This window comes from Nomascus leucogenys, chromosome 24 (genome assembly GCF_006542625.1).
Source record: "Nomascus leucogenys isolate Asia chromosome 24, Asia_NLE_v1, whole genome shotgun sequence".
NCBI classification, from domain to species: Eukaryota; Metazoa; Chordata; class Mammalia; order Primates; family Hylobatidae; genus Nomascus; species Nomascus leucogenys.
Window position 1 is genome coordinate 15,922,951 of NC_044404.1, and position 282,277 is coordinate 16,205,227.

Genomic DNA, 282,277 nt, shown 5'->3' on the forward strand with positions numbered 1-282,277 from the left:
TGTCTATCTGCCTGCCTGCCTGTCTTCCTACCTACCTATCTGCCTACCTGCCTACCTACCTACATACCAATCTGCCTACCTACCTACCTATCTGCCCACTTGCCTTTTTGCCTACCTACCTGCCTTGTCTGCTCTTAGCACAACAGCCAGTATAATTGTGTTGGACCAGATCAGGCCTCTCCTCCAAACCCTTCAGTGGGTTCCTATCTCACTCAAAGTAAAAGCTGAAGTCCTTATAAGGCCTCCAAGGCCCCAGTGGCTCTCTCTCCTTCACTTCCTGCTTTCCCACCCTTCAGCTCTGAGCCACCCTGGCCTCATTGGCCTTGAGTACCCCATGCCTGCTCCCACGTCAGGGCCTTGGCACTTGCTATTTTCTTAGCCTGGAATGCTGTTTCCCCAGAGACCTTCCTGGCTTTCTCTCTCACTTCTTTCAAGTCTTTACTCAAATAAAATATTTGGTAAATATAAATCAGGTAAATATAAATTTGGTAAATATAAATATAAATTAGACCTTTATACAAGGTCTCGCTCTGTCACCCAGGCTGAAGTACTGTGTGATCCCGGCTCCCTGCAGCCTCAAACTCCTGGACTCAAGCGATCCTCCCACCTCAGCCTCCTGAGGAGCTGGAACTACAGGTCCACACCTCCCAAAGTGTGGGGATTACAGGTGTAATTGATAAATATTTGATAACTTACTTAGGTAAAGTAGCCAGAGAAGACCTCGCCAAAGTGATACTAGGTGACAGTATAACACCTTAGTGATATCACCTTAGTGAGGCCTACTTTGTTTAAAATTGTAGCTGCTCTTCCCCACCCCACATCACTTCCCTTCTACATTTTTCTCCTTTGCATTGACCACTACCTAACATACTCTGTGTTTCACTTATGTATATTGTTTATTTTCTTTCTCTGCTATTAGAATGTAAGCTCCATGAGGGTAGGGACTGATGTCTGTCCTCAATGCCATACCCTCAGTGTCTAGAATTGTGCCTAGTGCAGAGGAGCCACTTGACAGAGCAGGAGCACCGTCGTCTTGGACAAACACCACCATTTTAAGTTCCAGCTCCCTTTCAAACCTCATGCATCTTAAGGAAATCACTTCTCTTCTAACGACAAGCAGCCAGAAAGAGCAGACAGTAAACACAGATAAGACAGCTCAGGCACAGAAGGAGGGAGAAAGTCTCAGGTAACCACCCAACTTCACACTCACACAATGAGCCCCAGTAAAACAGCGGGCCCTAATAAGCGCATTCCTTTCCCTCTAGGTGCACTAAGATAAGGAAGCTAAAAGCAGACTCGGGGTGGTGGGATGCCTGCAGCTGCAGGAAGATGTGTGGGAACAGACACACAACTCTCCCTCTCAGGTAAGCAAGACAAAGAGACACAGAAACATTCTGAGCCTGTGATAAGCTCTCCCACCCTGAACTCTTAAATACTCATAGTCTGTAAGAGAAAAGGCTCCTGACCTAAGTTGACCAGAAGCTTCTCTCGGGTTTATACTCCAAAATAAGCCCATGTTTGACTGTTAAGCCACTTCTCATGTTTCTTTCTTCTTTCTTCAACTCTTACACCACTCAGATATGTTTTGAAAGAACAAATCCAGGAACACCATTTTGCTGCCTCAGTTTCCTGACTTCAAAGGCCCTGAGAGGCTGCCATAAGTGGGGTGACATAGCTAGTGGCAGAAGTGTGCCTGAAACCGAGACAGGTCAGTGAGGCCAGTTGAAAGATTCTAGCCCCAATGACCACTGATGCTGAGTTTAATGTAGATTTAAGGCAGATGACATTCAGGGTTAGTATGCTTGCAGACTTCTGTGTGAGGTAGGTTTTTTTTTTTTTTTAGATAGCATCTCACTCTATCGCCCAGGTTGGAGTGCTGGAGTATAGTGGCACAATCATAGCTCACTGTAACCTTGAAACTCCTCAGCTCAAGCCATCCTCTCACAGCAGCCTCCTAAGTAGCTAGGACTAGAGGTGCATACCAGCACACCCAGCTAATTTTTAAAAATTTCTTAGAGACAAGATCTTACTATGTTGCCCAGGGTGGACTTGAACTCCTGACCTCAAGCAATGTTCCTGCCTCAGCCTCCCAAAGTACTGGGATTATAAGTGTGAGCCACTGCACCTGGCCCCAGTGAAATAGTACTTTTTATTATACCCACATATAAGACTAATTTGAGACATTGGCAAACAGTATCTCCCTGCTAATAGTTGTACAGACTTTGATCATAGTACCTCTAGTACCTCACCCATTATCTTCCTAGAATGGAAAGGCTCAAATCAAGTGTATTAGGCCATTCTTTCATTGCTATAAAGAAATAACTGAGACTGGGTAATTTATTTTTATTTTTTTGAGATGGAGTCTTGCTCTGTCACCCAGGCTGGAGTGCAGTGGTGTGATCTTGGCTCACTGCAACCTCCACCTCCCGAGTTCAAGCGATTCTCCTGCCTCAGCCTCCCAAGTAGCTGGGACTACAGGCATGCACGACCACGCCTGTCTAATTTTTGTATTTTTAGTAGACACAGGGTTTTACCATGTTGGCCATGCTGGTCTCGAATGCCTGACCTCAAGTGATCCACCCGCCTTGGCCTCCCAAAGTGCTAGGATTACAGGTGTGAGCCACCGTGCTCAGTGAGACTGTGTAATTTATAACGAAAAGCGGTTTAATTGGCTCATGATTCTGCAGGCTGCACAAGCAGGGGTCAACATTGCTTAGCTTCTGGGGAGGCCTCAGGGAGCTTTTACTCATGGCAGAAGGAGAAGCAGGAGCAGGCATATCACATGACAAAAGCAAGAGCAAGAGAGAGAGAGTGGTGGGGAGGTGCCACATACTTTTACATGACTACATCTTGCAAGAATTCACTCACTGTTTTGAGGACAGCACCAAGAGGATGGTGCTCAACCATTCATGAGAACTCCATCCCCATGATCCAGTCACCTCCCATCAGGCCCCACCTCCAACACTGAGGATTCTTTTTTTTTTTTTTTTTTTTTTTGAGACAGATCTCACTCTGCGCCCAGGCTGGAATGTAGTGGCGCGATCTCAGCTCACTGCAACCTCTGCCTCCTGGGTTCAAGCGATTCTGCTGCCTTAGCCTCCGGTGTAGCTGGGATTAAGGCACGTGCACCACCACACCCAGCTAATTTTTGTATTGTTAGTAGAGATGAGGTTTCACCATGTTGGCCAGGCTGGTCTCGAACTCCTGACCTCAAGTGATCTGCTTGCCTTGGCCTCCCAAAGTGCCGGGATTATAGGAATGAGCCACCGTGCCTGGCCTAAGGATTACATTTTGACATGAGATTTGAAACAAATATCTAAACTGTATCATCAGGCGTAAAGAGAAGCAACCTTACATTTGTCCTTAGTTCTCTCTTTTTTATTTTTTGTCACCCAGGCTGGAGTCTTGAACTCCTGACCTCAGGCAATCCACCCACCTCGGCATCCCAAAGTGCTGGGATTACAAGTGTGAGCCACTGCACCCAGTCTCTTTTGTCCTTTAACTTCCATGGCCAGCTAAAAACTTTATCTGCATTTTAATTAAGTTAAAAATTAATCAGAAAAAAGAAATTAATCAGAAAATTAATCAGAAAAAAAGAAACTGTAGCATAGCCCTTTCTATGCTACAGCTCAAGGCAGCTGTTCTAGGTTGATGGACAGCTCTCTTCCATGCAGTGATTCAGGGAACTAGGGTGTCTATATTTTATACCTCTGACATCCCCTTGGCTTCATCCCACTTGTAGAAGAAGAAACAGCATGGAAGAGGAAATTTGCGTAGAATCCCAGCCTAGGAATGGATCACATTTCTGTTCATGTTCTATTTGAGAGGATTTGATCATATAGCTGTGCCTGTTGCAAAGGAGGCTGGGAAATGTAGTGTAGCACTCTGCCTGGCTACAACTCTATTACTGTGTAAAGAGAGAGATTTTGTTTTTTTGTTGTTTGGCTTTTGTTTTGAGACAGGGTCTTGCTCTGTTGCCTAGGTTGGAGTGCAGTGGTGCAAACATGGCTCACTGCAGCCTCAACTTCCCATGTAGCTGGGATCACAGGAACACATTACCATGCCTGGCTAATTTTTGGATTTTTTGTAGAGATGGGGTCTCACTTTGTTGCCCAGGCTGGTCTTGAACTCCTGGGCTCAAGTGATCGTCCCACCTTGGGCTCCCAAAGTGCTGGGATTACAGGCGTGAGCCATCGCACGCAGCCAGAGACAGCAGATTTGGGTGAATAGCTAGAGGCCCTTGGATGCGAACAGACCAGCATGCTTGAGAAACTAAGGTTGGTGGGGCTGGCACACACCAGTGGAGAGTTAGGAGATGAGTCACGGAGGGAGGCTGGATCAGATCAGCCTTGGAAGCCAGAGAAAAGAGTATGGACTGTATTCTAAATGCTATGACAGTAGGCGGAGGCTGCAGTCAGCTGAGAACACGCCACTGTACTCCAGCCTGGGTGACAGAGCGAAACTCTGTCTCAAAAAACAACAGGCTGGGCGCGGTGGCTCACGCCTGTAATCCCAGCACTTTAGGAGGCCGAGGCAGGTGGATCATGAGGTCAAGAGCTCGAGACCAGCCTGGCCAAGATGGTGAAACCCCATCTCTACTAAAAATACAAAAATTAGCCAGGTGCAGTGGCACGAACCTGTAATACCAGCTACTTGGGAGACTGAGGCAGGAGAATCGCTTGAACCCGAGGGGAGTGGAGGTTGCAGTGAGCCGAGATCGAGCCACTGCACTCCAGCCTGGGTGACAGAGTAAAACTCCGTCTCAAAAAACAACAACAACAACAAAAAATAAGAATAGAATCATTTTTCCTGGGTCACTGATTTGGAAATTAAGGCAAAGGGACTTGCCTGAGGCCCTAGCATGAGTCAGTTGAGGCTTTTGATTCTTGTTGCCTTTTGACTCAGAGTCCCATGCACTTCTCATGTGATCAGAAAAGTATTGTGCAATAAATGAATGAGTTTCAATTTCCGGCTTAAGTGACTCCCAATAACAAGATAAATAAGTATCTTGTGTTTTTCAGTCGCCTTTTTTTTTTTTTTTGGTTTGCTTTTTGGGGTTTTTTAAGAGATGGAGGCTCGCTCTGTCACCCAGGCTGGAGTGCAGCCACGTGAGCTCAAGAGATCCTCCCTCTTCAGCCTCCGAAGCAGCTGAGGCTATAGATGCGTACCACCATGCCCAGCTCGCCCTGTGTTTGACACGCAGAATGGATTCCATATTTGAACTCTGGACAAGGAGCAATTAGCTGCATATGAATGCACATTTGGCCTCTCTTTCCTGCAAGAAGTCTTGTTAGATAACAATGTCTGTTCTACCAGCTCACATACCTATGCAAACCTTAGGAATCTGGTAGACGGTGAGACCTTACATTCCTCTGAATGTTGTAAAATGCATGCAGATGAAAACAATATGGCAGAAATGCCACCACCTTCTTACGTCACAGACCAAGTGGACACCCCAGGCATACAGCCAAGGAATAAAAATACCCACTGAGTGCACCATGTGCCCAAGCCATGATCAGCCATTCCTAGGGAGGAGGTGCCCAGCAGAACACAGTGCTCAGCAGAACATGGCCTGCTATTGAGCAGCAGAGAAGAATCCCAAAGCTTGTTGGGTCAACTTTGGGGGACTGCATTTTCATGAACCAGAGCTGCGTCCAGCAGGTTGGGGCCTGTACGCACCCTAGCCAGGATAGAGTGGGAAGGAAGTGCGTGATTAGACTAGTCATTCACTCCAGCTAACTCTGACTCCACAAACACCTTTGGTAAGTAGGAGGCTATTTCTACTCATAGATACCTGGCTATTTATTTCCTCATTCAAAGTAATGTGTCCTCTGTCCTCAACCTTTTCTCTACCTATCCAGTGACTGGAGTCTCAACCCTCATCTGTTCTTATTCTGCTCTCTGAAGCAGAGAGGTAGGTAACAACTCCAAAGAGGCTGTTATCTCTTACTTTCCTGAACTCAGTACAAACAAGAAAACGCCCTGGGCTGGACATGATAGCTCATGTCCGTAATCCCAGCCCTTTGGGAGGCTGAGGTAAGAGGATGGCCTGAGCTCAGGAGTTCAAGACCAGCCTGGGTAACAGAGCGAGGCCTTGTCTCTATAAAAAATAAAATTCGCTGGGCGTGGTGGCACACACCTGTAGTCTCAGCTACCGGGGAGGCTGACGTGGGAGGATCCGCCAGAGAGTTCAAGCTACAGTGAGCTATGATCACACCCACCACTGCACTCCAGCCTGGGTGACAGAGTGAGACCCTGTCTTTAAAAAATAATTTAAGGCCAAGGCGGGCAGATCACCTGAGGTCAGGAGTTCAAGACCAGCCTGGCCAACATGGCAAAACCCCATCTCTACTAAAAATACAAAAAATTGGCCGGGCGTGGTGGCGGGTGCCTGTAATCTCAGCTACTGGGGAGGCTGAGATAGGAGAATCCCTTGAACCTGGGAGGAGGAAGTTGCAGTGAGCCGAAATTGTGCCACCGCACTCCGCCCTGGGCGACAGAACGAGACTCCGCCTCAAAAAAAAAAAAAAAAAATTAGCTGGGCGTGGTGGCACGTGCGCCTGTAGTCCCAGCTACTCAGGAGGCTGAGGCAGGAGAATCGCTTAAAGCCGGGAAGCGGAGGTTGCAGTGAGCAGAGATCGCACCACTGCATTCCAGCTTGGGGAACAGAGCAAGGCTCTGTCTCAACAAAACAAAACAAAACAAAACAAAAAAAAGCAAAGTACCACTATTTTGGGTCTCTCCTTGGGAAACTAAGGGGCTGGGGAGCGACCTTTGGAGGCTTGTGGGGTCCCTCTGAGATAAGCAATTAATCAGTATTTCAGATGCTAAGGGGACTTCAGGGATGGGGTGGCCTGAGCAGAGAAGAGGGAAGACCAGGGAACCAGAGTTGAGAATTGGGATGTCTGAGAATAAAAAGGAGGGACTAATCGATGTGTCAGGATATATTTATTTGGGAACCTAAAGAGGGAAGAGAGCCAGGTAGGAGACTGAGACCTCTAAGTGCAGGGGCTTTATGAGATGGTGGATTTGAGGAGGGTGTGTGGGAACAGAGTTGTTATGGTGGGTTTCAGGGGCTGAGGGAGTTGAGGCCCTCGGGATAGGTGGGGCTGAAGAAGAGGGATAAGGATAAGGAGTGGGAACGGGGCGTTGGGGCTGAAGTGAGGAGGGTGTGTTTTGGGGGTGGGGAGGAGCACCAGGGACCTCAAATGTAGGACTGGGCCTTGAGGGTGAGGCACTGAGGAGGGGAGAGGCTGGGTAGGGCCAGGGGGGCCAGGGAGGGTCTAGGGCTGGTGGCTGGAGTCTAGGCTGACCCGGTGGGGGTGCTGGGTCCTCCAGGCTGCCAAAGCCAGGGGGCCTGGGTCTGCGCATTGAGGGGATGGCTGGGCTAAGGAAGGGGAGGAAGATAAGTGGGGCTTGTGGGCTGAGAGGGTCTCGGGGTCCCTGGCCAGAGTTAGTGGGGTGCACTGGGGTCTCAAAGGAGGGGTCTGTGGACTAAAGAGGGCCGGCGGGAGGGGGCCCAGGGTCTGCGGGGGTCTCTGGCCTGTGGGGTCGGAGTCTCCAGAGTCCTTGGGGCCTGTGGGAGTCTCTGAGGTTCTGAGGGCGGATCCTGTGGGCTGAGGAAGGCTGTGGGAAGGGTCTGGGGGTCTCTGAGGAGGGCCGGTGCCTCGGGGTCTGTGGGGGTCTCTGAGGAGGGCTGGGGGCCCAGGATCTGTGGGGGTCCCCAGCAGGTGGGGTTGGGGTCTCTGGAGTCTGAGGGTGTCTCTGAGGTCCCAGGGGGGGTTCTATGGCCTGAGGAGGGCTGAGGGGGAGGGTCTCGGGGTCTCTGAGGAGGACCGGTATACCGGGCAGACGGGGTCGGGGTCTCCGGAGTCCCTGGGGTCTGAGGGTGTTTCTGGGGTCCCGGGGAGAGTCTGTGGCTTGAGGAGGGCTGGGGGCGGGTCTCGGGGTCTCTGGGGAGGGCCGCGGCCAAAGGTCTGTGCGGGTCTCCGGGTCCCCGGAGTCTCCAGGCGCAGGCGGGCCCTGGCGCCGCCCCGCCTGACATCAGTTCCTGCCGCCGCCGCCGCCGCCGCCGCGGCGCACAGCCCGCGGCCTCCTTGCCCGCCGGCCGCGCTCCGGAGCCGCCGGGCCGCGGTGGAGCGAGGGCCCGGGCGAGGCGAGGGCCGGGCGGCGGGCGCCGGGCCCCGCGGCCGGCACGACGGAGCACCCGTACGGCCGGCGGCAGCGGTTGGCGGCGGCCCCCGGCCCCCGGCGCGGGAAGCGGCGGCGGGGCGGCGGCGGCGGCGGCGGCGGCGACGGTGGCAGCGCCATGGAGCCGGGGGAGGTGAAGGACCGGATCCTGGAGAACATCTCGCTGTCGGTGAAGAAGGTGAGCGCGGCCTCCCTCCCAGCCGTGGCCCCTTCCTCGCCGCGCCCCCCACGCCCTCCGGTGGCGCTTGCCCGGGCCGGCGACCCTCCTGCCGCCGGGACTCGGGCCCCCCGCCCTTCCCCTCCGCGACCCGGGGTGCGACGAGCGGCCGGGAGCCCCGGGCCGGTAGAGGGGAAGCGGCGCCGCTCACGTGAGCGCCGCGGCCTCGGAGCTATTTTTAAAGAACAAAGTTGAGGTCAGCATCCTCGGAGCTTCCCCAAACCTGGCCCTGGGCCCTGCCCTCCCGGAGAGAGGTCAGCGACCCTCCGGTCCCCCACTGGGGCAGCGGCGCCCCCGGGAGCTCCTGAAGGAGCCCCATGCAGCCTCCTGCGGAATCCGCTGCATCCCCGGGTCCCCCCGCCAGGCTGGCGTTGCCCAGGGTCTGGCAGTCAGGGTGGAGGCCAGTGATAAGCAACTTCATTTTCCCCGGGCCTGGGTCCCGGCGACATTGCCTCTGCTCCTGGGAAGTCCCCTGAATAATCTTGCTCAAGGATGGTAGCTTTGAAGAGGTTCACTAGGGGCTTTGATTATAAGAACCTGAAGTACGTGGGGATTGCATTTTAGATGCTGATCCGGGGAACCGGGTGACACCACAGACACCTTGCTGTGGGGCTTGCCGCAGTAAACATCACTGTCCCAATTCCAGGTAGAAATGAGTACATACCTGTCAAGGGCATGTATTTGTGATGAAGTTGGCATGTCCGCAAAAGGGTCCCGTGCTAGAAGGTAAAATCCATATTCTGACATTTTTGGGCTGGATGTAAAAATAAAATAATAATAATAATTTTAAAAGAATCCATATTCACTGAAAACCTAAATGGCCAAATCAGAATGGATTTCTCTCTCTCTCCCCCTTTCCCTCTCTGTGTGTGTAATTTGAATTCCTGGCTCACCAGATAGTCTCAGAAACTGAAAAAAAAAAAAAAGAAAAAGAAAAAGAAAATGGCTTGGGCGAGGGACTCAGCAGCTTATTTTACTTGAAGAAGCAAAATGAATAGAATTAATTAGATCAACCATCATATTTAAATGATTGTCTGTTTTCCCACTTAGATTCCTCAAAAGCAACACAGGCAAGCTATTTTACCTTTCATAAAGATAAATGTGACTTAAAAAGAAAATAGATTCTTGAATTGCCCTTACTGAAAACGTTCCTCTAAAAGCACAACTAAAGTAACATTGCAGAGATCCAACCAGAGTTTTACGTAGTTTTACTGAGCTTTGCTACGTAAAAGCTCGGTATGGTTTTTGCTTACTCAAGGAGGGCAGGATGAGCAAATACTTTGTTGAGAAGCAGTATATCTTTCCTAATGCAAGAGAAAGGAACGCAGGTGACCTTTCTAATCTAATCAGGGCTGATTGTGGCTTCAGGTAGGCCCGGCATTTGTCTTTGGATTTCAAACAAATGAATGGAGAAAGTCCGTGATGGAGAGGCGGTAGACATGGGGCACCCTGTCACATATATAAGCATGAGTCTTTTGAAGGCAGAGATTCACTCTGTAAATCAGGCTGTCACTTATGAGAGTTAGGTGTGTTTATTAAGATGCATATAATTGTAGGTGTTTGGACAAGGATACTTTATTGAGCTGGAATGCACCCCAGAAAATGTCACACACTAGAAACTGCAAACCTGGGTGTATCACAACCAAAGCCATGGCTAGCATCATCCTTAGGAGCATGGGTTCTGGAGTCCAGATGCCTGATTGAACCCCCACCCTGCCAAATTAATAACCCTGTAACTTTGGTCAGGCTTGTTAACCTCTCCATGCCCCAGTTTCTTCATCTATAAAGCAGGTATAAAATTAGGGTTGTTGTGAAGTGTTTTTTGTTGTTGTTTGTTTTTGAGACAGAGTCTTGCTCAGTTGCCTGGGCTAGAAGGCAGTGGCGTGATCTCAGCTCACTGCAACCTCCACCTCCCAGGTTCAAGCCATTCTCCTGCCTTGGCCTCCCGAGTAGCTGGGATTACAGGCGTGCACCACCACATCCAGCTAATATATATATATATATATATATATATATTTTTTTTTTTTTTTTTTTTGAGACGGAGTTTTGCTCTGTCGCCCAGGCTGGAATGCAGTGGCCCGATCTCGGCTCACTGCAAGCTCAGCCTCACGGGTTCACACCATTCTCCTGCCTCAGCCTCCTGAGTGGCTGGGACTACAGGCACCCACCACCACGCCCGGCTAATTTTTTGTATTTTTAGTAGAGACGGGGTTTCACCATGTTAACCAGGATGGTCTCAATCTCCTGACCTCGTGATCCGCCCTCTTTGGCCTCCCAAAGTGCTGGGATTATAGGCATGAGCCACCGCGCCCGGCGTCTAATTTTTGTATTTTTAGTGGAGATGGGGTTTCACTGTGTTGACCAGGCTGGTCTTGAACTCCTGACCTCAAGTGATCTGCCTGCCTTGGCCTCCCAAAGTGCTGGGATTACAGGCGTGGTGAAGTTTTAATAAACATATGTAGAGTGTTTACCAATGGATCCTGACCCAGTCTTAACTGGTAGATTTTTTCTTTGTGGAAGAGCCCATTCCTTAAGTTTACAAGGCATGAAGATGGCTCAAGGTCGTTCTACAACACCATTTGTTCTTGGTAGCCACTTCCTCTGTGTGTTTGTTTGAGACAACTGCGATATGATTCTTGCATCATAAATTACATTTGGTTTTCTGAATCAGAGTGTCTGCTCTACTACAAACCTGTTAGTTTGGCTACAGCAGTAGACATTGAGGACAGCAGTCTTGGGGTCGGATTTGTCCTTGAATGCCAGTCTCACCTAAATGTGTTATATAGCACCTTGAGAGTTGCTTTGCCTTTTTTCTTGCATCCTACCACCAGTAAATAGTCTTACTGGTCATTTTATAAGGACTTTACATGAAGAAAATGAGATGGGTATTTCTGCAAGGAAAGATCCATTGTATATTTCTATATTTGCAAAGAGTGTTTTAGAACTTTTTATGAAAATGAAGCATGTCTACAGAAAAGTGCACAGGTCCTGAGCGCCTGTAATCCCAGCACTTCGGGAGGCCAAGGCAGGCAGATCAGTTGAGGTCAGGAGTTCAAGACCAGCCTGGCCAACATGGTGAAAGCCCATCTCCACTAAAAATACAAAAATTAGATGCCAGGTGCGGTGGCTCACGCCTGTAATCCCAGCACTTTGGGAGGCCGAGGAGGGCGGATCACGAGGTCAGGAGATTGAGACCATCCTGGTTAACATGGTGAAACCCCGTCTCTACTAAAAATACAAAAAATTAGCTGGGCGTGGTGGTGGGCGCCTGTAGTCCCAGCTACTCGGGAGGCTGAGGCAGGAGAATGGTGTGACCCGTGAGGCTGAGCTTGCAGTGAGCCGAGATCGGGCCACTGCATTCCATTAAGCGAACAGTTTAATGAGTTCTCACAAAGTGAAAACACCCGCATATCCAGCACCCTGACCAAGAAACAGAACATGATCATTATCCCAGAAGGCCCCCTCTTTCCCGCTCCCAGAAACTACACCCTCAAAGCAACCACTATCCCCAAGGAGTATTGTTGAGTTCAGCTATTTTCACACTTAGATTTTGTGATGGTGAATACCCATTATAACACCAGACAGGTGAAATAGCTGTTAATCCATCTGAATCCAAAGCAACCTGTGTTCTGATATGGACACAGAATTCCTGAGGGTTAGAGAGAACTGGAGAGTTTAATAATTAACATGATTAAATGAAAACGGTAACAGTAGGCCGGGCATGGTGGCTCACGCCTGTAATCCCAGCACTTTGGGAGGCCAAGGTGGATGGATAACTTGAGGCCAGAAGTTCGAGACCAGCCTGGCCAACATGGTGAAACCCCATCTCTACCAAAAATACAGAAATTAGCTGGGTGTGGTGGCGCATGCCTGTAGTCCCAGCTACTTGGGAGGCTGAGGCAGAGAAGCACTTCATCTTGGGAGGTGGAGGTTGCGGTGAACTGAGATTGTGCCACTGCACTCCACCGTGGGTGACAGAGGGAGACTCTGTCTCAAAAAAAAAAAAAAAAAAAGGAAATGATAACAATAGGAAGCAAATTCAATTCCATATTCAATTCTCACAAGGGAGTTAGTAGCAGAAACATCCCAGATGCTGCCAATAAAGCCTGTGGTTGCCGATTTGTTAAAGAGAAATGTCCAAGTCAACGACAGCTTTGGCATTTTTGAATCAGCATGTGGTTCTACTAAATAACATCTTCTCCAGGGGAGGGAAGGCAGGCAGTGATTTTCCCAAATTCTGTTTTTGAGGAGCAGGTGTGTCTGCTGCATATGCCTGCAGAATGAGCAAAGACTATATGCCATAAGAAGCAACCTCCTGGCCAGGTGCGGTGGCTCACGCCTGTAATCCCAGCACTTTGGGAGGCTGAGGTGGGCGGATCACCTGAGGTCAGGAGTTCGAGACTAGCCTGACCAACATGGAGAAACCCCATCTCTATTAAAAATACAAAATTAGCTACATGGTGGCGCATACCTGTAATCCCAGCTAGTCAGGAGGCTGAGGGAGGAGAATCACTTAAACCCGGGAGGCAGAGGTTGCGGTGAGCTGAGATCGTGCCATTGCATTCCAGCCTGGGCAACAAGAGCGAAACCCCATCTCAAAAAAAAAAAAGAAATACTGGTAGAGTTCAGAGAAAGAGAAGAAGCAGGCATTCAAGATAGAAGAAACAGCCTAGGCATCCCCAAGGAAGTGGGGCCCTCCAGATGGTCTTCCGAGGACAGGCATGACCTGTCTTAAGACGGACCTGTCTTAAGATTGCCAAGGGTTCTGCAAGATGCGGCTAGAAAGTGCTTTCTGTGGAAGCCATGTAGCCTAGCGGACACAAACGCAGGCTTCAGAGGTATGCAGACTTGGGCCTGGGTTTGTAACTGACCATCTCAATCCTGGCAGATGACTGGACCACTGTTCGCATCAGCAGTGAGAACCTACTACTAATGCTATAATGATAATCATATGAGAGAACACACTTACAGCACTTAGCACAATACCTTGCTTACAGTGAGGCCTAAATAAAAGCCACCATTACTACTTGCAAGCATCTCTGTGGACTCTGCAGTTCACCCTTGTGCAGTCTTCAGTGAGTGGTGGTGTTTTTTGTTTTTTGTTTTTTTGAGACGGAATTTCGCTCTTGTTGCCCAGGCTGGAGTGCAATGGCACGATCTCAGCTCACTGCAACCTCTGCCTCCCAAGTTCAAGTGATTCTCGAGCCTCAGCCTCCCGAGTAGCTAGGATTATAGGCATGAGCCACTACACTCGGCTAATTTTGTATTTTTAGTAGAGACGGGATTTCGCCATGTTGGCCAGGCTGGCCTCAAACTCCCTACCTCAGGTGATCTGCCCGCTTCGACCTCCCAAAGTGCTGGGATTACAGGCGTGAGCCACCGCGCCCAGCCGAGGTTTTTTTTTTTTTTTTTGAGACAATCTTGCTCTGTCACCCAGACTGGAGTGTGGAGTGCAGTGGCGTGATCTTGGCTCACTGCAACCCCCTCCTCCTGGGTTCAAGCAATTCTCATGCCTCGACCTCCAAGTAGCTGGGATTACAGGCACAGGCCACCACGCCCTGCTAATTTTTATATTTTTAGTAGAGACAGGGTTTCACCATGTTGGCCAGGCTGGTCTCGAACTCCTGGTTTCCAGTAATACACCCACCTTGGCCTCCCAAAGTACATCGTGAGCCACTGCCTCTGGCTTCAGTGAGAGTCTTATACTACACTGCTCTATTTCTTCAAGCTCTAACTTTTTCTTAAAAGGCCACATGGTAAATATTTTCGGGCCATACAGTCTTTGTTGAAACTGCTCAGTTCTGCTCAAAAGCAACCAAATGTGTATAAGTGTGGCTTTGTTCCAATAAAACTTTATTTACAAAAATAGGTAGCAGGCTGGATTTAGCCCACAGGCAGTAGTTCACATATGAAGCATGTGTTCATATGAAAAAGTCCTTGCCAAGGTAGGCCAGGGATTACTTCCAGAGAAGTTGGTGCAACCAGTCCTATAGTTAACCAAATCTCTATTGTAGCCGTGTTTTTGCACATTATATTGGGCTTGCAGAGTGAATGTGGACACTTTTAAATCCCATCATGTGTATTCAGTTATTCAAAACTATTTGGTGAGCACCTTCCCTAGGACCTCACCATCACAGGCCCTAGGAAGGTTCTTATGAACAGGCAGATGAGTATCTGCCCTCATGGAGCTGACATTCTAGAAGAAGAAGGGTGATAAATTCGTAGACATACAGAGATGATTTCAGATCATGGTAAGCATTATGAAGGCATTAAAGCAATGTGATAAAGAATTGGCAGGGAAGTTTGCTTTGGAGATGGTCAGGGAAGATTCCCTAAGGCAATGACACTGCATCCTGCAAGGGACACCGAGTAGGATAAGAGAATGAAAAATGATTATTTTTGTGTGTGTGTTTGTTTGAGACAGGGTTTCACTCTGTGGCCCGGCTGGAGTACAGTGGCACCATCATGGCTCACTGTAGCCTTCAACTCCTGGGATCAAGTGATTCTCCCGCCTCAGCCACCTGAGTAGCTGGGACTACAGATGTATGCCACCACATCCAGCTAATTTTTAATTTTTCAGTGTGGAGACAAGGTCTCACTATGTTGCCCAGACTGGTCTCGAACTTCTGAGCTCAGGTGATCCTCCCACCTCGGCCTGTGTAAGTGCTAGGATTACAGGCATGAACCACTGCACTTAGCCGTAAAATTATTCTAAGAAAATAAGTAGTTGTTTTTAAAAACACACAAATAGCTCAGAAGTATATAAAACGAAAAGTAATTGCCCCTGTTCTCCCACCCTTTAAAGGGAATAAGTGAATTGTAATAGGGTAACCATTGCTCAGTTCCTGGGTCCTGACAAGCTTCTCTTGCCTCAGTCTCCCACCCACTTTGGTTTGGGCAGACAGTGCCCCACCGGCGTCGGCTCTGAGTGAAGTTCTATTTCCTGCCAGGCACACTGCCTTGAGCAGAAGTCTCCCAGTCCCCAGTCGGGATCGGGATTTACTGGTGCTGGTGAATGAGCCACAGCTGTTGTTCAGCCCAGCCTGTCTGTGCAGTTGAAAAGGCTGCCTTGCATGGTGAACTTTTTCTCATTTTTCTACTCCTGAGATGGGTTAGATCTGCAAGTACATAAAAATTAGCTGGGGATGGGGAGGGGAGGCGGTGGGCATAGTGGCTCACGACTATAATCCCAGCACTGTGGGGGGCTGAGGTGGGAGGATCACTTGAGTCCAGGAATTCAAGACCAGCCTGTGCAACATAATGAGACCCTGTGTCTACAAAAATAAAAATAAAAAATTAGGTGGACATGGTGGCACATGCCTATAGTCCCAGCTACTCAGGAGGCTAAGGCAGGAGGGTCACTTGAGCCCAGAAGTTCGAGGCTGCAGTGAGCCAGGATCATGCCATTACACTCCAGCCTGGGTGACAGAGTGACACCCTGTCTTGGGGGGAAAAAAAAATTAGCTGGGGTAGCTCATTCCTGGAGAGGGACTGGTAGGTAGATAGATGTAAAAATTGTATTGACTATTTGGTTTAGATCAATAGTTTTGTTTCTCTGTGGCTTTACAGAAAAACTCCTAAGAGTTTTAAATGTTCTCAAAATCCCTAAGGACCTGAGTCACCAGGACAAAGATTTACATAAAATAGTATCTACACACACGTTACAAACTGAAATGTTAAGGGTCAGTGTGTCTTCTCCCTGCTCCTCTTCCTCCGCTTCCTAAATTCTCAGTAGCTATTTCCCTTCTTCTTTCCTCTCTCCCAGAGTAGACTGTCTGGTGAGGGCGGGGAGGGACCTGAAGGTCCCTAACCCGGAAACCATGTTGTGCACAGAGGGATCCTGACCCCACGAGTAACTCCACCCAGGCTCAGGAGTAGAAACTAGTGGAGAAGTGATAACTGCTTTTTCTGAGCCCTGCCTATTCACTTTTTTCGTTTTTTGTTTTTTTTGTAGAGACTGGGTCTCCCTGTGTTGCTAAGGCTGGTCTTGAACTCCTGGCCTCAAGCCTTCCTCTCGCCCCAGCCTCCCAAAGTGTGGGGTTACAGGTGCAAGCCACCGTGTCCATGCCCCGTTCACTTTTTCTTTTTTTAATGGAGTTTTGCTCTTGTTGCTCAGGTTGGAGCACAGTGGCACGATCTCGGCTCACTGCAACCTCCTTCTCCCCGGTTCAAGCGATTCTCCTGCCTCAGCCTCCCAAGTAGCTGGGATTAAAGGCGTGCACCACCATGCCCAGCTAATTTTGTATTTTTAGTAGAGATGGGGTTTCACCATGTTGGTCAGGCTGGTCTCAAACTCCTGACCTCAAGTGATCCACCTGCCTCGGCCTTCCAAAGTGCTGGGATTACAGGTGTGACCCACTGTGTCTAGCCATACTTTTTTTTTTTTTTTTTTGAGACAGAGTCTCGCTCTGTCACCCAGGCTGGAGTGCAGTGGCACAATCTTGGCTCACTGTGAGCTCCGCCTCCCGGGTTCACACCATTCTCCTGCCTCAGCCGCCCGAGTAGCTGGGACTCCAGGCGCCCGCCACCACGCCCGGCTAATTTTTTGTATTTTTTAGTAGAGACGGGGTTTCACCATGTTAGCCAGTATGGCCTTGATCTCCGCCCGCCTTGGCCTCCCAAAGTGCTGGGATTACAAGCATGAGCCACCATGCCCAGCCTTTTTTTTTTTTTTTTTTTTTTGAGACAAAGTCTCTCTCCATTGCCCAGGCTGGAGGGCAGTGGCGCGATCTCAGCTCACTGCCACCTCCACCTTCTGGGTTCAAGCGATTCTCCTGCCTCAGCCTCCTGTGTAGCTGGGATTACAGGTGCCCGCCACCACACCTGGCTAATTTTTGTATTTTTAGTAGAGATGGGGTTTCACCGTGTTGGCCAGGCTGGTCTTGAACTCCTGGCCTCAAGTGATCCGCCTGCCACCTGCCTTGGCCTCTCAAAGTGCTGGAATTACAGGCATGAGCCACCTCACCTGGACCCATGCCCGTTCGCTTTTAAGATATGGTTCTCCTTTTACGAAATGCTGCTCTGACGTCAGGTTTCTGTTGGAAACCTTGTGACACTGTGTGGTCCTTTCCATCCCATCACAAAACACCCTGGGCTCACTCTCTCCATGGTTTGGCGATGGCTTAGGCCTATCCAGATTGAAAGGCCCTGTGTGATGACTTGAGGCCAGGCAGAAACTCACTGGGGTTTAACAGAAACAGGTAGCCATCTGGCAGCAACAGGCTGTTCAGACGGGGCTGACTGTCTGTGGTCATTCTGCCATCATGGCTAACACTCCGGAGCTTCAGATGGAGCAGTGGTGATTCCTGTGGGTCTCCCTCAGAACTCATCCAGCTGGAGCCCAGTGTGAAAAGAAATTCCCAGCAAAACTAAAAATCTGCTGCCAGCTGATTTTCAACCTATGTTAAGAATCTAACCTAACAAATGTTAGGTCTGGAAATGTTGAGTAAGAGGCAGAGTGGTCCACACAAGCCTTAATGTGGAAAGGCAAGAGCTGGTGTTCAGTTCGTGACAGTTGTGGGGAGAAGAAGGTTGGCATTTTGCAGGGATTGTGGGGCTCCTGGCTGGGTCATTCCTACCTCAGGAGTCTCCAGTGCCCATCTCAGGCATCAGGATTCACTACCACGGCAGGAGTGTGTTGCTGCTGGAGCTGGCAGTGCCTTTCTGTCCAAGGGAAGGAATAGAGCTTTTCTCATGACAGAAAGCTCTCTGGGTTGCCACCTCTGCTGATAAAACAGGTTTCTTGGCCGGGTGTGGTGGCTCATGCCTGTAATCCCAGCACTTTGGGAGACCCAGGCGGGCAGATCACGAGGTCAGGAGTTCGAGACCAGCTTGACCAACATGGTGAAACCCCGTCTCTACTAAAAATACAAAAATTAACTGGGCATGGTGGCGCATGCATGTAATCTCATCTCAGGAGGCTGAGGCAGGAGAATCGCTTGAACCCAGGAGGTGGAAGTTGCAGTGAGCCAAGATTGCGCCACTGCACTCTAGCCTGAGCGACAGAGTGAGACTCCATCTCAAAAAAAACCACAAAAAACAAACAAAAAAACAGGTTTCTCAGCCTGGGATCTGGGAACTGCCATGCAATAGAGAATGAGCAACTCTGGGCCCTGAGCTCTCCTCCTTGAGAGTCTAAACCAGGCAGCAAGGCCGGCTGGTTTGGGTGAAGTCTCCTTTCCGGCCCTATCCTCCTTGGTGTTGCTCATTCAAGGTGCAAATGTCCTAGAACTGAGGCAGGTGAATAAGGATGATTTCTGGGAGAGTCCTTTCCTCTGGAGATTAAAGTTTAGGCCATTGATCTATCAGTTATTGAAACCATCCAGGGTCCTGAGAGCTTCTCCTGACCTCTTGCCAGTGAAGCAGGTGGCCCTCTACACAGATATTCTCCTCCATGCTGTGTATTTTGTTTTGTTTTGTTTTATGTTTTGTTTTTTGTTTTTTGAGACAGAGTCTCACTCTGTTGCCCAGGCTGGAGGGCAGTGGCGTGATCTCTGCTCACTGCAACCTTCACCTCCCGGGTTCAAGTGATTCTCCTGCCTCAGCCTCCCAAGTAGCTGGGATTACAGGCAGGCACCACCACGTTGGGCTAGTTTTTGTATTTTTAGTAGAGACGGGGTTTCATCATATTGGCCAGGCTGGCTTGAACTCCTGACCTCAAGTGATCCACCTGCCTTGGCCTCCCAAAGTCCTGGGCTTACAGGCATAAGCCACCGCACCTGGCCTCATGCTGTGTACTTGTAATTTATCTTTTCCTCCTTTGCCTGTAAGTGTCTACAAACATTGCACAAATACATAAGGAAGAAGGTATTAGTTTCTTATAATTCCCTTCCTCCCCAGATAACTGTATTTAACAGTTGGAACTAACAGATTCTGAGAAACTCAATATTATGCTAGTATAAGAAAGGAACTGATACGTGCTTGAAATACACAAAAATCTCCAAACTTAATTTTTGAGGGTAATCAGCCTTCATTGTTCACACTTTTGCTCCAAGTCGTTTTTGGTGTTCGTAGACTGCTGAGGCATGAGAGTCCTGAACATGTTGAGAGGAAGGGGAGTAATAAAACCACAGGAATCCTTAACATTTAGTTTATTCGGCACCTGTTACATGCCAGGCCCTACAGTTGGAATGTTTACATGTGTTTCCTGGGTCAGTGGCCCATGATGTTGGGGCATTTTGGGTTTTTTGGGGTTTTCTTGGACAGAGTTTCGCTCTGTCACCAGGCTGGAGTGCAGTGGCGCCATCTCAGCTCAGTGCAACCTCTGCCTCCCAGGTTCAAACGATTCTCCTGCCTCAGCCTCCCGAGCAGCTGGGATTACAGATGCCCATCAGCACGCCTGGTTAATTTTTGTATTTTTAGTAGTGATGGGGTTTCACCATGTTGGCCAGGCTGGTCTCCAACTGAGGTGATCTGCCCGCCTCGGCCTCCCAAAGTGCTGGGATTACAGGTGTGAGCCACCGCACCCGGCCTTGGGGTTTGTTTTTTGAAATAGGGTCTCGCTCTGTCACCCAGGGTGGAGTGCAGTGATGTGATCTCGGCTCACTGCAGCCTCGACCTCCCAGGATCAAGTAATCCTCCTACCTCAGCCCTCCTGAATAGCTGGTACTACAGGTGTGCACCGCCATGTCCAACTAATTTTTTCTATTTTTTTATTGTAGAGATGGAGTTTCGCCATGTTGCCTAGGCTGCTCTGAAACTCCTGGGCTCAAGCCATTCTCCACCTTGGCTTCCCAAAATGCTGGGATTACAGGCGTGAACCACTGCACCCGCCTGATGCCTGTTTAACACATGAGGGAATGGAGTTTAGAGAAGTAAACCGCCAGAGGTTATTAAGCTCACAAGGAGCAGGGCTGGGATTTGAACCACTTTCTGGCTCTTGCTCTTTCCATTTCTCTGACCCTTTCCCTTCTCCATGGTGTTGGTCTTGAAGTAACAGATAACACGTCCTCATGGGTCAGTCTGGGGGCCAGTCCTCCATAAAACTATCTAACAAATATTTGTTTTTATTGTTTTGTTTTGGTTTGTTTTGAGACGGAGTTTTGCTCTTGTTGCCCAGGCTTGGAGTGCAGTGGCACAATCTCGGCTCACTGCAACCTCCGTCTCCCGGGTTCAAGTAATTCTCCTGTCTCAGCCTCCCGAGTAGCTGAGATTATAGGTGCCCGCCACCACGCCTGGCTAATTTTTGTATTTTTAGTAGAGACAGGGTTTCATCATATTGGTCAGGCTGGTCTCAAACTCCTGACCTCAGGTGATCCACCCACCTCGGCCTCCCAAAGTGTTGGGATTACAGGCGGGAGCCACCGCGCCTGGGCACAAATATTTGTTGAGTGAGTATTATGTGCTGAGCACTCTTCTAGTCATTAGGAATCAACAGTGAGCAAATCCTACCAAGCTCCTTCCCCCGTGGGGCAGACATTCTGGAAGAGGAGACAGACATCAAACAAATTGCAGTGGGATAGGTATATACCCCAACTCCTCCCTAATGTCCTTTACTATCCATTATGGATTTGTAATCCATGAAGGTCCATCATGCTTTCTAGCCTTGTATTTACATTTTCAGCCTGTAGAATATCTGACTGTATTGCACGGGCCTTGGAATGGCAGCAGGGGTCCCCCCAGGATCCCCCAGCCTAACATTGTGATTTAGACAGTGACTGGGTGAGCATTTTCCTTGGCCATACTTGGGTTGTCTGGGTAGGGGAGGCACTCAAGAGGTGGTGTTGTAGGGTGGGGGAGGCACTCATGAGGTAGTGTTGTAGGCACAGGAAAGGAAAAGGGAAGTGAAAGATGAACACGCCAGCTGAAGCTTCTGTGCTTTGAAAGCCTGGTTAAAATGAGGCTTTGAAAAACTCCCTTCTCCTCCGCCAGTGCCACACACAACACTGAGTGTGGAGAGCTCAGAAAACTGAGCTTAGAGTCTCTGCCAGCTCCTGCTTCCGTCCCAGCAGTAGAAGAATGGAGTAGAATCATGTGCACTCTGTTTTTCAGGCCATTCGCTGGCTTCTAGGTCTCTGGTGTTCGCTGAGGGGCCCCTTGGCAGAACCTCTTAGCAGTTTTCTCCCCACCTTAAGAGGAGTCCTCAGTCCCTCCGTAAGAAGTCAATCCCTGTGCTGAGTTCTGAGCCAGAGGAATCATAGTACCTTGAGGCTTGCACACTCCCCTTCCAGGAAGAGGAAGCATTTAGCTGCTTTTGGAAACCATGTTCTGTCAATTATGCTAGAGATCTGTGCCCAAGTAGGCTAGTCACTTTCAGCTGTCATTTTTCCTACACCACAAAGAAAGCACAGAAAAATGAAATCCACAGAAAAATGAAATGCACAGATAATTCAAGTACCTGCTTTTTTCCAGTTTTCCCCCTGCATGTCTTTCTTTTTCTTGAGACAGGGTCTCACTCTGTCACCCAGACTGGGATGCAGTGGTGCAATCACAGCTCACCGCAGCCTCTGCCTACCAAGTAGCTGGGACTACAGGTGTATGCCACCATGCCCAGCTAATTTTTTTTTTGTACATTTAGTAGAGACAGGGTCTTGCCATGTTGCCCAGGCTGGTCACCCCCTGCATATCTTTCAGTAGAGCTGCCAGTAAAGCAGAGAGCCTATCAACTCTCCAGCAGAAGGACTAATGAACAGTAATTTCGGAGGTGGGCAAAGAAACCTGTGCAATTGGCTGCTGTATTTAGTGGCAAATGAATGGTTAAGAAGCATTGATTTCACCAAACTTGCTTAAAGATTGATGCAGTCCCATGGTGGATAAACCCTTTATGACAGCTCTACGTGTTGGGGGACTTTACCAGACCCAGGATGCCACCCAGTCTGGGCACACGCCCTCCCTGGCTAGGGACATTGACTGCCCTTCTAAGACATCGCTGAAGGACAGCATTTTTCTTTTTAATATTATTTTTATTTTTTATTTTTAGAGACTGGGTCTTGCTTTGTCACCCAGGCTGCAGTACACAACCACAACTCCCTGCAGCCTCAAGCTCCTGGGCTAAAGCAATCCTCCCGCCTCATCATCCCAAGTAGTTGGGACTATAGGTGCGTGCCACCAGGCCTGGCTAATTTTTTAGCATTTTCTAGGGACAGGGGTCTTGCTATGTTGCCCTAACTGGTCTTGAACTGCTGGGCTCAAGCGGACTTCCTGCCTTGGGCTCCCAAAGTGCTGGAATTATAGGTGTGAGCCACCACTCCCAGCCAACAGCATTTTTCTCTTTCTTTTTCTTTCTTTCTTTCTTTTTTTCTTTACTTTCTTTACTTTCTTTCCTCTCTTTCTTTCTTCTTTCTTTTTTTTGACATAGTCTTGCTCTGATGCCCAGGCTGGAGTGCAATGGTGCAATCTTGGCTCACTGTAACCTCTGCCTCCTAGGTTCAAGTGATTCTCCTGTCTCAGCCTCCAAAGTAGCTGGGATTACAGGTGTGCACCACCACACCTGGCTAATTTTTTGTGTATTTAGTAGAGACGGGGTTTCACCATGTTGGCCAGGCTGGTCTCGAACTCCTGACCTCAGGTGATCTGTCCACCTCAGCCTCCCAGAGTGCTAGGATTATAGGTGTGAGCCGCTGTGCCTGGCCAACATTTTTCATATAGAGCAACTAGCCTCATTGTTTTTGAATTGCAAGATCTCTGATTGATTCTTACACAGGGGTGATTTCTGGGCTCTCTTGCTCTAGAATTCACTATAATTTGATTGCCATTGAGAATGAAATATTTTCCAGGCTATGGTGCAGTGGAACCTCAGGTGAAGGATTTTAAAATTAGGAGAGTAGGCTTGATGCAGTGGCTCATGCCTGTAATCCCAGGATTTTAGGAGGCCAAGGCAGGAGGATCACTTGAGCTGAGGAATTTGAGACCACCCTGGGCAATATAGTGAGACCCCATCTCTATTATTTTATTGTTATTATTATTATTTTATACTTTAATTTCTAGGGTACATGTGCACAACGTGCAGGTTTGTTACATAGGTATACATATGCCATGTTGGTTTGCTAGCCACCCATTAACTCGTCATTTACATTAGGTATTTCTCCTAATGCTATGCCTCCCCCTGCCCCCCACCCCACGACGGGCCCCAGTGTGTGATGTTCCCGCCCTGTGTCCAAGTGTTCTCATTGTTCAATTCCCACCTATGAATGAGAACATGCAGTGTTTGGTTTTCTGTCCTTGTGATAGTTTGCTCAGAATGATGGTTTCCAGCTGCATTCATGTCCCTACAAAGGACATGAACTCATCCTTTTTATGGCTGCATAGTATTCCATGGTGTATATGTGCCACATTTTCTTAATCCAGTCTGTTGTTGATGGACATTTGTGTTGGTTCCAAGTCTTTGCTATTGTGAATAGTGCCACAATAAACATACATGTGCATGTGTCTTTACCACATCTCTATTATTAAAATAAATAAATAGGAGAGTGGGCCGGGTATGATGATGAGGTGGGAGGATCTCTTGAGCCCAGGAGTTCAAGACTGGCCTGGGCAATATAGTGAGACCCCAACTCTATTATTATATTACATAAATATATTAATCTAGGAGAGTAGGCTGGGCATGGTGGTGTGCACCTATAGTCCCAGCTACATGGAAGGCTGAAGTGGAAGGATTGCTTGAGCCCAGGAGTTCGAGACTGTAGTGCACTATGATGGTCCCTGTGATGAGCCACTGCACTCCAGCTTGGGCAGCATAGTGAGCCGCCATCTCAAAAAAAAAAAAACAACAAAAATAAAATTAGCAGTGTACATCAGAAGCATTGCGGTTCCCTGGGGCTGGTGAAGCAGCAGACACCCAGCAGCTGAAGCCTCTGTTGACATCTCATGTCTAGGAGGGAAGCAACTGGGACATTCCTGACGTGGTCCCCTAAATCCTGCAGAGCCCCATCGCTGAAGCCCTGGGGATGGCTCATGGCCCCTGCTGCTCTGCCCTTCTCAGTTTTTTTTTATTTTTTTAATTTTATTTTCAGAGACAGGGTCTTGCTCTGTCACCCAGGCTGGGATGAGCACTTCTGGGGTGGTGGCAGCTGATGTCCCGACTACTTTATCTCCAGGTAGGATGAAGCAGAAGGAGCTCCAGAAGTAGCTACCCCTGTGCATGAGCACACCTGGCCAAGACTCTGCAGTACAGTGGTAGGACACTGGCCAAAGCTAGGGTGTGCAGGAAGCGCCCCTGTCTCCCTGGGCTCCGGTCTCCCTGCCTATAAAATGAGGGTTGTGGCTAAGTGATTATTTTTCTGATTTTCATTACATTCAGTAGTCAGTTTCATTCACTGATAACTTCTCCCTCTCCCTCTCCTTAACTCCAACTCCCTTTGCACACCCTTCTGCACAGGGCAGGACATTCTTACTGAATGGGAGGCCCCAGGAAACTCTGCTTCCTAACCAAATGGTTTCTAAGGGCTCTTCTGCTCTTCAATAATGAAATTCCTCAGCCCTGGCCAGCACCCAGCCTTGTCTTAGATCGCAGGGGAGAGTCTCTACAGAAGTGCTGCTGGCAGTGGTGATTTATTCCTTGGATCACATGAAAATGGGGTGTTATTAGCTGGGCGCAGTGGCTCACGCCTGTAAACCCAGCACTTTGGGAGGCTGAGGCAGGCGGGTCATGAGTTCAGGAGTTCAAGACCATCCTGGCCAAGATGGTGAAGACCTGTCTCTACTAAAAATACAAAACAATTAGCCATGTTGGTGGCGGGCGCCTCTAATCTCAGCTACTCAGGAGGCTGAGGCAGGAGAATCACTCAAACCCAGGAGACGGAGGTTGCAGTGAACCAAGATCATGCCATTGCAATCCAGCCTGGGCAACAAAAGCAATACTCTGTCTCAAAAAAAAAAGGAGGGGGGGTATGTTATTGGCTGGGCGCGGTGGCTCTCGCCTGTAATCCCAGCTACTCAGGAGGCTGAGGCAGGAGAATCACTCGAACCCAGAAGGCGGAGGTTGCAGTGAACCAAGATCATGCCATTGCAATCCAGCCTGGGCAACAAGAGCGAAACTCCGTCTCAAAAAAAAAAAAGGGGGGGGGTATGTTATTAGCTGGGTGCGGTGGCTCATGCCTGTGATCCCAGCACTTGGGGAGGCCAAGGTAGGTGGATCACCTGAGGTCAGGAGTTCGAGACCAGCCTGACCAATATGGTGAAACCCCATCTCTACTAAAAATACAAAAAATTAGCCGGGGCATGGTGGCAGGTGCCTGTAATCCCAACGACTCGGGAGGCTGAGGCAGGAGAATCGGCTGAACCTGGGAGGCAGAGGTTGCAGTGAGCCGAGATTGTGCCATTGCATTCCAGCCTGGGCAACAAGAGCACAACTCCATCTCAAAAAAAGAAAAAAGGAAAAAAAAGGTGTTATTAGTCTTAGGAAGCTTGGCTAAGACTTAAAATACCCCAGCTGGCCGGGCGTGGTGGCTCACGCCTGTAATCCCAACACTTTGGGAGGCCGAGACGGGTGGATCACGAGGTCGGGAGATCATGACCATCCTGGCTAACACGGTGAAACCCCGTCTCTGCTAAAAATACAAAAAAATTAGCTGGACATGGTGGTGGGCGCCTGTAGTCCCAGCTGCTCAGGAGGCTGAGGCAGGAGAATGGCGTGAACCTGGGAGGCGGAGCTTGCAGTAAGCCGAGATCGCGCCACTGCACTCCAGCCTGGGAGACACAGCAAGACTCCGTCTCAAAAAAAAAAAAAAAAAAAAGACCCCAGCCTGCCTGCCTCACTTGTTTATTTTCTGCTCCCTGTGTCTTTCTGAGGGAATGGATGGCGAGCACTGGCCTTTCCCTTACATTCACAAGAGGCTGCGCCTGAAGCTGGAGCAAACTGCTGATGCAAGCTCGGTAGGGCAGTCGTTATGGTGGCCTCCCTGAAAGGACATTCAGTAGTTGCAACCACATGGCCCTTCTCCAGCTGTCACTGATACGGACGGGTCCCCCAAAGGTAAATGACAGCAGGTAGCTTGAGCTCCACCTTTCCCCCGGGGATCTGCCTTGTAAGGAAGGAATGTCTGTGAGATCAGAGGGGCAGTTTGCCCAACCAGTGACCATGCTGTGAGTAGAATCCCAGACGCAAGGTGGACAGTGGCATGTCACTTTCCATGGGATGCATCCTCACCCACCTTGCACCTACAGCATCACCACGTGAGGGGCAGCCTCCAGGACTCAGTGGGCCGAGAGGGCGCCTGCAGTGCAGTCTGGCTTGGAGGTTGAGATGAGCTTATTTAGCTGTGGCCATTGTGGATGTAATCCTCAAAAGAGGTGATTGGAGGTGTAATCCACCCATTCTTCAGGTAGGGTTTGTTTTTTGTTTTTGTTTTTGAGATGTAGCCTTGCTCTGTCGCCCAGGCTGGAGTGCAGTGGCACAATCTCAGCTCACTGTAACCTCTGCCTCCCAGGTTCAAGCAATTCTTTTGCCTCAGCCTCCCGAGTAGCTGGGATTATAGGCATGTGCACCACCATGCCCAGCTAATTTTTGTATTTTTAGTAGAGATGGGGTTTCATCATATTGGTCAGGCTGGTCTCGAACTCCTGACCTCAAGTGATCTCTCCGCCTTGGCCTCCCAAAGTGCTGGGATTACAGGCATAAGCCACCGTACCCAGCCTTTTTTTTTTTTTTTTTTTTCGAGGCAGGGTCTCACTCTATTGCCCAGGCTGGAGTACAGAGGTGTGATCATGGCACATTGCAGCCTCCAGCTCCTGGGCTCAAGCGATCCTCCTGCCTTAGCCTTCCAAGTAGCTGGGACTACAGGCATGTGCCACCACTCCCAGCTAACTTTAAAAAAAAAAAAAAGTTGCTAGAGACAGGGTCTTGCTATGTTGCCCAGCTGGTCTCAAACTCCTGGCTTCAAGCAATACTCCTGCTGACTCAGCCTCCCAAAGTGCTGGAATTACAGGTGTGAGCCACAGCGCCCAGCCCTCAGGTGGGGTCTGTTCTGCTTTTGGATTTCTACCTCCTGTACCTGTCCTGCTGAGGCTCTTCCAAACACTCTGTTGTGTAAATAACGTTTGGTCTCCATGGAGCCCACAGGGAGGCTGCTGTTACCTGGTGGCCTTCTCCCTGGGCATCACAGGAGAGTCGTACCCACCAGGCCGGGCAAGGTTTCTTAGGTATCCTTAGGTCTGTGTCTGCGGTGGCTGAGCAGGGATGGGGCAGGCGCAGCGGTGGAGCCCCACAGTGGCCAGGCAGTTAAACAGGCACGCTTACAGCCATCTGTCCAGCCTCTCCTGATGTTGTTGGAGCAGAGGTTTTTATCCTGCTCTGTAAATAGGGAAGTGTGACCCCTGCGCCCCTAGTATAGCCTGCGAGTTGACAGCAGAGTTAGAATCCAGATCATCCCTCTTTTGGGCTGGGCAGGGTTGCAGCCTCTTTTTGGAGAAAGGAAGGACGTCACTTGGAACTGTCTTATTGTCTTACGTTCATTTGGCTGTTTATCATCTTTCGCAGCCACCTTTGAGTTAATTATTAGAGACCAATCTGGAAGGATTTCTTCGTTTCAACCATAGTACTAGAAATTGTTTTGTGGGTGTATGAAGATCAGAGAGAGACGGGACAGAGAAGGCCGGGCTGTGGCAGCTCAGAGCAGAGAGTGGGGCTCACCCTGATTAAAATTCTCTGAGTCAGGCATTTATTGGCTTGTTGGAGTGTACCACCCACACTTCCCCGAAGCAGTCTTGTGACGCCCAGCCTTCCCAGGGCGCCTGGGAGCCCCGTGCTCCTGGCTTTGGGAGAGTCGGGATGAGCTAAGCCAGCTCTTCCCGGCCCTGGTGCCTGAGCACAACCGAAAAATCAGCAGCAGGGACAGGAGAGCGGCTGAGCAGGTCTAGAGCGTGGTCTGGGAACATGCCTTTGAGACAGAGGCCTCGGAGTCCATGGACCTTAGGGAACCACCGTGTTCAAAAAAATTATCTTAAATCTGAATCTCTCTCTTCATTCTCAGCCGACCTTGCTTACTTTTGAATTTTCTTCTGATGACAACTTTTTCATCCTCCCACCGTGGAGCATACTGGCCCACCTGCTTGTGGACTCTCCTTTGTGGCTGGAGGGGGCCCATCCTGTCTTTCCTGCGCAAGGACTTTCTTTCTTTACCCTGGTTTTCCTGCCACTCTTTTGGCAAAACTGGTCAAAGGGATTTTCTGTATTTACTGTCTCTTCCTCCCGCACTCCCTCTGTCCCTCCATCCCTCCTTCCCTTCCTTCCTTTCTTCCTCTTCCTCTCTCTTCTTCCACTTCCCTCACCCCCTCTTCTGACCCAAAATAGGCAGAATGGCATACTGAAGCCCCATGTTCAGCTCGTATCATCACCTGTCTGTACCACCAGCCCTCTATTATTTTGAAACAGATTTCCAGACATCCATAAATGTTTCAGTACGTATTGTTAAAAAATGAGGATTCTTTTCTCACATGACCCAATATTACAAAAAATTCACGATAACTTTTCCTCAATATCATCAAATATTTGTTGTTTCGCGTTCCAGCTGCCTCATCACTGTCAAGTTTAAATGCCTCATTTGCTGATGTGGGATCCACGCAAGCTCCTGCCCTCCGTGATGAGCGCCCATCAGGCTGCTGCCCCTGCTCCTGCGCGCATGTGCTTTCCTCATGGTCCCAGCACCTCCCTTTTAGGCCCCTGCTGCCATGACCCTGGCGACTGACCACACCTGCCCTTGGGAAACTTTCCTTACTCGGCTTCTGGAGCACACACTGCCCATGTTTTCTGCCCACCTCGCTGGCTGTGCCTTCATGGTCTAAGACAGTGATCCTCAGCCCGGGCCAGGCATCAGGATTACCTGGAGTGTTACAGTGCTGCTTCCTGTGCCCTGACTCCAGAGTTTCTGATGTCATTGGTCTGGAAAGGGGCCTGGGCATTGTTGGGCTGCGTGGGTGAGGACCCCTGGTCTAACGCAGCCCTGGCGGCTCAGTACTCAGACGCTCCTCCTGCTGTACACTCACAGCTTTCAGTGGCTGGCGGCACCCATCTCCCCCTGAACTTGAGATCCATTTCCACAGCTGTGTCCTTGATGTCTCCACATAGATATCTTTTTTTTTTTCTTTTTTTGAGATGGGGTCTCACTCTGTCACCTAGGATGGAGTGCAGTGGTGCAATCTTGGCCCACTGCAACCTCTACCTCCCAGACTCAAGCGATTCTCCCACCTCAGCCTCCCAAGTAGCTGGGACTACAGGTGTATCATGCCATCACGTCCGACTAATTTTTTGTATTTTTGCTGGAGATAGGGTTTTGCCATGTTGCCTAGGCTGGTCTTGAACTCCTGAGCTCAGACGATCCACCCACCTCGGCGTCCCAAAGTGCTGGGATTACAGCCGTGAGTCACTGTGCCCGGCCTCCACATAGATATCGGATAGGTGTTCTGAACTTATGCCAGAGCTGAACTCCACCCAATCCAGAAATGGCTGCCGTTCACCTGCTCAGAGCACACCTCAGAACTGTTGCTGGCTCCTCCCTTTCCCTCATGCCCCACATTTAATCCATCGCTAAATCCCTGGGGCTCTGCCTTCCGATCTGTATCTGACCCCTTCTCCTGTCCACACTGTAGCCAGCTCCCAGCCCCCACTTTCCCATCAGCGGGGCTGCTAGCCTCCTAACCAGCCTCTGCCTCCACCCTGGCCTTTCACAGTCTGTCTACTCACCATACAGAAGCTGTGGCAAGGCCGGATATGGTGGCTCACGCCTGTAATCCCAGCACTTTGGGAGGCTGAGGTGGGTGGATTGCTTGACCCAGGAGTTCAAGACCAATCTGGGCAACATGATGCAACCACATCGTTACAAAAAAGAGAAAAACTAGCTTGCTGTGGTGTCGCACGCCTGCAGTCCTAGCTACTCGGGAGGCTGAAGTGGGAGGATCAATTGAGGCAGAGGCTGCAGTGAGCCAAGATCGCGCCATTGCACTCCAGCCTGGGTGACAGAGCAAGACCCTGTCTCAAAAAACAAGCAAGAAGCTATAGCAGCTTTGTAACAGTGATGTCGGGTTATGTGCTTCCTTGTTCTCAACCTGCCAACAGCTTCCCATCAAACTGGTAATGAAACACAAAGCCCCTTGTACAGCCTGTGTGGCTGTGCATGATCCGGCCCTCAGCTGCCTTCTTGACCTCATCTCATGCTGCTCACCCCCTCACTCCCTGAGCTCCAGCCACACCAGGCTCCTCACTGTTGCCCCTGCTGTTTCTCTAACTGGAATACTTTCCCTCTGGATGCCACAATAGCCATTTCCTCAGGGAGATCTTCTTGGCTCCTTGTTTGTTTGTTTGTTTGTATTATTTTTTGAGATGGAATTTCACTCCTGTTGCCCAGGCTGGAGTGCAGTGGCACGATCTTAGCTCACTGCAACCTCTGCCTCCCAGGTTCAAGCAATTCTCCTGCCTCAGCCTCCCAAGTAGCTGGGATTACAGGTGTGTGCCACCATGCCTGGCTAATTTTTTGTATTTTTAATAGAGATAGGGTTTCACCACGTTGGTCAGGCTGGTCTCAAACACCTAACCTCAGGTGATCCACCTGCCTCAGCCTCCCAAAGTGCTGGCATTACAGGCGTGAGCCACTGTGCCCGGCTTCTGTATTTATTTTTTTCCCTCCAGGGGGCTCTGGATTTATAACAGATTTCCACACCCTGCTTCATTTTTTTTTATAGCACTTACTACTCCCTGATGCCATATTATATATTTGCACTAATTTATCTCTGCCACCATGTCTGATATGTACATAGCAGGTGCTCAGTAACTGTGTGTTGAAATATGTGACCCTTCACGGCTTGAGCCTCCCCTTCTGGCCACTGCTGAACTGAGCTTTGAGCAAGAGGCAGCTCCTCAGCCGAGCCTATCACAAGTGTGCATTCCTTGCCACCTCTGCTCCAGGCTCCAGACCGAGGGCCAGCATGCTTCTTCTGTAAAGAGCCAGGTGCTAAATAGTTCAGGCTGTACAGGCCATGCAGTCTCTGAGACCAGACTCTATCTCAAAAAAAAAAAAGAGTGCTTAAAGTGTAGGCTTTGGACTGGGCACCATGGCTCATACCTGTAATCCCTAGAATTTGAGAGGCTGAGGCAGGAGGATCACTTGAGCTCAGGAGTTTAAGACCAGCCTAAACAAAATAGCAGAACTCCATCTCTACAAAAAAATACCAAAAAAAAAAAAAAAATTAGCCAGGTGTGGTGGTACATACCTGTAGTCTCAGCTACTTGGGAGGCTGAGCTGGGAGGATCACCGGAGCCCGGTAGGTTGAGGCTGCAGTGAGCTGTGATTGCACTACTGTACTCCAGCCTGGGCAACAAAGTGAGACCTGTTTCTAAAAACACTGCTCCACTTGCTGTCATAGCACAAAAGCAGCCACAGGTGACACATGAGCCGATGGGAGTGGCTGTGTTCCAATAAAAGCTTACACACAAAACTTGGAGGTGGTCCCCTAGCCACCCTGCCCTAGACTCCCACGAATTCTGAGATTTTCTGCCTTTCCCCAAAATCCACATGAACAGAAAGGAAACACTTGGAACCACTTGGCAGTCTGATCAGCAGGATGAACTTCTTCCCAGAAGTGGGGAAAGCCCCTCCTGGAGCAGCTGCAGCTTTTTTAAAAAACTGAACAAGACACATCCTCACTCGGGAGATGCCAGTGTGGGGCCAAAGGACAGAGAGCGTACCAGCAAAGGCTGTTGGTAGAGAAGCCACCCTGGCCACTCTCCTTGGTCTGTCTTCCAAGAAGCAGAACTGGAGAAGACTCTGAGCTCATGTCTACCATGGGCTTTTAGTTCTCATAGTTTATATTTATATTTATATTTTTTTGAGACAGAGTCTCGCTCTTGTCGCCTAGGCTGGAGTGCAGTGACGTGATCTCAGGTCACTGTGACCTCCACCCCCTGGGTTCAAGTGATTCTCCTGCCTCAGCCTCCCAAGTAGCCGGGATTACAGGCACCCACCATTATTCCCAGCTAATTTTTGTATTTTTAGTAGAGATGGGGTTTCGCTGTGTTGGCCAGGCTGGTCTTGAACTCCTGACCTCAAGTGATCCACCTGCCTCGGCCTCCCAAAGTGCTGGGATTACCAGCGTGAGCCACTGCACCTGGGCGGTTCTCATGATTTAAAAGAGAGGGAACTGCATTTTTCTTTTTCTTTTTTTTTTTAACGGAGTCTCTCTCTGTCGCCAGTCTGGAGTGCAGTGGCACGATCTCAGCTCACTGCAACCTCCACCTCCCGGGTTCAAGCAATTCTTCTGCCTCAGCCTCCCAAGTAGCTGGGACTACAGGTGGACACCACCACGCCTGGCTAATTTTTGTATTTTTTTTTTTTTAATTTTTGTATTTTTAGTAGAGACGGGGTTTCACCATGTTGGCCAGAATGGTCTCGATCTCTTGACCTCGTGATCCACCTGCCTCGGCCTCCCAAAGTGCTGGGATTACAGGCGTGAGCCACCGCGCCTAGCCCAGAACGGCATTTTTCTTTCTTGGGTTCCCCTAAAACATATTAGGAGGGGATTTAAATAGAGTCTAACTTTACAAAAAAGTTTTTAAAAATAGAGATGGGGTCTTGCTATATTGCCCAGGCTGGTTTCAAACTCCTGGCCTCTAATGATCCTCCTTCATTGGCCTCCCAAAGAGCTGGAATTATACTCGTGAACCACCATGCCTGGCTAGAGTCTAACATTTTACATACATTATTCATTCAGGGACCTCCAACCCAGATTTGATGAAAAGACCTGGGTTTAAAATCTGTCTGCCCCTTACTAGCTCTGTGACCTACTTACGGGGTTGCGGTGGTGATTAAATTACATTTGAAAAGTGTGTCATCATCATCATAGCTGCTAACATTTGTTAAGTGCTTATGATGTATCGTGTACTTGATAAACATAGTGTAAGCATTATGAACCCTCATGGCAACCTATAGGGAGGGTCCTATTACTAAGCCCATTTTACAGACAAGGAAAACGAGTTTCGAGAGGCCAGGTAACTTGCCCAAGGTCACACAGTGAATGAGTAGCAGAGTCAGCATTCAAACCAAGTTGTCCGACTCCAGAATCCACACTCTTAACAGCTCTGCCACCTTCCTGATGCACAGAGTGTGCACTCAATAAATCATGGCCCTAATTGTAGTGGGTATTAGCTCTACCAGCAGGTATTGAGTGCAACCAAAGAGTAATTTGGCATAAAAGATGGCGATTGTGCTTCCAGGCTGGGTTATATTTGTTATACTCACCCCATTAATTCTGTTCTGGGGTCCTCATTTGTTTGATGTTTGTTTTCCTTCCCCTCCTGTTCTTTCAGAGCCTTCTGATCTTACTGGAGCGGGAGGGAGGTGGTTACCAGCTGCGGCCTCATTACAGCTAAGAGAGTGCCACTGCTGTTTGTTTACCTTTATGTGCTTTGCTGCCCAGCTCCCAAAGTCTTTAAATAGCCACATGTGGCTAGTGGCTACTGTATTGGACAGCTGAGGTCTAAATAGTCGTTTTATAACCCGTGTTGCAGATGAGAAAAAATGAGGGTTAGAGAGTTAAGTAATTTGCCAAAGGTGCCCACCTCTGTAGTCGCAGAGCCACACTTTGGACCTGGGTTTCCTGCCTACTGAGCCTTCTCTCTCCACCACTGTGGCATATACACTCTTTGTACTGTACTTTTTGTAGAAATTGTTTCAAGGCACAGATTGCTTCCTAACTCATATAGATATGCAAGCCACCTTGAAATAAATGTGCAGGACATATCTAAAGAAAGCTATAAAATTACCAAAGGATATAAAAGAAGACCTGAATAAATGGGGAAAAGACTCCATGTTCCTGGATAGGAAGACTCAATATTGCAATATTATTTCCTCCTCCAAATGATCTCTGGATTCAGCATAATTCTAGTACAAGCCGGGCGTGGTGGCTCACGCCTGTAATCCCAGCACTTTGGGAGGCTGAGACGGGCAGATCACGAGGTCGGGAGATCTAGACCATCCTGGCTAACACGGTGAAACCCCATCTCCACTAAAAAAAATACAAAAAATTAGCCGGGCATGGTGGCGGGCGCCTGTAGTCCCAGCTACTCGGGAGGCTGAGGCAGGAGAATGGTGTGAACCCGGGAGGTGGAGCTTGCAGTGAGCCGAGATTGCACCACTGCACTCCAGCCTGGGCAATAGAGCGAGACTCCGTCTCAAAAAAAAAAAAAAAATTCTAGTACAAATCCAGAAGAAAATTGTAGTGAAATTTGATTAAAATAATGTACTAGAACAGCCAAAACAGTTTTGTTGTTGTTGTTGTTGTTTGAAATAGAGTCTTACCTGGCTGCCCAGGTGGGAGTGCAGTGGCATGATCTCGGCTCATTGCAACCTCCACCTCCTGAGTTCAAGCAATATTCCTGCCTCAGCCTCCCAAGTAGCTGGGATTACAGGCATGGGCCACCATGCCCGGCTAATTTTTGTATTTTTTTTTAGTACAGACAGAGTTTTACCATGTCGGCCAGGCTGGTCTCAAACTCCTGACCTCAGGTGATCTGCCTGCTTTGGCCTCCCAAAGTGCTGGGATTACAGGCGTAAGCCACTGCGCCCAGCCACCAAAACAGTTTTGAAAAAGAATGTTGGGGGGGCTGGGGTGGACTTGTTCTGCCCATACCAAAATGCTGAATAAAGTGAGAATTTTAAATGGAGGACTAGCACAGGAATATATAATAGGCCAACAACAAGTAGTTTTAAAAGGGGCATATTACATCACAAATCAGCCAGGCATAGTGGCATGCATTTGTAGTTCCAGCTACCCAGCAGGCTGAGGTGAGAGGATTAGGAAGAGCTGGACCATTAATTAACATTAATAAATACGAGGGCTGGTTCCGTGGCTCACGCCTGTAATCCCAACACTTTGGGAGGCCAAGGCAAGCAGATCACCTAAGGTCAGGAGTTTGAGACCAGCCTGGCCAACATGGTGAAACTAGATCCTTACCTCATGCCATATATAAAGCTGGATCCTTACCTCATGCCATATATAAAGATCTAAACATAAGGGAACCTGGCCGGGTGTGATGGCTCACCCCTGTAATCCTAGCATTTTGGGAGGCCAAGGCAGGAGGGTCCCTTGAGCCCAGGAGTTCGAGACCCACCTGGGCAACATAGGGAGACCCTGTCTCTATCAAAAATAAAAATAAAATAAAATAAATAAAAACGTAAGGGGACCAAAAACCAGCAGTGAAAAAACAAAAAAGATCTAAACATAAAAACCAAAACCAAATTATCCTAAAACTGTAAAAGAAAAAAGGCACTTTAGTGGCCAACCGTGGTGGCTCATGCCTATAATCCCCACACTTTGGGAGGCTGAGGTGGGCAGATCTCTTGAGCTCAAGAGTTCGAGACGAGCCTGGCCAACATGGCAAAGCCCCATCTCTACTAAAAAATACAAAAATTAGCCAGGCGTGGTCAAAGGTGCCTGTGATCCCAGCTACTTGGGAGGCTGAGGCAGGAGAATCACCTGAACCTGGGAGACGCAGGTTACAGTGAGCCAAGATTGTGCCAGGGCACTCCAGCCTGGGCAACAGAGTGAGGCTCCATCTCAAAAAAAAAAAAAAAAAAAAAAAGAAAGAAAAAAGGCACTTTTGTAATCTTATACTGGGAAAAATGGGAAACTATAAAGGAAAAGACTGGCAGATTTGACTGCATCAAAATCTTTTTTGCATCAATTGGGCAAAAAAATGACAAGCAAAGTTTAAAGGTCAATTGATAATGGGGGAAAAATAATATATAACAACACATTAGGTTAAATCCTTAAAGAGCTGCAATATGGCTGGGCACGGTGGCTCACGCCTGTAATCCCAGCACTTTAGGAGGCTGAGGCGAGCAGATCATCTGAGGTTGGGAGTTCAAGACCAGCCTGACCAACATGGAGAAACCCTGACTCTACTAAAAATACAAAATTATCCGGGCGTGGTGACGCATGCCTGTAATCCCAGCTACTCAGGAGGCTGAGGCAGGAGAATCGATTGAACCTGGGAGGCAGAGGTTGCAGTGAGTTGAGATCGCGCCACTGCACTCCAGCCTGGGCAACAAGAGCAAGACTCCGTCTCAAAAAAAAAAAAAAAAAAGCTGCAACAAATAACAACAAAAACACAAGCAGCCAGTGGAAGATTGGGCAAAGGCTGTGAATACTTAGTTCCTAGAAGAAGAGAAACACGTGGCTAATAAGGATGTTCCACTGCGCTTTTTTTTTTTTTTGAGACGGAGTCTCGCTCTGTCCGCCAGGCTGGAATGCAGTGGTGCAATCTCGGCTCACTGTAAGCTCCGCCTCCCAGGTTCATGCCATTCTCCCGCCTCACCCTCCCGAGTAGCTGGGACTACAGGTGCCTGCCACCACGCCCAGCTAATTTTTTGTATTTTTAGTAGAGACGGGGTTTCACCATGGTCTCGATCTCCTGACCTCGTGATCCGCCCGCCTCGGCCTCCCAAAGTGCTGGGATTACAAGCGTGAGCCACCGCGCCCGGCCTCCACTGCGCTTTTAATCAGAGAAGTACAACTTAAAACAGGTACTGTTTTTCACCAAATGGACTGGAAAAAATTAGACTAATTTTATCCAGTGTTGGCCAGCATGGTGGGAGTGTAAATCAGTCAGACATTCTAGACAGGCAGGTGGCAGGACCCAGGCAGATTGTAAATGTGTTTGTCCCTTGGCTCAGCAGTTCCCCTTGCAAGCACTCACCATACAGAAGCATCCACACAGGACCGCACAATGGTCACTGCAATATTATGTGTGATGTCCAGGAACTGGATATGATATCCATATTGAAGTATGGTGCATCATAATGATATGGAAATATACATGGGTATACCTTAAAGGCAAAGCAAGTTTCAGAACGAACATAGCATGATCTTATTTTCCTTTTTTTTTTTTTTTTTCCTGAGACAAGTTCTTGTTCCAGGCTGGAGTGCAGTGGTGCCATTACAGCTCACTGCAACCTTGAACTCCTGGGCTCAAGGGGTACCTCCCCCGACCCCTGCCTCAGCCTCCCAAGTAGGTGAGACTATAGGTGCATGCCACCACGCCCAGCTAATTTATTTTTATTTTTATTTTTCACCCCAGCTGGAGTGCAGTGGTGCAATCTCAGCTCACTGCAACCTCCACCTCCTGGGGTCAAGCGATTCTCCTGCCTCAGCCTCCCAAGTAGCTGGGATTACAAGAATGTGCCACCACACCCAGCTCATTTTTGTATTTTTAGTAGAGACGGGGTTTAACCATGTTAGCCAGGCTGGTCTCAAACTCCTGACCTCAACTCATTTGCCCGCCTTGGCCTCCCAAAGTGCTGGGATTATAGGTGTGAGCCACCATGCCCGGCTAATTTTTAATTTTTTTTTTTTTTTTGTAGACATGGCATTTCGCTATGTTGCTGAGGCTGGTCTCAAACTCCTGGCCTCAAGCGATCCTCCTGCCTCGGGCCTCTCAAAGTGTTGAGATTACAGGCATGAGCCACCACTCCTGGCATTCCTTTTTTTCTTTTTTCTTTCTTTTTTTTTTTTTTTTCTTTTTTTCTTAGGTCTGTGTATACAGGAAAAGAGTTGGGGGGATATGTGCACACCAAGCTGTTGGCAATAGTAAATGGGAGCAAAGGGGCCTTTATTCTTTATACACACCTCTGTGTTGCTTCCATTTTTACAATGAGCAAATGTTTTCAGAATAATTTTTCTTTAAAGGTATCTTAGCTGAGAAAGGAGTCTGAGTTCCAGCCCTGGGTCCATCACTTAACTAAAAACCATATTGAGGGACTTAACCTCGTCTCTGTAAATACACACATATACACATTCTTTTCCATGTGGGAATTATAATTCAAGAGAATTAATAATATTCTGGTTTTTTTTTTTTTTTTTTTTTGAGACGGAGTCTCGCTCTGTTGCCCAGGCTGGAGTGCAGTGGCGCGATCTCGGCTCACTGCAAGCTCCGCCTCCCGGGTTCATGCCATTCTCCTGCCTCAGCCTCCCGAATAGCTGGGACTACAGGCACCCACCACTGCGCCCGCCACCACACCCGGCTAATTTTTTGTATTTTGTTTAGTAGAGACGGGGTTTTACCATGTTAGCCAGGATGGTCTCGATCTCCTGACCTCGTGATCTGCCCGCCTCAGCCTCCCAAAGTGCTGGGATTACAGGCGTGAGCCACTGTGCCCAGCCCTGTTTTGGTTTTTTTTGTTTTGTTTTTGTTTTTGGAGACAGAGTCTCACTCTGCTGCCTAGGCTGGAGTGCAGTGGCACGATCTTGGCTCACTGCAACCTCTGCTCCCCGGGTTCAAGCAATTCTCCTTCCTCAGCCTCCTGAGTAGCTGGGATTACAGGTGCCTGCCACCGCACCCAGCTAATTTTTGTATTTTAGTAGAGAACGAGGTTTCACCATCTTGGCCAGGCTGGTCTTGAACTCCTGACCTCGTGATCTACCCGCCTCGGCTTCCCAAAGTGCTGGGATTACAGGTGTGAGCCACCACACCCGGCCCTGTTTTGGTTGTTTAATGAGAACATTGCACTAGATCTCTAAGGATGCTTCCAGCTCTAACATCTGTCTGTAGGCTCTCTGATCTCAGATTTACTCAGATTTTGAAATTAAAAAAAAAAAAAGCTCTACCCCAGTGTGGTGGTACTTAATACTGAAGTGTGCAATAATGTTTCCAGCTGTTGCTGAGAAGGATTATGCAGTTTTTGCAGGCTTATTGCTCTTTCTTTCAGCTCTAGAAATCTTTCCTTCTGGTGCTCTGATTTGCCTGCCTCTGGGAGGAAGGGAAGGGAAGACCCTGCAGGACTGAGGTTTGTCCTGGCTGACAGGCCTGCCAGGCTTGTTCCGGGCTGCAGAGAAGAGAGGCTATTTTTGTTGTGGGAGCTGAATTGTTGGCCTCTCTCCAGGAACACATGCTTGTTGGTGTGGTTGATGCATCTTGCCTGCTGTGGCCATCTCTACCACTGCTTCCAGAACACACTTGAGAATACGTTTGTCCCAAGAGCTTAAACCTGAGATCAGGATCAGGCATCTGTGCTCTTTTCTTGTGTTCTACTCCCTTCTGGCCATTGGAAGGGTGGTAGCAGAACAGGATATGGCTAACATGAACTTGGGAGACTTTTCTCCTAGAGCTGTGCTTGAAAGGGGCCCTGTCTCTGTAACTGCGGTTGCAGTGAACTCAGCCCAATATCTGGGCTTTCTTGTCCTTAAGTAGGCTGATGGAGCTGCCCTTGCCTTCATCAGCCTGGTGGGGTTTGCACTGTGCTGCAGTTCATCTCACCTACTGTCCAAATCTCCTTTTATCAGCCCAGTCCAGGAATAGTGGTGTCCTTCTTGGTGTAGGGCTTAACATGAGCCTTGCATGCACCTAGATCCATATCCAGCGTTGCAGGCGATTCTAGTATTCCATGTCAAGAAGGCTGGCAAGAAGGCTGGTGGGGCAGGTGCCCCAGTCCGTCAGCCCTTAGTGTATGCAGAGGGTAGCTCCAAGTGGGGCCACTGTGATATGAAGGAGGATTGTTTGAACTCAGGAGATTGAGGCTGCAGCAAGCTGTGATCACACCGCTGCACTCCAGCCTGCGTGACAGAGTGAGACCCTGTCTCAAAACAAACAGGCCGAGTACAGTGGCTCACGCCTGTAATCCCAGCACTTTGGGAGGCCAAAGTGGGTGGATCACCTGAGGTCAGGAGCTTGAGACCAGCCTGGCCAACATGGCAAAACCTCTTCTCTACTAAAGATAAAAAATTAGCTGGGCGTGGTGGTGGGCACCTGTAATCCCAGCTACTTGGGAGGCTGAGGCAGGAGAATCACTTGAACCCAGGAGGCGGAGGCTGCAGTGAGCCAAGATCATGCCACTGCAGTCCAGCCTGGGCAACAGAACAAGACTTTGTCTCAATAAAACAAACAACAACCAAAAAGAAAAGAAAAAAAGATACTTTTCTAATCTATGACTGGGAAAAATGGGAAACTATAAAGGAAAAGATGGACAGATTTGACTGCCTAAAAATTAAAAATTTCTCAATAGGGCAAAAAAATAACATAAGCAAAGTTTAAAGGTCTATTGACAATGGGAGGAAAATACGTCTAGTGCTCTCTGTATCAATGCCCCCACTCTGGGTTTGTGTGGCATTGATCTAGACAGCACTATACATAGTGCCCCTGAAGTTGTGCCATGCTGTGGCCCTGGCCTGAAGCTTGCCACCGCTTGAGACCTATGCATGGACTATGGATCCCTCCAGCCTCGAGTTATCACTGTGCGGACTGCTGACTGGGTGCCTCTTGGGTACTGGGCTGTAAAGATACAGCCGTTGCCTGCTGGAACCTCCAGTGCCAGAGCAGCAGCTGGGACAGGATGGTTTGAGGTAGACGTCTCTGTTGGTCATTGTAGATACACTATTTGACTGGTATTTTTTAGCTACCTTCTTGATTCCAGAACTTTTGTGGCCCTCCTCTTAATCCATTTCTGATTTGGAGGGGTTCTTTTTCTTTTCTTTCAGTTGCAGAGCTATTTTGCTGCATGTGAGGATGAGACCCCTGCCATCCGGAACCATGACAAGGTCCTGCAGCGTCTGTGTGAGCACCTGGACCACGCCCTGCTGTACGGGTAAGGTGGAGGAAGTTTCCAAAGACCACGGAGCACAACCCAGGCCATGAGTAGCCTCCACAGAGAAGCCCTTAGCTTCTCTGCCTTTTCTTTCTTCCCTCCCCTTGGCAGAAAGGCATTTGTCCCACTCAGGTGGGCCACAGTCTCTCTGTAGTTACCCCAGTAAATCATCTCTGGGCAGACATAAATGATGGAGGGAGGATTCGCCACAAATGACATGATGGTGTGAAGGTGTGCTGGGTGCCTGGGAGACCTGCTGGGGATCCATCACTTCCTGCCTTGCGCTCACTGCTGGACCAGCCGATTGCAGCTTCCCAGCGTGGCCCCATGCAGGTCACAGCAGCTCCTGTCCTGTTTTCTCAGACTGCAAGACCTCTCCTCTGGCTACTGGGTGCTCGTGGTGCATTTCACTCGGAGAGAGGCCATCAAGCAGATCGAGGTGCTGCAGCACGTGGCCACCAACCTGGGGCGCAGTGAGTAGTCAAAAGGAGACGCTGGGGAAGGGACCAGCTCCACCTTCTCTGTGGGTAGCTTGGGGCTCTGTCCCAGGTTTACCCCCAGGGTCAGCCCTGGGAGGCAAATTACCTGGTGGTGTCCAGTAGCAGTGGGGTGTAAAAATGCCAGCACCAGGCCAGGCATGGTGGCTCACACCTGTAATCCCAGCATTTTGGGAGGCTGAGGAGGGAGGATGGCTTGAGGCCAGGAGTTTAGACCAGCCTGGGCAACACAGTGAGACCCCATCTCTACAAAAATTTAAATATTAGGTGGATGTCTTGGTACACATCTATAGTCCCAGCTACTCAGGGGCTGAGGTGGGAGGATGGCTTGAGCCCAGGAGTTTGAGGCTGCAGTGAGGCGTGACCACAGCATTACACTCCATCCTGGAAGAAAGAGTGAGACCCCATCTGTAAAGATTTAGGAAAATGGATGGGCACAGTGGCTCATGCCTGTAATCCCAACACTTTGGGAGGGTAAGGCAGGAAGATCCCTTGAGCCCAGGAATTTAAGGCTGTAGTGAGCTATGGTCACACCACTGTACTCCAGCCTGGGTGACAGTGTCTGTCGCAAAAAATAAAATAAAATAAAATAATAGTAATAAATAATAAGTTTATAAAATACCAGCCCCCTCCATGAGGCCTCTTTTCTCCCTGCATATGATGGTTTTTTGGTGCAGCAGTGATGGCGAGAAGGAGGGCGAGCTGCCAGCGAGAGCTGGATTCCTATGGAATCCCAGCCTGAGCACGTGCTATGGAGTCTGGTTTCTCTCCCTGAGCTGGGATCACTGTTAGCCTACAGGATCAGTGCAGGGTCCTGGTGTTTCTTGACCTATCTGAAGTGTGCAGTCTGCCCTCTTTATCAGAATTTCCTGGCCAGCTACATGCTGAGGTCTGACTAGGCAAATAAAGCACTCAGGGGTTATGGTACCCCACCAAGCGCAAAGGCCGCTGAAGTGCCTGGTCCCCTTACCTGCTCTTTCTTTCCTTTCTGCCCTTGCTTGGCAAATAAAAGCCAGCAATCTGAGAGGCCTACCTGCCGGTTACTCCTGCCTTTGTTTGCAGGCCGTGCCTGGCTGTACCTAGCCCTCAACGAGAATTCCTTGGAGAGCTACCTGCGGTTGTTCCAGGAGAACCTGGGTCTGCTGCATAAGTACTACGTCAAGTGAGTGTCTGGGATGGTCTGTCTCCTCTAGCCTCAGAGCTCCCCTTCAGCCACCTCCCAAAGGCTCTTGTCATGCAGACAGCACAGTGTGCCATATCAGTGATGCCAGAGAGCCATTAGAACCTTGCCGGTAGCTGGGTGGCCTTCACCGGGAGCACCCATGGCCCATCTGGACTCCTGGGTACAGTCTGGGTCTCTGCTGCTCCCTGGTCCTCCTCCCAGGCTTCAGACCTGACCAGTGCCCAAGCTTTGGCTCAGCCTTTGCTGGGGTTGCTGCAGGAACAGAGTGTGTACAGCAGCTGCTGAGAGCCTGACAAGCCTTGTGCTCGTCCATCTCTGAAGACACTGGCAGGACAGTGCAGTGTGGCTGCTGACCCAGTAGGAGATCGCTGAGAGGGTGGTGGGCAACAGCTATATCAATCTGGGTGCTGTCCAAGGTGGGGGACATCACGTGTCAAATTTCAACACAGCTGGCATGTTGGTAAGGTTAGGCCAGGCTGGTAAACAGACCCAGAGGCACCATCGTGGCTTCTCGTGTCTTGCAGGAATGCCCTGGTCTGCAGCCACGATCACCTGACGCTCTTCCTGACCTTGGTGTCCGGGCTAGAGTTCATTCGTTTCGAGCTGGATCTGGTGAGACACCAGGGCTCTCGCTGCTTGTGGGAAGCAGAGGAGGGGGCAGGATGGGGGCAGGGTGGGTGGTGGCTTCATTTCTCAGGTCTTGTTGAGGGAGCTTGTTGAGTATGACTGGGCTTGAGCAAAGCTTGTTTTTTCGGGCGAGGGAAAGGTTTCACGGTCCGTCGAATTGAGTGAGAAGAGAAGTGATGGCAAGAATTCCTGGTTCAGGTGACTTTTTCCTATCTCCCTATCCAACTTGGAGAAAAGCCACATTGCCTGGAGTATCTTAGCCCAGAAGAACTGGCCTTCATGTTTAGGACGTGAAGAGTTAGAAGGACAAGGCAGATTCAGCCTGGTGCTCCTGGGGTTCTGAAAAGTGTCATCAGCTCCATGACGAGCCTTCAGCCACCCTCTTCAAATTCTCAAGCTTCTTTCCCCATCACACCCTATACAAACGAGATGCTGGCCCACATGGAGCCAAAGAGGCTCCCAGGCACCTCTTGGACTGGGCTCAAAATGGATGCAGCTGCCCCGTCCTAATCAAATGACCTTCCTTGGGCCAGGCACAGTGGCTCACGCCTATAATCCCAGCACTTTGGGAGGCTGAGGTGGGTGGATCACCTGAGGTCAGGAGTTCGAGACCAGCCTGGCCAACATGGCGAAACCTCGTCTCTACTAAAAAAAAAATACAAAAGTTAGTGGGGTGTGGTGGTGGGTGCCTATAATCCCAGCTACTTGGGAGGCTGAGGCAGGAGAATCACTTGAACCTGGGAGGTGGAAGTTGCAGTGAGCCGAGATCACGTCACTGCACTCCAGCCGGGGCAACAGAGTGAGACTGTCTCAAAAAAAAAAAAGAGAGAGAGAGCGGGGACATCAAAGGGTGTAGCTGAGTTCTGACAACTCTGTCTTCCATCAGCCTGAAGTCCACAGCTTTAAAAGCCAACAGTATTCACATTGCTCTTCTTAGCAGCTTTTCTTTGAATTTACTACTTTAAGCCATTGATTTCCCAAAGGGCACATCTGTGTCTCCCAGGCCTGGATCCTGCTGTCTGCAGAAGGCCGCTACACGAGGCCTCCCACCAAACGGGCCTCCTCTACTCTCTCCTCAGGATGCCCCTTACCTAGACCTGGCCCCCTACATGCCCGACTACTACAAACCTCAGTACCTGCTGGACTTTGAAGACCGCCTTCCCAGCTCGGTCCACGGCTCAGACAGTCTGTCCCTCAACTCCTTCAACTCCGTCACCTCCACCAACCTGGAGTGGGATGACAGTGCGATTGCCCCATCTAGTGAGGGTGAGTGGCCCCAGGGCAGAAAGGCTAAGACCCTGTTGTGAAACAGACTTAAGCTGCTTAAGCCTGGCTGGGTGATGTCTTTCTTGGCTAGTTTTGGTCTGGGGGCTGAAATTTGCAATTAAACAGGGCTGGCCATTTCCCAGATCTTCATCTCCTCAGAGTCCCTGTGGTGGCTAAAAAGTGGATTCTGGGCACAAAAAGCTGAAATTATATATATATATATTTTTTTAAGGTTAGACCCTTTTCCAGAATGTTCTAGGCACATGCCTGTGGCAGTTTTCTAAGCAAGGAAGGTTTAGCAGTGGGACCTGGAAATCTTGTCACAGGGTTGAGTGTTGCCTGTTCTGGGGAGCTTGTCTGACCCCACATTCTTTGCAGAAAGAGGTTAAGCAACCCCTAGAAGAAGAGAGAACCAGGCAGGTCTGAAGCGCAGGGAAGCCTTGCCACTGTGTCCTGTGTGTCCGTCCGATTTCTCTGAGTTCCTCCTGCGCTCACTGATGTATTTGGGATGGTCGCACCCTTTGCATCAGGGACCGAGGAAGAAGCTGCAGGTCATTTTGTTGACTTGACCCAGTGATTCACTGGAACAGCCTGGTTTCTTTCAAACCTTAGGCCCCGGTGTTCATGGATAAAACTGGCCACTTTCCCCTCTTTACTTCCTGTGGGAGACCAGAGCCCTTCATTTACTTCACCCCACCACGTCACCTCCAGGGAAGGGGATCTCAGCCCCAGTTCAGCCCTGGGGCACCCTAGAATTGCCTCAGCATTGAGACCTTGACCTTCCCCTTTCTTTATTTCTGCTGTACCACGGGTTATATGTTCCAGGAAGGGAGGTCCCTCTCAAACTTGCTGTTAGCAAGACCTGCATTGCTGACCGTGCAAGCTGAAGACGGCGGCTCAGTCTCCTTAGGTTGGGCCCATGGGCCACCTTAGAAGAGTCGGAGGGGTGGGCCTTGCCGGAAGAGCCAGGGCAAGGAAGGATCCATGGATGGTGGTGTCCCCTCAGCAATTTGGAGATTGTGCAACTGCAGCTGCCAGGGCAGCGTCTCCTTGCCCTGCTAGGGTACAGAGGGAAGGCATGCAAGAGGTAGAAAACAAAGCTAGGCACAGGCAGCCAGGCTTCTCTCTGCCAGAACCAGCTTCTGGGTGTGGAAAGGGGTCACCCTGACAGGTCTTTCCAGCTGGTTGGAGGCTCCTGGGCCAGCGCCTGAGCTAAGAGGCAGTCAGGGCCCTAGTAAGTTTCCCCAAGGTTGTTGGATACAATGTAGAAAGTTGAAGTTTTCCTCTCCTATTTCCTCCCCATGTCTCCCACCCCATTTCCCCTCCCCTCCCTCCAGTCATCCTTCCACTGCCTGTGTTTCTAATCTTCAGTTTTGTCCCTCGTTTTTGTAGATTATGATTTTGGAGATGTGTTTCCAGCAGTGCCGTCTGTACCCAGCACAGACTGGGAAGGTGGGCCAGAGTCCGCTGTTACCCTCTTTTCCTGTTTTGCAATGTTTCCATGCCAAGCTTGCTGCATGTATCAAATCAGCTCCTTATTATTTATAATAATGTCCATAATCATAATAAAGCCAAGTTTGGTGTTCTAATAGATGGAATTCTGCAGTGGGAAAACTCAACCTCTAGCCATAGGCAAATCCTTTCTCCCAGTGCAGGGCTCCTGCCTTTGCGCAGTGGCCTTTCAGAGTCACTAAGTGGCTGCATTTCGGGAGATACAGGATCACCCTTCCTGATTCCAGAGCGAGCTGATGCTCTCGCGGTGTGTAGGGCCTGACCCAGTGAACCAAGACTTGTTCTGGAAAACCATGCCTTTAAACATGCGAGTTGTAAGCTCCTTCGGGTCAGATGAGCATTGAAGAGAAAGAGCTTGATTCTTTCAGTCTGTTCCTAATGGCGTCCTCTTGGGTGTTTTGGAGTGGTTGAGGTCCAAGTGAGGGAACTGCCCAGGTACAGCTGAAACTTCCTACAGACAGAATCTCTTTGAAGCTTTAAAGCAGATTAAAAGGAAATCTGCCAGCCCTCCCACCCTGTCTGCTGGGCAGTAGCAGTGCCTGGGCATTTTTCTGCCCGAAATTCCACTTCATAAATTCACAAAGCTATTCCCACGTTGCCACGATTACTCAAAGCAAAGCCTATGTTGCCAATAAGGTGAATGTTTCCCCCTTAAATCTGAGGCCATAGCAGATCCCTGTTATTTTACTTTATGTTATTTTGTTTTACTTTTTGAGACAGAGTCTCGCCCTGTTGCTCAGGCTGGAGTGCAGTGGTGTGATCTTGGCTTACTGTAACCACCTCCCGGGTTCAAGCGATTCTCCTGCCTCAGCCTCCCAAGTAGCTGAGATTACAGGTGTGTGCCACCACACCTGGCTAATTTTTGTATTTTTAGTAGAGACGGGGTTTTGCCATGTTGGCCAGGCTAGTCTCAAACTCCTGACCTCAGGTGATCCACCCACCTCATCCTCTCAAAGTGCTGGGATTACAGGCATGAGCCACTGCACCTGGTCCAAATCCCTGTTATTAAAGAGGCTCCTACCCTCTGGGCCACTTCCAGCCTGGAACAGGGGAGGTGAGGGAACCTGGCCTCTGAACAGGGGAGGTGAGAACTGCTGCACCCTGAGGATGAAGGGAGGTGGCTCTCCCTGCATTATTAGAGACGTGAACGCTCAGTAATGGGTGACAGGTGATCCATTCCCAAACAATGTGAATATGAAATACCTTAACTCTGTGGGAAATAAGACGTGGCATTGGGAAAAATAAACTATGACACTTGGCCAAGAGTAGCATTGAAGGGTCCCCTGTTTGAGTTAAATTAGCTTGGATTCCAGAATTCCATCATAACATCATATACCCTCTCAGCCTCTCTTCTTGCAGCACACATGCTGGATATTGTTTTTTTTCCCTCCGATTCTAACAACTAACCCCCCTCCTGACACGCCTGTTGCAGTCACTTGACAAGCAGGGCCTGACCTTCCTCTACAGCCTTTCAGAGCTCCCTGCGGCCTGAGAACTAACAGCCCAGTTGCACTGCTTGCCTCAGGGCAGGGTGAGATTTCTGGAGTTCCTGGAGCAGGATTCCTGAGCTCACTCTGACAGCTCACCCTGGGAGGCTCTGTCTTCTCCTTGGACCTGGAGGAAGGCAGGACTTGGGGCAGCTCCAAACTCTGAGCCTCGGGTGGCCTTCCCCTGGTCTTTGGCTTATTTACAGAACTGGTGGGCATCTGGACCTTGACACCCACCACATCTCATGATCTGCCCACTCACCTCTCAGGGCTCCTCTTGGGTGCAACTGCGCGTGCTGAGGAGAATCACAGGGGCAGGAGCAAGAACACATGGGCTTGGCAGGAGCCTGCTTTGGGACCGAGAGACATGGTTTTCTGTATCTTAGAACTCAGGCTCTGGGATCCCAGGAAATCTGGAAAAAGTCCCCGATGTTGCTGATCTTTTCTGGCAGAGCTATTCATTGCCTTTAGCCTCCTCTTTTGTCCTTATATTAAAAGACAGCAGACTTTAAAAAAAAAAAAAAAAAAAAAAGGCCAGGCTCACACCTGTAATCCCAGCACTTTGAGAGGCTGAGGCTGGAGGATCGCCTGAGCCCAGGAGTTTGAGACCAGCCTGGGCAACACAGGGGGACCCCGTCTCTACTAAAAATATAAAAATTAGCCAGGCGTGGTGGTGCATGCCTATAGTCCCAGCTACTCTGCGGGCTGAGGCAGGGCAGGAGGATCGCTTGAACCCAGGAGGTCCAGGCTACAGTGAGCTGTGATTGCGCCACTGCATTCCAGTCTGAGCGACAGAGCGAGACCCTGTCTCAAAAAAAAATAAAGGACGGTGTGCTGCATCAGCAGACAGCTGCCCTGTGGCTTCCAAGAGGCACTAAGTTGACAGCTGGTTGGGCCCCCAGTGGGGCTGTGGGGTGCATGTTTGCCTCTTTTCTTCCGGGCAGACAGCGGCCAGCAAGATGAGCATTGGCCAGCAAATAGAGCATGACCAGCCATGGCCCTTGCCATTGACTCTCACCTAGGCGGTTTCACCAGCTGGGCCTCAGCTCTCTGCTTGGGTAGCTCCCATCTGCCACTGGCCATATGGGCTGTGTGCTTCACCTGCCCATGCTCCCTCTCCTGCCCTGTTCCAGTAACCAGGGGCAGATGGCTGGGTGGGGTGGGATGTCTAAGCCAGCTCCCCTCTCGGGGGCCGTGTCAGGGTATGACTCAGAAAGGACCAGTCAGTGAGCTGACACTTGAATGAAATGGAGTTCTCGGCCGGGCACGGTGGCTCACGCCTGTAATCCAGCACTTTGGGAGGCCGAGGTGGGCAGATCATGAGGTCAGGAGATCGAGACCATCCTGGCCAACATGATGAAACCCCAGCTCTACTAAAAATACAAAAATTAGCTGGGCATGGTGGTGCATGCCTGTAATCCTAGCTACTTGGGAAGCTAAAGCAGGAGAATCACTTGAACCCAGGAGTCGGAGGTTGCAGTGAACTGGGCTCACGCCACTGCACTCCAGCCTGGAGACAGAGAGAGACTCTGTCTCAAAAAAAAAAAAAGGAAAAAAAAAAAGAAATGGAGTTCTCAGCACCACCCTTGCAGGGGCGCCTGGTCCTGCCCCTGAGGAGTATGTAGGGTCAGGGGTGCTAGGGGGAAGCAGCCTGGGGGGCGGCCTCTCAGACCCCTGTCTTTGCCCCTTCGCACCTTGTTCTCATTGCCCTGCTCTGTCATCTTGTCTCTACTCTGTGCTCTGGGCATTTCCCTCTGCCCCATGGTTCCCACCCCTTGGGCTCCCATCCTGTCCTCCCAGCCTCTGCCCCCACTCTGCATCCCTCACTTTCTCTGCTGTCTTCCTCTATTATTCTCCCTTTGTGTTCCTTTTACCTCTGCAAGGGACCCTTCAGAGGACTTTGGGCACCTCTCAGCCCTACAAGTGGGGTATGGGGCTAACGGGGCTGCTGGGTACCCCTGTAGCGTCCTAGCAGGAAGGCTCTGAGGGTAACTTAAGAGGCATGCAGCCTGGCTCCTCTCTAGGGCTCCCAGCCACCCATGGAGGCCTCAAAGTCACCATCCCTATGGGACTTAAGCCTGGAGCTTGAGCCTGGAGGCTGCTTCACTGCGGGGCCCTTAACACAAACTCAGCCAAATTGTTGTGAGCTCTGGAGGGCCCCCAGGGGTGGTGGAGATGGTGGTCCCTCCAAGTTGCTCCTAAAGTACAAAATCCCATGTCCCGTTAGGTTGTGGCTTCTACTCGAAATAGGGCCACGCTGGTCAGGTTTCCCTGGGAGGAATTGGCCAGTTTGCCTCCCTCCTGGGCTAACGCATGCTCCGGGGGTCGGGGACCCCAGGGGGTGCCTGACAGGGTGTCTCCTGCTTCCTTGTCCTCCCAGATGGAGACCTCACAGACACGGTCAGCGGTCCCCGCTCCACAGCCTCCGACCTGACCAGCAGCAAGGCCCCCACCAGGAGCCCCACCCAGCGCCAGAACCCCTTCAACGAGGAGCCGGCAGAGACTGTGTCCTCCTCTGACACCACCCCTGTGCACACCACCTCTCAGGAGAAGGAGGAGGCCCAGGCCCTGGACCCGCCGGATGCCTGCACGGAGCTCGAGGTCATCAGGTCAGCAGGGAGGGGCCCAGAAAGCAGCGGAGGTCCTGGGGTCCAACCTGTCCCCTCCCAGCATCAGCTGTTCATCCAGGGCAGACCGGGACACCCCCTGAGGGCAGTTGCATGCCTTCCTGGAAACCCTTCCCACCTCTAGGACGTTCTTTGAGCAAGAGGAAGTGGAGGCCTGTCCTAGTCAGCTCGGCTGCTGGAACAAAGCACCACAGACAGGCGGCTTCCACAACAGACATTCTTTCTCACAGCTCTGAAGCCTACAGTCCGAGGTCAGGGTGCTGGCATGGCCAGACTCTGATGAGGGATTCACAGATGGCCCTCTTCTCGCTGTGTCATGGCGGGGAGCAGAGAGAGAGCGCTCTAGGGTCCCTTTTATGAGGGCGCTGATCTCATTCCTGAGGATCCCACCCTCAGGACCTCATCACCTCCCACCCCCGATACCATCGCATCGGGAGTTAGGATTTCAACACAGGAATTGGGAGGGGACACACACATTCACTCCATTGTAGGGCTCAAGCCCTTGGAAGCAGGTGGTACAGGCAGCGACCGTGGCTGGTGTCTGGGGCTATGTCCAGGCTGCCAGGGCATTTGCTGGGTCTGCCTAAGATCAGAAAGCACCTTCAGGCTGGACTTCTTCCCAAGGGAGTTCTTGGAAGTTAAGATACAATTTCTGAGATTCATTGAAAGAAAAGTATCTTTGTCATATGGGCAGGACATGGAAAGGAAGGACGTGGTGGGTGGCCAGCAGGGACTGTCAACCAGAGCCTCCCCGGCTCCCTGACCTCCCCGACCCCCTCTTGAAACTTCACACTGACTAAGAGGAAAAGCCCTGTGTGCGTGTCAGACTGCCCAGGCTTGCTGGCCTGAGGCGGGGGATTGCTCCCCAGTGACTGGAGCCCGGAGGCCACCCCATGGGCTGGTTCCAGTCCACAGCAGCATCATGCTCAGACCTGGGGTCCCTTAGCTAAGCCCGCTCCAGCCAACCTGGAACCAGAGTGGGACCCGGAGTGTGAGCCCAGAAAGCGCTGAGTACTTTCTGGGTGATTCCTCCATGATGATGCCTAAGGGAAGTGAGGTCAGCTCAGGATCCACATCCTAAGCGGGGCTGAGTGGAGGGGGCATTGCCTGACCAGCCATGGCCTGTTTTTCTTTCCTAGAGTGCAGCTAGCTCAGCTGTTCCATTAGGAGGAATTCAGAGGACCCACTCTGGGGTTCCTCTGGCTGCAGCCATCTGTGCCCAGCCCATGCTACCCCCACCCTGCGTCTGCCAGCAAAGGGGGTACCTCGGGGCCTGAGCCACTGTTGTCCTCTGACCCAGTGCCTCCACCCAGCACTGCCTAGGACCACTGACGCGCTAGCTGTACCCTCGGAGGTTACATGGCCAGCATTGCCACCGTGACCCAGCCTGGTTTTCCTCAGCACTGGACTACTCAGGTATTAACTCTCTCCCCATCATTACTGTCCCAGGGTCACCAAGAAGAAGAAAATTGGCAAGAAGAAAAAGAGCAGATCAGATGAGGAGGCAAGTCCACTCCACCCCGCCTGCAGCCAGAAGAAATGTGCCAAGCAGGGGGACGGTGACAGCCGCAACGGCAGCCCAAGCCTTGGGCGGGACTCGCCAGACGCTACACTTGCCTCCCCCCAGGAGGAGGGAGAGGGGCCGAGCAGCACCACGGAGAGCAGCGAGCGCTCCGAGCCGGGCCTGCTGATCCCCGAGATGAAGGACACCTCCATGGAGCGCTTGGGGCAGCCCCTGAGCAAGGTTATCGACCAGCTCAACGGGCAGCTGGACCCCAGCACCTGGTGCTCCCGTGCTGAGCCCCCAGATCAGTCCTTTCGGACCGGCTCTCCCGGGGATGCCCCGGAGAGGCCGCCGCTTTGCGACTTTAGTGAGGGGCTTTCAGCCCCAATGGACTTCTACCGCTTTACCGTCGAGAGTCCAAGCACTGTTACATCAGGTGGCGGCCACCATGACCCTGCAGGGCTTGGCCAACCGCTGCATGTTCCTAGTAGCCCTGAGGCTGCTGGCGAAGAAGAAGAGGGAGGAGGAGGAGAGGGACAGACGCCTCGGCCCCTAGAGGATACCACGAGGGAGGCTCAGGAGCTGGAGGCCCAGCTGTCCCTGGTCAGGGAGGGGCCTGTGTCTGAGCCAGAGCCTAGGACCCAGGAGGTTCTCTGCCAGCTCAAGCGAGACCAGCCCAGCCCGTGTCTGAGTAGCGCTGAGGATTCTGGGGTGGATGAGGGACAGGGGAGCCCTTCGGAGATGGTCCATTCCTCGGAGTTCAGGTAACAAGACTGCGGCTGGCACGGGACTCTCCCAGCCCTTGAAGCTGGGGACACTGCGCCTCTGACCTCCAGATAAATTAAGTACTAGGAAGACCTAGCCTGAGTGAAAAGGGGTGTGAGCCTCCCTCCCTAACTTTGGCTCCTAGTGGGAGGCGGAGGCACTACCCTCTGGCTCTGGGGTGGGGTGTGGCCTCTCTCACCCCTGCCCGCCTGACACCTCGCCCTCCTGACTTGGCCCTCACAGAGTAGACAACAATCACCTGCTCCTGCTAATGATCCATGTATTCAGAGAAAATGAAGAGCAGCTGTTCAAAGTAAGTCCTAGGAACTCAGGAGTGAGCAAGAGACGCCAAGGGCGAGGCGGGATGGGCCACCGCCCCCACTGGAGCGGCAGGAGCCACCTGCCTGACCCTTGTCTGCTTCGGCCCCCAGATGATCCGGATGAGCACCGGGCACATGGAGGGCAACCTGCAGCTGCTGTACGTGCTGCTCACAGACTGCTATGTCTACCTGCTCCGGAAAGGTGCCCGCCGCCCCCAGGCAGACAGCGGGTTGTGGACGAGGCTGACTCTCAGCCCCTTTTCCCCAGTCCCCTTGCCCTCTGAGTGCCTCCCGGCTGCCTGGCACGCAGTGATGGAAAGGCATACCAAGGAAGGTGTTGCCAGCAGCCCTGAGACGTGAGCCGGGGGCTCCCTCTGTGAGCACTCCACGCCATTCTCCTATTGCAGGGCAAGGAGAGGCCCCCTAAGAGAGGGGGCTATGTCTAAGAAAATGGGGCAGGGGGAGGGAAAAGAGGCCTGTGGGGATAATAGGACTTGGGGTCTCCTCTCTCAGGGGCCACAGAGAAGCCATACCTGGTGGAAGAGGCCGTTTCTTACAATGAACTTGACTATGTGTCGGTGAGTCCAGGCTCCGCAGTTGCGCGCCTGCTGTAGGTACAGGGCTTCTCAAGCCACTTACCCATAGAGCTGCAGGGTGAGGCACGGCCCCTTACTCACCTCCCGGGGTTGGGCACCAACTTAACTCTCAGAGAGGCTTCTGTACAAGATGCTAGGGGTAAGAACCAAGCTTGAGGTCGCCTCTTCCCCTGCTAGACTTCTGACCGTCCCTCCCTCACTCATGCCAGCCCCTGGCCTCTGGGGCTTTACTTGGTGGTGGCCCGGGGTGTGCTTATTCCTCCCCAGCAAGCGCTCAGCCTGGCCACGCTGCCTCCTCCACCAGGCAGCAGCTAAGCCCCGAGTGCATGTCAGGCTGTGGTTTCTGGCAGGTTGGCCTTGACCAGCAGACGGTGAAGCTGGTGTGCACCAACCGCAGGAAGCAGTTTCTGCTGGACACGGCTGATGTGGCGCTGGCTGAGTGAGTGGCAACCCCGCCCCTCTGGAAGGATTGGAGAGTCCGCAGCTGCCCATAGGTGTGGGTGGCCTGGGGGTGGGGGTGGGGGTGGGAAGTGGGAGATCCAGGAGGGGAAACCAGATGCATTCCCTCTAAAGCCTGCATCTGCTCAGAGAGGCAGGCAAGTAGACGACAATCATAGGACTCATGTGGTCAGCCCAGGTGACCTCAGCCCCTGGCAACTCTTGGAGGTGCTGGCATGAGTTGTCCGACAGGAAGGCAGGCAGAGAGCCATGCTGCTGGGCCAGGCATGCCCTTGAATGCTTGCATCCTTGTCCTGGCTCAAGGTCCCAACCGTTCAAGTCCTGCCCACCCTCTTTGTCTGTCTTCCCTCACTGTCAAAATCCAAGGCCCCTTGGCCATTGAGAACGATCAGGCCTGTTCCAGTTGTCATTTGATGACCTTGGACCTCGTCATTGCCACACCTGCCGCCCTGGTCACTGGGTCTAGTCAAGTCCCTCTCCCAAGTTTCTGTGACCCCTCCAGGCCAGGAGCACTCAAGACTAAGCCCTGTCCAGTTGAGGCCCTGTTCCCAGGCCTCTAACCACAAACCTCACTCCCTGTGCAGGTTCTTTTTGGCTTCTTTGAAGTCAGCCATGATCAAAGGCTGTCGAGAACCTCCCTACCCCAGCATCCTGACGGACGCCACCATGGAGAAGCTGGCACTGGCCAAATTTGTGGCCCAAGAATCGAAGTGTGAGGTAAGAACCTGAGGAGGAAGCTGAGTGCAGCCCCTGAGATAGCAGAGCAGCAGCCGCCTTGGCGTGAGCGTTAAGGGATGCACATAGATGTCTTTGCCATTTCGCAATCGCCTACCTGGGCGGGGCAGGGCGGGGCTTTCCCACCCTGGAAGGGAGGAAGGTCTTGTCCCCCTTCCTACTTGGGGTGTGTCCTGAGGTTAAAACACCATTGCTTGGTAGGGCACAGTGGCTCACGCCTGTAATCTCAGCACTTTGGGAGGCCGAGGCAGGTGGATCACCTGAGGTCAGGAGTTGGAGACCAGCCTCGCCAACATGGCAAAACCCCGTCTCTACTAAAAATACAAAAATTAGCCGGGCGTGGTGGCAGGCGCCTGTAATCCCAGCTACTTGGGAGGCTGAGGCAGGAGAATTGCTTGAACCTGGGAGGCGGAGGTTGCAGTGAGTGGAGATCACACCACTGCACTCCAGCCTGGGCGACAGAGCAAGACTCCGTCTCAAAAAGAAAAAAAAAAAAAAGGCCCAGTCCGGGCTCAGCCACCTCCCTGGTCCAGGCCTTACTTGCTTTGTCCCCCGTGCCCGCCCCCGCATCAGGCATCTGCTGTCACTGTGCGCTTCTATGGCCTTGTGCACTGGGAGGACCCCACAGACGAGTCCCTGGGCCCCATGCCCTGCCACTGCTCGCCCCCCGAGGGCACCATCACCAAAGAAGGCATGCTGCACTACAAGGCGGGCACCTCCTACCTGGGCAAGGAACACTGGAAGACGTGCTTCGTGGTGCTCAGGTGGGAGCCCTGGCAGCTCTGGGCCTGGGGCTTGGGCCCTGGGGTGGCTGGGCTGTCAGGTCCCCAGCAGGGATCTCTCTGCAGCAGGTCACTAAGGGAGCAGCCTGAGGAGAGGATGCTTCCCTTCCCTACAAGAGCTTGGAGTTGACTTAGCTCAGGCTGTTATAGCTTCACTGTGGAGCCAGTCATCTTTGGGGCCCCAGGAATCCCTGAGTACCTCAGGGGAGGACGTGGGCTTGGTCCCCCGATGAACCTTGAGCTGTGCCCCAGGTCTGCTGAGGTGGCCACGTTCCCTGCTGGGCCGCCAGGCCTTTGTTCACCCTCCCTTCCGTAGATGACAGCCCCTGGTGTCCTTTGCCTCAGGTTCATGGCCACAGCATGTGTGCGGGAGGGGCACCCTGGGACCTGGGCTCCGCCTGGCCCCAGTTCCTGGGACGGGCCTCACTCGCCCTGTGTTGTGCCCCTGCAGCAACGGGATCCTCTACCAGTACCCGGACCGCACCGATGTCATCCCTCTGCTCTCGGTGAACATGGGGTAAGTGTCCTGGAAGAAGCGGGTGTATCCTGGGGCCCAGAGCTGCCGTCTCCCTGGTTCGAGATGGCTGCCCTGTTGGCAGTTCAGCCTCGCCCTCAGCCCCACCCCATCCAGCGGCCCTGACAGGTGGCCTGGGGCTTCCACGGTCTGAGGGCTGCAAGGAGCCCACAGGAGGGGAGGAGGGAGGCAGCAAGGAGCTCCTGGCTTAGAACAGGTCCAGTCTGATGGGGAAGGCAGGCCCTTCCCCAGAAGCTCCCGGCCTGATGGGAAATGGACATTCGGGAATTTGGAAGGAACAGCGGGCCCTCAAGAGGAAGCACACATGAATGAATGTGGCCGATTCTCAGAGGGCCAGAGGGACAGCTGATTCCCAACCCCACCTGGCCATGCTTGGGTATCTAGAGGATCTTGGGCATTCTGAAGATGAAAGGCATTACACAGAAAGGTGGTGGGTGGGGCTCCCAGACCTCTCCTGGGAGCTGGAGGGGCCTGGAGAACCCTCTGGTATCCTCCAGCCCCCAGGACGGTGGGGCAGACCCTGTGCCGAACACCCTGCACCAACCCTGGGGGCTGCCGCCCCGTGCTGCCCTCGCCTCTTCGCTCCCGTTTCACCCTCTCCTCTGGCCCAGGGGGGAGCAGTGCGGTGGCTGCCGGAGAGCCAACACCACGGATCGGCCCCACGCCTTCCAGGTCATTCTCTCCGACCGGCCCTGCCTGGAGCTGAGTGCCGAGAGCGAGGCCGAGATGGCCGAGTGGATGCAGCACCTCTGCCAGGCTGTGTCCAAAGGGGTGAGCTTCGCCTGCCCCCACCGCTCACCTGGCTTGCCTGACCCACCCAGACCCCCAGGGTCCCATCCCTAAACCCATAGTCACAGAGCAACCTGAGGGCCAAGACGGACCTTCAGGGGGCAGCCCAGGAATGGACCCTGGAGCTCAGGGGCATCATCCCCGCCTTTGCTCCCGATCCCTGGAGGGAGAGCAGAAGGGCTGGCTCTTCCCCTGGACTGGGGAGTTCTGGTGCAGACCAGCCCTGGAGGCCCCAGCCTGCCTCTCCCCTGCCCCCCTGCCAGGTCATCCCCCAGGGTGTAGCTCCCAGCCCCTGCATCCCCTGCTGCCTGGTCCTCACCGACGACCGCCTCTTCACGTGCCACGAGGATTGCCAGACCAGCTTCTTTCGCTCTTTGGGCACAGCCAAGCTGGGCGACATCAGCGCCATCTCCACAGAGCCGGGCAAGGAGTACTGCGTCTTGGTGAGCTGGGGGTGGGGGCGGGGCTGCAGGGCCTGCAGAAGGAAAGCTCTGGCTGCTCACCCGGGGGCCTGGCTCTCCCTAGGAGTTCTCCCAGGACAGCCAGCAGCTCCTCCCGCCCTGGGTCATCTACCTGAGCTGCACTTCTGAACTGGACCGATTGCTGTCTGCACTGAACTCTGGGTGGAAAACCATCTATCAGGTACCCAGCTGCCCAGGAAACCCATTAGCCAGGGACCCTGTGGAGGGGGAGCCATCCCCAGGGAGAGGAACCCTGGCTGCTCCCAGGACCTGGCCCTGCCTCTAGGGTCCTGGGCACAGCCATGTACCAGGGCGCTGCTGCCTCAGCCCCGGGGGTGAGTGTCTGCTGCTCTTGAAACAAACCCAGGAGAGTCCTCACTGTCCTTGCAGCCTCTTGCTGCGCCGTCCCCTCCTTGGCTGGCCAGAGGGTGACAAGCCTGCCAGGCTGGGGAGCCCGAGGCCCTCAAGCCACTCAGCATTGCTGCCTCAAGGGCCTGGGAGGGAAGGGGTGGGCCCCGGGAGGTGGGTGTGGGACTCCAGCCTGGGTGGTTCTGCCTCTGGTTTGGACTGGGCCTTGGGTGATTGAGGGTGGCCTGGCAGGAGAGAGCTATCTGGGGGCAGAGGCCAAGGTGGGCCTGTTGGTGCCGGCCCCAGACTGAGCAGACACACCTGACAGGCACAAAAACTTAGAACCAAAGGGACAAAACCCTGACTCCCAGTGAGTCTGAGGCCAAAGCTGAAAACAGAACCCAAGAAGCTTAATTCCTGACCTCAGTTCCAATCAGACAGTACGAATTGTGGTGGACCTCCAGCTGTGCTCAGATGGGGGGGGCACAAGATTGGCAGTACCCTCTTCCTGTCCCTCCAGGCTTAGCACCAGTGTGGGAGCGTGCTCATGAGAGCCCTACACAAGCGGGTTTTGAGCACATGCTACGCTCTAGCCCTGTGGAAGCCTGGACTAGCCAGAGGCAGAGAACAGCTCAGGACAGACCACCTCCTTGCAGAGCCAAACAGTGCAGCGCCGGCCTCGCTGGGCCATCCTGAGAGCTGGGGCCTTCCCAGGAAAGAGGGGGCTCAGGGGGCACCACCCCATCCTTAGCTCAAGCCTCTGGAAGAGCGGGAGAAACTACAGCGTGGAAGCTGTTCCCAGGGAGAGATGGGGAGGGCCTGACAGGGGCTCCATGGCCAAGGCAGAGGCAGGCCTGGTGCCCACAAGCCCTGCAGACTCCTGTGGCCCTCAGTGGCCTTCATCTGTTCTCTGCACGCCCCCAACACAGGTGGACCTCCCCCACACGGCGATCCAAGAAGCCTCCCACAAGAAGAAATTTGAGGATGCCTTGAGCCTCATCCACAGTGCCTGGCAGCGGAGCGACAGTCTCTGCCGCGGCCGAGCCTCCCGAGACCCCTGGTGCTGAGGCAGAGCTGGTTGGCGTCCCTGGTGGGCAGGAAAAGAAGGCATGCCAGCCGGCAGGCACACTGTCACGGCTGTTGTCATGCTGTCGGGAGCCTATAGCCCACCCCTGCCCCGGGCGGCAGAACCACCGAGTGTGGCTTAAGACAGGGTCCCTTCACTCCAGGGATCCAGATCAGGTGCCCGGCACCCCTGGGCATCCTGCCCGACAGGTAGCGAATGGAGGTCACTGGGGGCAGAGGGTCCGAGCCCCGTGGGCTCCGTGGATGCATGCCCTCCTCCTGGGCCTCCGCCTCAGTCTGCAGAATCTCTGCCGAGTGGCACTGAGAACACCATCCATCTAAGGAAGAACAAAAGAACCAGGAGGGCGGGAGCCCCCTCTTCCTCTCCTGGGTTGGGAGCTGGGGCCCTGAGTGCCCAGCCATCCTTCTTTGTATTTGAACACTCTCCTGGCCACGTGGGGAAGCGGGAACACGGGGTGTCTGTGCATGCTTCCTCCTCCTAGCTCCATCACCGCGCACACAGCTGCCTGCCTCGCCAGATGCAGGGGGCAGGCAGCCCTCCCTGGCTGCCAGGAGGCTCTGCATGCCCACAGTCCTGCCCTGCCTCTCCCCTCAACCCAGCAGTGCCTGTAGCACTGAGAAGCAAAGGGGGTGGATGGGGGGCTTGGAGAAGGGCAGAGCCCACCAGCCTGGCATCCATGTTGACATCTTCTGACCGTCCCCTGCTTGGCTGGAGCCAGGCCCTTCCTTAGAGTTTCGTCAAGAGGCTCCTGGGGAAGGGGTCAGGTGGTTTGGGTTTTGTTTTTTAAAATAAAATAGACATGTTATATTGCCGAGGCTTGTCACTGGCCATTTTTGAGCAGGGTAGGGGAAGGGAGGTCTCCAAATCCCTTGGGCCCTTTTCTGCAAACCTTCCTCCATCAGCTGCCCTGCGCCTGACACAAGGGACACACGGGACATGCAGAACCAGATCAGCCACAGCTGCTGGGTGGACTCACTGTCTGCAGACCCTCAGGCCCTGGGAGTTTCTTGGCCTGACCTTTGCCCTTCATCCTGTTCCTGTTTGCTACAGCGGCCAGGGGAGGCGCAGCCACCAGCTCAAGCCCCGGGGCACATCTGCACTGCCGCCCACCATCTGCAGCCCACCCCGGGGCAGGGTGCTCCTGCCTCCACAGCCCCGGGGGTGAGTGCCCAAACCCAAGAGAACCCAAGCTGTCCTCGCTGCCTCTTGCTGCGCCGTCCCCTCCTCAGCAGGCCAGAGGGTGACAAGCCTGCCAGGCCGGAAGCCTGAGGCCCTCAAGCCACTCAGCATTGCTGCCTCAAGGGCCTGGGAGGGAAGGGGTGGGCCCTGGGAGGTGGGTGTGGCTCTTATGTGCGAACCACTCCAACCCGAGGTGGTTCTGCCTCTAGTTTGGACTGGGCCTTGGGTGATTGAGGGTGGCCTGGCAGGAGAGAGCTGTCTGGGGGCAGAGGCCAAGGTGGGCATGTTGGTACTGGCCCCAGCCTGAGCAGACACACCTGACAGCTGGCCCAGGTGGCGTTCTCTTCTCAGCAAGCACAAAGGGCATCCCAGGGCCTCTTTGTGCCCCACTGGCTGCCTGGCCATTCCCACAGGGAGCAGCAGAGCCTCCTGCCCAGCCCAGGAGGAGCTCCCCCAGCAGGAGGGCAGGCCTGGCAGCAAGTCCTTACCTACCAAGGTCACTCTTCAAGTCCTACTCACCCAGGCGCCCTGAAGTCCTGGGAGCAGTGAGGGGGGCATAGGAGCCAGAGGCAGTGGGGGTAGGGGCGAGCAGGCGATGCGGGTGCCTTTATTGGGTGCAGCACTGACCTAGGCACACTCTTCTCATTGCCAGTCCTCCACAGAACCTTCTGGAGTGGATGTCAGTATCTCCATTTTACAAATGAGAGAAACTGAAGCTCTGAGAGGAAGTGACTTGCCCAGGGGTCGCACATAAGAGCCACACCTGGGATTCCAATCAGCTCCCCAGGGCTCGAGAGCCCTTCTCTACTTCTGACCCTGCTGAGCATGGGCCTATAGACGGTGGGAGCCAGACTGGCAGGCTGAGTCCTGGAAAGGGGAAGTCAGTCACCAGGGGCACATTGGGGCAGGGTGGGGCAGGGGCAGAGTTGGCTGTGTGCCCCATGCCAGGGACCTCCAGGTCACTTGCCCCGTGCCCAGGGCTCTGCCAAAGCTGGACAGTCTAAGCCAGAGGCAAGGCAGGGGTGCCAGCCCTTTGCCCAGGGACAGAGGGAGGCCAGGAGGAGGTGCCTGGGCTGGTTGGCACCTTCTCCCTATCCACGCTCTCCCTCCAGTCCCAAGTGACCTTTCCCCCAGATCCCAGGGTCCAGGCCCGCCCTCGGCTGGCAGGTGTGGGCACAGAGGCAGCTGGGATTGGTCACAGCCGGCGGAGGCGTGTCCCAGGCTCCGGCAGACCGCTGGAACAGCTGAGCAGAGCAGGTGGACTGCTGAGATAGACCAGGGACTCCAGGCAGCCACAGGCCTGTCAGACCAGGACCCTCACCCTCTAGACATGGCCTCGGGCCCCTGCAAACCCCAGCCCCGTAGCCCTGCGAGGTTACAGACAGCCTAAACGCCACCACCACAGGGCCTGTGCCCTGACCCGGGCACAGAAGGCCACTGGCCCTGAGGCCATGGAGACGGTGCCCCCAGTAGTGGACCTGGTGCTGGGTGCTTCTGCCTGCTGCCTGGCCTGTGTCTTCACCAACCCCCTGGAGGTGGTGAAGACGCGGCTGCAGCTGCAGGGGGAGCTGCAGGCCCAGGGCACCTACCCACGGCCCTACCGGGGCTTCATAGCCTCTGTCGCTGCTGTGGCCCGAGCAGACGGGCTGTGGGGCCTGCAGAAGGGGCTGGCTGCCGGCCTTCTGTACCAAGGCCTCATGAACAGCGTTCGTTTCTACTGCTACAGCCTGGCGTGCCAGGCTGGCCTCACGCAGCAACCAGGTGGCACTGTGGTTGCGGGAGCCGTGGCAGGGGCACTGGGAGCCTTCGTGGGGAGCCCTGCTTACCTGGTGAGTGGCTTGTTTCCATCCTCCACCATCCCAGGACCCAGCTCCTGTAGGGGCCTTGCAGCCTCCAAAGGCTGGGCTCAGTGGACCTGGGTGGGGTGGGGCAGCCTGGGTAGGGCTGCTCCCTGGAACATCCTAGCCCAGGCCTGGAATCTGCCCCTTGGCCCAGGGCACCAGGGCCTTGCTCTGATCCATGCTCCCCTGGGGACCCTGCCCCACTGGTCTTGAGCCAGGGGAGGGGGCAGAGGGTGGCAGATGTGCTGGCTCAAATCCTGGCTTGGTTGCTTCTCTTCCCGAGTGGCCTCGTGTACGGTAAGAATAAAAGCTACCCTTGAGGGCCTCCTCCTCGTGTGCACTCTGCAGGGGCGCCTCAGGGCTGCCCAAAACAAATAAAAAATAAAAAAATGTTTTGAAAAAAGCTACCCTTGGCTGGGTGCGGTGGCTCACGCCTGTAATCCCAACACTTTGGGAGGCCGAGGCAGGCAGCTCACCTGAGGTCAGGAGTTTGAGACCAGCATGGTCAACATGGTGAAACCCTGTCTCTACTAAAAAGTACAAAAATTAGCTGGGCGTGGTGATGCATGCCTGTAATCCCAGCTACCAGGGAGGCTGAGGCAGGAGAATCGCTTGAGCCCGGTTGGCAGAGGTTGCAGTGAGCCGAGATCATGGCACTGCACTTCAGCCTGGGCGACAGAGCAAGACTCTGTCTCAAAAAAAAAAAAAAAAAAGAAAAGAAAGAAAGAAAGAAGCTACCTTTGAGCAAAGGCTTGCCTTGTCCTTGGCTGGTGCTGGAGAGTCACTGTCTCACTTAATCCTCAGAACAGCTTTCCAACCGTGACAGAATTGAGGCCGGGAGAAGGTTAAGTAACTTGCTCCAAGTCACACTGAGATGCAAAACCCAGGCCAACTCCAGAGCTGCACCTCAACCCTATTTCACTTGACCCCTAAGCTTCAGGCTCGGGACCATGGAGCTCTGAGTTTCAGGGGCACGGGGGCGGGGGTGCCCTCAACACACACAGCTCATCCTGGCTCTCCCAGGCTCCATCCCCACACCCCGTGTCCTCTCTGCTCCCATAGATCAAAACGCAGCTGCAAGCCCAGACAGTGGCCGCGATGGCCGTGGGACACCAGCACAATCACCAGGTGAGGCCTGCCACTCTCAGATCTCCCTGGGGGCATGGATTGGGCATGATCCCAGCCTGGGCAGGGGTGGCCAGTGACCCCGTGCCCTCTCCCCACAGACTGTCCTGGGTGCTTTGGAGACCATCTGGCGGCAGCAAGGGCTGTTGGGGCTGTGGCAGGGCGTTGGTGGGGCTGTGCCCCGAGTCATGGTGGGCTCAGCTGCCCAGCTGGCCACCTTCGCCTCTGCCAAGGCCTGGGTGCAGAAGCAACAGGTGAGGAGCTGGGGACACCTGTGCCTACTCACAGAGACACACGGGACTGAGGGGGGCCACCTGCCTCCTTCCACACAGGGAAGACTGGGGGGTGGCAACAGATGGGGCCCTGCCTCTGCCCTCAGAGTCGTGACTCCGGCCCTTGGTACCAGCAGGAGTGGGGGATCAGCAGTGAACCCCAAAGCTGAGAAGGAACTCAGGGTGGCAGGGCTGGGGGATGGCTGGAGGGGCCTCATCTGCTCCCCTTTCTGCAGCCCTTTTAGCCCCTGTGTGGTAGGAGGCCGGGAGGGCACCACGTGAGTGGGTAGAGGGCAGTTGCAGGGGTCAGCACCTGTGCCATCCCCACAGTGGCTCCCAGAGGACAGCTGGTTGGTGGCCCTGGCTGGGGGCATGATCAGCAGCATAGCCGTGGTTGTCGTCATGACCCCCTTCGATGTGGTCAGCACGCGACTATACAATCAGCCGGTGGACAGAGTTGGCAGGGTGAGCAGGGGCGGGTCTAGGGGAGGACGTGGGGAGCTGGGAGCATCCCCCACAACACACACACACACACATACACACGCACAGCCAGAGACACGCAGACACAGGCCATGCATGCAAACACATTAACTGGGCTTGTTTGCTGAGCCCCCAGGTCCCAGGCACAGGCTAAGCACTTTCACATCTGGATTTTATTCCATCCTTATGATCACATTCATCTTCCTGATGAGGAAACAGGCTCAGACAGATCAAGTGACTTGCATGAGTTCCCCCAGCTGGTAAGTGGAGGAGCCAGAACTGGAATCCAGGCCTGATCCCACAGCCTTCCCATGGCACTGCAGCCTCACAGATGTGCCCAATACAAAGGTGCTGTCCATAGGGTGTGTGGGGGTGAAATTGACCTGTGTGCCAAGATGTGGTGCCAGCCAGGGCCTCATGGCCCCTGTAGTAACACTCACCCCATGTCTTTCCCCAGGGCCAGCTCTATGGGGGACTCACCGACTGCATGGTAAAGATCTGGCGGCAGGAGGGCCCCCTGGCACTCTACAAGGGCCTGGGCCCCGCCTACCTGCGCCTGGGCCCTCACACCATCCTCAGCATGCTCTTCTGGGACGAGCTTCGGAAACTGGCTGGGCGGGCCCAGCACCAGGGCACCTAGATGGCGGCCCTCACCCCGACGTCCTGACACAGCCGGCACTTGGCCAGAAGTGAAGGCCTGCTCCAGGACAACTGGCTGTCCCAGGGCAGGCCATGGGCCCAGGCCCTGCCAGAGGCCCCGGGAGAGTGTGGACAGCTCTGGTCCATCCAGCCCCTTGGCGCACCCAGGGCCAGAGCATCCACGTCAAGTTACCACCCATTCTGTCTCCCAGACAGTTCTCTTCCTTCTCTGTACTGCGTATTGGGTCACCACATCCCAGAGCCTTACTCAGTTATAGCAACCGCTGTGGGCACGCACACAGCATAGGCCCAGTAACTTACATACATCGGCTCACTTAGGCCTCAGACAGCAGCACGAGGCAGGCACTTTTACCTCTTTTACCATTAGCAAGCCAAGGCTGACAGTGGCGATGGGCTTTGACCACAGCCACACAATTTTGAAGTGGCAGAGCCAGGACTGGAGCTCACCCCAGACCTATGTGCTTGACAAGTGTGTGACTGTGACAGGCCCATGGGCCCGGACTGCCTGTAGGGGTCACTGTGCCATGGCAAAGGCTGGGGTGCACCAGGAGGCTGTGGCGTCGTCACCTGCCTTATTTGCTGGGGAAGCTGTAGCAAAGAACTACAGACTGGGCGACTTAGACAATAGAAATGTATTTTCTCACAGTTCTGGAGGCTGGATGCTGGAGACCGAGGTGTCGGCGGGCTGGTTTCTTCTGAGACCTCTGTCCATGGCTTGCAGATGCTGCCTTCTCTCTGTGTCTGCACATGGTGGTCCTCGATGTGCGTCTGGGTCCTGATCTCCTCCTCTTATAAGGACACAAATCATGTTGGCTTAGGGCCCACCCTCATGACCCCACTTTAATTTTTTTTTTTTTTGATATGAAGTCTCGCTCTGTCACCCACGATGGAGTGCAGTGGCATGATCTCGGTTCACTGCAACCTTGGCCTCCTAGGTTCAAGCGATTCTCCTGCCCCAGCCTCCTGAGTAGCTGAGACTACAGGCGCCTGCCACCACACCAGGCTAATTTTTGTATCTTTAGTAGAGATGGGGTTTCGCCATGTTGGCCAGACTGTTCTCGAACTCCTGACCTCAAGTGATCCACTGGCCTCAGCCTCCCAAAGTGCTGGGATTACAGGCATGAGCCACCTCACTTGGCCCAATTTTAACTTAATTATCTCTGTCAAGAGCCTATCTCCATATACAGTCACATCCTGAGCTACTAGCGGGTAGGACTTCAACTTGCACATCTGCAAGGGCCGCAATTCAGCCAACATCATCTTTTTTTTTTTTTGAGATGGAGTTTCGCTTTGTTGCCCAGGCTGGAGTGCGGTGGTGCAATCTCGGCTCACCACAACCTCCACCTCCCAGGTTCAAGTGATTCTCCTGCCTCAGCCTCCCGAGTTGCTGGAACTATAGGCATGCGCCACCATGCCCAGCTAATTTTGTATTTTTAGTAGAGACAGGCTTTCACTGTGTTGGCCAGGCTGGTCTCGAACTCCTGACCTTGCCACCCGCCTCGGCCTCCCGAAGTGCTGGGATTACAGGCGTGAGCCACTGCGCCTGGCCTCAGCCAACATCATCTAAGGGCTCTCACGGAGGGCCTCCCAGCTGCCCGCTCTGTGGGCATTTGCACATATCCTGACAAGCCTGAAAGAAGCTCCGGGTGCTCATTCTTCAGATGAGGGGACTGAGGCCCGGGAAAGGGAAGCGATGTGGCAGGGCCAGCAGCAGACCCTGGGCCCTTTCTCTAGACTGAGCACCACTCCCTGTGGGTGTGCTCTCAACGCTGCACCGACCTTCGCACTGCAGAGATGGACACCAACTCCCTGGCAGGGGCAGGACTGCTGCCGAGCAGCCCCACCTGCCCTCCCAGCCACACCCCAAGTCTGTAAGGGCTGCTCCCAGGAACACCTGCTACTGCACACTCCAAACCAATAAAGTTTTATATTTTGTTTACTTCAACGACCCCCCTCTGTGGCCAATCTCAGTCTCCCCCATCCCTGACCCCCACCTTCTGCTCCCTCTGCCCTTTCTGTTTGTGAAAGCAGGATGGGAGCCGTGGTCCACCTGTTCAGCCCCGCCCTGCTGGACCCAGGTGAGGCCTGCCACCTAGTGGACCCAGGGAGGAGCATCAGGAAGGGCGGCCCCGGCCTGTGGGAGGAGAAGGCTCAGTCAGGCTGGGGCTGTAGGAGATTCCACACCGAGTCAGAGCCGGAGCTGGAACCAGACCTTACAAAAAGCAGGCAGAGCTGACCTCTGGCTATGGGGGAAGAGAGCCCCAGACCTCAGGCTGAGAGGGCAGAGCTGATCTCTGGCTATGGGGGGATAGAGTCCCTACTCTCAGACCCTGGGCTGAAGGGTCAGAGCCCACACTTCAGGCTGCAAGAGGACAGGACTCACACCTAAGGCTGGGCAGGACAGATGGAGTCTGGGACTTCGGGGGGGCATTGGGTGGCCCAAGCCCTCAAGGAAGATTTCTCTTTTTTTTTTTGAGACAGAATCTTGCTCTGTTGCCCAGGCTGGAGTGCAATGGCGTGATCTCGGCTCACTGCAACCTCTGCCTCCTGGATTCAAGCCATTCTCCTGCCTCAGCCTCCCGAGTAGCTGGGATTACAGGTGCCTGCCACTATGCCCGGCTAATTTTTTGTATTTTTAATAGAAACAGGGTTTCACCATATTGGTCAGGCTGGTCTCGAACTCCTGACCTTGTGATCCGCCCGCCTCAGCCTCCCAAAGTGCTGGGATTACAGGTGTGAGCCACTGCGCCCGGCCTCCCTCAAGGAAGATTTCAAGTAAAGTGGACGCCAGACTTCAGCATGGACAGAGACCAGAGACCAGCCCAGAGACACCCGTCCCTTCACCCTACACTGCCCAAATGGGGAGCCTGGGCAGCAGCTGGCTCCAGGCGCCCCCTGTGCCTGGAGCTGGGACCTTGCCGAGCTTCTGGGCCTCAAAGGGTTAACACCCCTGGCTCTCCTCCCCTCCCCTGGGCCTTTGACCCTCCCAGCCTCTCTCCTTCCCTCCACTGACACCTTTGCCCAGTGACGTTGGTCTGTCCCTGCGCAGACCTGGCCAGAGGCTGGGGCTCCCTCCGGGGCTGCCATGTTCTCTCTTCCATCCCTCCCCTCCTGGCTCCCCAGCCTCCCCTCCCTCGAGTGGGGCTCTAGCCTCCTCGACTCCCTCCTGCAAGGTGAGCACCTCGCCCCATTCCTGCCTTGGCCCCACCCCCTTCCAGCTCTTTGCAGTGCAGGGTGGACCCCACCCACCTGGTCTCCCGCCAGCCCCGCCCCTTGGCCACCCCCTCCTCTGACCCTACCAACAAAGCCTGCCCTCCTAACACCCCTGCACGCTGCCTCGCTGCCTCCCTCCTGCCCCCTCAGGCCTGATCGGGGCCCTTGGAGTCTTGGTCCTGAACAGCCTCCTGAAAGTTTACTTCTTCGTGGGCTGTGCCAAGTGAGTGCCCACCTCATCCCCCCAGGGAATGTGGCTGGGGGCACGGGGACCTCCACCGGGGGTCGAGGGTGGCAATTCTGCATCCCTGCCCACACCCATTCTGTCCCCACAGTGACCCGCAGCGGCGGCCCGAGAAGGAGCGGCTTCGGGCCCAGTGGGCCTCGCTGGAAATGGTGCACCTGGCAGGGCTGGCCCTGTTTCTGACGGTCGTGGGGTCCCGGGTGGCTGCCCTAGTGGTGCTCGAGTTCTCCCTCCGGGCCGTGTCCACGCTGCTGTCCCTGGGCAAGGTGAGGCCTCCAGGAAGGCAGTGGGTGGATCACTCCGCAGCCCAGGGCTGGGACTCACCCCCGGAACGTGGGCAGCAGGGCCCAGGTCCAGCATCCCAGCCTCTTTGCCGTATTTTCCGTAAGACGGAGAACAGAGGCTGCAGGTTGCACCCTCGGGTTTGGTTGCTGAAGCGGCCACACTCACAGTGGATACAGTCCCAGTCCCAAGAAGACAGGAGCGACAGCTTCTGTAGATCCGGCTCCCCAAATGCCAGGCCCTGCGCCAAGTGAGCCGTGTGCATCATGTAATCCTCACAGCCACTGGGGTGAAGGTTTGCTCTGATTCCCCATTTCACAGATGGGGAAACTAAGGCTCAGAGAGTATGTGGCTTGTCTATGGTCAACAGGTAGAGTCAGGCTTTGGACCCAGGGCTCTGAGACTTGAACCACCACCCTTCAGCTAACAGATGGGCTCCAAGTACTAAGACGTGATTAAAGGACGGGCGCGGTGGCTCACGCCTGTAATCCCAGCACTTTGGGAGGCCGAGGCAGGCGGATCACCTGAGGTTAGGATTTCGAGACCAGCCTGGCCAACATGGAGAAAACCCATCTCTAAAAATAATAATAATAATAAATAAATAAAATAAATAAAAATTAGCTGGGCGTGGTGGTGGGTGCCTGTAATCCCAGCTACTTGGGAGGCTGAGACAGGAGAATCGCTTGAACCCAGGAGGCGGAGGTTGCAGTGAGTGGAGATTGAGCCACTGCACTCCAGCCTGGGCAACAGAGCAACTCTGTCTCAAAAAAAAAAAAGAAGAAAAAAAACCACACATGATTGAAATTAAGGTGAGAGAGATGATCCCCTAGGGCTTCATCTGAAGCCGATGTGGCCCCTTCAGGAACCATCCCCAAGGTCCCTTCAGGCTCCGGCCTCCTGTGGCCGGCAGCACCTGTGGTGAGGCAGCCCCCACATCTCAGCCCCTCTTCTGCACGCCCCGCAGGGCTCCCAGGGCGCCACCGAGAGGCTGCAGCTCTACCTGCTCTGCCAGTACTCGCTGGGCTGCGGGCTGACCTGTGGCCTGAGCTTCCTGCAGGAGGGCGCCCCTCACCGCACGCTGAACCTGCTGCTGAGCCTCGGGCTGGCCACACTGCTGGGCCTCGGTGCCCGGCGCCTCCACCGCCACGTCTGCCGCCTCTACGAGCTGCACAGCAGCCAGCTCTACTGTGGGGTGTGCCTGGGCCTGCTGGCCGGTGCACATGGCCTCCCCCAGCTGCTGGGCCGCGCCCTGGCCGTGGCCTTTGCCGTGGGTGACCTGGCAGCTGTCGTCCTCATCAACCAGGACTTCCTGACCACCTCGGAGGCCATGCGGTTCTGGACACCGCTCACCATCTGCTACACGCTGCTGGTCATCTACATGCAGGGTGAGCGCTATGGGGCCCGCTCCGTTCCATCCACGCACATCCCTCCGTCTGGGCCAGGCTCCGGGGAGGCCGACAGCCATCAGCCCTCACTCTTGCCATCCCAGAGAGCCTGGTCAGGACAGAGGCTGTGTGGTGGGGGCAGTGCAGAGAAGCAGCATGTAGTGGGCACCCTGAGGGGGTAGCCTTTAGATTGGGCCTTGAAGGATGAGCAGGAGATCTCTAAGAGAAGCGAGGCAGGGAAGGGAATCTTGGACAGAGAGAACTGCATGTGCCAATGCCCAGAGGGGACAGAGGGCATGGCAGCACCAAACAAGCCACAGGAGTCTAGTGTGGCTGTCACCCCAAGGGCACGGGGAAGGGGTGAGGCTGGCCAGGTTCGAAGGGGCCTGTTGGAGAGCCCTCATCAGCCAGGCAGAGAAGTCTCATGAGAGGCTACTGTCCAAGTTTGTTTGTGTTTTTGTTTTGTTTTGCTTTTCTGTTTTTTGAGACAGGGTTTTGCTTGGTGGCCCAGGCTACAGTGCAGTGGCATGACATGGCTCACTGCAGCCTTGGCCTTCTGGGCTCAAGTGATTCTCCCACCTCAGCCTCCCAAGTTGTGGGGATTACAGACACACACCACTATGCCAGGCTAATTTTATTTTTTTGTAGAGAAGGGGTTAGCCGGGCACAGTAGCTCACGCTTGTAATCCCTGCACTTTGAGAGGCTGAGATGGGCAAATCACTTGAGGTCAGGAGTTCAAGGCCAGCCTAACCAACATGGTGAAACCCTGCCTGTAGTAAAAATACAAAATTAGCCCAGTGTGGTGGTCTGTGCCTGTAATCCAGCTACTCAGGAGGCTGAGGCACAAGAATCGCTTGAACCCAGGAGGTGGAGGTTGCAGTGAGCCAGGATCAAACCACTGCACTCCAGCCTGGGCAACAGAGAGAGATTCTGGAAAGAAAGAGAGAAAGAGAAAGAGAGAGAGAGAGAAAGAGAGAGAGAAAGAAAGAGGTCTTGGCCAGGCATAGTGGCTTATGCCTGTAAACCCAGCACTTTCGGAGGCCGAGGCAGGTGGATCACTTGAGGTCAGGAGATCCACCTGAGATCGTGCCACTGCACTCCAGCCTGGGCGACAGAGTAAGACTCTGTCTCAAAAAAAAAGAACAGAAGCCGGGAGCCCATCAAGGAGGCTCCTTGGAAAGAGGAAGGTGGTTGGGCCCAGGTGGGTCCATGGGGGTGGCGAGAGGTGTTCAGCTGGGAATGTGCTTGGCAGAAGGAGTTGCCAGGGCTAACTGAGGGACTAGAGACGGGTGTGCGGCAAAGAAAGGAGTCAGACCGACTCCTGCCACTGCGAGGCTGCGAGGCTGCGAGGCTGTAGGGCTCTGGCCTGGACCAGTTGGAGGCTTGTGGGCTGGGCAGTGAGTCCTGGAGACAGAGCACCTGGTGCCCTGCAGATACTCAGAGCAGGGGTGGGGACCAGAAGGATGTGATGGGAGGAGGGCTGCATGGGAGGGGAAGGCTCATCCTGTGGAGGGTGGGTCAGGGAGCTGGGAGGTCCAGTCCGGGGTGTGGGGTCGGACGGTGACAGGCACCCGCATCCCACAGAGGAGCAGCGGCAGCACCCCGGCCTGCAGGGCCAGGTGCAGACAGTGCTGGTGCGCATGGGCGGCCTCTTCGTGCTGCTGCTGACCGTGGGTCGCTGGCTGGACCTGCTGGGCATCCTCGTCTCCCTGCTGGGCGAGCTCTGGTGTCTGGTGGGCGTCCGCACCCTGCTTGACCTCTGCCAGATACAGGTGGGCACCCCATCCCACGTGTCCCCCAGACAACGAACCCTGCTTCAAACAGCCCAGGAGCCTCAAGAGGCTCAAGTTCAAGAAGGGCCAGCTGGGCACAGTCGCTCACACCTGTAATCCAAATACGCAGGAGGCTGAGGCCTGAGAATCACTTGAACCCAGGAGGTAGATGCTGCAGTGAGCCAAGATCGTGCCACTGCACTCCAGTCTGGGCAACAGAGTGAGACTCCGTCTCCAAAAAAAAAAGACAGAGCCAGGGTGACTTCTCTTGGGGGTCAGGGGCAGAGGGAGCTGGAATCACCTCTCCCACCCTCTGTCACCAGGCCAGGGCTGTTTTCCAGGTCACTAGCACCCCCCACCCTGTCCACAGCCCTCTCCAGCAACAACCCAGAGGCCCAAGGGGGAGGAAGTGCCCGGGTCACTGGAGGCCCGAGGCCCCCAGGGGGATGGGTGAATGGGTGGTGTCATTCTCAATGCTTTTCCTCAGGATTTTCCATCCCAGAGGCCACCGGTGTCAACACCAAGCCAGCCCCTGCCCTCGGCACCCCAGTCCCAGAGTTCGGCCCCCTCCTGACCTGCCTCAGGGAGGATCTGTCTCAAGCCCACCAGCCTGACCTGCGAGGCCTTGACCCCAGGGTGATGCCTGGAGGCAGAGTGGCAGAGCTGGCCCCCTGCCTGGAGCTCAGCGCAGGCCCTGGGAGCCCCGAGAAGGGAAGGCAGGATTTGGGGATGGGAGCCTCTGGAGAGGGGACACCTGGGGACCCTGGTTGAACCCTCTTTTTCTTGGGGTGGGCAATGATGCAGCCTCTCAGACCTGCCTTCCTGGGCAGGGGTGGGGGTGCATCCTCAGGAGGGCTCCCCCTTTACTGGTCTCCCTTCCCTTCTCCATGAACAATAAAGACGATGACTTTCTCAACCTGTGCTTAGAATCACGAACACACAGAGGCCAGGCATGGTGGCTCACGCCTGTAATCCCAATACTTTAGGAGGCTAAGGTGGGCGGATCACCTAAGGTCAGGAGTTCAAGACCAGCCTGCCTCTACTAAAAATACAAAAATTAGCTGGGCATGGTGGCTCATGCCTGTAATCCTAGCTACTGAGGAGGCTGAGGCAGGAGAACTGCTTGAACCTGGGAGGCGGAGGTTGCAGTGGACCAAGATTCGTGCCACTGCACTCCAGCTTGGGTGACAGAGCAAGACTCTGTCTCAGAAACAAAACAACAACAAAGAATAATCGCAAACACAGAGAGAGGGAAAGAGGCTTTTCTGAAGCCACACAGCTCTTCTGGCAGGTCCTGGGATATGTGCCTCAGGCTGGCCTGGGCTGGGTCCCCTGGGGGACGTGGCTCCTTGCAGACAGAGAAAAACCATTCTGGGTAGAGTGGTGGGGGCGGGGGGGCATGTAGTACCGTAGTACCGAGGTGGCTGAGGAGGTGAGGGGACGGGGGGATGGACACTTGGTCTGGCACCCACCTGTAGTCTTGGGTGGATAGTGGCCATGTCCTGTCCCATCGCAGGCTGGGAAAGAGCTGAAGGATGCACAATGCTGACCAGGCCTCTGCTGGGTGCTCTGTGGTCCCCAGCCCCAACCCTGACTTCCTGAAGGCCATGAGCATCCTTCCCATCTCAGCCCATTCAGGGCCCAGCTCAGGAAGGCCAAAGGGTTGGGTATCAGCTCCTCTGCCTACCCTCTGTGTGACCTTAGACAAGTCACTGCCCCTCTCTGAACCTGGCAGAAGAATTACCACTGCATGCTGGGTGCCTGCCATGTGCTGGGTACTTTCACTGTTTCATTTCATTTTGACATCAGCCCCAAGAGGCAGGCACTGTTATCCCTTTTTACAGAGTCAGAAACTGAGGCTCAGAGAAGTTAAGTGACTTGCTCAAGGGCGCACAGGCATTAAGTAGCAAAGCTAGGATTTGAATCCAGGTGGCCTGGCCCCCAGAGCTCAAGTGCTTTGAATGCTCCCTGCTACCCTCTTCTTGTTGAAAATCTGGGGCCAGGGAAACTAACAGAGATGAGAAATGTGGCACGTCCATTACCGACAGGCTCTGGAATGTGGTTCCAGCCACCTCGGTGCAAGGGAGCCCAGTCCCAGCCCCCAGGGCCCTTTGGTTCCATGGGGATCCAGGGCTGCAACTCAGGGCCCTTTCCTAGCGGAAGCCCCACAGGGCAAAGGAGCCTCCCGGGCAGTGGTCTTTCTGGAGGGGGTTTGAGAGGCATGGGGGTGGCCAGGAAGGCATTAGGGAGGAGGGGAGGCCTGGAGAGGGCACCTTGAGGATTCCAGGCTCTGAGGGTCCCTCCCTCTCGACAAAGGCACCACACTCACCCGAAGACTGCTGCTTGGGAGCAGGCAGGGGTGGCCCAAGGATCCTTCTCGCTCTACGCTCAGCACACCTGGGATACAGAGCAGGCCGCACCCAAGGCAGGGCCGGGTGGTTTCAGCTCATTCCAAGAATGGCCACCCATTGGACAGCTCCAGCAGCACCCTTTGAACCGTGCTCCTAACCCTACCACCAGGACAGGCCTCTCATCCCAGGGCGTGGTCACTGGGGTTGGGAAAATGCCTACGGAATCCCCTCCCCCAATGCAGGACCCAGTCCACCCCGCCTGGGAATGTGCTCTGTTCCCTCCGGACAGGAAATGTGCCCCAGTCTGGGAGGAAATGGCTCAGTTAGGTGGGCACAGGGCCAGCCCCTTGCCGGACCCAGACTGGGCTCTGGGTTCCAAGCGGGGGCCAGTGTTCTTGTTGCAATGTGCTTCAGCCTCTGGATCCCTGGCACAGCCTGGGCCCCATTAGGGACAGGGCCAGGAGGGGACTGGACTCAGCAGTCCTTTCCTTTTTATGGGCACAGGGATTGTTTTCCAAACAAAAATCAGGACACGTGGGCTGGAATAGCATTCTTTTCTTATCGAAATATTTTCGTGAAAAGACTGACAAGGGCATAAAATGAGCTCACTCTAAATGAGGCATTTAGCAAATCTCCACACCAAATGGAGAAAAACAGGCCTGAAGTCCAGCAGGCATAGGACAATCCACATTGTATGGTCTGGGCAAAGCATGAGGCTGGGACCAGTTCCCCAAGGGGACCCTAAGAGCCTGACCCCTGGGGCCTGGCCACCGGGACCAAGGTTCTAGGGTCAGGGCAACATCGTGCTGAAGAGGTGGGGGACCAGTGTCCCCAGGCCCTGCGTAAAGTGGGTAGTGACCCCTGGGGCAGCTGGGATTGGGGTAAGCTGGCCTCCCCGTCCTGAACCCCCTACTTCTGGCTTTTCTGAGCTCTGGCATTTTCTTTCTGAGGACTTGCATTTCTTCACCCATTCATTCATTCAGTAAGTCATCACTGAGTACCTGCGTGGAGCCAGGCATTAGGCTGGCACTGGGGATGCTGAGGAGTAAGGGAGGTTCCCCTCCACAAAATGCTGCAAAGAAAAGTAAAGCCGGAGGCCGGGCGCAGTGGCTCACGCCTGTAATCCCAGCACTTTGGGAGGCCGAGGCGGGCAGATCACCTGAGATCAGGAGTTGGAGACCAGCCTGACCAACATGGAGAAGCCCTGTGTCTACTAAAAATACAAAATTAGCCGGGCGTGGTGGCGCAGGCCTGTAATCCCAGCTACTCGGGAGGCTGAGGCAGGAGAATCGCTTGAACCCGGGAGGCAGAGGTTGTAGTGAGTCGAGACCGTCCCACTGCACTCCAGCCCAGGCAACAGAGTGAGACTCTGTCTCAAAACAAACAAACAAACAAAGAAAAGTAAAGCTGGCTCAGGGGACAGAGTGACGGGGGGCAGGAGTGAGAGAAGGTGTATTTGTTATCTACAGCTGCGTCACAAATTACCCCCCAAACTTGAAGAGTTTAAAACAACAGACATTGATCATCTTGCTCTTTCTGTGGGTCAGGGATCTGGGTGCTGCTGAGCCGGGTCCTGTGTCTCAAGGCTGCTGTCAAGGTGTCACCGAGGCTGTGGTGTCGTCTTAAGACCCAGGGCCTCCCTTCTTCCTTGCCATATCGGCCTCCTGCAGGGCAGCCCTACAACGTGGCAGCTGGCTTTCCTCAGAGCCGACCAGGGAGAGGGGTGGAGTACAAGCGAGACCATGCTTTGTGACTCAATGCTCAAAGTGACATCCTATTGTTTTGGCCACAATCTGTCATTGAGGAGAGGTCCCCAGGTCCCACCCACCAGAGGGGAGGGCATGGATCCCAGGAGGTGGGGATCCTGGGGGCATCTCAGAAGCTGCCGTCCACAGAGGGCTCCTGTGAGGAGGGGGCATTGGAGCAGAGACCTGAACAGAGTGAGGGGGCAACCAAGCAAACAGCGGAAGGAAGAACTTCCCAGGGCAAGAAGACAGCTCAGCAAGGGCCTTGTGGCAGGAACAGGCCGGGGCATTTAGGAAGGTGGTAGAGCAGGGCACAGTGGCACACGCCTGTAATCCCAGTACTTTGGGAGGCTGAGGTGGGTGGATCACGAGGTCAGGAATTCAAGACCAGCCTGGCCAAGATGGTGAAACCCCGTCTCTACTAAAGATACAAAAATTAGCCAGGCGTGGTGGTGAGTGCCCAATCCCAGCTACTCTGGAGGCTGAGGCAGAGAATTGCTTGAACCCAGGAGGCTGAGGCAGAGAATTGCTTGAATACGGGAGGCAGACGTTGCAGTGAGCCCAGATCGCACCACTGCACTCCAGCCTGGGTGACAGAGCCAGACTCCATCTCAAAAAAAAAAAAAAAAAAAAAAGGAAAATTACCCGGGCGTGGTGGCGGGCGCCTGTAGTCCCAGCTACTCGGAGAGGCTGAAGCAGGAGAATGGCGTGAACCCGGGAGGCGGAGCTTGCAGTGAGCCGAGATTGCGCCACTGCACTCTCGCCTGGGCGACAGAGCGAGACTCCGTCTCAAAAAAAAAAAAAAAAAAGGAAGGTGGTAGACAGGGTGGAGGGCGGGGCCTGGAGCCCTGGGTGAGGCTATGGACTGCGTTGCCCTGAGGGGAGCCAGCGGAGGGTTTTGCACAAGGACATGACGGAAGCTGACGTACACCTTGAGAGGAGTCCTCTCGTGGCTGTTTTCAGAATAGTTTGGAAGCATTTGGAATAACCCAGGTGAGAAGACAGGCGTTCCCAGGCCAAGGGGGTGGTATTGAAGCCCAGGTGGGTTTCAAGGCTCTGGAGTGGACTGAGGGACTGGGGAGGGGTCAGCGCCGCTGCAGCAGAGGGGTTGAGGGGTGCAGTGGTGGGAGATGCTGTCTCAGGGGTGGGTTGGGGCGGGATCACACAGGGCCAGGGTGAGGGGCTTGGCATTATCCCGGAGAGCAGCGGGGAGCCACAGAGGGCTGTGCACAGAAGGGCGTTAGATGCTGCTTTAGTGAGGTGTTCTGGCTACTGTGAGAAGAGGGGATTGTAAAGAATAAGAGTGAGGAAGGCCGGGCGCGGTGGCTCACGCCTGTAATCCCAGTACTTTGGGAGGCTGAGACGGGCGGATCACGAGGTCAGGAGATCGAGACCATCCTGGCTAACACGGTGAAACCCCGTCTCTACTAAAAATACAAAAAAATTAGCCGGGCACGGTGGCAGACACCTGTAGTCCCAGCTACTTGGGAGGCTGAGGCAGGAGAATGGCGTGAACCCGGGAGGTGGAGCTTGCGGTGAGCCGAGGTCGCACCACTGTACTCCAGCCTGGGTGACAGAGCAAGACTCCGTCTCAAAAAAAAAAAAAAAAAAAAAGAATAAGAGTGAGGCATATGGGCCAGGTGTAATGGCTCACACCTGTAATCCCAACACTTTGGGAGGCCGAGACAGGAGGATTTCGTAAGCCCAGGAGTTCGAGGCCAGTCTGGGCAACATAGTGAGACCTCATCTCTACAAATAATAAAAAAAATTACACTTTGGGAGGCCGAGGCAGGTGGATCACAAGGTCAGGAGTTCAAGACCATCCTGGCTAACATGGTGAAACCCCGTCTCTACTAAAAATACAAAAAATTAGCTGGGAGTGGTGGTGGGCACCTGTAGTCCCAGCTACTCAGGAGGCTGAGGCAGGAGAATGATGTGAAACCGGGAGGTGGAGGTTGCAGTGAGCTGAGATTGTGCCACTGCACTCCAGCCTGGGCAACAGAGCAAGACTCCGTCTCAAAAAAAAAAAAATACAAAACATTAGCTGGGCGTGGTGGTGGGCGCCTGTAGTCCCAGCTACTCGGGAGGCTGAGGCAGGAGAATGGCGTGAACCTGGGAGGCGTAGCTTGCAGTGAGCCAAGATGGCGCCACTGCACTCCAGACTGGGCGACAGAGCGACACTCCGTCTCAAAAAAAAAAAAAAGGCCGGGGCTCACCTGTAATCCAGCACTGGGGCCGAGGGGCGAACAGAGGAGATCGAGACACTGCTAACACGGTGAAACCCGTCTCTAAAAAATACAAAAATTAGCCGGTGAAGCGCGTAATAGCGGAGTGACAGAGAATGGTGAAGGGGCGAGCTGCAGAGGAGATCGCCACTGCACTCCACCTGGTGAAAGAGCGAGACTCCTTCTCAAAAAAAAAAAAAAAATAAAAATAAAAATAAAAAAAATAAAATAATAAAAAATAAAAAGAGCAAGGCAGATCCAATTTTAGGGACTCCCTTTAGGAAAAATAATACAGAATTCGTATGAAAGTGACTATTTTTTTGGGTTGGGGGGAGAACAGAGTCTCACTATGTTGCCCAGGCTGGAGTGCAATGGCACGATCTCAGCTCACTGCAACCTCCGCCTCCTGAGTTCAAGCGATTATCCTGCCTCAGCCTACTGAGTAGCTGGGATTACAGGCGCCCACCACCACAACCGGATAATTTTTGTATTTTTAGTAGAGACGAGGTTTCACCATGTTGGCCAGGCTGGTCTCGAACTCCTGATGTCAGGTGATCTGCCTGCCTCAGCCTCCCAAAGTGCTGGGATTACAGGCCTGAGCCACTGTGCCTGGCCAAAAGTGACTATTTAGAACAAGGAGAAAAAGCACAACAAATGACTGGAGACTTGGAGATTTGGGTCCTTCTTCTGATGTCTCCCTGGACAGTTTGCTAGGCGTTCTTCATGGACATGCTTCCTGAGTGAAACCAGCTTCCCTCCTTGTCTAGAACACTCTGTAGCTCCCAGCAACTCCCAGCCTTCACAGGGGCCATGGAAGTGAGGCCATGAGCCTAAGTTTTATTAACTTCACAATAAGCCCACCTCTGGCTAAGAGAGAAGAGGGGGAGACCCACAGGGGCAATGGCAGGTTCCAGGCCACATTGTGCTTTAGTGAGGAGGAGGCTCAGGGCTTGAGGGTGCGGAAATAGATCAGCAAGGGCAGATGTTGGGATAGATGCTGCTGGGAGTGGAGGGTCCCAGTGGGATGGGGGTTCAAGGAGGGGGCTGGGATCAGTGAGGGTTTGGGGCTGGCTCAAGGACCCTCCCAAATAAGGGGCAGAAGGGCCCTGACTGGCAAGGCCTAGGGCGAGGAGGGGCCCCCTCAATCGGCTGAGCCTCAGGCCCCTCCTTGGCCTCTCCCACACAGGCTTCACCCCCTCACCCTGGAGCCTGTGCTGATTTGCCGAGTGGACGGTCTGGCCGTGGGAACCAGCACGCCTGGTCAGAGCCAGTTCAGGCCCCTAAACCAGAGCGGGATTAACACCCAGACAATATTGTCACAGCCAGGTCTTGGGAAGCTGGGCTCTGCCTTGGTGAGGCAGTTGGACACAGGATTGGAGCCTGAGAGTGGACACCATGTGGCTCTAGCTGTGGCCTGGTCAATTCCCACTTGGCTTTTTTTCCTTTTTTCTTTTTTGGCGGAGTCTTGCTCTGTTGTCTAGGCTGGAGTGTAGTGGCACGATCTCGGCTCACTGCAACCTCTGCCTCCCGGGTTCAAGCAATTCTCTTGCCTCAGCTTCCCGAGTAGCTGGGATTACAGGCGCCTGCCACCATGCAGAGCTATTTTTTTTTTTTTTTTGAGACAGAGTTTTGCTCTTATCACCCAGGCTGGAGTGCAGTGGTGCGATCTCAGCTCACTGCAACCTCTGCCTCCCAGGTTCAAGCAATTCTCCTGCCTTAGCCTCCCGAGTACCTGGGATTACAGGCGCCTGCCACCATGCCTGGCTAATTTTTGTATTTTTAGTAGAGACAGGGTTTTGCCATGTTGGCCAGGCTGGTCTCAAACTCCTGACCTCAAATGATCCGCCTGCCTCAGCCTCCCAATGTGCTGTGATTATAGGCATGAGCCACTGCACCCAGCCTCATGACTATTTATTTAGAACAAGGAGAAAAAGCGCAACAAATAACTGCAGAAATACAATTTTAACTGGTTTAAGAAAAAGTAAGGACCGGGCACGGTGGCTCACGCCTGTAATCCCAGCACTTTGGGAGGCCAAGGCAGGCGGATCACAAGGTCAGGAGATCAAGACCATCCTGGCTAACACAGTGAAACCCCGTCTCTACTAAAAAAAAATACAAAAAAATTATCCAGGCGTGGTGGCAGGCGCCTGTAGTCCCAGCTGCTGGGGAGGCTGAGGCAGGAGAATGGTGTGAACCTGAGAGGCAGAGGTTGCAGTGAGCCGAGATCACGCCACTGTACTCCAGCCTGGGTGACAGAGCAAAACTCCATCTCAAAAAAAAAAAAAAAGAAAAAGAAAAAAGAAAAAGTAAGGGAGTCCATAGTTGTACTCCAGTCTGGGCGACAGATCAAGACTGTCTCAAAAGAATAAAAAATAAAAAGTAAGGGAAAAAAATGCATTGACTCTGGAGGTCTGGTAGTAGGATTACAGGCATGGCTGGATCCAGCAGCTTAAGTGATTAAATCAGTTATCTTTCTTTCTCTATCTCTTTGCTCTGCTGTCCTCTGTGGTGGTCCAAGTGGGGGATGAAAGTGGTGTCAAGCTTGTATTCTGCCAGCCAACAAGCCCAGGGGATATAGGAGTCCCATCTTAACCCCAGGCACTGAGAGTGGAAGAGAGGTTCCCCAAACAGAAACTGAGTGCTGTTATCAGAATCAAGGAAAGCAGTGCTGGGCTATCAGGAGCCATGGATGTTCCTTGGATTCTCTTGCAGGACAAAGTCACGTCCTTCCCTTCCCTTCAGAACTTTGTCCCTCTTACTAAAACTTCTATCCTTTATGTGGTAGGGAGAGCAAAGGAACTCATCTCTGAACACCTACTGAGCACCAGGTATTTTTACCCACATTTACCCCACCAGATTCTTGCTATGAAGCCACAAGGGACAAACCTGGGTTTGCAACCCTTCGGTTGCAAGAGGAAACTGAGGCCCAGACAGAAGTGATTTGCCCAAGGCTGGCAAATGGCAGAGCTGGAATCACTCCCAAATACTGATGTTACTCACAGCTGTATCTGTGTCCCCATCTGACCCGGCCACCATGGGAGAGCTCCCTTTTCTCTACGCTGCTCCTCTCCCCACCCCACCCCACCCCCGCCTAGCACAGGGCCCCACACACAGCAGCTCCCAGGGAATAAGCATTGGACTGACCTGACTCCAAGCAGGTAGGGTGGAGGATGGAGGATGGAGGAAGGAGCTGGGAGGCCCAAGGGGCTTCTGAGGCTGTCTGCCAAGCCGACGTCTGACCTTTAAAGCTCATGTTTTCCCTTCTGCCCCCTTTCCCTGGGAATATTCATCCCTATTCTCACACTGGCTCCTCCCCATCTCAGCTTAACCCTCACCTCCTCAGAGAGGCTTTCGCACCCCACCCCCTTTTGTCTCAGACCCCTTGTCCATTCCTTCATAGCACCTTTTACTATTGGTTATTATTATGTTAATTGGCTTTGTGATTTGCTCTACCCAACCTCCCTGTAAGGTCTGTGGGGACAAGGACTGGTCATGTCTGATTTGATCCCGTCGGCTCCTTGACTCATGCATTGCACACAGTAGGTGCCCGGCCAGTGTCTGCTCAGTCAAAGCTCTCCACCGTGGAGGTGCCACCCCCGCCCTGGCAAGCAGACTTGCCCTCAAACCTCTCTTCCACCCCTTCCCTGCCACTCAGGGTCTCAGCTGCCACCATCCTAATAGAAGACTGAGCCCCTTTCCTGCTGGGGCCATCTGAGGGAGAAGAAAGCCGTTGTGAGCCTGGCAGGGAGGGCGGAGGGCAGCAGAGCCTCTGAGCTGGCAGACAAAGGGCGTGTGTCCTCGTCCAGCGCATTTCCTGGGTTTCCGTTGCAGGAAGTTTGGCACCTGCCGATCGGTGACATCGACACCCGGGCTGCTGCGGGCCAGGACGAACCCCTCCATCCGGGAGCAGTGGTGGCGGTGGAACAGGTGGCCTGGGGTGCTGGAGGCAGGTAAGCAGAGGCAGTTGGACCCCTCATTCCCCTTGGACTGTCCCAGAGCAAATGTGGGAAGCCTGGGTTCTAGACTAAGTCAGTGTGACCTTGAACAAGGCCCCAGATCAACTCTTCGTTGCCTCACTCTCCCACCTGGGGGTGCAACAGGTGGTTCAGGGGATGTCATGGAGGTGAGGGCGGGCAGCTCCATTTTTATCTCTTAAATAAACTTCTGGGTCACTAAGCACTTGTAAAGGGGTTCTACAGCTAAAAGCGCCTGAAAACCCCCAGATCGCACCTTCCTCCTTTGAGTCCTTCCCGTCTCTGGCGTTCAGTGTTTCCCTCCCGGCGAAGGGTATGGGGAAGTCTCTTCCAAAGGGTGCTGCAAAGCTGGAGTTTCGGGGGGCAGGGGCGGGATATCACTGCCAAGCCAGGAATAAGCCGAACAGGGACTCAGACAGCCTTGAGTCCCAGCCTTGCCCTGCTGCACAGAACTCTCATCACCTCCAAGCCCCAACTTCCGAATCTGTAAAGGATGGCAATGGTACCTGTTCTTGAGCCTAGCAGAGATGTGTGCCCAGGGACACAGTGGCTCTGGTTTGAATCCGGCTCTGCCATTTGCCCCTAGTGTGGCCTTGAGCCTCTCGGGGCCTCGGTGTCCTTGAACGTGAACAGGAATCATCAGCCCTGGTACCCAGGGCTCTTGTGGGATTAGGATGGGGATGAGGATGGGTACCAGTACCTAGAAAGCCCCTATCAATGGCAGCTGCTGGGACTGCTGCTGTTACTGCAGCTTGGCTGCGAGGATCAAATGGGAAAAGGGGCGACAAGAGGGATGGGAGGGGCGATGATCAGTGGGTGAGAGCAGAGGCAGCCTCCTCCAACCCTCATAAGCCAGCCTCCCTCAGAAACAGCCCCAGAGCCACCCTGGAGGGGTGACTGTAGCTGAGGGGTTGTAGGACGGGCCAGATCCTGTCTGGCCGCCCCGCAGATGGCGCTGGGTCCAGCGCTCCTCCAGCCTCAGCCACTGTGGCTTTAATCAAAAGAACAATCTGTTTGCCTCTGAATCAGACCCAGATTCCATTCCCCACAATGTCCCTGAGGCCTCCAGGGACCCAGGCAGTCCATCCCGGCCCCAACCCGGGCCCCAGAGTCCAGGCTCTGCCTCCCCTCCCGCTCTCCTCCTAACTGCTCCAGCTGGGAGGGGGAGGGTCACTGGAGGTGGAGGGAGGAGTTTAGCCACAGAGACAGCCGGGCCCTGCCTTCCAGAGCTCCTGGAGCGGCCTGTCCCCCGGGACACCGGGACCCACCTGCAGAGGGCTTACGGCTCAGGAGAGCAGAACAAGGTGACCTGCTCCACTGGGGGTCTCCGAGACCCCCACCCTCAGGGACACTCCCGGAAAAAGCCCCCAACCCAGCATATATTAACCACTATTAATCACAGTCCTGGCTGTGACTGTCACCTTTTATCCTCAGGCCAACCTGGAGAGGTAGGCAGTGGCTACCTCCACTTTACAGATGAAGACACTGAGGCTCAGGAGGTGGCGTGACTGCTCCAGGTCTCACGCTTAGTGAACCGCCGCAGAACCCTGGTCAGTTTGACGCAAGACCCTGGCGGATCCCAGAGCCGAAGTAAGCGCTCACCTCCGCCGGACAGGGTAGGTGGGGTCGCCAACCCAGGAGAGCGAGGGAAGGGGAGGGCAGGGACCACTCCGGGTCCAGAAAGGACGCGAGGGGTGGGCAGCGGGGAGGGAAGGAACCCCACCCCGACTCCCCATCTTCCCACCCCCACTCTCCATCCCCCCATCCCCATTCCCCCCCATTCCCACCCCCGGGCCTGTGCCAAGGGGGAGGGGAGGCGTGGTCCAGGGAACAAAGGGAGGGGGAGGGGGCGACGCGGGGCGCGGCCGGGCAGGTTGGGGGGCAGGTAGGGGCCGCTTCCGCGGGGCGGGAATCCCGCGCCCCCTCCCCCCGAGCCTCACCTTTTATGGTAAAGCGGCGCGGGGCGGCGGGGCGGAGGGAGCCGAGGGGGCGGGGAGGGCGGACAGGCGGAGGGGACGGGAGGCCCAGCGGCAACGGGCTCCGCTGGCTCGGGCGTCGGATCGGAGCCGCCGGGGCGCGGGCGGCTCAGGTAAGCGGGCCGGGTGGGTGGGGGTCGCGTCCCTTCGTCCCTGTCCCCGGTGCACACAGGTGACAGCGCGGGCAGCGCTCGGCGGGAGCCTGCTCGGTCCCCAGCCGGGACCCCCGGCGCGGCGCCCCTGGAGGGGCCTGCGGGTGGGGGGTGCGGTCCTCATGCCCTTTGCGTCCCAGTCTCTTGGTCTCTCTGCCCGGAGTCGGGGAGTCCGCAGGTCCGGGGCGAGGGCTCAGTGAGGCCGGCGGAGGGCCGAGTCCCAGCCCGGGAGCGGGAGCCGGGGACCCGGCGCGCAGGGCGGAAGCTCCCGCACAAAGGGCCGGAGTCCCGCACATGGATCGAATTAAAGCTCCGGCGGCGCCCGCGGTGACCCCGGCGGCCGCCCTGCTCGGCTGCCTGCGGAGGGTCCCGCGTTTCCGGAGCCCGGGGGAGCTCCAGGCCCCTTTTCCTAGCCAGAGTCAGGCAAGGGGAGGGACGGGTCCCGGGGCTGTTCCTCTCTGGGCCTGACGCGACCGTCTGGGGCTGAGAAGGTGTGGAGATAGGCGATACCTAGGTGTGTGCCCTGGGATGATCTTGGCGTCGGCCCCTACCCCTCACCTCCCGCCCAAGCCTGAGGACCCCGGGGAGAGGCTGGGGCCGCGCCCAGATTCCTGCTCTTAAAGACGCTGTAGGCTCTGTCCGGGTCCTGGAGGCACCCCCAGCCGAGCCCAGCCCCCGGGCTGCTTCTCCCTCTCAGCTGCTGCCTAACCAGCTGTCCTTCTCTTTGCACCTTCCAAGGGTCTAGACCCTGAGTCTTCTTTCCTAATACATCCTCTCAGCCGCCCTAGGGACACACTCATTCTCACTTTATGAAAAAACGAGGCCATAGAGTTTCGGTGACCTGTTCGGGGTCACCCCGCAGGAAAGAAGTGGGGCCACGTGTGAACCCAGCTCTCTACCTCCTGTTTCCCTGGGGTGGGAGAGAGGTTGAGGGAACCCCTCCCCTAAGTTGCAAGGTGGGAGGGGTTGGGGCACACCCCGCCACCTCTGCCTAAGTTTATTTCCGGACCCAAAGGTAGACTGCTTTATCCAGTCATTAAAGAACAAAGCTGGCCGGGCGCGGTGGCTCACGCCTGTAATCCCAGCACTTTGGGAGGCCGAGGCGGGCGGATTACCTGAGGTCAGGAGTTGGAGACCAGCCTGGCCAGCATGGTGAAACCCCGTCTCTACTAAAAACACAAAAATTAGCCGGGTGTGGTGGCGCGCGCCTGTAATCCCAGCTACTCGGAGGCTGAGGCACGAGAATCGCTTGAACCCGGGAGGCGGAGGTTGCAGTGAGCCGAGATCGCGCCACTGCGCTCCAGCCTGGGCCACAGAACGAGACTCTGTCTCAAAATAAATAAATAAATAAATAACAAAGCTTAAGCCGGGTGTAGTGGCTCACGCCTGTAATCCCAGCACTTTGGGAGGCCGAGGAGGGCGGATCACATGAGGTCAGGAGTTTGACACCAGCCTGGTCAACATGGTGAAACCCTGTCTCTACCAAAAATACAAAAATTAGCCAGGGGTGGTGGCGTGCGCCTGTGGTCCCAGCTACTCAGAAGGCTGAGGCAGGACAGTCGCTTGAACCTGAGAGGTGGAGGTTTCAGTGAGCTGAGATTGCACCACTGCACTCCAGCCTCTGCCACAGAGCAAGATTCTGTCTCAAAAAAAAAAAAAAAAAAAAAAGAACAGAGCTTAAAGGTGGCCCCAGAGGTTTTTTTTTTTTTCTTCTTTGTAGGGAATAAGGAGTAGGAAGGAGGACTGTGGGGGTGACCCCCCTGAGCTGCACATCCTCTGCCCCAAGGCTGCAGCCTCTAGCTGGTCTGGGTGGCTGGCCGGATCCCTGCCTCCTTCCTTCCTTTGGACAGGAAATGACTTTCCTTCCCTTTGTTCCCACTTTTCTCCACTTATCCAACTGGATCTGTGATTCGCTCTCTGGGGGAGGAAGAGTGGGGGTGGAGGGTCCCCTGGGCACGGCTGACTGGGAGACAGCCCCCAGGAACTTACATGCAGCCTGCTCCCAGCTGAACCGGTGGCAGTGGGACCAGAGGGAAGCCCGGGCTCCCTCTCCTGATGGGATTGACAGGGCTTTGAAACTCCCCAGCTTAGACCCCCTGGGGCCTGAGGTCCCTGCAGTCACTGCTTGGGAGGTATAGGGGCTGCCCAGCTGTGAACATCTGGCCTCAGTGCTGGACATTTTCCGAGAAGCCAGGCAGATCCGACTTCCGGGAGGAGTGTGGGAAGGGTCAGGGCTGGGTGGGAGGAGGCAGAGGGCCATCCCGAAGGCCCACAGCAGCCCCTGGGGACCAGCCCAGAACATGCCGACCACAAGATTTCTGGTCTGGATTGGGCCATTCTAGAGTGAGAACAGGCCTGGGAACTTGGGCAACTTTGTGCCACCCAAGGAAGGAAAAGTGTGTCTGGGGACACACTTTTGGATGATGTTCCATTAGAATTCCGAGTGCCATGGATGGCCTGGGAAAGTCACTTAACCTCTTGGAACCTCACAGGGTCCATCTGCAAAGTGGGGGCAGGATGGGCATTTCTTGCAGCTAGATTGAGAGGCTGGTGGGTTTTGAGGCACATATAGCACCTGGCACAGGGCCTGGCACGAGACAAGTGCCTTATCAGCGAGTTGTTTGGTATTTCTTTAAATCTCACATGCACTCTGAACATTGTTGACAAAAATAGATTCTTAAACTTATAACAAAGTGTAAAACTAAAGCCCGTGACAGCCAGCCTAAGCATACATACTTCCAGACATCATTTCCAAACCCAGAAGCAAAAGACAAGTACTTTTAAATAAGTTTTGAAGCTCTTTCCTAATATATTGGTTTCTTCCTCAAAATAGATATTTTATTATCAGACTGAGCTATATATTTTAGCCAAACACATAAACCAACTTAGGAGGAATTTAGGAGCATGTGTTATTGTTTTTATTATCATCCATCAGTCGCTGAGAACCCAAAGTGGCCAGTGCACTTTGAGATAAGGAGGGAAGCCTGAAGAGCGAGATAGAAAAGGAGACATTTTTAGTCCTGGGCACAGGCATTGGGTGCCTGGTGAGGACTGGTGTGCTCACTGGACTCCCAGCTTTCCCACCCGTGGCCCCACCTCGGCGTTGGCCACAGGGACTACTGTCAGCAGAAACTACCTGAGAGATGGGAAATAATGTCCTTTTCCTGACATCAGGGTATCAGGGTGCCACCATGCTCTCTGATCTATGCTTTTCTTTTTTTTTTTTTTTTGAGACAGAGTTTCACTCTGTCACCCCGGCTGGAGTGCAGTGGCACTGCAACCTCGCCTCCTAGGATTCAAGCGATTCTCCTGCCTCAGCCTCCTAAGTAGCTGGGGACTACAGGTGCAAGCCACCATGCCTGGCTAATCTTTTTTTTTTTTTTTTTTGAGACGCAGTCTTGCTCTGTCACCCAGGCTGGAGTGCGGTGGTGCAATCTCGGCTCACTGCAACCTCTGCCTCCTGGGTTCAAAGAGTTCTCTGCCTCAGCCTCCTGAGTAGCTGAGATTACAGGCGCCTGCCACCATGCCCAGCTAATTTTTGTATTTTTAGTAGAGACAGGGTTTCACCATCTTGGCCAGGCTGGTCTTGAACTCCTTACCTCGTGATCCAACCACCTTGCCCTCCCAAAATGCTGAGATTACAGGCATGAGCCTCCACGCGTGGCCTAATTTTTGTATTTTTAGTGGAGACGGTGTTTCACCATGTTGGCCAGGATGGTCTTGAACTCCTGACCTCAAGTGATCGCCCACCTCCCAAAGTGCTGTGATTACAGGCGTGAGCCATCGGGCAGCCAGATCTGGGTTTTGATGCCTGCACTCTGATATCCTTTAGGCACACAAAGAATGCGTCTGAAGGTCAGACGCATCGATAGTGAGCTTGTGAGCCAGGCTGTCCTGCCCCAGGGCTGTCATCGCTTTCATCCACCCTTGGCAGCAGGAAACTGCTCCTGGAGAGGGCCAGGAATCGGGGGCGGCCTTGTGGAGGAGGTGATGTTTGAGCTGGGCCTCTAAGAGAAAGCTGAAATTCACCCTGTGGGGGCAGGACAGGAAAACCATAGGAGAAACACTGTAAGGCAAGAGAGAGGACATAGAAAGGGCGAGTGGTCCAGGGGCTCAAAGAGGCTGAGGCTGCCGCAGTTGGACTTCATCCTGAGGTGGTGGAGAGCCATACTTTTTTTTTTTTTTTTTTTAGACCGAGTTTCACTCTTGTTGCCCAGGCTAGAGTGCAATGGTGCCATCTCACCTCACTGCAACCTCCACCCCCACGGGTTCAAGTGATTCACCTGCCTCAGCCTCCCAAGTAGCTGGGATTACAGGCGCCCGCCAGCACACCCAGCTAATTTTTGTATTTTTAGTAGAGATGGGGTTTCACCATGTTGGCCAGGCTGGTCTCGAACTCCAGACCTCAGGTGATCCACCTGCCTCGGCCTCCCAAAGTGCTGGGACAGAGTCTCGGCTGGGTGCGATGGCTCACACCTGTAATCTCAGCACTTTGGGAGGCTGAGGTGGGCGGGTCACGAGGTCAGGAGATCAAGACCATCCTTGATCTCCAGGCGTGGTGGCCGGCGCCTGTAGTCCCAGCTACTCGGGAGGCTGAGGCAGGAGAATGGCATGAACCTGGGAAGTAGAGCTTGCAGTGAGCCAAGATCATGCCACTGCACTCCAGCCTGGGCAACAGAGCAAGATTCCGTCTCAAAAAAAAAAAAGACAGAGTCTCGCTTTGTTGCCCAGAATGGAGGGCAGTGGTGCAATCTTGGCTCACCACAACCTCAGCTTCCCAGGTTCAAGCGATTCTCCTGCCTCACCCTCCCAAGTAGCTGGGATTACAGGTGCCCACCACCACGCATGGCTAATTTTTGTATTTTTAGTAAAGATGGGGTTTTACCATGTTGGTCAGGGTGGTCTCGAACTCCCGGCCTCAAGCTATCCCCCTGCCTCGGCCTCCCAAAATGCTGGGATTACAGCTGTGAGCCACCATGCCCGGCCCATGGAAGGTTATTGAGTAAAGGAGAAAGAGATTGATGCTCTAGAAAGATCAGGGTTAGGAAGTGTGAGACCAGAGGCCATGGAGCCTCCCCATCTCTCCCCTTGCCCCCTGCCCACTGCCCAGGCCTAAACCAGGACCCAGGTTTTGGAGACTGGGTGGAGTGAGAGATTCCGGCACTAGAAGGCAAGCAAGGAGGGTGCTGGCTCGTGTGCAGGGCTGAGAAAGGGCAGAGCAGAGCAAAGTGGCCAAGAGCACAGGCTCTGGGTTCCAATGCCACCTCACCACCGCGTGACCCTGGACAGGTGACTTCTCTCTGAGTCTCGATTTCTTGATGTGTTAGGTGGGTGATGATAGTGCCCGTCCCGCAGCCACCTTGTGTTTATGAGTTAATGAGCTTAACGTGTGAGTGTTTATGAGTTAATGAGCATAACGTGTGAGCGTTTATGAGTTAATGAGTATAACGTGCTCAGGGCAGAGCAGCTCTTGGTGAGGGCAGCTCTCACTGCACCCTGCCCACTCTGCCGCCAGAGCCCAGCCCTGATTCCCTGACAGATCCTGATCCGTTCTCTTTCCCTCCCAAAGCGGAGCTGGCCCGAACCTCCAGGACTTCAGCCCTTCCAGGAGAATCTGATCCCAGGTGAGGGAGGTCACTTGCGGTGTGGCTCACTGGGCAGGCGGGACTCCAGGCTGGGAAGAGAAGTCAGCCCTGCTGGGTCTGGGAGCTGAAGCATCTGTTCCTTCCTCGCGGGTGTTAGACGAGGAAAAGTGATCTTTGGTGAGGGCTGCCCTTTGCTCCCCTAGGTGTGCAGGTTCGGGGGAGGGGCAGTCAGGACTTTTGGGTCTCACCCCTGTGGCCAAATTCCCTGGTGGGCCCTGTCTTCCCCAGCAGGACACCCCCACCCCTTCTCTGGCTGGGCTGGGTGCTGGACTGAGTTGTTGAGATGGTAGGGTGGCTGACTTGTCTTTTTGGGAGGAGGGAGGCTCTCTGCCTCTCAGGGGAGGGTATCTGTGTGTCTGGGTGGCAATCCTGTGCCGTACCCCACTCCGTCCCTAGCCACACCAGGAGCTGAAGCCATGGCCTCAAAGCCTGAGAAGAGGGTGGCATCGTCTGTCTTTATCACCCTGGCACCCCCGCGCCGCGATGTGGCCGTGGCGGAGGAAGTGAGGCAGGCAGTTTGTGAGGCCCAGCGTGGCCGCCCGTGGGAGGCTCCTGCCCCCGTGAAGACACCCGAGGCTGGCTTGGCGGGGAGGCCCAGCCCCTGGACACCCCCTGGCAGGGCTGCAGCCACAGTGCCAGCTGTACCTCTGCAGCTCTCCAATGGAGGTAAGAGCGGAGGGGACTTTGGGGAAGACCAGGTCAGAGGCAGAGGTGAGGAGGAAAGGGCAGGCTCCAGCGTCATTCGTTCATTCATTCGTTTGTTTATTGAGTGCCTACTAAGTGCCAGGCAGATTCTGGAACCCAGTTGCCTGGGTGTGAACCCCGGCTTCTCCATTTCTCAGCTGGGTGGGTGATGTTGGCAGGCCACTTAACCTCTTGTGCCTCAGTTTCCTAATCTATAAAACAGGGATAAAGATAGTACCTCCCTCGGAGTGTGGTTATGAGGATTAAATGAGTTAATACACATGTAAATGTTTAGCCTTGTCCATGTCACACAGAAAGTGCTGAGAGATAAGGTTTGGAGCTTGCATGAAGCTTCCATTCCCAGTGTAGGGAGCACACATAATGAAAATACAATGTCTGATGTTGGGCAGACACATAGCCCTCACGGACTAAAGCATGGTGGAGGGGTGAGGAGGGGCAGCTTTTCTGTTTGTTTTGAGACAGAGTCTCACTCTGTTGCCCAGGCTGGAGTGCAGTGGTTCGATCTCAGCTCACTGCAACTTCTGCCTCCCAGGTTCAAGCTATTCTCATGCCTCAGCCTCACGCCTCTTGAGTAGCTGAGATTACAGGCACGCACCACCACGCCTGGCTAATTTTTGTATTTTTAGTAGACACAGGGTTTTGCCATGTTGTCCAGGCTGGTCTTGAACTCGTGACCTCAGGTGATCTGCCCGCCTCGACCTCCCAAAATGCTGGGATTACAGGTGTAGAGCCACCGCGCCTGGCCGAGGGGCAGCTTTTCATAGGGTGCTCAGGATGGCTTCTCTGAAGAGGTGACATTTCAGCTGAAACCTGAATGACAGCAGGAGCTGGCCAGTGGGAGGTGAAGTCTGAGAGGTGGTGCAGAGGCCCTGAGGCAGGAGGGAATTTGGTGGGTGAAGGGTCTTTGAGGCGCGTTTGTTTTCTCCTGGGCTCTGCTGTTCTCTTGCTGTGTGAGCGGAGCGAGCCCACTCCTTGCTCTGGGCCTCAGGGTCCTCTTCTGGAAACTGGAAATTTGGGTGTGGATGTGACCGTCAGTCACAAAATGAACACAGCACTAATGACTGTTCCATTCCCTTGGGTCTGGTCGGACTGGCCCTGTTGCCATGGTGACAGGGAGCCTTCCAGTCCTCTTCCCTGTGTCTCATATGGAAAGTCTCAGCCGTTGGGCGGGGCAGGATGAGGAAGGGTGACAGCCCAGGGCCCTGGGGCAGGGGGTGGCTCATCAGCTGACAGGGTACCGGCTGAGATGCTAAGGGGCAGAGGCCAGCCCAGGGTAGCAGCAGAGTCCCTGGAGTCTCCCGGGTACCTAGTCAGGTGTCTTGCTGTCCTGGAGCAGGGCTGGGGCAGCCCTGTCCATCACCACTATAGAAATTGCCTAGTGATGCCGGGTGCGGTGGCTCACGCCTGTAATCCCAGCACTTTGGGAGGCTGAGGCGGGTGGATCACAAGGTCGGGAGTTCGAGACCAGCCTGACCAACATAGTGAAACCCCATCTCTACTAAAAATACAAAAATTAGCTGGGCGTGGTGGCACTTGCCTGTCATCCCAGCTACTCGGGAGGCTGAGGCAGGAGAATTGCTTGAACCTGGGAGGTGGAGGTTGCAGTGAACCGGGATCGTGCCACTGCACTCCAGCCTGGGTGACAGAGTGAGACTCCATCTCAGAAAAAAAAAAAGAAAAAAAAGAAATCACCTAGTGACCAGTAGGAAGTGCTAATTACAGGAAGCCAGAAAGGGATCAAGACAAGGGGCCACATAGGTTTGGGTGCATGTGGGTTTCCATGGAACATGCTTCCTCCTTGCGACGGATGCCCCCACATTGATCTTTCCTTCCTAATCTCATGTCCCAAGAACGCAGGCTCCTCCCAGCCACCTCTCTGTATAGGAGAGTCATCCTGACACAATTTACACATCAACGGGAAACAAAAAGATGTGCCCCTTCTGGGTGGGCAAGGGAGCCCAGGAAATGTAGGCCAGATGTCAGAATTTCCGGGACATTTTCATGGGTTATTGGGATTATGGGAAGAGGATCTTGGGAGTGTGGGAACAAGATCAAACTTGCCTGGGAAGGGCTGGCCTGTCACTGGTCAGCATGGCTGGCTGGCCGTTTTGTCTGCCAATTTAATACCTTCAAGCAGAGCACAGGGATCTTGGCGTTCAGTCTCCCTGAAGTGAGATAAGTTTTAGGTGACCAGCTTGGTCATGCGCCTGGTCTGACTGCAGGACACAAAGGCTGGCCCCGGGCCCTGGGGATACTGCCAGCTGCTTGAAGCCGTCTACACCGAAGGCTGCCATCTGCCGTCTGTCTAGAACTTGTCCTCTCAGAGTCATCCTCGAGCGGGTCCGGGACCCCCTCTCTGCCCACCTGCCCTGTGGCCTCAGGTTCCTCTGCTTCTCTCTTGAATTCCTGCCCGCCCATCACAGCCTATGGGCCCTGCACCGGGAGACAGACACTGGGAGAGGCCACAGCACTCTTACTGCCTCTCCAAGACCTGGTTCCTGACTCTGTGAGCTCATCGGAGCCTCTTTCTCCCACTTCCGCTGAGTCAGCAGCAGCATCACCCAGGCCTGTACCAACACAGTCACTGGGTCTGTTCCAGCACAGCCGCCGGCTCCCACCCCGAGTATCTCTGATTCAGCAGATCTGCCGTGGGGCCTGAGAATTTGCATTTCTTTTTTTTTTTTTTTTCCAAGACAGGGTCTTGTTCTGTCACCCAAGCTGCAGTGCAGTGCAGCGGCGTGATCACGGCTCACTGTAGCCTCAATCTCCCTGGCTCAAGTGATCCTCCCAAGGAGCTGGGACCACAAGCTCTTGCCACCAAGCCCAGCTAATGTGTGTGTGTGTGTGTGTGTGTGTCTGTATGTATATTTTGAGACGAAGTCTCGCTCTGTCGCCCAAGCAGGAGTGCAGTGGTGCGATCTCGGCTCACTGCAACCTCTGCCTCCCCAGGTTCAAGCAATTCTCCTGCCTCAGCCTCCCAAGTAGCTAGGATTACAGGCGCCTACCACGACACCCAGCTAATTTTTGTATTTTTAGTAGAGACAGCGTTTCACCATGGTTGCCAGGCTGGTCTCAAATTCCTGACCTCAGGTGATCCGCCCACCTCAGCCTCCCAAAGTGCTGGGATTACAGGCGTGAGCCACCGTGCCCAGCCTAATTTTTTTTTTTTTTAGATGGAGTTTTGCCTTTGTTTCCCAGGCTGGAGTGCAGTGGCACAATCTCAGCTCACCGCAACCTCCGCCTCCCGGGTTCAAGTGAATATCCTGCCTTAGCCTCCTAAGTAGCTGGGATTATAGGCATGCGCCACCACGCCCAGCTAATTTTGTATTTTTAGTAGAGATGGGGTTTCTCCATGTTGGTCAGGCTGGTCTCAAACTTCCAACCTCAGGTGATCTGCCTGCCTCAGCCCCCCAAAGTGCTGGGATTACAGGCATAAGCCACTGCGCCCGGCTTTTTTTTTTTTTTGAGACAGAGTCTGGCTCTGTCACCCAGGCTGGAGTGCGGTGATGTGATCTAAGCTCACTGCAGCTTAAGCCTCTTGGGCTTAAGTGATCCTCCCACGTCAGCCTCCCAAGTAGCTAGGACTACAGGCCTGTGCTGCCATGCCTGGCTACATTTTTTAAATTTTTAGTAGAGTTGAAGTCTCACTATGTTGCCCAGGCTGCTCTTGAACTTCTGGGTTCAAGCGAACTGCCTACCTCAGCCTCCCAAAGTGCTGAGATTATAGGCACGAGCCACCCTGCCTGGCCTGAGATTTTCTTGCCTAAGAACACACAGCAAATCAGTGGCAGAGTTAGACATGGAACCCAGGCCAGGGTGATCTCGACCTGAGCCCTCAGCTACCCTCCGTATGGCCATGTAGGTAAGTAAAACCCTCCCAGGTCCACCTGGGAGGCTCTGACCAGCCCTCTCTCCTCCCCCATTGCAGGATGCCCACCCCCTCCTCCAGTCCTGGATGGTGAGGACGTGCTTCCTGACCTGGACCTCCTCCCTCCCCCTCCACCACCCCCTCCGGTGCTTCTGCCTTCTGAAGAGGAGGCTCCTGCTCCAATGGGGGCCTCACTCATTGCAGACTTAGAGCAGCTGCACCTGTCCCCACCCCCGCCCCTGCCTCCACCACAGGTACTGCCCCCCCACCCCCCGCCACCCGCAATCCCTTGGTCCCCTTGGTTGGGGGACGGGGAGTCTGGGCATTCGGGGGTTCTAAACCTGGACTTTGGCGCATTCTTCTGCTCAGGGGCAGTCCCTCTTTGAAGCTCTCAGAAGTCCCTATTCAGGCAGGTGAAAATTGGTTAAGTGTTTCAGGGTCTCTGGAGAGGGCTGCCACTGCCTCCCTGCTTATGCGTTGCAGACACCTGCTTCAGCTCTGAGGAAGACGTTTCCCTGAGTCCGACCTTAGGCTGCATAGGAAACCTGGATTTTTGTTTGATTGTTTGTTTTTGCGATGGAGTCTCGCTCTGTCACCCAGGCTGGAGTGCAATGGCATGACCTTGGCTCACTGTAGCCTCCACCTCCCAGGTTCAAGTGATTGTCCTGCCACAGTCTCCTGAGTAGCTGGGATTACAGGCACCCACACCATGCCTGGCTAATTTATTGTACCTTTATAGAGACAGGGTTTCACCATGTTGGTCAGGCTGGTCTCAAACTACTCACCTCACGTGATCCACACGGCTCGGCCTCCTAAAGTGCTGGAATTACAGGTTTGAGCCACTACACCTGGCCAGGAACCTGTTTTTTTAACCCTGGGCCCTTAACAGAGGCCATGTAGAAATGGGGGGCGTCACAGGCCAAGGGCTTAGTCCACTTCAGTCCAGCATCTGTGGGGAAGCCTGGTTGCAGGAGAGTCCTTCTAAGTAGGACAAGGAGCAGTGGCTGATCGAGGGACCCCAGTCAGCTGCCACTGTGACCTTCCTGCTGAGAGACTTAGGTAGTTCCCTTGCTTCCCTGGGCCTCGGTTTCCTTCTCAGTACAATGCGGCTAATTGTACCTGTTATCACCCAGATGAGGAACAGAGCTGGGAGGGCTGCATGGGGTCCCACTGGATGACTCCCCGTCTGCATCCCCACAGGCCCCAGCGGAGGGACCTTCAGTCCAGCCCGGTCCCCTCAGGCCCGTGGAGGAAGAGCTGCCACCTCCCCCAGCAGAATCTGTTGAGAAAGGGGCATCCACAGGTAGGTGCACAGGGCTGGGAGGACTCTGGGGTGATCTCATGGGGCCAGCATGGGCTTCCAGGTAGAAACCAGGAGAGTGAGGACCCCCCTTCCCATCCCCACCCCAGCTCACGTTACAATGATGGGCTTTGTAGTTGGGCATCCATTTAATTTGTATTGCTTTAGCCTTTTTCTCTTTATACGTAAATTCTATTTAAAATGTTAGTCTGCGGCTGGGCGTGGTGGCTCAGGCCTGTAATCCCAGCACTTTGGGAGACTGAGGTGGGCGGATCACGAGGTCAGGAGATCGAGACCATCCTGGCTATCACAGTGAAACCCCGTCTCTACTAAAAATACAAAAAGTTAGCCGGGCGTGGTGGCGGGCGCCTGTAGTCCCAGCTACTTGGGAGACTGAGACAGGAGAATGGCGTGAACCTGGGAGGCAGAGCTTGCATGAGCCGAGATGGTGCCACAGCACTCCAGCCTGGGCAACAGAGCAAAACTCCGTCTCAAAAAAAAAAAAGTTAGTCCGCACAGTTTGCTATGATAGCAAAAATGTCTTGAATTTTTTCTCACTATTTTATTTTCTGACTACCTAATGCCCTCACACGGTGCACAATAAACAGCATGAGTGGGGACACAGAAGCCTGCAACCTGCCCCATCCCCTTACCACCCGGTTTCCTTCCAGATGGGCATCCTCTGTCGTTGAGCTCTTGTGTATCCTGCCAAAGACACTATGCACATACGAGCAAATACAAATATGTGCCCACCTGCTCCCTCCCCCCATTTTTCCATAAGTAGCAAACTAGGCCCTTCTGCTGTTCACTTTCTTTCCTTTGTACATCTCAGAGCTGGTCACACATCAGAATATAAAGTGGCTACTGGCTGGGCGCAGTGGCTCACGCCTATAATCCCAGCATTTTGGGAGGCTGAGGCAGGTGGATCACCTGAGGTCAGGAGTTCGAGATCAGCCTGGCCAACATGGTGAAATGCTGTCTCTACTAAAAATACGAAAATTAGCTGGGCGTGGCAGTGTGTGCCTGTAATCCCAGCTACTCGGGAGGCTGAGGCAGGAGAATCACTTGAACCCGGGAGGCGGAGGTTGCAGTGAGCTGAGATTGCACTGCTGCTCTCCAGCCTGGGTGACAGAGTGAGCTTCCATCTCAAAAAAATAAAAAAATAAAATAAAATAAATAAACAAAGTGGCTCCTGGCTGGGTGTAGTGGCTCATGACTGTAATCCCAGCACTTTGGGAGGTCAAGGCAGCCAACAATCCCTTTGTCCTCAAACTGCTGTCCAGAATTCCTTATTTATTTATTTTATTTATTTTTATTTTTATTTTTTTAGAGAGAGTCTTACTCTGTCACCAGGCTGGAGTGCAGTGGCACGATCTCGGCTCATTGCAACCTCCGCCTCCTGGGTTCAAGCGATTCTCCTGCCTCAGCCTCCTGAGTGCTGGGACTACAGGCGCCCACCACCACGCCCAGCTAATTTTTGTATTTTTAGTAGAGATGAGGTTTCACCATGTTGGCCAGATGGCCTCGATCTCTTGACCTCATGATCCGCCCACTTGGCCTCCCAAAGTGCTGGGATTACAGGTGTGAGTCACCGCGCCAGGCTCTTTTTTTTGTTTTGTTTTTCCTGAAACAGAGTCTTGCTCTGTTACCCAGGCTGGAGTGCAGTGGCACAGTCTCGGCTCACTACAACCTCTGCCTCCTAGGTTCAAGTAATTCTCCCACCTCAGCCCCATGAGTAGCTGGGACTACAGGGGCATGCCACTATGCCTGGCTAATTTTTGTATTTTTAGTAGTGATGGGGTTTCACCACATTGGCCAGGCTGGTCTTGAACTCCTGGCCTCAAGTGATCCGCTCACCTTGGCCTCCCAAAGTGCTGGCATTACATCATGCCTGAGCCATCATGCCTGACTCAGATTCCTTTTTAATGCTCCTCACGACCCTCTGTATTTGTCATTTGAGGAATTTGCAGGTTTAAGACAGAGCCTCGGGTACCCTAAGCATGTTCTGGGTGGTGCCTGGGTACGGTCCTCACAGGCTGGGCTAGTGATGGCCTGTGTCTCCCCTACCCCAGACATCTGTGCCTTCTGCCACAAGACTGTGTCCCCCCGAGAGCTGGCTGTGGAGGCCATGAAGAGGCAGTACCATGCCCAGTGCTTCACGTGCCGCACCTGCCGCCGCCAGCTGGCTGGGCAGAGCTTCTACCAGAAGGATGGGCGACCCCTCTGCGAACCCTGCTACCAGGTAATCCCTGCAGCAGACCTCTGGGTGCCAGGCACTGAGCTGAGCACTTAGAATATGTTGCACCATTTCATTCCCCACACAATCCTGCGAGGTAGGCACTATTGACCCCTTTCATAGATGAGGAAACTGAGGCTCAGAAAGAAGGAGCCCAGTGAAGGCGATTAGTTTCGTAGGGCTGCCTGTAAGAGATCACGACAACCTTAGTGGCTTCTAGCAATACACGTTTATTCTGTCCCAGTTCTGGAGGTCAAAAGTCCAAAATCAGCTTCACTGGGCCAAAACCAATGTGGTGTGCTGTCTGGAGGCTTGAGGGAGAATCCACATCTCTGCCTCTCTGCCTTTTGCAGTTTCTTTTTTTTTTCTTCTTCTTCTTTTTGTCGGGGGGGTGCGGGTAGGGAAACGGAGTCTCACTCGTTTGCCCAGGCTGGAGTGCAGTGGCACGATCTCAGCTCACTGCAACCTCTGCCACCCAGGTTCAAGGGATTCTCTTGCCTCAGCCTCCCGAGTAGCTGGGATTATAGGCACCTGACACCACACCTAGCTAATTTTTGTATTTTTGGTAGAGATGGGGTTTCACCATTTTGGCCAGGCTGGTCTTGAACTCCTGACCTCGTGAGCCACCCACCTTGGCCTCCCAATGTGCTGGGATTACAGGCATGAGCCACTGCGCCCAGCCTCTTTTTTTTTTTTTTTTTTTTGAGATGGAGGCTCGTCCTGTCACCCAGGCTGGAGTGCACAGTCATGCAGTCTCGGATCACTGCAACCTCTGCCTCCCGGGTTGAAGCGATTCCCATGTCTCAGCCTCCTGAGTAGCTGGAACTACAGGTGCCTGCCACCACGCCCGACTAATTTTTGTATTTTTAGTAGAGATGGGGTTTCACCATGTCGGCCAGGCTGGTCTCACTCCTGACCTCAAGGAATCCACCCCCTCGGCATCCCAAAGTGCTGGGATTACAGGTGTGAGCCACCACGCCCAGCCCCTTTTGCAGTTTCTGAAGCTGCATTCTCCTTGACTCCTTCCTCTGCCTTCAAAGCCAGCACTGTAGCATCCCACTTCAGCAGCCCTATTGCCACCTCTGTGTCAAGTTACAGGGACACTTGTGATGGCATTTAGGACCCATCTGGATAATCAGGATAATCTCCCCCATCTTGAGATCCTTAGCTTATCCCATCTGAAAGCCTCTTTTGCTGGGCAAGGTAACATTCGGGGTCCAGAGATAAGGACCGGATATCTTTGGGGGCATCTCTTAGCTACCACATGAGGTCACACGAGATGGCCAAGGAGCTGGGATTCTACTCCACCCCCGTCTGGCTCTGGAGCCTGCCATCAGTCTTGCCACTATCTCCCCTAGAGCCACAGCGTTCTAATGTTTGATCTCACGGAAATCTGTGTTGCTTCCACGTGCCAAGTGCAATTAGGGAGAGCCAGCTGGGATGCCAGCATACTGGAATTTCTAACTCTTGGATGGTTTGTGGTGGCATGTTGAGTGTGGTGACCACCCACAGCCACATCCCCTGGGGATGTGTAGGCCACTCTTTGTGCTTATGAATGAGGAACACCTGGAAATCAGCATTTTGAATCAGTGTCTCAAGTGATTCTCATGCATATAAAAGTTTGAAAACAGCTGATTGAAGGGTTAGAGTATTTGGAGCTGAGACTCTCCAGAAGAATCCAAACAATCCAATCCCAGGCTCACCACCAGTGAGGCACTGTGGGAGGAGAGAGGAGCCAGGCCCTCCCTGCCGTGTCCCTGTGACCCCATCAACATAATGGGGGAGTGTCCCTCAGGGGTGAGACACTGGGGGAGGAGGGGTGTCCAGCTGGAAGCAGCCAGGAGGAAGACTTGAGCAGTGTGCTGGGGAGAGAAGGGCCGTGCCCATGAGAGGTAGGGTGGGAGTGGGAGATGCCCCCACATGTGTCCAGGTGGGGTCAAGGTAAAATGCACAGGAGCACAGCCAGGAAGAAGAGACAGCATGTCCAGGAGAAAAGGTGGAAAGGCTGGTGGAAAGGCTAGAGGGAGGCCCACTGCCCTGCCTCAGGAATCTCTTTGTCATTGCTCCTCATTCCAGAAGGAATTTGAGGCAGGTTCTATGAATGCATGTATACCAGCCAGGCGTGGTGGCTCACACCTGCAATCTCAGCACTTTGGGAGGCTGAGGTGGGAGGATTACTTGAGGTCAGGAGTTCGAGACCAGCCTGGGCAACATAGCAAGACTCCATCTCTATTTTGTAATAGTTATTTTTTATTAAAATATGTTTTTAGGCTGGGCACAGTGGCTCACGCCTGTAATTCCAGCACTTTGGGAGGCTGAGAGGGGCGGATCACGAGGTCATGAGATCGAGACCATCTTGGCCAACATGGTGAAACCCTGTCTCTACTAAAAATACAAAAATTAGCTGGGCATGGTGGGGCGTGCCTGTAGTCCCAGCTATTCGGGAGGCTGAGGCAGGAGAATCTCTTGAACCTGGGAGGCAGAGGTTGCAGTGAGCAGAGATCGCGCCACTGCACTCCAGCCTGGGCGACAGAGCGAGACTCCGTCTAAAAAAAATATATATATATATATATGTTTTTAAAAAGAATGCATATATACCTATAGACCACAATAACATGGGTGCACTGAAAAATTCCACGCTATTCTCCCGCCTCAGCCTCTCAAGTAGCTGGGATTACAGGTGCCCACCACCATGCCCGGCTATTTTTTGTATTTTTAGTAGAGACGGGGGGTTCACCATGTTGGCCAGGCTTGTCTGGAACTCCTGACCTCAGGAGATCCGCCTGCCTCAGCCTCCCAAAGTCCAGGGATTACAGGCATAAGCCACCTTGCCTGGCACATTTCTTCTTAAAGGCATCATATAAAATTATATTAACTGGCCGGGTGCTGTGGCTCATGCCAGGCCAAGGCAGGCAGATCACCTGAGGTTAGGAGTTTGAGACCAGCCTGACCAAAATGGAAAAACCCTGTCTCTACTAAAAATACAAAAACTAGCCAGGCATGATGGTGCGTACCTGTAATCCCAGCTACTTGGGAGGCTGAGGCAGGAGAATTGCTTGAACCCAGGAGGCAGAGGCTGCAGTGAGTCAAGATCAAACCACTGCACTCCAGTCTGGGCGACAGAGCAGGACTCCATCTCAAAAAAAAGAAAAAGTCTGGGCACGGTGACTCATGCCTGTAATCCCAGCACTTTGGGAGGCCGAGGCAGGCGAATCACCTGAGGTCAGGAGTTTGAGACCAGCCTGACCAACATGGAGAAACCCTGTCTCTACTAAAAATACAAAAAATTAGCCAGGTGTGGTGGCGCATGTCTGTAATCCCAGCTACTTGGGAGGCTGAGGCAGGAGAATTGCTTTAACCCGGGAAACGAGGTTGTGGTGAGCCAAGATTGCACCATTGCACTTCAGCCTGGGTGACAAGAGCGAAACTCCATCTCAGAAAAAAAAAAATGGTAGCTCTCATGCTAAGTGTTCTTCCCACAATAAAACAATTTTTTAAAGACTGCAATAATACTATGATATGTAAAATAAAGACATCCAAACAGAAGGAAAATCAAAATAGAAAGTGAGACGAGATCAAAGGGAATGTTACTACCCAAAATGTGTGAGGAAGCCAGACACGGTGGCTCACGCCTGTAATCCCAGCACTTTGGGAGGCCAAGGTGGGTTGATCACTTGAGGTCAGGAGTTCGAAACCAGCCTGGCCAACATGGTGAAACACCGTGTCTACAAAAAATACAAAAAATTAGCCAGGCGTGGTAGCACGCACCTGTAGTCCCAGCTACTCAGGAGGCTGAGGCAGGAGAATCACTTGAACCTCAGGTAGAGGATGCAGTGAGCTGAGATTGGGGCACTGCACTCCAGCCTCAGTAACAGAATGAGACTGTCCCAAAACAAAACAAGAACGAAATAACAACAAAAAAGCCCTATAATGGTTTCTAAACGTGAAATGTGGAATTTGGCTCTGAGCTTCCAAGTGGCCAAACGGAAAAGGGAAAGAATTTCAAGGCTTCTTGTCTGTATGATGAAAGCACCCAATTCTCCTGAGAATTCCTTTTCCTGACCCTGAGGTTTAGGCAAGGTTTCTCCTATGAGCTCTGTGGACCCTGGCCATAAACATATCCCAGTAACAAGAAATGCAGCCGTAGCATCAGGGCATCAGGGCAGTATTCCTTGCTGTAAGCCAAGGATGCAAGGCTAAGCTCAATTTGTTAAAAGCAATGGTGGAGGTTTTGGGCAATAGTTACAGGTTGTCTGCAGGCCTCTTCTGTACTTCCCAGTTCCTGGGCCCCTGAGGGCAGCCTCTCAGAAGAGATGACCCTCGTGGGTTGGGGTGGGTGTGTCGTGGATGGCTCTGGCAGTGGCCTCTGTCCCAGGACACACTGGAGAGGTGCGGCAAGTGTGGCGAGGTGGTCCGGGACCACATCATCAGGGCCCTGGGCCAGGCCTTCCACCCCTCCTGCTTCACGTGTGTGACCTGCGCCCGGTGCATTGGAGATGAGAGCTTTGCCCTGGGCAGCCAGAACGAGGTGTACTGTCTGGACGACTTCTACAGGTACGAGAGGGGTTTGTGCACCAGGTGGGTTGCAGGGACAGGGCGAGACCCAAGCAGGATGAAGGAGCTGAGCCTGAGTCCTGGGTGCTGGGCCAGAGTTTCCTGTCTTCTGGTTTATTATAAAGAATATTATAGGGCTGGGCCAGGCGCGGTGGCTCACGCCTGTAATCCTAGCACTTTGGGAGGCCGAGGTGGGCGGATCATGTGATCAGGAGATCGAGACCATCCTGGCTAGCACGGTGAAACCCCGTCTCTACTAAAAATACAAAAAAAATTAGCCAGGCGCGGTGGCGGGCGCCTGTAGCCCCAGCTACTCGGGAGGCTGAGGCAGGAGAATGGCGTGAACCTGGGAGGCAGAGCTTGCAGTGGGCCAAGATTGTGCCACTGCACTCCAGCCTCGGCGACAGAGTGAGACTCTGTCTCAAAAAAAAAAAAAAAAAAGAATATTACAGGGCTGGACACAGTGGCTCACGCCTGTAATCCCAGCACTTTGGGAGGCCGAGGTGGGCAGATTATGAGGTCAGGAGTTTGAGGCCAGCCTGGCCAGTATGGTAAAACCCCGTCTCTACAAAAAATACAAAAATTAGTTGAGCATGGTGGTGTGTGCCTGTAGTCCCAGCTACTTGGGAGGCTGAGGCAGAAGAATCACTTGAACCTGGGAGGTGGAGTTTGCAGTGAGCCAAGATCGCACCACTGCACTCCAGCCTGGGTGACAGAGTGAGACTCTGTCTCAAAAAAAAAAAAAAAAAAAAAAAAAAAAGGATATTACAGCGATACAGACAGACATGTGAAGAGATGCCTAGGATGAGGTCTAGGGGAAGGGGCAAGGAGCTTCCATGCCCTCCCTCCCCAAGTGTGCCACCCTCCAAGAACCCCTGCATGTTCAGCCACCTGAAAGCTCCCGAACCCTGTCCTCTTGAGCCTTCTATGGAGACGTCATTGGATAGGCATGATTGACCACCCGGTAGAAATTCGACTGGAGGAAAAGGGTATGGTGGAAGCTAATAAACTGAGAAGGAAACCCAGCAGGGCCTGTCCAGAGTCATCTTGGTCTCTCTGTGCAGCTTTTCTTCCTCTAGGATGGAGGGCAGGATTCTCCCTGGAATGAATGAAGGGCTTATGACTCACAGTCAGATAAGGCAGGCCAGAGAATTTCTTTATGGCCAGTTTCCAGCAAGAAAGGTGGGAGAAGATGCCTGCCTTGGGGAGAAAAAGGAACAGGCAAAAGGTTAGGGAGAAATTCTGTTTTCTTTTTTTTTTTTTTTTTTTTTTTTTTTGAATTGGAGTCTTGCTCTGTTGCCCAGGCTGGAGTGCAGTGGCACGATCTCGGCTCACTGCAAGCTCCGCCTCCCGGGTTCACGCCATTCTCCTGCCTCAGCCTCTCCGAGTAGCTGGGACTACAGGCGCCCGCCACCACGCCCGGCTAATTTTTTGTATTTTTAGTAGAGACGGGGTTTCACCGTGGTCTCGATCTCCTGACCTCGTGATCCGCCCGCCTCGGCCTCCCAAAGTGCTGGGATTACAAGTGTGAGCCACTGCGCCCGGCCTGAAATTCTGTTTTCTAAGGCCTGAAGTGCCCAATGTTATATAACAAGTGCTATGGGAGTTATGAGCCCAGCAGGATCTATAGACAAAAACATATGTAAAAAACACACATGGGGCTGGGCGCGGTGGCTCACGCCTGTAATCCCAGCACTTTGAGAGGCCAAGGCAGAGGTTGCAGTGAGCCGAGATCGCACCACTGCACCCCAGCCTGGGCAACAGAGCTAGACTCCATCCCAAACAAAACAAAAAACTAAAAAATACATATAATGTCACAGGCAGGTACGATTAAGGGTTCTGTTTTACCACCCAAAGCACACAGCAGCTAAGTACCCAAAGTCTCTCCATAGGTTAGTATTGAAGCTCTTGGTAAGTATGCACATCCCCAAGGACCTGACTTTGGGGCCTTGCTCTGAAAGCCCAGACCTCGGGGTCTGCCCTTGGAGCTGAATGATGCAGTGGGGACACACAGATATCTGTTGGACTCAATCCCTGCCCATGAGTTGCTCACCACTCAAGGGGAGAGACAGATGTGCCTCTTAAGAAAGAAAGACGTACTGGCTGGGCATGGTGGCTCACGCCTGTAATCCCAGCACTTTGGGAGGCCAAGGTGGGCAGATTACGAGCTCAGGCGTTCAAGACCAGCCTGACCAACATGGTGAAACCCCGTCTCTACTAAAAATGCAAAAATTAGCTGGGCATGGTGGTGCCTGCCTATAGTCCCAGCTACTCAGGAGGCTGAGGCAGGAGAATCACTGGAACCTGGGAGGTGGAGGTTGCAGTGAGCTGAGATTGCGTCATTGCGCTCCAGCCTGGGTGACAAGAGCAAAAAAATTCAATCTCAAAAAAAAAAAGACAGATGAGATGGGTCCCAGCCCCACTGAACACAGTTCTCAATTCAGACAATCTCCAGTGATGCTGGGAAACCAGGTCCCATTACACAGGTCTCTCCACCTGCTCCTGCCAGGAAGAAACAGACATCTCTGCTTATAGCTGCCAGTGCAGTCCCATAGCAACGGGACTGAAATTGCTCAGGAGGTGAACACCAGCCAGCCCGAGTTCTGACAGCTAATTAATTTCTGTGGTTGTGGCATGAACGCCTCCCAAGCATGGGTTCCTTTGCTTCTAGGAAATTCGCCCCCGTCTGCAGCATCTGTGAAAATCCCATCATCCCTCGGGATGGGAAAGATGCCTTCAAAATCGAATGCATGGGAAGAAACTTCCATGAAAATTGCTACAGGTGTGAGGTGAGTGGAGCCCAGGTGGTTTAATAACATTCCATTGCTGCGTGCCAGGCCCTTAGCTGGGTTGCTTGGACATGGGGGCAGGTCAGCGTGGGGGCTGTGCCCTCAAATTGCTCACTGTCTAGTAGGAGAAACAAAAGATACTGGAAATACAACTATAGTCTATTATCAACTCTTTGCGTTAATAAGAAACCAAACTCAAGTTGCTTTCTCCAGAGAAGGGAATCTGTTGGCTCATGGTGCTGGGATCACTGATGGTATTGAGTGATGGCATCAAGACTCTCTCCATCTTTTTTTTTTTTTTTTTTTTTTGGACACAGTCTTACTCTTTTTGCCAGGCTGGCTCTCAGCTCACTGCAACCTCCACCTCCAGGGTTCAGCAATTCTCCTGCCTCAGCCACCCGAGTAGCTGGGATTATAGGTGCACACCACCACACCTGGCTAATTTTTGTATTTTTAGTAGAGGCGGGGTTTCACCAGGTTGACCAGGCTGGTCTCCAACTCCTGACCTCAGGTGATCCGCCCACCTCCGCCTCCCAAAGAGCTGGGATTACAGGCATGAGGCACCATGCCCAGCCTCTTTCCATCTATTGGCTCTCCCTTGTTTGTGTGTTTGCTTCATTTTCTCTGCCTGTGGGCTGGCCTTCTCTGTGGGGAGGTGGGGCACAGTGCATGGGCATAGGTGGCCCAGGTTTGCATCTCCCCAGCTTAGAAACCCTAGGGGAAAGAGAGAGCACACCCCCTCCAGGGAAGCCAGACAGTCCCTAGAAGGGATCACCCCAGCTAGGATCACATGCTCATTCGGGGCCAGTCACTATGGCTGGGGTGCTAGGATTGATAACCCCTGGGGCCAGGGAGGCAGAACCATATAAAAAAGAGGGGTTGTTACAACTGGAGGAAGGGAGAAGAGGATGCTGGACAGATCCATACCACAGTGCCTTTTCCAGATGCTGGGCAAGAGAATGTAGAAATCAGCTTTGGGGGCCTGGTGCAGTGGCTCACACCTGCAATCCCAGCACTTTGGGAAGCTGAGATGGGTGCATTACTTGAGCTCAGGAGCTCGAGACCAGCCTGGACAACATGGTGAAACCCCGTCTTAAAAATAAATAAATAAAAATAAAAAATAAATCAGCTTTGGGATAAAGAAGGCAGTGATAGTCTAACCAGGGTGGTAGAATCAAAGGCGCTCATGTAGGAGGCAATGCTTGACTGGGCCTTGCAGGATGAGTAGGAGTTTGCCAGATATTCATAGAAGGGAGAAGAAGTCCAGAAAGGTGAAAAGAGCTGCAAAAATCCATGGTAACACGAGCAAGCCTGAAGAATCAGAGGAAGTGGAAGCTTCTTTTTCTTTCTTTCTTTTTTTTTTTCTTTTTTTTGAGATGGGGTTTCACTCGTGTTGCCCAGGCTGGAGTGCAATGGCGTGATCTCAGCTCACTGCAACCTCCACCTCCTGAGTTCAAGCGATTCTCCTGCCTCAGCCTCCCGAGTAATTGGGATTACAGGCATGCACCACCACGCCCAGCTAATGTTTTGTATTTTTAGTAAAGACGTGGTTTCTCCATGTTGGTCAGGCTGGTCTCAAATTCCTGACCTCAGGTGATCTGCCTACCTCAGCTTCCCAAAGTGCTGGGATTACAGGCGTGAGCCACTGTGTCCAGTCTTTTTTTTTTTTTTTTGAGACAGTCTCACTCTGTCTCCCAGGCTAGAGTGCAGTGGCATGATCTTGGCTTACTGCAACCTCCAGCTCCCTGGTTCAAGCAATTCTCCCTGCCTAAGCCTCCTGAGTAGCTGGGATTACAGGTGCCCACCACCATGCCCAGCTAATTTTTGTATTTTTAGTAGAGATGGTGCTTCTCCATGTTGGCCAGGCTGGTCTTGAACTCCTGACCTCAGGTGATCCACCTGCCTCGGCCTCCCAAAGTTCTGGGATTACAGGCGTGAGCCACTGCACCCAGCCTAGATCAACTCTTTTGAATGTTACTTTTTCATTTAAAAATTGTCTCTTTTAAATTGTTTTTATTATTTATTTATTTATTTATTTATTTTGAGATGGCGTCTCACTCTGTCACCCAGGCTGGAGTGCAGTAGTGTGATCTCAGCTCACTGCAACCTCCACCTCCTGGGTTCATGCGGTTCTCCTGCCTCAGCCTCCCGAGCAGCTGGGACTACAGGCGTGTGCCACCACACCTGGCTAATTTTTGTATTTAGTAGAGATGGGATTTCACCACGTTGGCCAGGCTGGTCTTGAACTCCTGACCTCAAGTGATCCACCTGCCTCAGCCTCCCAGAGTGCTGGGATTACAGGTGTGAGCCACTGTGCCTGGACAGAAGTGGAAGTTTGTAGATGTGACTGGAGTGTAGAGGGCTGGGGTTATGGTTAATGATTAGGCCCGAGAGAAGGAAAGGGCTACAGTGCCAGGCTAGAGAGTCTGGACTTCAGGCTGCAGAGAGAGGTCAGGTTGAGATGGGCGAGCTGATTAGAAGCTGGTGCACTTGTCCCAGGAAGAAGGGCCCAGGAGTCGTCACATGTGGCTTGGCGATCAGAAGGGTCCTATGCTAGCTTTAAAGTTCTGCTATTGCTGTCTTTAAATTCTTGATTTTTGTTTGTTTGTTTTTAATAGAGACAGAGACTGGAGTCAGGCTGGAGTGCAGTAGTGTGATCATAGGTCATTGTAGTCTTGAACTTTTGGGCTCAAGCAGTTCTCTCACCTTAGCATCCTGAGTAGCTGGAAGTACAGGTGCACACCACCACACCCAGCTAATTTTCTTATTTTTAAAATTTTTGTAGAGATGACTTCTCTACAAAAATTTACCCAGGCTGGTCTTGAACTCCTGGGCTCAAGTGATCCTCTCACCTTGGCCTCCCAAAGTGCTGAGATCACATGCATGAGCCACTATGCACAGCCTGAAATTCTTAATTTTTTTATTTTATTTTAGAGACTGAGTCTCACTTTGTTACCCAAGCTGGAGTACAGTGGCGCTATCTCGGCCCACTGCAACCTCTGCCTCTCAGGTTCAAGCAATTCTCTTGCCTCAGCCTCCCGAGTAGCTGGAATGACAGGCTCACACCACCATGCCCGGGTAATTTTTTGTATTTTTAGTAGAGACGGGGTTTTGCCATGTTGGCCAGGCTGGTGTTGAACTCCTGATCTCAAGTCTGCCCACCTTGGCCTCCCAAAGTGCTGGGTGGCGTGAGCCACCACACCCAGCCAAAATTCTTAATTTCTGAACAAGGGGCCCCACATTTTTTTTTTTTTTTTTTTTTTTTTTTTTTTTTTTTTTTTTTTTTTGAGACAGAGTCTCGCTCTGTCGCCCAGGCTGGAGTGCAGTGGCGTGATCTCGGCTCACTGCAAGCTCCGCCTCCCGGGTTCGCGCCATTCTCCTGCCTCAGCCTCCCGAGTAGCTGGGACTACAAGCGCCTGCCACCACGCCCAGCTAATTTTTTGTATTTTTAGTAGAGACGGGGTTTCACCGTGTTAGCCAGGATGGTCTCGATCTCCTGACCTCGTGATCCGCCCGCCTCAGCCTCCCAAAGTGCTGGGCTTACAGGCGTGAGCCACTGCGCCCGGCCCCCTATAAGGACTCTTTTGTGAGATCAGTGCAGCTTCCAAAGGGTACCCAGAACCAAGTATCTGCACACAAATTGTCTCCTCTGTTATTCTCTAGCATGTGCCCAGGTGAGGTTTCTGGGGCAGAACAGTGACGTTGGTAGAGTTTGGGCCCCGAGTCCCGTGTTCTTCATTCTGAAATCCTTTGGTGATTTGAAAAATAGAAAATATTAATGTTTGTGCTGGTGTTGAAGCTGTGTGGGCCATGGAGTCACAGAAAGGCCCCTGGAGCCAGAGCCTGGAGACCCAGTCTGGTCCCAGCTCCAGAACCAGCTGTGTGACCTGGGGCAGGGCCCACTCCTCCCTGGACCTTGGTATCCCACCTGTGAAATGAAAGGACTGGACTAGATTCAGGCACTCATCAGCAGATACCCATAGCCTGTGCTGGGATGGGGACTTGGCCGTAAACAGGGTTCCTGTCTCATAGAACTTATGTTCCTTTTTGTTTGTTTTTTTTTTTTGACACGGAGTCTTGCTCTGTCATCCAGGCTGGAGTGCAGTGGCGCGATCTCGGCTCACTGCAAGCTCTGCCTCCCGGGTTCATGCCTTTCTCCTGCCTCAGCCTCCCGCGTAGCTGGGACTACAGGCGCCCGCCACCATGCCCAGCTAATTTTTTGTATTTTTAGTAGAGACGGGGTTTCACTGTGTTAGCCAGGATGGTCTCTTATCTCCTGACCTTGTGATCCGCCCGCCTCGGCCTCCCAAAGTGCTGGGATTATAGGCGTGAACCACCATGCCCGCCCAGAACTTATGTTCTAAAGCAGTTATTGAGGCCGGGCGCAGTGGCTCACACCTGTAATCCCAGCATGGGAAGCCAAGGTGGGTGGATCACTTGAGGTCAGGAGGTTTGAGACCAGCCTGACCAACATGGCAAAACCCTGTCTACTAAAAATACAAAAATTAGCTGGGTGTGTTGGCACACGCCTGTAATCCCAGCTACCTGGGAGGCAGGAGAATCGCTTGAACCTGGGAAGCAGAGGTTGCAGTGAGCCGAGATTGTACCACTGCACTCCAGCCTGAGCGACAGAGCAAGACTGTCTCAAAATAAATAAATTATAAAAACAAATTGTAAACAATAATAAAGGGACTATTAAGGCTCTTCTAGCCCCAACTTTCCCTGAACCCTCGGGGACTTCCCCAGGTGTCCTTAGTTCTCCTGACGGTGAATGTCTGTCCTCACCGGCGCCTCCACGTGGATTAAAGCCTCCGTGTGTGTCTGTGTCTCGTCTTCCCTTATGGAGACCTGGCCCTGGTGTTGGGAGGGCAGCAGTGAGCAGCCGCCTTCCTCCCGCTTAGGGAGTGCATCCACTCGTGCAGTTGGTTTATTCGGCAGATGCCAAGTGAGTCCCTCCCCTGTGGAGGCAGCGCCCAGGCCCAGGGCGGGTCCGCACGTGTCTTTGTCTCCCCAGGACTGCAGGATCCTCCTGTCTGTCGAACCCACAGACCAAGGCTGCTACCCCCTGAACAACCGTCTCTTCTGCAAGCCGTGCCACGTGAAGCGGAGTGCCGCGGGGTGCTGCTGAGAGTGCCCGCTGGGCAGTGAACAGACCACTAGCCCCTGCTGGGGCCCTTCCCTGACTTGGTTTCCCTTCCTGACCTGCTCTTGCACACTTTCCTTCTGAGCCTCCACGGGGACCAGCCTGCAAGTTGGCCCAGCCTGTCCAGGATACAGTGGGGCTGAGCACCCCCAGGCCTTCCACTCCTCCTCTACCCTCTGGGCACCAGAAGGCTCCTGGACCATGAGCTTCACCCCCAGAATTCCCTGCTGGCCCTGCCCCACTTCCAGGGAAAAGCTGGGGGAAGTTGGACCCCTCTCATGACTAGCTGTCTGGTAGGGGTGCTGGGACCAGCCTGGCTTGCCAGGTTGAGCTGTTTGAGGAAAAACTTCAAGGTCCCTTAAAAAGTGCTTTTTAGAGGCTGGGCGTGGTGGCTCACACTTGTAATCCCAGCACTTTGGTGGGTGGATCACCTGAGGTCAGGAGTTCAAGACCAGCCTGGCCAACATGGTGAAACCCTGTCTTGCCGGGCACGGTGGCTCACGCTTGTAATCCCAGCACTTTGGGAGGCCGAGGCGGGCGGATCACGAGGTCAGGAGATCAAGAACACGGTGAAACCCCGTCTCTACTAAAAATACAAAAAAAATTAGCCGGGCGTGGTGGCGGGCGCCTGTAGTCCCAGCTACTCGGAGAGGCTGAGGCAGGAGAATGGCGTGAACCCGGGAGGCGGAGCTTGCAGTGAGCCAAGATTGCGCCACTGCACTCCAGCCTGGGCAACAGAGCGAGACTCCGTCTCAAAAAAAAAAGAAACCCTGTCTCTACTAAAAATACAAAAATTAGCTGGGCATGGTAGCAGGTGCCTGTAATCCCAGGTACTGGGGAAAGCTGAGGCAGGAGAATCGCCTGAATCTGGAAGGCAGAGTTTGCAGTGAGATTGCACCATTGCATTCTAGCCTGGGTGACAAGAGGGAAACTCCGTCTCAAAAAGAAAAAAAAAAAGTGCCTTTTAGGCCGGACGTGGTGGCTCATGCCTGTAATCCCAGCACTTTGGGAGGCCAAGGCAGGCAGATCACTTAAGGTCAGGAGTTTGAGACCAACCTGGCCAACACGGCAAAACCCCGTTTCTACTAAAAATACAAAAATTAGCCTGGGTGTGGTGGTGCGTGCGTATAACCCCAGCTACTTGGGAGGCTGAGGCAGGAGAATTGCTTGAACCCGGGAGGCAGAGGTTGCAGTGAGCTGACATGGCCCCACTGCACTCCAGCCTGGGAGACACAGCGAGACTGTCTCCAAAAAAAAAAGTGCTTTTTGAAAATGTTGAGGTTGAAATGATGGGAACTAACATTCTTTAGATTTAGTGGGGAGCATAATAGCAAACACCTCCCCTTGGTTCGCACATGTACAGGAATGGGACCCAGTGGGGGCACAGCCATGGACTTCCCCGCTCCGGAATGTGTGGTGCCAAAGTGGGGCCAGGGCCCAGGCCCAGGAGGAGAGGGTGGTCCTCAGACACCCCGGGATGTCAACATACCCCCACCTGCCTTCTGGCACCTCCTCCTGGGTGCTGTGGTGAGTCAGCAGGCGTGGGGTGAGAGCCTGGTACGTTCTGGGAATAGGGCGCAGGGGCTGAGCATTCCTCCTTCATCCTTGACTTGGGTCATGCACCCCGTCTCCCCCAAACACAAACAAGCACTTCTCCAGTAAGGTGCCAGGACAGGTGTCCCTTCAGTCCCCTGGTTATGACCTCAAGTCCCACTTGGGCCCTGCAGCCCAGCCTGTCTTGTAACCCCTGCGTCCTCAAGACCACACCTGGAAGATTCTTGTTCCCTTTGAAGGAGAGTCATCTTTGTTGCTTCATCACTTGTAAGACATTTTGTAGGACATGGACAAGTTAAACAGAATGTGCTTTCCTCCCTCGGGTCTCACACGCTCCCACGTGTGAGAGCCTGTCCCATAGGCTCCCACGAGAATGCCACAGGAGCCGTGCACTGGGCAGGCTTCTCTGTAGAACCCCAGGGGCTTCAGCCCAGACCACAGCGTCTCGCCCTGAGCCTAGAGCAGGGAGTCCCGAACTCCTGCATTCGAAGACCACCTCCACAATTGTTATAACCAAAGGCCTCCTGTTCTGTTATTTCACTTAAATCAACATGCTATTTTGTTTTCACTCACTTCTGACTTTAGCCTCGTGGTGAGCCGTGTATCCATGCAGTCATGTTCACGTGCTAGTTACGTTTTTCTTCTTATACATGAAAATAAATGCGTAAGTGTTAGAAGCTCTTCTGTGTTGTGTGTAAGCTCTCACACAGGTAAACGCTGGCCTTTGGTAGTAGCCCTGGAAAGATGTTTGCTGGGCATCCGCTCGCTGTGGCGGGAGTGTCTGAAGAGTGCTGGGGCTCACTCAGCTCAGCAGACAGAGGGGCTCATTTCCTGCCTCATGCCCAGCACCAGAGACTGGGGCCGGCCAACTCACAGGTGTGCTTCTCCTGGACATAGGCCACCACTGATGGGTTTGGCTGCAGGGGCCTCAGTAGGGCTGCCAAATGCTTTAAGAATTAGCACTCATGCTGGGCGTGGTGGCCAATGCCTGTAATCCCAGCACTTTGGGAAGCTGAGGTGGGCGGGTCACTTGAGGCCAGGAGTTTCAGACCAGCCTGGCCAACATGGTGAAACACCGCCTCTACTAAAAATACAAAAATTTGCTGGGCATGGTGGTGCATGCCTCTAGTCCCAGCTACTTGGGAGGCTGAGGCAGGAGAATCTCTTGAACCTGGGAGGCAGAGGATGCAGTGAGCTGACATTACAACACCGCACTCCAGCCTGGGTGACAGACAGATTCAAAAAATTAAGAATCAACAGTCAGGCTGGGTGCAGTGCCAGCACTTTGGGAGGCCGAGATGGGTGGATGGCTTGAGCTCAGGAGTTTGAGACCAGCTGTGTCAACATGGCAAAACCCCATCTCTATGAAAAATGAGCCAGGCACGGTGGTGTGCACCTGTAGTCCCAGCTACCTGGGAGGCTGACGTAAGAGGATCGCCTGAGCCCAGGAGGTCGAGGCTGCAGTGAGCCATGATTGTGCCACTGCGCTCCAGCCTGGGTGACAGAGTGATACTCCATCTCAAAAATAAAAAAACCCACTCACCCCCAGGGCATGCTCCCTGCACAGAACCAGGCTGCTCTCCCTCTTCAAGCTTGCACACTGGCCCCTGGGCTCACTTGGTGAGCACAGGCCCAGAGAGAGTTGGTGGCCTGAAAGAGCACTGGCTTGGTGACAGGCCACCCAGATCTCAGACCTATCTCCGTACTCAATAGCGTGGACGAGTTGGTAATCCTCAGCCTTGATGTTCTCATCTGGAGCAATTTAAAAAAATTTTATTTATTGGCTGAGCCTGATGGCTCACACCTGTAATCCCAGCACTTTGGGAGGCCGAGGCAGGCGGATCACGAGGTCAGGAGTTCAAGACCAGCCTGGTCAACATGGTGAAACCCTGTCTCTACTAAAAATACAAAAATTAGCCAGGCAAGGTGGCAGGCGCCTGTTATCCCAGCTACTTGGGAGGCTGAGGTAGGAGAATCGGCTGAACCTGGGCGGCAGAGCTTGCAGTGAGCCGAGATTGCGCCACTGCACTCCAGCCTGGGTGATAGAGTAAGACTCCGTCTCAAAAAAAAAAATATATATATATATATACATATTTATTATAAAAATAGAGGCCGGGTGTGGTGGCTCATGCCTGTAATTTTAACACTTTGGGAGGCCAAGGCGGGCGGATCACGAGGTCAAGAGATCAAGACCATCCTGGCCAACATGGTGAAACCCCGACTCTACTAAAAATACAAAAAAATTAGCTGGGTGTGTTGGTGCGCACCTGTAATCCCAGGTACTCAGGAGGCTGAGGCAAGAGAATCGCTTAAACCTGAGAGGCGGAGGTTGCAGTGAGCCGAGATTGCGCCATAGCATTCCAGCCTGGTGACAGAGTGAGACTCAGTCTCAAAAAAAAAAAAAAAAAAATAGAGGCCGGGCACGGCGGCACATGCCTGTAATCCCAGCACTTTGGGAGGCCGAGGCGGGTAGATCGCCTGAGGTCAGGAGTTTGTGACCAGCCTGACTAACATGATGAAACCCCATCTCTACTAAATACAAAAAAGTTAGCCGGGCCTGGTGGCACATGCCTGTAATATGAGCTACTTGACAGGCTGGGACAGGAGAATCCCTTGTACTTGGGAGGTGGAGGTTGCAGTGAGCTGAGATTGCGCCATTGCACTCCAGCCTGGGCAACGAGAGCAAGACTCCATCTCAAAAAAATAAAAATAAAAAAATAAAAATAAATAAATAAATAAATAAATAAATAAATAAATAGAGATGGAGTCCCACTATGTTGCTCAGGCTGGTCTCAAACTCCTGGGCTCAAGCAATCCTCCCACCTTGGCTTCCCAAATAGCTGGGATTACAGGCGTGAGTCACCATGCCCAGCCAAGTTGGAACAGTTCTAATCTATCATGGAGGGTTGCTGTGATAGAAAGGGAAGTATCAGGCTGAGAGATTTCAGCTTAGCTCATGAGTCACTGGCTTCATCTTGTGAACCCTGAAATTCTCTAGCCATCACTCCCTCCATGGTCACGTTGATGCCTGTCAATCAGACCACCAGGAACACGCCTGCAGTCAACAAATTTGGGTTTATTATGCTTGCTGTGGCAAGGGAGGCCACACAGCGCGGGGAAGCCAGGGCATCTCCAAAAGCGGTGTTAGTGCCGGTATCGGATTTGGAGAAAGATTTAAGGAAGTGTGGGTTTGCTCTGGATGTGCTGTCAGAAAGCGGGGTGATTGTATGGTTCAGTGACTCGATCCCTTTATATCTACAGCTGTGATTGGGGGCGACGCAGCAGCAGCTGCAGGGGACATTCTCATTTGTGTGGGTGGCCCTGAGATGCGTGTTCAGGACAGCTGCTGAGTGGTGTTGCTTTTGACTTTAACCTTCTTAGGCCAGACGCGGTGGCTCACGCCTATAATCCCAGCACTTTGGGAGGCTGAGGAGGGCAGATCATCTGAGGTTGGGAGTTTGAGACCAGCCTGACCAACATGGAGAAATCCTGTCTCTACTAAAAATACAAAATTAGCCGGGTGTGGTAGCGCACGCCTGTAATCCCAGCTACTCGGGAGGCTGAGACAGGAGAATCGCTTGAACCTGGGAGGCAGAGGTTGCAGTGAGCCAAGATCACGCCACTACACTCCAGCCTGGGCAACAAGAGCGAAACTCCGTCTCAAAACAAAACAAAACAAAACAAACAACAACAAAAAAACATGTGTGTGTGTGTGTGTGTGTATGTGTATATGTGTGTATGTATATGTGTATATATGTATGTGTGTGTGTGTGTGTGTATATGTGTGTGTGTGTGTGTGTGTGTGTGTGTATAGCCTTGTAATTCCTCATGTCCTAGCATGCTTCTGTTTGAGTGTATTTGGAGGGGTGTTACCTGGATGAAATTCTAGGAGATGCCTCTGCCTTTCCGGCTGCCTGCGTAAAAATCATTCCATAAGGGGATGCTTCTAGGGAGCACTCAATAGTGTGTATTCACCTCCCCCACCACCACCCTCCCAACCAAACTTCATTCCTCTTTTCATCCTTTTCTCTGCTCTCACTTGGAGGGCGCCTGCCATGTGTAGGCACAATCAGAACACCCCAGGCAAAGATGATTTCCCTTCCCTCTGGGTACACTCACTGGCAGAGATAAAATATATTCTTTAGATTCAAAGAGATATTTGTGCACCCAGGTTCATAGCAGCATTACTCACAATAGCCAAAAGGGGGAAGGAACCAAGTGTCCATGAACGGAAGAACGGATGACAAGATGTGGTCTCTCCAGACAATGGAAGATTCTTCAACCTTAAAAAGGATGGCAGGCTGGGTGCAGTGGCTCACATCTGTAATCCCAGCACTTTGGGAGGCCGAGGCAGGTGGATCAGTTGAGGTCAGGAGTTCGAGACCAGCCTGGCCAAAATGGTGAAATCCCATCTCTACTAAAAATACAAAAATTAGCCATTAGCCAGCTGTGGTAGCACATGTCTGTAATCCCAGCTACTCAGGAGGCTGTGGCAGGAGAATCGCTTGAACCCAGGAGGTAAAGGTTGCAGTGAGCCGAGATCGTGCCATTACACTACAGCCTGGGTGACAGAGCGAGATCTCCATCTAAAAAAAAAAAAGGCCGCGCGTGGTGGCTCACGCCTGTAATCCCAGCACTTTGGGAGGCTGAGGCAGGCGGATCACGAGGTCAGGAGTTCAAGACCAGCCTGCCCAACATGGTAAAACCCCGTCTCTACTAAAAATACAAAAATTAGCCAGGCATGGTGGTGCACACCTGTAGTCCCAGCTACTGGGGAGGCTGAGGAAGAAGAATCATTTGAACCCAGGAGGCAGAGGTTGTGGTGAGCTGAGATCGTGCCACTGCACTCCAGCCTGGGCAACAAAGCGAGACTCCATCTCAAAAAAAAAAAAAAGGGTGGCATTCCGACACATGCCACAATGTGAATATACCTTGACAACATTGTGCTCAATGAAATATGCAGACACAAAAGGACAGACACTGTATGATTCCACTTATATGAGTATCTAGTCAGATTCATAAAGACAACGTAGAACAGAGGTTTCCAGGAACTGGGGGAAGATAGGAATGAGGAGCTTAGTGTTTCATGGGGGCAGAGTTTCAGTTTGGGAAGGAGAATAGCGTTCTGGAGGCCGGGCACTCACACCTGTAACCCTAGCACTTTGGGAGGCCAAGGCAGGCGAATCGCTGGGGCCCAGGAATTCAAGACCAGCCTGGGCAACATGGCAAAACCCTTACTCTACAAAAAATTAGCCAGGCATGGTGGCATGCGCCCGTAGTTCCAGCTACTCTAGTGGTTAAGGTAAGAGGGTCATCTGAGCCTGGGACGTCGAAGTCGCACTCCAGCCTGGGTGACAGAGACCGACCCTGTCAAAAAAAAAAAAAAAAAAAGCTGGCCAGAGTTCGAGACCAGCCTGGCCAACACGGTGAGACCTTGTCTCTCTAAAAATACAAAAATTAGCCAGGTGGGGGCCGGGCGCAGTGGCTCACGCCTGTAATCCCAGCTCTTTGGGAGGCCGAGGCGGGCGGATCACGAGGTCAGGAGATTGAGACCATCCTGGCTAATAGGGTGAAACCCTGTCTCCACTAAAAATACAAAAAATTAGCCGGGTGTGGTGGCGGGCGCCTGTAGTCCCAGCTACTCGGGAGGCTGAGGCAGGAGAATGGTCTGAACCCAGGAGGCAGAGCCTGTAGTGAGCTGAGATCGCAACACTGCACTCCAGCCTGGGTGACAGAGCGAGAGTCCATCTCAAAAATAAAATAGAATAAAATACTAGCCAGGTGGGGTGGCGGGCACCTGTAGTCCCAGCTACTTGGGAGGCTGACGTGGGAGAATCACTTGAACCCAGGAGGCAGAGGTTGTTGTGAGCCAAGATCGCACCACTGCGCTCCAGCCTGGGTGACAGTGTAAGACTCTGTCTTAAAAAAAAAAAAAATAGTTCTGGAGATGTATGGTGGTGATGGTTGCCCAACAGTGTGAATGTACTTAATGCCATGAAACTGTACGGTTAGTTGCGATGGTAAATTTTACATGTATTTTAGCACAATTAAAATATACGTATATAATACATCTATCTATGCATCTAAACCAGATGCTGCGAGACAGGAAGAGGAGCTGGTGAAGGCATGCAGTGCTGGAGAGGTCCTGAGGGGGACGGTCCCTGCCTAGGGTCCCCTGCACAGCCTGGGAAGGCTGGCCACTGCTGTCTGCAGATGAGCTGGTTGTCCCGGCTGTCCTGGACTCCTTAAAGGCAGGTGCGCACACAACCACTAGAGGGCAGCATGGGCCGGCGAACGGGGAGCCCAGGCATGAATGATTTCAGGGCTCACCCGGGTCCTCAACTTCTCCAAACTGCAAGAGGGGAAGGGTCATTCCGGCCCACCCACCACGCATGGTTGCAGTGAGGCTGAGAGGAGAGAACAGATTGCAAAATTAGAAAGTGTCCAGCCTGGGCCAGGCACGGTGGCTTACGCCTGTAATCCCAGCACTTTGGGAGGCAGAGGCCGGTGGATCACCTGGGGTCAGGAGTTCGAGATCAGCCTGACCAATATGGTGAGACTCTCGTCTCTACTAAAAATACAAAAATTAGCCGGGCATGGTGGCATGTGCCTGTAGTCCCAGATATTCAGGAGGCTGAGACAGGAGAATCGCCTGAACCCGGAAGGCGGAGGTTGCAGTGAGCCAAGATCATGCCACTGCACTCCAGCCTGGGCAAGAGAGCTAGACTCGCTCTCAGAAAAAGACTCTGTCTCAAAAAAAAAAAAAAAAGAGAGAGAGAGAGAGAAGGAGACCAGGGTGCAACTTTCTTCGGTTGTCCCAAATCCGGGTTCATCCCACACCAGCTGCCTCCACCATGCCGTAAGTTTGACCCCAGCGAGATCAAAGTCATATACCTGAGGTGCACTGGAGGTGAAGTCGGTGCCATTTCTGCGCTGGCCCCCAAGATCGGCCCCCTGGGTCTGTCTCCAAAAAAGGTTGGTGATAACATTGCCAAGACAACGGGTTACCGGAAGGGCCTGAGGATTACAGTGAAAATGACCATTCAGAACAGACAGGCCCAGATTGAGGTGGTGCATTCTGCCTCTACGCTGATCATCAAAGCCCTCAGGGAACCACTAAGAGACAGAAAGAAACAGAAAAACATTAAACACAGTGGGAATATCACTTTTAATGAGATCGTCAACATTGCTTGACACATGCGGCACCGATCTTTAGCCAGGGAACTCTCTGGAACCATTAAAGAGACCCTGGGGACTGCCCAGTCGGTGGGCTGTAATGTTGATGGCCGCTACCCTCATGAAATCATAGATGACATCAACAGTGGTGCTGTGGAATGCCCAGCCAGTTAAGAAGCAGAAAGGAAAATATTTCAATAAAAGGTCACTTGACAACCGGTGGAAAAAAAAGAAAAGAAAAAGAAAGAGTGTCCAGCCTGGGCAACGTGGAGAAACTCCATCTCTACTAAAAATAGAAAAATCAGGCGGGCGTGGTGGTGAGCACCTGTGGTCTCAGCTACTTGGGAAACTGAGTTGGGAGATTCACCTGAGCCTGGGATGCAGAGGTTGCAGTAAGCTGAGATCGCACCACGCCACTGCACTCCAGCCTGGGCCACAGAGCGAGACCGTGTCTCAAAAACAAAACAAAACAAAAAACTAGAAAGTGAGTGATATGGCTGTGGAATTGCTGCCTCTATCCTAGAGACATGCCCTTGTGGAGGGAGACCTATGTCAGGAGACTGAATCCTTCATTGGCTCAAACCCCCACCTGCTAGGAGGGGCCCACCTGGAAGTCCCCATGCTGCTACCCTGCAATTCCATACCTGGGAACCTGGGCACAGTAAGCACAGAATCAGAGCTGGGACAAAGGACAGCATGGTGCACTGGGGAGCCCTGAGCCTTTCCGATTGTCACCCTGTCCCCAGAGGCCCCTTTCCCGAGGGCACACCCAGGTGTGAACTTCACCCAGCACAGGTCACAGGCCAGCCCCTCTAGGGCAACCCAAGCCCCTCCCTACCCTGCTAGAGAGACAAATGGTGGAAACGGGGAATTGAATGGAGGGATGGGGAGAGGGGAGGAGGCTGAGCTGATAAGGAAGAATTGCAGGGACTGAGGACATTTTCCAAAAAATGTTCTCCTCACTTTAATGTACAGTTTATGTAACAAAATAATCTATGAAGTAGCAATTTTGACATTGCCAAAGAGGAGGAAGCTGCACATTAGAGAGCTGGTATAACCGCACAAGGCTGCACAGCAGAGACAGGATCAAAGCAGGTCCAGTGAAAACTCTATAGTCCTCCACTACAGACCCACTACAGAAATCCATATTCTAGAATGTTTCAGAACCCATCGTGTAACACAGGTGCCAATGTCCAACTGAAAAAATCTTTAATGTCTTGAACTCTGCATCTTTTTTTTTTTTTTTTTTTTTTTGAGACAGAGTCTCACTCTGTTGCCCAGGCTGGAGGGCAGTGGTGCAAATACAGCTCACTGCAGCTTTGATGATGTCCTGGGCTCAAGCAGTCCTCCTACCTCAGCCTCCCAAGTAGCTGGGACCCCAAGCATGCACCACCACACCTGACTAATTTTTTAAATTTTTTGTAAAGACAGGGTTTTACCATGTTGCTCAGGCTGGTTTGGAACTCTTGGCCTCAAGCAATCCTCCTGCCTTGGCCTCCCAAGTGCTGGGATTACAGGAGTGAGCCACCATGCCCAGCTAAGACCTGCATCTTTTTTTTTTTTTTTTTTTTTTTTTTTTAAGAGATGAGGTCTCTCTTATGTTGCCCAGGCTGGTCTTGAACTCCTGAGCTCAAGTGATCCTCCTGCTTTGGCCTCCCAAAGTGCTAGGATTCACGTGTGAGCCACCACCCCAGGCCAAGACCTGCATCTTAAGAGGGGGAGTTTAGACTGCAGGTCTCTTGCTTGCAAGTGAGATATAATTTTCCCAATCCATCCAGAAAGGTCCTTGTATCCTGTATGACTCATACTAATTCTCAGAGAGTGAGTATCAGATTAGAGAGACTCTGGAGTACACCCTGCTCATAACCTTCCTTCTGCAGAAAAAAATGTATGTGATTCAGTGGAAAATAATGCACTATCTACACCCAGCACACCCTTCCTGGTTATCAGATTCTAGCCTTTTATTGTCTTTGAGTGACTTTCCAGCTCTGTAAATTGTAGGTAAATGATATATTGCCCTGTCTAGTAGAGGTTCTCCCTCGCTCTCTTGTTGAAAAACCAGTTTTCATTTGCACATTCATTTCAATATTTCTGACCTATGAATGTGACTGTTCTTAGCTGTCCCCCCACCCCTTTTTTTTTGAGACAGAGTCTCGCTCTGTCACCCAGACTGGAGCAGAGCACAGTGGCATGATCTTGGCTCACTGCAAACTCCGCCTCCCGGGTTTAAGCGATTCTCCTGCCTCAGCCTCCCAAGTAGCTGGGATTACAGGCATGTGCCATGATGCCCAGCTAATTTTTGTATTTTTAGTAGAGACGGGGTTTCACCATGTTGGCCAGACTGGTCTTGAACTCCTGACCTCAGGCAATCCACCTGCCTCGGCCTTCCAAAGTGTTGGGATTACAGGCGTGAGCCACTGCGCCTGGCCCTTAGCTGCCCTTTTGGCTGGTTATAACATCACCTGGCTCCCTTATGAGTTAAATAAAATGGTTAATACCTATTCATTTTCTATCTGTGTGGGAGTCATGATTTTACCTTTTTTTGAAAATGAAAGTGACCTTGCAACACTTCCTTCATCAGGTGTCATCAGGTGTTTATGGCAGCTCCTTTAGGCCAGAGGAGGCAGTGGGGTCCCTTGCAGGGCATCCCATGAGGTGGAATTAAGAGCAGCTGGCCGGTGGCCTCTGTTCCCCAGAGCGATCTCTGAACGAGAAGGGAGGGGAGGGGAGGAGAAAGACAAGAGGGAGGGGTTCTGCCCAGTGGATGGGACAAGGTCTTAGCAAGACCTAGATTCTCGGGCTGGGTGAAGTGGCTCATGTCTATAATCCCAGCACTTTGGGAGCCGAGGCAGGAGAATCACTTGAGCCCAGGAGTTCTATTCCAGCCTGGGCAGCAGAGTGAGACCCCATCTCTACAAAAAAAAAAAAAAAAAAAACTAGACTCTCTCTCTGGTTAAGCTCCTAGCCAGTTATTTGACCTTGAGACACAATGTCTTTAAGTTTTGAGGGTGAGGAAGGGTGTCAAAAACTGACGTTTATTTTCTGAGCTCTTGTCTGTCTTGTTTGGGGTGAGGCTGGAGAGGTGGGATGATTGACTATGCTGAACAGGAAGCTAGGTTTCAGGAGTTAGGAAGCCTGCCTGGGATCAAGGCTCGTTGATGACGATACTGACAGTAATAACAACAGCAGCAACTACCATTTCGTGGGCATGCATATGCCCATATGTATTATCTCATTTAGTCCCCACCGCTGCCTAGAAGGAAGGAATGATCTATGATCCCATCGTTCACACAGGGAGACGAAGGCTCAAGGTCACACCACATAGATTCCGGCTCTATATTTAGCCAAGTCCTAAACCCTTTATTCCACTGCCTTAGCCTCCTAGATGTATGTGACAGGGCAATCCCTTGGCCACTGAATTACTTTTTTCCTCACCCGCAAAACAGAGAGAATTATTACCTTGATCATACACGTAAAGGAATGCAATGGCAGATGACCAAATGTCATGTGGTTTCCTGGATGGATTCTGGAAAGGAAGAAAGGACATTAATGGAAAATCTGGTGAAATCCCAATAAGGTCTAGAGTTTGGTGAGTCACGTTGTACCAATGTCAGTTTCCTAGTTTGGACAAATGTGCCATAGTTGAGTGAGATTTTTTTTTTTTTCTGAGACAGTGTCTCGCTCTGTCACCCAGGTTGGAGTGCAGTGGCGCGATCTCGGCTCAATGTAAGCTCCAACTCCCGGGTTCATGCCATTCTCCTGCCTCAGCCTCCTGAGTAGCTGGGACTTTAGGCGCCCGCCACGACGCCCGGCTAATATTTTGTATTTTTAGTAGAGATGAGGTTTCACTGTGTTAGCCAGGATGGTCTCCATCTCCTGACCTCATGATCTGCCTGCCTCGGCCTCCCAAAGTGCTGGGATTACACGCATGAGCCACCGCGCCCGGCTGTTGTTTGTTTTTTTTTTTTAGACAGAGTCTTGCTCTGTCACCAGGCTAGAGTGCAGTGGCGTGATCTTGGCTCACTGCAACCTCCGCCTCCCAGGTTCAAGCAATTCCCCTACCTCAGCCTCCCAGGTAGCTGCGACTACAGTCACACACCACCACGCCTGGCTAATTTTTTGTATTTTAGTAGAGACGGGATTTCACCATGTTGGTCAGGATGGTCTTGATCTCCTGACCTCGTGATCCGCCCACCTCGGCCTCCCAAAGTGCTGGGATTACAGGTGTGAGCCTCCATGCCCAGCCTCAGTAAATCTAAAGTTATTTTGAAATCAAAAGTTTCTTATCTAACAAACTAACGGGATAAAGGGGAAAGCCTTTGAGCCTGAGCTCCTGGATGCCCTGCCTCTCACTGATGATGTAAGAACAAGGGGGTGACAGGAGGCCATCACACACTCTTCTGCTAACAGGAAAGTTGGGCTGAGAGGGGAGTCGTGTCTGGACAAGGGGGAGGGGCCCACTGACTGAGAAGAAGGCAGAGAAGAGGAGTGGGGGACCTGACCCAATTTCTATAGCATGTGGGAGACAAGTGCGAAGTAGGAAGGGGATGGTGAGGGGTCTCAGAAAATCAGAGTGACCTTCCCCTAGTATGAGTGGTAATTTTTTTCCTTCCCACCTTCATCCTCCTCCTCACAGAGGTGATCAGATGTTTGCAGGTGCCTGCCTGTGTTTACAAGTAGGTCTTGGAAGATAAGACAGTCAGTGGGAGGGGTGGGAAAGCCCTGTTTTGGCAGTCAGGACACCCAGGGCTTGGCCACTAACCAGCTGTGTGAGCTTGGCCAGTCTCACACCCTCTCTGGGTTATAGATTCCTGAGGAATCCATAAACACAGCAAGGATTCCTCAAGAAAACACAATACGGGCCGGGCACGGTGGCTCACGCCTGTAATCCCAGCACTTTGGGAGGCCGAGGCAGGTGGATCACCTAAGGTCTAGAGTTTGAGACCAGACTGGCCAACATGGTGAAACCCCATCTCTACTAAAAACACAAAAAATTAGGCCGGGCGCGGTGGCTCATGCCTGTAATCCCAGCACTTTAGGAGGCCGAGGCAGGCAGATCACCTGAGGTCAGGAGTTCAAGACCAGCCTGACCAACATGGACAAACCCCATCTCTACTAAAAATACAAAATTAGCCGGGGTGGTGGCGCATGCCTGTACTCCCAGCTACTCGGGAGGCTGAGGCAGGAGAATCACTTGAACCCGGGAGGCGGAGATTGTGGTGAGCCGAGATTGTGCCATTGCACTCTAGCCTGTGCAACAAGAGCGAAACTCTGTCTTAAAAAAAAAAAAAAAATTATGGCCAGGTGCGGTGGCTCATGCCTGTAATCCTAGCACTTTGGGAGGCTGAGGAGGGTGGATCACCTGAGGTCAGGAGTTCGAGATCAGCCTGACCAACATGGAGAAACCCCGTCTCTACTAAAAATACAAAATTAGCCGGGCATGGTGGCTCATGCCTGTAATCCCAGCTACTCAGGAAGCTGAGGCAGGAGAATCGCTTGAACCTGGGAGGCGGAGGTTGCGGTAAGCTGAGATTGTGCCACTGCACTCCAGCCTGGGCAACAAAAGCAAAACTCTGTCTCAAACAAACAAACAAACAAACAAAAAACACAATATGACCCAGGAATCCTGAACTGGTCCTTTACAGTTAGCAGGATCCCAAACTTCAGACCACAGGGAGGGACTAGCTGAAGCAGGAGAGAAACCCATGAGGGGTTACCCTGAGGGCCCAATCAGAAGACAGATGGGGGGTCAGGGAGGGTTAAGAATGCTCTCTGGGGCCTGTGAGTCATGGGCCTGGCAGCTTGGGGCTTCCCAGGACTGCTCAGATGGGCTGTGGCATGCAGGGAGCTCAGCCAGAACCTCCCTTGCAAATCTGCACCCTTTCCCCCAGCACCCCCCACCTTCCAGCACTCCTCTGACCAGCAACCCCTCCTTGGCAGGGTAGAACTCCCAATGGCCCACCCTGAGATGGCTTCAGATCAAGTCCCATGGGCAGAAAGCAAACAATGGCTCCACTCCAGTGTGCCTAGAGATCCCACTTCATTCATTCATTTGTTCATTCATTCATTCACTCATTAATAAAATACTCATTGACCCCTCCCATCTGCCAGTCACTGCCCTTGGCACAGAGCTCAGTTTAATGGAAAAAGGAGAAAAGAGAACAGTCCGTGCTGGGGAGGCACAGCCAGGAGTCCAGGAGGGCAGGCCACGGAGAAAGTGATGTCAGAGCTGGGCCTAAAGGGTGTGCAGGGGTCAGCCAGGCGAGGCTCTGGGACGAGAGCTATCCAGGCGCTTGCTCTCTGAGCTGGGCACAGCTGAATGTGGCTGAGCATGTGGGAAGTGGCAGGATGAGGGCCAGCCTCAGGCAGGAACCAAAGCAGCAAGGCTTCCTAGACTCTGTGCCGGGGTTGGGGCTTTTTCCCACGGGGGCAACGGTGAGAAGGAAGAACCCCAAGCCGGTAGAACCCCAAGCCGGTAGGGCAGATGAACTTGCCATCGAGTCCAACTGCCCATAACCACCACCACAGAGGTGGTGGCTGGGGCCCAAAGAGGGTGTGAGACCGGCCGAGCTCACACAGCTGGTTAGTGGCCAAGCCCTGGGTGTCCTGACTGCCAAAACAGGGCTTTCCCACCCCTCCCACTGCCTGTCTTATCTTCCAAGACCTACTTGTAAACACAGGCAGGCACCTGCAAACATCTGATCACCTCTACGTGGAGGAGGATGAAGGTGGAGGAATGAAGGCGTGCAGGTGAATCAGGTCAGTGTTGCTCATAGGCTGACCCAGTGCAGATGGTCCTGTCAGTGGCAAGGAGGGCGGGATTCTGCACGGGTGAGAGCACTTGCCCTAGGGGGATGCAGTGAGTCACTGGGTGCAAAGTTCACACTCCTCCGTCCTCCCGGCTTTGATCTCAGGTCCCTGGAGGGAGGTGTGGCCTGGATTCCTGGAGGCGGGGCCATCTCCTCTCCCTGCCCTGCCCTGTGGGTCCAGACTGGGATGCCAGCTGTCTCCACTCCTCTCTGAACTCCAACACACACGTTTTCAAGGCCCTAGTAAGTTTCCATGTTGGCCCCACTGGCGGGGTCAGACTTGACCTATCACCTAGGACATTTGCTGCAGGAAGTTGGAAGCTTCCCCCTCCTGCTGAGCTCAGCCATGCGTTTTACTGCCTGGTGCCACGTTCTGTTCCCTCCTGTCTCTGGGAGGATGATCAGATCTGGCAGAGAGCCCATGCCTGCCCAACCAGTGGAACGAAATAAATGACCGCAGGGTGGGACTCCACGGACACCAAGACACCAGGGAACTCTTGGACTGAGGACCAGAGGAAATAACCCCAGTAGCTGCCCCTGAGCAAGGACCTACTACTAATGCTGCCAACAGCCCCAGGAGACAGAAATATTATCACCCTTATTTTATAGAGAGGAGAAAAGAGGGGTGCAAGGGTCATGGGGACAGTGAATGATCCTTACATCCGCTAAGGGCCCTCTTGGGTTTTGTGTCATGAGTTGAAAGGGAAGCAGCTGGCAAGGTGGTGTGACATTTAGCTGCCCAAGTGCAGGTGCAGATGCGGCGGAGGTGGAGCAGTGGGACTGACCAGTGTTGGGGTTTTGTCAGGACCGCAGGAGGGGGTGGGGGTGGGGCCTGACCATGAACTGTAGGCTGGGCAGGGAGGACACAGAGGGCAGGCAGGCTGAGGGACATGGGAAGGGGGCAGGATCCATGGACTGCTGGAGCCAGGGCACTGGAGGAAAGAAATGAGGTGAGGTCAGAGAGGTGAGTCAATAGATATTACAGAGGAGGGGCAGTCACTGGTCACGGGGGACAGATACTGGGGTGGCACTGCTCCTAGGGTGTAAACCCTTGGCACATAGCCTGCACAGAACAGGCCCTCAGAGAGTATTTGTGGAATGAATGAGTGGCTACTTGTGGGCAGTCTGGGGTTGGGTGACTCAGGATATTTTACTTTCTTCTCTCTAGCTTTTTTTTTTTTTGAGATGGAGTCTCACTCTGTTGCCCAGGCTGGAATGCAGTGGAGTGATCTTGGCCCACTGCAACTTCTGCCTCCCAGGCTCAAGCGATTCTCCTGACTCAGCCTCCCGAGTAGCTGTGATTACAGTCACCCACCACTATTCCCACTAATTTTTGTATTTTTAGTAAAGATGGGGTTTCATCGTGTTGGCCAGGTTGGTCTCAAACTCCTGACCTCAGGTGATCTGCCCACCTCAGCCTCCCAAAGTGCTGGGATTACAGGTGTGAGCCACCGTGCCTGGTGGCCTGCTTTTTTTTTTTTTTTTAATAACAGCTTTATTGAGATATAATTCACACATACAAAATTCACCCTTTTAAAGCTTTTTTTTTTTTTTTTTTGAGACAGGGTCTCATTCTGTCACACAGGCTGGAGTGCAATGGTGCGATCATGGCTCACTGCAGCCTTGACCTTCTGGGCTCAAGCGATCCTCCAGCCTCAGCCTCTTGACTAGGCTGGACCATAGGCGCACACCATCTTGCCTGGCTAATTTTTTATTTTTTTATTTTTATTTTTGTAGAGACAGGGTCTCACTGTGTTGCTCAGGCTGGTCTTGCACTCCTGGGCTCAAGTGATTCTCCGGCCTCAGCCTCCCAAAGTGCTGGGATTACAGGTGTGAGCCACTGTGCCCAACTCTGATTTTTTTACAGTAAGCACATGATAAAGGAGGAGACCACCCCTCATATTGTCTTATGCCCAATTTCTGTCTCCAAAGAAAGAAGTAGTAAAAACTAAAAGGCATAAATGGAATCCACAGGCAGATAGCCCAGCACTGCGCCCTGGGCCTGGAGTTAAAAATCAGCCCCTGACCTAACTGCTTGTGTTATCTATAGATTTCAGACACTGTATGGAAAAGCATCGTGAAAATCCCTGTCCTGTTCCTTTCCGTTCTGATTATCGGTGCATGCAGCCCCCAGTCACGTACCCCCTGCTTGCTCAATCGATCACGACCCTCTCCCGTGGACCCCCTTAGAGTTGTAAGCCCTTAAAAGGGACAGGAATTGCTCACTCGGGGAGCTTGGTTTTTGGAGACGTGAGTCCGCCAATGCTCCCAGCTGAATAAGGCCCTTTCCTTCTACAACTCGGTGTCTGAGGGGTTCTTGTCTGCGGCTCATCCTGCTACAATGATACTTTTCTAATATGAACCCATATATGTTTCTAAAATTCATTTTTCTAAAAAGATAGGTTGAATCCATAAGATAAAAAAATAATGGACCAAAACTTAGAGAAAAGATAACTACTGGCTGGGACCCAGGACTGTGGCCAGCCCTGGGCTGATTTGTGGTTTGAGCAAACCACTGCCCTTCCCAGAGCCTCGCCTGTGAGATGGGGGTGGGCAGAAGTGGGCAGGGCAGCAGCTAAGGATTGAGCTGAACTGATGACCTCTCAGGCTCTTCCCAGCCTTAACAGCTCAAGATTTTGAGGCAATCTGGATTCCCACACCTGGTGAGAGAAGCAAATTAAGGAAATGACCTGGTCTTTGGAGTTCTCTTCCCTAAGAGGATAAACACCACAATGGGTGACAGTTCAGGCAACAAGGCCAAATTCAACCCAGAAGAATGTTTTAGGTCACACCGTCTCTTATCAATCCCTAATTGAACTGAAGGTATTTAACACTTTATCTGCCTTTTTTTTTTTTTTTTTTTTTTTTGAGATGGAGTCTTGCTCTTGTTGCCTAGGTTGGAGTGCACTGGCACAATCTTGGCTCACTGCAACCTCTGCCTCCCAGGTTCCAGCGATTCTCCTGCCTCAGCCTCCCGAGTAGCTGGGATTACACGCTCCCACCACTGCGCCCGGCTAATTTTTGTATTATTATTATTATTATTATTTTGGTAGAGACGGGGTTTCTCCATGTTGGCCAGGCTGGTCTTGAACTCCGGACCTTGTGATCCTCCTGCCTCAGCCTCCCAAAGTGCCACGATTACAGGCATGAGCCACCGTGCCCGGCCTTATCTGCCATTTTTTATCTTCCATTCTAAACCAGTCCTTCTCAAACTGAAATGTGCATACAAATCACCTGTGAATCTTGTTAATATGCAAATGCTCAATCAATAGGTCTGAGGTGAGACCTGAAATTCTACAATTCTAACAACCTCCCAGGGGATGTCAGTGCTGCTGGTCTCCAGACCACTATTTAAATATCAAGGTTCAGCTGGGCATAGTGGCTCACGCCTGTAATCCCAACATTTTGGGTGACCAAGGCGCGAGGATTATTTGAGCCCAGGAATTCCAGACCGGCCTGGGCAACATCAGTGAGACTTTGTCTCTACAAAAAATACGAAAATTAGCCAGGTACAGTGGCATGTACCTGTGGTCTCAGCTACTCAGGAGGTGGGAGGATCCCCTGAGCCTAAGAGTTCGAGGCTGCAGTGAGCTGTGATCGCATCACTGCTCTCCAGTCTGGGCTACAGGGTAAGACCCTGCCTCAAAAGAAAAAAAAAAAAAGTGACAAAGCAGCATCCCTTTGTCACACAGAAAACCTGGAAACTCCATTGTACTTCATGGAATTGCTAAAAGATGACACCAGACCATATAGGCTGCCTTCCTATTAATTTTTTGTTTTTTTTTTTTTTTTTTTGAGATGAAGTATCACTCTGCCACCCAGGCTGGAGTGCAGTGGCTCAATCTTGGCTCACTGCAACCTCACCGCCTCCCAGGTCTAATCAATTCTCCTGCCTCAGCCTCCCGAGTAGCTGGGACCACAGGCACGTGCCACTATGCCTGGATAATTTTTGTACTTTTAGTAGAAATGGGTTATTGGCCAGGCTGATCTTGAACTCCTGACCTCAGGTGACCCACCCGCCTCGGCCTCCCAAAGTGTTGGGATTACAGGCGTGAGCCACTGAGCCTAGGCTCTATTAACCTGTCTGTCACCTGTCATTTCCCTCTTGTCTTTAGTACTTGCTTGTTGTCTATCGTCTGTCCCCTCCACCGCAATGAAAATCCTTTGAAGGCAAGGGCACTGCTGGGTCCCTAGCTTCTGAGCACACATTTAAGGGCTAACTAAATATTTGTTTGATGAATGAACCTCAACATTTTGAGGTAGTAAGTAAAAAAGCAAGTGACAGAATGGTATGCAGGTTTTTTTTTTTTTTTTTTTTTTTTTTTAGGAGTCTTGCTCTGTCACCCAGGCTGGAGTGCAGTGGTGTGATCTCGGCTCACTGCAACTTCCACCTCCCAGATTCAAGTGATTCTCCCGCCTCAGCCTCCCGAGTAGCCAGGATTACAGGCGTGTGCCACCACGCCTGGCTAATTTTTGTATTTTTAGTAGAGATGGAGTTTTGCCATGTTGGCCAGGCTGGTCTTAAACTCCCAACCTCAAACAATCTGCCCACCTTGGCCTCCCAAATTGCTGGGATTACAGGCATGAGTCACCGCACCCAGCCCCATTTTTGTTTTAAAAAAAGTTTGAGGCCAGGTGTGGTGGCTCACACCACTAGTTCTTTGGCAGAACTGCTTGAGGCCAGGAGTTCGAGACCAGCCTGGGGAACATAGTGAGGTCCTGACTGAAAAAGTTTTTTTTCTTTTTTTTTTTGAGATGGAGTTTTGCTCTCGTTGCCCAGGCTGGAGTGCAGTGACGCGATCTCGGCTCACTGCAACCTCCACCTTCTGGTGGTTTCAAGCGATTCTCCTGCCTCAGCCTCCCGAGTAGCTGGGACTATAGGCACACACCACCACGCCCAGCTAATTTTTTGTATTTTTAGTAGAGATGGGGTTTCACCATGTTGGTCAGGATGGTCTCAATCTCTTGACCTTGTGATCCGCCCGCCTCGGCCTCCCAAAGTGCTGGAATTACAGGTGTGAGCCACCGCGCCCGGCCAAGTTTTTTTCTTAATTAAAAAGGGCCAGGTGAGGTGGCAGCAGCTACCATTTTTTAGTATGTACATGCATTTGCTTTGTTTTGTTATGCACAGTGCCCGGTCATAATATATTTTTTAAAGAATAATGCCAGTGTGGTGGCTCACACCTATAATCCCAGCACTTTGGGAGGCCAACATAAGTGGATTGCTAGAGATCAGAAGTTTAAGACCAGCCTGGGCAACATGGTGAAACCCTGTCTCTATAAAAAATACAAGAAGTTAGTTGGGTACAGGCACAGTAGCTCACACCTGTAATCCCAGCACTTTCGGAGGCCGAGGTGGGCGGATCACCTGAGGTCAAGAGTTCGAGACCAGTCTGACCAACATGGAGAAACCCCCGTCTCTACTAAAAAAAAAAAATACAAAATCAGCCGGGCATGGTTGTGCATGCCTATAATCCCAGCTACTTGGGAGGCTGAGGCAGGAGAATCGCTTGAACCTGGGAGGCAGAGGTTTTCGTGAGCCAAGATCACACCGTTACACTCCAGCCTGGGCAACAAGAGCAAAACTCCATCTCAAAAAAAATAAATAAAAATAAAAAAGGCCGGGCGCGGTGGCTCACGCCTGTAAGCCCAGCACTTTGGGAGGCCGAGGTGGGTGGATCACGAGGTCAGGAGATCGAGACCATCCTGGCTAACACAGTGAAACCCCGTCTCTACTAAAAATACAAAAAATCAGCTGGGCGTGGTGGCGGGTGCCTGTAGTCCCAGCTACTCAGGAGGCTGAGGCAGGAGAATAGCGTGAACCCGGGAGGCGGAGCTTGCAGTGAGCGGAGATTGCGCCACTGCACTCCAGCCTGGGTGACAGAGCAAGACTCCGTCTCAAATAAATAAATAAATAAAATTTTAAAAAGCTCCTCAGGTGATGCTCCTGCAGCCAGAGTTGAGAGCCTCTTTTTTTTCCGAGATGGAATCTCGTTGTGTCGCCCAGGCGGGAGTGCAGTGACGTGATCTCAGCTCACTGCAAGCTCCGCCTCCCAGGATTCACGCCATTCTCCTGCCTCAGCCTCCCGAGTAGCTGGGACTACAGGCGTCCGCCACCACGCCCAGCTAATTTTTTTTTTTTTTTTTTTGTATTTTTAGTAGAGACGGAGTTTCACCATGTTAGCCAGGATGGTTTTTGTTTTGTTTTGTTTTGTTTTGTTTTGAGACGGAGTCTCTCTCTGTTGCCCAGGCTGGAGTGCAGTGGCGCGATCTCAGCTCACTGCAAGCGTCGCCTCCTGAGTTCACGCCATTCTCCTGCCTCAGCCTCCCAAGTAGCTGGGACTACAGGCCCCTGCCACCACACCCAGCTAATTTTTTGTATTTTTAGTAGAGACGGGGTTTCACTGTGTTAGCCAGGACGGTCTCGATCTCCTGACCTCATGATTCGCCCGCCTTGGACTCCCAAAGTGCTGAGATTACAGGCGTGAGCCACCATGCCCAGCCTGAGATTCTCTGTTTTAATATGGCTTTTGATTTGTTTTGATGGAGGTAATGTATCAGTTTTTTTTCCTTTATGGTCTTATTTATTTATTTATTGACACGGTGTCTCATTCTGTCACCCAGGTTGGAGTGCAGTGGCAAGATTTCTGCTCAATCGATCCTTCCACCTCATCCTCCTGGGTAGCTGGGATCACAGGCACGTGCCACCACACCCAGCTAATTTTTCGTGTTTTTGGTAGAGACAGGGTTTCATGTTGCTCAGGCAATCTTCCTGCCTTAGACTCCCGAAGTGCTGGGATTACAGGCATGAGCCATGAAGCCCGGCCTGCATTTCCTTTTATCTTAAGAAACTTCTCTTCAGCTGGGCGCGGTAGCTCATGTGCGTGTAATCCCAGCACTTTGGGTGGTTGAGGCGGGCGGATCACCTGAGGTCAGGAGTTGGAGACCAGCCTGGCCAACATGGTGAAACCCTGTCTCTACTAAAAATACAAAAATTAGCTGGGTAAGGCGGTGGGCGTCTGTAGTCTCAGCTACTCGGGAGGCTGAGGCAGAAGAATTGCTTGAACACGGGAGGCAGAGGTTGCAGTGAGCCAAGAAGGCGCCACTGCACTCCAGCCTGGGTGACAGAGTGAGACTCCGTCTCAAAAAAAAAAAAGAAACTTCTCTTGTCTGTTTGTGGCTTGTACCTGTAATCCCAACACTATGAGAGGCTAAGGCAGGAGGATCATCAGAGCCCGGGAGTTTGAGACCAGCCTGGGCAACATAGCAAAACTTCATCTCAGAAAAAATTAAAAATGAATAAGTAAATTGTTTAAAAAAAGAAAAAAAATTTTTTTTTTGAGACAGAGTCTTGCTATGTCACCCAGGCTGGAGTGCAGTGGCACAATCTCAGCTCATTGCAACCTCCACCTCCTGGCGTCAAGGGATTCTCCTGCCCCAGCCTCCCAAGGAGCTGTGATTACAGGCATGTACCACCACGCCTGGCTAATTTTTGTATTTTTAGTAGGGATGGGGTTTCACCATGTTGGCCAGGCTGGTCTCAAACTCTTGACCACAGGTGCTCCACCACCGAAAGTGCTGGGATTACAGGTGTAAGCCACCGCTCCCGGCCAGAAACTTCTCTTTATCCTGAGCTCTTAACAATCATCTCCTATAATTTCCTGAAAGTATTGAAGTGTCACTTTCAGCTGGGCGAGGTGGCTCACGCCTGTAGTCCCAGCACTTTGGGAGGCCGAGGAGGGCGGATCGCTTGAATCCAGAAGTTCAAGATCAGGCTGGGCAACATGGTGAAACCGCGTCTCTACCAAAAATACAAAAATTAATCAGGTGTGGTGGTGGGCCCCTGTAGTCCCAGCTACTTGGGAGGCTGATGTGGGAGGATAGCTTGAGCCTGGGAGGCGGAGATTACAGTGAGCAGAGATCATGCCACTGTACTCCAGTCTGGGTGACAGAGAGAGACCTTGTCTTAAAATAAAATAAAATAAAATATAAAGTGTTGCTTTCATATTTAATATCTTGACTTTTTTTTTTTTTTGAGACAGAGTCTTGCTCTGTCACCTGGCCAGAGTGCAGTGGCGCAACCTTGACTTACTGCAACCTCTGCCTCCCAGGTTCAAGCGATTCTTCTGTCTCAGCTTCCCAAGTAGCTAGGACTACAGGTGCGTGCTGCCACAGAGATGGGGTTTCACCATGTTGGCCAGGATGGTCTTGATCTCTTGACCTCGTGATCCGCCCACCTCAGCCTCCCAAAGTGCTGGGATTACAGGCGTGAACCACCATGCCCAGCTATCTTGACTTTTTTTTTTTTTTTTTTTGAGACGGAGTCTCGCTCTGTCGCCCAGGCTGGAGTGCAGTGGTGCGATCTTGGCTCACTGCAAGCTCCGCCTCCCGGGTTCACGCCATTCTTCTGCCTCAGCCTCCGGAGTAGCTGGGACTACAGGCTCCCGCCACCACGCCCGGCTAATTTTTTTGTATTTTTAGTAGAGACGGGGTTTCATCATGGTCTCGATCTCCTGACCTCGTGATCCGCCCGCCTCGGCCTCCCAAAGTGCTGGGATTACAAGCGTGAGCCACCGCGCCCGGTCGACTTTTTTTTTTTCTCTGTGTAGTAAGATCAGATCCAAGTTCATTTCTTTCCAAAAGGATTACAGATTATCCCAGCACCGTTTGCTTACCAGTTCATCCTTTGCCCCCAGTCAGCAAAGTCATATGTATGGTGCCTCAAGTTTCTGTACTGGTGTGGATCTGCAGTGGGGCTGCTTTTCCTGACCTATTGGCCAGGCTTACCTTTCTGTAATTAATACTTTGTTTTTTGAGACAGAGTCTTGCTCTGTCACCCTGGCTGGAGTTCAGTGGCATGTTCTCGGCTCACGGCAACCTCCACCTCCCGGGCTCAAGCGATTCTCGTGCCTCACCCTTCCGAGTACCTGAGACTACAGGCATGTGCCACCATGCCCAGCTAATGTTTTGTATTTTTAGTAGACACAGGGTTTCACCATGTTGACCAGGCTGGTCTCAAACTCCTGAGCTCAGGCAATCTGCCCGCCTTGGCCTCCCAAAGTGCCAGGATTACAGGCGTGAGGCACTGCACCTGGCCACCTTTCTGTAATTAATACTGATAGTTTGTGTAATACATTTTATTTTTCCATGGAAAGCACACACACACACACGCACGCACACTACTCTCAAGAAAAACTCTGAGGCTCGTTCACCCAGATTTGTGATTGTTACTGGTGTTAAAATGATGTCACCTGGAGGCTTTTTTGAATTTACCAGGACTCACACTTAATGCAAAAGGAAGAAAGCTCTCTCAGGTGAGACAGCCACGGAGTGGGAGGGTGCGGGAGGAGGCCAACATCATCATCAAGGAGCCCCTGCAAACATGCTGCCCAGGAGGCAAGACCTGTTTGGCATGTAGGCCAGTCCTGGTCCACAGGTAAACATTCCATGCACTGGGGCAGAGGGGACTTGAGGAATTTATTTACTTCTTTATTGGATGGAGGAGGGTGGTGAGGGAAGAATGGGAAGTATTTGGTTCGCCCCTGCCATTTATCCTGGGATTCCTGGCATCTGAGGAATCTGCATCCATACTGATTTGTTGACCCTGATTCTTTCTTTCTGCTTTTGTTTTGTTTTGTTTTGTTTTTGAGACAGAGTCTCACTCTGTTGCCCAGGCTGGAGTGCAGTGGCATGATCTCAGCTCACTGCAACCTCCGCCTCCCGGATTCAAGCGATTCTCCTACCTTAGCCTCCCGAGTAGCTGGAATTACAGGCATGCACCACCATGCCTGGCTAATTTTTGTATTTTTAGTAAAGACGGGGTTTTGCCATGTTGTCCAGGCTGGTCTGGAATTCCTGACCTCAAGTGATCCATCCGCCTCAGCCTCCCAAAGTGCTGGGACTATAGACATGAGCCACTGCAGCCGGCTGACCCTGATTCTTTCTCCAGGGCCAAAATCGGCCTTTGCACAACAGAGGGAACTGTTTGCAAAACAGAGGTTTTTTTAAGTTAATTTTTTTTTTTTTTTTGAGACAAGGTTTTGCTGTGTCACACAGGCTGGAGTGCAGTGGCCCAATCATGGCTCAAGTGATCCTCCCACCTCGGCCTCCCAAGTAGCTGGGACTAGAGGCACATACCACCATACCTGGCTAATTTTAAAAAATTTCTTTTTAGCCACAGGGATCTCACTATGTTGTCCAGGCTGGTCTCAAACTCCTGGGATCAAGTGAACCTCCTATTTCAGCCTCTCAAAGTGCTGGGATTACAGTCATGAGCCACTGCACCTGGCTGGGTTTTTAGACACGTGACTGTTTAGTGAAAACACAGCATTGGGCTTTTTGAAGCTAAATGACCTGGGTTTGAGTGCTAGCTCTGCCAACATTAATGACTTAGTTTAAATCTCAGTTTCCTCCCTAATGTGAGGATAATACTGCCTACATCAAAGAGTTCTAACAAGCTGAAGTATTGGAAAGGGCTTTGTTAGCTGCAATGCTCCTGCCAAATGTTCTTCATAGCCTTTCCTAAGAGGAGGAAAAAAGAGAGATTTTAGTTTTGTAATTTGGTTGCCCTAAATAACAATGGGCAAGAGCTAAATCACAAGGCATAAGTGGCAGTGGACACAAGTTTGTTGGAAACATTCCCCAACATTTTTAGCCAAAAAGTTGTTCAGTTCTCTGTGTTCTCCCTCTTCTGCAACCTACACCCAGCCAAGGGCTGACTCAATCTTAAGGGAGAAGTAGCATGAATTCAACATTGCATTCAGCATCCTCTGTTCCTTCACTGATCCTCTATTCTTTAGGTAAGGAGAGCCCCAGAATGAGAGGTCTTCAAGAGATGAAATCAGAAGTTGTCAGAGGCTGGGTGTGGTGGCTGACACCTGTAATCCCAGCACTCTGGGAGGCCGAGGCAGGTGGATCACCTGAGCTCGGGAATTTGAGACCAGCCTGGGCAACACGGTGAAACCCTGTCTCTACGAAAAATACAAAAATTAGCCGAGTGTGGTGGCGTGCACCTGTTGTCTCAGCTGCTTGGGAGGCTGAGGTGAGAGGATCGCTTGAGTAAGGGAGGCAGAGGTTGCAGTGAGCCAAGAGTGCGTCACTGCACTCCAGCCTGGGTGACATAGCAAGACCCTATTTCAAAAGAAAAAAAAAAGTTGTCAGAGATTTATAAAGGGGATTCAGACATTAGGTGAGAAGTTTGGATGAGATAAACACTAAAATCTCTTCGAACTCCAAAGTTCTATACAAAAGAGTTCCTCTCAAAGTGTATCATCTAGTTGGGGAGATAAAACCTGAACAGGCCGGGCCCGGTGGCTCATGCCTGTAATTCCAGCACTTTGGGAGGCTGAGGCAGGCAGATCATGAGGTCAGGAGATCGAGACCATCCTGGCTAACATGCTGAAACCCCGTCTCTACTAAAAATACAAAAAATTAGCCAAGCATGGTAGCAGGTGCCTGTAGTGCCAGCTATTTGGGAGGCTGAGGCAGGAGAATGGTGTGAACCCGGGAGGCGCAGCTTGCAGTGAGCCGAGATCATGCCACTGCACTCCAGCCTGGGTGACAGAGTGAGGCTCCGTCTCGAAAAAAAAAAAAAATGTCGTATAGTGATAGAAGTAGTTATAGGGTATCCAGATGAAGCTCTGGCTGTACCTAAGGCATGAACACTCATCGGGGCAAGCCAGTGTGGTCTGGCTGGAAAAGGGATGCTCTTGGGAGGTGACTAAGCTGAGAGTGGGGAGGCTGGGGAGATTCATTGTACTGAGTGCCTACTGCCAGATATTCTGGAGCTTTTATCCCAGTGGGAGATGCAGACAAAAACAGGTAAACAAGAGAATGCAGATAGAAATAAGAAAAATAAGGCACGGGAAAGAATGGAGGGGAGGGACACGTGAAATGAGATGCAAGTGATATCAAGGAGGCTTCTGTGTGCAGAACTTGAGCGTGGACCTTACGGGCAGAGGAAACAGCATAGATAAAGTCCTGAGGCGAGCATAATCATTGTGTATTTGAATAACCACTGCAAGGAACAGTGATTATTTTTCCACTAGATGAGATGTGTGGGTTTCTCCCATCTAGGCACTTCCTTGGAGCTGACTAGAGAACAGATATGGCTTTTTTTTTTGAGACAGAGTCTCGCTCTGTTGCCCAGGCTGGAGTGCAGTGGCGCAATCTCGGCTCACTGCAACCTCCACTTCCCGGGTTCAAGCGATTCTCCTGCCTCAGCCTCCTGAGTAGCTGGGATTACGGGCACGCACCACCATGCCTGACTAATTTTTGTATTTTTTTAGTAGAGATGGGGGTTTCACCATGTTGGTTAGGCTAGTCTCGAACTCCTGACCTCAGGTGATCTGCCTGGCTTAGCCTCCCAAAGTGCTGGGATTACAGGCATGAGCCACCACGTCCAGCCACAGATATGGCTTTATAAGACAGCCAATGTGACTTGGGACAACTAAAGTTGGAAGGCTTCAGCCAGCTGTCATTAAAGGAAGGGTGGGCCCTTGGTCTGCAACTGCCAATTAAAGAGATTATAGGGTAACAGTGACAGCAACATTGCAACTGAAAGGGACAAGCACAGCTTGCTAGTCAGTGTGAGCCTAGAGGTGGCTTAGAAGACAAAGGCGTCTCACATTATGCTCCCACTCACACATATACACCTTAGTTTTGTGAGGTGTGCAGGATAGTTTTCATCTTCATACTGCACCTGTGGAAACTGAAGTGAAATGACTTACTCAAGCCGTATAGTACGCAGCCAGCTAGGCTAAGATCCAGTTTCCTCATTCCCAATCAACTGCTCTTCCCTTTATTTATGTATTTATTTATTTAGAGACAGAGTCTCACTCTGTTGCCCAAGCTGGAGTGCAGTTCGAGGCTGCAATGAGCTATGATGGTGCCACTGCACTCCAGCCTGGGTGACACTCTATACTGGGCAACAGATCGAGAACCCATCTCTTACTAAAAAAAAAAAAGGGAGAAAAAAGTCTGTTTCTGCCTTAACTCTATTCCACTCAAAATCTATGCCCAACTTGTCCTATTTTCATTTCTTTTTTTTTGAGACAGCGTCTTGCTCTGTCACCCACGCTGGAGTGCAGTGGCACAATCTCAGCTCACTGCAAACTTTGCCTCCTGGGCTCAAGTGATGCTCCCAACTCAGCCATCCAAGTAGCCGTAGCCGGGACTACACCACCACACCTAGCTAATTTTTTTTTTTTTTTTGAGATAGGGTCTTGCTCTGTCGCCCACGCTGGAGTGCAGTGGCACATTCTTGGCTCACTGCAACCTCTTGCTCTTGGGTTCAAGTGATACTCCTGCCAGCTAATTTTTGTATTTTTTACAGGCATGATCCACCGCACCTGGCCTGAGACTCCATCTCTACAAAAAAAAAAAAAATTAGCCAGGCATGGAGTGGCGCACCTCCTCGGGAGGATGAGGTAGGAGGATAGCTTGAGGCCAGGAGTTCAAGGCTGCAATGAGCTATGGTGGTGTCACTGCACTCCAGCCTGGGTGACAGAGCAAAATCTTGTCTCCAAAAATAAATAAATAAGAATAAAATTGCATAAGATTATATTCTAAGTAGGCCGGGCGCAGTGGCTCACACCAGTAATCCCAGCATTTTGGGAGAGTGAGGCGGGTGGATCACGAAGTCAGGAGATCAAGACCATCGTGGTTAACATGGTGAAATCCCGTCTCTACTAAAAACACAAAAAATTAGGCGGGCGTGGTGACCGCACCTGTAGTCCCAGCTACTCGGGAGGCCGAAGCAGGAGAATCGATTGAATCTGGGAGGCAGAGTTTGCAGTGAGCTGAGATTGCGCCACTGCACTCCAGCCTGGGCAACAGAGCGAGACACTGTCTCAAAAAAAAAAATATATATATATATCAGAAGTACTGCCTGAAACTATTTAGTCCAGAAGTCAGAAACTTTGGGCCTAGGCCAAATCTAGTATACTGACTGTTTTACTATGGCCTGCGAACTAGGAATGGCTTTTATATCTTTTAAAAGGCTAAAAAAAAAAAAAAATGACCGGCGCAGTGGCTCACGCCTGTAATCCCAACACTTTGGGAGTTCAAAGTGGGTGGATCACCTGAGGTCAGGAGTTCAAGACCAGCCTGACCAAACATGGTGAAACCCCATCTCTACCAAAAATACAAAAATTACCCAGGTATGGCCGGGCACGGTGGCACATGCCTGTAATCCCAGCACTTTGGGAGGCCAAGGCGGGCGGATCACGAGGTCAGGAGATCAAGACCATCCTGGCTAACACAGTGAAACCCCGTCTCTACAAAAAATACAAAAAATTAGCCGGGCATGGTGGTGGGCACCTGTAGTCCCAGCTGCTTGGGAGGCTGAGGCAGGAGAATGGCGTGAACCCAGGAGGCGGAGCTTGCAGTGAGCCCAGATCGCGCCACTGCACTCCAGCCTGGGCGACAGAGCAAGACTCCATCTCAAAAAAAAAAAAAAAAAAAAATTACCCAGGTATAGTGGCGTGCGCCTGTAATCCCAGTTATTCTGGAGGCTGAGGCAGGAGAATCGCTTGAACCCAGGAGGCAGAGGTTGCAGTGAGCCGAGATCATGCCACTGCACTCTAGCCTGGGCAACAGAGTGACTTGGTCTCAAAAAAAAAAATCAAAATAATGTTGTGATTATTGTGAATAATTTGATTATGACATGTAAAATTGTATGAAATTCAAAAATCAGTGTCCACAAAAAAAAGTTTTATTGGAATAATTTTTTTTTATTTTTGGGAGCCAGAGTCTTGCTCTGTTTCCCAGACTGGAGTGCAGTGGCGCAATCTCGGCTCACTGCTACCTCCGCCTCCCGGGTCAAGTGATTCTCCTGCCTCAGCCTCCTGAGTAGCTGGGATTATAGGCGCCTGCCACCAAGCCTGGCTAATTTTTGTATTTTTAGTAGAGATGGGGTTTCACCATCTTGGCCAGGCTGGTCTTGAACTCTTGACCTCGTGATCCACCCACCTTGGCCTCCCAAAGTGCTGGGATTAAGGTGTGAGCCACTATGCCCGGTCTTTTTTTTTTCTTTTTTTGAGATAGAGTCTCACACTGTCACCCGGGCTGGAGTGCAATGGTGCGATCTCGGCTTACTGCAACCTCCGCCTCCCAAGTTCATGTGATTCTCCTGCCTCAGCCTCCTGAGTAGCTGAGATTACAGGTGCACATCACCACATCCAGCTAATTTTTTGGTTTTTTAGTAGAGATGGGGTTTCACTATGTTGGCCAGACTGGTCTCAAACTCCTGACCTTGTGATCCGCCCACCTCGGCCTCCCAAAGTGCTGAGATTACAGGCGTGAGCCACCACGCCTGGCCCTTTTTTTTTTTTAAGACAGAGTCTCACTCTGTTGCCCAGGCTGGAGTGCAGTGGCGTGATCTCGGCTCATCACAACCTCCGCCTCCCAGGTTCAAGCGATTCTCCTGCCTCAGCCTCCTGAGGAGCTGGGATTACAGGCGTGTGCCCCCACGCCTGGCTAATTTTTGTATTTTTAGTAGAGACAGGGTTTCACCATGTTGGTTAGGCTGGTCTTGAACTCCTGACCTCAGGTGAGCCACTGGCCTCAGCCTCCCAAAGCAGGAATAAAACTTTTTCCCATTTGTTTATATATATATGTTTTTTATGTCTGCATTGCACACCAGCCTGGGCAACACGTGAGACTCCATCTCAAAATAAATAAGTAATAAAAAATAAAATAAAAAAGCTTGCTGGCCTCTGGGCTGGACCAGTAGCTCCCCTTCTATTGATGGGAAATTTGAGGCACAGAGAAAATGACTGACCTAAGATCATACAGAGAGTCAATGGCAGACATAACTCTGGCTCCCTATTAGTGCTCTTTTCACTTCATTACCATATAAAAGCAGATAAACAAAGGTTTCTCAGCTTCTCATGACAATGACTACTTGGTCCTTTTATATGCCTCATCTCTGCTCATTCTCACCCTTGTCTAACCTAGGTTCTAGCAGCTGCACACAGATGCAGCTGTAATCTTGAGAGGGCAGCACTCGTTAAGGTGACTCCAAAATGCAATCTCTTATCTGAGACCCAAAAATAGTGTGAATATATCGTCCTGTCCTAACGAAAAAAAGAAAACTGCATTAGAAAGTGTCTCAACTGCTTCTGATGATGATATATATGCATTCACACCAGTGTAAATGTAAGAGGTTTTCCTTTTTTTTTTTTTTTTTTGACAAATTGTCAACAAAGGTGAATTCAAGCACAAACAATCCCCACATTTAGCTAGACTGGAAAGCACTGAGGCCACATCAGTGGCAAAAGCAAGACAGGCATTTGAGAGAACCACCCAGAGAAACTTTTTTTTTTTTTTTTTGAGACAGAGTCTCGCTCTGTTGCCAGGCTGGAGTGCAGTGGCTTGATCTCTGCTCACTGCAACCAACCTCCGCCTCCCAGGTTCAAGCAATTCTGCCTCAGCCTCCCAAGTAGCTGGAACTACAGGCACACGCCACCACGCCTGGCTAATTTTTTGTATTTTAGTAGGGACGAGTTTCACCAGGTTGGTCAGGATGATCTCAGTCTCCTGACCTCGTGATCTGCCTACCTCGGCCTCCCGAAAGTGCTGGAATTACAGCTGTAAGCCACCGCGCCCAGCCCCCAGAGACACTTTTAAGTGTTTTCTGAGCACTGGGGAAACATGAAGAGGGAGAAAATTAGATCTCAGAGAGCCCAAGGGACAGTTTTAAGTAGACTTGTGACCCAGGTTTGTCCTTTTCTGAGTAGACTAGAGGTTCCATCTCTTTGTTCTGGGATGTCCAATAATAAAATGGGGCTAGTAGGGCTTGCAGGCAATGAGGTATTTATGAAGTACAATTAATGTACGCAAAGGGCTTTGAGATCCTTCAGATTAAAAAGTGTCCTGTGCAGGTGCAAGATGGACTGGTGTTGCTGTGAGGGCATATATATTTTGTGGGTGTCACCATTGTTGTTGAACGAGGCAGTGGGGGAAAAAGTAGGTTAAGATTATGTGGCACAATCCTTCAACGTGACCCAGAACTGGGCCATAGGAAACTTGTACAGACTATCACATTAGATGGTGGAGAGAAACATCACTGAGAATGCATAAATCCCCGGAGGCAGAATGGTTAGCTTCATGATGCACAGTCATGCCTAGAAAAATCTGGTGGGGCTATTTAGAAAAACAGATATGGTACTTCTGGCTTTATAAGGAAGGGGACCAAGTCACATTACTCAGCAAATATCTTTCCTTAGTCTGAACTTGGCTTCTAAGATTTTCTGAGAACTGAGCTTTTTTTTTTCTTTTTTTTGAGATGAAGTTTCGCTCTCATTGCCCAGGCTGGAGTGCAATGATGTGATCCCGGCTCATTGCAACCTCTGCCTCCCAGGTTCAAGAGTTTCTCCTGCCTCGGGCTCCCGAGTAGCTGGGATTACAGGCGCCCGCCACCACACCCAGCTAATCTTTTAAAAAATATATTTAGTAGAGACGGGGTTTCACCATGTTGGCCAGGCTGGTCTTGAACTTATGACCTCAGGTGAGCCGCCTGCCTCTGCCTCCCAAAGTGCTGGGATTACAAGCGTGAGCCACCACGCCTGGCCTGAGCATTTTTTCTAAATAATCTTGAAAGGCCTGGTGCTGGGTTAATAGCAGGAACTAGGCTAGTAGCATAATTAAACATCCCCATATTGCAACACTTTAACATATGGGAATCCCAATGAGTTCCTAATGTATAATTCCTAAATTTAATCCTAAATTGTTCCACTGAATCCTTTTATATGACCTTGGCTAGTTATGTAATATCTTAATCTCCAGTGGTAATGAAAAATGTGAAAATGGGCCGGGTGCAGTGGCTCACGCTTGTAATCCCAGCACTTTGGGAGGCCGAGGCGGGCGGATCACAAGATCAGGAGATCCAGACCACGGTGAAACCCCGTCTCTACTAAAAATACAAAAAAAAAAATTAGCCGGGCGTAGTGGCGGGTGCCTGTAGTCCCAGCTACTCGGAGAGGCTGAGGCAGGAGAATGGCGTGAACCCGGGAGGCGGAGCTTGCAGTGAGCCGAGATTGCGCCACTGCACTCCAGCCTGGGCGACAGAGCGAGACTCCGTCTCAAAAAAAAAGAAAAATGTGAAAATGATGGTGGGAGTTGATTCATTTCTCCTTGCAGATATTCTATCAGGACCAATGATAAGGGCTTCTAGAAATAAAACCTCAGCAGACAGGAAACTGCCTTCGAACTTCAGCAATCAAGAATATTACTTACTTTAGCCCCTGGAATGCATGAGAAAATGGAAATGCACTGAATTAGATTTTTACAAAATTTTTATCAGCTAGAACTTTGGTCCAGATCACTCCTATAATATTCAGGAAGACCATACAGATTTATCATGAAAATGAATAGTTCAGTTTACTTGGGGTATGATTAGTTAGGAAGGAATTAAGGAATCCTTAGCAGAAATATCCATACATTTAAAACTTAATTCTGGCCAGGCACAGTGGCTCACACCTGTAGCCCCAGGACTTTGGCAGGCCGAGGCGAGTAGATCACCAGAGGTCAGGAGTTCAAGACCAGCCTGGCCAAAATGGTTAAACCCTGTCTCTATTAAAAATACAAAAAAAGAAAAAAAAGAGCCAGGCGTGGTGGCGCACGCCTGTAATCCCAGCTACTCAGGAGGGTGAGGCATGAGAATCACTTGAACCCAGGAGGTGGAGGTTGCAGTGAGCTGAGATTGTGTCACTGTGCTCCAGCCTGGGTGACAGAGTGAGACTTTGTCTCAAAAAACAAACAAACAAACAAACAAAAAACACAGACAGTTCTGTAATACTATATGGTTTTATAGGGCAAAACTATTTTGTAAAATATTATTATACTCTATCCATGAATTTCAAAGCAGTTGACAGAATCATTAGAGTCTTGGTGTATCCCTCTATACTTTAAAAAAAATACATTTAAGGGCCGGGCGCGGTGGCTCACGCTTGTAATCCCAGCACTTTGGGAGCCTGAGGCAGGAGGATCATGAGGTCAGGAGATCGAGACCACGGTGAAACCCCGGCTCTACTAAAAATACAAAAAAAATTAGCCAGGCGTGGTGGCGGGCGCCTGTAGTCCCAGCTGCTCGGAGAGGCTGAGGCAGGAGAATGGCGTGAACCCAGGAGGCGGAGCTTGCAGTGAGCCGATATTGCGCCACTGCATTCCAGCATGGGCGACAGAACAAGACTCCGTCTCAAAAAAAAAAAAAAAAAAAAATCCATTTAAGAAGTAAAAAAGCCAGGCATGGTGGCTCACGCCTCTAATCCCAGCACTTTGGAAGGCCGAGGCAGGTGGATCACGAGGTTAGGAGATCGAGAACATCCTGGCTAACATGGTGAAACCCCGTCTCTACTAAAAATACAAAACGTTAGCCAGGCGTGGTGGTGGGTGCCTGTAGTCCCAGCTACTCGGGAGGCTGAGGCAGGAGAATGGCGTGAATCCAGGAGGGCAGAGTTTGCAGTGAGCCAAGATCACGCCACTGCACTCCAGCCTGGGCGACAGAGTGAGACTCTGCCTCAAAAAAAAAAAAAAGAAAAGAAAAGAAAAAGAAGAAGTAAAAAAAGCCAGGCGTGGTGGCTCATGCCTGTAATCCCAGCACTTTGGGAGGCCGAGGCGGGCGGATCACGAGGTCAGGAGTTTGAGACCAGCCTGGCCAAGATAGTGAAATCCCGTCTCTACTAAAAATACAAAAAATTAGCTGGGCATGGTGGGGGGCATCTGTAATCCCAGCTACTTAGGAGGCTGAAGCAGGAGAATTGGTTGAATCCAGGAGGTGGAGGTTGCAGTGAGCTGAGATCACGCCACTGCACTCCAGCGTCAACGCCAGTACGAGACTCTGTCTCAAAAAAAAAAAAAAAAGTAAAAAAACTCAGTGGACTTTATCCTCATACTAACATAAACAGTTTAAATAGTATTTCTCAGATTATAAAGCACTTTTACATTTATTATCTGATTTGATTTAATCTTCAAAACAACCCTGTGGGGTAGATGTGTTGTATATACTTAATAGATTTAATAAATTTCTAAATTAACTCAATGAATATTTATCGAGCAACTACTATTTGCCAGGCACTAGTCTAGAAGATGACCATTCAGACAAAAAACACACCAAGACCCTACCAAAAATATTTATGTAACTTGCCCAAGAACACAGAAAGTGAATCCAATCATTTTGACTGGTGTACTCTATCATTTTTCCAATCTTAATTTGGAAAAATGAAGCATAGATTTTTTTTTTTTTTTGAGACGGAGTCTCGCTCTGTCGCCAAGGCTGGACTGCAATGGCATGATCTTGGCTTACTGCAACCTCCGCCTCCCAGGTTCAAGCAATTCTCCTTCCTCAGCCTCCTGAGTAGCTGAGACTACAGGCATGCGCCACCACACCCAGCTAATGTTTTTATTATTTTTATTTTTATTTTTTTTTTAGTAGAGATGGGGTTTCACCATGTTGGCCAGGCTGGTCTTGAATTCCTGACCTCAGGTGATCCACCTGCCTTGGCCTCCCAAAGTGCTGGGATTACAGGCGTGAACCACAGTGCCCAGCCAGCATAGATAATTATCTTGACTCTGTCTGTTGGTAAATTTGTGGCATTTCTTGCATGGATTTGCTCAACCACATTTGCTTGCCAGCATCTGCCCCCATACATTCCATCCTCCAGTCCTCTACTAGCTGAACTATCAAAAGCCAGTTCCTTTGCTTATGCAGCCCTTCCCTCCTACTTCAGGGCTCAGATCATCCTGTCAATTCTTTCCACTCTCCAGCCCACATCAATTCCCTACTCCCAGACTGGGCAACACAGTGAGACCCTGTCTCTACAAAAACTTTAAAAATTAGCCGGGGGTGGTGGTGTGCTCTTGTATTCCCAGATACCTGCGAGGCTGAGGCAGAGAGGGGAGGATCCCTTGTACCCAGGAGTTAAAAGCTGCAATGAGCCATGATCACATCACTGCTGGGTGACAGAGCAAGACCCTGTCTCAGAAAATAAAAAAAAACAAAACTGAAAACATCCAGCATATTTGTACACAGGGTTTCAATGTCCCCAATATAATGGATACTGTACTTAACTTGTTTATCTTCTTTTGAAAGAAGAGAGAAATCTTTCTTAAGGCCAGAAACAGTGACTCATGCCTGTAATCCCAGCACTTTGGGAGGATGAAGTGGGCGGATCACTTGAGGCCAGGAGTTCAAGACCAGCCGAGCCAACATGGCAAAACCCTGTCTCTACTAAAAATACAAAAATTAGCCAGGCATCCTGGCATGTGCCTGTAGTCCCAGCTACTCAGGAGACTGAGGCAGGAGAGTCACTTGAAACCAGGAGGCACGGGACACGGTGGCTCATGCCTGTAATCCTAGCACTTTGGGAGGCCGAGGCAGGTGGATCATGAGGTCAAGAGATCGAGACCATCCTGGACAACATGGTGAAACCCGTCTCTACTAAAAATACAAAAATTAGCTGGACGTAGTGGTGCACACTTTTAGTCCCAGCTACTTGGGAGGCTGAGGCAGGAGAATCGCTTGAACTTGGGAGGTGGAGGTTGCAGTGAACCAAGATCGTGCCACTGCACTCCAGCCTGGCGACAGAGGGAGACTCCATCTCAAAAAAAAAGAAAAAAGGAAAGAAACCAGGAGGCAGAGGTTGAAGTGAGCTGAGATTGTGCCACTGCACTCCAGACTGAGCGACACAGCGAGACTCCATCTCAAAAAAACCCCAAAACTAACTTTTTTTTTTTTTCTGAGACAGAGTCGCTCTGTCGCCCAGTCTGGAGTGCAGTGGTGCGATCTCGGCTCACTGCAAGCTCCGCCTCTTGGGTTCACGCCATTCTCCCTCCTCAGCTTCCCGAGTAGCTGGGACTACAGGCGCCCGCCACCACACCCAGCTAATTTTTTGTATTTTTAGTAGAGACGGGGTTTCACCATTCACAGGATGGTCTCGATCTCCTGACCTTGTGATCCGCCCACCTCGGCCTCCCAAAGTGCTAGATTACAGGCGTGAACCACCGTGCCCGGCCAAAACTTTCTTAAAATTTAATACTCTCCAGGAAGTGGAATTTCCATGACATATACTCTACATGTAACTAATGCACTAATACCATCAGAAATACATCTCAACTAGTTTGTTAAAGAAATGATCTTTTCCGGGCTGGGCGTGGTGGCTCACGCCTGTAATCCCAGCACTTTGGAAGGCCGAGGCGGGTGGATCACGAGGTCAGGAGATCGAGACTATCCTGGGTAACACGGTGAAGCCCCGTCTCTACTAAAAATACAAGAAAATTAGCCGGGCCTAGTGGCGGGCGCCTGTAGTCCCAGCTACTCCGGAGGCTGAGGCAGGAGAATGGCGTGAACCCGGGAGGCGGAGCTTGCAGTGAGCCGAGATCATGCCACTGCACTCTGTCGCCTGGGCGACAGAGCAAGACTCCGCCTCAAAAAAAAAAAATGATATTTTCCTCAGCTGTATTTTAAGTTCAACATCAGTGATTCTTAGGAAGAGTGAGAAAGGTCCCACGAAGTAGGTAATTCAAGGGATATATCAGAATCCCTCGAAATCCTGATATTCCATTTTAGAAGACAGCTTTCCTCAACCACCCCCAGTTTGTTTTTTTTTTTTTTTTTTTTTTTGGAGATGGAGTCTCACTCTGTCCCCCAGGCTGGAGTGCAGTGGTGTGATCTTAGCTCACTGCAACATCTGCCTCCCAATGCCCCAAAATTGAATCCAATCCCTCAACCACTACCAGTATAAATCAGTGTAAATGACAGAAGTATAGTATGTGCTAGGACAAAGGAAAAACAGGTGAAGACCTTATTCTACATAAGCTGGAGAGCAACATTTCATAAATAATTAGAAAATGTACACTTAACCATATACTACTGCTAGGCTTCATCCAAACTGACAAATATCAAAAAATAAAAAATTGTGGGCTGCGCGCAGTGGCTCACGCCAGTAATTCCAGCACTTTAGGAGGCCAAGGCGGGTGGATCACCTGAGGTCAGGAGTTCCAGACCAGCCTGGCCAACATGGCAAAACCCCATCTCTACTAAAAAACACAAAAATGAGGCTGGGCGCGGTGGCTCACGCCTATAGTCCCAGCACTTTGGGAGGCTGAGGTGGGCGGATCACGAGGTCAGGAGATAGAGACCATCCTGGCCGACATGGTGAAACCCTGTCTCTACTAAAAATACAAAAATTACCTGGGCACGGTGGCACGTGCTGGTAATCCCAGCTACTCAGGAGACTGAGGCAGGAGAATCACTTGAACCTGGGAGGTGGAGGTGGCAGTGGGCTGAGATCACGCCACTGCACTCCAGCCTGGTGACAGAGCTAGACTCCGTCTCAAAAAAAAAAAATTAGCCGGGTGTGGTGGCGCATGCCTGTAATCCCAGCTACTCGGGAGGCTGAGGCAGAAGACTGCTTGAACCTGGGAGGCTGCAGCTATAATGAGCCGAGATTGCACCACTGCACTCCAGCCTGGGTGACAGAGCAAGACTCCGTCACAAAAAAAAAAAAAATTCTGAAATTCTGAAGGTGGAGCTTGACCCCAAAGTGATATGTTTTCTTTTTTTTTTTTTTTTTTTTTTTTTTGAGACAAGAGTCTCACTCTGTGACCCAGGCTGGAGTGCAGTGGCATGATCTCAGCTCACTGCAACCTCCACCTCCTGGGTTCAAGCGATTTTCCTGCCTTAGTCCCCCGAGTAGCTGGGATTACAGGCATGAGCCACCACGCCCAGCTAATTTTGTATTTTTAGTAGAGACAGGGTTTCTCCATGTTGGTCAGGCTGGTCTTGAACTCCAGACCTCCGGTGATCTGCCTGCCTCAGCCTCCCAAAGTGCTAGGATTACAGGCATGAGCCACCGCGGCCAACCTTAATATTTGCATTTTTATTAGAGATGGGGTTTCACCAGGTTGGCCAAGCTGGTCTTGAACTCCTGACCTCAGGCAATCCACCCATCTCAGCCTCCCAAAGTGCTGGGATTACAGGTGTGAGCCACCGTGCCCAACCCATGTTTTCAAATTAAGCACGTAGACAATCTTTTTTATTTCACTGTTGTTCACTGGGATGTGGTGGAACTAGAGGAGGGTCCAATATGGGGGAAGAAAGTCTTTTAAAAAGAAAATTACGGCTGGGCACAGTGGCTCACGCCTGTAATCCCAGCACTTTGGGAGGCCAAGGCAGGCGGGTCATGAGGTCAGGAGTTTGAGACCAGCCTGGACAACACAGTGAAACCCCGTCTCTACTAAAAATACAAGAATTAGGCGGGTGTGGTGGCGCATGCCTGTAATCCCAGCAACTCAGGAGGCTGAGGCAGGGGAATCACTTGAACCCGGGAGGCAGAGGTTGCAGTGAGCAGAGATCAGGCCACTGCACTCCAGCCTAGGTGACAGAGCATGATTCTGTCTCAAAAAAAAAAAAAAATAGTAAAGAAAAATATAGCCGGGCACAGTGGCTCACGCCTATGATTCTAGTACTTTGGGAGACAGAGGCAGCAGGATCTTTTGAGCTGGAGTTCTCCCGGCCAAGAAATAATTTATTATTCATGTTATCATGGAGCAGATATGAAGGTAGAAGGAGACCACATCCTGGGAGTGTAACAATTCCTCCAGAAGCCCTAAGGTTTTGAGTTCCCTCTTGCTGCACTGACCCAGGAACTTCCTAAAACAGAAGGTACTTTCCAACATCACAGTCTCTGGCATCTTCCCCTTTAAGCCTCACTGTCAGACTTTTCCAAAGGTCATACTTACTGTTTTTTTTTTTTCTTCAATCCATTCCAATCAAGCTTTTGCCTCCTACTCCACCCAGACAGCTCGTGTCAAGGTCACCAATGACTTCCACTTATTCATTCAACACTCAATTTTCATGCCTCAGCTTAATCTCTCAGCAGCATTTCACAGTTGACCATTCCCTCCACTTTATTATTATTATTTTTTTTTGAGACCGAGTCTTACTCTGTGATCCAGGCTGGAGTGAAGTGGTGCGATCTCGGCTCACTGCAACCTCCACCTCCCAGGTTCAAGCAATTCTCCTGCCTCAGCTTGTCGAGCCACCATTCCTGTGCAACACCATTACCGGCTAATTTTTGTATTTTTACTAGAGACAGGGTTTCACTATGTTAGCCAGGCTGATCTCGAACTCTTGACCTCGTGATCCGCCCGCCTCGGCCTCCCAAAATGCTGGGATTACAGGCGTTAGCCACCGAGCCCTGCCCAAGCCCAGCTAATTTTTTTTTTTTTTTTAAACGGAGTTTCGCTGTTGTTGCACAGGGTGGAGTGCAATGGCACAATCTCAGCTCACCGCAACCTCCGCCTCCCGGGTTCAAGCGATTCTCCTGCCTCAGCCTCCCGAGTAGCTGGGATTACAGGCATGCGCCACCACAACCAGCTAATTATGCATTTTCAGTAGAGAGGGGTTTCTCCATGTTGGTCAGGATGGTCTTGAACTCCCAGCCTCAGGTGATCCGCCCGCCTGAGCCTCCAAAAGTGCTGGGATTATAGGCATGAGCCATCACACCTGGACAATTTTTGTATTTTTTTAGTAGAGTTAGGGTTTCACCGTGTTGGCCAGCTGGTCTCGAACTCCTGACCTCAAGTGATCTGCCTGCCTCAGCTTCCCACAGTGCTGGGATTACAGGTGTGAGCCACCCTGCCAGGCCACCTGCTCCATTTTCTTGACTTCCTGGACCTAACTGGTTGTTCCTTCTCATCCTGCTTTGCAAACCTTCTTCTCAGACCTTTTAACAGTGGAATGCTTCAGGGCTTCCTTGATCCTATTTCGTTCTATATTTATGTTGGTGATCTCATCCAGTTTGAGGCTTTTAAATGCTACCTATATATAGGATAACTCTCTCACACACAAATATACATAATATACAAAAAGGGCATATATAAAAATATACATCTCCAGAACTTCCTCATAAATCAAGACCCATATATCCAATAGCCCACCAGCGTCTCCCTTTGATATCTAATAAACACCTCAAATTGAACATGCCCAAACTGAACTTCTGATCTTCCCCTGCAGAACTGCTCTATCCAGCCCTCCTTCATTACAACTCTTTTAGTTGCCCAGGTCAAAAAAATATTTTGGCTCATCCTTGCCTCCTCTTTTTATCAACCCCAGGTTCAATCTACCAGAAAGTCTGCTTGGATTTACTGTTAAAATATATCCAGGGCCCAGTGGCTCACACCTGTAATCCCAGCACTTTGGGAGGTCAGGAATTCCAGACCTGCTTGACCAACATGGTGAAACCCCATCTCTACTAAAAAATACAAAAATTAGCCAGGCGTGGCAGCGCATGCCTGTAATCACAGCTACTTGGGAGGCTGAGACAGGAGAATCGCTTGAACCCGGGAGGTGGAGGTTGCAGTGAACCAAGATGTTGCCCAGGCTGGGTGACAAGAGCGAGACTCCATCTCAAAAAAAAAAAAAAATTAGCCAGGCAGTAGTAGCACACGCCTGTTGTCCCAGCTACTCAGGAGGCTGAGGCACCTGGGAGGTGGAGGTTGCGGTGAGCCGAGATTGCACTACTGCACTCCAGTCTCGGCGACAGAGTGAGACCCTGTTTCAAACAAACAAACAAAAACGGCCAGGCGCGGTGGCTCACGCCTGTAATCCCTGTATTTTGGGAGGCCGAGAGAGGCAGATCACGTGAGGTCAGGAGTTCGAGACCAGCCTGGCCAATATGGTGAAACCCCATCTCTACTAAAAATACAAAAATTAGCTGGGTGTGGTGGCGGGCACCTGTAGTCCCAGCTACTTGGGAGTCTGGGGCAGGAGAATAGCTCGAACCTGGGAGGCGGAGGTTGCAGTGAGCCGAGATAGCGCCACTGCAGTCCAGCCTGGGCAATAGAGTGCGACTCTGTCTCAAACAAAAAAACAAAACAAAAACAAAAAAACACACTCTCTCTAGTCCACGCTCACAGCCATTCCGTCCAAAGGGCCCACTGCAGTCGGTGCTGGTCTTTGGACGCAAGAAGACAGCCACAGCTGTGGCGCACTGCAAACACGGCAATGGTCTCATCAAGGTGAACGGGTGGCCCCTGGAGATGACTGAGCCGCGCACGCTACAATACAAGCTGCTGGAGCCAGTTCTGCTTCTCGGCAAGGAGCGATTTGCTAGTGTGGACATCCATGTCCGTGTGAAGGGTGGTGGTCTCATGGCCCAGATTTATGCTATCCATCAGTCCATCTCCGAAGCCCTGGAGGCCTATTACCAGAAATATGTGGATGAGGCTTCCAAGAAGGAGATCAAAGACATCCTCATCCAGTACGACCGGACCCTGCTGGTAGCTGATCCTCGTTGCTGCAAGTCCAAAAAGTTTGGAGGCCCTGGTGCCCGTGCTCGCTACCAGAAATCCTACCTACAAGCCCATCATGACTATCAAGATTCACCTGTATAATAAACAGTTTTTGAGGGCTTTTAAAGTTAAAAAACAAAACAAAAACACAAAAATTATCCAGGTGTGGTGGCATGTGCCTGTAATCCCAGTTACCCAAGAGGCTGAAGCAGGAGAATCACTGGAACCAGGGAGGCAGAGGCTGCAGTGAGCCGAGATCATGCCACTGCACTCCAGCCTGGGTGACAGAGCAAGACTCCATCTGAAAAAAAAAAAAAATCTCTCTATATATATCTCCAGGATATATTTTGGTCATTAAAGCCACCCTCCCCTTCACTTGGATCACTGATATGGCCGATTCATTTGGCTCCTGCTTCTACCCTGGGCCTTTTTTTTTTTTTTTGAGACGGACTCTCACTCTGTCGCCCAGGCTGGAGTGCAATGGCGCATTCTTGGCTCACTGCAAGCTCCGCCTCCAGGGTTCACCCAGTCTCCCCTGTCAGCCTCCAGAGTAGCTGGGACTACAGGTCCCTCCACCACGCCCGGCTAATTTTGGTTTTGTATTTTTAGTAGAGACGGGGTTTCACCGTGTTAGCCAGGAGGGTCTCGATCTCCTGACCTCATGATCCGCCCGCCTCGGCCTCCCAAAGTGTTGGGATTACAGGCATGAACCACCGCGCCCAGCCCAGGGCCTCTTATTTTCAATACTTTGGGCAATCCTTCTAAAACCTGTCATATCATTAAAAGCCATAAAAACCTATTACAGTTTACCAGGTTCTACAGATCTGCCCCACACACTCCTCTGACTCTTTGACATTCATCCTATACCCCCATCTTGACCATTCTATTTTTTTTTGAGACAGGGTCTCACTGTCACCCAGGCTGGAGTGCAGTGGCTCAATCAAGGCTCACTGCAGCCTCGACTCACTTCCCAGGCTTGAGCAATTCTCCCACACAAGTAGTTGGGACCACAGGTGCACGCCACCATGCCTGGATAACTTTTATATTTTTTGTAGAGACGGGGTTTCACCATGTTCCCAGGTTGGAGTGCAGTGGTGCAATCATAGCTCACTGTAACTTCAAACTCCCAGGCACAAGCAATCCTTCTGCCTCAGCATCCCAAGTAGCTGGGACTAAAGGTGCACAACACCACGCCCAGGTAATTGTGACATGTTGTAGAGACCAGTCTCGCTATGTTGCACAGGTTGACCTGCAACTCCTGGCCTCAAGCAATCTTCTCACCTCTGCCTCCCAAAGTGCTGGGATCACAGGCATGAGCCACCACGCCCAGCTATGACCATCCTATTTCAACCACACTGATTTCCTTCCTCTATTTCATATGTGCCAGTCAAGCTTGCTCCTCCCTGAAGGTGTTTTCATTTATGATTCCCTCTGCAGTCTCTTCCCTAGATATCCACGATTTGCTCCCTTCGCTCCTGCAAATCTTCATTCATAAATTATCTCTTTGTTGGGGCGCCATGTCACACACCTGTAATCCTACCACTTTGGGGAGTTGAAGCAGGAAGATCACTTGAGCCAAAGAGTTAGAGGCTGCAGTGAACTAGGATTACACCACTGCATTTCAGTCTGGGTGACAGCGAGACCCTTTCTCTAAAAAAGTACAAATAAAAGTAAAACCATCTCCTTCTTGAGGCCTATCCTAACCACCTCATTTAAAATTTCAAGACTTGCTTCATCTCTATTATCCTTCACTGTATTTTCACTATAGCACTTGCCACTTCTATTAATTTCCTTATTGTCTGTCTCCCTTCTCCTCCACCAGGTTAAGCTCCATGAGAACAGGGATCTTTGCTTTGTTTTTATTCAGTGATGTACCTAAACACCTGGGATAGGCTCTGGCACATTGTTTGATGCTCAAAAATTGTTAAACAAGTAAATTAAAATCCTGAGTTTCCAGTCTTTTTGATATATTGTCTAACTAGGCCACTTATACCAAGATGCCAACATGATAAATCTACAGGTTTCATACAATCTGCACACTTGTCAGGATAGAATTTTGCTTTGGGGATGACCATTTTGTACTCTGGCAGGACAAACAAATGTTGGGTGTCCCAGGAGCATTGTTTACTTTTATAGATGTGTTTCTATTTTTCTTCTTCTTTTGAGACGGAGTCTCACTCTGTCGCCCAGATTGGAGTGCAGTGGCATCATCTTGGTTCACTACAACCTCTGCCCTCCCTGGTTCAAGTGATTCTCCTGCCTCAGCCTCCCGGATTATAGGCGCGTGCCAGCACGCCTAATTTTTATGTTTTTTAGCAGAGATGGGGTTTCACCATGTTGGTCAGACTGGTCTGGATTTCCTGACTTCGTGATCCGCCCGCCTCAGCCTCCCAAAGTGCTGGAATTACAGGCGTGAGCCAGCGTGCCTGGCCATGTTTCTATTTTTCTAAGAAGTATACTGTTGCTGCAAGGATTTGTTCCTTGAACTCCAATACTTCTGAAGTACAGGGAAGCGTTTTATAACCAACTCTGAACGTTTTACCTCAAAGGAGAAAAAATTATTACACTATGTGGGAGTGCTAACTGCTGCCAAAAATATTTTGAAGGACTTCCCATATTACTAAAGTCTCTAAAGAACCTCGTTTATCTTTACTAGGAAAAAGTTATTGCTGTTTTAAATTCTCTTCTATTCCAGAATTTGCCTTGAGAAGCTGTTCTCTCCTTGAACAATGCATTAAAAAAAAAAAAAAAAAAAAGAATAAATCCAAAGGCATGGGCAAAAGGGACCTAGCCCACACCATGTACTTTGTTTTTTTTTTTTTTTTTTTTTAGATGGAGTCTTGCTCTGTCGCCCAGGCTGGAGTGCAGTGGCGCGATCTCAGCTCACTGCAAGCTCCGGCTCCCAGGTTCACGCCATTCTCCTGCCTTAGCCTCCCGAGTAGCTGGGACTACAGGCGCCCACCACCATGCCCGGCTAATTTTTTTTTTTTTGAATTCTTAGTAGAGACGGGGTTTCACCATGTTAGCCAGGATGGTCTCCATCTCCTGACCTCGAGATCTGCCTGCCTCGGCCTCCCGAAGTGCTGGGATTACAGGCGTTGAGCCATTGCGCCCAGCCCAGCCCACACCATTTCTATACTGCATTGACTGTCTTAAGAATCTGGGTGCAATCAAAGTTTTGGTTAACATCTACCCTCTTTTAGGGAACACAAATGTGGTACAAATTAATTCAGACACCTCAGTTCTAGAGTAAGAAAGAAAAACTACATGAACAATGAATTGGCAATTCTGGAATTCACTAGTCTGGTCTAGCTTGACAAACACAAATGAGATCCATGACTACATAAACAAAGGCCTTTTCACCTCTGGGGCAGATCATGAGATTGTGGTGATTCAAAATCTGTTTATTTGAACATGGCTCTCTGCATAAAGTTCACTAGTTCCAACAGTTTGGGTTTTGTCGGTTTAGGAAGCTGGAAAAAGTCTTAAGGTCGATATGAGGATGGAGGAGGAGGTTAGCCCTGGATTTAACTGTTTGCAAATGTACGCCATTGGTCATAAGGGAGATGTTAACTGTGCAAACACCACCCACTCTTTTTTTTTTTTTTGAGACAGAGTTTCGCTCTTCTTGCCCAGGCTAGAGTAACAATGGCGCCATCTTGGCTCACCACAACCTCCACCTCCCAGGTTCAAGAAATTCTCCTGCCTCAGGCTCCGGAGTAGCTGGGATTACAGGCATGCACCACCACGCCCGGCTAATTTTGTACTTTTAGTAGAGACGGGGTTTCTCCACGTCGAGGCTGGTCTCGAACTCCTGACCTCAGATGATCCGCCTGCCTCAGCCTCCCAAAGTGCTGGGATTACAGGCGTGAGCCACCGCGCCCGGCCACCACCTACTCTTTAATACAAAACACCATTTTTTGTACAATAAAAAGATGTGCTTTCTGTGTTAAATGTAATGGTTAAAGGTATAAAGCATTTGTTTTGGGCTCTGTCGCCCAGGCTGGAGTGCAGTGGTACGATCTCGGCTCACTGCAAGCTCCGCCTCCCGGGGTTCACGCCATTCTCCTGCCTCAGCCTCCCGAGTCGCTGGGACTACATGTGCCCGCCCCCACGCCCGGCTAATTTTTCTATTTTTTTTTTTTTAGTAGAGACAGGGTTTCACCGTGTTAGCCAGGATGGGCTCGATCTTCTGACCTCGTGATCCGGCCGCCTTGGCCTCCCAACGTGCTGGGATTACAGGCGTCAGCCGCTGTGCCCGGCCTAAAGTATGTGTTTTATAAATAAAAATGAACCCCAGGAATTAGGAGTGTTTAAACAGACCCTTCTAGTCTGTTCAAGTGCTAGACAATCCTTCGAATCTAAACTGCCCAGCTAATTAGAGCCATAATAATTTGCCTGAGTTATCAGGCTACTGTAACAGATTCCAAATTTCAACTAATAGTTTTACGCTATTTCATTTTCATTGTGCAAACAAAAAAAGAAAAAAAAAACAGCATTAAAAAAAAAATTCTGTAAGCTCTCACCGCCAAAAGCAAGGATAGGCCAGGTGCGGTGACTCTCGGCTGTAATCTCAACACTTTGAGAGGATCTCTTGAGCCTAGACGCTCAAGACCAGCCGGGGCAACACGGTGAAACCGTCTCTACAAAAGGTTAAAAAATTAGCCCAGCGCCAGGCACGGTGGCTTATGCCTGTAATCCCAGCACTTTGGGAGGTCGAGGCGGACGGATCCCTAGGTCAGGAGATAGAGACCATCCTGGCCAACATGGTGAAACCCCGTCTCTACTAAGAATACAAAAATTCGCCGGGCGTGGTGAGGAATGCCTATAGTCCCAGCTACTCCGGAGGCTGAGGCAGGAGAACTGCTTGAACTCGTGAGGCGGAAGTTGCAGTGAGTCAAGATCCACTGCACTCAGGCCTGGGTGACAGAGCAAGACATCTTCTCAAAAAAAAAAAAAAAAAAAAAAAAAAAAAAAAAAAAAAAAAAAAAAAATTACTCCAGCATGGTGATTGGCGCCTATTGTCTCAGCTATTCAGGAGGCTGAGGTGGGAGGATAACCTGAGTCCAGGGAGGTCGAGGCTGCAGTGAGCTGTGATTTCGCCACTGCACGAAACAGATACCTTGTCTTAAAAAAAAAAAAAAAAAGCCGGGCGCGGTGGCTCAAGCCTGTAATCCCAGCACTTTGGGAGGCCGAGGCGGGCGGATCACGAGGTCAGGAGATCGAGACCATCCTGGCTAACAGAGTGAAACCCCGTCTCTACTAAAAATACAAAAAATTAGCCGGGTGTGTTGGCGGGCGCCTGTAGTCCCAGCTACTCGGGAGGCTGGGGCAGGAGAATGGCGTGAACCCGGGAGGCGGAGCTTGCAGTGAGCCGAGATCGCGCCACTGCACTCCAGCCTGGGGCACAGAGCAAGACTCCGTCTCAAAAAAAAAAAAAAAAAAAAAAAAAAAAAAGACAGTTAATGTCAAAAGATACGGTAAAAAAATTTAAAGCTCTATGCAGTGCTTTTGGTCATAATGAAACTAAATTATTTGGAATCCAAAAGCCTCTTCTCAGATATTTCTTTCATCTGGAAGCCATCAAATCCTGATCGATTCCGTCAACAACAGATGTTTTTTACCTTTTCATCCTATCATTATGGGCTTTACCTCCTGTTACTGAAATAACTAACTCCCTATAATTATACATAGTAAGAATATAAAGGGCTGGCTCTTTTATGTACTCGCGCTGTGGTGAAGAAAAACAAACTTAAAAGAGAAAAAAATTAAACAAAGAAACCTTGTAGGAAAGCAAAGGGCGAAGACAAATTTAGCAGCAGTTCTCTTGAATTTCCTGGCTTTGTTGATTTCGAACCACAAGGTTAACATTAAAACACCAAGACTCACATTTAAATATTTCTTTTGAAATCAGAAAAACAATAGCTCTTTCAGGATTTGAAATGACGCTGGAACGCACACAATAGATTCTACTGGGTCAATGTATTATTTACATACTCATCTGAGATTTCAAAAGAAGTTAAATGGGAGATGTTCTCAACAGGCAGAAATAAGATATTCCAATCTATTGTTCAAGTTTATGGCTCCGATATAAATAATGGGCTATAAACCGGTATCTGGAAAACGGTCGCGCAGTGCGTGCTTAATGGCCAGCCAATGAAAAGCAACGTGTCATTCTACTCCGTCTTCCAGCACATCAAGGACATCCCACCCCGCCTTCTTTTTTTTTTTTCAAAGAGGCCAACCGCTGGGGACACCGGGTTTTGGCACCTTTGTGAGGCCTCCCAGCAGCACAGGAGCTCTAAGAGGCACGCTCTGCAGTTGAGCTATTTGCAGAGCGCCATGATCGCTCAAAGCCGAGCACGCGCACGGGTTTGCTACTGGCACCAGCACGAGGCTTTTAGACAGCCACTTCCCACGGCTCAGTTCTAGGCATCCTCTTTTTGAAACGTGTTCTCTCCACCCTGCAAGGGTGGGGTGAGAAATCTCACTTTCGAAGGGCTTGCAGGGCGGAAGAGAGTTGGCGCCTTGCGGACACCCCGGCCGCGCTTCAAGGTTCACACGCCGCGTGGCAGCTCGGACACAGCCCGGTTCCGAGGCGGTCGTCGGTCGAGACTGGGGCCTCGAGCCGAGAAGGGAAGAACAAAGGGGCCGCGTTAGCCCGCCGCCCCGAGGGACAGCCCAGGCGCGCCCGCCGCTCCGCCCACACCCCGCCCCTCGGCCGCGCGAAATGGCGGCGGCCGCGCCACAAAATGGCAGTCGCTCGGCCGCGGAGAAGCACCTGCTAAATGTCGTGACTCCCTCCCCCTGCCCGGCCCTGCGAGCGCCAATGTCGTTCTCCCCGCCCAGGCGCCCCGGTCTTCTCACGCCGACCCGCCCAGCGGCAACCGCGTCCGGAGCCCGCCAACAATGCGGCGCCTTTGTGCGGGCGAACGCTACCTTTACTCAGCCACACGGGCCCTTCTTCGGGGGGCTTTTTCTTAAAGGGGCAACCGCTGAGAGCAACGGAGCACCGCCGCCCAGGACGCCCCTCAGGCCCGGGGTTACTACGGTTTCCCCAACTCGCAGCGTTAGCGTCAGGCCACCAAAGTGAACACAGGCGGTGAAGGGACCACAGAGCCCGATAGGAGGGAAAACCTAGGAAAAATTAGTGAAAGACGCCCCCAACCAATGCTTTGGCGGCCACGCTGAGTCCTAACGTACTGAGCCCACTCGAGGGGGCCCGTGCGCGCAGGCGGCTCCAAAGGGCGGGTTTCGGCTTTCCTTCCACCTCGCAAACGTCCAGTGAGCGCTCTAGGTTTCTCATGGCTACCCCCTGCCCTCTCGCCATGCTGGGGACTCTCGGGGGCTGAGCAGTGGCAGAGGGAGGAGCGGCTGCCGCGGTCCCTGTACTTTTTCTCTGGCGTGAGGGTCTCAGTGGCCTTGGGCTCTGCTTGGGCCGTGGCTCGAACGTTGGAGGTGTCGCGGTGTGCTTGGGGGTTTTTCGCTTTCTTTCAAACGCTTGCTTCCTTGCACTCCCCGCTCCCCACCCCCCAGCGTCCCTTTGGCTCCGTCTTTCCAGAAACTTCTCTGAGAAACTCAGCAAAAAGCATCCGACTTCGCCACCGCTTCCCTCTCCGAGCATGCGCGAGACGCCAGGCGGAAAGCCTGGGGCGCGCCGGAGTGTGAGAGTGGTGCGTGAGCGCGCCCGCGCGCTCGCCGTGCGGGGGCGGTTCTCTCTGACAATGAAGGGAAAGGATTCTCCCTCCCCTCAACATTTTGTCCTCGCGCAAGCGCGTCGGAGCCACTTCCTTGGCCTTTGAGGGAAGCGGGAGGGGTCGTCCCGAAGGGCGCTAGTTGTGGTTCCGCGCGCCTGCGCACGGTGCCGTTTTCGTCTGGCTGTGTTGTCCCCGAGTCTTTGATGTGAAGTGCGTCTGAACAGCTCGCTGGTGCCCGACCCACTTTTTCCTCAAGGCCCACTCGCGGAAACTAGCTTCTTGTGGGGTTATCGATTCTGTACCCCGAGTTTCCTGGAGATTAGTCTCCCCTTTGTGCCCCGGGGCTGAGGCTGCGCGCTGGCTTGTCTTCCACCCCTGCCCGCGCCATGTTTGGAACGGCTGTTGACTGGATCCCGTGTGGAGTGTGGTTGAGCCTTCTCGAAACGGGAAAACAGTCCTGGCCGAAGGCTTGGGTGGTGCCTGGGCCGGCTTACATTAGGCACTGCGTGGAATGTTTGCTCACTAAGCCCAAAGAAAGGCGTCTTTTTTTTTTTTTGAGATGGGAGTCTCACTCTCGTCACCCAGGCTGGAGTGCAGTGGCGCAGTCTCGGCTCACTGCAACCTTCGCCTCCCGGGTTCAAGCGATTCTCCTGCCTCCAGCCTCCCATGTAGCTGGGACTACAGGCGCCCGCCAATACGCTCGGGTAATTTTTGTATGTTTAGTAGAGATGGAGTTTCACCATGTTGGTCAGGCTTGTCTCGGATCTCAGGTGATCCGCCCACTTCGGCCTCCCAAAGTGTTGGGATTACAGGCGTGAGCCACCGCGCCCGGCTTTGCCCCCCTGCCTGGGAACGGGGTCTTGCTGTGTTGCCCAAGCTGCTTTGGAAGTCCTGACGTCAAGAGATCCTTCCGCCTGGGCCTTCCAAAGTGCTAAGATTACAGGTCTGAGCTGCCACGCCCGGCCTTTTTTTAAAAAAAATTAAAATGGTTTTAAAAGGTGTCATTTTCATTGGGACGGGGTGGGGCTCCTAGTGCCCGCCACAGTCCTCCACTCAGGCCAGCGGGGCGGGCCCTGGGTTCGGCCTCGGTGCGTGGGTGAAGATGGCCTAGGCCGCAGCTGCTTCCCCCTCTGCCGAATTGAGCTGGGCGGTGGTAACCATAGTGGACCGCAGTTCCTCTTCGTTCAGTGCCTCCCCTCCCTCTTGTCCTTTAGGAGTGTGGTGGAAATTATTGCCAAGGTTATGGGTGCTTCAAAATACAAAAAGCCAAACTAAAACAAAAAAAACGCTCTTGTGTAATCAACTTCCCCCGCGTGCAAAGTTCGGGGAACCCGGGCGGCTTGCCTCTGCCTCCCGCCTGCGCGGTCTCCTTGCCAGGCTGCCCGGTCAAGGACCCTCGCGCCCGTGCTGGCATAGCCGCCTCCCTAGACGTATTGTCTTGTGACGCACCCCCGAGTCCCTGTAGGTTCAAGGCTTTAAAAAGGGAGCTTTTTCGAGAAGAAAGCACATCGGGGGCTTTTAGAGGCCAGCGTGGACGCCGCAATCGCGGGGTGAGCCGCGCGGCGACCCTACGGCTCTCGGGAGGTGCTGACTTGGGGCGAGTGCGCGTGCACCACTGACCGCGCCAGCCCGGGGTCGGGCCGGGGAGCAGCGCGCTGGGCGGAGCGGCTCCGTGGCCCCTAACGAAAGGCGAGCTCATTGCCCGGTGGGAACTGTGAGTTGGTGCCAGAGTCCTACTAGGAACTCAGTATATGAAACTTGTCTAGAGGGTGTTGAAGTACCGGCAAGCAATAGAATTCTGACAAGGCTATAATTTGAGGCTTGGAAATGACCAGGTTAACTGTCTCTTGAATTCTGTTATAGGGCCGGCCACGGTGGCTCACGCCAGTAATCCCAGCACTTTGGGAGGCCGAGGTGGGCGGATCACGAGGTAAGGAGATCGAGACCATCCTGGCTAACACAGTGAAACGCCGTCTCTACTAAAAATACAAAAAAAATTAGCCGGGCGTGGTGGCGGGCGCCTGTAGTCCCAGCTACTCGGAGAGGCTGAGGCAGGAGAATGGCGTAAATCCGGGAGGCGGAGCTTGCAGTGAGCCGAGATCGCGCCACTGCACTCCAGCCTGGGCGACAGAGCAAGACTCCGTCTCAAAAAAAAAAAAAAATTTCTGTTATAGATTCTGTCTTAACATAATTTATGCTTAATAGAGTCTTTAAAATCGGCGTTCCTACGGTAATGATACCACTGACTACTAAATAAGACGAAGAAAATTTGTGGTGTGTATGTTTTATAATTTGAAATAGGCATGTCAAAGTTCTTTTGTGCTGTCTAATAGGATCCTGGAGATGGATTTATTTATTTATTTATTTATTTATTTAGAGACAGTGTCTCTCTGTGTCGTCTAGGCTGGAGTACAGTGGCACGAACAGAACTCACTGCAGCCTCGACCTCCTGGGCTCAATGGATTCGCCCACCTGCAGGCACACCACCACACTCGGCTAATTTTTAAATTTTTTGTAGAGACAAGGGTCTTGCCTTGTTGTCCAAGTTGGTCTGGAACTCTTGGGCTCAAGTGATCCTCCCACCTCAGCCTCCCAAAGTGTTGGGGTTACAGGTGTGACCCACTGGTCCAGGCCTGTTTGAATTATTTACTTCAAACTACAGCCAGGTGTCTGAGAGGGGCAGCAGGGGAGCTTCAAACAAATCTGCTGAAAATTTCCATCCATATATAATAAGCTACTAAACACAATTTATTTGGTATTGTTTTTGAGATTTCATCAAATGCAGTTTGATAGCCTTCTCTGAATTAGTCAGAAGTCTTGGCCGGTTGTGGTGGCTCACGCCTGTAATCCCAGCACTTTGGGAGGCTGAGGCAGGGGATCACTTGAGGTCAGGAGTTTGAGACCAGCCTGGCCAACACGGTGAAAACCCGTCTCTGTTAAAAATACAAAAATTAGCCAGGCATGGTGGCCGGCGCCTGCAATCCCAGCTACTCGGGAGGCTGAGGCACGAGAATTGGTTGAACCCAGGAGGGGGAGGTTGCAGGGAGCTGAGATCGCAACGCTGTACTCCAGACAGGGCGACAGGGGGAGACTCCGTCAAAAAAAGAAAAAAGAGGTCTTGGCCTGGCGCAGTGTCTCACGCTTGTAATCCCAGCACTTTGGGAGGCCGAGACGGGCGGATCACGAGGTCAGGAGATCGAGACCACGGTGAAACCCCGTCTCTACTGAAAATACAAATAATTAGCCGGGCGTGGTGGCGGGCGCCTGTAGTCCCAGCTACTCGGAGAGGCTGAGGCAGGCGAATGGCGTGAACCCGGGAGGCGGAGCTTGCAGTGAGCAGAGAGCAGAGATCGCGCCACTGCACGCCAGCCTGGTGACAGAGCGAGACTCCGTCTCAAAAAAAAAAAAAAGAAAAAAGAGGTCTTTTTTCTTTTTTTTTTTTAGATGGAGTCTCCCTCTGTCGCCCAGGCTGGCGTGCAGTGGCGCGATCTCGGCTCACTGCAAGCTCCGCCTCGCAGGTTCACGCCATTCTCCTCCCTCAGCCTCCCGAGTAGCTGGGACCACAGGCGCCCGCCACCTCGCCCGGCTAATTTTTTGTATTTTTTTTTAGTAGAGATGGGGTTTCACCGTGTTAGCCAGGATGGTCTCGATCTCCTGACCTCGTGATCCGCCTGCCTCGGCCTCCCAAAGTGTTGGGATTACAGGCGTGAGCCACCGCGCCCGGCCAAAAAGAAGTCTTGATTTGCGTTATTTACGTTCTGCTTGTGTCTTGATGTTATAGAAGTTACAATCTCCTAGAACTGGGTGTTTTGGCTAATGTGATTATCACTTATGGTGAAACAGTTAAGCTTTTTAATAATGGAGATTACCAGTAGGGTCTTAAAAGGTTGAATGAGGGCCTGGCACCATGGCATTCGCCTGTAGTCCGGTGGTTGGAGGGGGAGGATCCCTTGAGCCCAGGAGTTTGAGGTTGCAGTGAGCTACAATCCTACCCCTGTACTCTAGCGGGAGTGATAGAATGACACTCTCTCGAAAAGAAAAAAAAAGGTTAAATAAAATCTCTGAGTTAGCATACAGAGTAATAACATTTTGTTCATGTGGGATTTGTTAATATATATGTTAATCTAATGCAGTCGACTATCAACATTTCAGGGGAACTCTTTTTTTTTTTTTTTGAGACGGAGTCTCGCTCTGTCGCCCAGGCTGGAGTGCAGTGGCGCGATCTCGGCTCACTGCAAGCTCCGCCTCCCGGGTTCACGCCATTCTCCTGCCTCAGCCTCTCCAAGTAGCTGGGACTACAGGCGCCCGCCACCACGCCCGGCTAATTTTTTTGTATTTTTAGCAGAGACGGGGTTTCACCGTGGTCTCGATCTCCTGACCTCGTGATCCGCCTGCCTTGGCCTCCCAAAGTGCTGGTATTACAAGCGTGAGCCACCGCGCCCGGCTGGGAACTCTTAGCTAAAGTGACCCAGATGCTAACTTCCAAAAGTCATTTATTTTTTATCTTTTTGAGACGCAGTTTTGCTCTTCTTGCCTAGGCTAGAGTACAATGGTGCGATTTTGGCTCACTGTAACCTCCGCCTCTGAAGTTCAAGCAATTCTCCTGCCTCAGCCTACTGAGTAGCTGGGATTATAGGCATGCACCACTAGGCCTGGCTAATTTTATATTTTTAGTAGAGATAGAGTTTCTCCATGTTGGTCAGGCTGGTTTTGAACTCCCTACCTCAGGTGATCCACCTGCCTTGGCCTCCCAAAGTGCTAGGATTACAGGTGTGGGCCACCGAGCGCAGCCCGTCATTTTTTTTTTTTTGAGATGGAGTCTTTCTCTGTCCCCCAGGCTGGAGTGCAGTGGCGTGATCTCGGCTCACTGCAAGCTCCGCCTCCCAGGTTCACGCCATTCTCCTGCCTCAGCCTCCCGAGTAGCTGGGACTACAGGCACCCGCCACCATGCCTGGCCAATTTTTTGTATTTTTAGTAGAGACGGGGTTTCACTGTGTTAGCCAGGATGGTCTCGATCTCCTGACCTCGTGATCCGCCCGCCCCGGCCTCCCAAAGTGCTGGGATTACAGGCTTAAGCCACTGCGCCCAGCCCCAAGTCATTTTATTATAACTTTTTTATTTCAGATTATAAAAGCAATACCTGACAGGACTTGGTGGCTCACTTCTATAATCCCAGCACTTTGGGAGGCTGAGGCTGGAGGATCGCTTGAGACCAGGAGTTTCAGACCAGCCTGGGCAATATGGTCAGACACCATAAAAGAGTCTGACCATAAAAGAGTCAGACACTCTTTTAAAAAAGACAAAAACTTAGGGGGCCGCACCCAGTGGCTCACACCTGTAATCCCTGCACTTTGGGAAGCTGAGGCAGGTGGATCACAAGGTCAGGAGATTGAGACTGTCCTGGCCAACACGGCGAAACCCCATCTCTACTAAAGATACAAAAATCAGCTGGGTGTGGTGGTGTGCGCCTGTAGTCCCAGCTACTTAGGAGGCTGAGGCAGGAGAATCCCTTGAACCCGGGAGGCAGAGATTGCAGTAAGCCAAGACTGCGCCTCTGTACTCCAGCCTGGGTGACAGAGTGAGACTTGGTCTCAAAAAAAAACAAAAAAAAAGCCGGGTGTGGTGGCGTGGGCCTGTGGTCCCAGCTACACAGGAGGCTAAGGCTGGAGGATTGCTTAAGCCCAGGAGGTTGAGGCTGCAGTAAGGTGATCACACCACTGCACTCCAGCCTGGGAAACAGAGCAACCTGATCTCAAAGAATAATAAAATAAAAGTAATACCTGTTAACCAAAGAAAAATTTAGAAAATATAGAGGAATAAATTTTTTTTTTGACAAAAGAGTCTTACTCTTTTGCCCAGGCTGGAGTGCAGTAGCTCGATCATGGCTCACTGCAGCTTCTGCCTCCCAGGTTCAAGTGATTCTCCTGCCTCAGCCTCCCAAGTAGCTGTGATCACAGGTGGCCACCACCATGCCCGGCTAATTTTTATTTTTTTTTTGAGATGGAGTCTTACTCTGTTGCCCAGGATGGAGTGCAGTGGCTCGATCTCAGCTCACAGCAACCTCCGCCTCCCGGGTTCAAGCAATTCTCCTGCCTCCGCCTCCTTAGTAGCTGAGACTACAGGAACTCACCACCAAGCCCAACTAATTTTTGGTATTTTTAGTAGAGATGGGGTTTCACCGTGTTAGCCAGGATGGTCTCCGTCTCCTGACCTCGTGATCCGCTCATCTCGGCCTCCCAAAGTGCTGGGATTACAGGTGTGAGCCACCGCGCCAGGCACTTGTGTATTTTTTTTTTTTTTTTTTTTGAGACGGAGTCTTACTCTGTCCCCCAGGCTGGAGTGCAGTGGCGCGATCTCGGCTCACTGCAAGCTCCGCCTCCCGGGGTTCACGCCATTCTCCTGCCTCAGCCTCCCGAGTAGCTGGGACTACAGGCGCCCGCCAACACGCCCGGCTAATTTTTTTTTTGTATTTTTAGTAGAGACGGGGTTTCACCCTGTTAGCCAGGATGGTCTCGATCTCCTGACCTCGTGATCCGCCCGCCTCGGCCTCCCAAAGTGCTGGGATTACAGGCTTGAGCCACCGCGCCCGGCCTTTTTTTTTTTTTTGAGATGGAGTCTTGCTCTGTGACCCAGGCTGGAGTGCAGTGGCATGATCTCAGCTCACTGCAACCTCTGCCTCCCGAGTTCAAGTGATTCTCCTGCCTAAGCCTCCCAAGTAGCTAGGATTAGAGGTACACGCCACCATGCCTAGCTAATTTTTTTTTTTTTTTTTGGAGACAGAGTCTTGCTCTGTTGCCCAGGCTGTAGTGCAGTGGTGTGATCTTGGCTCACTGCCACTTCTGCCTCCTGGGTTCACACAGTTCTCCTGCCTCAGCCCCCTGAGTAGCTGGGATTACAGGTGTGAATCACTGCGCCCAGCCTTAATTTTTGTATTCTTATTAGAGACGGGGTTTCCCCATATTGGCCAGGCTGGTCTCAAACTCTTGACCTTGTGTTCTATCCACCTTCGCCTCCCAAAGTGTTGGGATTACAGGCGTGAGCCACTGTGCCCGGCCCTAATTTTTGTATTTTTAGTAGAGACGGGGTTTCACCATGTTGGCCAGGCTGGTCTCAAACTCCTGACCTCAGGTGATCCACTGGCCTCAGCCCCCCAAAGTGCGGGTAATCCAGGCATGCGCCACTGCTCCCAGCCAGGAATAAAATTTTTTTTTAAAATTCTAATTCTACCACATAGGCATTAACCATGATTAACATTTGCAAATATCTTTCCAGTCTATTTTCCACTCAATTACACAAATATTGGTAAACTGTATTAGTAATTATTAGTATTAAGTATATTGCCAGTATTTCCTCATGGGGGAAAAATGTTACTTTTAGCAACTTTCCAGGAATAAACAATGGTAGAAACTTAAGAACTGATTTAAAAATATATCAGCCAGTATATTCATTTCTGAAAAACTAAAAATAACATGAAATAAATTATTTAGCTTTCTTGGAGGGTTGAACAGTAAAGTACTGTATGAAGTCTTTTTTTTTTTTAAACGGAGTCCACTCTGTCGCCCAGGCTGGAGTGCAGAGGTTCAATCTTGGCTCACTGTAACTTCTTCCTCCCAGGTTCAAGTGATTCTCCTGCCTCAGACTCCTGAGTAGCTGGGATTACAGGCGCATGCCACCATGCCCAGCTAATTTTTGTATTTTTAGTAGAGACAGGGTTTCACTATGTTGGCCAGGCTAGTCTCGAACTCCTGACCTCAGGTGATCCACCTGTCTCGGCCTCTCAGAGTGCTGGGGTTATAGGTGTGAGCCAACCGTGCCTGGCTCTGTTATGAAGTATTAGCTTGCTTAAAGAATGGATCTAGGCTGGGTGCAGTGGTTCACACCTATAACCCCAGCACTTTGGGAGGCCAAGGCTGGCAGATCCCTTGAGTTCGGGAGTTCAAGATCAGCCTGGGCAATATGGAGATGCCTCTACAAAAAAATACCAAAAACAATTAACTGGGCCTGGTGGTGTGCGCCTGTAGACTCTGCTACTAGGTGGGAGGATGGCTTGAGCCTGGGAGGCGGAGGTTGCAGTGAGCTAAGATTGCACCACTATACTCCAGCAACAGAGGGAGACCCTGTCTCAAAAAAAAAAAAAAAAAAAAAGAACTAGAGGACTAGCTAGCTAATATTTTCAATTTTTTGGAGTTCTGATTATTTATTTATTTAGAGACGGAGTTTTGCTCTTGTTGCCCAGGCTGGAGTGCAATGGCGCGATCTTGGCTCACTGCTGAGATCAAACACCCTTTGATAATATTACAGTGGTGCTGTGTTTTATTTCCTGTTATTTTGGGGAAAAAACTCGGTTCTTTTTTTTTTTTTTTTTTTTTTTTTTTTTGTTGAGATGGAGTCTCGCTCTGTTGCCCAGGCTGGAGTGCAGTGGCGCGATCTTGGCTCACTGCAGGCTCTGCCCCCTGGGGTTCACGCCATTCTCCTGCCTCATCCTCCTGCGTAGCTGGGACTACAGGCGCCCGCCACCTCGCCCGGCTAATTTTTTTTGTATTTTTTAATAGAGACGGGGTTTCACCGAGTTAGCCAGGATGGTCTCGATCTCCTGACCTCGTGATCCGCCCGTCTCGGCCTCCCAAAGTGCTGGGATTACAGACACGAGTCACTGTGCCTGGCCAGTTAATATAATTTTATGATGCCTTTAAGAAGAAATGCGCAGGTGGATCTCCTGTGGTCAGGAGTTCCAGACCAGCCTGGCCAACATGGTGAAATCCTGTGTCTACTAAAAATACAAAAATTAGCTGGGCGTGGTGGTGTGCACCTTAGTCCTAGCTACTAGGGAGTCTGAAGTGGGAGGATCGTGTGAACCTGGGAGGTGGAGGTTGCAGTGAGCTGAGATGGCACCATTGTACTCCAGCCTAGGCGACAGAGCAAGAAAAAAGAAAAAAAGAAGAAATACTTTTTTAAATATTTTATATATATTTTATATATATTTTATTTTATTTTGATATTTTGGGCTGGGTGCAGTGGCTCACACTTGCAATCCCAGCACTTTGGAAGACCTAGGCAGGTGGATCACTTGAGGTCAGTGTTTCGAGATCAGCCTGGCCAACATGGTGAAACCCCATCTCTACCAAAAACACAAAAATTAGCCAGGCGTGGTAGCAGGCACCTGTAGTCCCAGCTACTCAGGAGGCTGAAGCACAAGAATCTCTTGAACCTGGAAGGCCGAGATTGTAGTGAGCTGAGATCGTGCCACTGCACTCTAGCCTGGGCAGCAGAGAAGACTGTCTCAAAATAAAAAAAGAAGAAATGCATATATACATATATATTTTCTTTTCTTTTCTTTTTTTTTTGAGACAGAGTCTCGCTCTGTTGCCCAGGCTGGAGTGCATTGGCGTAATCTGGGCTCACTGCAACCTCCACTTCCCAGGTTCAAGTGATTCTCCTGCCTCAGCCTCCCGAGTAGCTGGGACTACAGGTGCATACCACCATGCCCGGCTAATTTTTTGTATTTTTAGTAGAGATGGGTTTTCATTGTGTTAGCCAGGATGGTCTTGATCTCCTGACCTTATGATCGGCCTCCCAAAGTGCTGGGATTACAGGCGTGAGCCACCAGGCCCGCCAAAATGCTTATATTTTAAGTGCATGTTTTCTCCTGAAACAGCTTAATTTTAATAGCTTGGACGTGACTTGTAACCAAATTCTTGTGAAAATCTGATAACTATCCTGTCCTGTTTAAATGGAGATATTATTTTACTACTCTACTGGCTGGGTTAGCATTCAAAGCCTGAGTTGGAGGCTCAGACACTTTTTCCATCTGAGCTTTCATTACGCATGACTGAACTCTTTGAGCATGTCTAGCATGCTAAATACAGCAGCTCCTCACAGTGTGAAAATAAAACCTGATTAAAAACAAATCTATTTTAATTCCACTTTGCAAATGGCTCTGCTTTAATGTCAGCTTTCTGAATTATCTTTAATAATCAAATGAGGAAATTCACTTCGCCATCAGTTTATCATAGATAAATCACAACCTACTTTTTGATCTTTTTCTGTGAGCATCAATTATTGTTAAATAAAAAAAATCAGAGAATAACAGAGTCGGTTGCCTTTCTATTGAAAACATAACAAAGATACATGCTTTAAATAAGTTCTGCCCCTGTAAAGCTTTGTAACAGGAATACAAATGGAGAAAAGCTTTTCTGGTGTTTTTTGATGCACTGTCAGCAAAAATGAAAAGCACTGAGAAAATCAAAAACAATTTGGGGCTGAGCAAAGGGCATGTACTTATCAGTTTTGTTATTAAGAGCTTTTGCAATAGAAACAGTCAACCAAAAAAAAAAAAAAAAGCAAGAAACTTCATACTTGACATGCAATCACTGTATCTTGATTTGACTACAGGACCTGGCTATAATGATGAAAATGGGTTTTTTTTGTTTTTTTTTTTTGAGACTGAGTCTCACTCTATTGTCCAGGCTGGAGTGCAGTGGCACGATCTCGGCTCACTGTAACCTCTGCCTCCCGGGTTCAAGTGATTCTCCTGCCTCAGCCTCTCGAGTAGCTGGGATTACAGGTGAGCACCACCATGCCAGGCTAATTTTTGTATTTTTAGTAGAGGCCAGGTTTCACCATGTTGGCCAGGCTGGTCTTGATCCCTTGGCCTTAGGTGATCCGTCCATCTCAGCCTCCCAAAGTGCTGGGATTATAGGCATGAGCCACCGCACCCGGTGGCTTTTTTTTTATCATGATTTTAACAGAAGCCTGCATTCAAGGCGAGACATGCCCTTTATTTCTCTAATTGCAAGACACTTTTCTGAATCCTCTTGTCAGTTGCACCTTTTAATACAATTGAGGTGACACTGTTCTTCATGGTGACTGTGTTCTTTATGGTGACATTGGTCTTTCCCAAGAGGTTTTAGCTAATTCAGAGTGTATCAGATTTTACATCAGATTTTAAAATGTGCTTCAAACTTGGGTGCTTGTATTCAAATTCATGCTTCATAGAAAAATGCATATCAGTTCAACAGTTGACTAACTGCAGCCACATTCACAGTACTGAATAGTTCATGAGTTTAGGTAGTAGGGTGCTAGCTTGACTTTCCTTATGTGATAATTGTGACAGAGAAATGGCCAGATGTAAATAGCCAATTTTACTTTTTTTTTTCTTTAAGAGAGGGGTTTCTCCTATGTTGCTGAGGTTGGAGTGCTGGGGCTTTTCCAGGCACAATCATAGTGCACTACAGGTTGGAACTCCTGGACTCAGATGATGCTTCTGGCTTGGCCTCTCTAGTAGCTGAGACTACAAAGAAACAATTCAGTTATGCATAGGTGACCTGAGATATTAGTGTCACTGGTTATGGTGACAATATTTTCTAATTCAAATAGTGTCGTTTGTAAGTTGGTTTGTATTTAAGGAGATAATCCATGAGACCAAGTATTTAAAATTGGGCGGGCTGGTGGTTCATGCCTGTAATACCAGTATTTTGGAAGGCTGAGGTGGGCAGATCACCAGGTCAAGAAATCGAGACCATCCTGGACAGCATGGTGAAACCCCGCCTCTACTAAAAGTAAAAAAATTACCTGGGCGTGGTGGTTCGCACCTGTAGTCCCAGCTACTCGGGAGGCTGAGACAGGAGAATCGCTTTAACCTGGGAGGCTGAGGTTGCAGTAAGCCGAGATGGTACCACTTCACTCCAGCCTGGTGACAGAGCGAGACTGCGTCTCCAAAAAAAAAAAAAAAAAAAAAAAAAAAAATTCTGGCTTGCACCTGAAGCAGCACGCCTCTGGTATTTCTGTGTATTTTTATTATAAATAATTTTATTTTTCTCTCGATATAGTTATCTTTATATTATGGGTTTTCCTTGAATTTCTGTAAATTGGCCTTTAATATAAAAGTTCAACTGGCCGGGCATGGTGGCTCACACCTGTGATCCCAGCACTTTGGGAGGCCAAGGTGGGCGGATCACCTGAGGTCAGGAGTTCGAGACCAGCCTGGCCAACATGGTGAAACCCCGTCTTTACTAAAAATACAAAAAGCTAGCCTGGCGTGGTGGTGCGCACCTGTAATTCCAGCTACTCGGAAGGCTGACGCAGGAGAATCACTTGAACCTGGGAGGCGGAGGTTGCAGTGAGCTGAGACAGCGCCACTGCACCCCAGCTTGGCTAACAAGAGCAAAACCTGGTCTCAAAAAAAAAAAAGGCTGGGCGTGGTGGCTCAAGCCTGTAATCCCAGCACTTTGGGAGGCTGAGGCCGGTGGATTACCTGAGGTTGCGAGTTCGAGGCCAGCCTGACCAACACAGAGAACCTCTGTCTCTACTAAAAATACAAAAATTAGCCGGGCATGGTGGCACATGCCTGTAATCCCAGCTACTCAGGAGGCTGAGGCAGGAGAATCGCTTGAACCCAGGAGACAGGTTGAAGTAAGCCGAGAACACGCCATTGTACTCCAGCCTGGGCAACAAAAGCAAAACTCCGTCTCAAAGGAAAAAAAAAAAGAAAAGTTCAACTGTAGGTTTCAAAAGCTCTTAGGCCTGGAAAGGCCAGAGGTCTAATTCCTTTCTCTGTTTAAATATTAAATTATGGTCTGAGGGGAACAATATTGGATTCCTGTCTCATTTCCGTTTTATTCCTTGTATACCATAGCTATCAGCAAGGATATCTTGCAAACGGTTTCCCAAGATCCTATATAAAAAAGTTGCTTAGGCCAGGTGCAGTGACTCCCGCCTGTACTCCCAACACTTTAAGAGGCCGAGGCGGGCAGATCACTTGAGGTCAGGAGTGCAAGACCAGCCTGACCTACATGGTGAAACCCTGTGTCTAATAAAAATACAAAAGTTAGCCAGGTGTGGTTGCGGGTGCTTGTAATCCCAGTCACTTGGGAGGCTGAGGCAGGAGAATCGCTTGAACCTGGGAGGCGGAGGTTGCAGTTAGCAGAGACTGTGCCACTGCACTCCAGCAGCCTGGGCTACAGAGCAAGACTCCGTATTAAAAAAAAAAAGTTGCTTTATGTTACAAGCCAGTGACTCTTGGATGGGATGCGTTTCTGAAGCAGTTACTGTTCAGCAGGGCGGTGAGAAAGGCACCCTTTTTCTGATCGTTTTTCCAAGCAGGCCGGGATCTAAGTGCCCGGAAACGCCAGGCGCTGGCCGCCGGGTGAGCGGAGGACGAAGGGGTCCTGGCTTCTAGGGGACAGGCCTTGGCAGCCGCTTTGACCCGTAGCCCTGTGGAAACCAATTGCATTTCTCTTCATATCTTCCACCAGACCGGGGCCTGGGGTTGCCGCCGGAGGGACTAAAGACCGCCCCTGCCTCCTCAGCCGCCCCTTGCCCGGCGCGGGAACCCGACCCAGAGCCCGCCAGGCAGCGGGACTCCACTAGCAGCTGCACGCCTGCGCACCGGGGCCGAGCGCGCGAGCGTTCCTTCCCCGCCTGTAGTTCCTCACTTCTTCGCCCGGCCCGCGCGCCTGCGCGCCGGCTGGGAGGAAATCAGCTTCTTCGCCTTGGCGGGCGGGAGGACGCGCGCGCGCCCGCGGCGAGGGGGAGGCAGTGCGGCGGCGGGAGGCGGGCGGCGCGCTCCGGTGGGAAGCGTCCGGCTGCCACAGCGCCAGCTCCGTCGTAGTCGCTGCCGCCCGTGTCCCGCTCGCCCCTCCTCCCGCTCCCCCGCCCGCCCCTGCCCGGGCGCATGCGCTGCCGGAGCGCGAGGGTCGGCTTCGGGTGTGTGGTGGCGGCAGAGCGGAGCTGCGAGGCCCGAGAGTCAGAACCTGGGGGAGAGGGATGGTCTCTGCACGGGGGGGAGCCGGAGGAGCCGCCGCCGCTGCCGACGCCACCGCCGCAGCCGCCGCCGCCGCCGCCCCGGCACCCGCCTCCCGGCGCTGACGGTCTCGTACGAAGCCGGCGAGGGGGAGCCAACAGCGGCGGTCGCCGGCACGCCGCCCAGCATGGTCCGGGAAACCAGGCATCTCTGGGTGGGCAACTTACCCGAGAACGTGCGGGAAGAGAAGATCATCGAGCATTTCAAACGGTGAGTGACACGAGGCCCGCGGCCGCGCTCGCTCCTCGGGCGCCGCTTCCCGCCCCGGCCCGTTGCCGTCCCCTCCTGGAGCGCGGAGCTGGTGAGGAGGACCCCGGCCCGGGCCCACGGGCGCTGCGGGACCTCGTCAGCCGCTCGGCCGACCGCTTCGCGGCGTTGGGCCTCCGGTGTCGGCGGTGCGGGCGGCCAAGCCGCGCCGCCTTCGAAGAGCCCGCGGGGCCCCGGCGGCCGCGTCCCTGACAAGGGAGGTGGCCGAGGCTCGGCCTCCACGCAGCTGGCGCCCCGGGGCTGCCCTCGCGTCAGCCCGGGAGCCGGTGGGAGACGCGCTGGGCGGCGGGGTCGCGTCCTTGCGCGCAGTGCCCGGCCCGGAGCAGCCCGGCCCCGAGCCCGCCCGACAGCCGGGTCCGGCGCCGCCACTCCGAGCCGCTCTGCCGGCGCTCGGCAATGTCTGACTTCGGGAGGGTTCCGTGCGAAGGGAAAGGCGGTGCGAAAACAGAAGTCGCAGTAGGTACTGTGGGCTCCTCGCGGACCCGGAGAGACCACCTAGGACCTCTCCGGAGGATTTGCACCCTTGAAACTCACTGGGAATGGCAAACATTTCTCGTTTTTGCGGGGCTGGGTGGAGAGTGGTGTGAAATAAGTTGGTGCGCCCGTTTGGGCTCCTTCGTCCCCGGCGGAGGAGACCGCGGGCTCTGACAGGAGGTTGCCAGCCCCGGCGCCCGTAGCCTCGGGTCGCACTCCCCGGCCGCCCGAAGACCCTGGTGTCCCCCACCCCTGAATTCCCAAATCAAACGGTAAAACATTCCAAACCTTTTACGATAAGAAGATGTAGCTTAAAAAAAAAACCCTCCCCTGAATATTTTTGTGAATTATAAGAATAAATGTTGTCGTTGATACATCTTATTGAGTAGCATGCAGCGCGTTTTCTTTGTGAAATGCCTGTGTACCGTAACGGATAGGCCTCCGCATAAAACACTTATTAAAATGACGATTGGCTTGGACTTGGTGCAAATTCAGAGAGACCATAGCAAATCTGTGATTGTCCTCGAAAATGACAGTTTATTCCAATATTTAAGACCCTGGAAGGTTTCAAGTTTGGCTTTTAATTTCCCTTACTATGTAGTGAGTGAAGGAAATTATGGAGCGTCCTCATTAATGAGTCACCATGGGAAAAATAGATTGCGTCGCTTGCTTTGAGCCGCTTGGATAAGGAAATGGAAGCAGCGGCGGCGGAGCTCCTGTCTTTTAAATGGAGGATCATTGATTGTGTTGGTGGTTGCTGTTACTGGGGCATTAAACCCTCGCCGCTGGAGCGCGCGTCTGCGCGTGTCCGCGTGTGAAAAGGAGCCGGGAATCGTGGGGCCATTCATAACCTGCTCGAGCTGTCCTCGGCAGGCTGGGGGGAGGTGCGCGCTTCCAGGGACTCTCCCGGTGTTTACTACGTCGTGCCTGAGAAACCAGGCGGGGGCGGGGGGAGGCAGGGAGCAAAAATTCACCTCTGTGCCCTAGGATGAAGGGGAGACCACGGGCTGGATTGGGAAGCAGATGGGAACTTTCTCTTCCTGGCGCTGCTCCACCCCTTACCCGCCCCCCACCTCCTGCCTTCTTCCCGAGTATCGTCAGTGTTTTGATGGAAAAATCATTTAGGTGTAGATTATTGGAGTGGAAAAACCACTTAGATGTGCTCACTTTAATCCCCTGTGGACTTTCTCTGTAGGTCTCTGCCTGGGAAATTCGTATGCACCGATGTGCAAGCACGTGCATTGCAGCATTCGCTCGCTCCTCAGTGTTATGTGCCCAGACGTGTCATTTCTCATTATGCAGATTCCAGAGACATTGCATGCCTATGGCTGGGAGTTTGGCCCCTCTGCAAGATGAGGGGGCAGAGAGAAGAAAGAGGAAATCGTCCCAGGCAGCTTTGGAAGGGTTCTTAGCGGACGGTGCTGCGGTCTGGCTTGTGTGAATGACTTTCTAAAATGGCGGCCAGGACCCACTTTATGTGGGAATCAGCAGAGCCGATCTCAGAATGCACGGAGGGAGGAGGGGGCGGAGGATTCGAGCTGCCTTGGAAAGCGGCAGTCTGGAGGAACATTACTGTATGAAAAACAGCTTAGCTGGCAGTTTGCTCACGACTGCATTCAGAGGAGTATCTTACCTATTGCAGAGTAAAGGCGGATGCTACTGATAAAAGCAGGTTATTTTAAAACTAAGCAGATCACGTGTCCCTGAAATCCTTTTATTTTAAAGGTTTTTTTTTCCATTTTTTAAACAAATCTATTTAGTTCTTTAAATAGACAGTACATTTTTATGGGTTCAAAGCATGTGAAAGGTATACAGAGAAAAATCTCCACCCCTGACCCTGGAATTGCCAGTTTCCACACTTCCTCCCCTCACCCCCCAAAATCCAGGTAATGTCTATTTCTGGTTTCTTGTTTATCTTTATGCATGTACAAGAAATGCTCCTGCTGATCCAGCTGTGGAGCTAAATGGACCTTGTTTGGAGGAACTCAAGGCCTTTTATCCTAATTATGGGATATATTTTGTAAAATGTGTGATTGCTACTAGGAGTAAAAATGAAATCTGAGTAATTTAAGTGAAAGGAATAAAAAGGTAGTTGTACCAGAATGATGGCTCTGCAAGAAAATGAAATGGTATTCACTTCTGATGTCTTGTAGAAATCAGAATGAGAAAAACCATGCAATACCTATATTAAAACTGAACTTTAAGTGCCTCCTCTTACCCTTTTCCCTAGCTGATTACATTAATAACTGTTTTACAGGATTAAGAGTTGTACACTGGGAATACATTATATAACACGTTTTCAAGATGAATGTTCTCTTAACAGTGATTAGGCTTTTGTAGTAAGTGTTTGGATTTTACAAAAAGATTAAATCAGACAGCTTTGGGGACAGCTTAGAGACATTTTAACAAAAAAGAGGTCAGTCAATTATTTAAAAAATTTTTAAATTTACTTTCTGATTAGTTGTTTTGTTTGTTTGTTTGTTTTTAAATGGACAGTAGATTGAGGGGCGGATGGTGATTTGGCTTTTTCCTCCCCAGTGCCAAAGAAAGACCAAATCCTTAAAACATAATCAGAACATTTACAAAAATTGGCTTTTCTTTTCTTGCAATAATAATAAATCTGTTGTTATTTTTACAGTTTTCAGTTTGCAGATTTAAAAAAATTAAATGAGAACTATTTCTGAATCGGGTTTTAGTTAACAAAGATTCATTACAGGGGCACAATAGAGAAAGTCCTTTCCTTTGTATGTTAGCTGGGTTGAAGGGGGAAGGGAGGAGTTATACAACAATTGGTTCCTGTCTTTTAGTTATGAGAGGGAGAGAGGTGTGTGCAAAGGCGACTCCTTGAATTAGAATGAGCAAATGAATAAAACCCTTAAAATATTTAAAATCTTTATCTTTTCAGATTTTAAGTTGCGAATTTACGTTCTTCCCATCCATCTCCAGTTTTAGAGACTAGGTTAAAGATTATGCGGAGGTAAAGTGAGGTAGCCCCTCGTGTAAAAATACTGTTAAAGAGGCTCGGTGCGGTGGCTCACGCCTGTAATCCTAGCACTTTGGGAGGCCGAGGCGGGTGGGTTAACGAAGTCAAGGGTTCAAGACCAGCCTGGTGAACATGGTAAAACCCTGTCTACTAAAATACAAAAAATTAGCCGGGCGTGGTGGTGTGCACCTGTAGTCCCAGCTACTTGGGAGGCTGAGGCAGGGGAATCGCTTGAACCCAGGAGGCGGAGGTTTCAGTGAGCTGAGATGGTGCCACTGCACTCCAGCCTGGGGGACAGAGCAAGACTCTGTCTCGGGGGGGAAAAAAAAAAGAATGAGACCCATTTAAAAATGTAATTTGTTTTTGCTGATTTTAAATGTTTGATCACAGTGGTTTTCCTGAGTTAAATAGATGGAATAGTTATTACATTTTATGTATATTCAGATTTGTTTATCTCTGGGACACAATATAAAATAATTGAATTTCCTTGTCCTGACTACTAGGGATATTTTTAGACTTAAACAAATTTGACTCACTGTAGCCTGTGTCATTGTTACATCGCTTCTTCATTTGAGACCAGAAGTTTCTATGAAACCACTTCTTGTCTATGGCCATATCACTCATACCATCCCCATCCCATCCATGAAACCACCTCTGCTTTTGAATATTCTGATTTTCAGTATCTATTTTCATGATAGGCTTTTGCACATTTTAAAAATAAAACAAAAAATTCAGAGTTATCTTGAAACATTAAAAATTACACAGAATAGTTATATAAAGCAATACAGAATAATACAGAAAAATTACACAGAATTATTATACAAAATAACAAAAAATAATAAAATGGATTTTATTTCCCGAAAGGAACGCCCCTGGCAGATTGGAGGAAAATATAGCGCTCACTGCCAGGAAGAATGATAGTGTTTCGCTTGTGTAGAGGGCACCTTTTTCTAACTACCTTTGTTGTAGACTTGTGATTGCTGGGATTGTGTTGTGTGGTGTGCTTATGAAGAGGTTTCAGTCTTTATTTATGGGACATTTTAAATCCTGTGAACACTAATCCTATGAGAAAATTTATGTAGGAGGTTTTTCAAAATAGTCTTTCAAGTTTCCCTTCCCCCTAGTTTGAAATTTTACTGAAATTTTTAAAAAATTTAAAATATTCCATGAAAACCAGCATATCTAATTAGAGACTATATATTTCTTTGCTTTTATTAATTGACTGACTGACTGACTGAGACAGAGTCACCCAAGATGGATCACAGCTCAATGCAGCCTTGACCTCCCAGGAACAAGCGATCCTCCCACCTCAGCCTCCAAAGTAGCTAGAACCACAGGCATGTGCCACCACACCTGACTCATTTTTTGTAGAGACGGAAAGTCTCCCTATGTTGCCTAGCCCTGGTCTTGAACTCCTGGGCTCAAGTGATCCTCCCACCTTGGCCTCCCGGAGTGCTGGGATTATAGACATGAGCCAGCTTGCCCAGCCTTTGCTTTTATTTTTATTTTCATTACTTTTTTATTTTTATTTTTATTCATTTTTTTGAGATGGAGTCTCACTGTGTTGCCCAGGCTAGAGTGCAGTGGCAGGATCTTGGCTCACTGCAACCTCCTCCTGGGTTCAAGCACTTCCTGTGCCACAGCCTCCTGAGTAGCTGGGACTACAGGCCCGTGCCACCATGCCTGGCTAATTTATGTATTTTTAGTAGAGACAGGGTTTCACCGTGTTGGCCAGGCTAGTCTCGAACTCCTGACCTCAGGTGACCCACCTGCCTTAGCCTCCCAGAGTGCTGGGATTACAGGTGTGAGCCACCGTGCTGGCCTATTTTTATTTTTATTTTTCGAGGTGGAGTCTCGCTCTGTCACCCAGGCTGGAGTGCAGTGGCTTGATCTCAGCTCACTGCAACCTCCTCCTCCCGGTTCAAGTGATTCTCCTGCCTCAGCCTCCATAATAGCTGGGATTGCAGGCGCACGCCACCACATCTGGCTAATTTTTGTATTTTTTTTTTTTTTTTTTTTTTTTTTTTTTTTTTTTGAGACGGAGTCTCACTCTGTCACCCAGGCTGGGCTGGAGTGCAATGGCATGGTCTCAGCTCACTGCAACCTCTGCCTTCCTGGTTCAAGTGATTCTCCCACCATAGCCTCCCAAGTAGCTGGGATTACAGGCACTTGCCACCACACCCGGCTAATTTTTGTATTTTTAGTAGAGACGGGATTTCACTGTGTAGGCCAGGCTGGTCTCACTTCTGATCTTGTGATTTGCCCACCTCGGCCTCCCAAAGTGCTGGGCTTACAAGCATGAGCCACTGCGCCTGGCCTAATTTTTGTATTTTTATTAGAGTTGGAGTTTCACCATGTTGGCCAGGCTGGTCTCGAACTCCTGACCTCAAGTGATCTGCCTGCCTCTGCCTCCCAAAGTGCTGGGATTACAGGCGCCAGCCACCATGCCCGGCCTGCTTGCTTTTATTTTTAAAACATTTTTAGTGTTAGTTTGAGCTGTAGTTAACCGTCCACAGTATTTAGAGTAAATAATGTAGTCTGAAAATACTTTGAGTGTATATATTCATTAAATTGGGCTCCTGAATTGTGTTATTAGATGATTTGAAATAAGTGCTGTTTAGCCCCTTGAAACACATATATTAGCCTGCTGAACAAGGAGACTAAATAGAGTACGTTTATCTGTAGTTAAATTAATAATCTTTTTTACTATTTGGTTTAAAATTTTCTTTAAACTTACTATTTTTACTTGCCTTACAGCTACACATATTTTGAATGAAAATAGTGTACTCCTCTGTGGAAACCAATTAGAATGTTAATCATTTTATTACAAAGCATGTCATTTTTTTTGTTTTGTTTTTGAGACGGAGTTTTGCTCCTGTTGCCCAGGCTGGAGTGCAATGGTGCGATCTCGGCTAACCGTGACCTCTGCCTCCCAGGTTCAAGCAATTCTCCTGCCTCAGCCTCCCAAGTAGCTGGGATTACAGGCATGCACCACCATGCCCAGCTAATTTTGTGTTTTTAGTAGAGACAGGGTTTCTCCATGTTGAGGCTGGTCTTGAACTCCTGACCTCAGGTGATCTGCCCACCTCGGCCTCCCAAAGTGCTGGGATTACAGGCGTGAGCCACTGCGCCCGGCCAAAACCATGTAATTTTTGTGTGATATCTAGCTGGTTTTTAGTGTGTGGAAATATGCTTTGCAGTGAGTGAAAAGATTTTTTTGATATAATTTTAAAGTAAATCAATATTCAGATTGTTCTCCCTACATGTATCCTGTCTGCCAAGTTGAAGATTACAAGCATCTAAAAAAACCATAGTGGAATAGCTCTATAAAATCCTAACTTAAATTTAGTGAATTCTTGGATTTGATTACTTACGATTTCATTTTGAGTATAGAAATGAAATGAACTCTAGCATATTTAAAGATTTGTATTATATAGTTTAAGGAACTCTCCAATCCTTAGAATTAAGGAATATTTGTGGGAAAATTCAAACGAGAAACACTATTTGTTATCCTGTGTACCTGGTGCTAGATTTTTAGTCCAGCCTTAAATGCAAGGGTTGCATGTTTGTGTCTTTGTATTAGATGCTGTTTGGGTCACTAGGGAACATTGCCAAATGATATGAAGATTCTTTTAATTATACATTGTATTGACTTTGATTGTTATATTCCCATTATGTTACACATAACATATGTACTTTTACATATAATACATTTATAGTTTCTTTGATTCTTAAAATTGTTTCAGTAAAAGTGATTTTTTTTTTACACATCATTTATTTTTCCTTTGATTTAAAAACTGAGGCTTATGTACTCAAAAACATTTTACAGTTTACAAAACTACATTTAACATATAGCGATTTGTCTTTTACCAATCAAATTGGTAGGTAGTAGAAGTATTTTGTCTGAACCAGTAATTTTTTAAAATTACACTGTTTGCAGCCGGGCGTGGTGGCTCATGCCTGTAATCCCAGCACTTTGGGAGGCTGAGGCGAGGTCAGGAGTTCGAGACGAGCCTGGCCAACATGGTGAAACCCTATCTCTACTAAAAATACAAAAAATTAGCCTGGCATGGTGGCAAGCACCTATAATCCCAGCTACTTGGGAGGCTGAGGCAGGAGAATCGCTTGAACCCAGGAGGTGTAGGGTGCAGTGAGCTGAGATCATGCTGTTGCACTCCAGCCTGGGTAAAAGAGCAAGACTGTCTCGAGAAAAAAAAAAAAATTATGCTGTTTGCAGTGAAGGCTCATTTGCATTCAATATTATTTAAAAGTCTCCTTGGATTAAAAGATAAAAGAATAATTTATTACTTTATTATGTGAAAAGGATGTTAGAACCCTTTTTTTTTTTTTGAGATGGAGTCTCTATCTGTTGCCCAGGCTGGAGTGCAGTGGTGTGATCTCGGCTCACTGCAAGCTCCACCTCCTGGGTTCACACCATTCTCCTGCATCAGCCTCCCGAGTAGCTGGGATTACAGGCACCCGCCACCGTGCCCGGCTAATTTTTTTGTATTTTTAGTAGAGACGGGGTTTCACTATGTTGGCCAGGATGGTCTCGATCGCCTGACCTCGTGATCCACCCGCCTCGGCCTCCCAAAGTGCTGGGATTATAGGCGTGAGCCACAGTGCCCAGCCCGATGTTAGAATCTTTAATGAAGACCTCGTCGATCAGAATTCAGGAGGAAGTACTAAACTTGGGTGGGAAAATACATCTTTATTTTTAGTAACTTCTTACTGGGATCTAATATTTCCTTCAACTATAATATAGAGAAAACTAATAGTAGTTGTGATTTTTGTCACCAATACAAATCATATGTATTTTCATATTTTATATTACAGTTTTTGCAAATACTTCATTATTGTCATCACAACTTGGAAATTACAGTGGCTGTTAGACCTGCTGCCAGATACTTTTTTTTTTTTTTTTTTTTTTTTGAGACAGAGTCTTGCTGTGTCGCCCAGGCTGGAGTGCAGTGGCACGATCTCGGCTCACTGCAACCTCTGCCTCCCAGGTTCAAGCAGTTCTCCTGCCTCAGTCTCCCGAGTAACTGGAATTACAGGCGCCCACCACCATGCCCAGCTAATTTTTGTATTTTTAGTAGAGACAGGGTTTCACCATGTTGGCCAGGCTGGTCTTGAACTCCTGATCTTAGGTGATCCACCCGCCTTGACCTTACAATGTGCTGGGATTACAGTCACGAGCCACCGCCCCTGGCCTAGATATTGGTGTGTTAGTAAAGAAGCATATATGTTACTATATGATCAATTCATGTTATATATCTTAAAAATTCTCTCAGGAATTTTGAACATACACAAAAGTGGACACAATAGTCAGTGAATCCCAAGTACCTATCGTTCATCTCCAACAACCTTATCAGCTATGGCCTATCTGCTTTTCTCCTTCCTGTATTTTTTTTTTTTTTTCTTGAGACAGGATCTTCACCCATGCTGGAGTGCAGTGGTATGATCACTGCTTACTGTCCCTTGGACCTCCCGGGCTCAAGAGATCCTCCCATCTTAGCTTTCCAAGTAGCTAGGACTACAGGCGCATACCACCATACTTGGCTAACTTTTGTATTTTCTGTAGAGACAAGGTCTCACTCTGTTGCCCAGGCTGGTCTCAAACTCCTGGGCTCAAGTGATCTGTCTGCCTCGGCCTCTCAAAGTGCTGGGATTACAGGTGTGAGCCACTGCACCCAGCCTTTTTTTTTTTGAGACGGAGTCTGTTCTGTTGCCCAGGCTGGAGTGCAGTGGCGTGATCTCAGCTCACTGCAACCTCTGCCTCCCGGGTTCAAGCGATTCTTGTGCTTCAGCCTCCTGAGTAGCTGGGATTACAGGCGTGTGCTACCACACCCAGCTAGTTTTTGTATTTTTAGTAGAGACAAGGTTTCACCATGTTGGCCAGGCTGGTCTTGAACTCCTGACCTCAAGTGATCTGCCCGCCTCAGCCTCCCAAAGTGCTGGTATTACAGGCGTGAGCCACCGTGCCTGGCCCCTGTTTATTTATTTATTTGCATAAAAAAATTGTTTTTTTCTACCCAGGTTGGAGTGTAATGGCATAATTATGGTTCACTGCAGCCTCGACTTCCTAGGCTCCAGGTATCCTCCTACCTTAGCCCTGTCAGTATCTGGGACTATAGGCATGAGCCATAATGTTCAGCTAATTAAACAAATTTGTTATAGAGACAAGGTCCAGTGGCTCACACCTGTAATCCCAGCACTTTGGGAGGCTGAGGTGGGTGGATCACGAGGTCAGGAGATCGAGACCATCCTGGCCAACATAGTGAAATCCTGTGTCTACTAAAAATACAAAAATTAGCTGGGTATGGTGGCACATGCCTGTAATCCCAGCTACTTGGGAGGCTGAAGCAGGAGAATCACTTGAACCTGGTAGTTGGAGGTTGCAGTGAGCCGAGATCGTGCCACTGTACTCCAGCCTGGCGACAGAGCAAGACTCCGTCTCAAAAAAAAAAGAGAAACAAGGTCTCACTGTGTTGCCTAGGCTGGTCTTGAACTCCTGGGCTCAAGTGATCCTCCTGCCTTGTCCTACCAAAGTGCTGGGATTACAGGCATGAGTCATTGGGCCCAGCAAAAAAAAAAAAAAAAGTTCAGGATCAGACTACAACTCCTACATCTCGTTTTCCCAAATTCACCAGTTAACATTTTGTCACACTTGCTCCATTACCCTCTGTTGTCTTTATGGCATGATGTCCTTCCACTCTAAATTCTCTAGTGTGTACCTCCCTGAAACAAGGACACTTTCCTGTATTGCCACCATGTAGTCCTTCTAGTTAGGAAATCAGAATTGATACAACACTACCACCCAATGCATAGCCTAGGTGTATAGTAGGCTCTACCATTGAGGTTTGCGTAAGTACGCCCTGTGTTGTTTTCACAATGATGAAATCACCTAAAGATGCATTTCTCAGAATGTATCCCTGTTCTTAAGTGATGCATGACTGTATTTGGATAATGAGTTGGATTTTAAAAGAGCTTGGCCAGGTACAATGGCTCTCGCCTGTATTCCAGCACTTTGGAAGGCCGAGGCAGGTGGATCACTTGAGTTCAGGAGTTCCAGACCAGTCTGGGCAACATGGTGAAACCCAGGCTGTTAAAAAAAAAAAAAAAGCCGGGCATGGTGGCGCGCACCAGTAGTCCCAGCTGTTCAGGAGGCTGAGGTGGGAGGATCACTTGGGCCCATGAGGCAGAGGCTGCAGTGAGCCGATACTGTGCCGCTGCACTCCACCCTGGGCAATAGAGAAAAACCCTGTCTCAAAAAACAAACAAACAAAAAACTTAATGTTTTGAAATGGTGTATAGCTATTATATGTGACATTGGTGTATCAGTTACTTTGAAATGAATCCTTCTGCTAACAGCTACGTTCTTCAATCAAACATATCTCTCCTTAATTAGTATTTTTAAAGTTTGAAATAGTTTTAAATTATATTGCAGTCAGTTTTCTTTTTTAGTTTTTTTTTTTTTTTTTTAAATTAAGAGATGGGGTCTGACTATGTCGCCCAGGCTGCAATGCAGTGGCTATACACAGGTGAGATCGTAGCTCACTGCAGTCTCCAACTTTTGGCTTCAGGCAATACTTCCACCTCAACCTCCCAATTATATAGGATTCAGGTGTGTGCTACTGCACTCTATTTATAGTTCATTCTCTTTTTCTGTTTTCTTTTTCTTTTCTTTTCTTTCTTTTTTTTTTTTTTTGAGAGGGAGTATTGCTCTGTCGCCCAGGCTGGAGTGCAGTGGTGGGATCTCGGCTCACTGCAAACTCTGCCTCCCGGGTTCACGCCATTCTCCTGCCTCAGCCTCCTGAGTAGCTGGGACCACAGGCGCCCGCCACAGCGCCTGCCACCACGCCCGGCCAATTTTTTGTATTTTTAGTAGAGACGGGGTTTCACTGTGTTAGCCAGGATGGTCTCGATCTCCTGACCCTGTTATCTGCCCGCCTCGGCTTCCCAAAGCAGCAGGATTACAGGCGTGAGCCACTGCGCCCAGCCTCTTTTTTTTTTTGAGACAGTCTCGCTCTGTCACCCAGGCTGGAGTACAGTGGTGTGATCATGGCTTACTACCACAGCCTTTACCTTCTGGGCTCAAGTGATCCCCCCATCTCAGCCTCCCGAGTAGCTGAGACTACAGGTGCACGCTACCACGCCCAACTAATGTTTGTATTTTTGGTAGAGATGGGATTTCACTATGTTGCCCAGGCTGATCTCAAACTTCTAAACTCAAGCAATGCACTTGGGATTATGGACGTGAGCCACAGTTAATTTTTAAAAAATGGCCGTGTGCTCCGTTATACTCTGTTATACTAATCTATGCTTTATAAAGATACAAGATATGCTCTCTTTTTTTTGTCTCTTCTACCTCTATTTTTCTTATGAAGTAACCCTTTTCCACAGTGTTGTTTTTTTTTTGACACAGATCATTCTCTTTCAACCTAAATTTGCTTTGTCATTCTAAAAGTAGATATAGAAAAGGAACTTTCATCACAGCTTTGTGTCTCAAAGAGTTGTGGCATTTTATTTCCTGTATATTGGATTGATTTGAAATTTGTTTTAAAAATAATTTTCAAGAGGACTCTTCCTAAAAAGACTTCTTATTTCTGGAGAAAGCTTTTAGTTCTAGAGGTACTATAATTCAGAAGATTAAAATGTTGACTGGAGAGGCTCAGGTATTTAATAAGTTTAAAGAATGATCAGTTAACATTTTTTTTTTTTTTTTTGAGACGGAGTCTCGCTCTGTCACCCAGGCTGGAGTGCAGTGGCGCGATCTCGGCTCACTGCAAGCTCCACCTCCTGGGTTCATGCCATTCGCCTGCCTCAGCCTCCTGAGTAGCTGGGACTACAGGCGCCCACCACCACACCCGGCTAATTTTTTGTATTTTTAGTAGAGACAGGGTTTCACCGTGTTAGCCAGGATGGTCTCGATCTCCTGACCTCGTGATCCCCCTGCCTCGGCCTCCCAAAGTGCTGGGATTACAGGCATGATTATTTATATTCCTGCACTTTACTTTTTGATTCTTGCAGTATAAACTCCTGTCTTGTTCTCTGGGGAGGAAGCACACTGTGAGTTTTTTCCAAGATTGTCTAAAATATTCAGGCTTTTTATTTGCTCTAACCAGTAGAATCTAAAGATTACAGAAACTTCGGAATTTTTCTCCTCATAATTTGACATCTTTTGAGAGGTTTGTCAGTTGGACACTGTCCCTTTGTTAAAAGTTAATTTTACTTAATAAATAATTTTTCATTAGATTGGAGTAAAATATAATGTGAGTATGTATGTGCATAAATAATTTTTTTCGGTGAAGCTCATGCCTGTAATCCCAGCACTTTCTGCTTTTTGTTTTTTTTTTTGAGACGGAGTCTCACTCTGTCGCCCAGGCTAGAGTGCAGTGATGCGATCTCGGCTCACTGTAAGCTCTGCCTCCCAGGTTCATGCCATTCTCCTGCCTCAGCCTCCTGAGTAGCTGGGACTGCAGGTGCCCACCACCATGCCTGGCTAATTTTTTGTATTTTTAGTAGAGACAGGGTTTCACTGTGTTAGCCAGGATAGTTTCGATCTCCTGACCTTGTGGTCCGCCCACCTTGGCCTCCCAAAGTGGTAGGATTACAGATGTGAGCCACCACTCCCAGCCGAATCCCAGCACTTTTCCCATTCTCAGTGGGGAATAAAAGGTAGTTGGGCGTGGTGGTATGTACCTATAGTCCAGCTACTTGGAAGGCTTAGGCGGGCAGATCACTTGAGCCTGGGAGGTTGAGGCTGCAGTGAGCCAAGATTGTGCCATTGGACTCCAGCCTGGGTGACAGTGACTCTGTCTCAAAAAAACAAAACAAAACTGCACACATGGACACACACAGACACATAATTTTTTTCCTTACTGGGGTAATGAAGCCTGCAATAATTCTGAGGAATGTCTACATTCAGAGCTTTACTGGAAACAGATGCCTTTTCCCAGGAGTTATAATTATCAAGTTTTCTATGTTCAGGAATCTAGGCACTCACCCTGGATTCAGTAAACAGATAGGATTATAGTTTTATTGGTTGAATTAAGCTTATTCTTGGTCTTAACATTTTCTTAAAGCCTTTCTACTTAGAACCAATAAATAGTTTCTAATATAAAAAAGTAATCTGGCCGGGTGCAGTGGCTCATACCTGTAATCCCAGCACTTTGGGAGACCGAGACTAGAGGATTGCTTGAGCCCAGGAATTGGAGACCAGCCTAGGCAACATGTTGAGACCTCATCTCTGTGGAAAAAATTAGCTGGGTGTGGTGGTGCCTGCCTGTAGTCCCAGCTGCTTAGGAGGCTGAGATAGGAGGATGGCTTGAGCCTGGGAGGTTGAGGCTGCAGTGAGCCGTGATTGCACCACTGCACTCCAGCCTGGGCAACAGAGCAAACCCTTGTCTTAGAACAAAACAAGTAAAAAAACTATTATGTTTTTTTTTTTTTTTTTTTTTTTGAGACGGAGTCTTGCTCTGTCACCCAGGTTGGAGTGCAGTGGCGCGATCTCGGCTCACTGCAAGCTCCGCCTCCCGGGTTCACGCCATTCTCCTGCCTCAGCCTCTCCGAGTAGCTGGGACTACAGGCGCCTGCCACCACCCCCGGCTAATTTTTTTGTATTTTTAGTAGAGACGGAGTTTCACCATGGTCTCGATCTCCTTACCTCGTGATCCGCCTGCCTCAGCCTCCCAAAGTGCTGGGATTACAAGCGTGAGCCACCGCGCCCGGCCAAAAAAACTATTATGTTTTCAGCAATACTATTCACAATAGCCAAAAGGTGAATGCATCTCTAATGTCGATGACCAATGAATAGATAAACAGAATGTACTTATCAGATGTGTAATAAACAGAATTCATACAGTGGAGTATTCAGCCTTAGAAAGGAAGTTTTGACACATGCTACATTTGAAGACACTACGTAAGTGAAATAAGCCAGTTGCAAAAGAAGGAAAAGTGGACTGTATGATATACATATATGAGGTACCTAGCTACAGTAGTCAACTCCATAAAGACAGCAAGTAGAATAGTGGTTGCTTTTTTTTTTTGAAACAGAGTCTCACTCTGTTGTGCAGGCTGGAGTGCAGTGGCTCGATCTTGGCTCACTGCAACCTCCTCCTCCTGGGTTCAAGTGATTCTCGTGTCTCAGCCTCCCAAGTAGCTGGGACTACAGGCGCTTGCCACCACGCCTGGCTAATTTTTTGTACTTTTAGTAGAGATGGCGGTTTCGCCATGTTGGCAAGGCTGTTCTCAAACTCCTGGCCTCAAGTGATCTGCCTGCCTTGGCTTCCGAAAGTGTTGGGATTATAGGCACGAGCCTCCGTGCCTGGCTGCTTTTTTTTTTTTTTTTTTTTTTAAATACTGTAAGCAGTGTTGTAATAAGCAATTTTGTACTCTTGCAGACAAGTGCAATTATACATGTATGATAAATTTTTGTGAATGGGATTTCTAGGTTTGTGAACTTAGGTTTGTGGGTTTTTTTTTTTTTTTGAGACAAGGTCTCGCTCTGTCACCCAGTCTGGAGTTCAGTGGTGTGATCATGGCCCACTGCAGCCTGGAACTATTGGGCTCAAGCTCCCGTCTCAGCCTCCCGAGTAGCTAGGACTCAAACTCTCATCTTAACCTCCCAAGTAGCTAGGACTACTACTAAGTGCCAACACACCTGGCTAATGTTTTTATTTTTAATAGAGATGGGGGTAGAGTGGGGAGGTTGGGAGGGGTCTTGCTTTGTTCCCCAGGTTGGTCTTGATGTCCTGACCTCAAATCATCCTCGCGCTTTGGCTTCTCAAAGTGGTAGGATTATAGACGTTAGCCATCATTCCTGCCCATTTTTAAGATTTTGAGTGAAATTGAGCAGCTTTGAGTGTGTTTTTCATCTTAATTTTAATTTTTTTTTGAGTTGAAGTCTCACTCTGTCACCTGGGCTGGAGTGCAGTGGCGAGATCTCAGCTTACCGCAACCTCTGCCTCCTAGGTTCAAGCAATTCTCCTGCCTCAGCCTCCCGAGTAGCTGGGACTACAAGCGCATGCTGCCATGCCTGGCTAAATTTTGTATTTTAGTGGAGACGGGGTTTCACCATATTGCTCCCAGGCTGGTCTCAAACTCCTGACCTCAGGTGATCTGCCGGCCTCGGCCTCCCAGAGTGCTAGGATTACAGGCGTGAGCCACCACTCACAGAGTGTGTTTTAATTACCATTTGTGAGTGAGTGTGTTTTAGAAAATCTTCCTATGCAGGTATATACCTGTTTTTTTTTGTTTTTGTTTTTTTTTCTTTTCTTTTTTGAGATGGTGTCTCACTGTTGCCAGGCTGAAGTGCAGTGTCTGGATTTCAGCTCACTGCAACCTCCACCTCCTGGGTTCAAACGATTCTCCTGCCTCAACCTCCTGAGTAGCTGGGACTACAGGCATGCACCGCCACGCCTGGCAAATTTTTTGTAATTTAGTAGAGACTGGGTTTCACCGTATTGCCCCCAGGCTGCTCTCAAACTCCTGACCTCAGGTGATGCACCCATCTTGTCCTCCCAAAGTGCTGGGATTACAGGTGTGAGCCACCGCTCCCAGCCACATTTGCCTGTTTTTTGTTGGGGCATCTCTTTCCCTTGATTTGTAATAACTCTGTATAATTAGGAAATAATTTATTTTTCAAGTGTTGCAAGTATTTTTTTCTCCATTTGTCTTTTGACTTTATATCTTGCTAAATAGGAGTTGTAATTTTTTTTTTTTTTTTTTTTTTTTTTTGAGATGGAGTCTCACTCTTGCCCAAGCTGGAGTGCAGTGGCATGATCTCAGCTCACTGCAACCTCAGCCTCCCGAGTTCAAGTGATTCAGGAGTTGTAATTTTTATGTGGTTTGATTTATGTAGTCTTTTCCTTTATGGTTTAGGGATTTTATATCATGCCAGTTCCTTGCCAGTTCCAAAATTATATGACAGCTCAATTATTATTATTATTTTTGGCATAGAGCTAATACATATCTTCAAACTATGAAAAATCTTCTTGCCCACCTCTTTTTCCTTCCCTCCTCCCATCCCTCCTGGTAGAGAAATACTTCAGGGTATGAGCTTTTTCTAAAAATGAAATTAGGGCTCTGTAGTTAACTTTCTTTTGCTGGCTTTAGGGATTCTCAGTATCTTTTGCCATCTTTAGTAATTATTTGTTACTAAATATTTGTTACTGAAAAGAGTGATTAAAGGAGGAATACATTAGTTTTTTTTTTTTTTTTTTTTTTTTTTTTTTTTTTTGAGACACAGTCTCACTGTGTTGCCCAGGCTGGAGTGCAGTGGTGCGATCTCGGCTCACTGCAAGCTCCGCCTCCCGGGTTCACGCCATTCTCCTGCCTCAGCCTCGCAAGTAGCTGGGACTACAGGCGCCTGCCACCATGCCTGACTAATTTTTTTGTATTTTTAGTAGAGACGGGGTTTCACCATGTTAGCCAGGATAGTCTCAATCTACTGACCTTGTGATCCACCCACCTTGGCCTCCCAAAGTGGTGGGATTACAGGTGTGAGCCACCGCGCCCGGCTGGAATACATCAGTTATTTAAGAACAGCTCATATATCCATTATATATATAAATCATTTCATAATAAATTTCTTGAAAGAGTTCTGTATTACCATGAAATGAAGCTAGCAGATTTTGACTGTCATCAGCACCTCATCATATATAACGTTCCTAGTTAGGCATGCTTGAAATAGAAAAATGCCTTCCATGGTTGCCTATTTATAGTAGATTTGGCATACAGTTGATTTATAGTGAGGTAATATAGAAGCTTGTGACTAAAGGAGATACAAAATCTTTTGTGTTGAAGGGCAAGGACAGGTATTTTTTGTATTTTTAAAAGATAACAGTTTTATTAAGCTGTAACTCATAAACCATAAAATTTACCCATTTAAAGTATACAATTCAGCTATTTTTAATATGTTCACAGAGTTGTGCAACCATCATCACTATCTAATTGTAGAATATTTTCATCACCCCAGAATGAAACCCCACATCCATTAGCAGTCACTCTCCATTCTCCTTTGCCCTCAGCCCCTAGCAATCTCTAATTTACTTTCTGTTTGCATGGATTTGCCTATTTTGGACCTTTTGTGTATTATGGAATCATACAGTATATGACTGGCTTCTTTCATTATGCATGTTCTCAAGGTTCATCCATATTTTAGCATATATCAGAACTTCGTTCTTTTTTGTTGCTGAACAATATTCAATTGAATGGGCATGCCCTCCCCGCTTTTATTTTTATTTTTAAGAAACAGGGTTTCACCATGTTTCCCAGGCTGGTCTCCAATTCCTGAGCTCAAGCAATCCGCCCACCTTGGCTTCCCAGAGTGCTGGGGTTACAGGCCTGAGCCACCACGCCCGGCTCATGCCACGTTTTTTATCCATTCATCAGTTGATGGACATTTAGATTGTTTCTCATTTTTGGCTATTATGAAAAATGCAGCTATGTAAATATCTGTATATTTGTTGTTGTTTTTTGAGGCAGGGTCTTGCTCTTTCACCCAGGCTGTGTGGCTATCTCACCAGCAATGTATGAGGGTTCAGAATTCTCTTCATCCTCATTATTAGTTGTCATTGCCTTTTTTTTTTTATTTTAGCTCCCCTAGTGGGTATGAAATAGTATATAATTGTGACTTTGATTTTGATTTCCCTAATGACTAATGATGACTAAGTTTACCACCTTTTCATGTGTTTATTGGCCATTTATGTATCTCTCTCTGTATATGTATATGTGCTCTGCCACCCAGGCTGGTGTGCAGTGGCGTGATCTCAGCCCACAGCAACTTCCGCCTCCTGGGTTCAAGCAGTCCTCCTGCTTCAGCCTCCTGAGTAGCTGGGACTACAGGCATGTGCCACCACGCTTAGCTACTTTTTGTATATTTTGTAGAGTTGGGATTTTGCCATGTTGCCCAGGCTGGTCTCAAACTCCCAGGCTAAAATGATCCACCTCCCTTGGTCTCCCAAAGCGTTGGGATTCAGGAGTGAGCCACTGCATCCGGCCCCAGCTAATTAAAAAAAAAAATTTATATATATATATTTATAGAGATGAGGTCTTGCTGTGTTGTGTAGGTGGGTTTAGAACTCATGGTTTCAAGTGATCCTCCCACCTGGCCTCCCAAAGCTTTGGGATTACAGACTTGAGCCACTGTGTCCAGTCTCATTTTAAAAAATTGGATTGTGCTTTTCATTGAGTTTTAAGAGTTCCCTATCAGAGATATAATGTGTAATTATTTTCTTCTATTCCATAGGTTTATATATAATTTTGATATGTCTTTAGATAGAATAAAACTTTTTTTTTTTGAGACGGAGTCTCGCTCTGTTGCCCAGGCTGGAGTGCAATGGCGCGATCTCGACTCACTGCAAGCAAGCTCTGCCTCCCGGCTTCACGCCATTCTCCTGCCTCAGCCTCCCAAGTAGCTGGGACTACAGGCGCTCACCACCATGCCCGGCTAATTTTTTGTGTTTTTAGTAGAGACGGGGTTTCACCGTGTTAGCCAGGATGGTCTCAATCTCCTGACCTCGTGATCCGTCCGCCTCGGCCTTCCAAAGTGCTGGGATTACAGGCGTGAGCCACCGTGCCCAGCCAGAATAAAACTATTAACTGTTTTAATTTGTCATTGTCATTTAGCTATTTAGATTTATTATTGACTTGCTGGATAATTGTTAAGTTTTACTTTTGGTTTTAATTTATTTTAACTGACATGAGGTATATGACATATTACAAATTTTACTGTCTTGGTTATGTTCAAATTGTGGGAGTCTTGTAATCTGAGTATATGATTTCAAGTTACATGCTACATTTAGTGTGTTGAAATTTGGGGACATCAGTAATTGTGAGTGGAGTAGTCTTAATATCTACTTCAGTTATGTTGATGACAAGTAACAGCTTTTATTAAATTAATTAATTAATTAATTTATTTATTTTCGAGATGGAGTGTTTTTTTTTTTTTTTTTGAGACGGAGTCTTGCTCTGTCGCCCAGGCTGGAGTGCAGTGGCGCGATCTCGGCTCACTGCAAGCTCCGCCTCCTGGGTTCACGCCATTCTCCTGCCTCAGCCTCTCCGAGTAGCTGGGACTACAGGCGCCCGCCACCACGCCCGGCTAGTTTTTTTGTATTTTTAGTAGAGACGGGGTTTCACCGTGGTCTCGATCTCCTGACCTCGTGATCCGCCCGCCTCGGCCTCCCAAAGTGCTGGGATTACAAGCGTGAGCCACCGCGCCCGGCCTCGAGATGGAGTTTTTGCTCTTGTTGCCCAGGCTGGAGTGCAGTGGCGTGATCTCGGCTCACGGCAATCTCTGCCTCCCAGGTTCAAGCTATTCCCCTGCCTCAGCCTCCCGAGTGGCTGAGACTACAGGCGGGCACCACCACGCTTGGCTAATTTTTTGCATTTTAGTAGAGACAGGGTTTTACCATGTTGGCCAGGATGATCTCAATCTCCTGACCTGGTCATCTGCCCTCCTTGGCCTCCCAAAGTGCTGGGATTACAGGTGTGAGGCACTGTGCCCGGCCCTTTTGGTCTAAATATAAACTCACGTGGGTTGAATTATAAATTAGTAATTCATTTATAAAATTTTGTTACAAAAAGGTAATATAAGTATTAATGTTACTACATTAGTTCACATAATTTGGTGGTTGTAATGGATACATTTGTGATTCAACTGAATTCAAAAGAGGAATGATTTTAATCTTTTTATAATGTAAAAAACCAGCACAAATATTTATTGTCTCTACTGTATTTATTTATTTATGAGACAGGGTCTTGCTCTATTGCCCAGGCTGGAGGTGAGTGGCATGGCCATGAGTCACTCATGGCCATTTTCACTGATGCTCCTGCCTTAGCCTCCCAAATTACTAGGATTACAGGTGTGAGCCACCGTGCCCAGCTGATCATTTGCTTTTGAATAAGGCACAGCTGTGGTGGTGATGGGATGGAAAGGTGGAAAAGTAGGCAATACACAAAGCCATGGGTAGTTTGATAAAAATGTGATCTTTTGGAAGTTATATATTGGGTTTCAGTTGGGTGGGTGGCTATGTAATTTGCGTGCATCTTCAAAAGGCTTGATACTCATCCTCATTTACAATTCTGTAATAACTTTTTCTCCCATAGCAGGATTTCAAAACTTTGAGAGCTAGTAAAGATGGGATCTCATTCCCTGGAAATAGAACAGTAATGTTAATGATCATAAAAAGACTCAGATGTGATTTTTTAGCTCTAGAAATTAACTGGGCAAAGAGGGATTAGATGCAAAATTTGAATGTGTTGTTTTCATTGGTGTTCTGTTGTCTTGCTTCAAGAATGACTCAGAGAGAATTGTTTTCTATAGTAGTATGACTTGTGTGAGAATGAAGTATGTGGCAGTTCTTTCCTATTGCTTATTAGGTCAGTTGCAAAAGCTAAGATTAAAATTAATCATTGCGTTCCTATTGATAGCCTAGCCAATAAAGGTTGAATGTAGTCACTTCTAGAAAGGAGGAGTATTGAGAGAATTCCTTGGATTTTAACATACTAAGGATTTTAAAGCTTTGTGTAATTGATGCTTTGGAAGTTATGGAGTGAGTTTCGTATGCGGTTGATGGAAACAATTTTAGAATGGGAGGGGTCTTCTTTTCACATACCAACAAACTGAAAATTGTAAATAACTGTCATGAGGCTAGGGATCTATGTTTTGTTCCCAGGATGTGTTAAGCTCCTGAACAGTGCCTTTTTTTCTTTTTTGAGATGGAGTCTAACTGTCGCCCAGGCTGGATCTCGGCCCACTGCATCCTCACCACCTCCTGGGTTCAAGTGGTTCTCCTGCCTCAGCCTCCTGAGTAGCTGGGATTACAGGTGTGTGCCACCACACCTGGCTAATTTTTTTATTTTTAGTAGAGACGGGGTTTCACCATGTTGGCCAGTCTGTGTCTCAAAATCCTGACCTCGTGATCTGCCCGCCTCAGCCTCCCAAAGTGCTGGGATTACATGCGTGAGCCACCACGCCTGGCCTCAACAGTGCCTTTTAAAACCATATAGTTAATAACTGAATCGGGATTAGAACCCTAGTCACTTTTCTCATGTATTTTCTATTCTTTCCTTTTTTGAGACCGAGTCTCACTCTGTCGCCCAGGCTGGAGTGCAGTGGCACGATCTTGGCACACTGCAATCTCCACCTCCTGAGCTCAAGTAATTCTCATGCCTCAGCCTCCCGAGTAGCTGGGATTACAGATGTGTGCCACCATGCCCAGATAATTTTTTTGGATTTTTAGTAGAGGTGATCCATCTGCCTGGGCCTCCCAAAGTGCTGGGATTACAGGTGTGAGCCACTGCACCCAGCCTGTATAAATAATTTTAATTATACCTATATTATAAAGTTTAACAGTTATAACTCCCTGGAGAAAGAAAAGTAGCAAAAAAATTACATTAAAAAAATTAGACTGTCACTTGCAAATGGACACAAAAATATTTGGATTTATTTTTGCCTTTAAGTAAGGAGTGTTTGAGTACTTCAGTTTTCCAGTACGATTGTCACTTAATGAATTAAGTTAAAATGAAATCTGTAAAATAGCAATGTATAGTTCGAGACCAGCCTGGGCAACATGGTGAAACCCCATCTCTACTAAAAATACAAAACGCATTAGTTGGGTTTGGTGGCATATGCTTGTAATCCCAGCTTCTTGGGAGGCTCAGACATGAGAATCACTTGAACCTGGGAGTCGGATGTTGCAGTAAGTGCACTCCAGTCTGGGTGACAGTGAGACTCTGTCTCAAAAAAAAAGTAAAAAAGAAAAAAAAGAAGTGCATTTCAGCTAAGGGTTCTAGAAAGATGAAGGGGAGTTTAGTAAATATTATATTTAAGAAATGGGCCAGGCGCAGTGGCTCATGCCTGTAATCCCAGCACTTTGGGAGGCCGAGGTGGGCGGATCACGAGGTCAGGAGATTGAGACCATCCTGGCTAACATGGTGAAACCCCGTCTCTACTAAAAATACAAAAATACAAAAAATTAGCCTGTCGTGGTGGCGCGTGCCTGTAGTCCCAGCTACTCGGGAGGCTGAGGCAGGAGAATGGCATGAACCCCGGAGGTGGAGCTTGCAGTGAGCCGAGATTGCGCCACTGCACTCCAGCCTGGGCAACAGAGCGAGACTCCATCTGAAAAAAAAAAAAAAAAAAAAAAGAAATGAGAGTAATGTAATAATGTAATACAGATATTTTTTACAGATATTTTCCCCAGAGAGAGAAATGTAAGTGTAAAAGAGAGCCATTTAAAAAGTCATTTTGCAGGTTGTGCCTCCTACATACATAACGCAAATTGTCAAAAAAAAAAAAAAAATCTAAAAACTCATTTTGGAAAATTATTGATATGCAGCAATAACGTTGACTTTATTTTTTCCAGATATGGCCGTGTGGAAAGTGTCAAAATTCTCCCCAAGAGGGGATCTGAAGGAGGAGTGGCTGCCTTTGTGGATTTTGTGGACATCAAAAGTGCACAGAAAGCTCACAACTCGGTCAACAAAATGGGAGATAGAGACCTACGCACGGATTATAATGAACCAGGCACCATCCCGAGTGCTGCTCGGGGATTGGATGATACAGTTTCCATAGCATCTCGTAGTAGAGAGGTTTCTGGGTTCAGAGGAGGTGGTGGAGGGCCTGCTTATGGTCCCCCACCGTCACTTCATGCACGAGAAGGACGTTATGAGCGGAGACTTGATGGGTAAGTTCCAAGGTTTCTGTAGGCAGGTATTTTGTATTTGATATGGTGAGAAACAGAAACTCATATTTAGGGGCCCCAGATGGATTTAAAGTTTTGGGCATTCTCAATGTTTCCTATTTTGGGTTGGAAACGGAAGTGATTTCTATCCCAATGGCTGGTATCTTATGGAATCGTAGAGGATATTTCCTGCAGCTGATTGGATGGATATCTGTTCCTGAGATATAATGTGATGGAAGATTTCCTATGGAAGCATCATTTTTGGAGTTACCTGTCTTCTAGAATTAATTATTCCTTCTCTTGGATAATGTTAAGTCCTTCCTTGGATATATCCCTGCTACCTGATGGAGCTATTTGGCTTTTGTGTTCATACTATATGGAATATTTCTGGAATATTAGAGCCTACAGATTCTTTTAGAAGTTGATATCTGCCTCTCCATTTTCACTACATAAAGTGTACAAACAAATTGGATTGTCACAAAAAATCTAGCAGACCATAATGATTCAACCACTTGGATTCTACAAACAATACTTTAACATGGAAATGTGTACTTGGATGAAGAAGAGAGAAGGCAGTGCTTGATTTTTCCATTTTGGATCTACACGATTTCTGTATTGTTGGAATTACACTCTTTGATGGAATGGGGAAAAATTAAAATGATGGATGTTTCCTAAATCCTGGAATATAGCCATTCTTTTCTAATTGCTGGGATATATGGGATGTCTTGCTGTCAAGATTCCACTAGCCCAGGGAAAGAGGATTACTATATCATTTCTTAAGCAAGTTGCTGTCCAATCAAAGGTACTTTAGCTTTGAACACATGGTGATGATCAGTTGTGGATACAGCAATCAAAATTGACTGGGCCGGCTGGCTACAAAAGTGAACTATTGGCGAGCAACTGTGCCTTCCTCGTTTGTTGGAATTGTAGAGGATATTTCCTCTTCTGCCAGCTGCCTGATTCATACTTAGGCCTGGAAATATTTATGAATGTGGATAAATTTCTAATTGTCTACTATCTCAAGAAAGAAGTCTGGGGGTTTGAGAGTTACAGTTTGTCTGGGACTACTTGCTTCCAGTGGAATTATTTTGTCTGGTCACTAAGATTTTTTTTTTCTTGTGGTTCATCTAAATATCATTTGACACCCTTGCCCATTAAGAAGGTGGATTACCCCCATTAAGAGGGGCCAAAATTGGGGAAGTTATGTTCACAATTCTCTCCCTAGATTTAATTGGGATTATAGGTCGTGTTTCCACACTTGGAAAAGGTTGGTATGTCCTGACCTGTGTATATTAGCCCCTCTCCTAACCCAAGTCAAACTCTCTTTTTTTCCCCACTAACTCTAGAAGTATTTAGTACTAATAGTGAATCAGAGAATAGCCATTAGATTTCAGCTCTGCTAGCTCTTGTGCCTGCCTTCTGTATCTTCTTAATGGATGAGAACTTTGCATATTTATAAAATAGCAGCTGTAGCAGTAATGGTCTTAGAACTTTTTTGCCTATTGCTTCTGTTAAATCATTAATAATGGCTTTCACTGATTAACATTTGATAGGGTGCTAAAGTAATTACTTATGGCATTTTCTTTTAAGTCTCAAACCCTCTTATTTGTTAGACATTGAAATATAAAAATTTCAGAATTGTAGTAAATAAAAGAGAAACTCATTTAATACATTTAAGTAGGAAAGATATAGGATGTTTATCATGCCAGCTGTTTTTCACAATAGCAGCAAAAAAGCTAAACTAAGCCTAGGAAGGTGGGGTTGCTACTAAGTGAAATGATAGGTGAAAAAGAATATTAGTGGAGAGACCTGGAATCTAAGCATGTACTGGGGATCTAGTATTAACTGTTACAAGATTTTGCCAGATATCCTTCATTGGAGAGATTCTAATTCTTTATGTTTCATGATTCCTTAATCCCTTTTGATAGAAGATACATCCACAGATGGGTTGAAGAGAAACTCAAGTGAAATGGTCTTTTAGGAACTCAGGAGCTGAGTTCTAGTTCTCTACAAAAGTAGAGAACTTACGATTTCTTTATAGGATTATAACTAGTTTTTAATATTAACACATAATTGCATGTGTGTAATTGTACATGCAACATGTTTTGTACTTTTTAGGTTGACAGATACATCCTACTAAATGATTTTTTTAATTAAGTTAAGCTATTTTGCTAATAGCGACCTTAGAATATCATATAGTTCCTAATGTTACCTAATTTCATCACAGGCAATTTGAGTATAGCTAAAAGCTAAAAGAACATATTTCCTACAACCATTAAGTTTATACATTAAGAAATTGAATCATGGAAGAGGCATTTTTAAAGTCATTTGGAATTTGATAGCACAGGAGTAAATAATTTTTATTTTTATTTAAATTCACATAGAGTAGCATGTGGTAACCCAATATTTTGATACTTGAAGTGGTTTTTTTTGAGATTCTATTTTTATTATTAAATGTAATTGGGTACTGCTGTGCAGTCTATGTAGTCTAGTTTATGTAGTCTAGTAATTTTTTATAACTATCCAAGCAGTCAAAACTTAATTAAAAAAAGTTAAACTTAGAAAATTGTTTCTGGACTTCTTGAAAGTCCTTCCTACTGTTGAGACATGTGCTGCAGCAGGGCTTTCATGTCTAGGTTAAAACATAGCATGGAAATGTGACCTAAAAGAAATCTGTGAGTAAATAAAATTTGGTATATACTTTAATCAGATGAAAGTGTAAAAACTTTCATATTATTAAAATAGTCTCCTCTTGTTCCGTTAGCATGAAAAGGAGATTGTATATTTATGTATGCAAGTCAGAAAATCTCTAATAAAGTGAGCAACTGAGCTGCAGAACACTAGTCATGAAAGCCCAATATACAATGAAAACAATGATTGCTGAGCTGTGAAAATAATTTTTGGAGTCAAGTAAAATGTTAAGCTTGTTAGCGTTTGCTTACTAAGTAGGTTAATGCTGTTTAGAAAATGACCAGTTGCAAAGACAAAGACAATGCTGAAGTGAATGTTTGCATGACTTGCTTTTAGTTTTGCTTGCTCCTTTCTGATTAAATATTTTTCCCCCTCCTAAATGCAGGGCTTCAGATAACAGGGAGCGTGCTTATGAACATAGTGCCTATGGACACCATGAACGGGGGACGGGAGGATTTGATCGGACAAGACATTACGATCAGGATTACTATAGAGATCCTCGAGAGCGGACTTTACAACATGGGCTCTATTATGCTTCTCGGAGTCGAAGTCCAAATCGCTTTGATGCTCATGACCCCCGATATGAACCTAGGGCTCGCGAGCAGTTTACACTGCCCAGTGTGGTACACAGGGATATCTACAGGGATGATATTACCCGGGAGGTACGAGGCAGAAGGCCAGAGCGGAATTACCAGCACAGCAGGAGTCGGTCACCACATTCATCCCAGTCTAGAAATCAGTCTCCTCAGAGACTGGCTAGCCAAGCGTCTAGACCGACAAGGTCCCCTAGCGGCAGCGGCTCTAGAAGTAGATCCTCCAGTAGTGATTCAATCAGCAGCAGCAGTAGTACCAGCAGTGACAGGTAGGTTAACAGCCTTTTGTTATAACAGATGAGCTAGCTTTAAACAAATTCTCAACAATCAGTGGGAATGGTTTCAGCATAGTATTATTTTTTAAAGTAATCTTGGATCATATATGTATGTAATCAGTAAAGAAACTGGCATGTGGCCATTGAATTAACTGTTCTAAGTACTCGAAGATAAGTGATGATTTGCAAAGCGCTGTTTCATCCTCCAGATGCACAGTATTAAAATTAAATGATCAAAGAGGAAGGGAGGTGGTGACTCTAGCTGTGCAAGGCAAATCTTGTGACAATGAAAATATGGTATCTCTTTAACATTTTTAATTTTGTAGGTGTATACTACCAATTTATTTCTATTATTTTGATTGAAGATTTGTAAAAGCTGTTTGGTTAAATATGTATTGGTGAAATATAATATTGTTGACACATTTATTATCAATGACTAAATTAACTTACGAACAAATTTTAGCTAATTTTAACATCAGGGTGGTAGCCAATTTATAAACTCAAGTAGAAAAGCTTCCTTTGAATGCAGGTTGTGACTTTACTGTTCTGTAAACTGATCTCACTAGTTGAGAATTTTTTTCTACAAATAATTTTTTTTTTTTTTTTTAAAGACAGAGTCTCGCTCTGTCACCAAGGCTGGAGTGCAGTGTTGTAGTCTTGGCTCACGGCAACCTCTGCCTCCTGGGTTCCAGCAGTCCTCCTGCCTCAGCCTCCCAAGTAGCTGGGATTACAAACGTGCACCACCACGCCTGGCTAATTTTGTATTTAGTAAAGATGAGGTTTTGCCATGTTAGCCAGGCTGTTCTTGAACTCCTGACCTCGGTGATTTGCCCACCCCAGCCTCCCAAATTGCTGGGATTACAGGCATGAGCCAGAGTGCCCAGCCAAAAAGTTTTATTCGAAAAGCAAAAATAGTAAGTTGAAAGTAATCTTAATAAGAAACTTAGCTTCAAACCTAGTTATATGGATTTTGAAATCACAGATCTAGGTATGTGGTACAGATTATCCTTTAAGTAATCTAGGGTAAGTTATTTATGTTCTTCAGGTCTCAGCTTTCCCTTTTTTTTTTTTTTTTTGAGATGGAGTCTCGCTCTTGTCACCTAGGCTGGAGTTGCAATGGCGTGATCTTGGCTCACTGCACCCTCCACCTCCAGGGTTCAAGTGAGTCTTCTGCCTCAGCTTCCCAAGTAGCTGAGATTACAGGTGCCCGCCACCATGCCAGGCCAATTTTTGTATTTTTAGTAGAAACGGGGTTTTACCGTGTTGGCCAGGCTGGTCTCTAACTCCTCTCTCAGGTGATCCACCTGCCTTGGCCTCCCAGGGTGTTGGGATTACCAGTGTGAGTTACCGCGCCTGGCCAAGCTTTCTCATTTTTAATAAGGACCTTGATAAAGTTATTGTGAAAATTAAAATGAAAACTTAATGTAAAATGCTTACTTTGATAACTAGTATATGTTAAAAAAAAATGCTGCTATTCAATTTGTTAATCCCACATGTCCTACTTTTCAATTTAGGTGGTATATATTTAAAATTTACAGTCAAATTCTTTGACCTGATTAAAAGGCTCAGATTACTTTTCTTTTGCCTGCTTTAAATTAATTTAAGCAAATGGTCATGTAGTTGAATGTCTGTTTTTAGGCTTCCTGAATTTTCTTATTCAAAATAATACATGAAAACATTTTGTTTATCTGTCTGTCTATCTAGATATAATTCAAACATTCTGGAAGATTTGCATATGAAAATGAAACAAGCACGTAGTTTAGGAAGTCAGGAAAGTTACATTCTATGCCCAGCTTTCAAGCCCTGTGACATGGATGAAAACTCTTAACTTCTTTTGATTTTATTTGGTATGCTGTCTAGAGAAATGACTGATGAAATTCATTTGAACCCTATAAACTAATTATAAAATCTTGTTCCACTTTTTTTCTGCATAGAATTGTCTAAAATACTCAAGTTTTAGTCATTTTCCACAAACCTACCTCATTAAAAAGCTGCGACTGCATTCCGTTGGATCAAAACTTATTGAAAAGGTGTTGAGGTGCTGGGCACAATGGCTCACTCACGCCTGTAATCCCAGCACTTTGGGAGGCTGAGGCAGGTGGATCACCTGAGGTCAGGAGTTCGAGACCAGCCTGGCCAACATGGTGAAACCCTGTCTCTACTAAAAATACAAAAATTAGCCAGGCATGGTGGCACGTGCCTGTAATCCCAGTTAATCAGGAAGCTGAGACAGGAGAATTGCTTGAATTCAGGAGGTGGAGGTTGCAGTGAGCAAGCCACTGCACTCCAGCCTGGGTGACAGAGATGATGAGACTCTGTCTCAAAAAAAAAAAAAAAAAAAAAAAAAAAAAAAAAAAAAGGTGCTGAGGCTGGGCAAAGTGGCTCACGCCTGTAATTCCAGCACACTGGGAGGCTGAGGTGGGTAGATCACTTGAGGTCAGGAGTTCGAGATCAGCCTGGTCAATGGTGAAACCCCATCTCTACTAAAAATACAAAAATTAGCTGGAGGTGGTGGTGGATGCTTGTAATTCCAGCTGCTCAGGAGGCTGAGGCAGAAGAATCGCTTGAGCCCAGGAGGCGGAGGTTGCAGTGAGCTGAGATAGCTAGAGGAGAATGATGCCTTCAGAGTAGCATTATACTTTGATGGGAGTATAATGGATCTGCCCTCAGAACTGTAGATTCAGAAGCTTGAACCCAGAGGTGATCTGATGAATTTGATGGAGCTTAATCCCTGCTCATGTAATTAAAAAAAAATAAAAAGCAGCTCTATGCTTCTAAATATTTGCACTCAGAAAGATAACTGCTAGAAGGGTAGGATGCACTTAGAAAATCTGCCTGGGGACTAAATTACAATAAAAAAGTTAGTGAGAAAGAGGATTTTTGATGATTATTTTATCAAGTTAGGGTAGCTAGATGTATTCATTTATATACCAAAGGCTACAACCTAGAGGTTTGGAGGGTGACATCTGACCAGCAGGCAAATTTTTTTTTTGAGGCAGAGTCTCACTGTGTTGCCCAGGCTGGAGTGCAGTGGCACGATCTCGGCTCACTGCAAGCTCTGCCTCCCGGGTTCACGCCATTCTCCTGCCTCAGCCTCCCGAGTAGCTGGGACTACAGGCGCCCGCTACCACGCCTGGCTAATTTTTTGTATTTTTAGTAGAGACAGGGTTTCACTGTGTCAGCCAGGATGGTCTCGATCTCCTGACCTCGCCATCCACCCGCCTCGACCTCCCAAAGTGCTGGGATTACAGGCGTGAGCCACCGCGCCTGGCCAGCAGACAAATTTAATTCACCTTGTATAGTGTTTTAAATTTAAATTATTGCCAGTGTTTAAAAAATTGGAATTTCCACCTAAAAGGCCAGATTTGGGCTCTTGTATGTTTTTTTCCCTCTGATTTGCACTGTAGGACCATACCTGACAAGGAAGTAAGGCATACTGAAATCTGCTAGTTGAAGGCACCTTCTTACCATGGGCTTGGGGAAGAATCACTGAGAGATTCTTCCTCTGTTACCCCTTTCTTATGTCTTTGTAGATTCTTCCTTTTCATAAATCACCGTTTTTTTCCCTTCTGAGAGGTTATAGAGCATTTACTTAGGTTATTGGTTTCATTTCATATATAGTCATATTTTCTAGAGCTAACAGATTTCAACCCTGTATTTACACGTTGCTTTTAGTGAGTTACTTGAACCTCATTCATTAACTTGTTTATTCTTTCTAATTTCACTGATGTGACAAATTTTATGTAATTATAGCTTTTTTTTTTTAAGACAGGGTCTCACTCTCGCCCAGGCTGGAGTGCAGTGGCACAATCTTGGCTCACTGCAACCTCTGCCTATCAAGTTCAAGCGATTCTCTTCTCTTGACTCAGCCTCCTGGGAGCTGGGATTACAGGCACTGCCACCATGCCCGGCTAATTTTTGTGTTTTTTAGTAGAGACGGGGTTCACTGTGTTGGCTAGGCTGGTCTCGAACTCCTGACCTCAAGTGATCCACCCACCTCAGCTTCCCAAAGTGCTGGGATTACAGGCACGAGCCACTGTGCCCGGCCAATGATAGCTTTTGTATCTATACATAAAAAGAACAGTGAGATAAATCTTTTGACTGCTGGGAAGACCTAATAGGTAGCATTTGTTTAGGCTATGAAGGAGATGCAGGACTTGAACAAGAAGAGAGGAGGTTTAGGGTAGACAGGGAACACTGTGGGCAGAAGGAACAACCTGAGGTGGAAGGATGTTTTGAGCATAGCAGATAATTTAGAATGGTTTAACTGTGGTAATGATTTTTTTTTTTTTTTTAAGAGACAAGATCCTGCTCTGTTACCCAGGCTGCTGGAGTGCAGTGGTACAGTCATAGCTCCTGGGCTCAAACCATCCTCCTGCTTCAGTCTCCTGAGTAGCTGGGATTATAGGTGCACATCACTCATACCTTGCTAATTTTTAAATTTTTCGTAGAGATGAAGTCTCACTTTGTTGTCCAGGCTGGTCTCGAGCTCCTGGCTTCAAGCGATCTTCCCTCCTCTGCCTCCCAAGTGCTAGGATTACAGGTGTGAGCCACCATGCCCAACTTTTGGGTTTTATTCTGTATGCAGAGAGGGCCATTAAAAGATGTAAGAAAGGAGATAGCTTGTTGAGATCTCTGCTTTAGAAAGGCAACTAGTGACTTACCCATAATCTCTGTTTTTCCTACTCTTGGTACCTCAGAGAAGGAAAATTTGGAACAGGTGGGAGAGACATTGTATTAAGAATCAGATTATCCTGATGTGTAAAAAGCAGAATGAACTTTCTGGTGATATGAAAGGACAAGACTGAGTGGCCTGAATGCATATCACAGAACCTCATATATTGCCTTTCTCAGAATACATGTCCAATAAGTAGTTGAAATACTTAGATACAGTTCTTAGTTAACATGAAGAATAAAGCAAAATTGATGTAGATAGCTGAAAGTTTTTGTCATTTAAATTGTGATTGATGCAAGTGTACAGAAATAATAATCCTCTGGTGTTCAGAGTTTACCCATTATTCTCTTTTATCAGATGTTCTCTTTTCCTCTTTAATTATATTGAATTCAAAGTGTAATATTTTGAGATGTTATGAGATTCAGAATGTTGTTTTCCTTTTGGAAGAAATACATTATTTCTTGTGATCTTTAAAACTTGTGAAACTGTGACATTCTTAAAAGTCCTTTAAAGATGTTTAAAGTTAGCACTCATATAGTGGACAAAATATAGCTTGGTTTTACCTATGGAAACAAGTTTGTCTTCTGTCTCCATGACTGATGGGGAAATTAATCACCCTCCATCCTTATTAATAGTTACAGTTTTGATGAACAGATTGCTAGTGGGGTATTTCAAATGAGTAGACATGGGATTAATGGCAGTCTAGTTGTGAAGTCCTTATAAATAATACATCTACTGTTTCTGCAAAACCATTTACAGTATTTAATGGGTGAGAACTGGGCCTTCATGACTTCATGTGCTGCTATGTACTGCTTGACGTCTTTTTGTTTCTCTGTCATGGCTGTTTATTGAGCCACATTTCCTTTCAACAGAACATTTTAAATGCATAAATTCCACAGAAGCATTTATTTTAAAATCCCTTGATTGAAGTTGAACATACTTTATTTCTATAGTTCCCTATTATTGGATTCCCCCCCCACCATCAAGTTGTAAGAATTTCCTTTAGGCCAGGTGCAGTGGCTCACACCTGTAATCCCAGCACGTTGGGAGTTTGAGGCGGGTAGATCATGAGGTCAGGAGTTCAAAATCAGCCTGGCCAAGATGGTGAAACCCCATCTCTACTAAAAATACAAAAATTAGCCAGGTGTAGTGGCGGGCGCCTGTAATCCCAGCTACTCTGGTGGCTGAGGTGCGAGAATCGCTTGAACCTGGGAGATGGAGGTTGCAGTGAGCCAAGGTCGTACCACTGCACTCCAGCCTGGGCAACAGAGCAAGACTCCATTTCAAAAAAAAAAAAAAAATTCTTATTTGCCATGAGCCAAGGAATGTACAGGTACTAACTAGATTGGTGTGGACAGCTAATGCATACTGGGCATATACAATGGGACACACCTGTACTATGATGAAAGGCACAGCCTAGAGGGCTGGCAGGTGTTGGGTAATGCACAAGTTTCAGAGTGATGGCAGAAGAGTAGGTTGGTAGGCCTTCATGGCTCTGCTTGGCAGCATCACAGGTCACAGCCCCCCTGGGGCTCCTGGTTCCCCCAGGGTCCAACCAAATCTGAGTCATGGGGCTAGGATGAAGTTTCCCTTCCCTCCTCAGCAGGAAACCCCCTTCTTCCCAGAAGAGAGAGGGGAAAGGAGGCGATGGGTGACAAGGTCACTGCACCCACCAGAAATTGGAATTTTAGAGCAAGCTTTCTTCTTAAATAGATTTTAAAAATTAGAATGAGCTGATTTTTAAAAAGTGTATTTCTCACATTTTCATTGTATAGTTGTTACATTATTAAAATTTCTTTTGCATTGTCATAAGCTAGAAGAGATAAGGGAGAAGCTTGGGAACAGGAATGGGGGAAAGAAACACACATACACAGTTCCTGGGCGGGGAAGCAGACATGTGAAAGCCTTTGTGTTGTTTATTTAAAGTAACAAGGAAAGCATATAGAACTTCAAGTAACCAGACTTCTCAGCTCTTATGCCATGTTAAGATACGGAAAGTCTTATGTCTGTCTCTTCTCCAATGTGTTAACTTTGCATTAGAATGATTTACTTTTTTTCTTTTTTTTGAGACAGAGTCTTGTGCTGTTGCCTAGGCTAGAGTGCAGTGGTGTGATCTCACCTCACTGCAACCTCCACCTCCCAGGTGGAGCAACTCTCATGCCTCAGCCTCCGAAGTAGCTGGGACTACAGGCGTGCGCCACCACATCTGGCTAATTTTTTGGCTAATAGGATTACAGGTGTGAGCCACTGTGCCTGGCCTACAACAATTTACTTTTTAATTGAAAGGGAAATGAAAGTATTTCTTATTACTGATAGTATTCTTTGCACAACCTGTCTGTATATATTTTTTAAATTACATATACTGAGTAAAGTATATCAAAAGTTGTCTATAACCCTATTACTTTTTTTCCTGTTAGACAATTTAAGATTCTTTTTTTTTTTTTTTTTTTTTTGGAGACAGTCTTGTTTTATCGCCCAGACTGGAGTGCAGTGGTGCGATCTCGACTCACTGCAAGCTCCGCCTCCCGTGTTCACGCCATTCTCTTGCCTCAGCCTCCCGAGTAGCTGGGCCTACAGGGGCCCGCCACCCCGCCCGGATAATTTCTTGTATTTTTAGTAGAGATGGGAGTTTCATCATGTTAGCCAGGATGGTCTCGATCTCCTGACCTTGTGATCTGCCTGCTTCGGCCTCCCAAAGTGCTGGCATTACAGGCATGAGCCACAGCGCTCAGCTTGTTTTATGGGTTAACAGTAATTAGAATATTTAATGAATTCTGGATTTTAACAGCAGATATAAGGTTATAAAAAGGAATATGATCCTTTTAACTTAAAAAAGCCTGAAAGTCTGTAGTCTAATAAGCATTTTTTTCTGTAAAGACCAAATCTGCAAATCATGAACAATTTAGATATTATAGATTATAGTTTCTTTCCTAGAGGGGGAATTTTACTCACATATCCTTTTGTCTTTTCTTGAGGAGATTTTGCAGTTAACTTATTTTAGTTAGGAGAAATTATTTTCTTCCAAGTTCAAGTAGAAAATTTTTCAAAAATGCTGTCATTTTTGTAGTCTTGTGAAAGAATGTGGATGAGGCTATAAAGGTGAGGAAAACCATTAAGAATGGTGGCATCGTATGTATCAAAGTGACAGTGTACCTTCCATTTCTCTCTTTTTAAAAACAGATATGTGCATTCAGGTGTTAATTGGGAGAAGGAATGCTAATTTTATTACCTGGCTGTATAGTTTGTTACGATACGTGGCATGTGCTGGGAACTGCCAGACGTAGCAGCGGTTTTAAAATATATATGAGGTAAAAGTCAGTTCCTTTCCTTTTCCTTTTCCTTTTGTTTTTGTTTTTCTTTCTTGTTTTTTTTTTTTAAAGGCAGAGTCTTCATCACCGGGCTGGAGTGCAGTGGTGCAATCTAAACTCACTGCAACCTCTGCCTCCCAGGTTCAAGTGATTCTCCTGCCTCAGCCTCCCTAGTAGCTGGATTACAGGTTGTGCCACCAGCTAATTTTTGTATTTTTTAGTGAAGATGGGGTTTCATCATGTTGACCAGGCTAGTCTCAAATTCCTGGCCTCAAGTGAATACCTACCTCAGCCTCCCAAAGTGCTGGGATTACAGGCATGAGCCACTGAGCCTGGCCTAAAAGTCAGTGTTTTAAAGTATTAAACAAATTAATAATTAGTGATCATTTTTCGGTGATGATCATAGAAAGAAATTTGTCTGATTTATTATCAGAAGTTACCTATAATAATAGGCAAATAATTTCTGGATTCAGTGGTAGATATAATTTTGTTTTGTAGCTTTGTGATTCTTTTTTTTTTTTTCGAGATGGAGTCTCGCTCTGTTGCCCAGGCGTGAGCCACCACGCCCAGCCCATCCTTTGATTTTAATTAGTTTGTTCTGCTTCATTATTACTTTTTTAGATCGTCCAGAGGTTTCAAAAGGGAGAATTTCTCGCTGAAAATTAGTGTTATGAATAAAACATATTCATTGCTTTGGACCTTTCCAACTGTTACATGAAGTTTCTTTTTAAGCATACAAGAGGAAGTGTACGTGGAGTTTCTGTCTTGACGTTTATAATTATTCTTTGTGATGGACTCCTATAAGAGCCAATTAATGGTTTTATTGACTGTGTATGATTAAGTATGCTCTTTCCTTAAAATACGTGTATCTAAATTCTTTAAAAAGTTACCTACTTGGAAGGGTTAGGGAAAAAAAAAGAGAACAGCAGGCATATTAGTGTCTGTAATACCTGAGAAACATTAGGTCTTGCCTCATTTTGAGTGGCTCTCTTAAATACTTTACAAAAGAATAAGCATTTGCTTGTTGCCTGCTTAATGCTATTTTGGTACTGTTTAGCAGCATGGAATAAATGTTCAGCGGTGTGTGCTTTGGACGAGAAATACACCAAAAAAAACCTTTTTTTTCCCATCAGTGGCAGACAAACTGCAGAGGTCACTGAAGAGCCCACATTTTGGAAACACATTATTTTTTTTGGCTGCTGTATTGCTTGCATTGTTTGTTATTGCACAATGAGCAACACACAACCTTCTGTTTTAGGGGGTCATATTAGCCAGCCAAGCCTTTTTTGTGCTAAATATGGAACATGGAAGAGTACTTACTTAATTGTTCTGGTAGGCATAGTTCTCATGATGGATACCTGTAAATAGGTCTGTTTCCTTTCTGGATTTCCTTTTTTGGTCAAATACAGCATTTTAGTAAAGTTTTTTTTTTTTAAGATGTGTAGGTGTTGTCAGCTGCAGGGTCTTGTACAGAATAGGCATTCCATTTTGGAAACAAGTGCTGGGCTGACCCATATTGCTGAAGTGGGAACCTTGCTTTTAATTAGGATGCTTGACTGCAGAGGAATGAGAACCAGGTAGCCTTAGCTCTGGGAGCAGCTGAGAAGCGCTCATCCGGGCAGCCCCTGCGTCTGAATATTATGGGGGAAAATAGGAACTGTTGTTTGTGACTCGAACCAGCCTGAACTGGAACCATCCAGTTTGAGTTGGCTGCTTGCCACCTCCCGGAGGCTTCCTTGTTTTGCCAGAGTTTCTGCACAGCCCTCAATCCAGGGGCGGGACGCAGGGACCCGGCTGCTGCGTGGTGACTGGGCCAGGTGGTGGGAGGGGCAGGACGGCTGTGCCTTAGTGTTCCTGGAGAGGAGGATTTCAGATCTAGCCAGGGTGAACGCCCGACTGCAAGCTGGTATGAACTCTATTTTTAATACATCTTTCTGTTATTAACCCTTGCTTTAATGGTAACTTTTAGTCTTCTACCTTTTAGAAGCTACGGCTTCTGTAACACTGGTTCTGTACTGCCAGTGCTTGGCCACATCACAACATGGTCAGCATTTGGTGACAAGGAGTTTATTACCAAAGTCCCCAGGAGCGTTGCTTATGTAGTTAGATTAGTCCATTTGAAATAAAGAACTGTCCCTCTCACCCCTTCTCATTTTTACCAATTAGGTTGTACTGGGGTTTTTTATTTTGGTTTCTTAGGTGGAAGGAATTAAAATAGGTTTTGGTGGCAAAGTTGTGACATGACATGATGTCTTGTGGGTTTTAATTTACTCTGAATGATTGATTGATTTTTGAGACAGGTTCTTGCTCTGTTGCCCAGGCTGGAGTGCAGTGGTAATCTCAGCATATTGCAGCCTTGACTTCCTGGGCTCAAGCTATCATTGCACCGGAACCTCCCAAGTAGCTGGGATTACAGGCACACACCACCACGCTGGGCTAATTTTTGTATTTTTTGTAGAGATGGGGTCTCACTGTGTTGTCCAGGCTGGTCTTGAACTCCTAGGCTCAAGCTATCCACTTGCCTTTGCCTCCCAAAGTGCTGGGATTATAGGTGTGAGCTGTGCCTGGCCTGATTTTTTTTTTTTTTTTTTGAGATGGGGTCTTGCTCTGTCACCCAGGCTGGAGCGCAGTGGCACGATCTCAGCTCACTGCAAGCTCTGCCTCCCGGGTTCACGCCATTGGCCTGCCTCAGCCTCCTGAGTAGCTGGGACCACAAGCGCCCGCCACCACGGCCGGCTAATTTTTTGTATTTTTAGTAGAGACAGGGTTTCACCGTGTTAGCCAGGATGGTCTGGATCTCCTGGTCTCGATCTCCTGACCCCGTGATCCGCCTGCCTCAGCCTCCCAAAGTGCTGGGATTACAGGCGTGAACCACTGCACCTGGCCGAAAAAAATTTTTAATGTTGCTAAAAATCAAAAAGTCAAGCCTGGTGTGATGGTATGTGCCTGTAGCTACTCTGGAAGTTGATATGGGAGGATTGCCGGAGGCCTGGTGTTTGAGACATAGCGAGACCTCATCTCTTAAAAAAAAAAACAAGTCCTCCAGGTATGGTGGCTCACACCTGTAATCCCAGCACTTTGGGAGGCTGAGGCGGGTGGATCACTTGAGGTCAGGAGTTCAAGACCAACCTGGCCAACATGGTGAAACCCTGTCTCTACGAAAAAAATAAAAAAATTAACTGGGCGTGGTGGTATGGTGGGCACCTATAATCCCAGCTGCTCAGGAGGCGGAGGCAGGAGAATCGCTTGAGCCCTGGAGGCAGAGGTTGCAGTGAGCCAAGATTGCACCACTGCACTTCAGCTTGGGTAACCGAGGGACACTCCGTCTCAATAAAAACCCCAAAATTAAAAATAATAAGTAATTAGGCAGATTAAAGTTCTAAATAACAAGTTTTATTTTATTTATTTATCTTTTTTTTTTTGAGATGGAGTCTCCCTCTGTCACACAGGCTGGAGTGCAGTGGTGCTGTCTCAGCTCACTGCAACCTCCACCTCCTGGGTTCAAGTGATTCTCTTGCCTCAGCCTCCTGAAAACAACAAATTTAAAAATAAAAACTGCCATGTCAAATTGTATTTGTTTGACTTGGAAGCAAAGTATGTAAACTCTTTTTTTTTTTTTAATTTTTTTTTTTTTTTGAGGCAAGAGTCTTGCTCTGTTGCCCAGGCGGGAGTGCAGTAGCATGATCTCGGTTCACTGCAACCTCCACCTCCCAGGTTCAAGTGGTTCTCCTGCCTCAGCCTCCCTAGTAGCTGGGATTACAGGTGCACGTCACCACACCTGGCTAATTTTTGTATTTTTAGTAGAGACGGGGTTTCGCCATATTGGTCAGGCTGGTCTTGAACTCCTGACCTCAGGTGATCCGCCCAGCTTGGCCTCCCAAAGTGCGGGGATTATAGGCATGATGAGCTACCACACCCAGCCAAAGTATGTAAACTCTTTTTTTTTTTTTTGAGACGGTGTTTTGCTCTTGGTGCCCAGGCTGGAGTACAATGGTGCGATCTCGGCTCACTGCGACCTCCACCTCCCGGGTTCAAGTGATTCTCCTGCCTCAGTCTTCAGAGTAGCTGAGATTACAAACATGCGCCACCATGCCCAGCTAATTTTGTATTTTTAGTAGAGACAGGGTTTTGCCATGTTGGTTGGTTGGTCTTGAACTCCTGACCTTAGGTGATCCACCTGCCTCGGCCTCCCAAAGTGCTGGGATTACAGGCATGAACCACTGCGCCCGGCCAATCATTTTTACTTACGGTAAAACTTTACTCATTGCAGTTTAGGTGATCTTGTTCTTTTCTTATATCTCTTTTGGGGTGTTTGTACTTGGAAGTTCTCTATGGTCATTCTTAGAAGCCAAGGCACAAATTTACCTTGCCCCAAACAAGGAATCATGCATGTCCAGAAATTAAGGAAAATGTAGCAATTCTCATTTTAAAATAAACATTAGCATTTTCTTTCTTTCTTTTCTTTTTATTTTTTTGGGACAGGGTTTTTTGCTTTTATCACCCAGGCTGGAGTGCAATGGCGTGATCTTGCCTCACTGCAACCTCCGCCTCCCAGGTTCAAGCAGTTCTCCTGCCTCAGCCTCCTGAGTAGCTGGGATTACAGGCGTGTGCTACCACACCCAACTAATTTTTGTATTTTTAGTAGAGATGGGGTTTCACCATGTTGGTCAGACCGGTGTCGAACTCCTGACCTCCAGTGATCGGCCCGCCTCGACCTCCCAAAGTGCTGGGATTACGGGCGTGAGCCACTGTGCCTGGCCAACATTAGCATTTCCTGGCCAACATTAGCATTTCCTGAAGTTCAGAATTAGCTGAGGTTTTATTCTTTATACAAGCACCCTCCTATCAATCTGTGTCTTACAGTACAAACTGAATTGCCTTTAAAGGGTAGTCTTGCTGTCCATTCCTGTGTGAGAAAATGGAAAGAGCACTCTCTGGTCATTTACTTACTTATTAGTTATTCATTAAGTTATATGCTACTGGAGTTTACTGGTGCTAGAAATTGTGGTATCTCTATAGAACACCTTTTTGTTTTTTTCCATTATTTGAGACGGAGTCTCACTCTGTTGCCCAGGCTGAAGAGCAATGGCGCGATCTTCGCTCACTACAATCTCCGTCCGTCTCCCGGGTTCAAGTGATTCTTCTGCCTCAGCTTCCTGAGTAGCTGGGATTGCACGTGCCTGCCACCATGCCTGACTAATTTTTGTATTTTTCAGTAGAGATGGGGTTTCACCATGCTGGCCAGGCTGGTCTCAAACTCCCGACCTCAGGTGATCCGCCCGCCTCGGCCTCGCAAAGTGCTGGGATTACAGGCATGAGCCACCGCGCTCGGCCTATAGAACATCTTTCCAAATCCGCTTTGTACTGTAAATAAGCTTCCTATGTCCAGGTAGACAAAACAGTAAGTGAAATAGCTTTAAAAATGTCTTTGTAGAGTTCGTTTCTAAGAATTTCACTCATCCTCTAAATCTTTCATTTGGTATGGAAGAGATGTAGATTAGAAATACATGCTAAGATGAGGGCAGTAAAACATTTTCTTACAAATAGGTGGGAACACATTATATACAGTTCAATAAAATCAGGTTGACATTTTTATTTTTATTTTTTATGCAATCTAGGCTCACTGCAACCTCTGCCTGCCGGGTTCGAGCGATTTTCCTGCCTCAGCCTCCCAAGTAGCTGGGATTACAGGCACGCACCACCATACCCAGCTAATTTTTGTATTCTTAGTAGAGACTGAGTTTCACCATGTTGGCCAGGCTGGTCTCGAATTCTTGACCTTATGATCCGCCCACCCCGACCTCCCAAAGTGCTGGGATTACAGGCATGAGCCACTGTGCCCGGCCTGGTTGACATTTTTAGATTTTGACTCAGGTTTTGTTTTTTTTTTTAAGACTGGGTCTTGCTCTGCTTCCCAGGCTGGAGTGCAATCTCTGCTCCCTGCAACTTCCGCTATAAAATTCACCCATTTAAAAGTGGACAGTTAGTGCTTTTTAATACATTTACAGAATTTTGCAACCATCACCATAATGAAACTAGTGCATTTTCATGACCCCGGAGAAGAAACGTCATACCCGTTAGCAGTTACTCCCCATTCTTTTTCTCCTCCAGCCCAAGGCAACTACTAATCTGTCTCTATAGATTTACCTATTCTGGACATTTAATAGAAGGAAAATCATACCATATTGCAGTCTTTTGTGACTGGCTTCTTTCACTTAGTATGCTTTTGCAGTTTATCCATGTTATAGCATTGATCAGTACTGGTGCACTGAACAGCCACATTTCAAGTACTCAATAGCCACATGTGACTAGTGGCTACAGTACTGGATATCCTAGCTAGAAACAAAACCTCCCTAATAAACCAGCACATCATCCTTCAGGAGAAAATGGTAGGCCTTTGTAATGCTTAAGCGTAGCCCAGAAATATATGTGTGTGGGTTTTAACAAAGAAATTACGTTTACAGGAGCTAACACTTAGAGGTTTAGCACATTTGGAAATAATTGCTATGAAAAAAAATTTTTTTTAAGAGACAGTCTTGCTCTGTCACCCTGGCTGGAGTGATGGTGTAATCATGGCTCACTGCAACCTTGAACTCCTGGGCTCAAGGGAATCCCCCTCACCTCAGCCTCCTAAGTAGCCAACACTATAGACATGCCACCACACTTAGCTAAATTTTTTGTTTTTTGTTTTTTTGTTTTTAAGAGATAGGGTCTTACTATGTTGCCCAGGCTGGTCTAGGACTCATGACCTCAAGTGATCCTCGTGCCTTGGACTCCCAAAGCACTGGGATTACATGCATGAGCCTGGGCTAATATAAAAACCATTAAGAAAAACTAATGTCATGGTGTCATGTTGATAAACTCACATATATCTCAGTAGAACTGTTTAAAAATACACACACCAAGCTCTGGAGACTTGGTTAAAAAAAAAAAAGCTTATTTATGTTGGCTACATGTTCAAATGATATTTTGAATATATTAGGTTAAATAAAGCATATTACTACATTAATTACATCTGTTTCTTTTTACCTTTTTTTTTTTTGAGATGGAGTCTTGCTCTGTAGCCCAGGCTAGAGTGCAGTGGCCAGGCTGGAGTGCAGTGGCGCAATCTCGGCTCACTGCAAGCTCCGCCTCCTGGGTGCACGTCATTCTCCTGCCTCAGCCTCCCGAGTAGCTGGGACTGTAGGCACCTGCCACCACGCCCAGCTAATTTTCTTTTTGTATTTTTAGTAGAGATGGGGTTTCACCTTGTTAGCCAGGGTGGTCTCGATCCCCTGACCTCATGATCCGCCCACCTCGGCCTCCCAGAGTGCTGGGATTACAGGCATGAGCCACTGCACCTGGCTCTTCTTTTTACTTTTTAAAATATGACTGTTTGAAAATTAAAATTTTGTGGCTTATATTTCTACTGGACAGTGCTCTTTAGAAGCAAGCTCTATTAAGCTGTAATGTCACGAAATAATTTGTGTATCAATTTAGTGCTTTTCATTTTGTTTAAAGACAAATAGAGTTTCTTATTTTTCTTTTTTTAAATTCCCCAAACCTTTCTATTCTCTTGGAAATGATGGGTTAATAGAAAAGCCTCTTGGGACTGTTATGCCTAAAATATAAACTGAACTACTTCCAGATTCCATCTTCAACACTTTAAGTGTTGGTCAGGCTAAAATGCATGTTTGTTTCCAGGGTGGCTGAGGGAACGGCTCAACCGAAATATTTATTTATTTCAAAGTCCAGGTTCTAGGCTTAGAAATATGTTAATATCAAAGCCCCTAAATAATTTCTCAAGAAGAAAATCAAATAATCTTAACCAGAGTAAATTTATTTTTGAAATTTAAACAACTTTTGGCAGGGCACGGTGGCTCACGTCTGTAATTCCAGCACTTTTAGGAGGCCGAGGCAGGCAAATCACCTGAGGTCAGGCGTTCAAGACCAGGCTGGTCAGCATGGCGAAACCCCATCTCTATTAAAAATACAAAATCAGCTGGACGTGGTGGCATGCACCTGTAATCCCAGCTACTCAGGAGGCTGAGGCAGGAGACTCGTTTGAACCCGGGAATGGAGGTTGCAGTGAGCTGAGATTGTGCCATTGCATTCCAGCCTGGGCAACAAGAGTGAAACTCTGTCTCAAAACAAAACAAAACAAAACAAAACAAAAAACAACAAAAACACTTTGATGATCATTTTTAAGTGATGGCTAATAGTTTTGATAGAGGTTTAAAATATGTCTGTTTACATACTGGTGCTAATAGACTGGAATTCGGTTGTCAGAATTAGAAGACACAAATAATACACATCTGTGTTGCTTCTAGGCATCATTTGTATAACCCAAACTGGAGGAGTTCTGTGATTCTTTATATGTTATTTTCAGTGGTGGTAGGGAGGGGCAGATTAGCTTCCTGAATATGCTGTGTCATGGTGTATGGAGCCATCTTGGACTGTAGCTTTGTATCTGTCACTGGAAGAAACTGCAAAGAAGTAATTATATTTAAGCAGAACAACTTTAGCCTGAGGTTTCTTACTGAGTAATTTGTAGTCATTTATAAATAAACAAAAAAGTATACCAAATAGTGGATGGCTTAGGCTTTCTGGTAGGGCGTTAGATGCCTTTCTAACTCCTTGTCATTGGAACTGCCCTAATGGAGAGTTCAGAAGCAGGAAATAGCAAACTTCTTTTTCATTCTGGATAGAGAGGAGATGTAATTAGTATCAAAGTTAAATTGAAAAAAGGCCAGTACGCTCAAGCCTGAGCGACAGAGCGAGACCCTGTCTCTTAAAAAAAAAAAAAAAAAAAAAAAAAAAAAAAGGAAGCCCATTGCAGTGGATCCTGCCTGTAATCCCAGCACTTTGGGGGAGGCTAAGGCTTGAGGATCACTTGAGGCCAGGAGTTTGAGATCAGCCTGGTCAACATGGCAAAACCCCATCTCTACTAAAAAGACAAAAATTAGTCGGGTGTGGTGGCGTGCACCTGTAATCCTAGCTACTTGTGGCTGAATCTTGAGAATCACTTGAACCCAGGAAATGGAGGTTGCAGTGAGCCAAGATTGCACTACTGCACTCCAGCCTGGGCGACAGAAAAGGCAAAAACCTCAAACTTCAGATTTGCTTGTGGGTTTGGTAAGGCTACATCAGTTGTATGTGACCACTTGGAATTAAAACACACACTCACACACACATACTTGATCTGTGTGCTTTCTTGGCCTGTGCCTTCTGAAACATTTTAGTTTTTTCATACAAGACATACCAGATTTTAAATACTGTGTGACTAAGGGAATGAGAAAATCCCATTGTATTTGACAGTTTTAATTTTCTCATCTTTTTTGTCTCTTAAATAAAGACTGCTGCCACGTTGGAAGGATTTCTTGTTCTTAGGCAGACATGTTACATCTGCTTACTGCTTTCAGGGAGCATGCATGTTTGATGCTTTTTGCTTTGAGTTACTTGAGTACAGGGTTTTCTGAGTATGAACGGTCCAGTAAAGCCCACCCGAAAATAAGTCACATGATTATTAATAATAGATTAACAAAAAAGTAGCCTCTTTCCATTTTTGCTACTATTATTAGGACAGTAGATCCTAAAACTACCATATTATGGTTTTTTGTTTTTTGTTTGTTTTTTTTTTTTTGAGATGGAGTCTTGCTCTGTCACCAGGCTGGAGTGCAGTGATGTGACCCTGGCTCACTGCAACCTCCGCCTCCTGGGTTCAAGCGATTCTTGTGCCTCAGCCTCCAGAATAGCTGGGATTACAGACACGCGCCACTACACCCAGCTAATTTTTGTATTTTTAGTAGAGACGGGGTTTCCCATGTTGGCCAGGTTGGGCTCGATCTGACCTCCTGATCTGCCTGCTTTGGCCTCCCAAATGCTGAGTTACAGGCATGAGCCACCGCGCCCAGCCCATGTTGTATTTTTAATGCCAAAGCTTAGAAGGCTTCAAAAAAGTTTTTTTAAATTGTAGTAAAATATACACAGCATAATATTTACCTTTTTTTTCTTTTTTTTTTTTTTTTTTGGAGACAGAGTTTCGCTCTTGTTGCCCAGGCTGGAGTGCAGTGGCGCAATCTCAGCTCACTGCAACCTCTGCTTCCCGGGTTCAAGCGATTCTCCTGCCTCAGCCTCCTGAGTAGCTGGGAATATAGGCATGTGCCACCATGCCTGGCTAATTTTGTATTTTTAGTAGAGACAGGGTTTCTCCACGTTGGTCAGGCTGATCTTGAGCCCCCAACCTCAGGTGATCTGCCTGCCTTGGTCTCCCAAAGTGCTGGGATTACAGGTGTGAGCCACTGTGCCCAGCCTAATATTTACCACCTTAATCATTTTTTGTTTATTTTCTGAGACGGTATTTCTCTGTTGCCCAGGCTGGAGTGCAGTGGTGCAGTCACCCCTAACTGCATCCTCAACCTCACGGGCTCAAGCTACCCTCCCACATAGCTGAGACCATAGGCGTGCACCAACACGCCCAGCTAATTTTTAATTTTTTTTTCTTTTGTAGAGATGGTGTCTCTCTCTGTTGCCCAGGCTGGTCTCAAACTCCTGGGCTCAAGTCATTCTTCTCCTTCAGCCTCCCAAAATGCTGGGATTATAGGTGTGAATCACCCATGCCTGGCCTCATTTTAACCATTTTTAAGTGTATAGTTCTGTGCCATTAAGTACATTCATATTGTGTGACCATCACCACTATCCATTATCATTAAACAATAATTCCCATTCCTCCCTCTCTTAGCCTCTGCTAACTACTATTCTGCTTTCTGTCCCCAAGAATTCTTGACAACTCTAGGTACCCATATACGTGGAACCACACAGCATTTGTCCTTTTGTGTCTGGCTTATTTCACTTAGCATAATATTTTCAAGGCTCATCTATCTTGTCACATGTATCATAATTCCATTCCTTTATAAAGGTGAATAATATTCCTTCATTATTTTTGGGTAAGCTTTAATTATCTGCCAGATACCCTGTTGATCAACTATTAACATAATCCTTTTGCTTAACTCTACCAAAAGATAGTAGTAAACTTTAAAACATTAACTACTGCTGTAATTGGATCCCAAATAATTACTTATACTTAACTTTTTTTTTTTTTTTTTTTGGAGATAGAATATCATTCTGTTGCCCAGGGCTGAGTGCAGTGGCAGGATCTTGGCTCACTACAACCGCTGCCTCACAGGTTCAAGCGATTCTCCTGCTCAGTCTCCTGTGTAGCTGGGACTACAGGCATGCGCCACCGTTCCCGGCTAATTTTTTTTTATATTTTTAATAGAGTTGGGGTTTCTCCATGTTGGCCAGGCTAGTCTCTAACTCCTGACCTCAGGCAATCCAGCTGTCTTGGCCTCCCAAAGTGCTGGGATTACAGACGTGAGCCACCACACCTGGCCTATACTTAATCTTTTGTGAGCGTGCTAACCACATAAAGCATATTTAAGCACAATTTTAAACAGCATTTTCTGCCAAAATAAGGCACTTTTATAAAATGCAGTATTTTAATGATTTTTTCCTCTCATTTATGTAAACTATTGGACTTGAGAATAGATGAGAAATAATAAAACTGATTATTGTGTTTGATTTTACCATCACTTTTTTTTTTTTTTTTGAGACAGTCTCACTCTGTCACCCAGGCTGGAGTGCAGTGGCGGGATCTTGGCTCACTGCAATCTCCGCCTCCCAGATTCAAGCAATTCTCCTGTCTCAGCCTCCCACGTATCTGGGACTGCAGGCGCATGCCACAACTCTTGGCAAATTTTTGTATTTTTTGTAGAGACGTGGTTTCACTATATTGGTCAGGCTGGTCTCGAACTCCTGACCTCAGGTTATCCACCTTCCTCAGCCTCCCAAAGTGCTGGGATTACAGGATTGAGCCACTGTGCCCGGCCTTCACCATCACTTTAGTGACCATCAACACTAAATCTAGTTAAGCCTAAATCTTACCTATTGATTAATTTATTACTTAAGTGGAGCCAGTACCTGCCTAAGGTTTAGATTTGTTTGATGTTTATAAATATTCAGAGGTGGAGTCTAGATGGGTAGTAGGAGAGCTTTAAGTTAATTTCTGAGATCCAGATTTTGTACTAAGTAATCTTTAGGAAATGTTATTAGTTGTTTATATCAGCAATAAAGGGTCATTGTAGTCAGAAGAAAAATTACTAGCTTGGGCAACATAGTGAGACCCTGTCTCTACAAGAAATTTTAAGTGTTAGCCTGGTGTGGTGGTGCATGCCTGTGGTCCTGGCTACTTAGGAGGCTGAGGTGGGAGGATTGCTTGAGCCCAGGAGGTTGAGGCTGCAGTGAGCCATGACTGCACCTCTGCACTCCAGCCTAGATGACAGAGCGAGACCTTGTCTTGAAAGAAAAGAAAAATTAGTGTTGGTGGTTGGTTATGGTTCTCTTTCCACCTCCAGCTTTGTCTAGTAAGAGAAAGCTTTCCTCCTTTGTCAGTTTCACTCTACTAATTCAGTTAATCATTATCATATCAGCTCTTTTCCCATTAGAAATCTTTGTAGTTTCTGATGACCGGAGAAATCTGATAGACCAAACAAAGTTGAAATTAAAATATTGGTTACATAATAAAAACTTTTTTTTTTGTTTTTTTGTTTGTTTTTTTTTTTTGGAGATGGAGTCTCGCACTGTTGCCCAGGCTGGAGTGCAGTGGTTCGATCTCGGCTCACTGCAACCTCCACTTCCTGGGTTCAAGCGATTCTCTTGTCTCAGCAACCTAGAGTAGCTGGGACTATAGGCGTACGCCACCACGCCCAGCTAATTTTTTTTTTTTTTTTTTTTTTTTTTTTTTTTGAGATGGAGTTTCGCTCTTGTTGCCCAGGCTGGAGTGCAGTGGCGCCGTCTCGGCTAACCGCAACCTCCGCCTTCTGGGTTCAAGCGATTCTCCTGCTTGTAATCCCGAGTAGCTGGGACTACAGGCGCCAGCCCCCACACCCGGTTAATTTTGTATTTTTAATAGAGACAGAGTTTCTCCAAGTTGGTCAGGCTGGTCTTCAAACTTCCAACCTCATGTGATCCCCCCAGCCTCGGCCTCTCAAAGTGCTGGGATTACAGGCGTGGGCCACCGCGCCCAGCCTAATTTTTGTATTTTTTAGTAGAGACGGAGTTTCACCATATTGGTCAGGATGGTCTCAAACTCCTGACCTTAGGTGATCCACCTGCTTTGACCTCCCAAAGTGCTGGGATTACAGGCTTGAGCCACCGCACCTGGCCGCATTTTTGCTTTTTAATGTATCAACACAGCATTTTCTTAATACATATCCTAAATTTAAAGAGTTTAGATCACTTTTCAATAACTTTGGCTTTAAAGGGCTTCATTGTTGATTTATACAGTCGAGTCTTGCAATGCTTTCCCTGTTTCGTTTGTAATAGTTGCACAATCACCAGTTAGGTCTGACTCATTCCCCTAATGTCATCTCTGAGGAAGTTTACCTGGGAAAGACAGGTTTTGAGACCCCTTGATTGAGCAGAGCATTGTGGACAAAAAGCAGCAGGTAGCTTACTTTGACTGGTTTGGAATCGCTTATCTTTTTCTGAGGAACAAAGAGAGTGACCACTAACTTTGTATTTTACTTCTTAATTTATCGTGTGTGTGTGTGTGTGTCTGTGTGTGTGTAAAATAAAATTTACCATTTTAACCATTTTTAAATGTTCAGTGGCACTTAAATACATTGATATTATTTTGCAGTCATCACCACCGTCTATCTCCAGAACTTTTTCATCTTCCTCAACTGAAACTCTATACCCATTAAACAATAACTCCCAATTCTCCCTTTCCCCCAGCCCCTGGCAACCGCCATTCTACTTTCTGCCTTTATGAAGTTGACTACTCCAGGTACCTCCTATAAATGGAATCATACAATATTTTTTGGGTATGGCTGGTGTATCTCATTTAGCATAATATCTTCAAGGTTCATTCATGATGTAGCATTTGTCAAAATTTTCTTTCTTTTTTTTTGTTTGCGACAGGGTCTCACTCTGTTGCCCAGGCTAGAGTGCAGTGGCTCAGTCTTGGCTCACTGCAACCTCCACCCCCCAGGCTCAAGCGATTCTCCTGCCTCAGCCTCCCGAGTAGCTGGGATTACAGGCACATGCCACTATCGCCTGGCTAATTTTTGTGTGTTTTTAGTAGAGATGGGATTTTACCATGTTGGCCACGCTGGTCTTGAATTCCTGATCTCAGGTGATCCGTCCTCCTTGGCTTCCCAAAGTGCAGGGGTTACAGGCGTGAGCCACTGCACCCAGCCAAAATTTCCTTTCTTTAGAAGGCTGAATAATATTCTATTTTATGTGTATACCATATTTTGTTCACTCACTCATCTGTTGATGGACACTTGGGTTGCTTCCACCTTTTGGGTGTTGAACATGCTGTGAATGTGAGTGTACAAATATCTGTTTGAGTTCCTGTCTTCATTTCTCTTGGGTATATAACCATAGTGGAATCGCTGGTTCATGTGGTAAGTTAGCGTTTGGGGAACCCCATGGCTGTACCATTTTACTTTCCCGTCAGTAATGCACAAGGGTTCCAGTTCCTTTACATCCTTGCATTTGTTACTTTGTTTGCTTGTTTTTTTGAGACAGGGTCTCACTTTGTCACCTAGGCTGCAGTGTAGTGGTGTGATTTTGGCCCACTGCAACCTTGACTTCCCAGGTTCAAGCCATCTTCCTGCCTCAGCACCCCCGCCAAGTAGCTGGGACTACAGGCACATACCACCATGCCTGGCTAATCGTTTTTGGTAATTTTTTGTAGAGACGGGGTTTCACCATGTTGGCCAGGCTGGTCTTGAACTCCTGAGCTCAAGTGATATGCCTGCCTCGCCCTTCCAAAGTGCTAGGATTACAGGCGTAAGCCACTGTGCTTGGCAGTTTGTTTTTAATAATAGCCATCCTAGTGGGTGTGAAGTGATGTATCATGTGGCGGAGTTTTTTTTTTTTTTTTTTTTTTTTTTTTGGAAGATCTTGTGTTGTTTATGCTGAACCCGAACTCCTGGGCTCATGCTATCCTTCTGCCTCAGGCTCCCAAGTAGTGTCAACTACAAGTATGAGCCCAGTTTCACATGGTATGATTTGCATTTCCCTAATTATTAGATGTTGCGCATATTTTCTTGTGCTTATTTGCCATTTATATATCTTTGGAGAAATGTCTTTGAAGTCTTTGACCAGTGTTGCATCAGGTTGCTTTTTGTTGTTGAGTTGTAGTGTGGTTTCTATTGTTTTATTTATTTATTTATTTATTTAATTTATTTTTGAGAGAGTGTCACTGTCACCCAGGCTGGAGTGTAATGGCGCTATCTCGGGTCACTGCAACCTCTGCCTCCCAGGTTCAAGCAGTTCTCCTGCCTCAGCCTCCTGAGTAGCCAGGACTACAGCTGCATGCCACCATGCCTGGCTAATTTTTGTATTGTTAGTAGAGACTGGGTGCCAGCATATTGGTCAGGGTGGTCTTGAACTCTTGACCTCAGGCGGTCCACCCTCCTTGGCCTACCAAAGTGCTGGGATTACAGGCATGTAGTGTGCTTTTTAAAGGAAATTAAAAATGTCAAAATTATAAAGCAAAATACTCCATTAACCTTATTGTGTAAAATAGACCTTTTTCTAATTTCTTCTGAGCATTGTACTTTGATGAGGAAAAATCTAATTGTGATATTAAACTACCACCTTCAGGCCCTAGGTTGACGGTAAGGAAAGCTATTGCAATAAAAACCATTTCAATATGAATGGAATCGTTTTCATTGATGTAAACCTTACACTAGAGTATGAGTAGCAATACTGTATATATTTTACTTACTACTTGTTTAAAAATTATAAAATGGTTTTGTCTATAAAGTAGTGACCTTGATATTGAATGGTGAAGTTAATATTGTAAAAAAGTTGTTTATACTTTACCTTTTTATCATGTTTTCCAAAATCAAGTGACACCAGAGTGTTTTAGATCTCAGCTTCTTCTTGAGGAAGTTTGATTTTCAGAAGTTTACATTTTTTTCCTACAATTCAAAGATTTTTATGAAATGATACATAAATAATGAGGAAGAATAATCAATGTTAAGGATCCTGCGTTTGGATCGCAGCTTGAAATTAGCATGTTGTTTTTTCAAAAGACGGGAAAGCAGTCCAAGAAATAATACAGGCCAGGGTTTCTCAGCCTTGGCACTATTCACATTTGAGACCAGAGAACTCTTTGTTGGGACTGTCCTGTGCACTGTAGGGTACTTGGCAGATGCCAGTAACCCTACCCCACCCCACCCCCACTGTGACAACAAAAATGTTGTAGAATCCTGCTAAAACTAGTAGGGACCTTGAAAGATCATGAGGTCTGCTAATCGCTAGGGAAATTCAAGTTAAGAGAGGCAAAATGAAGTGTCTTGGCAGGTCACTCAGTTGATTATTTCCTTTTTATTTTTTGGAGTAAAAAAAAAATAGAGGCTTGAGTCAAGTGTGGTGGTGTATGCATGTAGTTCCAGCTTCATCTAGGGTGACTGAGACAGGAGGACGTTTGAGCCCAGGAGTTTGAGGCCAGCCTGGGCAACATAGTAATACCTCGTCCCTTAAAAAAAAAAAAGGTGTCGGGGCAGCTGAGGCAGCAGAATTGCTATAACCTGGGAGGGAGGGGTTTCAGTGAGCCAAGATTGCGCCGCTGTACTCCAGCCTGAGCAAAAGAGTGAGACTCTGGGGAAAAAAAAAAAGAGCCTGGGCTGGTGGCTCATGCCTGTAATGAGCCAGGAGGCCGAGGTCAGCAGATTGCTTGAGCTAAGTTCGAGACCACCCTAGACAACATGGCAAGACCCTGTCTCTACTAAAAATGCAAAAAAAAAAAAAAAAAAAAAAAAAAAAAAAAAAAAAAAAGCTGGACGTGGTGGTCCATACCTGTGGTCTGTGGTCCCAGCTACCCAGAAGGCTGAGGTGGGAGGATCATTTGAACCTGGGGATCGGAAGTTGCAGTGAGCCGAGATCATGCCACTGCACTCCAGCCTGGGTGACAAAGTGAGACTCCATCTCAAAAAAAAAAAAAACAAAAAACAAAAAACCATCAACAAAAGAGGCTTAAATTCAGGTTACATCAGAAGTGGTGGAGTTGAAAATGGTAATGGTGTCACATGGGACTGCTGAACTGTTTTTAAAACTTTCTAGGCTTAAGACTTTACATTTTAAAATTATTGGGCTTTCGTTTATTGTGGATAGTATCTATTGACAGTATAGTATCTATTGCCGTATTGAAATTTAAACTTTAAAATTTTTGTTTTAGTGAGAATGATGTTTTATTTTTTGAAAACCCTTTAGTTTTTACTTATTTATTTAGTTTTTTTTTCTTTTTTTTTGAGACAGTCTTACTCTGTCACCCAGGCTAGAGTGCAGTGGCATGATTTAGGTTCACTGCAACCTCCACCTCCCAGACTCAAACGATTCTCATGCCTTAGCCTCCCAAGTAGCTGGGACTACAGGCATGTGCCACCACACCCGGCTAATTTTTGTATTTTTAGCAGAGTCGGGGTTTCGCCATGTTGGCCGGGCTGATCTCAAACTCCTGAGCTCAAGTGATATTCCCGTCTCAGCCTCCCAAAGTGCTGGGATTACAGGTGTGAGCCACTGTGCCCGGCCTGAAAATCTTAAACGTCTAGTTTAGTAAGATAGTTAGATTCTCATAACCAATTCTGTATTCAAACTGTGATTATAAGGTTTTTTGGGTGAAGTATATGAAGAAAATTTGGCCTCACACAGATACACAGTTGAAATAGGGAAGATCTCACAGATCTCCTAAAAGGATTTTGGGTTCTCACAGGTCTTCTTACGCCTAGATAACTGCTGCACTAGAAAGATACAATTTGGACTTATAAAAAAAAAATGAGGTGTGGAAGTGTTATTACTTGCTGTGGTGTTGCATTCTGTTTAAGAGATTATGGGCCAGGAATGGTGGCTCACGCCTATAATTTGCACTTTTGGAGGCCGAGGTGGGAAGGTCCTTTGAGCCTAGGAATTGGAGATCAGCCTGGGCAACAAAGACCCCATCTCTACAAAAAATAAAATAAATAAAAGTTAAAATAAAATAGATGATTATTCTAATAGAAATTAGATAAGGACCAGTGGGCACCCAAACCTGATTGAAAATCTTTTCTTTTGACCCCAAATTATATATTGATTATATGGAGAGAAAAATTATTAGCTACCTGATGGGTAGGGAGATACCTGGTTATGACAAATGGCCCTCTAACTATCTTAATTGCAATGTTTTCTAATTGCCCTAATTGCTCCTTTCTGAAAGTATTGGTTTATGCCAGAGTTTTGTTTCTCAACTTAATTTGGTTAAATGCCTTTAAATCTTCCAGCTTTAAAAAGAAAAACCAGTATAGATGCATATTTGCCATAAGTAAATGTTTACAAATAATACAGGGATACAGAAGTCAGTAATTGGATGTCACTCTTGTATGTTAACAAATATAGCCCTGAGTCATCTTATAAATAGCATACTCAGTGCCTTGGCATTTTCAGTGGTAAGAGTCAAATGCTCATGTAGTTCTGTGTGTAAAATGGCTGCAGGAAAAGGATTAGTTGATGATATGATATCATTATTTGGTTTATGAGAATCCTAGCATCCTATATTCTGATTATTAAGGATTGTTATGTAACCAGTTGCCTACTCTTATATTTCTTTTTTTTTTTAATTTTTTTTTATTTTTTATTTTTTTTTTTATTATACTTTAGGGTTTTAGGGTACATGTGCACAATGTGCAGGTTTGTTACATATGTATCCATGTGCCATGTTGATTTCCTGCACCCATTAACTCGTCATTTAGCATTACTACTCTTATATTTCTTCATAAGGAAATACTGGTCAGATCTGATTCTTCATTTTTTCAATAATCTTAATTACAAATTATAAGAAATAATTTGTCCTTAATTGTCTTTGGAAATGTGGTTAGGAAAAGTGGAACTAGATTTCTTTTAAATTGTGTTCCAGCCCAGGCTGGAGTGCAGTGGCACCGTCACACCTCACTACAGCCTCGACCACCTGGGCTTAGATGATCCTCCCACCTTAGACTCCTAGGTAGCTGGGACCACAGGCACATGCCACCATGCCTAATTTTTTGTAGAGATGGGGTTTTGTCCTGTTGCGCAAGCTGGTCTCAAACTCCTGGGCTCAAGTAATCTGCCTGCCTTGGTCTCCCAAAGTATTGTACCTGGCCTCAAATTGTTGTTGTTTTTGAAAAGACTGGGGTCTTGCTGTGTCATGTGCATGCTGGTCTCAAACTCCTGAGCTCAAGGGATCCTCTTGCCTCAGCCTCCAGAGTAGCTGAGACTATGCACTGTGCCCAGCTTCCAATTCTTTATTTAGAATGATACTTTCAATTGATATTGAACATGTAATATTGTTGCGCTTGGGTAAGTTCCACTTTCTTAAAACAATTAGTCAATACACCATTATTACTACTTCTTTAAGACAACTTAGATTAGCTTCTGATGAACTATTTTTGGCTTTTAAGAAACGACTGAATACCATATCATGCATTTCGATGAACTGTTGTGATTCTTTAGCTCTAACAAAATTGTGAACATAAATTTTAAAAAATTAAAATGGACAAGAATTCCAGGCATTTGGGCCTTCTGTCAATTTAGTAAGACTGAAAAGTATTTGGGGGCCTACATTCAAGCCCTTCATTTTGATTCAAGATCTTGAAATCCATGGTACATTGCAGTGTAGGTTAGCATATCAAAATGTGAACTCGAGGCCAAGCGCGGTGGCTTATGCCTGTAATCCCAGCACTTTGGGAGGCCAAGGCGGGTGGATTACTTGAGGTCAGGAGTTCGAGACCAGCCTCACCAACATGGTGAAACCCTGTCTCTACTAAAAATACAAAATTAGCCGGGCATGGCGGCCAACAAACTACTTGGGAGGCTGAGGCAGGAGAATCACTTGAACCTGGAAGGTGGAGGTTGCAGTGAGCAGCACTCCAGCCTGGGCAATAAGAGCGAAAGTCCATCTCAAAAAAAAAAAAAAAAAAAAAAAAAAAAAAAAAAAAGTGAACTAAAAACTTGTACCATTTTTATCGTTTCATAATTTATTTTAAAACCACTCTCCCCTTCTAGTTGCCACTTTGCATTAGTCAGCAGATGATTCTAAAAGTTAAATTCTGTATCTTGTTTCAGAATTGGTGTGGTAGTAGGGGATTCACCCAAAGAAAGTGTGATAATTTTTTTTTTTTTTTTTTTTTGAGGTCTCAAACTTCTGACCTCAGGTGATTGACCTGCCTCGGCCTCCCAAAGTGCTGGGATTACAGGCATGAGCCACCGTGCCTGTAATAATGTTTATAATAATGGCCTGTGATAATGTTTATAATACATCTGTTTAAATGTTTATAATAAATCTGATTTCTACTATTATTTTTGTACTGTATTTTAAAGGCATCATCACCATTGATTGATTATCTTTGTCTCTTTCTCTTTTTTTTTTTTGAGATGGAGTTTCGCCCTTATTGCCCAGGCTGGAGTGCAATGGCGCAACCTTGGCTCACTGCAACCTCTGCCTCTTAGGTTCAAGTGATTCTCCTGCTTCAGCCTCTGGAGTAGCTGGGATTACACGCACATGCCACCACACCTGGCTAATTTTGTATTTTTAGTACAGCTGATATTTCACCATGTTGGCCAGGCTGGTCTCAAACTCTTGATCTCAGGTGATCTACCTGCTTCAGCCTCCCAAAGTGCTGGGATTACAGGTGTGAGCCACCGCGTCCAGCCGTCTCCATTTTTATTTTATTTTATTTATTTTTCGAGATGGCGTTTCGCTGTTGTTGCCCAGGCTGGAGCGCAATGGCACAATCTTGGCTCACTGCAACCTCTGCCTCCTGGGTTCAAGCGATTCTCCTGCCTCAGCGTCCTGAGTAGCTGGGATTACAGGCATGAGCCACCATGCCCAGCTAACTTTTGTGTTTTTAGTAGAGATGGGGTTTCACCATGTTGGCCAGGCTGGTCTCAAACTCCTGACCTCAGGTGATCCATCTGCCTTGGCCTCCCAAAGTGCTGGGATTACAGGCGTTAGCTACCGTGCCTGGCCTTCATTTTTATAATACAAACTTGTGTAGAACTTTTTGTTGCCATATTAATGATTTCTTTTTTCTTTTTTTGAGATGGAGTCTTGCTCTGTCCCCAGGCTGGAGTGGAGTGGTGCGATCTTGGCTCACGGCAACCTCTGCCTCCTGGATTCAAGCAGTTTTCCTCCCTCAGCCTCCCGAGTAGCTGGGACTACAGTCGTGTGCCACCACGCCCAGCCAATTTTTTTGTATTTTTAGTAGAGACGGGGTTTCAACATGTTGGCCAGGATGGTCTCGATCTCTTGACCTTGTGATCTGCCTGCCTCAGCCTCCCAAAGTGCTGGGATTACAGGCATGAGCTACCGTGCTCGGCCCTTATTAATGATTTCAGTAGCCATAAATTTTGCTTTTGCTCGTGATTGTTTACTTCTGTAACCACTGTTGCTAAGGAAATTTGGTGTATATAATATTGGTAGTATTGTAATTAAAATATTTTCCTTAATGTTTACTTTATGATTATTGCCATTGACTAAGTCGATAAGTCACATAACATATTCTATACTGTCATCTGGTGGCCTTGTGAATAATCTTGTATTAATATTACTTGGAGTATTTAACATGTATAACAAGTATCTTTTTCCTTCTGTGCTAAAAACAGAAGATTGATTTCATTAAACCCTAATGTCAATGACAATATCGTATTCAGGATAGCATGTACTTAATACTTGTAACACTGCTTTTGCTGGATGATCAGCAAACATTTTTTCTTCTTATAGATGGGAAAGCTAAACCTAAGTCATTCATAAGGGGCCTAACAATGACAGCTTATGATTTTATCTCAAGGCCTTTGTCCCTAGTAGTTTGCACTGACAGAGGTTTATTTTCCTACATTTCAAACCACTATCAGAAAGTGCTGATAACCTTATTAAGCTTTCTTTTTCTTTTCTTTCTTTCTCTCTTTTTTTTTTTTTTTTTTTTTTTTTTTGAGACAGTCTCACTCTGTTGCCCAGGCTGGAGTGCAGTGGCGTGATCAGAGTTTAATGCAGCCTCTGCCTCCCTGGTTCAAGTGATTCTCATGCCTTAGCCTCCAGAGTAGCTTGGATTACAGGCACGTGCCACCAAGCCCGGCTAATTTTTGTATTTCTAGTAGAGATGAGGTTTCACCATGTTGGCCAGGCTAGCCTCGAACTCATGGCCACAAGTGATTCACCTGCCTTGGCCTCCCAGAGTGCTGGGATTACAGTCGTGAGCCACTGCACCCGGCATGTTTTCATCCTTTTTTTTTTTTTTTTTTTTTTTTGAGACAGAGTCTCACTCTGTTGCCTAGGCTGGAGTGTAGTGGTGTGACCATGGCTCGCTGCAACCTCAGACTCCTAGGCTCATGTGATCCTCTGCCTCAGCCTCCCAAGTAGCTGGGATTACAGGTACGTGCCACCATGCCCAGCTAATTTTTTAATTTTTCTTTTGTAGAGATGGAGTGTTGCTGTGTTGACCAGGCTGGTTTTGAACTCCTGGCCTCAAGCAGTCCTCCTGCCTCAAAGTGGTGGGATTACAGGAACTAAGCCACTGCACCCGGTCAAATTTTTGTCTATCGCTTTAACATGTGAGAGCTAAAAATGGTGTGCAAATTATTAGTTTTCTAGAAACATCTTTAGTTTTCCATAAGAAAACATAGAATTTATTTAGTTTTAAAAAAAATGCTGTAGCGGCTGGATGTGTTGGTTCATGCCTGTATTCCCAGCACATTGGGATGCCGAGGTGGGTGGATCACTTGAGGTCAGGAGTTTGAGACCAACCTGGGCAACATGGTGAAACCCTGTCTCCACTAAAAATACAAAAAATAGCTAGGCATGGTGGTGCATGCCTGTAATCCCAGCTACTCGGGAGGTTGAGGCACGAGAATCACTTGAACCCGAGAGGTGGAGGTTGCAGTGAGCCACAATCGCACCACTGCACTCCAGCCTGGATAACAGAGCGAGACTGTGTCTCAAAGGAAAAAAAAAGGTCTGTAGCAAATTTTTTTCAACCTAGACTTGGACTCATTTGTCTGGATGGATTAGTGATTGTCCTCAGTATGAGAGCTGTAGTTCTAGTGCAAAGACAGAAACTACCCTGGGTCTTTTCCTGTAGCTAGTGTGCTTAAGATGGATTCACCACTCAAAATGATTTGCTTGAAAGGTGAGGCCTTTATAACATGGAGGAGAATATGAAGCAAAATTTCAGAAAGATAGCAAAATCTGTAAATAACTTTTTATTAACCTATTTGAGAATGCCATAAAAGCAAGCCACAAAAGTCTTGCGTGTCCAGTACTGAAAAGAGAATTTTATGTTTCTCACGTAGTTCTTAGGCATAATAAACTTTTTTTCTATGAACTTGCATAGAGAAGTAAGGCATAATAAACTTATTTAAATATATTTTTTTCTTAATTTGACTGTGTAAGTAGCATTTCCTTCTTGTCTTTCAGTTGACTGTCTGAGGATTTTATTAAACTGAAGAGATTAGTTTCATTAACTCTCACTTTTCCATGTTATCCACAGTGAAGAAAGCCTAAAGTAACATTATCTAGTAACTTACATAATATTTATTCATTAGTCCTTCAGTAATTTAAAAGTTGCACCTACCTGGAAAATTATTTTGGGTATTGTTTTCCTAAAAATTACCCATGAGGTAGTAGTGCTACTACTACTACTAATAGTAACTGAGCAGTGCTGCTTCATTTATTTATTTGTTTGTTTTGTTTGTTTTAAAGACAAGGCCTGACTCTGTTACCCAGGCTGGTCTCAAACTCCTGGCTTCGAGCGATCCTGCCACTTCTGCCTCCCAAAGTGCTGAGATGATAGGTGTGAGCCACCACACCCGGCCCTGTTTTATTTATTGGATACCTGTCATATTCCAAACTCTCTAAACTTGTGCGTTTTCTTCTTTAATTCTTTTTTTTTTTTTCTAAGACGGAGTCTTGCTCTGTCACCCAGGCTGGAGTGCATTGGCGCGATCTTGCCTCACTGCAACCTCTGCCTCCCGGGTTCAAGCAATTCTCCTGCCTCAGCCTCCCGAGTGGCTGGGACTGCAGGTGCACACCACCACGCCCAGCTAATTTTTATATTTTTAGTAGAGACGGGTTTTCACCATGTTGGCCAGAATTATCTCAATTTCTTGACCTCACCCGCCTCAGCCTCCCAAAGTGCTGGGATTACAGGCGTGAACCACTGTGCCCCACCTGTTTTATTTAATTCTTAACCCTGTGATATAGGTACTATTATGATTATTTTCATTTTATACGTTTGATATTGGGGGAAATTGGGTATGATGAAATTTTAGAAATACTATTTTCATTTAGTTTCATTATGTTGGCTGAGAGTCCTGTATTCCATGTGGTAACTTTGGGCATAAAATTATGATAGGAAACCCATTTCAAAGGTGTTAAGTGATTTGTCCATGGACATGTGCTATATGTCTGATCCAAGATTTGAATCTAGACCTCAGAATCCCAAACCCATATATGCACTATTATTATTATTACACTAAGTGAATTGAATTCACTAGTCTTACTTCATTTGAAAAAAATTGTTCAAGTTATTAATAGAATGCACCACTTGCATTGGTGGTATGTGGTGGTAAATGAAGATTATACTTTTGTGCTCCTGTATGTTTATCGTCTTCTGCCACCTCTGAAGGTATAGTATGAGATAGATGTGTAGAATTCAGAGCCTCCAGAAATTCCAGTCCGAAAGTTTAGACCTGTTAGTTTAAGAAGTTTTCTAATGCTACTCATTTTCTGTCTTTTCACTAAAGTTTGTTGTTGTTGCCTTTTTGCAGCAGTGATTCCAGCAGTAGTTCAAGTGATGATTCTCCAGCTCGATCAGTTCAGTCTGCAGCAGTCCCAGCACCCACTTCCCAGTTGCTTTCATCTCTGGAAAAAGATGAGCCCCGTAAAAGTTTTGGGATCAAGGTCCAGAATCTTCCAGTACGCTCTACAGGTAAAATTTTGTGTGAATATCCTTTCCTCTGTGCTACTACTGAGGAATGAGGTATGATACTGCATTACATTGAAATAACTTTGGGCATAAAATTATAATGGAAAACCCATTTCAAAATATTAACATTTAAATGAGGAAAGCCATGAATAATGGAAAAGTCTGCTTAAGCTATTCTGTGGTCTCTCCTTTACTGGTAATATTTTTAATTGACAGCTGACCATAATATACTGTTACTCCTACATTAGTCATGTTGAGCATGTAAACAAGTTAAAAGTATTAGTAGATAGTCATGCCAACAAAGACCAAATTAAGTATTTTTTAGCTAAGTGTATTTCAGTGATTGCTTAAATTATTTACTAAAATAGGGGCCAGGCGCGGTAGCTCACGCCTGTAATCCCAGCACTTTGGGAGGCCGAGGCGGGCGGATCACGAGGTCAGGAGATCGAGACCATCCTGGCTAACATGGTGAAACCCCGTTTCTACTAAAAATACAAAAATTAGCCGGGCGTGGTGGCGGGCCTCTGTAGTCCCAGCTACTCGGGAGGCTGAGGCAGGAGAATGGCGTGAACCCAGGAGGCGGAGTTTGCAGTGAGCTGAGATTGGACCACTGCACTACAGCCTGGGCGACAGAGCGAGATTCTGTCTCTAAAAAAAAAAAAAAATTATTTACTAAAATAGCCTAAAAACTTATGTATCAGGTTTGTGAATAGAGTTATTGAGATACCAATGTTGATGACCTTTTGATTTAGAGTACTTGGTAATTTAGAAATGGACAAGGGAGTAAAATTGGCTTGCCTTTCTATACACCTTTTATATTTCTAATAAAGCAAATTAACACAAGACCCCCAGATGGTATGATTTATCTGTAAAGGATATTAGAATTGTTTAGCATGCTACATGACACTTCTCACACAATTTTATCATTGAGATGATCCTTGGAAAGATAGACAATGCCTTTCCATTTCAAGTCTTTAACACTTTATAAACAGATATGTAAAATTTTTATTATGAAACATACCCCAAAGTAGAAGGAATAGCAAAATGAACTCCCCTTATATAATATCCAAGATTCAGAAATCATCATTTTGCCATTTTTGCTGTATCTGTTTCCTGTCTTCCTGCTTTCCTACTGTTTTTTTTTTTTAACCTTTAAGGTGAATCCTTGATGTTGTTTTATTTCATACCTACTTACAGACGTATATTTATGTATATATCTATAATATATAAGGGCATTTTTCTGGATAACCACAGTATCATTCTTACCTAACAAATAACCAATACTATTATCTAACACTTAGTTCATTTTCAGAATTGTACAATAATCTCCAAACTGTGTTTTTAGAGCTTTTTTGTTTGAAAAAGTAATGTTTTAATGACAATAAAACTTCAGTCAAATCTCAAGCTAGATCCTTTTGTGGTTCGTAAGCATGATGATTGGGTTTTCACGCTGTGTGAGGTGTGCCTCTCTTAAACCTTGTTATGACATTGGTATATTACCTATCTGACATGAACAAAAAAATGAGAAAATCAGGCTAAGGATTTAGTAGGTTGCTTATTTAGTTATAATTAAATTAGAAGAATTAATTACTTGGTTTTGTTTGGGAATTTAGATACAAGCCTTAAAGATGGCCTTTTCCACGAATTTAAGAAATTTGGAAAAGTAACTTCAGTGCAGATACATGGAACTTCAGAAGAGAGGTATGGTCTGGTATTCTTTCGGCAGCAAGAGGACCAAGAAAAAGCCTTGACTGCATCAAAAGGAAAACTTTTCTTTGGCATGCAGATTGAAGTAACAGCGTGGATAGGTCCAGGTAAGACACAAGCAAGCTGAGTTTAAGTTACACATCACACACACTGTTGGTGTTGCAGTGTATGAGAGGGCAGCATATGATCCTGAATGAGGACACTATTCTGGCTTTATTTATTGACATATTTCCATTGTCTTCTGTTTTAAAAGATGGTTCTATTTATTGTTCAACTTAATAAAAAACATTGTTTTGGTTAGGGAGGGTAGATTTTTCTGTTGCTGTAATGGAGACTTGCTGACTGTTAAGAGTCTGAAAGGCAGAACTGTAGACCCTTATTGAGTCCAGCCTTCCCAAAAGGATTGAATTTATCAAAACTAGGAGGTAGCTCCTAGGAGTGTGACAACAGAATTACCTTGAATTAGAAAGGAAACTACTTCTGGTTGGGCGCAGTGGCTCATGCCTGTAATCCCAGCACTTTGGGAGGCTGAGGTGAGTGGATCATCTGAGGTCAGGAGTTCAAGACCAGCCTGGCCAACATGGTGAAACTCTGTTTCTACTAGAAATACAAAAATTAGCTGGGCCTGGTGGTGCACGCCTGTAATCCCAGCTACTTGGGAGGCTGAGGCGGGAGAATCGTGTGAACCCGGGAGGTCAAGGTTGTAGTGAGCTGAGATCGCACCATTCTACTCCAGCCTGGGCAACAGAGCAAGACTGCATCTCAATAAGTAAATAAAATAAAAAGAAAAAAGAAGCAAACTACTTAATATTGATGTGGGGGACTTGTTAGACCAGTTTTATTTCTATTATGTCCAATACAAGTTGGGTCTGTTTTTCCAGCTTGCATGACCTTGAAGACAGAGTAACAGGAATAAGCCTTATGGGTGCAACCCACTGAGAATTTCCAGGGAACATTTATTATCTTGAACCTACCTGTGGAACCTGTTATAAGGCAGGAAATCTTCTCACACGTGGCTTGCACTGGCATTTCTCCTGTTTCAGGACTGCCTGTAGTACTTGTTTAAAAATGCAGGCTCTTTAACCCTGCCCCAGCTTACTGATTCAGAGTTTACACACTTAAGTTTGGGAACCCCTAATTTAACAGAACTTGTGAGGAAATTTGTAAAGGAATCAATAGAAACATTAAAAATTTATAGTCACCTTATGAAGCTGAGACACTTGAACTTTAAGACTTTAAGTGGAATTTATAGGTTAAACATGGCCTGTTATAGGATAAATATGAATATTCTTGTAATATTCATTTATTAGATAATTTAAAAAAATGTAGTTCCCCGATGAAGATGCACAAATATGTTATTTGTATAATAAAACTGGCACGGAATTGTTCGGGTGACCACTGCAAAATGGTCACTCTGTGATGTTACAATGAAACATAACAATTCAAAGGAATATTATCTTTTCAAAGGATAATAGGTTAAGCCTTCACAGTCCTTCTTCCATCAAGTTTGAGATGGACTGCCCTAAATTTTACTAAACTAAGAGCAACTCCAGGAGTTCTTTAAACACATTTGGAACAGGTCAGAACGGCTTGAGAAACATTTAGAATGTCGTGTGATCTATATACATTTCTCGAGCCATTTATAATTATTAAGTAAGGAGGATCTCATCCAGGGGCATTCAGTATGTAACTTTTATCTCTAGATGGTAGGGCTAGCTTGAGATTTTTACTGTAAAAAGCTTTTAACCTAGTTATTTAGCACGTAGGAAATAGGCTTTACCTACTGCCAGTGAAAATTTTGAGAAGTTTGGTTGGTTCAAGTATAGAAAAGCTAAATACTTTTCCCAGATAGGACAACATTAAATACCAGTTAAATAGGATATGTGAAAGCAGTTGAATTTTGAGTATGGAGACTTGGTTGGAATTATGCTGTCAGATGGTTGAATCATGAATGTTATATTGAAATGTACTGAGCTGATTGCTTAGGTCAAGGATTATTTTCAAAGATCCAAATCCAAGAAACCTAACTTTGCATGTAGACCCCTTGGTGGCTTCTAAGATTTCTTTTCCCATACATTGCATTACAATCCCCTAAGCGTGAAATTACAAGTTCAAGAAGTTTTTTCCCAAAGGTGTGTAGGCATTAAGACTTTGACTGGTTGTGAAGGTTAAGTGGACTACACGTGGAAAACTTTTTTTTTTTTTTTTGCTAACTAAATTTCCAATCTTGAAAATTTACTGCTGAGTGTGGTGGCTCACACCTTGATTGATTGATTGGAGACAGGGTCTCACTCTGTTGCCACCCAGGCTAGAGTGTAGTGTCATAATCATGGCTCACCAAAACCTCGACCTCCTCGGCTCAAGCGATCCTCCTACCTTGGCCTCCCAAAGTGCTAGGATTATAGGCCTGAGCCACCATGCCTGACCAAGCTCATGCCTGTAAACACTTTGGGAGGCTGAGGCAGGAGGATCGCTTGAGCCCAGGAGTTTGAGATGAGCCTGGGCAACAAAGTGAGACCCCATCTCTACAAAAAATAAAAAATCAGCCAGGCCCTGTAGTCCCAGATACTTGGGAGGCTGAGGTGGGAGGATTGCTTAAGCCCAGGAGTTTGAGGCTGCAGTAAGCTATGATCCCACCACTGCACTCCAGCCTGGGCAACAGAGCAAGACCCTATCTCCAAGGGGGAGAAAAAAAGAAAGAAAGAAAATGTACCAGGCCATTTGGTGGGAATGAAGCCGTTACAGATTTTAATAGTTGCAAATCATGCCTTTCTCTTGTGTTTCTGCCTTTCGGAGCACAAACCTCAATATTCTCTCTGAATTTTTTGAAATATTGTTAAATGTCTGCGCACATTTAAATTAAGACCAAATTGAGCTTAAAATGAGATATATTCCTTTGAGATATGCAGAATATATGGAGACAGCTATTATGAGTCCTGGGTAGTTTCTGAGTCCATCTGAGTTTCATGTGAAAGTACATCATAGTCTGATTGATCAAAAGGAGTAAGATTAGTTGAGCTACCATTGGAGCCATCAGTCTGGGCTCAGAAGTGAGATGTATTCTGACTTAACTCAAGGTCCCTGAAATTGAGTTTTTAAAAATACCAGTGTCGTTGACATTATCAGTAATGTTCAATGGCTGGCCCTAAATGCTTCAGTTCAGTAAAGTTGATTAAATATTAATTTTTTGGATGGCTTTGTTTTACATTAAGAAAAAAGAACACACAGTAGTTTCCTATAATTGTTATCAACAAAACCTTGAGCGTTCCTGCCCTAGACCAAGTTTATAAATGGAGCTTCAGAGAAAGGCTACGATAAATTAGAAATCAAGCCAGGGCTTTTGATCATAAAAAATAGAGGCCACACGTCATGGCTCACACTTGTAATCCCAGCACTTTGGGAGGTTGAGGCGGGCGGATCACCTGAGGTCAGGAGTTCGAGACTAGCTTGCCCAACATGGCGAAATCCCGTCTCTACTAAAAATACAAAAATTTGGCCAGGCGTGATGGCAGGCACCTGTAATCCCAGCTACTTGGGAGGCTGAGGCAGGAGAATTGCTTGAACCCAGGAGGCAGAGGTTGCAGTGAGCCGAGATTGCTCCACTGGACTCCAGCCTGGGCGACAAGAGTGAAACTCTGTCTCAAAAAAAAAAAAAAAAAAAAAAAAAGAAGAAGAAGAAGAAGCCAGAAGCCATAACAATCATTTAACCTCTTTCTGTTTGTCACTGGGGACCATGCAACATCAAAAGATATTTAAAAGACATTGCTTTAATCAGTTTTCATAGTTACTCTTATATCTAAAATTTCCGTATTTAGACAGTTGATTTATTGTGTTAGTATGAGGGTGCGAAATGCTAAATATCTTATAAAGTGTTGAAAAGTAAATGAAATTAAACAAACAAGGTGGACTATTTTCAGCTGAGTTTTTATGTCTATTTCAGAGTATAGTTTTATATTCCAAACTGAGAGCCTGCTACGTAATTTTGGAAACTAGGATTAGGCTCAAATAATTAATTACCATTTTTGCTGGGGTTTAAAATCTATTTCTGTGTCAGTGATTATTTTTAAAACAAATCAGGCCAAGTGCAGTGGCTCACGCCTGTAATCCCAGCACTTTGGGAGCCTGAGGCAGGAGGATTGCTTGAGCCCAGAGACCAGCCTGGGCAACAAAGTGAGACCTTATCTCTACAGCGGTGGGGGGAAGCTAGCTAGGCATGGTGGCATGCACCGGTGGTCCCAGCTACTTAGGAGGCTGAGGTTGGAGGATTGCCTGAGCCTGGGAGGTTGAGGCTCCAGTGAGCCATGATCATGCCAGTACACTCCAGTCTGGGTGGCAGTGAGACTGTCCCAAAAACAACAGATCACCTTAGCAAAGACACCTATTTTGTTTTTTCTATTTTATTTTTGAGACAGGTTCTCTCACTCCCATCACCCAGGCCGGAATGCAGTGGCATGATCACAGTTCACTGCAGCCTCAACTTCCCATGCTCATGCTATTCTCCCACCTCCGCCTCCTGAGTAGCTGAGAATACAGGTGTGCACCACCATACCTGGCTAATTTTTTGTATTGTTTTTGGTAGAGATGGGGTTTCAACATGTTGCCCAGGCTAGTCTCAAACTCCGGGGCTCAAGCGATCCTCCCACCTTGGCATCTTAAAGTGCTGGAATTACAGGCATGAGCCACCCTTCCCAGCTAATTTAGCAGATTTAAATCAGTTTATTTTTTAATTTTAAAGGTTAAACAAAGTGTTACTTTAGCCTTAATTTTTTTTGAAACGTTTCTTTAGCCTTTGTATTCCGTTTTTGCTTTAGAGTTAGTAAGGGATGGCTATTTCTGAAGGTGTTTATGATATTTCAGTTTATGTGAGTATTCAAGCCCATTTTTTCAGACATTTTGTTTTTTAAATGTAGATTTTTCCATGATATATAAATATGCATTGAAATACTCTCTTTTCTTTTTACTTGGCCCCCGTTCCACTTACAGAAACGGAAAGTGAAAATGAATTTCGCCCCTTGGATGAAAGGATAGATGAATTTCACCCCAAAGCAACAAGAACTCTCTTTATTGGCAACCTTGAAAAAACCACTACTTACCATGACCTTCGCAACATCTTCCAGCGCTTTGGAGAAATTGTGGTATGTTGCTTTTACTATGAAAACAATTTTAGGTCTTTGTCATAACACATAAAGCATAGCACAGATTATATTTGGAAAGGTGATATTTAATGGTGTAATGAATATTGTCGTGTGCTTTTAGCTCTTGCTAAAAGATAATCCAGAAAGAATCCCATTGGGTATGGTTCTATATACGTGTGTAAAAATGTAATATATGTCCTTTGTTTACACATATATATTTTATCTTTTTTTTTTTTTTTTTTTTTTTTGAGACAGAGTATCACTCTGTCTCCGAGCCTGGAGTGCAGTGTCATGATCACGATTCACTGCAGCCTCAACCTCCTGGGCTCAAGTGATCCTCCCATCTCTCAGTCTCCTGAGTAGCTGGGACTGTAGACATGTCCCACCACGCCCAGCTAATTTTTGTGTTTTTTGTAGAGGTGGTGTTTTGCCATGTTGCCCAGGCTGGCTCTTACCCATTTTTATCTTTCTTTGTTCATTGGGTTCTGTTTTAATGCCATCTCTAGTCCTGTGGATAAAATCTGGAAGAGAAAAATGGTTTTAAAAATGAAACAGCAGGCTGAGCATGGTGGCTCACACCTATAATCCCAGCACTTTGGGAGGGTGAAGTGGGCAGATCACTTTGAGCTCAGAAGTTTAAGACCAGCCTGGGCAACATGGCAAAGCCCTGTCTCCATAAAAATACAAAAATTAGCTGGGTGTTGGCGGCTTGCTCCAGTAGTCCCAGCTACTCAGGAGGCTGAGGCTGGAGAACCACTTGAGTCCAGGAAGCAGAGGCTGTGGTGAGCCGAGATCATGCCACTGTACTCCAGCGTGGGTGATAGAGTGAGACCCTGTCTCCAAAAAAAGAAGCAGCAAATTAGTGTACGATTGTTTTGTGATCACAGTGCACATCAGAAATACCTTGGGGATTACTAGAATATGGGTGTAGTCTGCTAGCAGTTCAATTCTATTAGGAAGTTTTAATTTGAATCACTTTTTATATTATGCAAGTCATTGTTAGATTAAGGGGTACAAGAAGTTTTCTGTTCCTTTATGACTCAAAATTGGAGTCAGTTTCAAAATGCAAATATTTTGGTCACAGCTTTGTAATCTTGGGATATACTATTATTGTTTTTTTAGACGGAGTTCCACTCTTGTCACCCAGGCTGGAGTGCAGTGGTGTGATCTTGGCTCACTGCAACCTCTGCCTCCTGGGTTCAAGTGATTCTCCTGCCTCAGTCTCCTGAATAGCTGGGATTACAGGCGCCCACCACCAGGCCCAGCTAATTTTTGTGTTTTTTAGTAGAGACAGGGTTTCACCGTGTTGGCCAGGCTGGTCTTGAACTCCTGACCTCAGGTGATCCGCCTGCCTTGGCTTCCTAAAGTGGTGGGATTACGTGTGTGAGCCACCATGCCCAGGCTGGGATATATCATTTTATAAGATACCAGCCTTTCTCATCTCCTCAAAATCTTTCATAGAATCGTAACTTCTGTAGAAATCTGCACATGCCTCCTTGGTTCAGCTACAGCAGACTTATAGAGAACCACAACCCCCAATTAATGCTCCAACAATATGATATTACAGATTCTTGGCCACAAAGTCACACATCTGAGGTTTCATCAAAGCACTGGAAACCCTGGTAGTTAGTTAGTGTCCTTGATAGGTATGTCAGTCCCACCCCAATGTCCTTCCTTGCTGATGGAGAAATGGATGACCTCATTTTCAATTATTTTGATTTGTCAAATTCTTTTTTTTTTTGAGACAGAGTCTCACTGTGTCGCCCAGGCTGGAGTGCAGTGGCGCAATCTCGGCTCACTGCAAGCTCTGCCTCCCGGGTTCACGCCATTCTCCTGCCTCAGCCTCTCCGAGTAGCTGGGACTACAGGCGCCCGCCACCACGCCCGGCTAGTTTTTTTGTATTTTTAGTAGAGACGGAGTTTCACCATGGTCTCGATCTCCTGACCTCGTGATCTGCCCGCCTCAGCCTCCCAAAGTGCTGGGATTACAAGCGTGAGCCACCGCACCCAGCCTGATTTGTCAAATTCTTTTGGTTTTGTGGGAGTAGCATATACTCTGATTGCAGTTCTACTGCCTGCCTAGATGGGTGGTATGGAATTCAGTAACCTATCTGGGCTCCAGCTTCTTTTGTCTTTAGACAGTTATCTGTTACTTATTTATTATTTATTGATCTTTTAATTTTAAAGGTTAAAGAACAAAGATTTATTAATCTTCTCAGATATCATATTTTATTTATTTATTTTTGAGACGGAGTTTCACTTTTGTCACCTGCGCAATGGTGCGATCTTGGCTTACTGCAACCTCTGCCTCATGGGTTCAAGCGATTCTCTTGCCTCAGCCTTCAGAATAACTGGGATTACAGGCACGTGCCGCCATGCCTGGCTAATTTTTGTATTTTTATTTTTTTGTTTGTTTGTTTTTTTTTTTTTTTTTTGAGACGGAGTCTTGCTCTGTTGCCCAGGCTGGAGTGCAGTGGCGCAATCTCGGCTCACTGCAAGCTCCGCCTCCCGGGTTCACGCCATTCTCCTGCCTCAGCCTCTCTGAGTAGCTGGGACTACAGGCGCCCGCCACCACGCCTGGCTAATTTTTTTTGTATTTTTAGTAGAGATGGGGTTTCACCGTGGTCTCGATCTCCTGACCTTGTGATCCGCCTGCCTCGGCCTCCCAAAGTGCTGGGATTAGAAGCGTGAGCCACCGCGCCCGGCCAATTTTTGTATTTTTGGTAGAGACAGGTTTTCACCATGTTGGCTAGGCTGGTGTCGAACTCCTGACCTCAAGTGATCCGCCTGCCTCCGCCTCCCAAAGTGCTAGGATTACAGGTGTGAGCCACCGTGCCCAGCCAGATACCATGTTTTAAATGGCCTGGCCCCTAATAACAATTTTAGATATTGCAGAAGGGAGTTATTTCTTAGGATTTCACGAAATAGCCTGCCTTTTCTTTATTATCGTTAAGTTTCTCTTAATGCTGTTATTATGGATTTTAAATTTTGAATTTTGAATTGCAACGCTGTTGTTCCTTTGCAGAGAGCTTCACATGAGAAGGATTTCATGGTTTGTGACAACAAATGCTATATGTTTTATAGCAAACTAGTAACTTACCATTGTATTAAGGTGTACAATTTTTTTTAAGTAAATGATGATTGAGAACATGACTTTTTTGAGAAATAAATACCCTATATGGACTTGGTTCATTCTAATTTATTTTCTTGGGCATATTGCTAAGTTGTATTCATTGGTTTTTTCAGGATATTGACATTAAGAAAGTAAATGGAGTTCCTCAGTATGCGTTTCTGCAATACTGTGATATTGCTAGCGTTTGTAAAGCTATTAAGAAGATGGATGGGGAATATCTTGGAAATAATCGCCTCAAGGTAAATGAATTTGCATAAATTATTGTGCTGTTATGATTTACTTTGTTTTTTAAGATTTGAAGGGTTTTTTTTTTGCATATGCATTATTATTTAAGATCCTAGTAAGACAGATAACCATAAAAGTGATATACTTCTTTGTATTCCTATCCTATTATGTACTATAATCTGATTAATACTCGATTAGCCAGGCAGGATTTTTTTTTTTTAATATATTCCTATTTAATTTTAACCAGATGGTTCCCACTTGAGATGTTGATTTGATAAGATTCCTATAGAAAACCAGTTTTCTGAGAATTCTGTAGTTGAATAGTAATTGTGAACTTTACTAATAGAAATTTTGCCTTTTATATTCAGCTGGGTTTTGGAAAGAGCATGCCTACAAACTGCGTGTGGCTAGATGGGCTTTCTTCGAACGTGTCAGATCAGTATTTAACACGACATTTCTGCCGATATGGGCCTGTGGTAAAGGTAGGCGGGAGGTTTTGCTGTGTGGTTCAGACATCTGACTCACTCGTCTTCGTATTCTCTCCTTTCAGTCTCAATTGGCTACCATTGCCTATTTCTTTAATAACTAGCACATTAAAATTATGTTTGCTAAGATTTGATCAACAAGGGCATTTGCATCTGTTGCCTTATTAGTATTTGGAAAAACTATTTTGAACTAGCCAAGGTGATTAATTTTGAAACTATTCTCATAGTATAAATAGAATGAAATAGAAATGTTGCTTAGGGATTTTTATAATTTTATCTTACATTAAAATTAGATAGTCTGATTATATAGTTATTCACATTTGCACTAAATATGTAATTAGACTTTTTTAAATGAGGGTAAGTTCACACAACAGAATATTCATCTAACCAATGATTTTTATGTAATACATCCATAAGCAACAGGAAAAGGGTCTCCAGACCCAATTCAGTGTGTGAAGGTCAAGCTTCGGTTCCTTAAAACTATGTTTACTCTGTGGTAGGTATATTGTATAGCCTTGACAATGCTTTATTTTTTTTTTAATTTATTTATTTATTTTTAATTGAGACAGAGTCTCGCTCTGTCACCCAGGCTGGAGTCCAGCAGCGGGATCTCAGCTCACTGCAACTTCCGCCTTCCCAGGTTCAAGCGATTCTGTAGCCTCAGCCTCTCGAATAGCTGGGATTACAGGTGTGTGCCACCACGCCTGGCTAGTTTTGTATTTTTAGTAGAGATGGGGTTTTGCCATGTTGGCCAGGCTGGTCTCAAACTCCTGACCTCAAGTGATCCACCTGCCTCCTGAAGTGCTGAGATGACAGGCACCACGCCTGGCAGACAATACTTTAAATGTAGCTTTTGTTGTTGAGAGAAATACACATCTTAAAGATTGCCTGTATAAAAAAATCCACAGCCTTAAGACAGTTAATCCTACTTGTAGCCAAAGTTCACAGAAATTGTTTGTTGTTCTTAATTTTTCCTTCCTTTCAAGGGTGTTTTTTGTTGTTGTTGGTTTTGCTTTTTTGTTTTGAGCCAAAACAAGATGAATACTTTACTGAAGTACAATATAGTGGTCAGTAAACATGGAAAACAAAGTAAAATACAGAAGAACAAATTAAAGGCATAATATCTCAACCCATAATGTCTATGGTTGTAAACAGTCCCTGCACATTTTCATTTTATTGTGTTCACTACAATGTGCATCACACTTTTTTTAATAGAATAAAATATATAAAAATATATTTTTTCTCATCCGTGTCCTTGTGGATTTTGTTGGAACTGACACTAAGCTGGATGAGGCTCTTACTTGTTTTTTGTTGTTTGTTTGTTTTACAGGTGGTGTTTGACCGCTTAAAAGGCATGGCCCTGGTTCTCTACAATGAAATTGAATATGCACAAGCAGCTGTAAAAGAGACCAAAGGGAGGAAAATCGGTGGGAATAAAATTAAGGTGTGCAGAATGACTTTAAACAGAAGCAAAACAAAGTCCTATTCAAATCTCACCCTCTTGGGCTGGGCGTGGTGGCTCATGCCTGTAATCCCAGCACTTTGGGAGGCTAAGGCAGGTGGATCACCTGAGGTCAGGAGTTCGAGACCAGCCTGATGAACATGGTGAAACCCCGTCTCTACTAAAAATACAAAAAAAATTAGCTGGGCGTGGTGGCGCATGCCTATTAATCCCAGCTACTTGGGAGGCTGACGCAGGAGAATTGCTTGAACCCAGGAGGCGGAGGTGGCAGTGTGCCGAGATCATGCCATTGCACTCCAGCCTGGGTGACAGAGTGAGACTCCATCTCAAAACAAAAAAACAAACAAAAAAAAAAACAAAAAACCTCACCCCATTAATAACTAGCATTTTGTAGGCTGCCAGCCAGGGGAGTGGTTTACAGGACACGTATGCTGTATCATTAGTGTTTAAGGGGGAGTATTACGATTTTATGCTCAGCTACTTGTGGGCACAGCATCTTTAAACTATTAGCCACAGATCCTTCCCTAAAAATCCTCTCATTCACAGAAGTGTGCTTCTCAGTGTCTGGGTGCTGATGCTCACATAGACACTCTCATCGCAGGCTCGACTGCAGTCACCCATGGGTGTCTGACACCCAGGGCCTCATAGTATCAGTCCAGCATCCTGAATGATATGTCTTTCTTTCCTTTCCTACTCTCCTGAAGAGTGGGTAGCCACTGAAAGCATAATTTTATGTCTAGTGTATGTATTTAAAAACTTGTATTCATGGTAGTTTGAAGGAATTTATGCACTTAATAACTATGAAATAACTATGATTGTTAGGTTGAAAGAAGTATTTTAAAAATAAGATGATAAGCTAATTGACAGCTGATGGGCATCGTATGCTTTAATAACTTTGAAGCCCAGCTGTGAGTAAAGTTTAAAATGTTCATCCATATTTTATTTTATATTCTAACTGTAGTTTTGGCAACAGAGATTGCTGGATTTAGTTGATCTGATTACTTAATTGCCATTTCAGTTTTCCATTTTGCTTTTTTCACTCCTTCAAAATTGGGTTTGAAACTTTATAAATTTCATTCCTTTATCACGGTTTATACAGAATTTGAGAGATTTCAGGTTAATAAAATATAGTTTCAATGATTGGGACTGTTTTACTTGAGATACATTGCTGTTTTCCTGAAATTTTCTCAGAAGGGCTATGTTGTGAAGAATTTACAAATTTGATAACATTCTTCCATCATTAAAATTTGAAACTTGCATCAAACACCTCTCTTTTTTTTTTTAAAGGTGGATTTTGCAAATCGGGAAAGTCAGCTGGCTTTTTATCACTGCATGGAGAAATCTGGTCAAGACATCAGAGACTTTTATGAAATGTTAGCCGAAAGAAGGTATGTATTTTAAACTTATCAGTGTAGCTTGAGTTTTAATACAGAAACTTAAGATGGCATTAAATTTTATTTTTCACTTTTTACCCCTACTTTCATCTTCTAGAATAGAGAATGCTTCTCTTTTATCACTTCATATGGAAACAAAGGTTTATTTTTTTGAATCCAGTTTCCAGGTAATTCCTATGGGTTTGGAGCAACCTGTCTGGATTTCTCTCTGAACGCTCCTAGAGCTTGAAAGAGTTACTGTTTTTGCCAGGTGATAACTTTATGTACTTTTTTTTTTTTTTTTTTTTTTTTTTTTGAGACGGAGTCTCGCTCAGTCGCCCAGGCTGGAGTGCAGTGGCGCAATCTCGGCTCACTGCAAGCTCCGCCTCCCGGGTTCACGCCATTCTCTGGCCTCAGCCTCTCCGAGTAGCTGGGACTACAGGCGCCCGCCACCGCGCCCAGCTAATTTTTTTGTATTTTTAGTAGAGACGGGGTTTCACCATGGTCTCAATCTCCTGACCTCGTGATCCGCCCGCCTCGGCCTCCCAAAGTGCTGGGATTACAAGCGTGAGCCACCGCGCCTGGCCTGTACTTTTTTTTTTGAGACAGGATCTCACTCTGTCACCCAGACTGGAGTACAGTGGCATGATCATGGCTCACTGCAGTCTCTGCCTTATAGGCTCAAGTGATCCTCACACGTCATTTTCTTGAATAGCTGGGACTACAGACACTTGCCACCACGCTGGAGTAATTTTTGTAAAGATGGGGTTTCTCCATGTTGTCCAGGCTGGTCTTGAACTCCTGGGCTCAAGCGATCTGCCCGCCTTGGCCTCCCAAAGCGCTGGGATTACAGGTGTGAGCCACTGCACCTGGTCTGCTTTATGTACCATTAATCATAAATACAAATCATCTTGCTTACAGTTACTTCTTAAAGTAAATGTATTAATATATGTTAGAGTGCATTATAAACTTTTAAATTGCTACATATTTAGTAATGACAACATCCAGCTTGTATGTGCTCATACATTCAACTTAAAAAAAAAAAAACTTCCAAAAGAATATCAAGAGCTTTATTTTAAAGTTGAATCTCTTAAATAGTCAAAGTGAATCAATAAGCCAAAGCATATGTAAACTGGTAACTTTGGCAATGTGCAGGGCAAACCTGATTTCCCCTTGTTAATACTTTCAGTCATGGTTATGCAGTATTTAATGTTTTTTCTGCTGAACAGACCGAAATATAGTAAAACATCTTAAGATAATGCCACCAGATTCTTCAATAGCTGATTACTTTTGAAAATGGAAATTTGGTCCATATGATCAAGCAGTTTTTCCAGACATGCCTCTGATTAAGTTTCCTGGAATGTTCCCACTAGGTCTCCACCCCTATACATACGTGTTAGACAAAAGGTTTGTGTGAAAAACGCCTTTAGACAGTTGAGTTCAAAGTATGAAAAGGGCTCCATGGCAAGATGAGCCAAGTCAGGGTTGTGTTGCCACAAGCCCTGTTGAATGCGTTCCCTTTCTACTGCCTCTTCTTGCCAATTCATTTTTGTTTAAGTGATAGCAAGTATTAATATATATTAATTCATTTCTTAGTGGAATATTGTACAACAGTCATTGAATACTTGGTGCTTTTTTTTTTTTTGAGATAGAGTCTTGCTCTGTTGCCCAGGCTAGAGTGCAGCGATACGATCTTGGCTCACTGCAACCTCTGCCTTCCAGGTTCAAGCGATTCTCCTGTCTCAGCTTCCCGAGTAGCTGGGACTACAGGCGCATGCCACCATGCCCGGCTAATTTTTGTATTTTTAGTAGAGATGAGGTTTCACCATATTGGTCACGCTGGTCTTGAACTCCTGACCTCGTGATCCGCCCACCTTGGCCTCCCAAAGTGCTGGGATTACAGGCGTGAGCCACTGCGCCCGGCCTACTTGGTGTTTTTAAATGGAAAATGCTCCCTACGGCCAAATTCTCAAAAGCTCAAACTTGTCAGGTTTTGATGGTTTCTTACCAGATCAGAATCCAAATCACAAAGCTTCAAAGATCAACACTCCTTTAGCTAGAAAGTCAGGCTTGATAGGCTGTTTTCTCAGTTGTGTGAGTGTAAGACAGCGAGAGTGAGCATAAAATTGTGTGGCCACATGCAAGATAATGTGTGTATCTTATGTCAAGAGAGAAAAAAATTCTCCATCCTGGCTTCCCAAGTAGCAGTTTGAAGTCATTGTTAATACAGTAAATGCTTACAAGGAATTCTTATCTATATGTGAGTGGAAAGTGTCCTGGAGGCCTATGTGCACCTAAAACATAGAAAATCCATTAAAATCCTCTGTGTATATTAAATATTTTAAAACAGGAGTTTTGTGTGAGGGTTGAATAATGTAATGTGGGTGTTACTTTTTGTATATTACTACTTAAAATCTATTTTTTTTTTGAGACAGAGTTTTGCTTTTGTTGCCCAGGCTGGGGTGCAATGGCGCAATCTCGGCTCACCGCAACCTCCGCCTCCCGGGTTCAAGCGATTCTCCTGCCTCAGGTCCAGAGTAGCTGGAATTACAGGCACGCGTCACCAGGCCTGGCTAATTTTGCATTTTTAGTGGAGATGGGGTTTCTCCATGTTGGTCAGGCTGGTCTCAAACTCCCGACCTCAGGTGATCCACCCGCCTCGGCCTCCCAAAGTGTTGGGATTACAGGTGTGAGCCACTGCGCTCGGCCAAAAGTCATTGTTTTTTTTTTTAGTGATGAACTAACTGGCTTTGGGTTTGTTCTGTGTTTTTTCTCATGGTTATTGATCCCTCTCAAATGGCGGTTATCTCCTCGTGAGGAAGCAGGAGGGTGTGGGACTTCACTGTGACCCAGGTTTGCCCCGTGTGGTTTCAGTTGGCAGTGCTTATGGAATGCATTCCTTGCAGTAGACCTTGAGGATCTTTGCCTCTTCCATAGAATGGAAGTTATCTCACTGAATAGTTGATGCATGAATGAAAAAAAATGCTTTAACGCTAATGATAAGCTCAGGAATGCAAATGACAACTGTATTTGCACAGGGCTTTCCCATTTTCCAAGTAGTATTTCATTTGATCCCTCTAATACTCTTGTCAGGTAACGCTTTTTATGGAAGGAACTTTTGCTAATAAGGTCACAGGCCACTAAGGGGCTGGGCTGGGGATAAACCTAGGGTTCCTACCTGCTAGTGCATTGAGCTTACCCTTTACCAAAGTGGTTCTCGAGATGAATTTACAGGGTCACATTGTGATTCAGATGACATCTACTTATGGTACTTTGGATACTGTGTGGTTTTGTGAACAGAGTTCTCTCTGAACCTGACTTTCTGCAGTTCCTCAGTGTCCCCGTACACGGTCCAAGTGCCAGTTGTGTTGTCCCTGCTTAAATTGTTGAATTCTTTGAGGGCAGAACTGCTTATTTCGTTTGTTGTCATGGGGCCCAGCAAAATAAGTATTTGTTAAGCTGAACAGTGCTGCAGCATGAATGCTTATATATATATTTCTGCCTTCCAAAACTTTTTTTTATATTACTACTTTATAAATTTTTATTAATTTTTTTTTTTTTTGTAGAGATGGGGTCTTGCTGTGTTGATCCTGCCAGTCTTGAACTCCTCCTGGCCTCAAGCAGGTCTCCCAAAGTGCTAGGATTACAAGCCTAAGCTGCCATGCCCAGCCCATATTTTTAGATATAGTTTTAGTTTGCTTAATTAAAAAGATATCTTGATACTGTGTTTTTAAAATATGACTCAAGCCTACCATTAATATGGGCAGTAAACTAATGACCATTCTAGGTGTCTTACTCACTTTATAATATTAGAAGGTATATAATGTGTTCACCTTCATGTGGAAAATACATCCTCAAAGTATGTATTTATGGTGGTAATGAGTTAAATTAGCCTAATTCGATGCCTAGTAACAGTTATTTATGAGCTGGCTGGTCAGTATTTAGACAAGGAATCTGATTCCCATGGAGCTGTGGAAGGATCATCTTGAATCCAATTAAACCAAATATCATAGATACACAATAAAATATTTTCTTTGAGAAAGTTCAGTGTAAGTACATATAATAGGCCAGGCACGGTGGCTCATGCCTGTAATCCCAGAACTTTGGGAGACTGAGGTGGACAGATCACCAGAGGTCAGGAGTTTGAGTTCAGCCTGGCCAACACAGTGAAACCTGTCTCTACTAAAAATACAAAAAAATTAGCCAAGCATGGTGGCGCATGCCTGTATTCCCAGCTACTCATGGTGGTGGTGAGGTAGGAGAATCACTTAAACCCCAGAGGTGGAGAGCAGTGAGCCGAGATTGTGCCACTGCACTCCAGCTCGGATATATATATATACACATATATATAAAAAATAATGTGTTATTGATGCTTCCAGTGTTGGAATGTTCAGTCTAGATGCTTCATTTGCTGTTCAAAGGAGTTGGAACATCATTTAGTAGCAGCTTTGATATATTTTTCTAAAGTTCATTCTTTTAACAAATAGTTGAGTGCTATGAGCCAAGTGCTGTTGTAAGAGCTAGAGAAATTTTGGCCAAGAAGACAAAGCCTGTGTCTTTATGGGGCTTATGTTCTAGTGTTCTTTTTTTTTTTGAGACGGTGTCTCGCTCTGTCGCCCAGGCTGGAGTGCAGTGGCACGATCTTGGCTCACTTTAAGCTCCGCCTCCCAGGTTCATGCCATTCTCCTTCCTCAGCCTCCCGAGTACCTGGGACTACAGGCGCCTGCCACCACACCCGGCTAATTTTTTCTATTTTTAGTAGAGATGGGGTTTCACCATGTTAGCCAGGATGGTCTCGATCTCCTGACCTCGTGATCCACCCGCCTCGGCCTCCCAAAGTGCTGGGATTACAGGCATGAGCCACTGCGTCCAGCCAAATTCTAGTGTTCTTTCAGCGAGCTACTAATGGCAGTGTTATCTAGAATGAGCCAGGTGTATCTAAGTGAGAGAACAAACATTGCTGAGAATGAATGAGTGAAGGAAGTAATTGGTCTCTGTTACAGGTGTATTTAATTTCATATAATATATGTTCTTGTGTGTAAATTTAATCCTATTTTGAAGGCACCAGACAGGTCCCTGTGGGAGAAAACCTTTGGTAAGTTCCTTAAAACTGGAGGAGTTCTCTCACGGTGCTTGCAGTCATCCCTGGTTTGTTAGTTGGCAGCCTGGGGGAAAGTGACAACATTTACTAAGGCCAAGTACCTGCCTAGGATTATGCTAGGAAAGTTTTTACAGGTTTTATCTTAATCTTTTTAAGAGCTTTATGAGGAAAAGCTACCATCATTTTATGAGTGAGGAGACTGAGTTCAGAGAGTTTAACCAGGTTCCAGTGTATTTTTTAAAAACTGTGAATTAGATAGAAGTGTTAACAGTATCATACAGGTCACATAGATGGCAAGATTTTAGTTAAAATTTTTATCTGTTTTTCTAAACAGTGGATTTATTTCCCAAGTTATGGTAAGAATATCTTTTTATAGAATAGTAATTTTGTGGGAGACTTAGGTAAGAGTATGAGGATATTGTCCACTAACTAGTGTCTGCTTTGTCACAACGCCGCAGTTACCAGAAACATTAAAAAAGGGTTCAATCACCACTGCCCAATAGGAGCATAATGTAAGTTATATAAGTTCTGTATATGTAATTTTAAATTTTCTAGTAGCCACATTAAAAAGACAAAGTGAAATTAATTTTCTTTAATATATCTAAAATGTTGTTTCAACATGTAATCAGTCTAAATTGTTTTCTATAAACTAGGTCTACAAAATTGGGTGTGTATTTTACACATCTTAATTTAGCTAGATTTCAAGTGCCTAGTAGCTACTTGAAGCTATAGTGGATAGCTACTACAAACTAATCATTTCACAAATGATTAAATAATGTCAAAGATTTTTTAGAAGCAGGAATTTCTGATTTCATATGTATGATTTCATGCATAAGTGATGAGGAAACAAAAGAACTAATATCTTTGTTATTTTTTGGCAGAGAGGAACGAAGGGCATCCTACGACTATAACCAAGATCGTACATATTATGAGAGTGTTCGAACTCCAGGCACTTATCCTGAGGATTCCAGGCGGGACTATCCAGCTCGAGGGAGAGAGTTTTATTCAGAATGGGAAACTTACCAAGGAGACTACTATGAATCACGATACTATGATGATCCTCGGGAATACAGGGATTACAGGAATGATCCTTATGAACAAGATATTAGGGAATATAGTTACAGGCAAAGGGAACGAGAAAGAGAACGTGACAGATTTGAGTCCGACCGGGACAGAGACCATGAGAGGAGGCCAATTGAACGAAGTCAAAGTCCTGTTCACTTGCGACGTCCACAGAGTCCTGGAGCATCTCCCTCTCAGGCAGAGAGGTTGCCGAGTGATTCTGAGAGGAGGCTTTACAGCCGATCCTCAGACCGGAGTGGAAGCTGTAGCTCACTCTCCCCTCCAAAATATGAGAAACTTGACAAATCTCGTTTGGAGCGCTATACAAAAAATGAAAAGACAGATAAAGAACGAACTTTTGATCCGGAGAGAGTGGAGAGAGAGAGACGCTTAATACGGAAGGAAAAAGTGGAAAAGGACAAAACTGACAAGCAAAAACGCAAAGGAAAGGTTCACTCCCCTAGTTCTCAGTCTTCAGAAACGGACCAAGAAAATGAGCGAGAGCAAAGCCCTGAAAAGCCCAGGAGTTGTAATAAACTGAGCAGAGAGAAAGCTGACAAAGAGGGAATAGCAAAAAACCGCCTGGAACTCATGCCTTGCGTGGTTTTGACTCGAGTGAAAGAGAAAGAGGGAAAGGTCATTGACCACACTCCTGTGGAAAAGTTGAAAGCCAAGCTTGATAATGACACTGTCAAATCTTCTACCCTGGACCAGAAACTTCAGGTCTCTCAGACGGAGCCTGCAAAATCTGACTTGTCTAAATTGGAATCAGTTAGAATGAAAGTACCAAAGGAAAAGGGACTTTCAAGCCATGTTGAAGTGGTGGAGAAGGAGGGCAGGCTTAAAGCCAGGAAACACCTCAAGCCTGAGCAGGCTGCAGACGGGGTAAATGCTGTGGATCTGGAGAAGCTGGAAGCAAGGAAAAGGCGCTTTGCAGATTCCAATTTAAAAGCAGAAAAGCAAAAACCAGAGATCAAGAAAAGCAGTCCAGAGATGGAGGATGCTCGCGTACTTTCAAAAAAGCAGCCTGACGTGTCCTCTAGAGAGGTCATTGTGCTGAGGGAAGGAGAGGCTGAAAGAAAGCCTGTGAGGAAAGAAATTCTTAAAAGAGAATCTAAAAAAATCAAACTGGACAGACTTAATACTGTTGCCAGCCCCAAAGACTGTCAGGAGCTTGCCAGTATTTCTGTTGGGTCTGGCTCAAGGCCCAGCTCAGACCTACAAGCAAGACTGGGAGAACCAGCAGGTGAATCTGTGGAAAATCAAGAAATCCAATCAAAAAAGCCCATTCCCTCAAAAGCACAGCTCAAACAGCTGCAGGTATTAGATGATCAAGGACCAGAGAGAGAAGACGTTAGGAAAAACTATTGCAGTCTTCGTGATGAAACACCTGAACGTAAATCAGGCCAAGAGAAATCACATTCAGTAAATACTGAAGAAAAAATTGGCATTGACATCGATCACACGCAGAGTTACCGAAAACAAATGGAGCAGAGTCGTAGGAAACAGCAGATGGAAATGGAAATAGCCAAGTCTGAGAAGTTTGGCAGTCCTAAAAAAGACGTAGATGAATATGAAAGACGTAGCCTCGTTCACGAGGTAGGCAAACCCCCTCAAGATGTCACTGATGACTCTCCTCCTAGCAAAAAGAAAAGGATGGATCATGTCGATTTTGATGTCTGCACCAAGCGAGAACGGAATTACAGAAGTTCACGCCAAATCAGCGAAGATTCTGAAAGGACTGGTTGTTCTCCCAGTGTCCGACATGGTTCCTTCCATGAAGATGAGGATCCCATAGGCTCCCCTAGGCTAATGTCAGTAAAAGGGTCTCCTAAAGTAGATGAAAAAGTCCTCTCCTATTCTAACATAACAGTCAGGGAAGAGTCGTTAAAATTTAATCCTTATGATTCCAGCAGGAGAGAACAGATGGCAGATATGGCCAAAATAAAACTATCTGTCTTGAATTCTGAAGATGAACTAAATCGTTGGGACTCTCAGATGAAACAAGATGCCAGCAGATTTGATGTGAGTTTCCCAAACAGCATAATTAAGAGAGAGAGCCTTCGAAAAAGGTCTGTACGAGATCTGGAACCTGGTGAGGTACCTTCTGATTCTGACGAAGATGGTGAACACAAATCCCACTCACCCAGAGCCTCTGCATTATATGAAAGTTCTCGATTGTCTTTTTTATTGAGGGACAGAGAAGACAAGCTCCGTGAGCGAGATGAAAGACTCTCTAGTTCTTTAGAAAGGAACAAATTTTACTCTTTTGCATTGGATAAGACAATCACACCAGACACTAAAGCTTTGCTTGAAAGAGCTAAATCCCTCTCTTCATCTCGTGAAGAAAATTGGTCTTTTCTTGATTGGGACTCCCGATTTGCAAATTTTCGAAACAACAAAGATAAAGAAAAGGTTGACTCTGCTCCAAGACCTATTCCATCCTGGTACATGAAAAAGAAGAAAATTAGGACTGATTCAGAAGGGAAAATGGATGATAAGAAAGAGGACCATAAAGAAGAAGAGCAAGAGAGGCAGGAATTGTTTGCTTCTCGTTTTTTACACAGCTCAATCTTTGAACAAGATTCCAAGCGATTGCAGCATCTAGAGAGAAAAGAGGAAGACTCTGACTTCATTTCTGGTAGGATCTATGGGAAGCAGACATCTGAGGGAGCAAACAGCACAAATGATTCCATTCAAGAACCAGTAGTTCTGTTCCATAGTAGATTTATGGAGCTCACACGGATGCAACAGAAAGAAAAAGAAAAAGACCAGAAACCCAAAGAGGTTGAGAAACAGGAAGATATAGAAAATCATCCCAAGACCCCAGAATCTGCTCCTGAGAATAGAGATTCAGAACTAAAAACTCCACCTTCCGTTGGGCCTCCAAGTGTAACAGTCGTAACTCTAGAATCAGCCCCATCAGCACTAGAGAAGACCACTGGTGACAAAATGGTAGAGGCACCTTTGGTAACAGAAGAGAAGACTGTGGAGCCAGCCACTGTCTCAGAAGAAGCAAAGCCTGTGTCTGAACCTGCTCCTGCCCCTGTGGAACAGCTGGAACAAGTAGACCTGCCCCCAGGAGCAGACCCCAATAAAGAAGCTGCCGTGATGCCTGCACGTGTTGAGGAAGGTTCATCAGGTGACCAGCTGCCTTATCTGGATGCCAAGCCTCCAACTCCTGGGGCCTCGTTTTCCCAGGCAGAGAGCAACGTAGATCCAGAGCCTGACAGTACCCAGCCACTTTCAAAACCAGCTCAGAAGTCTGAGGAAGCCAATGAGCCAAAGGCCGAAAAGCCAGACGCCACTGCAGATGCTGAGCCTGACGCAAACCAGAAAGCCGAAGCTGCTCCTGAGGCTCAGCCCCCAGCTTCTGAAGATTTAGAGGTTGCTCCTCCAGTTGCTGCAAAGGATAAAAAGCCAAACAAAAGCAAGCGTTCAAAGACCGCTGTTCAGGCAGCTGCAGTGAGTATCGTGGAGAAGCCCGTCACAAGGAAGAGTGAGAGGATAGACCGGGAAAAACTCAAGCGGTCCAGTTCTCCTCGGGGAGAAGCACAGAAGCTTTTGGAATTGAAGATGGAGGCAGAGAAGATTACAAGGACTGCTTCTAAAAACTCTGCTGCAGACCTTGAACATCCCGAACCAAGCTTGCCTCTCAGCCGAACAAGGCGCCGGAATGTAAGGAGTGTCTATGCAACCATGGGTGACCACGAAAACCGCTCTCCTGTCAAAGAGCCCGTTGAGCAGCCAAGAGTGACCAGAAAGAGATTGGAGCGAGAGCTTCAGGAGGCCGCGGCGGTTCCCACCACCCCTCGGAGGGGAAGGCCTCCAAAGACACGCCGGCGAGCCGATGAAGAGGAGGAGAACGAGGCCAAGGAACCTGCAGAAACACTCAAGCCACCTGAGGGATGGCGGTCCCCACGGTCCCAGAAAACTGCAGCTGGTGGTGGCCCCCAAGGAAAAAAGGGAAAAAATGAACCGAAGGTGGATGCTACACGTCCTGAGGCCACCACTGAGGTGGGCCCCCAAATAGGCGTGAAAGAGAGCTCCACGGAACACAAGGCTGCTGAGGAGGAGGCAGGGAGTGAACAGAAACGTGACAGAAAAGATGCTGGCACAGACAAAAACCCCCCTGAAGCCGCCCCTGTTGAAGTTGTAGAGAAAAAACCGGCCCCTGAAAAAAACTCCAAATCAAAGAGAGGAAGATCTCGAAACTCCAGGTTAGCAGTGGACAAATCTGCAAGTCTGAAAAATGTGGATGCTGCTGTCAGTCCCAGGGGGGCTGCAGCACAGGCAGGGGAGAGGGAAGCTGGGGTGGTGGCAGTCTCCCCTGAGAAAAGTGAGAGTCCCCAAAAGGAGGATGGTTTATCATCCCAATTGAAAAGTGATCCAATTGATCCAGACAAGGAACCAGAGAAAGAAGACGTGTCTGCCTCTGGGCCGTCCCCAGAAGCCACCCAGTTAGCCAAGCAGATGGAGCTGGAGCAGGCCGTGGAACACATCGCAAAGCTCGCCGAGGCCTCTGCCTCTGCTGCCTATAAGGCAGATGCACCAGAGGGCCTTGCCCCAGAGGACAGGGACAAGCCTGCACACCAAGCAAGTGAAACAGAGCTGGCTGCAGCCATCGGCTCCATCATCAATGACATTTCTGGGGAGCCAGAAAACTTCCCAGCACCTCCACCTTATCCTGGAGAATCCCAGACAGATCTGCAACCCTCTGCAGGTGCACAGGCACTGCAGCCTTCTGAGGAAGGAATGGAGGCAGACGAGGCTGTATCTGGCATCCTAGAAACTGAGGCTGCTACAGAATCTTCTAGGCCGCCAGTCAATGCTCCTGACCCCTCAGCAGGCCCAACAGATACCAAGGAAGCCAGAGGAAATAGCAGTGAAACCTCACAATCAGTGCCAGAAGCCAAAGGGTCTAAAGAAGCGGAAGTCACTCTTGTTCGGAAAGACAAAGGGCGCCAGAAAACAACCCGATCACGCCGCAAACGGAACACAAACAAGAAAGTGGTGGCTCCTGTAGACAGCCATGTCCCTGAATCCGACCAAGCTCAAGGTGAGAGTCCTGCTGCAAATGAGGAGACAACAGTACAGCACCCCGAAGCCCCACAGGAAGAAAAGCAGAGTGAGAAACCCCATTCCACTCCTCCTCAGTCATGTACTTCTGACCTAAGCAAGACTCCCTCCACAGAGAATTCGTCCCAAGAAATCGGTGTTGAGGAAAGGACTCCAACCAAAGCATCTGTGCCCCCAGACCTTCCCCCACCTCCCCAGCCAGCGCCGGTGGATGAGGAGCCTCAAGCCAGGTTCAGGGTGCATTCCATCATTGAAAGTGACCCGGTGACCCCACCCAGCGATCCAAGCATCCCCCTACCCACACTGCCTTCTGTAACTGCAGCAAAGCTCTCACCTCCTGTCGCCTCTGGGGGGATTCCACACCAGAGCCCCCCTACTAAGGTGACAGAGTGGATCACAAGGCAGGAAGAGCCACGGGCTCAGTCCACTCCATCTCCAGCTCTTCCCCCAGACACAAAGGCCTCTGATGTCGACACCAGCTCCAGCACCCTAAGGAAGATTCTCATGGACCCCAAGTATGTGTCTGCCACAGGTGTCACTTCCACAAGTGTCACCACAGCCATTGCAGAGCCTGTCAGTGCTGCCCCTTGCCTACATGAGGCCCCGCCCCCTCCAGTTGAATCTAAAAAGCCTTTAGAAGAAAAAACAGCAGCTCCAGTGACAAACAACTCTGAGACACAAGCCTCGGAGGTGCTGGTAGTTGCTGACAAGGAAAAGGTGGCTCCAGTCATTGCTCCCAAAATTACCTCTGTTATTAGCCGGATGCCTGTCAGCATTGACCTGGAAAATTCACAGAAGATAACCTTGGCAAAACCGGCTCCTCAAACCCTCACTGGTCTGGTGAGCGCACTCACTGGCCTGGTGAACGTCTCCCTGGTCCCAGTGAATGCCCTGAAAGGCCCCGTGAAGGGCTCAGTGACCACACTGAAAAGTTTGGTGAGTACCCCTGCTGGGCCCGTGAACGTCCTGAAGGGGCCTGTGAATGTTCTCACAGGGCCAGTGAATGTTCTCACCACTCCAGTGAACGCCACAGTGGGCACAGTGAACGCCGCCCCAGGCACAGTCAATGCCGCCGCGAGTGCAGTGAATGCCACAGCAAGTGCAGTGACTGTCACAGCGGGTGCAGTTACTGCTGCATCTGGTGGTGTGACGGCCACAACAGGCACGGTGACAATGGCAGGGGCAGTGATTGCGCCGTCAGCAAAGTGCAAACAAAGAGTGAGTGCTAATGAAAACAGTCGATTCCACCCAGGGTCCATGCCTGTGATTGACGATCGTCCGGCAGACACGGGCTCAGGGGCGGGGCTGCGTGTGAACACTTCTGAAGGGGTTGTGCTCCTGAGTTATTCAGGGCAGAAGACCGAAGGCCCACAGCGGATCAGTGCGAAGATCAGCCAGATCCCCCCGGCCAGTGCAATGGACATTGAATTTCAGCAGTCGGTGTCCAAGTCCCAGGTCAAACCCGATTCTGTCACAGCATCGCAGCCTCCATCCAAAGGCCCTCAAGCTCCTGCAGGCTATGCGAACGTGGCCACCCATTCCACGTTGGTACTGACCGCCCAGACATATAATGCCTCTCCTGTGATTTCATCTGTGAAGGCCGATAGGCCATCCTTGGAGAAGCCCGAGCCCATTCACCTCTCGGTGTCCACACCTGTCACCCAGGGAGGCACGGTGAAGGTTCTCACCCAGGGGATCAACACACCCCCTGTGCTGGTTCACAACCAGCTGGTACTCACCCCAAGCATTGTCACCACAAACAAGAAGCTTGCTGACCCCGTCACCCTTAAAATTGAGACCAAGGTCCTTCAGCCGGCCAACCTGGGGTCCACGCTCACGCCCCACCACCCTCCTGCTCTGCCCAGCAAACTGCCTACAGAAGTCAACCATGTCCCCTCGGGGCCCAGCATCCCAGCAGATCGGACTGTCTCCCATTTGGCAGCCGCAAAGCTAGACGCTCATTCTCCTCGACCGAGTGGACCCGGGCCATCCTCATTCCCAAGGGCAAGCCACCCCAGCAGTACTGCATCCACGGCGCTCTCCACCAACGCCACAGTCATGCTGGCTGCAGGCATCCCAGTGCCCCAGTTCATCTCCAGCATCCACCCAGAGCAGTCTGTCATCATGCCACCCCACAGCATCACCCAGACTGTGTCCCTGAGCCACCTCTCCCAGGGCGAGGTGAGAATGAACACTCCCACACTGCCCAGTATCACCTACAGCATCCGGCCAGAAGCGCTTCACTCTCCTCGGGCTCCGCTGCAGCCCCAGCAAATAGAGGTCAGGGCCCCACAGCGTGCCAGCACCCCGCAGCCAGCCCCAGCTGGTGTGCCTGCGCTGGCCTCCCAGCACCCTCCCGAGGAGGAAGTGCATTATCACCTTCCCGTCGCTCGAGCCACAGCCCCTGTGCAGTCAGAGGTACTAGTCATGCAGTCTGAGTACCGACTGCACCCCTATACTGTGCCACGGGATGTGAGGATCATGGTGCATCCACACGTGACAGCAGTCAGCGAGCAGCCCAGGGCCGCGGATGGGGTGGTGAAGGTGCCACCAGCCAGCAAGGCCCCTCAGCAGCCAGGGAAGGAAGCTGCCAAGACACCAGATGCCAAAGCTGTCCCCACCCCTGCCCCCGTCCCTGTCCCTGTCCCTGTCCCCCTTCCTGCCCCTGCCCCTGCCCCTCATGGTGAGGCTCGTATCCTCACAGTTACCCCCAGTAACCAACTCCAGGGTCTGCCTCTGACCCCTCCTGTGGTGGTCACCCACGGGGTGCAGATTGTGCACTCCAGCGGGGAGCTGTTTCAAGAGTACCGGTACGGCGACATCCGCACCTACCACCCCCCGGCCCAGCTCACACACACTCAGTTTCCCGCTGCTTCCTCTGTTGGCCTGCCTTCCCGGACCAAGACAGTTGCTCAGGTGAGCCAGCCAGGTATCTCCCCACTGTCTGTTGGGCATGTGCTTCTGGGGCTCAGCAGGCTTTTAAGCAAAGATGTGTTAAGGAAATCAGGGGCCAGGTGTGGTGGTTTATGCCTGTAATCCCAGCACTGTGGGAGGCCCAGATGGGAAGATTGCTTAAGCCCGGGAGTTCGAGACCAGCCTGGGCAACATGGCAAAACCCCATCTCTATAAAAAAAAAATTACAAAAATTAGCCAGGTGTGGTGGCACACACCTGTGGTTTCAGCTACTTGGGAGGCTGAGGTGGGAAAATCGCTTGAGCCCTGGAGGCAGAGGTTGCATTGAACCAAGTTCATGCCACTATGCTCCAGTGACAGAGTGAGACCCAGTCTCAAAAAAAAAAAAAGGCCGGGCATAGTGGCTCACGCCTGTAATCCCAACACGTTGGGAGGCCAGGGCTGGCAGATCACTTGAGGTCAGGAGTTCAAGACCAGCTTGGCCAACATGGTGAAACCCTGTCCCTACTTAAAGAAATCCACCTTTTGGTAAAGATAGTGGTTGAGTACAAGTGAACTGGTCAGCTAGTCCCTAAAGATTTTGATCTTTTCATGAGTTTAGAGAGCTTTCTTAGTTCTGAGATGAAAGTATTAGATCACGTCATGGGGAGTTCTGCATATGGGGAGGGAGGTAATGGGGGATCTCTCCTTACCTGGAACCCCGAGAGCAGCTCCGTTGATTCAGGTTCCTTCTGTGGGCCTGACTCAACGGGAGGTGCCACATCTTACCCTTTCCCTATGGCCCTTTGGGTCATTTGTTGGGCTCAGGGGCTTGTGCACAACAGACTGACTCTGTCCCTTTGCCTTCCTTCCCGACCCCAGGGCCCTCCTCCTGAAGGTGAGCCCCTGCAGCCCCCTCAGCCTGTGCAGTCCACACAGCCAGCCCAGCCTGTGCAGTCCACACAGCCTGCCCAGCCCACACCACCCTGCCCGCCCTCCCAACTCAGCCAGCCCAGCCAGCCACCAAGCAGCAAGATGCCTCAAGTGTCCCAGGAGGCAAAGGGGACCCAGACTGGAGTAGAGCAGCCTCGCCTCCCAGCTGGACCTGCAAACAGGCCGCCTGAGCCTCACACCCAGGTTCAGAGGGCACAAGTGGAAACAGGCCCGACTTCCTTCCCGTCACCTGTGTCTGTCTCCATGAAGCCTGACCTCCCAGTCCCTCTTCCCACTCAGACTGCCCCAAAACAGCCATTGTTTGTCCCAACAACCTCTGGCCCCAGCACCCCACCAGGACTGGTTCTGCCGCACACTGAATTCCAGCCAACCCCCAAACAAGATTCCTCTCCACACCTGACTTCCCAGAGACCCGTGGATATGGTTCAACTTCTGAAGGTAAGCATGAGCAGGGGCTGCCCTTCCTGGCCCCCAGGTTTCATGCCATGTCAAATGTCCTAAGATTCCCTAGCTAAGACCCGCAAGCTACAGCCTCTGGCCGTGTCCAGCGTGGCTCAGCGAGGGGCCATGAGCTCACTTCCTGTTTGTTTCCCTGTGAGCAGAAGTACCCCATCGTGTGGCAGGGCCTGCTGGCCCTCAAGAATGACACAGCTGCTGTGCAGCTCCACTTCGTCTCTGGCAACAACGTCCTGGCCCATCGGTCCCTTCCCCTTTCTGAAGGAGGGCCCCCACTAAGGATCGCCCAGAGGATGCGGCTGGAGGCAACGCAGCTGGAAGGGGTTGCCCGAAGGATGACGGTAAGACTCTCAGGCCCAAGTGAGCAACTGCCCCACCTACAGGGAGGGAAGACGTAGGTAGTCCCTGCCAGCCCATCTCCCTGGCCTGTCATGGAAGCATTAACTGTATTCTTGTTGTTGAAACACTCTCTGTCACCCGGGCTGAAGTGCAGCGGCGCGATCTCTGTTCATTATAGCCTCTGCCTCCCGCGTTCAAGTCATTCTCTTGCCTCAGCCTCCTGAGTAGCTGGGGTTATAGGCATGAACCATCATGGCACTACCATGCCCAGCTAATTTTTTGTATTTTTAGTAGAGATGGGGTTTCACCATGTTGGCCAGGCCAGTCTTGAACTCCTGACCTCAAGTGATATGGCTGCCTCGGCCTCCCAAAGTGCTGGGATTACAGGCCTGAGCTACTGTGCCTGGCCAGTAACGGTATTCTTGAAGTGAGCAATGAAGGGTCCACTATGCTTCTACTTGATGGGGGGATGTAAAGTACCTCTAGACCCAGAAACAAGGCTTTACAGTTTTTAAAAATTACTATTTTTTAAATCAGCTTTCTTAGGTTGAAAAAAAAAGCTTTTTTTTTTTTTTCATTCAAATATCAGGGTAGACTTTAAAGTCATCTCAGAGGTGGGGGTTTTTGTGGACCTGATACTGTGGGTTGGACGTGGGCTGGTGTTTGACTAGGAGGCCCCTGCTCACTGGTGGTTGGCCTCTGCCTCAGGTGGAGACAGATTACTGTCTGCTGCTGGCTTTGCCCTGTGGCCGTGACCAAGAGGATGTCGTGAGCCAGACCGAGTCCCTCAAGGCTGCCTTCATCACTTACCTGCAGGCCAAGCAGGCGGCAGGGATCATCAACGTTCCCAACCCTGGCTCCAATCAGGTCGGTTGTCCTGTGTCCTTCCTTCACATGTACACCCACAGGTGGGGCTGGTCAGGGTAGGTGGGCTGACTCATCTGGTGCCCACTAGATCTGGCCCCAGAGGTGGGCAAAGGGGCATTTTGGACAGAAGTCAGTAGAGCACATGGGGCGGGGCGCCATCACCCATCCTGAAGAGAACCCAGGGAACTGCTGAGAACACAGGTTTTCCATGAGTTTAAAGATAGGGAAGAGGGCCCCAGGGGGTTCCTGTTTATAGTTTTCTGACACCTGCTAGGTCTTCCAGTAGACATAGTCCTGACACATTTGCTGGTTGGGGACTGATTTGGCCTGGCTCTTAGCATTGGGCCTCTTCAGGGCTACCCAATGGAAATGGAGTTGTGGGGGTGAAGACAGAGGGTCCTACTTTGCTCTCTATCCTGTCTCCAGCCTGCCTACGTGCTGCAGATCTTCCCGCCCTGTGAGTTCTCTGAGAGTCACCTGTCCCGCCTGGCCCCTGACCTCCTTGCCAGCATCTCCAACATCTCTCCCCACCTCATGATTGTCATTGCCTCCGTGTGAGCCACTGAGTGGTTATCACCTCAGTGAATCTTCCCAGGGCTCTGCAGCAAAAACAAAGGACAACCCAGCCAAGCAGAGGAAGAAGCTGCCGAAGGGGACAGACTCCACTGCCAGATGGCCAGCCTTTCGCTGTCCTGCCGCCCGGCTCAGTTGGACAGACTTCCTCTGGGAGTGGTGCTGCTACCTTGTATGTTTACATGATGCTTTAGCCCAAGGACACATCACCAACCCATGGACTCGCAGACACCCTGGGGCTGGGTTTCTCTCTCCTCTTTTTGGAGAAAAGGAACAGGGCAGTGGAATGAAAATTTTTTGTTTGTTTGTTTTTAAGAAACAAAACAGAACTGCCTTTGCACTAAATTAGTGACTTGGACTTTTGCCCAGTGAAGACAGGCTGTGACACTCTGGATGTCTCAGTGTGTGTAGACACACATTGCAGACTCTTAACGCAGGAAGGACTTCAAACTTCTGCTGAGACCTTGGGGTCAAGGAACATTTCATTGGGTTTTTTTGTCCACCCCCATCTCCCTTGCTCATTCGGATGCGTCACCTTAATTCTCCTGCTGCCACCGTCTTTGATTCACCGGGATGTACAGTTTACAGTTTAAGAGCAAACAGAAAGGTTTTCTCTTGGTGGGATATGCAGAACTTGGGATGTGTGTATATATAAATATATAATATATATAAATATATATAATACTGACTTAAAAAATCAAATCCCCGACATACATTTTTTTTAATCTGTGCCAAAAATGTGTTTTCAGAGGAAATCTTATTTTCATATTCAGACTTTGTATTGCCCACTCATTTGTATAAGTGCGCTTCGGTACAGCACGGGTCCTGCTCCCGCGATGTGGAAGTGTCACACGGCACCTGTACAAAAAGACTGGCTAACCCCTCTTCCTGTTACCTTGATCTCTCCCCCAACTTCCTAACACATTAATTTATGAAACTGTTTTTCTCAGCGCAGTTTTGTTTTGTGTGTCCATTGGATTACAAACTTTATTAAAAAATATAAAACACACCAAGTGTGAATGTCATTGTCACTTGGGTGGGAGGACGAACCATGGGTCCTTGGCTTATGGGAACAGTCAGCCCTCATCCTGCTTTTGCTCCCCATGCCAAGTCTGTACATGGGAACTATTTCCCTTCTGCCTCCTAGTCAGTCCTCCTCCCCAAGGATAATTTTATCTTGCACAAAGGAGATTTTGGTCATGGACACTGAACGTAACTATTTCTCACTCTTGTGGTGTCTTCAAAGTCCTAACTGGTTCTTAGGTAATGTGGAAGGCACTTCCAATTTTGATTGATAGAGAATATAACCACACCCCATGCCATCTCAGAAACATTTTAGCAAGCTTTGGTTTCTTGTCTCTTGCCCCCTCTTCCCTTCTCCCAGTGTGAAGCAGGCTAACTCCTGCAGAGGCAGTGGCCTGCTGGGGCCCTTGGGGGCTCGTTTGATCCTGTATCTATCTGCCTCCAGACAGAAGGATGGGAGTTGGGGACAGGCTTCCCCTGCAGCTGGATTCTCTACCAGCTGTGGAGTTGGGACAGGGACATGGGGACTATAAAGTTGGTGGTCTCACTTGCAATACCAATGGGCTTCTACAAATGGGCCTGTCCTGGTGTGAGATGGCATCCCCCTCTGAACGAACGGTGGACCACAGGTGCTGGGGCCAACTGTGGGGAGCCGAGATGGTACCTACCTCCTGACTCCTTGCTGACAGGAGTGAGAAAGCTGCTCCACCAGCTCCGTACCTCCCCATCAAAGCCCCTGGCTGCTCCTTCCTGTTCCTCTGGGCCCCCAGCGTGGTGGCAGAGATGCCATCTTTTGAACCTTCCCAAAAGATGATGGCACCGGCTTGGCCTTAGTCCTCAGGCCAGGTAACCCTGAAGCAAGTGTGGCGTCCATCTGCTCCCCTAGGCCCATCAGAGCCAGGGCAGTGGCCTGAGCCTGGCACTCTCCTTGGCCTACCTTGCCACTCTGGCTGGAAGGACCCCTGAGCCAAGCCTGGCAGCAGTGGCCTGTGAGCCAGGCTCGCTCTGGGTTGCCTGTGTCCTGGTAAGCAGTTGATGGCCGCCCCTGCTGGTCCCTTCCCCAACTTCCCAACCTCTCCCCAACCTGGGCAGAGGGGGAGCAGGGTCATAGCTGTGGGGCGAGGGGAGGCCGGGCCCTAAAGATGAACAGGTGAGAAGCCTCCAAACAAGATGGGATGAGGGCATGGGACACGTGGTGCCGAGGTCTCTCCAGCCCGAGTGTACTGCCCACTCCTCAACTTGGGGCAAAGCAGCCAGCCTGGCTCTCGTTGTACTCTCATTCAGCAAGAAGGACGGGCTGACCTTCCCAGGAAGGCTGGTTCCTGGGTGGTACAGCCTTTCTGTGGCATCAGTTATAGCTGCCAGCTCCCCACCCACCCCACAGGGACCTATAGGCAGCATTAGAAAATAATCCAATTTATTCTCTCTAGGGAACAGGCCACCCTTCCCGGTTCCAGGGTGCCATCCATCCTTAAATAAACAGTCAGAAGGGCCACCAGCTCACTCGGCAGGCGGCGGACATTCAGGAGCTGTAGGGGAGGTCTCTGCCAGTGCGGGTTGGCCCTCGGCCCCGTCCCGAGGGCGGAAGACCAGCTCCCCAGCCTGCAGCACCTGCCCGGCAGGCCACGTGCCACCTGGCCCATACTGCTGATAGAAGTCCGCATCTGTCTGGAACATGACCAGTGCCTGGGCTGTGTGGATTCGCACGTGCTGAGCCAAGCTGTTGGCATCCAGAAATTTGTCCCCACAGGAGTCACAGGCATAGAGGATGTGAGTGTTGGGGTCTGTGGAGGTGGGGCAGCAGTCAGAGTGGGAAGGACCCCGGGCTCCGCCCACATTCACACCCAGGTGGCCCCCCCTCACCTTCTTCCTGCACTTGCTTCACAGCTTTGCTGATCTCGGCCTTCAGGACTTCCGTCTCATCGGCTGTCACTGCAGCTCCCACGGGCACCACTGCGGGCAGAGTCGCAGGGCCTAAGGTGAAGGCACGGGCACTGCCCCATCATCGCCACCCTGGCAGCAAGCTGCCTGTGACTTCCCTCTGCTGCCCACAGCCCGCACCTGTGAGCTGAGTGACGGCTGTCGCTGCCAGTGCCTCGGTGGCCAGCGTGACCATGTCATCCACAGTGACCACGCTGACCTCACTGCCCTCCTCGGGCTCCAGGATCTTGATGCCTGCCTTGCCCTGGTGCACGGTCTTCACGTGGGAGCGCAGGTTGTCTACCCGGTTGAAACCACGCCCACACTTATCACACAGGTAAGGCTTCTCTCCTGGGGGAGCAAAGTTCTCTCTTGCCTTTGGGGGAAGGGGCTGCAGGGGTGGGGTGGGAGGCCCTCAATGACTCGTTTGCCCAGCAACCCTGTCTTTTACAGCAGGAGGTGCTCTGGGACGGCCACCAGAGCTGCATGGGTGTCTCTGGTGACACTGGCACCTCTGGAAGCTCTAGGAAAATGAGGTCCTCTTTTGAACAGAACTGCCTTCAAGGCCACCTGCAGCAAGAGCTAGCATCCGAGGCTGGGGTCTGGGGGTCCCTTCCTTCCCCCTGCTCCCCACCTGGCAGCAGGGTCTGGGAAGGAACAGGCATGGCAGGGGCCACAGCTCACCAGTGTGAATGATGATGTGCTTAGACAGGTCCCCCACGTTCACGAAGGCCTTGCTGCACACGCTGCACTTGTGTGGGCGGATGTTGTCGTGGTGGCGAATATGATTGGCCAACTGGCTGGACTGGACGAATCTGTGGGGCCACAGGAAGGGACTCGCATGGAACTGCCCCAACCTGGGCCTCCTGCCTCACCCTCTATACTGAAAAGGGCCCCTGGGACCAGGGCCTGGGGCGTGGGCAGCAGTCAGCTCAGTCCCCAGCCAAGCCCCCAGTTTGTCTTCTGAGCCCCCTCACTGTGGGGTGTCTGGCCAACAGGTGTGGGGGAGGGGGGCAGGACCTCTTGCCGCAGCGCTCGCAGACGTAGGGCTTCTCCCCGGTGTGCTGGCGCACGTGGGCGATGAGGGAGCTGGCCTGGGTGAAGGCCTTACCGCACATCACACACTGGCATGGCTTCTCACCTGCGGACCGGGCAGAAGGTGTTGGTGCCTGCTCCTCTCCGTGCCCTACCAACCCTGGGCATGGCCGCTCACCACCCACCTGTGTGAATGCGGACGTGCCGCTGCAGAGCGCCGGGGTCTGCAAATTGTCGCTGGCAGTGGATGCACACGTAGGGCTTCTCCCCGCTGTGGATCCGAAGGTGCCGCTTCAGGTTCCCTGTGACGAGACCGAGGGCGAACCTGGCGTGGGGCACCACCGGTGGCCGAGGAGCAGGGGTGTGAGGGCAGCCAGGGCAGCCCTGGCCCTACCTGAGGTGGTGAACTGCTTCCCACACTCTCGGCACTTGAGGGGCCCGTCAGCGATGTGGATCTTCAGGTGGGCCTTCAGGTTCCCTACCTGTGCCCAGGGAGGGGTCAGGTGGGCCACCCCACAGAGCTCGGCCCCGGGCCCCCTCACCTGCCCTGCCCCTCCCACAAAGGAACAATCGACTCTCAGGCTTGCCAGGGTCCGTGAAGGGCTCCATCTCTCCTGGGTCAGGAGAGGTCCCAGGTCCCAGCGGTGAGAGGTAAGCCATCCCACCCCATTTTTTCAGGACCAAACCCCGCCCTGACTGGGCCTGCCCTCCGCAGAGCAGCCGGGAGCTCCCCCGCGGAAGTGGCTCTCCCTGGGCCTGTTTCCTGGGTGAGCAAGCTGATGAGCTCCTGGAGGCCGGGGCTGTGCTCCCCCCGCCCCACCACGTGGCATGCATGCGACTGCGGCCACCGGCGGCTCCCAGGAGCTGGTTCCGGGAGGGGTCCGCACACCTGGTTGAACTTCTTGTCGCAGTGTGGGCACTTGTGCTCCTTGTCCGTGTCGTGGGTCTCCAGGTGGCGCATCTTGGAAGTGGGGTCGGAGAAGGAGCGGCCGCAGTAGTCGCACTGGTAGGGCTTCTCGCCGCTGTGCACCAGCTGGTGGCGCTTGAGGTTGCCCGAGGTGGTGAAGAGCTTGCCGCAGTCCTCGCAGCGGTAGCGCGCCTCGCCCGAGTGCCGCTTCTTGTGCAGGTTGAGCAGGCTGATGAGGCGGTAGCTCTTCCCGCACTCCTCGCAGCCGTAGGGCTTCAGAGGGCTGCAGGGCCAGAAGGCGACAGGAGGCAGGGCTTGCTGGGGCGTGAAAGGCCGGGCCTGGCAGGGGCCGGGGCAGGAGGCTGGCCTTGGGCACTACCTGTGCGTCTTCTCATGGGCCTTGCACGCGGCCGGGTCGGAAAAGGCCTTGCTGCACTCCCGGCACGAGAAGGGCTTCTCCCCCGTGTGGATGCGGATGTGCCGCTTGAAGTTCCCCGTGTGCGTGAACTCCTTCCCACAGTCCTGCGGGTGCAGTGGGGAAGCGGGGTGTGAGGGGCAGCCGGTGGGAGGCTGGAGGGGAGGGAGGCTGGCGGGGAGGGCTGGCCACACTCTCCCTCACCTCGCACTTGTGGATGACGGAGCCGTAGGCCTTGGACTCCGTGCGGTCGCCGTAGGTGCCTGAGCGCAGGCCCCGGGCCTCGGCGCCGAGCTCCTGCCCCGAGTCTGTGCCCGCTGACTCCTCGTTCTCGTTCTCCTCGGGGGCCTCTCCGTTCTCGTCGGGGGCCTCTCCGTTCTCCAGCTGGGGACCCTCCTCCTTGACCTCAGCTGGCCCTGCGCCCTCCTCCTCTTGCTCCTCTTGCTCCTCTTCCCCTTTCCGGGCGGGCTCCACCTCCATTTCTGCGGAGAAAAGGGCAAGCATGGAGGCGCCTCGGAGGGCGCCGGGGCCTAGCAGCCAGGCCTGGGTCTGGGCCCCACACGCAGCCCTCTCTGCCTGAGCACATGTGAGGGGCGCCGGCAACATGTGGAAGGGACAGTAAATGGCCCCAGCACTGGCCAAGGAAAGCCCCCGGGAGTCCTGTGAACTGGGTATTTGCTGCTTGGGGGATGCAGGTAGGGGGCTCAGCCAGCTGGGGTGGGCGCTGTCGGCCATCAGGCACTGGAGGATTGCTGTGGGTGGCAAGGCACCCCTGCGCGGTGCTCAAAGCCGGGAAGCAGCAGAAGCTCCAGGGCTTTGAAGGACGTGCCTGTGCTCACAAACACACGGCTAGCATGGTCAGCCAAGGAACGACCTTGAGACTCAAGAACATGCGAAGACCAAGGTGTCCCAAGCTGAAGTGCATGGTGACTCCAAGTGGGACTAGCTGGAGGCAGGAGGAGAGGGAGGCCCCAGTGCGCAGTGGAGGCAGGGCCCTGGGAGGATGCACCAGGAAGGGCCTGGCCCTGGCTGGGCGGGGCTACCTTGCTCCGAGCTCTCGGACAAAGCAGCCTCAGCTTCTGCGGCAGCCATGCCACTCGTGGGGTCTGGCTTGAGCTCCACAGGCGGCGGCTCCCGGGGCGCATCGGCTTTCTCTGTCTGCTCTGCACCTGGGTGGGGGAAGCACCGGAGGCTGGATTGCTACCCTCTGCCCAGGGGTCGGATACCTCTCCTGGACCAGCGCGCTGGTGGTGGCTGCGTGTGACCCAGGAGGGGAGGCCCCAGCACACCCCTAGCTGAGGCTGTTGTGTCTGCTCTGGTTGAAACAGACCCCCTGGAACACACAATAGGTCATTCTGGGTAACACAGGCTCGAGAGGTACAGGTGCCCATGCTACCTGCCCCAAGGCAGGCCTCACTACCCTGTGCCCAGGCTGCTGGGAGGTGACAGGGCAGCCGGCTGGGTCCTCCACATCTGACTCACCGCTGGCCGCACTCTGGGCCTGACCGCCGCGCTCCTCCTTGAGGTCCCTGCTGGGGCCTGTGGGTGCGCTGCGTCCCTTCTGCTCCAGCCTGCTCAGCGTGCTAGTGGCCGCCTTCTCCTCTTTGGCTCTCTTGTCCCCTCCTGGAGATGGAACAGGGCAGACCTGCCGTTTCCCATCAAGTGCCCGCCATTTGGAGGTGTGAGGTGGCCCAGAACTTGCTAGGTCTTCCTCGTCCTCCCTAGGGTACCTCTAAGTAGTGGTTTGCTGACTTGTTCACTCACCAAATTATTCACAGGGCACCCACTCCATGCCAGGCTGATGGCTGGACACTGGGAATACAACAGTGATGGTTCCTGCTTGTGTGGGACATGCAGACCTCATGTGTGCACTAAGGGAGCTGACCCGAGGTCAGCACTAGGAAAGGGAGGAACGTGGCCTCTGGAAGTCTACAGCAAGGCACCTGGCCCATAGTGGGCATCTGAGGGCTTTTATCTTAGCAGCTAAGGGAAGTGGAAGGAGGGGCTCAGGAGAATAGACCCACAGGAGGGTTTAGGAGCAAATCCTGCCCATGTGCAAAGGCACTGAACCAGGCACGGCTCCCGGGTGCTCTGTAGGGGAAAGGCAGGCAGAGAGGCCACCCTCAGACCTGAGGCTAACCCTCTCCAGCACCCACAACTGAGGCAGGGCCAGATGGGGAAACTGAGACCCAGAAAGTCAGAGGCAGAGCCCACGTCAAAAGCCAAGGTCTCTGGCCATCTGCTTGGGAGCAGCTGCCAATAACCTACCTTCTGTGACCAAGGCCTCCGCATTTCCCCCAGGGCTGGTAGCCGGCTCAGCAAGTGACTTGAGGGCATGGCAGGCCGTGATGATGTCCTGCATTTGGAGGAAGGTGGCCACGGCCAGCACATCATCCACGTTCTCAGGGCTCAGGCTCAGCTTGGCCGTGTACATAAACTCCAGCACCTGCCCCAGGCCTGCCAAGGACAGGACAGCTGTCACAGACCCACCTCAAGATCCGGCACCGGCAGCCTGCCCCACCACTCCACTCAGCAGCAGGATGCAGGGATTTAGGAACAGCTGAGTGGCAAGCCTGCATCACCCCATCTCCTCTGTGGAGAGGAGGCAGGTAACCTGGGGGATCTCAGCACTGCCAACAGCCCTTGAAAAGAAGTGCTCGCTGAGGGTCTGAATACCTGCCCTGCACAGAGAACAGGAGGTGTGAACGCCCACCCTGCACAGAGTACAGGAGGTGTGAATGCCCACACTGCACAGGGAACAGAAGGTGCAACTGTCCTCCCTGCATGGAGGAGGATGGGCTGTGAATGCCGCCCATGCATGGAGAAAAGAAGGTGTGAATATGCACCCTGCACAGAGGATGGGGGTATAAATGCCCACCCTGCATGGAGGACAGAGTGTGAATGCCTGCCCTGGATGAGGACAGAGGTGTGAATGCCCACCCCGCATTGAGGACAGATGGTGTGAACACCTGCCCTCCACAACCTCTATTTGGCCACTACACTTCACCAGTGGAGGACACTCCAACCTGACTTTCATCAGGGCTCTGCTACCAACTCTCTATCTGACTGACCTCCAGGCCAGTCACTGACCTCTTTGGATCTCAGTTTCCACATCTGTAAAATGGGAGAATGATACCTTCTCATGGCATGTCATGCCAGTCTGGGTTGGGAGTTTGAATCCAGGACCAGTTCCTTCCACAACCCCAAGGTCTTCCTGACACTGCTCCCAGCCCCTAGGCCTTCCCCATCACCTCTCCCCACACTTCTAGTTAGCACTGGGGTAGATGCTTCAGGACTGACTCTGCCATGGAAAGGGGCCAGAGGGCATAGAGCCTGCCTGCTCTCTGCCCCTCCCAATGAAGCCTTTCCTGTGTTCACTGTGGCCTAGAGCTCATCATGAGCCCTTCCTGCCCGTTCTCCTCTTACCACCCCACTGCCAATCAAACAGGCCCCCAAAAGGTGGGAGGAACTTAGTACTGAATTGCTCATGGCCTGAAGCCTGTGTGGGAGGCCTGTTGCATCCCACAGCCTGCAGGTGCTGCCCCTGGAGGGCCTAGCATGGCACAGGGCCAGCCATAGCTTCTGGCCCTCAGCAAGCTCAGCCCCAGCCCTGATGGGGTACCTGCCGCATTACTGATGTCCAGGTGCACCACGTCCTTCTGGTCCACGAAGAGCATCTTGAAGTACTCGCTGCAGGCCGCCAGCACTGCCTTATGAGCCTTAAAGTGAACACCGTCCACCACAAAGGTGCAGTCACAGAGAAGCCCCAGCTGCCGCTGCTGGTTCAGCTGTTCCAAGACATGCTGGCTATGCTGGGGAAAGTCCATGGCTGAAGAAAGCCAAAGGGCATTGGGGTTAGCATGGAGAAAAGACGTCAGACACACTCAATAGTCACTCCCAAACTCCCAGGCGAGCACCATGGAGAAGACAGAATTAAAACAAGTGAGGGCATTTCTGCCACAAAAGGGCAGTTCACTCCAGATACCCCCTGCAAGCCAAACTCAACCAACTGGTGGCTCCTGTATTCCTGGGTTTACTGGCCAGGAAAAGTGGCCCAAACTAAAAAGCACTGGGGCACCAACACGAGGCAGCCGCCTCCATATTCAGCCTGATAATAACATGAAAAAGCCAAAAAAGGGAACAACACAGAACACTGAAATGTGTCATCATTTCAAAAATGAAAAGACATGGTCACTTTAACATTTGTTACAAAAAGAATGCATGACAATCTCAGAAAAGGACAGATGTTTCAACTGGACATGTTGGTCTTTAAGAAAAGTTTCCTATTTTCTCATTCTCTCATGGACAGGTGAAGACAAGACGGTGTTTCATCAGCCAGCGATGCAGAACTCGGCCCCTCTCAGGCTCTGCACGTACCCCACCTCCCGACAAAGCCTAGATCTCCCTCTCTTTCCGATTCATGGGAACTACCTAGAGTTGTGGAGTCTTCTGACTCCAGAAACCTGTGTCCTGGTGGCCATCCTAGGAGAAACAACTCTGATCCTGACCCCAAGAGCTGCTGACCTGGCCACAACTTCTCTGTTAAGGGCCTCACTTAATGCCTGGAAATCCCACAAGTGAAAATGCTCAGGAAACTTCCATGGCCCGGTGCCGAGCAATCTTGAACCGCACAAGCCGTGACTAAGTAACTATCTAAAACAGCTCTCCCTCCCGCCCCAACACCACCCAGAGTCGGCATCAACATCAGCAATCGTCTAGGGAAAATAAGGGGGCCTTCTTTCCTAGAAAGAACCCATTTTTCAGAATGTTTGAAGAGAAAAATCAACACCCACTGTCGGGGGCCACATTAGACAGATTCAACTGGGCACGGCCATCACGCCCTGGCCCAGGATCTGCTAAGAGGTAGTGAATTCTCTGCCTACTCCTCCTCTTCTCTGAGGCCTGAGTCTGCACGGGGCTGGCCCCCCTACTTCTGGGCAGGTGAGAGGGACACTTTGGGGCTCTCCGCCCCCAGTTTCGGCAGCTCTGCCCCGGCTCGGGCACTCCCCTGTGACATCAGCATCTTGGGGGTGAATCACTGCCACAGCTCTGAAGCTGCTGTGGCCATGCATGGCTATCCGGCTGTGATGAGTCGTGGAGGAAGCCACGCCCCTCACACCAGCACAGGTTGGCCTTGAAGGGCGCCAAGGCCCCCCACCACGTGATGTCTGGAAACTTTTTACAAGTGGGGGTATCTGCTGAGCAGGGGGAAGTGATGCAACAAATAACGGGGAGCATGGCAGTGGCAACAGGCATGAGCCACAGTGCATCAGCCTCCGAGCCACAAGTTCAGCGTTGCTGCTGTCACTGGAGACCCAGAAACAGCCGTTCCCTCCCCCTACACATCCCCGCGCCGGCTTCGGCTCTCTCAGTGACATTCCTAAATAGCTGTGGCTAGAACCCTAAGTGTAAGCATTGGAGAGCCAGGGCCGGCCCCAAAATCAGGAGGTAAGGCCCTGGGGCAGCTGGCCCCGCACCAAAGCCAAGTGGCTGGCAGCAGCACACAGCCACCTGGAGCAAAGCACAGAGGCCTTTCTCTCCTGTCCTCAGTCCCTGGAAGCAGCAGGTTCCCATCTGTGACCTGAAGGAACGCAAGGGAGAATCGTGGCTGCGCTGCTCCTATGCACTGGACATGGGGAGGCACCAATGTCCAGCTTGTGGATCAAGACCTGAAGGGCACGAAGGGCAAGGTGGGTGCAGAAGGAACCAAAGGCAGGGGCGAGGTGGGCCCAGGCCACGCCAACCCTAGAGCTGTCTTCTCCTGGCTGTGGAAAAGGTCACGTGAGCACACAGGTGTGTGGGTGGCAAGCCCTGGGCCTTAATTGCCAGTCACCCCCTACATACCCAGGAGCCCCAAGTGCAGAAGAGGGGAATACCAGGGCCCACACGGCAAAATCCTCAACTGGCTTCAGAAGCAGCCCATCTGGAACTTGCAAGTGAGGCCCAACCCTTCTCTCCAGGCTGTGGGCCCGGCTTCCTCACCTTCCCCAGGAACCAACCCGAAACTTCAGCCACCCAAGTGCTAAAACAACCTGGGGAGCATCAGCTGAACCCCCAGAGGTACAAAGAACCCTCTAGCAGGAAAACCATCTGACCTGCCAGGAAGAGTCATGTGAGAAGACTCCTAGCCAAGGGGAGGGACAGGATCAATCTGCCTTGTCTGGGCCCAAGGCTGGGATGAGCCTCCCTGTGGCCATGTGCCCTGGGGCTTCCTGGCAAGTGCAGCCCCGCCCAGCCATACAGCTGTTCTGGGACTGGATGGATGGATGGATGGATAAGCTAGATAGATTAGATAAGACACATTCGCTAGATAATAAACTAGTAAAGGCCCCGAGGACAGGGTGGGTGGTTGTCCAGCCCCCCACATACCACCACCCGCCAAGAGAGCAGCTGTGTGCCCATGAGCAACATTTTCCACCATGCTTACTGCACTTTTCCAATGCAAGATGCCCGCCCAGAAGTGGGCTCCTCCCACACATGGGTGTTAGGAGGAGAAACAGAGGAATCTATAATCCTCTGAAGGGCTGCCCCAACAGAGAAATGCACCAAAAGGGAAGAAAACAGGAGAAATGATAAGAAGCAGGGAGGAAAAAGTGAAGATGGGCAAAGTAAGGGAAGGAAAGGAGAGGAGAAGGAAGGAAGGAAGGGAAAGAGGGAGAGAGGGAGGGAGGGAGGGGCCCTGTACCCACAGACAGATCAGCAGCAGCTGAAATGCGCTTACCAGTACAATCAGGGACTGGCTTCCCAGGGGTGCAAGAGCAGCTTGAAGGGGCCAGGAGGGGGAGGACCAAGTGCTAAATGGTGTCACCTGCAGAACCGTGTCACTGTGGACTTTATAACCAAAGCCCCACCCTCATAGGGCAAGTGGAGCTCAGGGTCCCCCAGGCTGTTCCCCAGCCAGGAAGCTCGAACAGCCCCTCTCTCAAGGACCGTGGTGAGATGGGAGGCATGGCCGGCTGGGTCCTTCCCTCAGAGGGGCTGAGCTAGAACTAGGCAGTCCCCCACCTCCAACCCACATGAACTGGTCTGGAGGGATCACCAGCCTGTATCCTAGTTCCCCTCTTATCTTTTCCTCAGCGACAGGAACCCAGCAGGATGGCCAGGCTTGGAGGGACACAGGAAAAGGGTCTGGGAGCGAAGGGGTGTGTTGGTCCTAGGAGCATATCCCCTCCTAAGTATGTGCTAGGAGGTGCTGTCTGGGGAGACGTTAACCACAGTAATCAGATCAACAGCCAGCTGCTCCCCATCGCCCCCAGACGTGCAGGCACAGAGGGCGAAGAAATACTGTTCCCACCAGGCAGCCTGCCCCACCCCGCCCTTGGAATATGGTGCCCATAGCTCAAGTACAAGTGTCAAGGTCTGTGGTCTTTACTTCACCTTGCGTGATGGGCGATAAATACGGGCACTAGTTAAAGTGACTTGTAAGGAAGATCCTAAAACCTTAGACCCACAGAAAATGCCAACAGAACGAGACCACAGAGCCCAGCAGCCCAGAGTCCTCATTTTAGATGCAGACTGACCTGACCCCCCTCACAAAGTCTTAGCTGCAATCGGGCACCTTTTCCCAATACCTCTAGTCACTCAGTTTTTCTCCCTGACCTCAGGTGTCAGAGCTGGGATGCTGTCCTGATGACCAAAAGCTTAGCTGGACACAGAGCCCTGGGCTCCCTCACGAGGAATTCACTGGGGAACAAAAAAGTGAGGCACTGAGGACACCTGCAGCGTGAGGCCGGACAGGCACACTCACACAGCGGAATGGATGCGGCAGAACCGACACGGCAGAACGGACGCAGATGATGCAGAGCCCCTCTCAGGATGGCCAGCCATTCCTCTCCTGCCAGGGCCCACCAGGCCTCCCATAGAGAGACAGTGTCTCTTTCCCTCCTGCTGGAATCTGGATGGCCCAGAGACGACTCTGACCATCAGGATGCAGGGACTGTGCCAATTCCAGACCTAAACCTAAAGAAGACTGGAAGATTCTGCCCTGGCTCCTGGGAACCCAGTCGCCGAGCTGGAGGAAAGTCCAGGCTCCCGTGTGAGTGGGAAACACATGGAGGGGCTCTGGGGAGAGGGCACATGGAGAAGAGCAGAGAGGCCACTGACAGCACCAATGCTCTGCGGCGAGGGACACACTTTCCTGGACCTCCCAGCCCAACTGTGCGCTGCTGCAGGCACGGCCTCAACCAACACCTCGGGGAGCAAGTGACTGCCTGTCCACCCATCAAACTGTAAGAGATACTGACTCACTGATGACTTATGCCATTGGGTTTTGGGGTGGTGTGCTGTGCAGCAAGAGATAACTGAGACAGATGGTAAAACTGTAAAGAAAAGGAAGTGATTCAGCCAAAGGTGCAGAATGACGGTTCTCTCTGGATGGGGGAGGGTAAGCAGGGGACTTCTGAGATCCTAGAACAGTTCTCTTTCTTTACTTGGAGCCCCCTGGATTTATTACTTAAACTAAATGTGTATATTTCATACACATTGACATGAAAACATATTTCAATTTTTTTAAAAAAATTATTATTTTTTTGTAGAAGCAGGATTTCACCATGTTGCCCAGGCTGGTCTCAAACTCCTGGGCTCAAGCAATCTGCCTACCTTGGCCTTCTAAAGTGCTGGGATTACAGGTGTGTGCCACTGCACCCAGCCATTTTTCAAAAACTTTAATAAGAAAAAAGTGAGGTTCAGTTGCCAGACTTGATCCAGTCATGGCATGGAGTGTGCTGGCCAAGGCTGGGTTGCTCCCAACCATACTCCCGGCCATGCTCACCAGGGCTGCCTTGAGGCCCAGCATGGCAGCGAGGGTCAGAGGAGCTAAGAGGGCCGCCAAGGCTCCTGCAGGTGGGATTCAGAAGGGCTGGCCCCAGAAAGCACAACCCATTGCATCTGTCTTGTAGTCCCAAAGCACCACAGACTGCTGAGTAAGCCAGGTTTCTGTCTGGGCCGTGAAATCCATTCTGGTGCCACGTTCCACACTGCTGCCTCCACGACGCAGGGATTCCAGTGGCGGCTGAGCCCCATGGAAGCAGCAGAGCCTCCCAGGACAGGCCAAGCAGGACCTGGATCCGGGTTCCACCAGCCACCCGCAGGTGATCTCTAGCAAAGCTTCTCTAATGGCGAACGGGGCTAATGGTATGACTTCTTTTGTGACAGGATTAAATTAAGTAACATGTCAAGGCCCTGTAAAGAGCCTGGGACATCGTGAGCATGCAACAAACTACTGTTACCAGGAAGCAGAGATGCAGATGATAGTTTTGTTTTTTCAGGCCAAAGACTTTATCAGATGGTTTCTATACACCCCTTTACACTGGGCACATTGGGTGCGTTTGAAAACTATGTGGTGACTTGACCTTGTTAAGAGGGTGTAATCATAACCCACTACTCCTAAATGCAATCTGGAAAAATCCCAGAGCACAATTAGCATGAAGAAAGGGAGGAAGTGACGGGACGGGCACTGAGTGGAAAGACATCTAGAGCTATTGTCTCTGCCAGGAGGTACTTTATATTGAACAACTGTTCTGTTAAACCCCAAGAGTGCTCCCAGGCGAAAGCTGGAGTGCATGCCCAGAGCGCTAAGTGGCCCCAGAGAGCACAGCTCCATCTCAGAGTCAAATGGGCACCTGTCAAACATGAAATGTTACCCAGGTTATTAGTATGCACTAAACTACATGCAAGGTTTCCAAAATGCCGCAAAGGGAAGTCATTAAGCCAGGAAGCAACTGGCCTACCATAGGGAGACACTGATCTTCACAAACAACAGTCCCTGGCTCCCAGAACAAGCTGCGCCCAGCTCTGAGCCTTGACATGAGCCATCTTGTGTCCAGGTGCTTGAGGAACCTAAGGGCAGGTGAGAAGGATCACCATTTAGCTTCCAGTTGCTCAGCATTCTTGATCTTCTAGAAATACAGGTGGATCAACATAAACTTCTAAAGGAGCCAGGCACGGCGGCTCACACCTGTAATCCCAGCACTTTAGCAGGCCGAGGCAGGAGGACTGTGGGAGGTCTGAGACCAGCCTAGGCAACATGATGAAACCTTGTTTCTACAAAAGAAATTTTAAAATTACCTGAGTGTGGTGGCACACACTTGTGGTTCCAGCTGCTCGGGAGGCTGAGACAGGAGGACAGATTAAGCTCAGGAGGTCGAGGCTGCAGTGAGCTGTGATTGTACCACTGCACTCCAGCCTGGGCGATGGAGCAAGACTCGGTCTCAAAAAAACAAAAAACTTCTGGCCAGGTGCGGTGGCTCACACCTATAATCCCAGCACTTTGGGAGGCCGAGGCCAGCGGATCACTTGAGGTCAGGAGTTTGAGGCCAGCCTGGCCAACGTGGCAAACTCTATTTCTACTAAAAAGACAAAAATTAGCTGGGTGTGGTGGTGCGCAACTGTAGTCCCAGCTACTCGGGAGGCTGAGGCAGGAGAATCACTTGAACCCGGGAGGCGGAGGTAACAGTGAGCCAAGATCGCACCACTGCACTCCAGCCTGGGCGACAGAGTGAGACTCTGTCTCCAAAAACAAACAAACCAACGAACAAACGAAAACTTCCAAGGAAATGGAAGTTCACACCAGGCCAGGCTTGTGAGCATGAAACCTACGTGCCCAACCCCACCAACCACCCCAGTTTGACGACACATCCCTTTGAGTGCAAGGCATGGCAGAGAAGCAAAGATGAAATAAACCAACCCTGCTGGCACTTTCCTCTTCATCCAGCAAACACTCTTCTTATATTAAGATTGGATTTCTCAAACTTTTAAAATCACTTTCTCCTTTAGATAAAGATATAAATCTTGGCCCCTCCCGACAACCCGATTCTGATATTTCCACTGGAGAGTGCCCATTCCGAGCATAAGAATCACTGCTATCTCTACACAGTCCCACCAGCCAAGGTTCAGTAGTATTTTCGGAAGTTTGTATTATAAAAAAACAGAAAGCCGGGTGTGGTGGCTCACGCCTATAATCCCAGCACTTTGGGAGGCCAAGACAGGCAGACCACGAGGTCAGAAGATCGAGACCATCCTGGCTAACACGGTGAAACCCCGTCTCTAATAAAAATACAAAAAAATTGGCTGGACGTGGTGGTGGGCGCCTGTAGTCCCAGCTACTCGGGAGGCTGAGGCAGAAGAATGGCATGAACCCGGGAGGTGGGTGTTGCAGTGAGCCGAGATCGCGCCACTGCATTCCAGCCTGGGTGACTGAGCGAGACTCCGTCTCAAAATAAATAAATAAATAAATAAATAAATAAATATTAAAAAACAGATTTTTTTCAATCTTAAAAATGTCTAAATATAAAATGAAATTACAAGGCTGACTTTGCTTTTCAAACTATACAACTACTGCTATCTTTCAGATTTAGGCCAGGTGCAATGGCTCACACCTGTAATCCTAGTACTTTGGGAGGCCAAGGCTGGAGGATCACTTGAGGCCAAAATCTTGACACCAGCCTGGGCAACATAGTGAGACCCCATCTCTACAAAATAAAAAGTAGAATATTAGCTGGGCTTGAGCTATGAATGCACCACTGCACTCCAGCCTAGGTGACAGAAGGAGACCCTATCAACATCCACAACTAAAGTTTAGTCACACTTTTGAGGGGCCAGACACCCCCCTGCCTGATCCCTGATGGACCCCACTGCTCTAGGACTATGCACGAAAGGGAAGGCTGGCAGGCCCTGAAAAAGAGCTGTCCAGGATTCCAGCAGCCCAGGCCAGCTTAGAATCCACTATGCTAGTACGCACACCAGGGACTTGTAAAGCTCAACGCAGAGTAAATTAAGGGGCCTTCCTGCCAAAAAGACAAAATCACGACATGTGGGACTTGGGCAATAACTGATCATTCCCCAAGGCACACACACCCATTAGCCACAAATACTTCCCGAGTGTCAAGCAACGGCACTGACACCAGCTTTAATGACACAGTGTGTCACCTCCTCTCTCCTACCAGTTTAATAAACTCACTGCAAGGTGGGGCTACTTCTTATTTCTTCCTTACAGCTGTTTATAGCACATTACCCAGAACCCTGCTCTCAAGTGGTTACAGATCAAGTAGGGAACAGGCCTGTTGAGAGCAGAGATCCCTGGCTTTTTTGAGAATGACTAACTCAATGTCAAAATATTTCCTAGACCCTTATGAAGTGACAGTTGTACTTCTGGTGCTTGTTAACTGATAAAATAATAGAAAAAAGCCACTATGAAAAAGTGAACGTCCATTCTATTAATCACAAAGGCATTTGAGCAACAATTCTATGTACATGGATG

General features: G+C 49.2%; 6 protein-coding genes, 1 long non-coding RNA gene, 1 other non-coding gene and 1 pseudogene across 16 annotated transcripts in view; 7 read left to right on the plus strand and 2 right to left on the minus strand.

Annotated features, from left to right (window-relative positions):
- Nucleotides 1–8,083: 8,083 nt before the first annotated feature.
- On the plus strand, nt 8,084–59,300 carry PLEKHM2 (pleckstrin homology and RUN domain containing M2). 3 transcript variants are annotated; one of them, XM_030805878.1, is made up of 20 exons: nt 8,084–8,368; nt 40,802–40,908; nt 41,272–41,381; nt 42,468–42,567; nt 43,113–43,200; nt 44,295–44,481; nt 45,874–45,933; nt 49,861–50,089; nt 51,557–52,375; nt 52,620–52,689; nt 52,808–52,898; nt 53,210–53,274; nt 53,643–53,731; nt 54,336–54,468; nt 55,060–55,250; nt 55,720–55,785; nt 56,415–56,574; nt 56,856–57,035; nt 57,118–57,234; nt 58,331–59,300. In XM_030805878.1, exons 1-20 carry the CDS (start codon nt 8,309–8,311, stop codon nt 58,466–58,468), a joined length of 3,060 nt encoding a protein of 1,019 aa, XP_030661738.1. In that variant the 5' UTR covers nt 8,084–8,308; the 3' UTR covers nt 58,469–59,300. The 3 variants fall into 3 exon arrangements, 2 of the variants coding, with proteins under 2 accessions (XP_030661738.1, XP_030661737.1); XR_004028503.1 differs by having other exon boundaries at nt 8,222–8,368; nt 56,476–56,574; XM_030805877.1 differs by lacking the exon at nt 45,874–45,933 and having other exon boundaries at nt 8,224–8,368.
- A 1,256-nt stretch (nt 59,301–60,556) lies between these two features.
- SLC25A34 (solute carrier family 25 member 34) lies at nt 60,557–65,990 on the plus strand. Its single transcript, XM_003279957.4, has 5 exons — nt 60,557–61,496; nt 62,571–62,636; nt 62,735–62,887; nt 63,236–63,370; nt 63,843–65,990. The coding sequence occupies exons 1-5, from the start codon at nt 61,119–61,121 to the stop codon at nt 64,023–64,025; spliced, it is 915 nt and encodes a 304-aa protein (XP_003280005.1). The 5' UTR covers nt 60,557–61,118; the 3' UTR covers nt 64,026–65,990.
- Nucleotides 64,663–74,154, minus strand: LOC115833057. The gene is made up of 2 exons (XR_004028504.1): nt 73,272–74,154; nt 64,663–64,833 (listed from the first exon to the last, which is right to left on the minus strand). It is a non-coding gene; the product is annotated as an uncharacterized LOC115833057 (long non-coding RNA).
- TMEM82 (transmembrane protein 82) lies at nt 66,669–71,934 on the plus strand. The gene is made up of 6 exons (XM_003279958.3): nt 66,669–67,218; nt 67,409–67,481; nt 67,594–67,768; nt 68,749–69,169; nt 70,755–70,942; nt 71,430–71,934. Exons 1-6 carry the CDS (start codon nt 67,131–67,133, stop codon nt 71,514–71,516), a joined length of 1,032 nt encoding a protein of 343 aa, XP_003280006.2. The 5' UTR covers nt 66,669–67,130; the 3' UTR covers nt 71,517–71,934.
- An 8,288-nt stretch (nt 74,155–82,442) lies between the features above and the next one.
- Nucleotides 82,443–110,067, plus strand: FBLIM1 (filamin binding LIM protein 1). Of its 3 annotated transcripts, XM_030805880.1 has the most exons (10): nt 82,443–82,541; nt 82,672–82,827; nt 88,935–88,989; nt 89,407–89,676; nt 93,644–93,837; nt 94,784–94,886; nt 96,956–97,125; nt 101,495–101,673; nt 104,345–104,462; nt 109,477–110,067. In XM_030805880.1, the coding sequence occupies exons 4-10, from the start codon at nt 89,427–89,429 to the stop codon at nt 109,588–109,590; spliced, it is 1,128 nt and encodes a 375-aa protein (XP_030661740.1). In that variant the 5' UTR covers nt 82,443–82,541; nt 82,672–82,827; nt 88,935–88,989; nt 89,407–89,426; the 3' UTR covers nt 109,591–110,067. The 3 variants fall into 3 exon arrangements, with proteins under 3 accessions (XP_030661740.1, XP_030661739.1, XP_030661741.1); XM_030805879.1 differs by lacking the exon at nt 82,443–82,541 and having other exon boundaries at nt 82,716–82,853; XM_030805881.1 differs by lacking the exons at nt 82,443–82,541; nt 82,672–82,827 and adding an exon at nt 83,271–83,326.
- Nucleotides 110,068–110,970: 903 nt separating this feature from the next.
- Nucleotides 110,971–152,540, plus strand: LOC101178197 (annotated as a pseudogene).
- Nucleotides 152,541–173,723: 21,183 nt separating this feature from the next.
- Nucleotides 173,724–265,730, plus strand: SPEN (spen family transcriptional repressor). Of its 3 annotated transcripts, none has more exons than XM_030805882.1 (15): nt 173,724–174,146; nt 197,034–197,354; nt 200,428–200,904; nt 233,722–233,882; nt 235,493–235,693; nt 240,570–240,721; nt 243,967–244,092; nt 244,447–244,560; nt 245,894–246,007; nt 247,313–247,413; nt 253,381–261,556; nt 262,415–262,924; nt 263,089–263,283; nt 263,990–264,148; nt 264,575–265,730. In XM_030805882.1, the coding sequence occupies exons 1-15, from the start codon at nt 174,064–174,066 to the stop codon at nt 264,704–264,706; spliced, it is 11,022 nt and encodes a 3,673-aa protein (XP_030661742.1). In that variant the 5' UTR covers nt 173,724–174,063; the 3' UTR covers nt 264,707–265,730. The 3 variants fall into 3 exon arrangements, with proteins under 3 accessions (XP_030661742.1, XP_030661743.1, XP_030661744.1); XM_030805883.1 differs by having other exon boundaries at nt 173,726–174,146; nt 197,034–198,618; nt 264,575–264,778; XM_030805884.1 differs by lacking the exons at nt 173,724–174,146; nt 197,034–197,354; nt 200,428–200,904 and adding an exon at nt 210,260–210,799 and having other exon boundaries at nt 264,575–264,778.
- Nucleotides 235,289–235,389, plus strand: LOC115833064. Its single transcript, XR_004028517.1, has one exon. It is a non-coding gene; the product is annotated as a small nucleolar RNA U13 (small nucleolar RNA).
- Nucleotides 265,731–267,144: 1,414 nt separating the features above from the next.
- ZBTB17 (zinc finger and BTB domain containing 17) overlaps nt 267,145–282,277 on the minus strand; it is a 36,384-nt gene continuing 21,251 nt past the window's right edge. Inside the window, exons 3-16 of one of the 3 annotated variants that reach the window (XM_030805886.1) lie at nt 273,644–273,850; nt 272,290–272,478; nt 271,504–271,644; nt 271,065–271,190; nt 270,226–270,503; nt 269,986–270,128; nt 269,589–269,889; nt 269,094–269,181; nt 268,885–269,001; nt 268,685–268,805; nt 268,349–268,479; nt 267,806–268,015; nt 267,608–267,697; nt 267,145–267,528 (exon numbers count right to left, since the gene is read on the minus strand). In XM_030805886.1, the coding sequence (XP_030661746.1) occupies nt 267,245–267,528; nt 267,608–267,697; nt 267,806–268,015; nt 268,349–268,479; nt 268,685–268,805; nt 268,885–269,001; nt 269,094–269,181; nt 269,589–269,889; nt 269,986–270,128; nt 270,226–270,503; nt 271,065–271,190; nt 271,504–271,644; nt 272,290–272,478; nt 273,644–273,848 (2,424 nt within the window). In that variant the 5' untranslated portion in view covers nt 273,849–273,850 and the 3' untranslated portion in view covers nt 267,145–267,244. Of the gene's footprint in view, nt 267,529–267,607; nt 267,698–267,805; nt 268,016–268,348; nt 268,480–268,684; nt 268,806–268,884; nt 269,002–269,093; nt 269,182–269,588; nt 269,890–269,985; nt 270,129–270,225; nt 270,504–271,064; nt 271,191–271,503; nt 271,667–272,289; nt 272,479–273,643; nt 273,851–282,277 lie in introns of all 3 variants that reach the window. The other 2 variants (XM_030805888.1, XM_030805887.1) reach the window with 2 other exon arrangements.

Bases quoted from the DNA above. Each gene is read 5' to 3' on its own strand.
- PLEKHM2 (XM_030805878.1), top strand. From the start codon at position 8,309: ATGGAGCCGGGGGAGGTGAAGGACCGGATCCTGGAGAACATCTCGCTG. The intron at 45,934-49,860 runs GTGGGCCAGAGT...TTGTCCTCCCAG, and splicing joins ACCCAGCACAGACTGGGAAG to ATGGAGACCTCACAGACACG. The intron at 57,036-57,117 runs GTGAGCTGGGGG...GGCTCTCCCTAG, and splicing joins GCAAGGAGTACTGCGTCTTG to GAGTTCTCCCAGGACAGCCA.
- SPEN (XM_030805882.1), top strand. From the start codon at position 174,064: ATGGTCCGGGAAACCAGGCATCTCTGGGTGGGCAACTTACCCGAGAAC. The intron at 247,414-253,380 runs GTATGTATTTTA...ATTTTTTGGCAG, and splicing joins GAAATGTTAGCCGAAAGAAG to AGAGGAACGAAGGGCATCCT. The intron at 262,925-263,088 runs GTAAGCATGAGC...CCCTGTGAGCAG, and splicing joins ATATGGTTCAACTTCTGAAG to AAGTACCCCATCGTGTGGCA.
- FBLIM1 (XM_030805880.1), top strand. From the start codon at position 89,427: ATGGCCTCAAAGCCTGAGAAGAGGGTGGCATCGTCTGTCTTTATCACC. The intron at 93,838-94,783 runs GTACTGCCCCCC...GCATCCCCACAG, and splicing joins CGCCCCTGCCTCCACCACAG to GCCCCAGCGGAGGGACCTTC. The intron at 104,463-109,476 runs GTGAGTGGAGCC...TTGTCTCCCCAG, and splicing joins AAAATTGCTACAGGTGTGAG to GACTGCAGGATCCTCCTGTC.
- TMEM82 (XM_003279958.3), top strand. From the start codon at position 67,131: ATGTTCTCTCTTCCATCCCTCCCCTCCTGGCTCCCCAGCCTCCCCTCC. The intron at 67,219-67,408 runs GTGAGCACCTCG...CTGCCCCCTCAG, and splicing joins CCTCGACTCCCTCCTGCAAG to GCCTGATCGGGGCCCTTGGA. The intron at 67,482-67,593 runs GTGAGTGCCCAC...CTGTCCCCACAG, and splicing joins TTCTTCGTGGGCTGTGCCAA to TGACCCGCAGCGGCGGCCCG.
- SLC25A34 (XM_003279957.4), top strand. From the start codon at position 61,119: ATGGAGACGGTGCCCCCAGTAGTGGACCTGGTGCTGGGTGCTTCTGCC. The intron at 61,497-62,570 runs GTGAGTGGCTTG...CTGCTCCCATAG, and splicing joins TGGGGAGCCCTGCTTACCTG to ATCAAAACGCAGCTGCAAGC. The intron at 63,371-63,842 runs GTGAGCAGGGGC...GTCTTTCCCCAG, and splicing joins CGGTGGACAGAGTTGGCAGG to GGCCAGCTCTATGGGGGACT.